At 42.2% G+C, this 288,358-nt stretch overlaps 1 protein-coding gene across 1 annotated transcript; it reads right to left on the bottom strand.

The window, feature by feature from the left end:
* Positions 1-116,525: 116,525 nt before the first annotated feature.
* LOC124555534 (heat shock 70 kDa protein 14-like) lies at positions 116,526-266,544 on the bottom strand. Its single transcript, XM_047129489.1, has 11 exons — positions 266,413-266,544; positions 265,231-265,411; positions 264,989-265,069; positions 264,609-264,843; positions 215,095-215,293; positions 168,017-168,178; positions 150,567-150,825; positions 140,213-140,428; positions 123,066-123,243; positions 116,976-117,034; positions 116,526-116,715 (listed from the first exon to the last, which is right to left on the bottom strand). The coding sequence occupies exons 2-10, from the start codon at positions 265,288-265,290 to the stop codon at positions 117,024-117,026; spliced, it is 1,401 nt and encodes a 466-aa protein (XP_046985445.1). The 5' UTR covers positions 265,291-265,411; positions 266,413-266,544; the 3' UTR covers positions 116,526-116,715; positions 116,976-117,023.
* Positions 266,545-288,358: the final 21,814 nt, after the last annotated feature.

Raw genomic sequence — 288,358 nt, 5'->3', positions numbered from 1 at the left:
TCTACTTCCAGGTAGGCTGCACTGCTCCCCATAACGTAGCGGTAATGGCGGCTGCGATGTGCCAGGTGTTTGACAACCTGTGGTGGCTTGCGTTACTGCGGCGTCTTCTGAACTTAAGTAGGCTGGGTTGCACCGGTCGACGAATACTACTGTGTCTACCAGCCCGCCCGGCTAGCCGCGTGGTGTAACGCGCTGCTTCCCGAGCGGGAAGGCGTGCCGGTCCCCAGCACGAATCCGCCTAGCGGATTAGTGTCAAGGTCCGGTGTGCCAGTCGGCCTGTGGATGGTTTTTAAGGCGGTTTTCCATCTACCTCGGCGAATGTGGGCTGGTACCTCTTATTCTAGATCCCCAGTTTAATACACAATACACTGTGTCTACCCCTTTAATGCGGAGAGTGAGCGTCTTATCATTTCATCCTGCAACTGTGTAAAGGCATTGATAGGACGGCTCCAGTATGCTGCACCGTGGGCCGCGTTGGGTTTTCTGTGCCATGTAGCTCCACTCGGTTGCACGGCCTCCATTTGCCTTCAGATTTTGGAGAGGAAATCTTGAGTAGAGTACAAAGGGGTCGGTTGTTTTTTGAAAAACTCTCCTGGTACAGGCAAAGGTTCTCAATACACCAGTTTACCTGGGAGGGTGGAGGGGGCAGATGTGGCTGATTGTCTTCTTTTAATGCATTGCACAATCCCAACAGCACTACTGGAAGGGTGTCAATCCACGAATCCGTCATATGGTATGTTATAAAGGCTTTCAAGGAACGGTATATGAACTCCACAATGCAGTTTTGCAGCTGTGTGATACAGTGAAGTTCTTGTCCCGTACAGCTGGGTCACTGCACAGGATATTTCTGTATCCCACTGCCAATCCTGGTCGACAGTCTCTTGCTGGGGACAGCAATAATGTGAAATCCGTCTGCAGCCAATAATGTGAAATCCATCTGCAGCTGAACGTGTGTATCGCAGTTGGTACTTCCAGTGGAATACATTCACCCAACTGGTGTATCTTCAATCATCGCGAGGCAGTATCGGCAGTTACGTGCAACTGGGACTGGTCCTACAAAGCCCAAGTATACATGTAAGAATCGTGTCTCTCGGATGTTAGTTCTTTGAGAATGTGACTCGGAGGTTGTAATGTCCATTTGCATTCTGCTGTAGCGCGTCACTGATAGTGCTGAATAAGGTGCCTGTCAAAATCACTGGCAGGGCATTGGCAATTGGATGTGCAAGGAGCGTGACTTGCATGAGGCTTGTTTGGTAAGCTTCAGATGGTGCTTGTATTCATCAGTTCAAGTAACAGGTGAGGTACCATGTACTTTGGAGCCAGTGAGAATGGCATAATGGCATGGAGTGGCGTTTGGGCCTCAGCAGCGTGGGGCAAAAATTGTCAGGGCAAGTTTATCTTGCAGGTACCGACGCACTTTGTAAACAGTTTTGTGACCAGGGAGGATTTAAGTGTGGCTTACGTACCAGTTGCGGAAACTCAGAATCCCAGAAATTTCACTGCATTACCACCGATGGTGCAAGCACCCAGATTGATGTGGATTCTGTAGTCATCAAAACTTGGGAAAAGTGTGAGTAGATGGATTTCATATTTTCCTGACGATGACGATGTCTGTGTATGCAAACCAGAAGCCTAGTCCCCACAAAATCTCATCGATAAAGTGTTAGAAAGTCTGTGCTGTATTGCATAGGCCATATGACATTTATGGGAATGGATGTAGTAACTGAAGTTTTATGGGCAGTCTTCGTTGCCACAGATGGGTTTTAATAAGTTGGTACTCAAAATCTTTGATGTGGTGCACAGGTTAGAGGTCGGCAGTTGTCCAAGCGTTAAGTCCTGTGTAGGCGGCACAGGGGCGTCAGCTGTTCGGTTTCTTTGGTACCAGATGAAAGGGAGAAGCCCATTTCCAGTCTGATGGTCATGCCGTGCCTGCCTGGATCATTGTGTCGAATTCTGCTTTTGTGATGAGGAGTTTGTTGCGAGCCAGTCGTTTGGACCGCGAGAAAACAGGAGGCCCCTCGCGTTGTCCTGATGTGATGCACTGTTGAGGGGTGTGGCGGCGGGCGGCGGGTCTGGGAGGGGGGGGGGGTTGTGTGTTTGGGGGGGGGGAGGGAGGGCAATGACTCGTCTTTGGCGGGTTGCGTAACTGATGCAACTTTCAATTACGTGACCAGATCCAAAACAGACATGTTCCTCACATTATGGTTGAGGTCACAGGAAGACAAGGAAAACACCCTGATGGTGGTGTGGGTCTCATCTACAGCTACAAATTGCCACTCGAAATACTTCTGTAGATCGATATTCAAATTTAAAGTCACGAACCCATATGTAGGTATGAGTGAACCATTTGTGCGTGACCACGTTAGCTACAGCAGGCACCTGAGAAACACACATATATCTGTGACTGTAACCACCAGAAACTGCATCTTAGTGGTTCTATCTGTTATCAATACACGTTGCGATAGTTGCCTGGGCCGATGTTGCTGGCAGAATTGCCCGCCAGGCGAGTGAGGCTACAGTTCGCTTTTCCTAGCCAGGAAAGCGGCGATTGCACCTCTGTGTTCTGTCGCTAAAACGACAGAGGAAAAAGCACTCATTCCAGTCTGGCGAGAGTGAGGTGCGCACGCTGTGTTGTTCATGTGATGGCGTGCTATCTTGTAACTGCCGCCTGCCGAGTCAGCCTGTCTCTGGCGGGCGTTGCAGTAAACACCTGAGGAATAGCGGCCCCGGATACCTTGTCCGTGATCTCTGTCAACTTGCAGAACTTCACCTCTTGAGTTACAGAGAGAGACTTTGATACTTTACTTTCCGTGCCCAGGAGAAGGACATCACACTTTTCCTCTCCAGAATTCCACAACTTTTGTGTGATCTACTGTGGTATTTAAAACATATTTCTGAGTACAGGCTGCGTCTGTGTCTTAGCATACTAGTAGATGCTCCGCAGCTCTATATAACGTCTTCCTCATTCCACATGAGATCAAATATTTTCCTTTCTGTGAGACTCCTGTTCTTAATCTATTATGGGTTCTCCAAGTAATTTAGAGTAGGTGGTGAGCACAACTGATTTATTCACTTTGAGTGTAGCCCTCTTGCTTAGGAGCACTTTACTGTCACATGTATAAAGTCCGGCTTGACGTCTAATGGGACATCTAATGGTTGAATTCGCTGCAAAAGCTTTTTCTTGACTTCAGTGGCCGTAGTGTAGGTGTGTAACTGTACATCAAGTGTTTCGGGTGTTCAGTCTGCTTCTTCTGTTCTATTTCTCCCGCCATTCTGTGTCTTATGGGTGGGGATGCAATACCGACTGAGTGGTTGATCTTTGGGACTAAGACTGGTCTAACACACAAAATAGACTGACTTTTTTGATGCAACGACCACATGCCTGGTATGGATTGATGGTCCACAAAACTGTGCTCTATATTGTCCCACAAAGAAACAGAGACCAGCGCTATTGACTGTAGAATGTGGGGAATTTTTACCTGTGTAAATCTTGTCGACTGTCTCAAGATGTTGTTTCTGCTGCAGATTTTTGCTTTAAAACCTGTACAATACGTTATAAAAAAAAAAGGATGCGATTCAGAGTAAGTCTCAGGCATATTAGGATCTCACAGGGCTGAATAACCCATAGTCTCCACTTAATATTCAGTTTTCTTTCAGCGTCTCTGTTTCTTAAGTGGAAAGCACATCCTTGAGTGTTCTCTAGATTGAGCTTGAGATGATTCTCTCCATTCTCAGCCATTCAAGTGCGTTGCTTATTTTAACTTCAACTTTCCATAGGTCCTCCCTTGGGTCGTCACAGCTGTTATCTTCATAGATAATTGCCTTGGATCTGGAAGGTCTTGTTGATCTACATTTGCATCATACTCCGGAAGCCACCTAATGGAGTGTGGCGGAGGGTACTTCTCGTACCAATAACTGATCCGCCTCCTCTGCTCCACTCGCGAATGGCGTGTGGGAAGAATGATTATCGGTAAGTCTTTGTAGTTGCTCTAATCTCCCGAATTTTCTTGTTGTGATCATTTCGTGAGATGTTTGTGGGACGAAGTAATATGTTTTCTGACTTTTCCCGGAAAGTGTCTCTCCTAATCTCAATGGTAAACTTCTCCGTGATGCACAACGTTTCTCTTTTAGCGTCTGCCACCAGAGTTTTTTGAGCATCTCTGTATTGTTCTTGCACCGACCAAACAATCCCGTGACGAAACGTGCCGCTCTTCGTTGGATCTTCTCTCTCTCTTCTACCAGTCCTAACCCAGCAAAGGATCCCAGACTGATGAACAATACCCAAGAATAGGTCGATAAAGCGCCTTGTAAGCCACTTCCTTTGTCGATGTGTTACATTTCCTTAAGATTTTTCCTGTGAATCTCAGTGTGGCATCTGCTTTTCCTCCGATCTGTTTTTTGTGTTCATTCCACTTAAGGTCGCTCTGGATAGTTACTTCCACATATTTTACAGTAGATATTGTTTCCAGCAATTTGATCATTCGTATAGATGTTGTGGTCTAGGCGTAGCGTCTTTGATTCATAATCAAATACGTCTTCTATCCCGGGTTCGAATCCTGCCGCTACATTAATTCTGATTAACAACCAGCAGTGACAGCTGAAGAATTCCGGCATAAGAAGTCACCCTAATTCTGCCAACGGCCTTACCAAAGAGGGCGGAAGAGCGGACAGAGGTTCAGAGCACTCTCTGTCCTAGGGATGGGAAACTGCTGCTAAGGTCGGAACAATCAGCAATGATCAACGGCATGAGGATGCAGAAGGCATTGGAAAACACTGCATTCAAGACGCCTAACATGTATCCACAGGACATGTGGCCTGTAATTGAAGAAGTGTCATGATGATCTCTCCAGTGGCAAAAGATTCCGGAATAGTTCCCCATTCGGCTCTCCGGGAGGGGACTGCCAAGGAGGAGGTTACCATGACAAAAGGGCTGAATAATCAACGAAAGGATAACGTTCTACGAGTTGGGGCGTCGATTGTCAGAAGCTTGAACGTGGTAGGGAAACTAGAAAATCTGAAAATGGAAATGCAAAGGCTCACTCTAGATATAGTAGGGGTCAGTGAAGTGAAGTGGAAAGAAGACCAGGATTTCTGGTCAGATGAGTATAGGGTAATAACAACAGCACCGGAAAAGGGTATAATGGGAGTAAGATTCCTTATGAATAAGAAGATAGGGCAGAGAGTGTGTTACTGTGAATAGTTCAGTGGCAGGGTTTTTCTTATCAGAATCGACAGCAAACCAACACCGACAATGATAGTTTAGGTTTACATGCCGACGTCGCAAGCAGAAGATGAAGAGATAAAGAGTATGAGGATATTGAAAGGGTAATACAGTATGTAAAGGAGGATGAAAATCTAATAGTCATGGGGGACTGGAATGCAGTTGTAGAGGAAGGAGTAGAAGAAAAGGTTACAGGAGAGTATGGGCTTTGGACAAGGAACGAGAGAGGAGAAAGACTAATTGAGTTCTGTAACAAGTTTCAGCTAGTAAAAGCGAATACTCTGTTCAAGAATCACAAGAGGAAGAGGTATACTTGGAAAAGGCCGGGTAACGTGGGAATATTTCAGTTAGATTACGTCATGGTCAGACAGAGATTCCGAAATCAGATACTGCATTGTAAGCTGTACCCAGGAACAGATATAGACTCAGATCACAACATAGTAGTGATGAAGAGTAGGCTGAAGTTTAAGACATTAGTCAGGAAGAATCTATAGGCAAAGAAGTGGGATACGTAAATACTAAGGAATGACGAGATATGGTTGAAGTTCTCTAAGGCTATAGATACAGCAATAAGGAATAGCTCAGTAGGCAGTGCAGTTGAAGAGGAATGTTGGTTCAAATGGCTCTGAGCACTATGAGACTTAACATCTGAGGTCATCAGTCCCCTAGAACTTAGAACAACTTAAACCTAACTAACCTAAGGACATCCATGCCCGAGGCAGGATTCGAACCTGCGACCGTAGCGGTCGAGCGGTTCCAGACTGAAGCGCCTAGAACCGCTCGGCCACACCGTCTGGCGAGGAGGAATGTGTATCTCTAAAATGGGCCATCACAGAAGTTGGGAAGGAAAACATAGGTACAAAGAAGGTAACTGCGAAGAAACCTTGGGTAATAGAAGAGGTACAAAGAAGGTAACTGCGAAGAAACCGTGGGTAACAGAAGAAATACTTCAATTGATCGATGAAAGGAGGAAGTACAAAAATGTTCCGGGAAACTCGGGAATAGAGAAATACAAGTCGCCGAGGAATGAAATAAATAGGAAGTGCAGGGATGCTAAGACGAAACGGCTGCAGGAAAAATGTGAAGACATCAAAAAAGAAATGATTGTCGGAAGGACAGACACAGCATACAGGAAAGTCAAAACAACCTTCGGTGACATTAAAATCAAGGGTCATAACATTAAGAGTGCAACGGAAATTCCACTGTTAAATGCAGAGGAGAGAGCGGATAGGTGGGAAGAATACATTGAAAGCCTCTATGTAGGGGAAAATTTGTCTGATGTAATAGAAGAAGATACAGGAGTCGATTTACAAGAGATAGGGGATTCAGTATTAGAAACAGAATTTAAAAGAGATTTGGAGGACTTAAGGCGCTCCGGAAAGGCTCAAAATCATGAAAAGTTCAATTTTTACTTTTTTGCGTTTTCTGAATCTGCAGACTATTACCTTTTAATAGATATATAATTTATTCAATTCCGAAGACTACAACTATTTTTAAATTTTTTTTTAAATGTGTTCTACATGGGCGTGACACACTGTGGCGCTGTTAAACTGCTATCAAATGGTGTTATTACGAGGGCCGTTCAGAAAGTAACCTCCGGTTTATTTAAAAAAATACACCAAGTTAAATAAAATATTTTAATATATACATCTTACAACTACATCTTTGCACTATTTTTCTACATAGTCTCCATAGCGAATGAGGCACTTATCGTATCTCTTCACAAGCTTTGAAATTCCTTCTGCATAAAAATCATCCGCTTGTGCCTGGAGCCAGCCTGTGACCGCATCTTTGAGCTCTTCGTCGTCATCAAACCGCTGTGACCCGAGCCATTTCTTCAAATGCATGAAGAGGTGATAATCACTTGGCGCCAGGTCTGGGCTGTAAGGTGGATGGTTGATAACGTCCCACTTGAAGGACTCAAGAAGGGCCGTTGTTCTGCGAGCAGAGTGAGGACGGGCGTTATCGTGCAAAAAAACGATACCGGAAGTCAGCATACCACGGCGTTTGTTCTGTATAGCCCGTCGTAGCTTTTTTATTGTTTCACAGTACAAGTCTTGATTAATGGTCGTACCACGTTCCATGAATTCAATCAACAACACCCCTTTGGCATCCCAAAACACCGTTGCCATTAGTTTTCTGGCAGAAACATCTTGCGAGGCTTTTCTTGGTTTGGTAGGCGAATTTGAATGTGCCCACATCTTTGATTGTTCTTTTGTCTCAGGGTTCACGTACTTAATCCAGGTTTCGTCACCGGTCACGATTCTGTTTAACAATGGTTCTCCTTCGTCCTCATAACGTGACAGAAAGTCTAATGCAGAGGCCATTCTTTGAGTTTTGTGGTGGTCGGTAAGAATTTTGGGCACCCATCGTGCACAGAACTTACGGTAACCCAATCTTGCTGTCACTATCTCGTACAAGAGAGTCTTAGAAATCTGTGGAAAACCAGTAGACAACTCCGACATTGAGAAACGTCGATTTTCACGAACTTTTGCATCAACTGTCTGGACGAGTTCGTCAGTCACCAATGATGGTCTACCACTCCTCTCTTCATCATGAACGTTTTCTCGTCCACTTTTAAATAAACGTACCCATTCACGGACAACTCCTTCACTTATAACTCTTGGTCCGTACACGGCACAAAGCTCACGATGAATAGCTGCTGCAGAATATCCTTTGGCTGTAAAAAACCATATGACAGCACGCACTTCACATTTGGCGGGTTTTTCTATTGCAGCACACATTTCAAACTGCCACAAAAACTAAACTAGCGCAGGTACGACGTTCACTCGACCACGGCTTGATGCCAACTGACCTGTTGAGTGCGTGAACGCACAGATGGCGTCGCTACTCCCCCCACAACCCGCACTGTGACCAATCGGAGGTTACTTTCAGAACCGCCCTCGTATTAACGTCCGTGTTCATCAGGTACATTTTAGTGGTGTGAGATAAAGTATGTGTTGTGGCTAACCTGTGATGGTTCAATATATATCGCTGGTGTGATTGTCGATTGTTTCATGTTTATTTACTCTGTCTTTATCTCGAAAATATTCGTAATTAATTCTGTTTCTTGAGTCTCTGCTTTGTTGAAGTATAATAATGAGTAAAAGTAAAGTTATTAGAAATCCTCTGAAGGCTTTTAAGAAAAGGAGAAATGTTGGAAAGCCAAAGGTATGTGTTATTACATTAAACAATAAAGACGATAACCAAGTGAGTGAACCTAACCTCTCAAGTACACCTGCCCATAGCAGTCAAAGTGGGAAAGAAAATACTTCACAGAAGAAGCTTGGTTCAATGAGTGAAAACTATGAATGTTTTATGGGCGAATCGGATGTGAATGAAATATTTGATATGTCGGTTCTCAAAGGAATTTTTTCAAACTGTGTAAGATATATTCATTGTAGTGAAGTTGGTCTGGAACTCTCCATAATAAAGCACGTAGGACTTGCTAGTGAAATACAACTGAAATGTGATAAGTGTTCATACATGACCACCTTTTGGAACAGTGTTGCAGTAACTGCAACTGAAGAAAATGGTAGCAAAATCTACGAACACAACAACGAGCGATGCTTGGTTTAGACAAGGAATGCCTTCGGGCTGCAGACAGGGCTGCAAAGAGCTTAGAAATACAAGCAAGAGTAAACAGGAGGAGGAACAAGAGGAAGCTGGAGGAGGAGTTTGCAGAGGATGAAGATGGACCTGGAATGCACTAAAAAGTTAATCCAATCTTTGTCGCTTGATTCCCAAAACTTTTATTTTCTCATACTAATTACATGTTTTCTAAGGATCTTTAAAACATATTTGTTTCAAACTTTCAGTAAATGTTACACAGTACCTTCAGCATAATTTAACACAGCCTTTTTCCAAAAAACTGTATATTTTTGAATATATAAATAAAAAATTGCAAAAAAATGTTGTGAATTTTCATTACAATTGAAAAAAATCATCTTTAATAACTGAACTAAAATTTTGTAAAATCCCTGTGTTAAGTTGTAGCCCATATTCCAATAAATAATCTGTAAAAAGTTCAACTTCCTACCTCAAATACTTTGTGAGGAAAGATGTAATTTATAAGCGTTATTTTAACATTGCAAGTATAGAGCGTTCCGGAGCCCCTTAATATAAAATAAGGCACAAGGGATAGATAACATTCCATCAAAATTCTTAAAATCATTGGGGGAAGTGACAACAAAACGACTATTAACATTGGTGTGTAGAATGTATGAGTCTCGCGACATATCATCTGACTTTCGAAAAAGCATCATTCACACAATTACGAAGACGGTAAGAGCTGACAAGAGCGAGAATTATCGCACAATCAGCTTAACAGCTCATGCATCCAAGTTGCTTACAAGAATAATATACATTAGAATGGAAAAGAAAATTGAGGATGCGCTAGATGACGATCAGTTTGGATTTAGGACAGGTAAAAGGCACGAGAGAGGCAATTCTTACGTTGTGGTTAATAATGGAAGCAAGACCAAAGAAAAACCAAGACACGTTCATGGGATTTGTCGACTTGGAAAAAGCGTTCGACAATGTAAAATGGTACAAGATGTTCGAAATTCTCAAAAAAATAGGGGTAAGCTATAGCGAGAGAAGGGTCATATACAATATGTACAACAGCCAAGAGGGAATAATAAGAGTGGACGACAAAGAACGAAGTGCTCGTATTGAAAACGGTGTAAGACAAGAATGTAGCCTAAAGCCTGTACTGTTCAATCTGTACATCGAGGAAGCAATGATGGAAATAAAAGAAAGGTTTAGGAGTGGAATCAAAATTCAAGGTGAAAGGATATCAATGACACTATTCGCTGATGACATTGCTATCTTGAGTGAAAGTGAAGAAGAATTACTTGATCTGCTCAACGGATTGAACAGTCTAATGAGTACAGCGTATGGCTTGAGAGTAAATCGAAGAAAGACGAAGGTAATGAGAAGTAGTAGAAATTAGAACAGCGAGAAACTTAACATTAGGATTGATGGTCACGAAGTAGATGCAGCTAAGGAATTCTGGTACCTAGACAGTAAAATAACCAATGACGGACGGAGCAAGGAGGACATCAAAAGCAGACTAGCAATGGCAAAAAGGGTATTCCTGGCCAAGAGAAGTCTACTAGTATGAAATATCGGCCTTAATTGGATGAAGAAATTTCTGAGAATGTACGTCTGGAGTACAGACTTGTATGTTAGTGAAACATGTACGGTGGGAAAACCGGAACAGAATTGAATCGAAGCATTTGGGATGTGGTGCTACAGACGAATGTTGAAAATTAGGTGGACTGATAAGGTAAGGAATGAGGAGGTTCTGCGCAGAATCGGAGAAGAAAGGAACATGTGGAAAACACGGATAAGGAGAAGGGACAGGATGATAGGACATCCGTTAAGACATGAGGGAATGACTTCCATGGTACTAGAGGGAGCTGTAGAGGTCAAAAACTGTAGAGGAAGACAGAGATTGTAATACATCCAGCAAATAATTGAGGATGCAGGTTGCAAGTGCTACTCTGAGATGAAGAGGTTAGCACAGGAGAGGAATTGGTGGCAGCATCTATGACCACACACTGCCTTAGGTAATCCACTCTTCTGGTTTCTGCAGCAGCTCTTCTTACCTTTTAGCGTTTGTCATGTCATCTCTGTTTCACCAGTCTTAAGTAGTTGATGAGCTATTTTATTCGGCGTTACTCTCGTGAATTCCTCTAGTGACTTTTTAGGATCATTGCTTAGATTTTTAATTAGTTTCCATGCCCTCCTACCGTTTTGATCCATATCTAGATCAGCTAAAGGATCTGACCCTTTTTACCTTCTGTGATATGTCAACTGTTTCACCTGTTGAATGGTGTTTTCAGCTAGTGGATATCTTTCACATTTATCTTGATAGGTCTCAAGTAGGCTAAGTATGTCTGGTTTAAGGCCTGTATGTTATTGAGTTCGGCACCCACGAGATATGTGTTTCTGAGCGATCTTTTTTACTAGGGCTGCGAAGCCCTCATTCGATTTAGCAGTCGCTTTAAGTTTTGGAGCTGCACTATCGAGTCCTTTTCAAAAAGTTTCCCAGCGCGCCTTTTTCAAATTAAACTGTCATTTAAAGGAACTTCTTCTGGGCTGATAACTCCAGCCACTGTACGGCTTATTGGATTTTTTTTTTTGTTTCCATTCCGCGACTGTTGTTACCAAAAGTTGAGCTGCTTGCGCACTGATAAAACATTATCCGGATTATAGCCCTTGCGCCATCTTCCACTTCGAAAAGAAGGTCTCAGTTTTGGGTCATGTATGAGTCTCAGGCTTTCCCTTTCCACCCAGCTCTCCAGCTCATCTCCATTGTTGTCTGTAAGCCCAGCTTGAGCGTCTGCAATTGAAATCTCCCAACACAATCTTGATACTCTTTGAGTTGCATTTAATGGGTTCATCGAAACTGAAGTCTGCATTATGTGTTTTGTAGACAGATGTTATTATGCAGGTTACTAGCTCTGTTGTTAGCAGTTCTATATTGTCCCAGCATGTCAGACTCAGATTTAACGAACCCTGGCATTATCGACTCATCTTCCATGTTGTTCATGGTGACTTTCTAGGACAAATCAAGTTCCTTCAATTTTTGCGGATCTCCACAGAGGCAGGTGGAGGCAGGGTGACGACTGTGGCTCAGGTAGAACTGATGTTGACAGTTGGTGAGCGATCAACAGGCAGGATGCCTGGGCACGCACTTCCCTAGAACAACTCTTGCAGATAAGTTCATAGTCATTCCTAGTGCCGCTGCTGCAGCGTGCCCATCTCTTTCATGTGTTGCACCTACAGTAGCAGCTGCTGTTGCCGTACAGTTGTTCCCGGTGTTGCAACTGTTGCTTTGCTTGTTCCATTGTTTTTGTTGCTGTTCTAACTGTTACACGATACTGTCCTCGAAGTGACCACTTTTTAGGACATAATAAATGGCACTCTTCACCTAAAGATAAGTTTCTTTATAGATCTGCCAAATAACAAGATAGATGACAACTGTTACATAAAATAAAATTCCTGACAAAAATAGTGAAGCACCCAGAAGCCATGGTTAGATCTCAGCAGGGCCGACGCAAGCCCAAGTGCCGCTCCGTGCGAGCTGCTAAATTGCCGCCCCCCTCCCCCCGTTTTTTTTCTTTTTTACAAAACGTGTGTGGAATTTTATTTAAACAAATCTGTAGGAAATGTCAGCAATCAATAGCAATTTTTGTTTGTACTTTTCAGATCTACCTAGGTTTCGGCCACTATGTGGCCAGTCTAAAAATGGTTCAAATGGCTCCGAGCACTATACGACTTAACTTCTGAGGTCATCAGTCGCCTAGAACTTAGAACTAATTAAACCTAACTAACCTAAGGGCATCACACACATCCATGCCCGAGGCAGGATTCGAACCTGGGACCGTAGCGGTCACGCGGTTCCAGACTGAAGCGCCTTTAACCGCACGGCCACACCGGCCGGCAGTGGCCAGTCTCAAACCTTTTAATATGTGCTTACATCCAAACCGTCATGTTGACAGTTACGTTCAGCATGACAGTATAGATGTAAACATAACTCAAAGCATTGAGAATAGCCACACTGTGCCCGAAATCTATGTAGATCTGGAAAATAAAAACAAAAATTGCGACTGATTGGTGACATTCTCTACAGATTTGTAAAAAACAGTCGCTGGGCACCAGTTCAAAAATGGAGTCAAACCTGATTGAAGAAATCTAGGTTATTTTAATAAGCCTTGTGAATTTACAAAAATGTTCAAATGTGTGTGAAATCTTATGGGACTTAACTGCTAGGGTCATCAGTTCCTAAGCTTACACACTAGTTAACCTGAACTTGAAAAAACGAAAGCATATTTTGAAACCTGCAGAACAGAAGAAAAGTTTGTGTCTTTCTTGACGGATTCCAAAGAATTGGCTACAGAGTTAGAGCTAGACGATCTAACATTACCACGGATAAGTGTTTCCCGGCGATGAAGTAAGAAGTCAATACACTTTACCTATGAAGGAAGGCATGAGACAATAGATGACCCAACAAAACGTTACAAGATTGAATTCTACTATTATCTTTTAGATATAGTAACCACATCTTTGGATGAAAGGTTCAATCAACTGAAATCTCATCGTGATTATTTTGATTTTCTCTACGACATCGGCGAGCTGAAGAATGCACCTCCTGACAGCCTGGACACAAAGTGTAGAAACTTCGCAGCGATTTTGCAAGATCATGAGTCAAGCGACATTGATGCACTGGAGTTGAGGGAAGAACTAAAAGTGCTTTCAACATTGTTGAAACCTGGAATAGGTCCAAAAGAGACTCTAAAGTTTATAGGAAGACATAATTTTTGCCCTAATGTTAACATTGCTCTGAGAATTCTCCTAACACTCCCAATGACAGTAGCGAGTGGAGAGAGGAGTTTCTCAAAACTGAAATTGATAGAGAATAACGATGATGGGATGTTGGACTTATAGATTTGAATGATGGACGTGGATCGGTAGTACTTGTATGTAGTTTGGGAACGCACAACAATGCGAGCATATCCGCTGCATGGTCAAAACACAGTCCTGTCACAGTAACTCAGTTCACTCTGTTTCTAGACAGGCTGCAGAAGGAAGTGGATATGGCTTTGTCCGACTTATGCTCAGTTCCGACTTAAAATGGCATGATCACATGCGCAAAGCTGTATAAATGGGAGCAGTTGCAAGATGTGTAGGGACTAACTAAGACCATGTTGGATTTTTACTGCAGCAGATAGGTTCGAGAAAGGTAGCTCATTTCGAGGTATGATTCAATTGTGGCTGTGATCCTTCTCAATGAGTCATCGCGTTTAACTCAGTGGATATATATAACGGAACATCTGACACGGTATCGAGGCAGAATACGTTACACATACTGGATAATTATCTAGCGGCGTGAGGGAGTTGCAAATACTGGTCACATGGTGCGTTCCTTAGCCGAATGACTTTCAAAATTCATCGGGCGGGTGTGTGATATGTCCACATTTTAGGATCAGGTTTATAAAGTATATCTGTTTGCGTAAAGGAAATGTCTATGTGCTGTTGTAGGGAGGGTGTGGATTTGACTTGGGGTACTGTGATAACGATGGGAAGAGTATGTCTAGTGCTAAGGAAGGTACAGGTATTTCCAGAGCCACAGCATTCAACAGAGAGTATTTCCAATACTTCGTTCATTGCTGAATACCGTACATTTGAGACCTAGATCGTAAGATTTAATTGTAAGTATAATGATAGAAGATATATGTGAGGCATTTTTTAGAATCTGTTCGTGTATGCAAAGTCTGTGGTGGTACTGATTCGCGTTCCCACGTTATTGATAGTGGTCTTCCGATGCAGAGGCCTGTTGGAGTGTAGGAATGTATGATAGTTAACTTTACCATGTTTTAGACGACTGAATAGCGAACTAAGTATGTGCTAGGATGCTTTCGTGATCAAGTGTAACTTTGAGAAGATGGCGCGTTTGGGGTGGAGCGTTATTCCCTCTCAAGTAAATTGTTCAGTCGACTGCTTCTGCACATTTGTTGCCTTTATTTAGTTGAGGGAATATGGATTGTGGTGTGTTGGACACACGTTTGCCTGTTCTCTAGACGTGGGAGAGACCGTAATTAGTTTGTAAACAAAATTGATCATGTGGAATCTGTTAAATCACTGACTTCGGTATGCGAGAGTGCGAATATCAGTTTACTCTACTTGTTTCTAGTTAGTCAATGGTTTACAGCACACTGCGCCTCGCTAATGTTTGGTGTTTATGGAGAAATAATTTACAGTCTACATCTGGCGCATTATGTTGCGTTAGCGATCGGGTGGCTAGTGCTGTGTGCTTGATATCGAGAAGAATGGTGGAAATTGTGTAATATTATGGCTAAAATACTAGTGTTATTGTAATCAACTAGTCTGGAGATGACTGTAGAAATGCGAGCAAGAAAGCAGAAAGAGTAGAGCGTTTATGCCAAGGGGAAATGAGCATGTCTTTGAACGTCAGTTCTGAGAGTGCCTTCAGTTCGCTGATGTAAAGAGGTGATTTGATATGGTTGGGGATATGAATTGCTCCAGTATTCTTGCTAGTATAGTACCTATTTGATGACTCGTAGACAAATTTCCCATGTTTAGTTGTCGGTGCAAAATGGTGATCAGTGTAAAATAGTTTATTACCACTGAGTGTAGCATCTGTAGAAAGAATGAACACGTTGGGGGTGTATAGATTGAGGGAACTGTCTGTGAAATTCAGCAATCTTTGCAAAATAATCGCTGGAAGTCCGAGAAAGGAAAGGTGGATGGTGCTTCAATACCTGCGGCATAAGTAATTCTCCTGGTAAATTCGATAAGAGCAAATGAGAATGCTCGATTGATTGTGGTGGGATATAGAATCGGTGAGAACATTTGCGTATGTTGAGAGCAGGAAGGCTATCACGTTATGTCCGGGAGGAAGACTGGATTAGGCGATATTTTGGTAAACAGGTTCTGTTAGGGTGAGAATTTCCGTGCATACAAGCTGAAGCATGATGAAAGTGGGCGTTAACTGTTTCTGGGACACTATACAATTCCTGAGAGGAAGACTTGGCTCTTTTTTTTTTATATATGGAGAGATGAGACATAAGATTGGGAAGGTTGTTACATGAGTTTGTAATTATGCACGTGCACTTGGTGGTGTTTCGTCGGTCATGCTGGGGGGGGGGGGGGGGGGCAGGTACTTGCAGTTGATCGCATCTGTCAACACACTCTACGCTCTTGTGCATTCAATAGTAAAGGCAGGTGGCGCCTGAAGATGCCTCGAATATGAGACTGGTGTAAGCGCTGCTTGGAATGCAACTTTCACCGGTGTTCGGTGGCAGTGGCTGGCAAATGCGACGGAGCGGGTGGGACCCGAGCTGTGGCTGCCTCCCTTCGTGGGGATTTGTGGCGCACAAGATGAAGCGTCAGTCAATCGTCACTTATGGTCCGTTAGAATCGCTAAGGGGGGAAAGCAGGTTCTGTTATTTTGGAATGGAATTCTGAAGTGTCTTCGCTGGACCGTAGTTAGACTGAGGGTAGGAAGGAAGGCCAATTGCATGTGGCTCTGCTTGGAGTGCGCATTGTGTAAATAAACGCCTGGTCATTCGCAGCGCCTGCATACAACTCTGGCCTACGTTCGGCTGCAGCTCGCGGTTGCGCTCCCACCCAATCACATCAGCATGTGTGTGTAGTCGAACACGTATTTGGATAGGAATTTCCCAGGTATTATGTATGAATGGGAGGTGCGGCCTGCCTTGCAGAAGCCAAGCAGGGGCTGTGCGTGGTTTGACATCTGAGGTATATGTCACTTATCACTACCTCCTGTGTACTCAATGGACTGGGGGCTGTGGACTGTCCTTGCGTGTGTTGATTGCATTATTTCAGGAATGGGTCTGTAGGCCTTCATACGCGCTATTTGAATAGTTTACGAGTACTTAGCATGTCTACGCATCATTGTGCTGTATTATTTAAGAGCAGTTTGCAGGTCTGCACTGAAATTATTTCTGAAAATTAAGAGTTGTTTGGCTATTTGGACGTAAATGTTTTGCATTATTTACGAGCAGTTCGCGTGTCTGTAGGCTGTGCGATGCGTTATTTTTAAGTGTTTACAATTAGCAAGCGTGTGTATAGAGCATTATACATGAGTTATGTAGGAGTGGTTTGCAGGTCTGTATGGTGTGGGACATGTCAGTGCATGTGTTCTGTGATACATCTACTCCATCCCTAAATAAAGTACATTTGTTCGACCATCCATGGGCCTAGTGCAGGCTGAGTCCTTTTACCAGAAACCCTTGGGATATGTTGCATCCTGGAGGCTTAGTTTAGTGGCGATGAGCTTTGTTTGCAACAATTTTCTTAGGTTGGTGGCAGAAGAGAAAGTGACCTTTCTTTACTGGCAGAATTCAAACGTGACGCTGGTTCCTAGGCGGAAGTGGCGGTGGGGTGGCTAAGGTTAGTACAAGTGTCCCTTCTTTCCAACAATTTTCTTAGGTTGGCAGAGAAAGTGCAAGTGACCTTTCTTTACTGCCAGAATTAAAACTCAGCGCTGGTTCCTAGGAAGAGGAGGCAGTCTGGACCTTGAAAAGTAGTTGAACGCCTTTTCATACTTATATGAATCTGTAAATTGAATTATTTAATATGATTAAAACTGAAATGCAATTAAGTACTTAGGCAATTGATAGCTTAGATCCACGATGTGGGTGTTAGCATATTTACAGAAGACTATGTCCGGCGCATGTATGGAGGAGGCAACTGATGGTGTGTGACATAAGCGGTCGGACGCCTGTAGGGTGGCGGCGCGGCAGGTGTCTGGTTATAATGCGCACGCGAGAGAGAGGGAGAAGACGATCTCAAGCCAGTTAACTTAGCGAGAGCCTTCTTTGTCGACCACTCCACATGGTGGACCAGTGGTTGTGTGACGTCTGGGCAGATTCCACTCTCCAGCAAACAACTTTGGCGCCAAGTGTGTTCTTTGTCAGCCATGCAACCAAACGGTGAATCGCTATTCGACCACTGTGATGTCGTCATTGGCAGGTTCAAACCTGTCCAGGAAAACAATTTTTGAGCCATAATTGTGGCAGGGCGTTCTTTTGTCCACCAAATGCTGGACCAACAGACTGACCGTTATGTGACATTGGGGGAGATTCCACTCTTGGGTGACCAATTTTGGCGCAAAACATGTGAGAGGGACGAATACACTTGATGAACGGACAACCTACCATTGTGACGTCAGAATCGGCAGGTTCGAACGAGCAGAACATTTTTACGCCGCTGGACCCACGCTGTTCTAGTGGCCACTTGACCAGTGACATGCTCGTGGGCTGCCGCCAACTGGTGGCGCCAGGGGTAGCCTCCTCTGCTGGCGACGATTTGAACCAAGTCAGTTGGAGTTTGGACCTAGTGGCAAGCGCACTGGATGTTGGCATCTCAAAGAAGTGTACTAAGTCTGTTGGAGGACAAGTGATGACAGTACTGCTTGAAATAAAGACATCAGTCCTTTTTCCCTGTAAAATCAGAGGATGTGAATTATGTTAGTACAAGTGCAGATTATTATTTGATGCGATTTTGATAGGTTAGCAGTGAAAAAACATAAGTGACGGTCAAAGTTCGTAGGATGTGGACTATTTCATATGCATGATCGATGATGGTGTTGGAGATTTTTGTTATAGATGTAAGGCAAATGGTTTTCTTCGCGCCGAAATTGGACATCTTAAGTAAATAATAAATGGTAATAATAAATAGAAGTACAGTTTTCCAGACATTATCGTGTTGGAATTTGAATTTGGCCCAATTTTCTAGTGGAGGTAGACCAATACTAATAATAATAATAATAATAATAATAATAATAAATAATAATAAATGATAATAAACAATAATGAATAATAACGAATAATAATAAAGATAAGTATGGTTTTGCAGCCATTATCCAGTTGGAATTTGAATTTGGCGCCAATTTTTTCTGGAGGGTTTGGTTAGTGGACATAGGACAATTGACCTACTTTCCCGCCAAAATTCGAATTACGCGCCAGTTTTGTGGGGGTTAGGTTAGTGGATGTAGCCCAATTTTCCCTGCCAAAATCCGCCATCTTGAATAACATCACGGCAGTGCGCTCTGGTGGCAGGGGTATGAACTAACAAAGTTGGACTCTGGTCCTAGTAGTGAACACACGTGCATGGTGTAAATAATAATAATAAATGATAATAAATGATAATGAATAATAACGAACGATAACAAACGATGATGAATGATAATGGGTAATAGTAAAGACAACTATGGTTTTCCCGCCATTATTGTGTTGGAATTTCGAGCCAATTTTTGCTACCTTAGTGGACATAACCCAACTGACCTATTTTACCACCAAAATTCATATTTATCGCCATTTTTCTGGGGTTTAGGTTAGTGAAAATACCCCAACTGACCTATTTTCCCACCATAATCCACCATGTTGAATGACGTCATGCACTATTACCAAATCTACACGCCACCATATTGGATGACGTCATTGCCGCCATCTTGAATAAATTTGGCAACAATGCAGAGTGGAACAGAATGAAGGTAGTCCCACTACTGGCACAGTCCTTTCAACGTTCGTGGCAGGGGAAGCTGTTGGCTGTAATTCACTTTTCTGGACAGAGGTATGATTACAGCTTTTGAGACATTGTATCCCAGGAATGGTAGCTCTTGCTTGGCAAAAAAACGTTTATCCAGATTTACCATGATTCCAAAATCTTGTAACTTGTCGTAAATAGTGACAATGGTGTTCGAGGCCGCGGGGAAAAATCAGAATATAATCCATGTAACAACATGAAAACGACAAGTCTTGCAGGACTTCATGCATAAAACAGTGCAATGTTTGTGCTGCGTTGTAGAGGCCTTAAGGCAGCATATTATAATGGAAGATCCCTAATGGTGTAGTTATGACAGTTTTAAACTAATCCCTCTTCACCACTGATCTGCAAGAAGGCTTTTGCACAGTCAATAGCACTGAAGATACATGGGCCCACCACATTTGAGTTCAAGTCCATTACATTCAGCACTGGGTACCTATCTGGAACCGTATGGGAACTGAGGCTCTGATAATCACCACCTGCGTGGGATGTTCCGTTTTTCGTCTCGAGCATGTGCAAAGTAGAAGCCTATGAGGATTGAGATCTAGATACTGAACCATCTGATAGCATTTTACTGAACTCAGACTGGGTTGCTTGTAATTTATCAGGAGGTAGGCATCGTGGGTTTGCGGCCACTCGATGCCCAGTAGTCGAGGGATTGAAATGTCGTGTAGAGTGGCAGCGGTTTTTTCAGGCCAGCGCTGGATCAGTAAGCACAGGATACTTGCTTAGCAGCTGTACACCAAGATCGTTGGCCTCCAGCGCGCGGGCAAGCGAGGGAGGGACAGCGGAGCAAGGGTTCCTCATAGCGGTTGCACGCTGAAGGTCACGAATTGAGGCGTGTGTGGTCGATAAGTCTTCAGCCACGGCACGCAATTCGCAGCGTAATTCTGCATTACTGTCGCGCAAGCTAGCCCTGGCACTCATTATGGCATTGCTGTGGGATTATATTTCAGATATTTGAGCTACTCACATATGACAGCCCTTCTGTAGCTTTGTTGTCTCAGTGGAAGAACGAATCAACACCTTCCTGCATGCCACGCGGATGTGTGGTCTGAGTGGATATGGAAACGGTAACTGGCGCGGTTGTTGTGGTCGTCTTCGAGTGATGGGGCTTGGTGGTATCACTCAACAATGCAATCTCATTTGGCAGAGGTAGGAGGAGAGTATGACACTTTGTAGAGACATTGATGCACTACATCTAGAATGACAGAAAAATGACGCTAAAAACCCGGGCCTAAGATTGCGTCTATGACATCAGCGACCACAAAAGTCCAGGTGGATTGTAGCTTACCGCCGAAATTCAAAGTCAACTGCACTTTTTCAAATGTTCCAATGTGTGAGCCATTAGCTGCTGTGAGAATAGGTACTTGTTCACTAGAATGGCACACAGTATGTGACTTGTGCTAAACGCTAATTTCAGAGCCTGAATCCATCAAGAAAGTGTCTCCAGTGCACCTGGCCGTTACGAAAAGTCTTTGTGATCCTGTCACCTAGGATACTTTTCCGTCGTGTTTGACTTGCAGGTGCTTTAACTGACCTCGAGAAGTATGTGCACCTACTGGCATTCGTCTGGGAAGTTTGGGTAATCATATGGTTTGGTACAATGTCGAGTTGCTTTTCTGAACCATTTGTGAAACCAGCACCACCTGAATACACAGCTATTATTAGAAGGTGGGCGAGTGGTATCTTCATGTCGCTGCAACTAGGCGTTAAGACCGGCGAGTTCAGTGATGAGATGGGCCATAGACAGCATCAGAGTGGATAGCAGCGGAGAAACAGTGACCCTTGAAACAAATGAGGCCACAATGCTTGGTTCAGGGCTGCCCACCATAACTTCAGAGTTCATTCACACAAACTGGATCTGCATAAGCAATCGCCACAGAGTCTGCTTTTCACGCTAGTTCACCAATGGGAAGGTCAGGGAAAAGCTGATAATATTATCCGAACATGTGGAGGCAAATACTGGAACCCAAGAGGCTTCAGTGATTGTTCAGATTTCAGGCCTTGTCCTGCCAATGTGTGTAGGGAACAGAGCACTTTGAAGGGGTAAGTACCAGCTACTACCTCACTCTCCGTGTTTTTTTGTAAAACGCAATTCTGCAAATGGCATAACATGTTCCAAATTAGCATCCCGAAAAAAGGCAAAAGATTGTTTGTCAAATACATCTGCCAGTTGTTCACTATATAATCATAAGATCTACTTGCCAAATAACAATAATAAATTTCTGCATGTCAGAATCGACACCGCAGAAGCAAAATATGGCGGTGACGTGCATTAAGCACAACCGTGCGATGGTTAGCCAGGAAAGTGGAATTTTTATATTCCTGATTCTCATGCGAATACTGTTATCAACAACTGTAACTGGTGGCTGAGTTAATCCCTATTGTGAGGTCTGAGGCTCTTCTTTCAAAAATATGGTTCAAATGGCTCTGAGCACTATGGGACTTAACTGCTGTTGTCATCAGTCCCCTAGAACTTAGAACTACTTAAACCTAACTAACCTAAGGACATCACACACATCCATGTCTGAGGCAGGATTCGAACTTGCGACCCTAGCGGTCACGCGGTTCCAGACTGTAGCGCCTAGAACCGCACGGCCACTCCGGCTGGCAGGCTCTTCTTTAATAGAGATGGTGGGCTCCACAGTGGTGCATAGTATGTATCGTAATGCATGTAGAAAGTAAACTGTTGAACTTGGGGTCACCACTTGTGGGAGGAAGGAAAATTGGGTTTAAGGTTCTGTCGTCTTTGTCCTCATTAGAGATGGCGCACAAGCTCAGATTGTATCAAAGATGGCGAAGGAAATCAGCCATGTCCTTTTAAAGGAACCATCCTGGCTTTTGCCTGGAACGATTTAGTGAAATTGTGGGAAACCCAAATCTGGATGGCCCAATGGAGGTTTGAACCGTTATTCAAATGGTTCAAATGGCTCTAAGCATTATGGGAATTAACATCTGAGATCATCAGTCCCCTAGACTTAGAACTACTTAAACCTAACCTAAGAGCAACACACACATCGGTTCCCAAGGCAGGATCCGAACCTACGACCGTAGCTGCCGTGTGGTTACGGACTGAAGTGCCTAGAACCGCTCGGCTGCAACGGCCGGCTGAACCGTTGTTCTCCAGAGTTCAGTGTGCTAGCCACTGTGACACTTCGTTAGGTATGATACCACTTGTGCGTTCCAGTGGTATACTATTCATTCGAATTACACACACAAACAATTTAATTACTCACTATATACACTGATACAGAAAACACCACACATGAGACACCCATGTAATAGTGTGTCCATAATCCAGTCTCAAAGAACACAAAACAGAAAAGATAATACACTTTATGCAATAGTCTAGCTTTTGATGGTCCATCATGTCAAATCAAGCATGCTGCAGTAGCTAATAGCAATCGTCAAGTACTGTTCACAACAAAATGTGCAAATTCTAGAACTTTCACGTACAGAATGTCACTTGAATTCAATTTTTTCTGTCAATAACAAGTTGCTAACTGTAACTCTTCAAGTTAATGAAGTGCCAATAAATTTTTAAACTGAGCGGGGTTGCAATTTCAATTGTTAACCTGTAGGCATACTATAAGTTAGAAATGCCATTATTAGCAGACTTTCAGTGTTTCACTCAGGCTATAGCAGTGAAAGGACTGTTTACAACTGATGTTGTATATAAACAGTACACAAAACAGGCTTCATTCGTAGTTGTACAGTGTGAAGGTTCCTGGAGTATAGAATACATCTTGTATGTTTGTCATACTATATGAAGTTGCAACCCAACGATAAAGTGGTGGTTTACCTGCCTCATTGATTTGAAGGATAGATATACTAGCTTGTCATCATCTGAGCATTCATTTTAAGTGATTCAGGGCGTTTGCAAAGAATTTCAGTCTAAATATGAATGTGAATACAATGACTAAACAGTTTAGTAAAACTGTTCTAGGGAGGTACACATAAACACCTGATGGCTCTGATTGATTCTAGAGACTAAATGTCAGTCTCATACTGAAACAGTATCCAATATATTTCACATATTAACATGTAGTATGCTTCATTCACATTGAGACTCAACTGATAATTTTCGCATCAATCTCTTACCATCTATAGGTCTAACAAATTCGTAACAATATCATTTCTGTGTGTACAAGTATGTTATCTGCAAACAGCCTCATGTTTAACTATTAGGTCAAGAAACATGGCACGAACCTCAGCACTATTAACTTCTATCTTCTGGATTTCAAGAATGAACAGAGGGAGCTGAATTTGAGGAAACAAATAAAATCCCACCAGATGACTGAAAATCTTGAGTCTGAAGATGAATTTGCAATTGACCACCTGTTTGAAGCTCTATTATATAAATTAATAAATAATAGGTATTTCATCTGATATATTTCTCCTTAGAATTAGCATGAATTGGAAAATTTTCCTATGTTTTATTAGAAAAAATTCAATATGTCATCAATCCGAAAACTGATTTGAACAGCACAGTGTTTTGCTGGGTAAATATGGTACTATTAGAACTGCTACCTTCCTCTGACCTTTAAAGTGACTTAGTATGTTATAGGGGGACCTGCAGTACAATACTGACTTCAAAACACCTTGCAACTTGGCAATTTTTGTATGTACATTTCATTGCCAGAGATTAAAGATGAGGCAAGCAACAGAAAAAACCTGAGTACCAGCAGAAGTTTGAACCTTGGAGCTTCACCTCGGACACTTACCCAGTTCCTCATCAAGCCGCACCTTTTACATTTATTTATTATTTATTCATCCAAAATGTCTTTTCAGATTGTTGGATAAACTATTTACATACTTGTTCAGTAACCCCACAAGATGTGTGAATGGAACAGACAGACATACTGATATGTGTAACATTGCCCTTGTCTAGCAGTGGTGCCTGTGATGTGAAAACTGATGATATCACAAGCTAGTTACACGGATTTCCTGACAAGACACATGTAAGGCCTCCTGACCACAGATCTTTTCTCAGTTGCTGTTACCAGACTTTGCTCACACAGGTGAACTATGACCACTACTGATGTTTACTTGGACTGATTTAGATTTATGTTACATAGTGCTTTTCTTATGAACATGTGGTTTTACACCACCACCAGGCTTCATGAAATTTTGTTGAATATCATACTTACAGAATGTATATGCAGTAAAATTAATAGTACTTGGATTAATTTTAATTTCAGTCATGATAAATCACATATTAATATCTATTTGGAACTATGGCTTATAATAATTTCTCTTGTAACACAAGGCGCTTGTGCTCAATAAATGTTGCTGGCTTAGAAGTGAGGATTACAAGAGCTTTCAGTGGCACACCTTTCATAGTCTTGTTTCAAGTTTCCTGTATTTCAAGTATGCCAAAAATTCTGCTGCTGAATGGGAGTGATCTAATAACATTGTTCTTATGGTTTTACAAAGAATTATTATCTCCTGTAGAAAACTATTGTAAACTTGTATCACACTTTTCTAATGGAAGTTTTAAAAGCTGATCTCCTTACGGACTCAACACAAAACCTTTTTTACTGCCTTGTATTGTGTTCTTAGATATTAAAATATTTACTTATTTGTTTCAAATTCCTTCTGATATATTTACAAGTTTCTAGTATATACATAGATAGGAGTGGGAGGATTGACAACTTTTGAAACAGGGGCTTGCAAGGATCTGTTTGGCTAGCATATTACCTTGCTCTTAAAATTCTCTTCCGAATTAAAAAAATGACTGTACTAGAGGGCATATTACCCTACTCCCATCCCCCTTCTCCATACGTAATTACGTGCAGTAGGATGTTGTGGAACTAGAAAAGCAGGCAATTCAGACAGTGTGAACACTTATTTCAACAGAAAGTTGGGGCTGTTCCGGTTGAACCGCCTCATCTATGGCACCACTAGTGCACCGGTCATCTTTCAACTTTACTTGGAACAGCTCTTGCGGGATGTTCCCAGATGTATCAACTACCTCAACAACATCATCGTCACCGGCTGTACTGTGGATGAACATCACAGTCATCTGCGACAATTATTCCTGCGCCTGAGGACTGCAGGCCTAAAATGCAACTTCGTTAAATGCTCCTTTTTTCAACCTGCTATGTCCTACCTGTCTCACATCATTTCCCAGAATGGCATATCTCCCACCTACTGCCACGTCGCCACTATAGAGGCCCTTCCTTGTCCGAGTGATGTCCACCAATTGCGGTCTTTCCTGGGTAAAATTGTGTACTATTGAAAGTTCATTCCCTCCACTGATCACATTGTGGCGACCTTCTATCGCCTATCCTGAAATACGGTGCCTTTTCATGGGTCCTCGGCTTGTGTCGGCTTTCTGAACCTTAAAGCGAGGATTGCACTCGGCAGAGAGTCTCATGCTGAATACCCCCTCTCTTCCTCTTCTCTTGGCTATGGACACCTCAGACTTTGGTATTGGGGCTGTGCTTTCGCACCATCTACCGGATGGATCAGAATGCTCGGTGGCGTACATATCTAAATCCCTTACCGAGGCCCAAAGCAAATATTCCCAAATTGAGGAGGAGGCCCTCGCCATCCTGTTTGCCTGTACCAAATTCCGCCTGTACCTTTATGGTACCTATTTTTGTTTCATCATTGACCATAAGCCCCTTGTGGCCTTATTTTAACCAGCAGCCCAGTTACCCACGAAGAGTTCCCACCGTCTGCAGCGATGGGTCCTATTCCTTTAACGTTTTAGGTACACCATCCACTTCAAGCCCACTGCCCAGCATGCCAACGTCGAAGCCTTGTCTCGGCTCCCCTCCAGCCAGGATTCCCCGTCACAGCTGCACAGATGGCCCCCACGACAGCCACAGATTCGCTCCTGCAACTGGTGCAGAGCTATATTCTCTGCGGCTGGCTGACGCTTCCTCTGCCTCACACCCAGGCTGACCTCCGATTCTTTTTCTCCATCTGCCATCAACCGGTAGCCATGCTCCTCCATGTGGAACATGACACCTATCCACAAGTCATCGTACCAACATACCTGTGGTCCCAGATTCTCAACATCTTACATCAAGGTCAATGGGGTATTGTCCGGATGAAAACCCTCATACCTTGCCATATCTTCTGGGTTGGCATGACAGTAGACGTGGAGAGCATGGTCCGGGGTTGTCAGCAATGTACCAAGGCCCTTCCCGCTCTGTGCTAGTCATTCCAATACTGGCCTGTGGCTTCCCTCCCATGATAACGCATCCAGGTGGATCTTGCGTGACACTTCATTGGCGCTTACTGGTTGCTCATCATGGATGCCTACGCCCAATTCCCTTTCATTGTCCAATGCTCCTCTATCATCACAGAGACTACTATCATGGCCCTGTCCAAAATATTTTCCATTGAAGGCCTACCAGTCACCTTGGTCACTGATAACGGCCCGCAATTTCGCAGTCAAGAGTTCGCCAAATTCTGTCATGATAATGGTATCCACCACGTCTTTAGCCCGCCTTTTCATCGACAATCCAATAGCAGGGTAGAGAGCCTTTTTTGTACCTTTAAAACTCAGATGCAGAAGTACACGGAGGACCATTCTCCGGAAGACGCTCTTACAATATTTCTCAGTTTCTACAGGACCACGCTGGTGAGTGACAAGAGTCCAGCCTACTGCTCCATGGTCACCAGCCATGAACCCTACTCCATCTCCTCCTGCCTTGCGCCCGACCCGACGCTTCCAGATATTCATCCGCCTCCAAGGTGTGGGCACACGGTTTCGGGTCCCAGCCCTGCTGGCTGCCAGTGGTCATTCTCTGGACCTGTAGTCGACAACTGTTCGATGTCTGTCTGGACGACAGGGTGGTTTTGCATCACCGCAACCAATTCTGTCCTCATTTCCTCGACCAGCCGCAGCCCCAATCACCGGATTCTCTCTCTCTCCCATTGCCGTCCTCTTCCATGAGGCCTATGTTGCTGCCCTCTCCTCAGTTAGTGGGAGATCTTTGAGGAAATGGCCAACAGTCGCGGGCTGCTAGCCCCACATTGCCACCGCCTCCTCTGGACCTGGGACAACCCCGAGACCATCCCCGGGATTCACTTCCTGGCCCCTCTTCGGCGTCGCCCTGGTTGGACAACACAGACGTTCCCATGCTGCTTGCCCAGCCCACTGTTGCCTCGCAACTCCCACCTCTTTGACATTCCCTCAGCATCATGTAGAAGGCGGTGTCCTACTCACCAGCACTTGGTTTTCACTGCCTCCGTCAGGACGACTTTACTACCGATCAGCCTATGGCACCAGGCCACATTGGTGCTCTCTCCCGCACAGTCACCCCTGCTGCACCAGATCTTCCAAGGGGGGACAGGTGTTACGCCGTCGTCACGGTAGCCCATGCAGGCCGGCAGCACATCTAACACCACACAGGACTGAGGTTGTCTATGCCCAAGGCATAAGCAATGGCAAACATTGGCTGTGATTGTGTCTTTTAGCTGTTATTCAGTCATTTCCATTTAGACTCACATAAATAAAAGTTGTTTTGTAACAACTTTCGAATTGTCAGTTACAACAGTCTGAAAAGTGGATGAAGATGTAGTATACAGAGAAGTTGGAGCATTAGAAAATTGCAGCAAAATGCAGGAAGATCTACAGCGGATAGGCACTTGGTGCAGGGAGTGGCAACTGACCCTTAACATAGACAAATGTAGTGTATTGCGAATACATAGAAAGAAGGATCCTTTATTGTATGATTATATGATAGCGGAACAAACAATGGTAGCAGTTACTTCTGTAAAATATCTGGGAGTATGCGTACAGAGTGATTTGATGTGGAATAATCATATTAAATTAATTGTTGGTAATGCAGGTGCCAGGTTGAGATTCATTGATAGGGAGAGTCCTTAGAAAATGTAGTCCATCAATAAAGGAGGTGGCATACGAAACACTCGTTTGAACTATACTTGAGTATTGCTCATCAGTATGGGATCCGTACCAGGTCGGGTTGACAGAGGAGATAGAGAAGATCCAAAGAAGAGTGGTGCGTTTTGTCACAGGGTTATTTGGTAAGTGTGATAGCATTACGGAGATGCTTAACAAACTCAAGTGGCAGACTCTGCAAGAGAGGCGCTCTGCATCGAGGTGTAGCTTGCTGTGCAGGTTTCGAGAAGGTGCATTTCTGGATAAGGTATCGAATATATTGCTTCCCCCAACTAATACATCCCGAGGAGATCATGAATGTAAAATTAGAGATATTCGAGCACGCACAGAGGCTTTCTGGCAGTCATTTTTCCTTTGAACCATATGCACCTGGAACAGGAAAGGGAGGTAATGACAGTGGCACGTAAAAAGCCCTCCGCCACACACCGTTGGGTGGCTTGCAGAGTATAAATGTAGATGTAGATGTAGAAAAGTCAGCAAACTGGCAGGGAGAGCAGTATTGCTGATTGCATGCCTGTCTGCACTGCATCCACATGAAACTGCATTACAGAGACAGTTACAGATACTGGTCAATGTCCTTAGGAACCCAGGGCCTGGCTCAGGAGCTGATTTTTTTAATCATGCTCTTGGCATACAACAAAAAAGTAATTGATATTCTTGTAATTTGGAATAAGACAGTCAGAGTAATGACAAGGGCTGATAAAATTATAAAGTGTATGATTTTGTTCGATAATATAAAATCTTATTAGTGATCAATTTATACATTTTGGGAGTTTTAATTACATATGTCTTGAACTACCTAACGTAATTGTAACAATTCAAAGACATGAGTGCAGTAGCAGATCATGTACATCTCTACTCTTACCGCAGAAAATATTAGCAAGACCTAACAACAGCAGAGTTTATACGGCAACTGAAATAGTCCATAAAACACTTTTTCTAAATACAAAGAATGGCAATAAAACTGTTAAAGAAAATGCTGCACTGTCTCTCATTAGAAACCTCATTCTATTCACCAGAATAATTCTAAGAAATGCCCAATACAACATAACCACATCAAACTATGTACATAAAATTTTGCATTAAAAAGATTTAATATTTCAAGCATTTGCATGAAACCATACTTATTCCAAATGACTAACCTGAAATCTGAATAGTTGGAAAAAAGTATCAGTTATCACATTACTGTCCTCTTAAATGTTTTGAGAGTAACAGCAAGGGCATATCGCAGAACATACTGTAAGTTTTCATTCACTAAATTCAGTTGGAAACCCGAAGGAACCACCTCCTCTTCTCATACTGCACCCATATGTTCAGAGAGAAGAATATCGAGGGAATAAAATTTGATTAAGTAGAGTTTGGGCAGAAGTATAGTTCATCCAGATGTTCCTTTTGTAAGACGAGCAGCAAGAGTACTTCAGATAAATCATACTCTGGCATGCACAGTGACAGAGTTACGTGTTACGAGTGTTGTGTCTAGTAATCCTGCATATTCGGTTCACTAGACAAACAGTCAAACAACTTGCATTAATGAGTTTTATTTACAACAAGACAAATACAAATACTTAACTTTGATCTGAGAATTCTTGTAATGACTGCTGATCTCTATCTGTGTGAAACAGAGTTTGCTAATAAAGAGGCTACAATGTGATGGCTGACAAAGTGGCTAATGTTGAAGCTACTATCAAAGTAGTTGCCACCAGTCGGGCACGGCGCTTATGTTGTCTTCACCTAGTAGCCGCTGTTGTCGTATTGTCCTCCTGGAGGGAGGTCAGTCAGCATGAGATTGGCTGACCTCTTCTCAGAGCCTTCCCTTCATTGTCATTTCAGACTGGCACTGAATTTACACCATAACAATGAGCATCTTCACTAAATGCAGAATGACTTCTTTCCATCTCATCCAGTGCACACATAGCAGTGAATCACAGTGCCAAGCAGAAAGTGAATTGTACCAATTCTGCAGTAAGATGTTCAACCGAGGTGGATACGTTACTGATGATAATGCTGTGACTAATTGAGTAGTATGGAACTGTAAACAGTTCCTTTTACTCCACAGATATATACAAAACATTATAGTTCACATACAAACTGTTGCTTCTCTCAGACTGGGAAAGCACATAGTGACACTAATACATTGATCAAATGTAACTATATACGTGCATAATGATCAGGTTTTTAAATTACTAAGAAAGATGCTCAATATCACTCTGTATTATTTTTTTAATCACTTTGCTGATTACTAATGTCTGAAAGACTATAAGCTAAGGTGGACTTTGTGGGGCCCTCAGCTATGCACAGCAAAGGATGATGAGGAAAGTCTCACAGCATCAGAATTTCTACTAATCAAAGCTGCATTCATCACTATCTCTGAAAAATGGTCATTTGAAAACAGCTGACATATTATTCATTGAGTATAACACAATACCAAACTCATATTCAGTAGAGGGATCAAAATCTAAGACCAGTCTTCACAGTTTATGGTAACATGGTTTTCTACTCAGCACTCTGCAAGGTACAGTATCGAATGTGGGATATGGTACACAGTATCATTATAATTCTCTTCTGGCACTCATATGCATAATTATACACAGACACAGAATTAGCAGTTGTTCCTTGTATCTTTACAAGGGTTCACTAATGTTGGTAAATTCTGTGTAGCATTTCTTATACATTACGGATTATGTATGTGTGTGTGTGTGTGTGTGTGTGTGCGTGCGTGCGCGCGTGTGTGTGTGTGTGTGTGTGTGTGTGTGTGTGTGTGTGTGTGTGTGTGTGTGCGTGTGCGTGCGTGAGTGTGTGTGTGTGTGTGTGTGTGTGTGTGTGTGTGTGTGTGTGTGTGTGTGAGTGTCTGTAAAGGGGTGGGGGGCTGTTCATAGTAGAAAAAGTAAGCAATCATAACAGTATCATGAACTCACCTTTCTTTTACCATTTTTTATCATACCTTGTGAAGAAAGTGTATATTATACTCAGTTCCCTTTTAAATTTTATGGGGGAATGACGGGTAACAACAAGTGATGAAGATATGAATAGCTGAAGGAATGTTATTTTGATTGCAATGTAAACTTTAATCAGCTTCCTGACAAAGAAGCCATAGAGAAATTTCATAAGCACAAGATGAACAACTATATATCACTTAATTATATTTAAGAGCTTTACGTGACTGCAATGGGTTCTCATGGTATAGAGAAGCCGTGTGAGGCAGAAAACTGGACAATTTGGAAGTTTGCAGTACAAAATTTATTACATGCATCGGCCAGTGCATATGAAGTATTTATTGGCAATGTAGAAAAACCGGCGCCTTTGCCAGCAGATGCAACATCGGCACAAATACATGTGTTTACCACTTCTTATCGGACACTGCAAAGAAAATGTATATTATACACAGTTCTCTTTTAAATTTTACAATGGAAAAAGGGGTAACAACAAGTGATGAAGATATGAATAGGTGAAGGAATGTTATTGTGATTGCAATGTAAACCTCAATCAGCTTCCTGACAAAGAAGCCGTAGAGAGAATCCATAAGCATAGGATGAACAACTATACATCACATAATTATATTTAAGAGTTTCAATTTGAAATTTTGAATGTTCTGATTATAACAAACCACTGATACTCCACACAGTGATATAATAAGCATTATTCAATGAATTGACATTGTCCTTATGGCAAACTCATGTATTTCATTATTACATTTTCTTTACATAACATTAAACCACCTTTCAACACACATTACATAGAATTGACATCAAGGGAAATCTCTTTGCCATCGAACTGATTGACCTGTACTAATCCACCAGTAAGTAGATAGCTTCCTGTGTACCTGAAACACGAAACAGTATTGGAGCTTTCTCACACACAAAGCACTTGTTCTATATTTCATTTTTAAAAACACAAGAATTGGGAAATAGGCAACAACTGAAGAAACCAGAGCGCCTTACTGAAATGATACTGGCTAAAATAAATGAGTCAAAGTATTATACAGAGGCTATTAATTCTGTAGACCATGAACACTGGAGAGGAGCAACGGAGGAAGAAATGAGTTCATTGCTCTTCTCCAGTGTTATTTCAGCCAGTATCATTTCAGTAAGGCGCTCTGGTTTTTTCAGTTGTTGCCTATTTCTCAATTCTCCTTCACTACAACTTTCTTTTGTTGAAGTTAATTGTTTATACTAATCTCTCGGCTGTGTACTATATATATGTCTTTGATTGGTGTCATAAAATAAAATACATGAGTCTTATTACAGCAACTACGTCATGTGTATGCTTTATGTAGTGTACTTTAGTTCTTGGCTCTGAGCACTATGGGACTTAACATCTATGGTCATCAGTCGTACTTTAGTTCTTTCCTGAAGTTTCTGCAGCAGGTTATGGGCCCAGTACATGATCCAAGAAAGGAATTGGGTATTACAATTTTACATTTCGTGGCGTGAGAAATGTGTTAGCGTGTGTTGTGTGCTATAAATAGTTTGTATTGTATATACAAGAACAACTGCTGCATTTTCCTCTTGTGGAATTTTTGTGCTTGTAAATCTGAACTGTTTTAAGGGACTGCAAAGGATTTTCATGGTATAGAGAAGTTGTGTGGAGCTGAAAATTTTACTATTTTGAGGTTCACAGTTCAAAATTTGTTATGTGCATCAGACAGTGCATACAAAGTGTGTATTGGCTTTGCCAGTGGATTCAACATCAGCTCAGATAGATGTGTTTAATGCTGCACTAAAAACATGGGACAAAGCTGATAGTGCAGCGAATCAGGTTATTGTTAGAACTGTGGAAGAAAAAGTCATGGCATTGTTGGTTGCATGTGAGACTGCACGGGACAAGCTACATCCAATGTTTGAATGGAAAACAAAGCAAGCTGGGTATTCTGTTCATCAGAATTCCTAAATTTTTACGTGAGTTCAGGCGATGACATGGTGACACATCTCACTTGCTATGAAAACTTGGTTCTTCGAATGCAACAACACAATGTGAAACCTGATGAATCATTGTTAATGGTTTGACTACTTGACACACTGCCTGACAGTTATGAAAGTCTGTGACAGTCATGGTGAACAAGATCTGAAGATCAACAAACACTAAAACATTTGATGGACATGTTAACTTCTGATGACAGTCCTCGTGCTTGTTGGAGGGAGAAATGAGACAAGGTAGTTGCACTTTCTGTTACCAAAGCAAACATTAAAAATGCAGTCTGCACCATTATGAGGAATGTTACTTTGTCAAACAAATACGAAAAGTCTACAAACAAAAAGAAGCTCAATGTTTCAGTTGTGGATTGTGCCATATTAAAAAAAATATGTCCAAATGGGAAAAACATGCAAAAAAAAAAAAAAAATCCGCAACCAAAATAAAGGTGATTTGCCTAACCAGGCTTTGATTGGTGAAGTAATAAATGCAGAATAGGGTGAGGGCTCATGGATCGCTGATTGTGGAGTGATGAATCACATGCTAAGAAAATTGAGTGGTATACATCATTTACTAAGTTTGCAACACCACTGCAGATATGCATGGGCAAATATTCAACTATGAACACACTAGGAAAAGGGACTATTTATTTTGAAGCCTTTGTCAATGGAAAATGGAAGTTATGCCATATGGATAATGTTTTGTATACTCCAGAAGGGTGAAGAAATCTCTTTTCTGTATCATCTGCTATGGACAAGGAATTGCACTTTTATTCATCGAAAGACAAGTGTGAGTTCCGAAACAATGGCATTGTAAATGCATGTGGCATACGTAGTGGCAACCTATTGAAGAAGTTGATTCAAGTGACAAAACAAATTCAGCCTTGTGATCCTGAGGTAAGTCTTGCATCAAAGGACTCTCTGCAAATTTGGCATGAACACTTGGGTCATCGAAACAAATGTCATGTCCAACAATTCTTGAAGCAGTGTGGTGTTGAAGCTGAAGATGTTGGTGAAGAATTTTGTGAGGCATGTGTTAAGGGGAAGCAGCATCACAGCAATTCTCAGTTAGGGCAGCAGCGTGCCACACAACCTGGAGAAGTGATTCATGCTGATCTGTGTGGACCTACGGAGTGTAAATCGCTGGGAGGAGCACAATATTTTCTTTGCTTCACTTGTGACTTTTCAAGATTATGCATGATATATTTTCTCAAGCAGAAGTCTGAGACTGCAGAGAAGATTGCAGAAATGGTGAGCATTGTGAAAAATTTTTGTGGTCAACTACCTAAAGCATTTCAATGTGATGGTGGACGAGAATTTGATAATACTGAAATTAAGATTTGATGAAATTAAATGGCATACAAATCATCATCACAAATCCTTATACTCCAGAGCAGAATGGATGTGCTGAGCGCACTAACAGAACAGTTGTCGAACTGGCTCAAACTGTGTTGCAAGCTCAGGGCCTGCCTTAGTTTTTGTGGGCAGAAGCAGTAAAAACAGTTGTTTATGTGTTAAACAAAACTGGCACAAGTCATGTGCATGGCAAAACACCTTATGAGGTATTCACTGGAAAGACAATACAGCTAAATGAACTTCATATTTTAGAATGAAGCGTTTTGTCCATATTCTAATAGAAAAGCTAAAGAAATGGGATCCAAAGGGAAAAACAGGAATCTTTGTTGGTTATTCTGATGGCATTGATGGCTTTTGAGTGTGAATTGAATCAGAAAAACGGATTATTTGGAGTAAGGATGCTGGCCGATGTGGCCGAACGGTTCTAGGCACTTCAATCTGTAACCACGCGACCGCTACAGTCGCAGGTTCGAATCCTGCCTTGGGCATGGATGTGTGTGATGTCCTTAGGTTAGTTAGGTTTAAGAAGATCTAAGTTCTAGGGGACTGATTACCTCAGATGTTGAGTCCCATAGTGCTCATAGCCATTTGAACCATTTTTGGAGTAAGGATGTTATTTCTTAACCTGAGAAAACTGGTAAGACAATGGTGTTACTCCAAAGTGAAGCAAGCAATGAAGGACTGAAGAATCATGAAGACACAAGTGTGTTAAAGGAACCTACAAAAGAAAGTTCTAGGGAAAGAAAATTGAGAAACAAGCAACTACTGTAGAAACCAGAGTGTCTTATTGAAATTATGCTGGCTGAAATAAATGAGCCAAAGAATTATACAAAGACAATTAATTCTGTAGACCATGAACACTGGAGAAAAGCTATGGAGGAAGAAATGCCTTCATTGAAGGAAAATGCTACGTGGACTTTGGAACCTCTGCCACCAGACCATAAGTCTATTACAAACCATTCGGTTTATAGAATTAATCATAAGACGGTTGGTAAAATTGACTTTAATGAAATGTTCATTCCTGTTGCTAGATACAATACAATTAGAGCAATTTTGAGTGTTTCTGGTAGTGAGCAACTTCAGTTGGCACAATTCAATGTAAAATCTGCTTTTTTGAATGACTTCTTAAAAGAAGAAATATATATGGAGCAGCCTGAGGGATTTAGTGATGGACCAAATCAGGTATGCAAATTTCATAAAAGTTTATATGAACTCAAACAATCTCTAAGGTGCTGTAACCAACAGTTCAAGGACTTCCTAATAAATCTTAGGCTTGTGGAAAGTAAGGCAGACCTGTGATTGTTATATTGAGAAAACTGCAATGACAAGTTGATGGTAGTTCTGTATGTTGATGATGGATTAATATCTGCAAGTAAGAAGAAGGATACTGAAGTTTTCCTAACAGATATTCAACATGAGTTTAAAATTACTGTTGAGCCAGTAGGGTATTTAAAAAATATTAATGTTGTATGTCATGATAATGGACCAATAGAGATTAATCAAGAAAGTTATGCTAAATATATTCTTAGACGGTTTAACATGACAGAGGGAAATCCTGTGACAACTCCAATTGAGCAGTATCTGCAGCCAAATGAGTTAACCAGTGATAAACCAACTAACACTCCATATTGAGAAGCAGTTGGCTGTCTATTTTATTTATCTGTTGGTACAAGGCCCGATATAGCATTTGCAGTGAGCTATGTGTCAAAATTTTTAGAGACTCCCTGAGAAAATCACTGGTCTGTGGTAAAAAGAATCCTAAAGTATATAAAATTTCAGTGACACTGGGTATAACATGTGATGCTAGCCATGCAAACAGAAGCTAGGGATATATACTGATGTTGATTATGCCAGTGATCCAACAACCTGACACTCAGTTAGTCGAGTGGTTGCAAGATTTTGCGAAGGAGGAGTTGCCTGGGCTAGTAGGCGGCAACATTGCATATCAATGTCAACAACATAGTCAAAGTATGTGGCTGCCAATGAAGGGGCAAGAGAAGGAATATGGCTATCTAAGCTCTATGAAGAAATTTCACCACTGGAGAGTGTTCCTGTTCTTCTTGTTGATAATGCAAGAACTATTAAACTGGCCAAAAATTCTGAATTTCACAAGAGGTCAAAGCATACTGACGTTCACGTGCACTACATCCTTCAGAAAATTCTAGGACAGCTAGCCATTGGGTATGAACCAGGCAATCAGCAAGGTGCAGATATTTCCACCAAACCATTGCCACATGTTCAGCTTAAATATTTAAGATCATTATTTGGAATGTGTTAAGTACTGCATTTAGCAAGAAAAACATTTAAGGGAAGTGTTGAAGTGAAAGGTTTATATTAATCTCTCTTCTGTGTACTATGTCTTTGGTTGGTGTCATATAATAAAATACATGTGTCTTGTTATAGCTCAAAATGGTTCAAATGGCTCTGAGCACTATGGGACTTAACATCTATGGTCATCAGTCCCCTAGAACGTAGAACTACTTAAACCTAACTAACCTAAGGACAGCACACAACACCCAGCTATCACGAGGCAGAGAAAATCCCTGACCCCGCCAGGAATCGAACCCGGGAACCCGGGCGTGGGAAGCGAGAACGCTACCGCACGACCACGAGATGCGGGCCTCTTGTTATAGCAACTATGTCATGCGTATGCTTTATGTTGTGCTCATTAGTCCTTTCTTGAAGTTTCTACAATACTGTACACAGTACCTGTAATATATACCAGTTTGAAATTTGGAAAATTTCCAACCCACACATTAAATTTAAACTACTGTTGGTATCTAGTATCACTGTACCATGCAGGTTTTAATCTATTCACAATAATGAGTATTGAAAATTTGCTGCTTTATATCTTTAGAAATTTTCCTTGTCTGCAAGCAAGTTGGAGTATACAAACAATGGATTTTCACTTTTGTAGCAAACCTTAGGCAAATGTTCTCCTATAGTCTAGTTGCTGCAGATCCAAGTGAGACAATATCATAAGGTCATAAACACCCACACACCCCCGCCCCCCCCCCCCCCCACCCCCACCCCCACACAAAAAATAGTTCAGTAAAGACATTTATATTTTTACCTATACTAATTTCTAAATTTCTTGAGAAACTTTCAGGGAATAAATTAGAATGACAACCAAGTACCTTGAAAATGACAAATAAGGCTAGGGAATGACAAGCTTCATTTAACACAGACTGCTCTTTTGTTGCTAGCCTATAGAAATGGGATGTGGGTTTGACCAGAAGCAGAGAACATTCCAGTTGGATAAACAGGAGCGTTCACAAAATGACTTTACCTGGTGCCAACATGAAACCTGACATGGTTTGTTAGCACACAAGTAGAGCCAGTGAACTGGAGGAAAGTAAGGAAGGCAAGACAGAAATGGAAAGGTGCTCCTCTGAGTGTGTGTGTGTGAGAGAGAGACAGACAGACAGAGAGAGAGAGAGAGAGAGAGAGAGAGAGAGAGCGAGAGAGAGAACATATTGAAACAAATGAAAGAAGCAGCATTCCAATTATTTACATGCCTGTATAGCTATAGTCTTGAGAGTTTTGTTCAAAGTAAAGGTGCTAAGTGAAATACTGTTAATGGTGGGTACAGGCTATAGTTTCATATTACATAAAATATCACACTGTTAAAGTTGTGAGATTTTGAAATAATATCATCACTGGCATGTAGTGACAGCAATATTGATTTTAATTAAAAAGCTACCACCTGATATACAAAGAATTGTTATTAACATATAACTAGTTTCAATAATTAAAGCACCATACTCTGACATAAAATACTTGACTATCAGTACCCCGTCAATGTGAACTGTAGTATAATACGCATATCATACTATAATTCACATTGCTTTGCTTCTGTCATGTGAAAGACATATATTTTCTCCAGCAAGCTTCCTTTTCAGGTCTACAAGCAAACTTTGGCCTACCTATGTTTTAAATTTTATAGGGTGAGTAAAAAAAAATAATCCAATTAAAAAAAAACCATGACTGTTATGTTATTTGAGATGTATGCAATGACAACTTACTATTTAAAGGAGCAAATTCTTGAGTTTTACACGATTCCTGCTAGGTAGCAACAGGGTGCCCCCCCCCCCCCCCCCCACAGTTCTTGTAAAAATGTTGTCACGACAACAGCAAGTGTTTTCTGTTCTATGATTTGTGCAGTGCCGGTCAATAATAACGGTTCAGCATGACTTTTGTATTATGTATGGTGTGGATCCTCCTACAGTACAGAGCATTAGATGATGGCATGAACAATTCCAAGGAACAAACTGTTTGTGTAAAGGTAAATCACTGGATATCCCCAAGTGTTTGAGACAGATCTCGAACACACCTGTCATAGTTTCCCAAGGAGTTCATAGAAATCAGTTCACCTTGCACCTCAACAGCTCGACATGCCCCCAATGTCCATCTGGCATGTGTTGCGTTGATGTTTACACATGAAACCACACAAAATTCAGCAAAGTACAAGCCCTTCTTGATGGTGACAAGGCATTTACTTAACGATTGAGAAGAGCATTGTTTGCTTATAGTTGTCAGTGCTAGCAGACAAGCAACACTGCGCAAAATAACTGCAGTAATGCTTGTGGGATGTACAACAAACTTATCTGTTAGGACAGTGCAGCAAAATTTGGTGTTAATAGGTTATGGCAACAGACAAGCAACACGAGTGCCTTTGCTAACAGCATGGCATCAACTGGAGTGCCTCTCCTTGGCTTGTGACCACATCAGATTATTGGAAAACTATGATCTGATCAGATGAGTCCCAGTTTCAGTTGGTAAGCGCTGATGGTAGTGTTTGAGTGTGACATAGATCCCACAGAAACCATGGATCCAAGTTCTCAATAAGGCACTGTGCAAGATGGAGGTGACTCGATAATTCTGTGGGCTGTGTTTACATGGAATGGATTGAGTCCTCTGGTACAACTGAACCAATCATTCACTGTAAATGGTTATGTTTGGCTAGTTGGAGGTCATTTGCTGCCATTTGTGGTCGAATTTTTATGGGTAACAATGCACCACGTCATTGGGCCACAATTGTTCACAAGCGGTACGAAGAACATTCTGGACAATTTGAGCAAATGATTTGGCCACCCCAATTCCTCAACATTAATCCCATCAAAGATTTATGGGACATCATTGAGAGGTCAGACCATGCATAAAGTCCTGCACATGCAACATTCTGACAATTATGGCTATCTATAGAGGCAGCATGGCTCAATATTTCTGCAAGGGACTTTCTATGAGTTCTTGAGGTCTATGTCATGTTGAGTTGCTGCACTACTCAGGGCAAAAGGAGGTCCAACATAGTATTAGGAGGTATCCTATGACTTTTGTCACCTTAGAATAATTAGCTTATCACAGTATGGGCCCAGGAATATCTTTTTGAAGCACAATGCAGCTGAAAGCATGAGACTAAATGTGCACAACTGTTTTTAAAATAAAGAGATCTATGTATACATCTATAATCTCACTCCGCAAAATACTGTGAAGTACATACCAGAGGGTTCTCCCATTATGCCCCGTATCTGGTTCTCCCACCATTCCTTTCACTTACGTGTCTGAGTGCTCTGTAATAAGTCTGATTTGGGCTATAGGGCCCCACAGGAACAATGTACAGTCCCTGAACTAGCTCTCTACATTTCTCGCTTAATACTGTTGCCTGAAACATGATAAGTAGGCTTTTATAGGATAGTTGATGTCTATCTTCAGGCATCTGTCAGGTCAGATTTTAGCTCTCTACATTTATCGCTTAATACTGTTGCCTGAAACATGATAAGTAGGCTTTTATAGGATAGTTGATGTCTACCTTCAGGCATCTGTCAGGTCAGATTTTAGCTCTCTACATTTCTCGCTTAATACTGTTGCCTGAAACATGATAAGTAGGCTTTTATAGGATAGTTGATGTCTATCTTCAGGCATCTGTCAGGTCAGATTTTACAGCATTCCCATTATGTAACTATAGAAAACATTTTAATGGAGAACAGAACCGTGATTTTCATGGAGCACGTTAAAACAGTTTTGATCATAACCGAACATTTTCTAACAAACTTCAACCAGTTTCAGTCAAATAGCAATCACCTTCAGATTCAATAAAATAGGTACAAAGTATATTTACTTCTATATCTGAGTTGCACTTATGTATCAGTGTATATGGTCGTCAGACTGTCTTTCTTTCAGTCACTTTAAGACTGAATTCAGAGTCTTTTAATAAATATTCTATACTGATCAAAATAGTTTTAAGTTTAATTTTAAGAACTTTTTGTGATTCACTCTTGTAAGTCAAAAATACCTGGCACAATTAATGCCATCCTTCTCTGTAAACAATCAGTATTCCCATATATATGTGAGTGATTTCAGTTGTGACTCATTGAATTTGTTGTTATAGGATACTATGCATTTGCATTTCTTATCTCTCCTCCTCTTTCCTTCCCCCCTGCTTCCCCCCCCCCCCCCCCTCCCCAACATATCCCGCCAGAAATTTGCTTTTTCAGGCTAAGCTGGCTGCACAGAATAATATGACAATTTAGAGCCACACTGCACATACTGGTTCATTTGAAAAATCAGTCACCTAATTATAATTTTCTTTCCTACTTTACAAATACTGTAATTCACTTGTACCAGGGCTGGGATTAGAACCCAGGTCACCTGCTCACTAGGCAGACATGCTACCACTTCACCACCTCGGCACAGTGAGTTTACACAACTGCGTGGGCAACCCTGCAAGCCTCCATCCTCAATCCTAATTCCCGTTCACTCCTCAACCACCTTGGTGTTCCTAGTTTAGGGGGAATATTACGTGGGCTGAGGCATGATAGGGAACTGGGATTGAGGAGGGAGGCACGCCAGGATTGGGTGAGCAGCTGTGCAAAGGCACTGTACCAGTGTGGCATAGCGGTAAGTACATCTGCATAGTGAAGAGGAGACCCAGGTTCGAATCCCGGCCTCAGTACAAATTTTCAACCTCAAATCATGTCACATTCCACATCTGATGCCATTACTATATCCTATAAACTTTCCTAAGGATGTAAAAGCTGTACAAAAATTTCAACCAGTGCCTCAAAAATGAAAGATCCTGAGAGGATGGTGTTGACTAGTATTTCTTATAAGAAAAAGTTGGAAATCTTTTATGCTTCTAACGGCACAAACCATTCAACTGAGGCTTCAAAATATGAAGCAACATGAAAGAGTAAAGCTATCTGTTGTATTGTGACAGGAACGGTTGCGGGGGTGCAGCTAACAAAAACGCAGCAGGACGGAACGGGAGTGGCCTGCGAACAAAGAAGATGTACGAACGGGAATGGAAGGACAAACATGATGACAGACAACCAAGCAAGACACCAAGATCAAGAACACAGTAGTAAGCAATGGGGTCACAAGAGATAAACTCACAAAATCAAAGCAATGCCCACTCGTAAATGGGAAGTAAGCACACACAACATTAACACGATGTCTGTAAGCGAGATATCAACCGACTCAAGGTGAATACCAGGCTGCCTCACTAAGTGAAAGGAAGCCACCTAAATACACAACAGGTTATGTTGATATTGGCCGCTGGGGCCACGGGCTCTACAGTGGCACCCTCACGCTAGAGTCGGGCCAGAAACACGCACAGCCACGGCTTACGGTGCGACTGCTGCAGAGACCTCTAGTGGGCATCAAGTTAAATGCTATCTGGCGTGGATTTGAAACCCATGGTGCTCGGTACCAGATCAAGAACACTAAGAGGAAATTTATAACAAAGTATAAAATCTCTAGTTCTGACAATTATGTTTCTAGTGAACCGTCACAAGTAGACACCAAAGATGATATCTATCTGGATCTTGATGACGATTCTGTGGATGTTATCTGTGCACTTTGCCATAAGAAGTTTTCTGACAATTTCAGTGGAGAACAATGGCTTATGTGCTATTTGTGTTTCAACTGGAATCACAAATTTTGTGATGCAGTGAATAGTGAATGGAGATGGTACACATGTTATTTCTGTCTGAATGACTAGCTCTTAAATTTGTTTTACATAATTCTGGCATAAATAAGCTCATCTGATTAAGGAACCGTGTATCAATTTTCCAATAAATTCTAAGTTTTTGTCTTATTTTTTATTTAAATCCACTTACAAAAGCTAATTGAAAATGTGCTCTTCCATTTTCAAACAGGTGCTCCTATTGCCTGGAGCAAAAGTAGGAATGTGCATTCATAATATTTAGAACCCAATCTTGAAAAATTATTGGTTATTACGGTTTCCTAGTTTATTCAAACTAGCATAGCTTAAGAAGGAATATGGCTAATGCAATCCAAAGGAGGATAATTTATAGAAATATGCATTAAGTTTTTGACCTCTATTTCACAAAACAAGAGGCTGATAAACAGAGTAATAATTATGGTAGACAATATTTGAGGCTCAATACACTTTTAAATCATCTTTCTTCTTGATTTTACTGTGAATCATAGTGACTATTTCCAGTCAGACAACTATCTGAATGATGTTTAGTTTACTGTCACTTCTTCCCTGACAAACTATGTAGAAATAATTTGCCAGAGAATTGCTACTGAACTGCATTAAAAATATTTTATTGTAAGACCACAGTAACATTGTTTCCAGAAATTAAATTTATAAACTGGGCGGTGACTCGTAACATTGCAGTTCCATGCATGATGATTTATTTTGCAGGTTCTAATAATACAACAAAAAACAGCAACAACTAAGAAAGATCACTAAAGGTTAATGTCTAACAACATAAAAGTCACTGGATATGCACGTTAGGCAGGACAAAAAGAAAGGAGGAATGAGCATTTGCCTCACTGAAAGGAATGTCTTGACAAACCCTGAAAGTAAGTTAGATAAACCTAAACTAGGTTAGAACGGCTGGCATATGAACTGCACCGCTACTAAATATGAATCCAGTGATGTGACCACAGTAACACAGATCTAAATACAGCTTGAAATAAATAAAGTGGCAGTCAACCAAATATCCAGTCTGATAAAACAAAGCTGGCGTGGGTGTCCGAGCGGTTCTAGGCACTACAGTCGCAGGTTCGAATCCTGCCTCGGGCATGGATGTGTGTGATGTCCTTAGGTTAGTTAGGTTTAAGTAGTTCTAAGTTATAGGGGACTGATGACCTCAGCAGTTAAGTCCCATAGTGCTCAGAGCCATTTGAACCATTTTTTGATAAAACAAAAGTGAAGCATCCACAGGATATGGTCAAATATAAATGTAATTTCATACGCACAAACAAACACCATTGGCTGGTATGTAAGTGATTAGAGTTGTAGTTCTCTGTAACAGGCAGAAAGGCTAATAGAGTGCATTAGTTTTGTCACATTCAGTGTTGTTACCTACGCTGCTAGGATATATATGGGGAGTGAACAGCATCAGAGATTTAGTTATTCCTGTGAAGGACATGGAGATGCCACTCACATAAGACAGAATTATTAGCACCTGACAGAGTTAGAATGTGGTCTCATTGTGGGTTCTCATCCAGCCAGCTTAGTAAGCTGAAGATTATCCAGATTTGTGGGGCATTTGGATGTGGCAATGGGCCATTGTTGGACTGCATGGGAGTGAGTGTAAGGGAATGCATACTCATCATCAAGGTTCCTGTCAACCACATGTAACCACCACAAGGGAGTATCACCATATTGTACGTGAAGCACTTCATAACCCTGTCACATATGCACCTGCCATTTGAGAACAAGCAAGAGGCTACCTGCACCATCCTGTGTTATCCTGCACCATTGATCAGAGACTAGTAGCAGCTGGATTAAGCAATTACTGTCCCATTTTTAGGCTGTCAGTAAACATCACAACACAAACAGCTGCATTTGGAATGATGCTGTGCACAGGAAGACTGGAGTACTGATGAACAGCATTGAATTGTGTTCAACAATGAATTGTGGTTCTGCACTAATCTAGATGATCACTGTTACTGAGTATAATGGCAACCTGGAGAGAGGTCACTTTCTTTAAGTGTTTTACTCATATAGAGCCACAGCACTGTTATTCCTGGCATCACGGTCTGGAGAGCCATTAGGTATGACTTTTGGTTACAGCTGGTAGTCAGTGAGGGAATTCTGATTTCACAATATTTCAGCAAGAACTTCCTGCCTCTTCATGTGTTACTTCTCAGGCAACACTACTGTGGTGCCAATTTTCAACAGGATACTCATCACTCACACATGGAACATGTCTCTATGAACTGGCTGCATGATATTGTGGTAGGCTACTCTTTTGGTCAGCAAGATTCCAGATCTCTGCCCGACGAACAAGTGTGGGATCAGGTCGGTCATCAGTTCCATACCAGTTCCAGTATCAACGATACCAAAGGCTAGTTACAACTGTTGTCCAGCCCTTCCCAGGAGAGGATATAACAGGTTGTATGCACTATTCTAAACATAGTCAATGCATACATGCAGGCCAGAAGAGATATAACGTCATACTCATTAGTGAGCTCTATATCAATTTGAACTCCTATTGTAATATCTGAAATAACATCACTTACTGTATTAATCCATGAAGTTTCATTTTGTTTCTTTCTCTCATTCTGGGTGCTTTACACTTTTTGTCAGGTAGTGTATACTGTTTCCAAATTAACAAAGAACATGGGCCACGTGTTTTAATAAGCAATCTTTAATTTTTTGCACTCATGTCAGGGTTATATGTTAAGAATAAAAGTGTTTTTTACTTTAATGCAAATGGTGAATACAATACATCATGATCACAAACTGTCATTTTGTTAGCCAGCTGATGTGGCCGAGCGGTTCTAGGCGCTTCAGTCTGGAACCGCACGACTGCTACGGTCGCAGGTTCGAATCCTGCCTCAGTCACGGATGTGTGTGCTGTCCTTAGGTTAGTTAGGTTTAAGTAGTTCTAAGTTCTACGGGACTGATGACCTAAGATGCTAAGTCCCATAGTGCTCAGAGCCATTTGAACCATTTTTTTGTCAATTTGTTGGTATCTCTTCATAACATATATTCACTAATGACATCTGTCTTAAGTAATCCATCACTGTTTGAAATGGATATTAATACTCAGATCTTCATCACCACAAGAAACAGTACAACTTTATTACTGACAGCTAAAGCTTTCAACAGCTCTGAAACATTTGAAATATGATGCCATAAGACTATTTTACCACTTACACCAGAACAACAGGTATATCATGTGTCAATATAAACTTAAATTGTTTCTTCTCCTTCTATTCTAGAAATGAATATCTATTTACAAACTAGAACCACCTTGGAAGAGAAGAGAAATATGAATTTGTTGTTGCAGTACCATGCTGTTGTTCACTTAAACTAACTTACTAAATGACAAGGCTGAAATGGAGATACAATGAACCAAATATTGCTGAATAAGGCCTTGTTATAAGTTTCAGATTTTTAAACTGGCCTGATAGTATCTTAGGTTTTCTGGAAATTTCTGACATTATCAACTCAGCTGAGTATTAGATCAAATGACTGTACAGCTTACTGAAATGCACACTTGATGCACTTTACACAATCTCCTTCTTCATAGCATTAAAATTAATCATAACATGCACTAGAAGAGAAAGTAGGAGGTACAAGAGTTAAGAACATGTTTCTCATTTCTCAGAGTCTGGTACTCAAGGATATATGAAGTTGGTAAGTCAAAGTCTTGCCTTATACAAGAAACTAAAAACTGAAGGAGCATTTGTGATTGAAATAAATAAAAAAATTAACAGCCTGTCATTGCCTGAGGAGACATCAAACATAGATCTGAAAAGTAACTAGCAATTTAAATTAAATTATACACTTAATGTTGAAAATAACTAATTTCAGAAAAAAGCTTACTACATGAAAGTCACCATCCCTAACACCATCACAGTAGGTATTATGTAAACCAGATTCAGTAACACTGTAAATTGTTCCTTTTCATTCTGGTCATATATATAACAGATAACTACTAAGTACAAGGGTCTTCTGACAAGACAGGTAAATCTCCATGAAAGAATGGAACATTTTTGTTGAGCTTTCATGACTGATAAGCCTGATTATTCCAAGGATTGTATAAAGAAATTAAACAATCTATAGTGTACAGTACATTGTTGACATCTGTCTAAATTGGTCAGTGCGTCGACTATAATTAAAAATGGAGAACACTGAGTTTTGTGCTGCTATTAAACACTTCCATTTGATGAGATGGACTGCCGCACAAATCAAAACGGGATTGGATGAAGTCATGTAGTTTCTGCACCATCATAGGAGACAATTTATTTTGGATTAATTATCTTAAATGCAGTCGAATAAGCACTGAATATGAAGTACGCTCCTGCTGTCTAATGGAGGTCTCAACAAAGGAAGACATTGATAAAAGCCATGATATGGTAAGGCAAGACCAACTACTAAAAATTTGTACGCTTTCTGAGCTTTTAGGCATCTCAACTGAGCAAGTGAATATTGTTCTGTACAGAGAATTACCTATGAAGAAGCTGTGTGTGAAGTGGACTCCGCAATTGTTCACAGTTGAGCAAAATTGCATTTGCCACAACATCTCAACACAATGTCTGGTGATGTCTGCAAGATCTTTTGTGTTGATTTGTGACTGTTTATGTAACCTGGATCCCACATGACACACCATCAAAACAATGAATGAAGGCTGGTGAAAGCGCGTCAGAAAAGGCAAAAACAATTTTGACAGCTTGTATGATGATCGCCTCCATCTTATGGGATTACCAAGGAATAATCCTTATAGATTAATTGTAAAAAGGCATTACCATAACTAGACCCTATTATGATTCATTGTTGGACCATTTGAGTCTTGTAGAGGCTGAAAAAAAAAAACAAGGTCGGCGTGCACATTAGTGGTGTTTCACCAGGATAATGCACCACCAAACACAGCAGTGGTAACAATAGCGCAAGTGCTTGAATTGGGCTTTGACATAATTCCTCATCCACCAGACTTAGCTACAAGTGACTTCTTCCTATTCCCTAACTTGCAACTTTGGTTTGCTAGGGAGAAATTGTCTTCAACTGAAGAAGTGATAGTTGTCGTCAGTGAGTAATTTGCAGATTTTGACAAAACATATTTTTATTATGGAATGAAAAAGTTGGAGGATCACTGGACCAAGTGTATATCCATCAAAGGAGACTAAGTCCAGAAGTAAAGTGAGTTGCTCATGAAACAAACATTTTTTCTCAATTTTTTACCAGACATACCAAAACACCATCTCAGATTCTTTTCATATTTTGTAACATGATGAAGTCATTTAGGGTGTAGTGCTACATCCTTCTTATCAGATTATTTTGGAACAGTTCTATAGTTCAGATGACAGCCCTTTGACATATTCTCAAATGTGGATCCTACACTTGTATAATGGCCCTGTTGGGTTGTTAAAACATAAACAGAAGTAGATGCACCTTAACCATTGCTAACAGGAGTTCCTTGTGAAGTATATCTCACAGTGCCCTTACTCTCAACATTCCTCATGATACACTATCCTGTAAGAATGTGTTAAATATGGTAAACAACATTGTTTTTTCAGCAGGCTGGTTTTAATATTTGGTAGTTATTTTGTTTTCCACAATTACCTTTTCCACTTGTACACAGCAGTTTACCTCATTAACACTTAGCATTTTTATAAGAATAATAGTCTCCAGTTATCATTTGACATGATGATGTGTAAATTATATCTGAGGCTCCCAGTAAACAGGTGCAACTGAAGAACTATTGAACATTGTAGTCTCTGCTGCTCCAGTGCTTTCTCAATCATTCATTGTTTATGACTGCACACCAAGAATAGTCTTATTACATTTTTTAAATTATAAAACTGAAGAAAATGACAAACTACACTGCTGAAGTGCTTCTAAAATATGACTAACTTGACTGCATATCTTGCTGTACCCTATTATTTTAATGTTATCTTTGCCATGGCAAGCATCCAAGGAACATATAGGGCCCACACTCACTATGAGACTGAAATATCTACACTACTGGCCATTAAAATTGCTACACCAAGAAGAAATGCAGATGATAAATGGGTATTCATTGGACAAATATATTTTACTAGAACTGACATGTGATTACAGTTTCACACAGTTTGGGAGCATAGATACGGAGAAATCAGTACCCAGAACAACCACCTCTGGCTGTAATAACGGTCTTGATACGTCTGGGCATTCAGTCAAACAGAACTAGGATGGCGTGTACAGGGACAGCTGCCCATGCTGCTTCAGCACGATACCACAGTTCATCAAGAATAGTGACTGGCGTATTGTGACGAGCCAGTTGCTCGGCCACCATTGACCAGTCATTTTCAATTGGTGAGAGATCTGGAGAATGTGCTCGCCAGGGCAGCAGTCGAACATTTTCTGTATCCAGAAAGGCCCATACAGGACCAGCAACATGCATTCGTGCATTATCCTGCTGAAATGTACAGTTTTGCAGGGATCGAATGAAGGGTAATGCCACAGGTTGTAACACATCTGAAACACTGTTCAAAGTGCCGTCAATGCGAACAAGTGGTGAATGAGACGTGTAACCAATGGCACCCCATACCATCACACCGGGTGATACGCCAGTAGGGCTATGACGAATACATGCTGCCAATGTGTGTTCACCGTGATGTCGCCGAACACGGATGCGACCATCATGATGCTGTAAACAGAACATGGATTCATCTGAAAAAATGACGTTTTGCCATTTTGCACCCAGGTTTGTCGTTGAGTACACCATCGCAGGAACTCCTATCTGTGATGCAGCATCAAGGGTAACCGCAGCCACAGTCTCCGAGCTGATAGTCCATGCTGCTGCAAACATCGTTGAACTCTTCGTGCAGATGGTTGTTGTATGCGAACGTCCCCATCTATTGACTTTGGGATCGAGACGTGGCTGCATGATCCGTTACAGCCTTGCGTATAAGATGCCTGTCATCTCGACTGCTAGTGATACAAGGCCATTGGGATCCAGCACGGCATTTTGTATTACCCTCCTGAACCCACGGATTCCATATTCTGCTCACAGTTGTTGGATCTCGACCAACGCGAGCACCAATGTCACGATACGATAAACCACAATCGCGATAGGCTACAATCCGACCTTTATCAAAGTCGAAAACCAGATGGTATGCATTTCCCCTCCATACATGAGGCATCACAACAACATTTCACCAGTCAACTCCGGTCAACTGCTGTTTGTGTATGAGAAATCGGTTGTAAACTTTCCTGATGTCAGCACATTGTAGGCGTCGCCACCGGCGCCAATTTTGTGTGAATGCTCTGAAAATCTAATCATTTGCATATCACAGCATCTTCTTCCTGTCAAATAAATTTCGTGTCTGTGGCACATCATCTTTGTGGTGTAGCAATTTTAATGGCCAGTAGTGTAGTACATCAAGTCTTTATCAGTACGAGCATGGTGAGGCAACATTCACCATATCCCTCATCAAGGAAACCAACATTATATCCACAGCAACAACCTCACTCCATCACATAATATCTGATCCCAAGCTTATGATCCTACCAGCCAACAAAAGCTCCACCCCTCTGGTTACGAACTGCAGGGATTACCTAGCAGAGGGGTTCCACCAGCTGTCTGATATACCCACCTAAAAACCCTGTCACAAAGAGTCTATTCCAGAAATCCAGCATGATCACTAGTCCCTCCTCATATCATTAAGTCCATCTCAGAGGCTCTCCGTTGAGTCTGTCTCTCTCCTCAACACCACCACTCCCCACAGTGCTACCTTCTACATGCTTTCTGAAGTCCATAAACCCAACGACTCAGGATGCCCTACTACCACACTGAGGGCACCTCTCCTCTTGTGCAGCACTACATGCAGCCTATAACCTGTAACCTACCCTCTAATATAAAAGACACTAACCACATCCACTGCCGACTCTGCACAGTTCCTTTTCCCTTACCACTTAGAGCCCTGCTCATCTCCATCAATGCCACCTCCCTCTACACTAACATCCCAAATGACAATGGCCCTGCTACCATTTAACATTGACTTTACCAATGCCAAACCAACTCCAAACCTGCAATCTCCTTTCCGGTCACCGTGATCAATTTTATTCTCACCCACAATTATTACTCCTTTGAAGGGATCAACTACAAATGAACCTGTTGTACAGCAATGAGCAACCACAAGTAAACATTCTATGCCAACCTATTCACAGGCTATCAAGGGGAGTGCATCCTAACCACTTAGAATCTAAAAACAGTCACCTGGTTCAGATTAACTGATGACATTTTTGTGATCTGGACCAAGGGTGAAAAAAACCCTGTTCACATGCTTCCAGAATCTCAACACCATCTCTACAATCATTTCACCTAGTCCTCCTCAATGCAACATGCCAACTTCCTTGATGTTGATCTTCACCTCAACGATAAATCAGTGCCTCTGTCTCCATCAGATGTGTCAACCACAACCAATACCTCCATTCTGACAGCTGACATCCATTTCATACCAAGAAGTCCCTTCCATACAGCTTCAGTACCACTGGTCCTCACATCCTTAGTGTCATACAGTCACTCTCCAAATATGCCAAGAATCTCACTGAGGCCTTCACAGACCGAAATTAATCTCTCAACCTCACCCAGAAACAGATCTCCCATACGTCATCTCTCAACTTACCCAACATCTCTCACACATCCATTGTGTATGAGGATGGATCCCATAGTGGAAATAACCATCTACAACTTAAGCACATCAAAATAAATTAGCGAACACACAACAGATTCTGTAGGGTTTAAAGTAGTATTAGTTGTTGGGTAACTCATTAAGAGATTTTTTTGTAGTTTTTTTATTAGCAGACTTAGTTGCGGTACTAAAAGAATTAAGTACTAGAAATACATAGTTAATAAATATATTGCTATTGAAGTAAATGTGATTTGTGTGCCCTGTTTTAGTTTTTCAGGTAATATACTCTAATTATGAAGAAAAAAATATCCACTGTCTGGCCATAATGGAGAGCTATCCTCAAGGCTCAATACCACTAAGGGCTGGAGCAAGTCAATCACATTCTCTGCCAGTGTTCTGAATACCTCTAGCCATGACTGGAAAGGAGAAATATCCTACCTACTATACTCACCACCCCTTCCACAGTGGTATCCTGCTGCGTGCCAAACCTACACAATATCTCTGCCCACCTGTACTCCGTCCCTTGTCCCAAACCCTTGCATCAAGGATCATATCCCTGCAATAGACCTAAATGCAAAACCTATCCCATAAATCCTCCCTCTACCACCTACTTCAGTCCTGTCACAGACATCTTCTGCATCCTAAAAGTAAGGACTACTTGTAAAAGGAGCCATTTCATTACAGACTATGATGCAACCACTCTGCGGCTATCTGCATGGGCATGAAACTACCAAGTTGTCTGCATGAATGGCCACCGCCAATCAGTGGCTAATGTGCAGCTGGATCACTTTGTTGCTGAGTATTCTACTCAGTATGACTTGATTTACTTTAATGACTACTTCACAGCTGGCACCCTCTGAATTATTTCCGCCTACTACAGATTTTTGGAACTGTGCAGCATAACCTCCCCCAAAAACATATACCTTTTCCACATAAAGTCCTTGGCCTCAGTCTCCAGTAGTCCCTGTCCTAAACCTAGCAATTAACTTCTCCGCTTCCCCTCCGATACTGCACATGCTTCCTAATCCACCAATGCAGCTTCCAGTCTTCTCCCCTTCCCTATTTGTTTGTGGTGCTGTAGTGCTAACAAGAAGAGACTCTGACATTTTACGTATCACTCCACGTAAAGCACTAATAAATCCTCAGTCTCAGGAACTTAAGAGTAGAGTAGTGATTCGTTCAGGAAAAATAAATAATGTTCACACAACAAGTTGTGGCAATTTATACACTATGCAGCTGAAGTCAACTAAAAATTTTCTTCTCATTACATTTAATAATTTGTTTTGCCTGGGCTCTGTTGCATACTGGTTCATACTTAGACTGTCCATTTATCAGTAAACAGAAGAAACTTTACACAAGATAGAAGAAAACTGCATTTGAAAACATCGCAAACAGTAGTGTCAAAATGCTGTAGAATTTTATCATGAAGATGATACAATACACTTGCCACATGCACTTTATTATTCTGTATCAGAAGAACAAGAAAAAACCAGTTTTCTTCTATTTTAACATATTATTATAATATTATTCTTAAAGTGGCAATTATTACTGACAACAAATTTGGCACAACTACTGCATTATTGTAAATAGTTAACGATCCTGAATTAATAAGCAATGTCTTAAGTATTGTCAGTATTCTATAAATTAAATGAAATCTTAAAATTTAGTTAGTAATTGGATTTCAGATAGTGATAGTAGTAAACTATGTTGTGAGACATAATAAAGTGTTTTCATAACTTCAAACAGCTCATTTAAAATACATTTCAGAGCACTGTAACCTGTCCAGATAAAAGAGCATGTTAAAGCACTCACTTCCAGGACACATAAAGGCACATCAGCTAAATGTCAAATCCACCTCACATATTAATAATGCGGTTTATGGGCAATTCTGGCTATGATTTTTAGCCAGTTTCCATACTTTACCTTGTATATAAAACCATTTAAGAAGATAGGGCAGACTAACAGCAGCCTCTCAGCACATTTACTCTCTCATATGAAGTTTGGTATGAGGAACCAGTAACACTTTTGGGAAAAAAAATTGGCAGCATTTTTAAATATAAGTGTAGGATCAAAAGTACCGGTAGCGCTTATTATAAGCAAATTTGCCTACTCAAGGACAGAAGGAGGGAATGCGCAGCCCTAAAAATATCTGAGAGAGTCCTTTGTGAATTAAATGTGCTGGCAGCTAATGAAAGACTGAAATAGACATTAAACTCATTTTTCACTTGGAATCTTCTCCTATACCACATACTGAGATTGAAGTAAAGATTGACTTATGTAAATGATGAGCATATAGCAATATTTCGACTATACAAACCTATTTCTCTTTCTATATAATTGGAAATGGTCACCAATATACTCCTAGAACATGCAAATAACTACAAAATACTTCTTCAATAACCATCTAAAAGATGCTCTGAGTGAACACTCATGTTATGTCACTGGAGCCATTCCTAATCAGAATATATCTGGTGCCAGGACGTCATATTATGTACAAAAAAATTCCTACACATTTAGAAGAAAATCAATGTAGTGGGAATTCCTCTGCGGTATACAATGGGTTTTTATGGATAAACAACTCTAATATATATCTAAGAACACTTATGCTATCTGTCAGACATTTTATATCTTTGTATAGAATATCAAAGAGTTTTATGGCTGAGAATTGCATTCCTTTCTGTGCCACAGTTAGATTCACCAAGGGGAAGTGCAGATCACTTTTTATTCTGGCATTGCATTAGCGAATATCTCTGTTACTTTCAAACTACAGTGAGTTGAGAATGAATGTTCAAATAGTTCAAATGGCTCTGAGCACTATGGGACTTAACATCTGTGGCCATCAGTCCCGTAGAACTTAGAACTACTTAAACCTAACTAACCTAAGGACATCACACACATCCATGCCCGAGGCAGGATTCGAACCTGCAACCGTAGCAATCACGAGAATGAATGTAATGAGGTAATAAATATGCTGCAACGATGTGTTTAAAATTCCCTATTGCTTAACAGATTCCTCAAAAATTTATATGTGTTGTCATCACATTTAATTCTAATTACTTCCTTTTGTGTAGAGAATACTTTTTGCCTAAGTGGTGAGTTATCCTGGGATAAACTGATTAATCACTAACATTTGACGTGAACAGCAATGGACCCATAATAGAACTCTTTGGATTAATCAGTGTATTTTCTCCCCATGAAGGTGAAATGGTGTCCCTCTTTGCAATTTCAATACAACAAATAACCAAAATTGCAAAATATCTCTATTACTTGATCATGTCTAGTTTTGGGTTTTTATTCATAACCCATCCTCAAATCATCCATCCAATCAGAATAAATGTTACTCGAGACACCAAAAATTCATTACAGTCAGTTTGCACAGAAGTACAAAGAAAGTGATCACAAAACTGGATACACATTTCATGATCATTTGCACTGCACTCCATTTTGCTAATAATTGTCATGATTTTTTGCTGTGTGGAATAATATTCGTTCTGCTTCGATGGATGATCTGAGAATGAGTTATGAATAAAAACCTAAAACTGGTGATCATCAAGTAATAAAAAGAGCATTTTGCAACTTTAGCTGTTTGTCATATTGAAATGGTATCACAAGTTGCTGGCCCTTCAACAACCTAGCATGCTGGAAGCCTGTGTCCCTCTTTGTATTACCCACAAGCCTAGTGTAACATTTTTCATCCTGATTCATAAATAGGAACTAAATCTGGCATGTGCTGAACAAGCTATCGCATAAAAACTTAATTTCTCTTATGGTACATTGTGATTGAACAATAAAAACTCTTTAATAAGTCAGAGACAATTCCAGCTGATGATCCTTTACCATTTAAAAATTTTACTATCTGTTAAGTGAAGGCATTATCAGCTTTATCAATAGAGTGATTCTTTTGAGATCCCAATGGTGATTTTGTAAGTATCTCATTACTAGTCAGAGGGATGACAACAATTATGAAAGTCACATAAGAGGTAAGAGTTGTCAATATTTAGTAACATCTGTGAAGTCAGCTTTCTTATAAAATATGCCCAACAATGGTGTACATTGACATGTATGAGAAAGTTCACTCTGAGCTAATCAAATAACTGCAGCCACAAAACTGAATTATGTACACAATACACAATGGATCAGAAACATATGATTAATACAAAGAGAAAACACTCACCAAATGAAACAACCACACTGATGGTATGGATGGAAACTGTAAATGAGATTTGTTCATGTGTTCAATAACAGATTAACCACATTCTAGGAAAGGGTATGGGTATTTCTGGTATCAGACAGTAAGGGCTACACAACAGAAAACCTATATTTCTAATAGTTTGTGAAATTTTAAGAGAGTCAAGGAGAAAAAGTAAACAAGTAGCTTTCCTTTACGAATTTTGGCAAGAATTAGGATTTGGTAGTGAACATTTGACTAGAGAAAATTCTGTGTTACAGTACTACAGCTATCATTCTTGCACAGTTGGAGTTTCACATCAAGTCATGCAAATGAGTGCTCACACTGATGGGTATACGATGGTGTCCCTTAAATACCAGAATAACAATACTGTGGGCGGATCTTGTGTCATATGTATTTCTGCCACTAGGCACGTATAGTGCAACTTATTGCTAGTACAGTGCACCTGTGTTGTCATTTGGCTTGTACTGTTCATCTGCAGTGATTGTTTTTGCTGGTACTGTTTTATTCTTGTTTCACTTTTATGATGACAAGTTTAAGTGAACAACACCTAGCTGTGAAATTTTATTTTCTACTTGGTAAACATGTTGCTGAAACTGTTTTAATGTTGAAAACAGCTTACCAAGATGAAGCTATGGGAAAAACTCAAGCATACGAGTAGTTTGCTCAATTTAAAACTGGCGACATGTCAATTGATGTTAAACCTTTTTCTGGACATCAGTCAACTGCCCAAATCAATGATAGTTTGTGCCATTGGGTCAGACCATCAATTAAACCTTTACTTGGAAGTTTTAAACACAACAGTGTTTATCAAAAAAGACTTGATTTGTGGAAGACAGGAAATGGTTCTACCAACACGACAATGCACCTGCACACACAGCCATCTCTGTTAGACAGTTTTTGGGTAAAAATGGCATGCACCTTACTCACCTGACTTGGCACTCTTCGACTTTTTCTTATTTCCATGCATGAAAAGGTGCATGAAAGGACACCAATCTGACAACATTAAAGAAGTCAAAAAAGGAGGTAGAAGCTTTCGCCTATTTCTAAAGATGACTACAAAAAATGTTTTGAACATTGGAAGTGCCAGTGGGAGAAAAGTATTAGTTATAATGGAAAGTATTTTCAAGGGGATCAGGTCATTTTGTACATAGTTTGAAAATATATAGCTTCTAAAAAATAATTCCAGTTTTTCTTTTTGGGTATCCCATAATATTAAATGGAATAAGTATTAACTTGCACTTTGATCATATTTGTTGGATCCTAAGATTGATGAGGTTGTTGTCTTTGATACATTTAAGTGAGTTGAAAGAGACATTAACATCCAACATTTAAGTACTTGTGCATTTATCTTCAACAAAATATAGAGCTAATAAGGAAATTAAGTTTCTGAAATAACACAGTTTTATGAATCATGAAATTAAACACAAACACAATTTCCAAATATATTTTGTCTCATTCTTCTCTAACATTTTACTCTAGTCACTAGTGTATAAGTTGTCAGAAATACATTATTTTGTCTTCTGGCATTCAGAACCAAAATAAAACCATATGTTATAGCAAACTCCAGGAAGAGAGAGAGATTTGAGTGCTGATGGTTAAAAAAGGAAGGCAGTTCACCCAGGCCCCAACATCAGATTAATTCACCTGTAGGAGATCCTCATCATGAGGTCATAGTGACCTGCCTTTACTTTCTAACCTTCTACATCTACTTTTATTTCACAATCCACTATGGTGGAAGGTACCTTGTACCACAACTAATAATTCCCTTTCCTATCTCACTCACAAATCGAACAATGGAGAAATAAATGTCTGTTTGCTTAAATATGAACACTAATTTCTTTTTTCTTCTTTTCATGATCTTTACTGTGGCAATAAAGTTGTTCTGTGGTCTTTCACAGCCGCTTATTCTCTAATTTTTTTTCAATAGGTGTTTCATGACAAGAACATAAACTTCCCTCCAGAAAATTGCCAGCATTGAGGATATGAATTCAACAAGTCATTGGAAGTCACATGCAGAAATACTGAGCCATCCTGCCTCTATTCCCATTCTTAATTGTGAAAGAGATGCTGATGCAGGATTTTTGTACATGAACTGACCTCTCAATTATGTCCCATAAATGTTTGACAGGATTCATATCAAGCAGTCTGGGTGGCCAAATCATTTGGTCAAATCATCCAGAATGTTCTTCAAATACAAACAACTGTGGCCCAGTGACATGGTGCATTTTCATCCATAACAAATTTATCATTGTTTGGGAACATGAAGTCCATGAATGGCTGCAAATGCTCTCAAAATAGCCAAACAAAACCATTTACATTCAATAATTCGTTCAGTTGTACCAGAGGACCCAGTCTGTTCCATGTACACCCACCCTTCACAATTATGGAGCCGCCAACAGCTTGCACAGTGCCTTGTTGACAACATGGTCCATGGCTTTGAGGGGTCTGTGACACACTCGATCCCTACCATCAGCTCTTACAAAGTGAAATTAGGACTCATCTGACCAAGCCTTGGTTTTCCAGCCATCTAGTGTCGAAAGGATATGATTATGAGCTCAGAAGAGGCAATGCAGGTGATTTAGTACTGTCAGCAAAGGTATTGACATTGGTCATCTCTGCCACAGCCCAATTATAGCAAATTTCACCACACTGTCCTAACAGATACGTTTGTCATATATTCCACACTGAATTCTGCGTTGTTTTTTTTTTTTTAATGCAGTGTTGCTTGTCTGATTAGCACTGACACTCTACCCAAAAGCCACTGCTCTCCATCATTAAAAGAAGGCCATTGGAAATTGCATTTTCTGAAAGGTGATGCCTGAAATTTGGTATTGCCAGCAAACACTTGACACTGTGGATCTTGGAATATTGAAGTCCATAATGATTTCTGAAAAGGTTTCCGAAGCCCCAGATTTTTAGGCTGTCTCACTCACATATGATAGGTGTGTTATGGGAGTAGTATCGACCTGCTTTTTTGACCTGTTATAGAGGAGCCATACATGCGGATGGGCACACATGGGAGAATGTCGAAATGAATAGAGCAGGAGATGGACAGAGAGAGATGGCAGGAGAGAATAGGTAAGGACGGAGGGAGCAGGAAGGGAGAATGAGGTGGACACAAAGACAGGAGGATGAAGAGTTAGAGGTGGGAAGGGGGATGGAGGAAATATATGCAATATATGTATAAAATGCGTATATGGTCAAGGCCACAGGGGAAAGGCTAGTCATAAAATACTTTCATTACATTGCATTTTTCATCAGGTATTGAGTAGTCCGCCCCTGGTAGCTGAGTGGTCAGCACGACGGAATGTCATACCAAACGGCCCGGGTTCGATTCCCGGCTCGGTAGGAGATTTTCTCCGCTCAGGGACTGGGTGATGTGTTGTCCTTATAATTATCATTTCATCCCCATAGACACGCAATTTGCCGAAGTGGCGTCAACTAGAAAGCCTTGCACCAGGCGAACGGTCTACCTGACAGGAGGCCCTAGCCACACAACATTTCCATTTCCATCAAGTATTGAGTGCAAATGGTGCACCAGAGTAACATTTACATAATTCCTTAACACTGATTAGCCAGAACATTATGACCAATAACTCACTATCGATATAAACCCTTCCAGGTGACAGCAAAGTGATGCGCAAGGAATGACTACTAGTCAGACACACATACAGTGAATTACTTTTGAATGCATTATGGGAACAGCAGTGATCAATGTCTTGTAAATAATTACTATTAAAAACAGTCTTGATCACGATTTATTTTACAAGGTGACCGGTTTTGACCACTACTGTGGTCATCTTCAGACCATTGAGTAGGAACCCCTTTCTGTTGGAGAATCACGTTGTTAAAAGAAATGATAAAAACCTATGTATTTGTGAAAGTTTTGGAGATTCAGCAGCAATTTCTACACTCTCAAATTAGTCATGTTCATATTAAAACATGTAAAGCAGTTTTTATTTACTTTAACATCCTTCATTAGAAAAATTGCTAAGAAAACGATAATGACGCCTCTACCAGATTACTGCACAGTGTACAATGTATCCATATGAGGCTGATAATGGATAGATGAAATGGGAAAATAGGTTGTCTTAGTGGTGATGCTTTTGTTTCCCTGCAAAAAAAAAAATCATGTCTAGTAGTAGATGCATGGAAATGTGACCAATTATCTGTCTATAATAAATTTGTTTCAGTAAATTCTAAAACTAATTTTCACTGAATATGCCAATAACATCCTAAAGTTCCTCACATTACACATTGTTGGGGGATGTGAACATAAAATTATTTCAATTAAACTTTGAAGTGATGGGTATTATCATTCATTTCTTTCACAATCTGCCCTTAGCTGGCTAAAGAAGGACATTTATCATTAGGAAGATATTCAGATGTCATAATTCATACAATGAAGTGTTGGAAGTCTATACCAATAAAAGAACAATGTCACCCCCATATGTAAAAGGCACATAACTGTGTCATAGCAATAGTTTATTTAGGAAGGACTACTTAAGGAACATGTAGCAGCATGAATGTAACATAACTGCAGTCAAATCTCCATTTACAAGGTTTAATTAGTGTGTCTCATCAAAAATAAATGAGTTGAAACTGTTGATAATTAAATAAACAGACAGAGATTCTGAACATTTCCTTGGGCAATGTCATCAACACATTGCATTAATTGCTTTAGCAGCACCTACACTAGGTCAGAAGTGCACTTGTTCAATAGTAGATATGAATGGGGTTTGATTACAGGCTACTTATAGCTGAAATTGGTAAGAATTCTCTCACTCCCACTACTGGTATTGTTGAAAGTAGCCTTTATCATTACCATTGTGCCTATAAAATCGATAATGAAGACACAAATTAGACAGCATCTGATTTTCCATCAGCTTTGAGTGGCATAAAATCACATTTCTAGCATTCATTTCCCCATAACCATTGGTTAAAATATGACAGAACATGTAACTGTGGCGAAACTTAGGGGCAAACATCTATGTCAGTATCTCACACTGAGAAATCCTTCATCTAAGCTATAATTGTTCTCTTTCTCCACGCTTCTACAACTAAGCTATGACTCCTTTTCTAATGAACTCAATGACAGTGGGATGCTAAATTAGCTTCTCAGTGTTAGCTGAAACGCTGTTGAAGATGATTTTAGCAATGTTTTGAAGTAAATGACACATATCAGATTATTAAAATGGAGAGTTACAAGTCTGCAAGGTATGGTGCCGCATATTAGAGATGGTGTCTGCCAGGGAGTTATCATGTAAAAGTGTATTTCTTAAACAGAAATGAATATGTGTGTTTGTTTGTAAGTGTGTGGGACTGGATTGTTCAAAAACAGTGCAAATGGTTCTGAGCACTATGGGACCTAACATATGAGGCCATCAGCCCCCTAAAGTTAGAACTACTTAAACCTAACTAACCTAAGGACATCACACACATCCATGCCTGAGGCAAGATTCGAACCTGTGACCTTAGCAGCAGCGCGGTTCCGGACTGAAGCGCTTATAACAGCTCGGCCGCAAGGGTCAGCTGGGACAGGATGAGTGGTGGTAGTATGTGGTGAGAGAAAACTATATATGCCATTTATCCCCTCACTGAAGATAGATTCTCATTATCTTAAAATACCTCGTATATTGATCAGGATGATCTATATTTGCTCTAACTCCATTGGTACCTCTGTAAAGCTCACACACTGCTTGGATTGTAAATAAGGGACGAAATATCGTAACAGATATTGGATACCAATAATAAATTAAAACTTTTCAAAACAGTTAAAGTAAATCATAACTTTAAACAATAATGGCAGCAGGATCCTGGTGTGTTGGAAGCAGTACTGTTATGACAAGAAGTGGCCATTGACACGATCAAATATTATTAAGTTCCATGTCAAAGACAGTAATGAAAATATTTTTTTTATATTACTGAACAATTAAACAAATAAGTGTAAAAACATATGCATGATGTTCTCTTCTGCTTTTGATGCACTGCATCTAACTGGCTGTGAGCCTGTTGTGGCATAATATTTAATATCTGTAGTTAGATTAAAATTTGCACCTATATATGAGCAGCAGAATTGTATGGTACTAAAATCTATATTCATACTCTGTAAACCACTGCTAACTGCATGGCAGAGGGTATGTCCCATCATACCAACACCAGTTACTAGGGCTTTTGACTGTTCCACTCACATATGTAATGTGGGAAGGATGACTCTTGAAATGCCACTGTGTGTGCCGTACTTAAACGATAAGTTTGTCCTAACGATCACTATAGGTGTGATAAGCAAGGGATTGTAGTATATTCTTCAGGCCATCATTTAAAGCCTCTTCTCAAAACTTTGTAAGCAGACTTCTGTGGGCTACTTGATGTCTATCCTCAAGGATCTGCCAGTTCAGTTCTTTCAACATCTCTGTGACATTCATCCAGAGATAAAGCAAATCTGTAACCATTCCTGCTGCCATCATCTCTATACGTTCATTATCGCCTGTTAGTCCTATTTGGTATACAAGTTCCATACACATGAGTAATATTCTATGATGGGTTACACGAGTGTTTCCTTTGTAGACTTACTGCATTTCCCTAATATTCTACCAATAACCAAAAGTCTGCCACCTGCTTTACCCATGACTGAGCTTACGTGGTCGTTTAATTTCATGTCACTAAAAAGAGTTACACCCAAGTATTTGTATGAATTGACGGATTCCAACTGTGACTGATGGATGTTAGTGTCATAAACTGCTTCCAAGATCATGATGAATACATGATGAAACTACACATAAACATCTGCAGTAAACAGAAATCCCATAAATACATATCCTTGAAGCTTCTGCAACTAGGTGAACTTACCTGGCCCTATTTCAAACAGGAAGAGTACTTGAATGTGAGTGAGAAGTACAGCACAGAATGTTTTACTGATAGGACTGTGTCAATTGTGCGGTTTTTTATAGACTTACATACCTTGCATAACGTAGTAGTAAAAGAAAAACTCATTCCCTTTTTTCTTCTTCATTTGGATGTGTGTCTTCTTGAGGCTTTTGGTCCCTTGGCTGACCCAAGAAATATTGGAGAACGATTTTAAATCTTCTGCACGAAAAGAAAACTCCACAAGCAGTGACAAACAAAGCCATTGCGTACATAGTTATTTCCATAAACATGGTTCTACGTTACGCAAGTAGCACCTGTCCCAGCACGAGTACCAAAGGCCTACCGCTGGAGTGGTGAATGGCGGTGGCAATTTTGAAACAGTTGACAGCAGTCTGTGATAGTAAAGGGTCAGAAAAGTAAAAACATTTTGTGCGATCGTTGGACTCGAAAGAAAATACGGTTTTCACATTCATTTAATGAAAACCAGTCCAGATGCTATTGGAAACTACTGCGAGCACGTTGTCCCTCTGCACAAAATTTTTCCGAAGAACTTAAAAATGGCCTGCTGCAAAATACGAAACCAGTAGTGGACGCAATAAAGTTCTCAATGCCAACTTGAGCGATCTTCAATAAAAAAAGGAAGAGGGTTGCGGATTCAGCACATCTTCCGAACATGGAGTAACTAATTGTTTTATTAGTGCAGACCCATCTCTCTTTTGATGTACCGGTAACATAGTAATTGTAGCCATCTTCCTGAAGCAGCTGTTTTGTCTATACAGCTTGCTTCCCTGGCCATTCAGCTTGAGTTCATGCACAATTGTCCCACATGAATATGAATCAAATATCACATATAGCACTGTAGCCGTAATTCATGAAACAAGACACAATTCACCATCCACTAATGATACGGCGCAAATTTCATCCCGCAACCGAAAATTAGAATTATTGGTACACATTCTGTCATTTAGTGTCACGTTTTTCGTTGCGGATATGTACGACGTTAATATGAATGAGTGGTGTCTGTTCCTTTGGACCAGTGGTGTAGCGTGGTTGTAAAGGTTGGGGAGAGACTATATTTATTATAGGTAGACAAAATAGTACAATAAACTATAATTTAAACAAATGAAACAAAATGCATCAAATAAAACAACAACAACTACTACTACTACTACCACTACCGCTGCCACTAATAACAATAATAATAATAATAATAATAATAATAACTAACTTGTTCAAGAAACGATGACAAATTTGTAGAACTCCAGCAGCAAGAGAAGAAGCACTTACATTTTCTTGTATACAAGCGCAATGCGCCTGTCTTTTCTTCCCACAAATGAGTCTATAACTCGGTCTACAAAGATCTGATCACTGGATAGCTCACCAATTAGTGTCTTTTCTATTGCTAACTTGCTCAAACACGACAGCCGGGTGTTGGACATTGAATTCCTTGAATAATTCTTCACTCGTTTAAGAGTACTCATGCTTCGTTCACTGCTTGCTGTAGTTGCAGGTAGGATCAAAATCAAACGCAGGAACTTCGTTGTTTCTTCATAAACACAGTCTAAATCATTGTTGACAGTGTACTTTAAGAGGATTCTTGGAGATAGTTGTTTTTTCACATCAGCGTATATTTTACAGAGTGCATTTTCAAGTTGTTCTTGTTTGAAAAAAGGGTACTGTTCTAATAACTGAAGCAGTTTCAACTTTGGGAATTCTTTTTGATAGTTCGAGAAACACTTTTCGTTCTAAAGTTCACAAATTGAATTTGGGGAAACTCTTGAAATCTTCTTTCCATGTGAACAATTTGCAAATGCAGTATCTCGTAAGTTAGTGCCCTGAGAGATGTCTTTTGACTGTCACGGAATGATAAGTTGCCATTCAAACACAAACTGCATTTAATGCATTCATCAACGAATGTTTTCGTTCTTAATTGCCGTAAGTTTCTCAGAACAGTTCTTATTTCGTAGTGGCAAGCAGTTATACTGACACATTTTGGCTGAAGAACATTAATGAATTGAACAACATAAACAATGCAGTCTCGGTAGAAACAAAGCAAGTAGACAAACGTAGGATCAGCCATCCGTCGTTTCATTCTCACAGCACAACTCAAAGATTCAGGGTCCCACTGAGAGTCTGTATCATCAATTGTATAATTTAAAACACTATATAGCTCTGAGAAATGACTAGATATTGTTCAAACTGCCCTGGAATGAAAGTTCCAGCGAGTATTGCTTGCATGTGGCAGTTTAAATCCTTTCTCTTAGCAATACAGTTCGTTTTGATGATTTGCTGAAAAAAGCAGTTATATCTCCATAAACATCGTAAAATCCAACGAATCTTTCCTCAATTTTGTCTGCAATACAGTATCTGAATATTATACTCATTTGACTCTTGCATGACATGTCTAATATTTCATCAGCTTCAATCGAAATGAAATTGCAGTTCTGAATTTCAGACCTTATTTTCTCATTAACTGCCAGAGTTATCATTTCTATTACATCATTCTGTATATCTGGAGAAGTTCCTTTAAAGGTTGAAGAGATTACAAATGGTCTTGGATTAACTGCTCTCCTTGAGCTAGTAAATCCAACAATTCCAGATAGTTATCTTTGTAGCTGGAGGATTCATCCTCTCGATGGCCGCGAAAGGTTAGTTCTTGTTTACAAAGAATTACAATTGCCCGAATAATACAAGCCAATACTCTCCTATTGGATACAACTTGTTCGTTGTATTTTATTGCTGTCAGCCGAGCGGCTTCAGAAAGGGCGTGCTCAATTCTACTTTTGCCCAATAACAGAAATGATTCTTTGTTCTGCAGGTGATGTTTTGATATCTGGTGCTTTGGTGCATTCCGGTCAAAGTTTTTTATTGTACAAATGCCCTCATTGGACTATTCCTTTTCACCACCAAACAGAAGACATATATAACAATATAATCTGTTATTAACTGCAATCGCAGTCAGCCAAGTATACTTTTCGTACCAGGCTGTCTGAAAAGTGAGTTTTTGTTTGGCTTCACTTAAAAACTACACTGAGTATAGGAGTAGGTCGTTTGTCCTTCAATTCGAACTTTTATTCGTACGGTATGTTAATGTAGAAAAAGGCGTTTTTAATAAAAATTCTGTAAGGTGTTCAGTTGCACGCTCACTCATGTTGGTGACACAACGAAATTATGCACTAAAATCTCACAAGAATGACTATCAACACAAACCGCGCGACTGTTCACTTCTGTGTTAAAATCCTGCATAGAAGCGGCAGAGACTAGTCTCGATGCCTGCTAGCAAGTGCAGCGCACCGGTCTTCGTGGAAGAGAGGAAGTGGAGGGGGCGCAGGCGCACACAGCCAGGTAATGGAAGGTAAGGGAAGGGAGGCAGAGCAGTCGAGTCTCAAGCAAGCAAATACGCCAATACCCAGGGTGCGGCGCGGGCTACAAGACTGATGTCACATTTAGAGCTCTTAGCAGAAAGTTATTTATATTTTTGTTATGAATTACTATTGAATCTTTTTTAAGCACAAATACAGGGGAGACTATGTCTCAAATTCTCCCCTCACGCTACGACACTGCTTTGGACATGTCTGAAAGAACAGACACCACATAGAATTCGCAGCTGTGAAACACATTATGTAGAAGAGAAAGGAAAGAAACTATTGATGTCAGCTGCATTAGGGGTTTATGCGGAATCAGCAGTGATGAAAGAAAATGTGAGTCAAACCAAGACTCAGCTGCTTACTAGGCACTTGCTTTAGAAATTGCGCCACCCAGACGCATTGTTCATCGCGATTGCGTGGCTGTCTCAGCACGTATACCGGCTGACCCACACTGCCATGGAGTGCCACCTAACTGCAGTCCCCCTCCATGTCATCCTTGCTCGCTACTCTTAGATTTCCGCAGAAGGCTGAACGTAATTGTGCATCCACACTGAAGGTAGAAGACTCATTACCTATCAAGTGAATCAGTTATATGAATGCATAGTCTCCATTCTTTCGGACACATTGAAAACGACAGACACCACGCGGGATCTGCAGCTGTAAAACACATTATGTAAATTGAAGGTAAAGGGACTTTTGATGTCAGCTGCATTGGGAATTTATGTAGAATCAGAGGCGATGAGCGAAAATATGTGCTGAAAAATTCAACATGGAATGTTCTGCTGACTAGGCAGTTGGATTATCAACTGCACCACGCGCACACAGTGTTTATCATGACGACACAGACTATCTTGGCACACCTTCTGGCCAAACCACACTCCCACCCAGTGTCACCTATATGCAGTCCCTGTCCATGTCCTCCATGCTCGCTATTTTGAGATTCCTGCAGAAGGTTGTGCGTAATTGTGTATCTGCACTGAAGGTGATGGATACGAATCAGTTATATGAACGCATGGTGACTGTTCTTTCAGAAATGACCAAAATGACAGACACTAAGTGGAATCCGCAGCTGTAACAAATATTATGTAAACTGAAGGTGGAGGGGGTAGAAGCAAAGAAAAGAAAAGGAGCTATTGATGTCAGATGAATTGGGACTTAATGTTGATTCAGTGGTAATGAGCGAAAGTGTGTGCCAGACTCGGATTCAACAAGGGATCTCCTGCTTATTAGGCAGTTGTGGTAACAACTGGGCCACCTTCTTTATTTGTTTTCTTTTTTGCCCCTGGACAAGAAAGGGAAAACTACAAAAATATCTACTTACCATCGCCACTTGTCCCTAACAAAACAAAAATGCACCTCTTCAGGCGTTGGCGCCTATCTAGGCCTATCCCAAAACAACTAACCTATTACTACAAGGGTGTAGGAAAAGAAAAAAGTAAGGGGGAAGAACATAGAGAGTAGCGATGAAAATGAAAGTAGTTGTGTATGGGCTTGTTTTTGTTTGTTTATTTTATTGCATTTTTATGTTATTTTTTGTTGTCTTTATGCTTAGATACAGGGTGGTCCATTGATAATGACCGGGCCAAATATCTCACGAAATAAGCGTCAAACGAAAAAACTTCAAAGAACGAAACTCGTATAGCTTGAAGGGGAAAACCAGATGGCGCTATGGTTGGCCCGCTGCCCTAGGTCAAACGGACATCAACTGGTTTTTTTAAAAATAGGAACCCCCATTTTAATTACTTATTCGTGTAGTACATAAAGAATTATGAATGTTTTAGTTGGACCATTTTTTTCGCTTTGTGATAGATGGCACTGTAGTAGTCACAAACGCATAAGTACGTGGTATCATATAACATTCCGCCAGTGTGGACAGTATTTGCTTCGTGATACATTACTCGCGTTGAAAAGGACCGTTTACCAATTGCAGAAAAGGTCTATATCGTGTTAATGTATGGCTATTATGATCAAAATGCCAAACGGGCGTGTGCTATGTATACTGCTCGGTATCCTAGACGACTTCATCCAAGTGTCTGGACCGTTCGCCAGATAGTTACGTTATTTAAGGATACAGGAAGTGTTCAGCCACATGTGAAACGTCAATCACGACCTGCAATAAATGATGATGCCCAAGTAGGTGTTTTAGCTGCTGTTGTGGCTAATCCGCGCCGGCCGGAGTGGCCGAGCGGTTCTGGGCGCTACAGTCTGGAGCCGCGCAACCGCTACGGTCGCAGGTTCGAATCCTGCTTCAGGCATGGATGTGTGTGGTGTCCTTAGGTTACTTAGGTTTAAGTAGTTCTACGTTCTAGGGGACTGATGACCTCAGAAGTTAAGTCCCATAGTGCTCAGAGCCATTTTGCTAATCCGCACATCTGCATCAACATCGATTGCACACGTACCATATTTCTATGCGCCAGGAATTGCATGGTGACGACTTTGAACGTCGTGTACAGTTCTACCACTGGGCAGAAGAGAAATTACGGGACAATGACAGATATTTGCACGCGTTCTATTTGGCGACGAAGCGTCATTCACCAACAGCGGTAACGTAAATCGGCATAATATACACTATTGGGCAACGGAAAATCCACAATGGCGGCGACAAGTGGAACATCAGTGACCTTGGGGGGTTAATGTATGGTGCGGCATTATGGGAGGAAGGATAATTGGCCCCTATTTTATCGATGACAATCTAAATGGTGCAATGTATGCTGATTTCCTACATAATGTTCTACCGATGTTACTACAAGATGTTTCACTGCATGACAGAATGACGATGTACTTCCAACATAATGGATGTCCGGCACATAGCTCGCGTGCGGTTGAAGCGGTATTGAATAGCATGTTTCATGACAGGTGGATTGGTCGTCGAAGCATCATACCATGGCCCGCACGTTCATAGGATCTGACGTCCCCGGATTTCTTTCTGTGGGGAAAGCTGTAGGATATTTGCTACCGTGATCCACCGACAACGCCTGACATCATACGTCAGCGCATTGTCAATGCGTGTGTGAAATTACGGAAGACGAACTACTCGCTGTTGAGAGGAATGTCGTTACACGTATTGCCAAATGCATTGAGGTTGATCGACATCATTTTGAGCATTTATTGCATTAATGTGGTATTTACAGGTAATCACGCTGTAACAGCATGCATTCTCAGAAATGATAAGTTCACAAAGGTACATGTATCACATTGGAACAACCGAAATAAAATGTTCAAACGTACCTACGTTCTGTATTTTAATTTAAAAAACCTACCTGTTCTCAACTGTTCGTCTAAAATTGTGAGCCATATGTTTGTGACTATTACAGCACCATCTATCACAAAGCGAAAAAAGTGGTTCAACTAAAACATTCATATTTCTTTACATATTACACGAATATGTAATAAAAAAAAATGGGGGTTCCTATTTAAACAAACGCAGTTGATATCCGTTTGACCTATGGCAGCGCCATCTAGCGGGCCAACCATAGTGCCATCTGGTTTCCCCCTTCAAGCAAGACAAGCTTCGTTCTTTGCAGTTTTTTCGTTTGACGCTTATTTCGTGAGATATTTGGACCGGTCACAATCAATGGAATACCCTGTATATATATTTTTATTTTCTTTTACTTATTTACTTTTTTTAATTTTTAAATGTTTTAAATTAAGTTAGTCTATGTACCAGAATTCCAGGAGTCACTAACGCCTTCTGATTGGCGGAACGTCCAAATGTGTCTTCTCGAAAATTTAATGGAGACTCTGTTTGTAGTGGCTTCAGAACATAATGTCGGGAAAAAGGTATCAGCATCTCATGGCTTGGACGTTTCGGCTGGAAGGCGGGTCATGAAAGGCGCTCCGTAGAAAACTGGAAAAGAACATGTTGTATCTGGGGTTGTGAACAAGTGTACAGTGTCGATCGTTAGGGTACGTCCAGTAACCTAGTTCTGAATTCTCGTCAGGGCCAAAAATGTAGCGGACCGTATGGCAGCGTATCCAATTCACAGCAATAGCTTTTGGTGCAGGATAGTGAATCACATCCAGGAATAAAAGCATCAGGAAAATGATCTGAGCAGGTGTCTGTTGGGTAAGGAAAGCTAAGATATGCTGCACGAGCCTCCAGACGTCAGACAATGGACCACATGAGAACTGAGGAGCGTCTGTGTCCTCCACACCACAGTAAACGCAGGTGGGTGTGCAGTGAGGCGGATGTGGTGCAAATGAAACTGGTTGACCTGTTTGCCATTGATGGTGATATACCAGGTGGACTGGACGCTGATATCAATATAACCAGCGTGTTGCGCTTACCACACACGACGCCATGTGATCTGGGGAAACGTGTTCAATGAAGTTGGGGGATCGACAAATTTGTAATGTGTCGTCTACAGTCTTTGTCCAGAGTATACATAAAGGGGTAAGGAGTGCAGGATGTAACTTAATTCAAGAAAGAAGTGTCGAAAGTGATAAAATGGGGTTGTAATGTCTTATAACATGACTGGGACTGACATGGAGACTGGCGTGCATTCATGCAAAAACAGTCCGATCAGGCTCGTCAGGCAGAGACGCCAGACTTTCAGTCGGGAGTTAACAAAAAGTGTCATAACTCTGTCTGGCACATGGAATAAGCCTACTCCACCATCCTCCTGTGGGAGGGCAAGGATGAATACTGAACTTTAAATAACATCCCGGTACAGACAAAGGATTCCATCGTCATCAACTTATGACGTGTGAGGGTAATCGGGACCAGAAACTTGTGCCACATAGGGGATGTGTGAGGTGTGGTAAGCATTTACTTACTGCCCATGCTGTACAATGTCGAGGGATGTAAACCATTGGTCCACACAGTTAACCCTGATCATTTGGAGAAGACGTCTACTATTGGTTGCCGCTGAACACCTGGACAAAGTGTTTATCACAGTGTTTATTGCAGTTGCATGACTATCTCACAGTATCTCATAGCCAAGCTACTCACCCATCTAGTACCACCTATCCACAGTCCCCATCATATCCTCCATGCACATTATCTTCAGATTGCTGCAGAAGCTTGAACATAATTGTGCATCTGCTCTGAATGTGGTGAATTGGTTGCCCGTCAAGGTGAATAAATTATACAGATGTCAAAAGAACAGACACCATACATTCATTTAACTTATTTACCTCAATAGAGAATGAATCCACATCTTCAGTGTGGATGCACAATTACATTTGTCCTGCAGAAATCCCAAAGTAGAGATGGAGAGAGTGGAGGACACGAACAGTGACTGCTGATAGGCTGGTTCTGGTGGGAGTGTGGGTCAGCCATGGTGGAGGGGGAGGGGGGCAAGATAGTTCGCCCAGTTGCCAGAAACACTGTGTACAGGTGGTGCAGTGGTTAATGCAATTTCCTAGTAAACAGTAGATCCCTGATCGAATCACTGTGTGACACACGTTTTCACTTGTTGCTGCTGATTCTGCATGAACTCCCGATACAGCTGCCATCAATGGTTCCTTCCCTTTTCTTTCCTTTCCTCTCCATCTACCTTCAGTTTACATAATATGTATCATAGCGGCATATTCCGCATGGTCTGTTCTTTTAGACATGGGCGGGGGTTTTGGTCAGATGGGAGGCATGGCGAGACAGTCCATGCAATTGTGGTAAACAGTGTGTCTGGTTGGTGCAGTGGTTAATGCAACTACCTCTCCTCTCGTCATCGATAGTTGCTAGTAAAGCTAAAGCAGCCAGTTTAGGCGTCTTCGTTTCGTAAACACTTGTCTATATGTTATTTAGCTCGCGCGCGTCAACTGCAGTCAACAACTGCCGCTGGAGCGCGCTGCCGTCGCATGTGAGCACGCTGGGTCGCGCGTACCGTATGCACGAGTCGCATCGTTTGTGAGCGTTCAGCAGCACGGTGGACTCGGCACACTCAACGCTCAACGTTGGAATGCACGGCCCGTGTGCCGACGGCTTTAGGCGTGTTATGGGGTCCTTTAGGGACATGGCTGCCAAGAAGGGAAAGAACCAATGTGCACTCCGTGTGCATACCGGGTAGAGTGACTCCAGATGTGGAAAGGATATTTCCGGATGACATGAAGAGCACAGGATGCAGCAAACTACAGGTGGTTGCTCACGTCAATACCAAAGATGCGTGTCATTTTGGATCAGAAGAGATTCTCTCTGGCTTCGAGTGGCTGACAGAAGTGGTAAAGGCTGCCAGTCTTGCTTGAAAGATGAAAGGAGAGCTCACATTTGCAGCATAGACGACAGGACCGATTGCGGACCTCTGGTACAGAGCCGAGTGGAGGGTCTGAATCAGAGACTCAGGCGGTTCTGCGACCATGTAGGCTGCAGATTCCTCGACTTGCGCCAAAGGATGGTTGGGTTTTGTGTTCCACTGAATAGGTCAGGTGTCCACTATACGCAGGAGGCGGCTACAGGGTAGCAGGGGTTGTGTGGCGTGGACTGGGCGGTCTTTTAGGTTAGAGGGTCTCGGGAAGACACAAGAAGGGCTTCAGTCACAGAGGGTGCACGGTGAACACAGGAAGAACGTAGATAAAGGAGCCATAGGTATAACAGTTGTAAATTGTCGTAGCTGTGTTGGGAAAGTACCAGAGCTCCAAGCGCTAATAGAAAGCACTGATGCTCAAATCGTTATAGGCACTGAAAGCGAGAGAAGAAGCTCAGCCGAAATTTTTGCGAAGAACCTAACGGTGTTCCGAAAGGATAGGCTAAACACGATTGGCGGTGGCGTGTTTGTTGCCGTTAGAAGTAGATTATCTTGTCGCGAAATTGAAGTAGATAGTTCCTGTGAGTTGGCAACCGGAGTGAAATGATAATTGGATTCTTTTACCGACCTCCCAATTCAGATGATACAGTTGCTGAAAGATTCAAAGAAAACTTGAGTTGGATTTCAACTCGCACCTGACTCATACGGTTGTAGTTGGTGATGGCTTTAATTTACCTTCGATATGTTGGCGAAAATACGTTTTTAATTCTGGAGGTACACATAAAACATCATCGGAAATTGTGCTAGACGCATTCTCTGAAAATTATTTCGAGCAGTTAGTTCCTGAGCCCACACGAATAGCAAACGGTTGTGAAAACACACTTGACCACTTAGCAACAAACAATCCTAAAAACGAGGATCAAAACCGATACAGGGATTAGCGAACACAGGGTTGTCGTAGCGAGATTGAATATTGTAACCCCCAAATCCTCCAAAAATAAACGAAAAATATACCTATTCAAAAAAGCAGATAAAAATTCACTTCACGCCTTCCTGAGAGACAATGTCCACTCCTTCCAAATTAATAATGTAAGTGTAGACCAGATGTGGCTTGAATTCAAAGAAATAGTATCGGCAGCGATTGAGAGATTTATACCAAATAAATTAACAACCGACGGAGCTGATCCTAATTAGTACACAAAACCGGTCAGAATACTGTTGAAGAAACAACGAAACAAACATGTCAAATTTAAACAGACGCAAAGTCCTCAATATTGGCGATCTTTTACAGAAGCTCGAAATTTAGCGCGGACTTCAATGCGAGATGCTTATAACATTTTCCACAACGAAACTTTGTCTCGAAACCTGGCAGAAAATCCAAAGGGATTCTGCTCGTATGTGAAGTATGTTAGGGGCAAGAAACAATCAAAGCCTTCTCTGCGCAATAGCCATGGAGATACTATCGAAGACAGTGCTGCCAAAGCAGGGTTACTAAACACAGCCTTCCTAAATGCCTTCACAAAACCTTCCAAAATGCCTTCACAAAAGAAGACGAAGTAAATATTCCAGAATTCGAATCAAGAACAGCTGCCAACATGAGTAACGTAGAAGTAAATATCCTCGGAATAGTGAAGCAACTTTAATCACTTAATAAAGGCAAGTCTTCTGGTCCAGACTGTATACCAGTTAGGTTCCTTTCAGAGTATGCATTAGCTCCATACTCAACAAGCATTCACAACCGGTCGCTTGACGAAAGATCAGTACCCAAGACTGGAAAGTTGCACAGGTCACACTAATATGCAAGAAAGGTAATAGGAGTAATTCACATAATTACTGGCCCATATCATCACCGTGGATATGCAGCAGGATTTGGAACATATATTGTGTTCGAACATTATGAATACTTCGAAGAAAACGGTCTATTGACACACAGTCAACATGGGTTTAGAAAACAGCGTTCTTGTGAAGCACAACTAGCTCTTTATTCGTATGAATTGTTGTGTGCTATTGACAAGGGATTTCAAATCGATTCCGTATTTCTGAATTTCCGGAAGGCTTTTGACACTGTACCACACAAGCAGGTTGCAGTGAAATTGCGTTCTTATGGAATATCGTCTCAGTTATGAGATTGGATTTGTGACTTCCTGTCAGAAAGGTCACAGTTCGTAGTAACTGACGGAAAGTCATCGAGTAAAACAGAAGTGATTTCTGGCGTTGAACAAGGTTGTGTTATAGGCCCTTTGCTGTTACTTATTTATATAAACGGTTTGGGAGACAATCTGAGCAGCCGTCTTCGGTTGTTTGCAGATGACGCTGTCGTTTATCGACTAATAAAGTCATCAGAAGATCAAAAAAAATTGCGAAACGATTTAGAAAAGATATCTGAATGGTGCGAAAATTGGCAGTTGACCCTAAATAACGAAAAGTGTGAGGTCATTCACATTAGTGCTAAAAGGAATTCGTTAAACTTCGGTTACACGATAAATCAGTCAAATCTAAAGGCCGTACATTCAACTAAATACCAAGGCATTACAATTACGAACAACTTCAATTGGAAGGAGCACACAGAAAATGTGTGGGGTAGGCTAACCAAAGACTGAGTTTTATTGGCAGGACACTTAGAAAATGTAACAGATCTACTAAGGAGACTACCTACACTACGCTTGTCGCTCCTCTTTTAGAATATTGCTGCACGGTGTGGGATCCTTACCAGATAGGACTGACGGAGTACATCGAAAAAGTTCAAAGCGGGCAGCACGTTTTGTATTATCAAGAAATATGGGAGAGAGCGTGACTGAAATGATACAGGATTTGGGCTGGACAACATTAAAAGAAAGGCGTTTTTCGTTGCGACGGAATCTTCTCACGAAATTCCAATCTCCAACTTTCTCCTCCGAACGCGAAAATATTTTGTTGACACCGACCTACATAGAGAGAAACGATCACCACGATAAAATAAGGGAAATCAGAGCCCGTACGGAAAGATATAGGTGTTCGTTCTTTCCACGCAATATACGACGTTGGAATACTAGAGAATTGTATAGGTGGTTCGATGAACCCCCTGCCAGGCACTTAAATGTGATTTGCAAAGTCTCCATGTAGATGTAGATGTAGATGTAGATGTAGATGACGAGGTGTGCGTCCAGCGACGGAAGGGCGAGGGTGACAATTTGTGTGAGGTCAGATTTAAACTTTTCGAAGGCCGTTTTCATTTCAGGCGTCCACGTCATGCTCGTTTGCCGGGATGCCTGTAAAAATTAATGACTCCGAGGAAACTTTGTAGGTGTTGATGGTCCAAGGGATGAGGGAGGAGGCAAATTTGTTTCTTTTCTCCAGCGTGGGGCATATCCCCAAAGTGTCAACCAAATGTCGAACGAAGTTGACACAGTTACTGCAGTTGTCGTATGTTGTTATTAATTGTGCCACTAACTTGCCCAACATGGTGCGTAAATGAATCTCATGTCCATCAGGAAACTGCGAGAAAATTATCACGTCAACTAGGTAAGCATAACAGATATTAAATAGCAGGCTGTCAGTAAACCTCTGCCAGGTCCGAGCCGCTTTTTTTAACCTGTAAGTCATAAATAAAAAATAAAAACGACCGAATGACGTGATTATTGTAATTTTTGGTATATCCTCATCAGCCATAGGTATCCGAAAATAGATCCTTTTACATTCAGTAACACTGACTATGGTAGTACCAGCAAGTTCGGCCGGCTGGAGTGGCCGTGCGGTTCTAGGCGCTAAAGTCAGGAACCGCGCGACCGCTACGGTCGCAGGTTTGAATCCTGCCTCGGTCATGGATGTGTGTGATGTACTTAGGTTAGTTAGGTTTAATTAGTTCTAAGTTCTAGGCGACGTGTGACCTCAGAGGTTAAGTCGCGTAGTGCTCAGAGCCATTTGAACCATTTTTTTGAACCAGCAAGTTCATGTGCGAAGTCTTGTAAGTTCAGTACAGGGCAGCTGTCTATTACAATCAGGGCGTTGAAGTACAGATAATCGCCAAACAGTCGCCAAGTACGAGGGTCGGCACTTTAATAATGGCAATTATTTATTTACAGCTCGTGCAAAATAGATACGTGTTTCAAAGTTTTGCTGACCTTCAGAGTAGTCACCAGAATTGTGTATAACCCATTGCCAGCGATGTGGAAGTCGTAGGAGACTCTTAGTAGTGCCAGTTGTGTTAACTGCTCGAGCGACACAGTCTATTACCTGACGAATTTGTCGCAGTTCTGAAGTGAATGCTATGAAGTGTTTCCTCCAGTTTAGAAATCGAGTTGAACTTACGAGGGCTTAAGTCAGGGGCATGCAGTAGGTGGCACAGCACTTAGCAGCCCCATCAGTCAAACAAATCAGTAACAGCTTGCACTGTACGTGCTTGAGCATTGTCCTGCAAAATAATGGTCACGTCCAACAGAAAGTGTCATCACTTCTGTCTCTAAGCTGGTCGTAGGTTGTGTTCCAAAAACGAACAGCGAGCTTGATAGGAGAAGCCCAGGCACTGTTGGATGGCTCTGTACAATACCAGCATGCAAGAGTTTGTCCATGGTGGCTTTTGCCGCTTTCAGTTTGTTGAGAGGTAGGAAACGAAGATGATGGCAGACTAGCAGGCTGGGGTCGTTGTTGATGCAGTGAACTAACCTGTCAGAGATGGTACAAATAGTCTGTGGCCAGATGGACCGGCGTGATGTGGGATCTGAGGACATAGTGATAGGTGTTATTGTAACACCATCATCAACAGACAACCTGGTCGCAGAGGCACTGTCAGTAACACTGGGTGTGGTTGGGCGAGAACATTTAGGTAATGGAACTTGAATGAACTGTTTCGAGGCCGACGCAATGTTTTCATCATCAGGCAATGGGTGTAGATGTGGCAGAACAGTGAGTTGTTGTTGTGCTGTATGATGCTCACTAAATGTCTTGACGATGCATAAATGGAGAATGTCATTGGCTGCTCGCATATCTCAGTTGGAACACCACAATTCAGAGTGCATGACATATGTCATGTGGAGCTCACCAGTAAGCATTTGGCATTTCAAGATAACATCGAGGGGCGTCTCTGACTGTGAAGTAGGACATGATGGCATATCATTCGCAGGAAGCGAGTCACTGGACTTGCTGCTGATCAGCTGTTGGCCATCGTGGTGCAGGAGCAGAGCACAGTTCAGGTCTGGGAGTAAACAGTAAGGCCTGAGGAAGTCAACTACTAAGATGGGTTCCACCATTTCAGCCACCAAGAACTTCCAGGGCATAGGTGTGTGGTTTCCAAGATCGAGAGTGATGGAGGTGGTGCCAACCACCAGTATCCCAGTCATCAGCTGTGCAAAGTTGCATGGGTGAAGGTGAAAATGTAGCAGGAGTGAGAGAGTGTGTAATCAGCTGACATCAGCTCTGTTGATTAGAAGGAAAGAATTTAGTTGTGCATCTTAAACAAAGAGGCGAGAGCCATCTGGGTAGATGAGACCAGCAGATGGTGTTAAAAGTGATTATTTGAGGAGACCTGAAGTGGACGAGTGACCTGATGCACTGGTACCAGGCCGTGAGATCAGTTTGGGTATGAACAAGGCTGTATGCAACGTAGTGTGTCAGAGCTAAAGTGAGGGTGGAACCAGCAGAGGCAGAGCATGCTAGCGTGTGTAGTGCCCAGCCGACCCGCACTGTTTTTATTGGCAGGTAAGGATCAGCGACTGGGCGGAGGCGCACCAGTGATAGTCTGCACTGTAGGCATTTTTTTATGTTTGGCACCCAGAAAACCTCATGGAGCAGTAGTGAATGTAAGGTTCAGCGAGTCCAGTAGACGTTGGGTGGCTGGCTTCTGCGTGGTAGGAAGTGCACAGTGGTGACCAAGATCACAGGCAGTGTGTTGGCTAGGCTCAGCTGGGTTCTTTTGTTGCCACAATTTAGGTGGGGATGCTGTCAGCTGTAGCGCATTTACAATGAGAATTAATGAAGAGGCAGCTCTGTGCAAGTGCTAACATTCTGTCAGCCATGCATAGTTTGAAATATGGTGAAGCATCCTTGTACATGAGCATCGCTGATTGAATGCTCTCCAGCAGTTTTAATAGTCACAAATTCCACAGGGCATAATCCAGGGTAGGCTCATATCAGTTTCCAGGTGAAGCTTGTGCCACAGTGTGAAAGGCCTTCTGCGATAGAGTGAGGTTCAGTTATCACTAGATGAAGGTGTTCCTCTGCTGAGTGGGATAGATGTTGAAACAGTAGGGCCTTGACAGGCTTGTATTTGTTTGTTTGTGTGTGGACATCAAGCAGAAAGTCACTAATGGAATCGGCGTTATCACTGAGGTGCTTAAGAAGTACTGCAAATTTGTCAATGTCCTCAGTGATGCCTGTGGACTGCATTATGCACTCACTAAGAGTGAACCACAGCGTAGGCGAGTCCATGTTCAACAGATGGAGTCTTGCTGAGGATATGCAGAATGATAAGGGTCATGGTTATGTGAGGCTGGCAGCAACATGAGGTAAGCACTGGCTGACACGGTAGATGCAGCATGAGCAGAGGTGTCATGGAGTAGCACATCATAAAGTGGCAAAGAGATACACAGCACTGTAGGCACAGTAGGCATGGAAGCATTGGGAAGCAGCGCATCATAACATAGGAAAGAGAAATGTGGCACAATATGTGTGGCAGGTATGGAAGCGTTCAGACGGATTGTGTCATGAGGAGATAAATGAATATGCGTTGCAATAGACATGAGCCAAGTGTGGAGGTGGGCGTGACCGGCAGGTGCACGGGAGCTGCTGGATGCTGTGAGTACATGGTATGCTCATGAGGTAATGAATCTATTAAGGCAGTTTGTTGAATCTGGACGTTACACATGCATAGAGTAGTTGCAGTGTGTGAGCATCATGTGTAGCGCTAGTGGATACATGTGAACGTGGGTGAGGGGTGGAGATGTGATGTTACTCAGGTGACGTGGCAGCAATTGCGATGCAGATGATATGGGCGAATGCTGCATGAAAACATAGTATGTGTCGGGTAGTTTGCTTTGATGTCCAGGAATATCACTTGAACCCATATTATTTTGTCCATGAGGCAGTAAATTGTTGTAAATTGGTTTGGACTTAAAGAGTGTATATGGGGATAAGTGTCATTATTTCCCACATGGGAGCTCAAGTACTATTTGTACTAAGAAATGGTACAGCAGGAAGCCATTCTTCAGCTGGAATCACATTCACTGTCATAGCCGAATTTCTAGGCAAATAGCAACCTGGCATCATTACAATGCTGTCACTGATAAGGCACACTGGGAAATCAAAATATTTCATTGGCCAATTTGGTGTGAAGTGACGTGAGTTTGGCGTGGTAGATGTGGAAACAATGGAAGCATTGTCATCGGTTCACTACACACTGCTGAATTGGATACTTTGCCCAGGTTTTGGCGAAATTGTACCATACTGAAGCACGGAAAGTTCATGGAATTCACAGGCTTGACAATGAGGCGAGATTGATGTCCCTCAGAGTAGGAAATGGTTGAGCTGAAGGGAGCTGCTGCATTGTAGGACAACAGACTGGTGTGGGGAATTTTACATTTTAAATGCAGCGTGGTTGAAATTTCTGGGGCACTACGTAGGAAGTACAGCAATGATGATAGTAGTTACATATAATAACAATTAACAGGTCGTATGATTCCATTTAAATATATTTTATTGTTCTACAAGGTACAAAGCATGTTGTCACAAACACTCATCAGAGTGAACTAATTGAAGGTCCGTTGAGGTTAGATGAGCTAACTCAGGGCAGTGATACTGTTCCGGACAACTCCACGGAGTTTCTACCCCCCACACTTTTATGGCTGCTCTCTTATAGATTAGAAGTTTATGAATTCTGAAAAAGAGATCTACCCTAACAAAGACATGACTGTACCCTCATTTTGCATTTGGTATTTGCCCATATAAATCAATGTCTACTAGTTCCATCTCTTTCTTTGGGATGGTATTCTGTTGAGTCCTCTGCTAGTTTTGTTGTTGACTTTTACATGTTGACATCTGTCACAAGTGGTTAAAATATTTCTGACTCTTCTCGTTAAGTTATGAAAATATATACTTTCCTGGCTCTTCTGGATGCACTTCCAACTTCCACAGTGTCCATGAACTTACACGTACATATTTAAAAGACTGTCAATATACTGTTCAGGTCAGCTCATCTTCCGCCTATTACTGTCTGGACTATTTCTGTTCTGCGTTAATTTCCGCACCGTGTAGCCACGTCATATACTACAACACTGGGTCCATGTGCTTTGCCTTATTTGTCGCACAAAATTTGCATTAAAAGACGAACATTTAGCCTTAGGCTGCGATCACAGTGGCGCCGATATCGGTGGATTCCGCTGACTACCGACATCGGACGAATATGTCTGATCTTTTAAAATCAGCCGGCCGGGGTGGCCGTGCGGTTCTAGGCGCTACAGTCTGGAACCGCGTTACCGCTACGGTCGCAGGTTCGACTCCTGCCTCGGGCATGGATGTGTGTGATGTCCTTAGGTTAGTTAGGTTTACGTAGTTCTAAGTTCTAGGAGACTGATGACCTCAGAAGTTAAGTCCCATAGTGCTCAGAGCCATTTTTAAAATCAATACGCTACTATGTGCACAATCACAATGTAGCTGATCGAACGTACAGACTTAGGACGAAAACCGATGAAATACAAATCAAAAAAATGGTTCAAATGGCTATGAGCACTATGGGACTTAACTTCTGAGGTCATCAGTCCCCTTGAACGTAGAACTACTTAAACCTAACTAACCTAAGGACATCACACACATCCATGCCCGAGGCAGGATGCGAACCTGCGACCGTAGCGTCGCGCGGTTTCAGACTGTAGCGCCTAGAACCGCTCGGCCACTCCGGCCGGCCTAAATTCAAATCAGTTCGTTTTCTTAAGTAATACTGGCTGACGTAACACGAAATATAGACTGTGAAAACTGACAATTTCATTCAAAGAAGGAGATTGTGTTATCCTGAGGATGACATATATAATCTGGATATAATTCAGAATATATGGACTGAAATCGCAGGTTTATTGCGAATCACAAGCAGGCAAAATTTGTGTTGGAAATTTAACCTCAAAAATAATTTGTTCACTTGAAAGGGATGGTGTCTTAAAGTCGCTGCAGTGAAACTGTTGTGGGTTGTAATAGGTGTACATTAATTGCCTAGAAATTATTACTTCAGCTTAGTGGTGTTTTTGTGCCAGTAGGATGGTGATTCTCTTACATGAAGTGGTTTGCAAATGTGGGATATCCTTTTCCACTTTTCAGTGGTTTAGGTGTTCAGAGTATCTTATTCGAAGTTTTATGTTTGTCTTTCACGAGTATTCTGAATGACAGCCGCTGAAGGTTAATTAACGTATGTCTGCACAACTTAAAATAAATTCAGCAAAACAGGGTGTTTTAATTATGCTTTTCAAGGCTACTACGAATTATCTGGAGTAAGTAACAGAAAATTTCTCATTCATGTAATATGTTTGTAAAACGTGTCTGTTAATTCCAGAAACTAAGGGCAGAGGATACAGTACTCGCCACGTTCTTTTCAAGACAGATATATAGCTCATGCACATGCATTCGGCATCTTTTTAATAGCAAAAGCCCCATTGTAGCACTCGTCTCCAAGCACACAGAGATGTTGTGGTATTCATCTCATCCTTGAAGGTTAAAATCAAACCTCTCCTTGGCCCCATCAAACACTGAAGAGGGAGATCGGACGCGCTGTGGCCAGGCTGTCGGCCGATGTTATCGGGCGACCTCTGGCCGTGGCATCTGACGACCGTTGTCGCTGCCACTGTGAACGTAACCTTAGGCTCAGGTACATCGGCGATTGTTAACGCAACTTTCGTGCGATAAATAATGCAAGAAATACGGACCCAGCGCTGTGGTATATGACGTGATTACATGGTACGGATATTAATGCACATTGTAGATTAGATGAGTACTTGTTCCATAGATCATGAATACGACACTTCGTAATGATGTGGAACGTGTCAGGTTAATAAAAGGTATCTATACAAGATATTACATTACACAAAATATTACATGACACTTAATATTTTTATTTTTTTTGGGGGGCTGGTGGGGGGGGGGGGGGGGGGGAATTACCCACTTACTATACCCATAAATTCATCTATTGAGTATAAGGAGTTGCCATTAAGAAATTCTTTTAATTTCCTTTGAATTGCTATATGGCTATCTGTCAGACTTATGATGCAATGGTAAGTGACCAAAGACTTTTGTGGCAGCATACTTTACCTCCTTCTGAGCCAAAGTTAGATTTAACCTTGAGTAGTGAAGATCATCCTTTGTCCTAGTGTTGTAGCCATGTACACTGCTATTACTTTTGAATTCGTTCGGACTGTTAATAACAAATTTCGTAAGTGAATATATATATATATATATATATATATATATATATATATATATATATATATATATATTGTGAGGCTACAGTGAGGATCTCTAGCTCTTTAAATAAGTGTCTGCAGGATGATCTTGGATGCGCTCCAGCAATTATTCTGATTACACGCTTTTGTGCAATGAACACTCTTTTACCCCAGAATATGATGCCATACGAAAGCAGAGAATGAAAATAGGCGTGGTAAGCTAATTTACCCCCCATGAACCATAGACCTTGCCGTTGGTGGAGAGGCTTACGTGCCTCAGCGATACAGATGGCCGTACCGTAGGTGCAACCACAATGGAGGGGTATTTGTTGAGAGGCCAGACAAACGTGTGGTTCCTGAAGAGGGGCAGCAGCCTTTTCAGTAGTTGCAGGAGCAACAGTCTAGATGACTGACTAATCCTGCCTTGTAACACTAACCAAAACGGCCTTGCTGTGATGGTACTGAGAACGGCTGAAAGCAAGGGGAAACTACGGCCTTAATTTTTCCCGAGGGCATGCAGCTTTACTGTACGGTTAAATGATGATGGCGTCCTCTTGGGTAAAACATTCCGGACGTAAAATAGTCCCCCATTCGGATCTCTGGGCGGGGACTACTCAAGAGGACGTCATTATCAGGAAAAAGAAAACTGGCGTTCTACAGATCAGAGCGTGGAATGTCAGATCCCTTAATCGGGCAGGTAGGTCAGAAAATTTAAAAAGGGAAATGGATAGGTTAAAGTTAGATACAGTGGGAATTAGTTAAGTTCGGTGGCAGGAGGGACAAGACTTTTGGTCAGGTGAATACAGGGTGATAAATACAAAATCAAATAGGGGTAAATCAGGAGTAGCTTTAATAAGGAATAAAAAAAATTGGAGTGTGGGTAAGCTACTACTTACAGCATAGTGAACGCATTATTGTGGCCAAGATAGACAAGAAGCCCACGCCTACTACAGTAGTACAAGTTTACATGCCAACTAGCTCTGCAGATCATGAAGAAATTGATGAAATGTATGATGAGATAAAAGAAATTATTCAGGTAGTGAAGGGAGACGAAAATTTAATAGTCATGGGTGACTGGAATTCGAGAGTAGGAAAAGGAAGAGAAGGAAACGTAGTAGGTGAATATGGATTGGGGCTAAGAAATGAAAGAGGAAGCCGCCTCGTAGAGTTTTGCACAGAGCATAAGTTAAACACAGCCAACACTTGGTTCAAGAATCATGAAAGAAGGTTGTATACATGGAAGAATATTGGAGATACTAGAAGGTATCAGATAGATTATATAATGGTAAGACAGAGATTTAGGAGCCAGGTTTTAAATTGTAAGACATCTCAGGGGCAGATGTGAACTCTGACCACAATCTATTGGTTATGAACTGTAGATTAAAACTGAAGAAACTGCAAAAAGGTGGGAATTTAAGGAGATGGGACCTGGATAAACTGAAAGAACCAGAGGTTGTAGAAAGTTTCAGGGAGAGCATAAGGGAACAATTGACAGGAATGGGGGAAAGAAGTACAGTAGAAGAAGAATGGGTAGCTCTGAGGGATGAAGTAGTGAAGGCAGCACAGGATCAAGTAGGTAAAAAGACGAGGGCTAGTAGAAATCCTTGGGTAAGAGAAGAAATATTGAATTTAACTGATGAACGGAGAAAATATAAAAATGCAGTAAATGAAGCAGGCAAAAAGGAATACAAACGCCTCAAAAATGGGATCGACAGGAAGTGCAAAATGGCTAAGCAGGGATGGCTAGAGGACAAATGTAAGGATGTAGAGGCTTATCTCACGAGGGGTAAGATAGATACTGCCTACAGGAAAATTAAAGAGACCTTTGGAGAAAAGAGAACCACTTGTATGAATATCAACAGCTCAGATCGAAACACAGTTATAAGAAAAGAAGGGAAAGAAGAAAGGTGGAAGGAGTATGTAGAGGGTCTATACAAGGGCGATGTACTTGAGGACAATATTATGGAAATGGAAGAGGATGAAAATGAAGATGAAATGGGAGATAAGATACTGCGTGAAGAGTTTCACACAGCACTGAAAGACCTGAGTCGAAACAAGGCCCAGGGAGTAGACAACATTCCATTAGAACTACTGACGGCCTTGGGAGAGCCAGTCCTGACAAAACTCTACCATCTGGTGAGCAAGATGCATGAGACAGGCGAAATACCCTCAGACTTCAAGAAGAATATAATAATTGCCATCCCAAAGAAAGCAGGTGTTGACAGATGTGAAAATTACCGAGCAATCAGTTTAATAAGTCACAGCTGCAAAATACTAACACGAATTCTTTACAGACGAATGGAAAAACTGGTAGAAGCCGACCTCGGGGAAAATCAGCTTGGATTCCGTAGAAATATTGGAACACGTGAGGCAATACTGACCTTACGACTTATGTTAGAAGAAAGAGTAAGGAAAGGCAAACCTACATTTCTAGCATTTGTAGACTTAGAGAAAGCTTTTGACAATGTTGACTGGAATACTCTCTTTCAAATTCTAAAGGAGGGGGGGGGGGGGGGGGGGGGTAAAATACAGGGAGTGAAAGGCTGTTTACAATTTGTACAGAAACCAGATGGCAGTTGTAAGAGTCGAGGGGCATGAAAGGGAAGCAGTGGTTGGGAAGAGAGTGAGGCAGGGTTGTAGCCTCTCCCCAATGTTATTCAATCTGTGTATTGAGCAAGCAGTAAAGGAAACAAAAGAATAATTCGGGGTAGGTATTAAAATCCATGGAGAAGAAATAAAAACTTTGAGGTTTGCCGATGACATTGTAATTCTATCAGAGACAGCAAAGGACTTGCAAGAGCAGTTGAACAGAATGGACAGTCTCTTGAAAGGAGGATATAAGATGAACATCAACAAAAGCAGAACGAGGATAATGGAATGTAGTCAAATTAAATCGGGTGATGCTGAGGGGATTAGATTAGGAAATGAGACACTTAAAGTAATAAAGGAGTTTTGCTATTTGGGGAGCAAAATAACTGATGATGGTAGAAGTAGAGAGGATATAAAATGTAGACTGGCAATGACAAGGAAAGCGTTTTTGAAGAAGAGGAATTTGTTAACATCGAGTATAGATTTAAGTGTCAGGAAGTCGTTTCTGAAAGTACTTGTATGGAGTGTAGCCATGTATGGAAGTGAAACATGGACGATAAATAGTTTGGACAAGGAGAGAATAGAAGCTTTCGAAATGTGGTGCTACAGAAGAATGCTGAAGATTAGATGGGTAGATCACATAACTAATGATGAAGTATTGAATAGAGTTGGGGAGAAGAGGAGTTTGTGGCACAACTTGACAAAAAGAAGGGAACAGTTAGTAGGACATGTTCTGAGGCATCAAGGGATCACACATTTAGCATTGGAGGGCAGCGTGGAGGGTAAAAATCATAGAGGGAGACCAAGAGATGAATACACTAAGCAGATACAGAAGGATGTAGGTTGCAGTAAGTACTGGGAGATGAAGAAGCTTGCACAGGATAGGGTAGCATGGAGAGCTGCATCAAACCAGTGTCAGGACTGAAGACCACAACAACAACAACAACAAGCTAATTTACTGAGATGTATATCGCAAAAATTTGCAATGACCCTAATAGCATAAGCAGCTGAACTCAAACTTTTCAGCAGACCTTTTTCCAGTTCAACCCCTCATCAATGCATAAAGCTAGAAATTTTGAATATTCTACCTTAGCTACCAATTTCTGATCGAAGTCTATATTTATTACTGGTGTCATTCCATTTACTGTATGGAACTGTATATACTGTGTTTTGTCAAAGTTTAATGGAGCCCATTTGCAGAGAACCACTTAATGATTTTCTGAAAAACATCGTTTACAATTTCACCAGTTAATTCTTGTCTGTTGGGTGTGATAGCTATATTGTATCATCGGCAAAAAGTACCAGCTTTGCATCTTCGTGAATATAGAATGGCAAGTCATTAATATATGTTAAGAACAGCAGAGGACCCAAGACCGAACCTTGAGGCACCCCATTCTTGACTGTTCCCCAGTTTGAGAAATCACCTATTTTTTGCATATTATGTGAACTGCTTATTTGAACTTTCTTCACTCTTCCAGTTAGGTATGATTTAAACGATTTGAGCGCTGTCCCATTAATACTTGAGCTTATCTAGAAGTCACCTATTTTTGCATATTATGTGAACTGCTTATTTGAACTTTCTTCACTCTTCCAGTTAGGTATGATTTAAACGATTTGAGCGCTGTCCCATTAATACTTGAGCTTATCTAGAAGTATTCCAAGATTTACACAATCAAAAGTCTTTGAGAGATCACAAAAAATCCCAGTGGGTGATATCCGGTTACTCAGAGCATTTAATATAAGGATAGGCGTGTTCCCAAGGTCGTACCGCAGACGGATGGGTCCGGGCCCATTTTCTTACGTCTGAAGACGCAACTTGTAGCGGCTACATGTGCGTTAAATAACACAGTGTTGTGGCCATCGACTACCAGTGGCCACGGTTGTTGAGGGTTGCTTTACCTTCCCATTAGTACGCGTGGGTAGTCCGATACTCACAATGGAGTTTATTCACAGTCAAGTGCTTATAATGGAGGTTGAAAAGCTGAACTGTTTTATGATGTTCGCCACACTGATTATAAAAATCGTTATAAGAAACAAGATGCATAGACGAGTGTATGTTAAACGCTTGTCGGAGACCGACAGAGAAATGTGGAAGCAGAAGAAAGAAATGAAATAGGTAAGCATTTGTAGTATTATTTATTTATAGTTCTTAAAATAGTATAGCAATAACACTGAACACATCCTCTTTTTCCCTCAGAGATATTAATGATGGACCTAATGAACTCAAGCATTCAGTAAAACTGCTTGGCATTCATCTTGATACCAAACTGTGCTGGAATACGCACACAGAAAAGCTGTGCAGTAAGTTGGCAAGAGTTCTACAGGGTGTTGAAAAAAGGTAGGGCCAAACTTTCAGGAAACATTCCTCACACACAAATAAAGAAAAGACGTTATGTGGACACGTGTCCGGAAACGCTTATTTTCCATGTTAGAGCTCATTTTAGTTTCGTCAGTATGTTCTTCCACCTACGCTCAATGGAGCACATTACTATGATTTCATACGGGATACTCTACCTGTGCTGCTAGAACATGTGCCTTTACAAGTACGACACAACATGTGGTTCATGCACGATGGAGCTCCTGCACATTTCAGTCGAAGTGTTTGTACACTTCTCAACAACAGATTCGGTGACCGATGGATTGGTAGAGGCGGACCAATTCCATGGCCTCCACGCTCTCCTGACCTCAACCCTCTTGACTTTCATTTATGGGGGCATTTGAAAGCTCTTGTCTACGCACACCCGGTACCAAATGTAGAGAGTCTTCGTGCTCGTATTGTGGACGGCTGTGATACAATACGCCATTCTCCAGGGCTGCATCAGTGCATCAGGAATTCCATCCGACGGAGGGTGGATGCATGTATCCTCGCTAACGGAGGACATTTTGAACATTTCCTGTAACAAAGTGTTTGAAGTCACGCTGGTACGTTCTGTTGCTCTGTGTTTCCATTCCGTGATTAATGTGATTTGAAGAGAAGTAATAAAATGAGCTCTAACATGGAAAGTAAGTGTTTCCGTACACATGTGCACATAACATATTTTCTTTCTTTGTGTGTGAGGAATGTTTCCTGAAAGTTTGGCCGTACCTTTTTGTATCACACTGTATATCTCCTTAGAAAACTGAAGGATTGTGTCAGTAAGGAGTGCATACTTATGGCATAACATGCCTTTTTCCATACTCATCTGTATTATGGAATGCCTCTTTGGGGAAACTCTGCTGGGGCAAAAGATGTTTCCCTCTGGAAGAAGAAAGCCATTAGATGTATTTTTGGTGTGAGCAATTTAACTTCTTGCAGACAGTACTTCATGGAGCACAAAATTCTTACAGTTCCCAGTCTATACATACTTAAAGCAATTATGCATGCCAAAGAGAATGCCCACATGTATGAAAGCAGGTCAGATGTGCACTCATATGAAACCAGAAATAGGAACTTATTAGACATTCCTTGGACACGTTTGAGTAAAATCCAGACTAATTTTTTACATGGTGGCAAAACATTTTACAACAATACATCACATGGAACGAGGGAATTGCATGAGAATAGATTTAAAATGGTGGTACAGACATGGTTGAAAGAGAAAACATTCTATAGCATAAGTGAATTCCTACATAATGAAAAAATATGATTCTCTATTATTATAAATGTGAGTGTGATCAAAGAAACTAATTTATGTCATACAACCATACTGACCTTTTATATAATCATATACCATATGTTAACTTTTGTGTAATCATTTGTACCAGAATCTGTATAACTATGTAACTACTGACCTTATGTATAACCATTTGTATAACCATCTAACGATGCCTATACAACACAACAGTTGTCTACAGGCAGCCAAATAAATACGAAAATATCACGAACATCGATTGGTCTCATTGTTATTGTGCGATGTTTGGTTCAATTATACTGTGCAATTATTTGCGGGTGGATATCGATCCATCTGCGTGAAACACGAAGATGAATTGCATCCACATCTGGGTTTTCACTGTAATGTTCAGACGTTCCACGATACTCGCCTTCAGGTGGATGAACATCGAGTAGTGATGTATTCCATACCATTCCATCACAGCCTTGACATATTTATTGAAAAACTCAGCGCCGTGATCTGTTGGAAGGTTGTCTGGGCTTCGATTTGTCCCCGTCAGCAGCACTCCATCAAACACATGCGCGACTTCCTTTCCTGTTTTCGCTGTCACAGGTAATGCCCAGGCATATTTATATTAAGTATCAATGACCATTAAAATATATTTGAATCCGTTATTCACACTTGAATATTCCCTCATGTCGACAAGATCCGCCTGCCACAGGTCGTTTGCTGGTTTGTGCAGTTGTCTAACTACTTATTCGATGATGCCTGTCTCTCTAAGCTCAGAAATTATTGAAAAAACTTCATTCGAATGAGCTATATTACAAGCGGCAGTTGATGCCATGAGCAGTCGTAGGCTGTCTATTAGCTCAATGGCGTCGTCGTAATATACATACACTGCGGGCGTCGATTGCTCACTCTTTTATGCTGCATGTATCATGCGCCACTGCTATTTTTTCACCATCCAAAATAGTTCTTAAAGGGATCTGTATTTCACATTGCTTCGGCTTTTTGCATTCTTATGTAAATCAGTTAAAAGCATTATTTCGCGAAACATTACCAGATCTAAGGCGAATTATTTACAGTTTTTGTGGGTCTTAGGAAAATAAGGTTCAGTAGACTGGGTGTTCTTTTAAATTGTTTATCGTCGATTTGTATCGTTTTTTCATTTAAAGTTATAGGCTTTGTGCCGAACATGTATGGTTTCTCACCACTAATACCGAATGTTTTGTCTATCCTAGCGTCGCTGTGACGGTTAATGAAATCGGCAATAGCGTCATCGTCGTCGTAGCGGAATTTCGCTGAGGGTTCATCGACAGATTCAGTAACTGGGTTAAAGGTTTATCGCAGTGTCAGCTCTTGCTTCAAATGGCCTAACCTCAGCAACCGTAACTTGTCGCGAACGACCTTCCGTGCATCGATGACTTTATGCTTAGTGAACTTCTCGGTGTATACTAATCGGACTTCTGTGCAGCGTGAGGTTGTATATATCCGCTCTTCTTCTTCTTATGCTAGTCACTGTTCTCGGCAACAGCTATTTTCCCTTCAGTTAAGTTGCCTATCTGCTTTTCAATTGCGTTAACCCGTTCGTACACTGTCCCGTTCTCAATGACAGCTATTCCCCCTCCAGTTAAACTGTTTACTTTCTTCTCTCTTCTCGGTTGCATTAACCCGATCATTCAGTGTATTGTTCAGCCTCAGAAGAGTTTGACAATACGTCTCTAGTACCTTGCGTACAGCTCCAACCTTATGTTCGAGAGTTTGAATTTTCGCGTCCACGTGCAAGCGAATGTTTTGTCTATGTACACCCTTCCTACCAAACTGAGCTCCCGGCATGCGTGCGAATTTATCCATGGTGATGCGTGTACTGATGTACTAAAGTCTTTGCATGGCTGTATATATAGCAACTCCTGGAAGTTCCGTCTGTACCTACCATCATTCAGTTTTCTTGTTTTATCAGTAAGGAGAAACCCATACTGTGGTTCCAGCAATCTGCGCATATCTTTACAAAATCATTGAACAACATGTCGGTTCCTACATGAGCCTGGTAAATGTGTTTGAAATTCAGATTGTCCTCTTTGAATGCTATAATTAGGTTTGCATTATCCCTCACCAGCTGTTTTGGGATTCTGGAATATGTCTTACTCAGATAAGATACATCAACAGCCATATGGCGACAGAAACAGAAATATCGCCTACCTTGATCTTGGTTTCCCACAACAACATCGTCAAATATGAACACTGTATTTGGCTTTACTTTTTCTGGTGGAGGGATATCTTTGCTCTCATTGAATGTCGCGTATGTCACACCCTGCAGAATCTCCTGTAATAGATGGTATTTGGGCTGAAACAGTGTTTTTGAAAATACCCATACATGCTCAAAGCGGACTCCATCTGGATGTGTTAGCAGCGACATGAGAACATGTGTCTTGCCACAGTTGGATGGACCTACAATTACAGCAGAGTCCCGCTAATCCGAACCCTGGTAATCCGAACGTTCGTTTAATCCGAACATTAAGAATGTTAGTCTAAGTATAGCAAACTGCTGTACATACACACTATTGTAATTTACACAGTATAGTAAATATGTATTAGAAAAATTGGCAAGAAAACATCAGGTTTAAACAATGCATAACAATGAACGAAAAGCTATCAAACTTACTAAAATACAGCGGACACTTTATCCCTACTTTTTAGATGACAAAAACTCATTGTTTTTTGGCGTAATGAAGACAGTTTGTTATATGACACATAGTTGCGCCATCTTCTGTTAAACATGAAATCAGCAGGTGTATCAGTGGGCTGGTGCTCCAAATAACGTAACGCGAGGTCGAGAACTTCTGCTGCGTCACTGTGTGGCACCGGCTCTCCTTTATCACTTTCAGGCTCGTTGTCACTTCCGTCACAGTAGTCCACTACTTCCTGGTCATGAGTCACAACAGCAGCTAAATCAGCGTCAGTAAGGTTGTGCCCCATCCGCTGCCATCCACTCATCTACGTCTCCTTCACTAGCTTCTTCACATCCAGGCATTGTCTGTATCATTTGTAGTACATCTTCCTCTTCATTTTCAAATAGGTTGTCCTGAAATTCGAGAGATGTCCACAGTTTTCTCCACGATTTTCTCAGAGTATTTTCTGAAATATTCTGCCATGCCTCAGCGGCCCAATAAACAACATCCTTCATATTGGTCTTTTTCATTTTGTCCAGTAAAGGAGTGCTATCATCTTGGATCAGCACTCTTAAAAATTGTTTTCTGTAAATCAGTTTTAATGCTAGCAGTACGCCCTGGTCCATCGGCTGTAGAAGTGGTGTAACATTCGGCGGCAAAAACTTCGCCACAATTTCTCGATCACATAGTTCCTCAGTGCTGGGCTGAGATGGCACTCGATCAATCAAAATAACTGCACAGGGAGGCAAACGATTTTCCTTAGAAAACAGTCGAACAGAGGGAACAAACTGACCGCGAAACCATCCTTTGAACAGCTTACCATCCATCCGTGCTTTTTTCTGGTTGTATACGGCAAGAACTTCATGTGGCAGTTTTTAAAAGCTCGGGGCCTAGCAGATTTGCCGATCAGTATTAAAGGCAGTTTGTGATTACCAGCAGCGTTGCTGCACGCTAATAAAGTCACACGATCTTTGTACATTTTAAAACCAGGAGCATGGTCTTCTGCTTTTGATGCGAGGCTTTTTATTGGCAATGCCCTACAATTAAGGCCAGTCTCGTCAGCGTTATAAATTTGTTGGGGAGAATACTTTCCTTCTCTTATCATTTTTTCAAACTCACCCAAGTATTCTTTCACTGCATCATGGTCAGAAGAAAGCTTCTCTCCACTAATTGTTAGCTGGCGGATTCAATGACGTTTTTTGAATCTGTCCAGCCAACCCGTACTCGCACTAAAAGACTCATCACCTTTCATTAACTTGTTCAGGTAAACAGCCTTCTCCTCTCAACGGAGTTGTCGTTTCTCTTTCCTGCGTAAACCAAAGGAAAAGAGCTTCATCCACTTTATCGTACTGGGACTGTTTCAAAGTCTGCCGAATGTGGAGTGTTTTTCTCGAAGACGTTGCACAGGACTGTTCAAGCTTCACTCGGTTCTTCTTCCAATCACAAATGGTTGCTTTACCAACACCCAGTTCCGTTGCCAAAATGGTTCAAATGGCTCTGAGCACTATGGGACTCAACATCTGAGGTCATACGTCCCGTAGAACTTAGAACTACTTAAACCTAACTAACCTAAGGACAACACACACATCCATGCCCGAGGCAGGATTCGAACCTGCGACCGTAGCGGTCGCGCGGTTCCAGACTGAAGCGCCTAGAACCGCTCGGCCACTCCTCCATTTCCAGTTTAGATACATTATCACCTTTGTCTATCCGTTACAAAGTATTCAGTTTCTCTTTGAGAGCTAACGTTGTATGTTCCCGTTTACTCATGACGAAAATACGTACACCACTACACCTGAATGAATACAATACAACTGTTACGCGTGCCAGCTATCGATAACTAACATAACCAAGCACTTTGCGAGCCAGCTGACAGTGCACTGACCTCAGACACTACAAAGGTCTCAACAATGCACAACAACAAGGGCAGGGAGTGAGAGTGAGCCATTGTTCCCACACTTGTTCCCATTTGTTACCATGGTGTACCTATTATCTGCTTGGTATACTTCATTCTAGAAACTCGTCACCATAATTCCAGCTAATCCGAACAAATCGGTAATCCGAACAAGGTCCAGTCCCAATTAGTTCGGATTAATGGGTCTCTACTGTATTGCACTATGTTGTGGGGAAGGAGTGCGCCATTCTTCTCCATCCGGTCTTCTTGCGCACCGTCACAGCTCCAGTCGCTTACAACTAAGCCTTGATGCTTCACCCACTCTGCCATGATACCTACTACGTCAGGTGCTGCCGTGCAATGCCCTTTCTATGATGCCGACCATTTCAAGTACTGGCGTGCAATGGGGTTTTAATGAGTATTTAGTTAAATGACATAACTTTCTGCTGTTGCATGTTTCCAGTGAAAATAGTTGGGCAATAGCTTTAGTAATTGCAATATAATAAGAGGTAAGAAATGAAAAACACATACATGGTCATATACATTTACTTATTCAGTAATCGTACACAGGATGCACTACATGAACTGGTTCTTTCTTTATCTTAACGCCATTACAGGATATAAAAAATGAAGCCTTCTTGTAAGCATAGAATTCAGCACGGTTTTCTCTCAAACTTATTGCCGGTACATTAGCTTTCGCCGGCACTATACTGACCCACTGTTCGAAGTCGTCTACATGCACACTGTTCATACTTAGATACTCTGCAATATCTCTGTACACAGCTTTAACACGAGGCAGCCATCTGTTCAGTCTTTCCAACGCACTGGATAGTACGATCTGTAGATCGAAAAAGTTTTGATTGGTGGAATGCTGTAGATAAATGGATGTGTTGCCTGATTTCACACGGAGTGCAGACTCATTGTATCTGTTGTGATGGATAGGGTTAGAGCAGTATTGTAAGTGTCCGTAGGAGGACGGCTAGGGTGATAGCCGGCGGTCAACTGCTGCATGATATACGCTTTTGCACGACAGAGTTCATCCCATTCCACCTCCATAAACCGAACTCTTAATACTTTTAGCTGCATTCTCAATCTCTATCAGAATACACCACTCTCTGTCTGTGGTTGCTTCTGTACCAATATGTAAGCGTTTCGAACCGCTAGCGATTAAATTATACACTGAAAAGAAGAGTAGTGGTGCACAGGACTTAATTGGTATCTTCTCATCCACTACATCCTCACTCTGTCCATCCAGTACCACTGGAATATTCTGCGATGGCGCGTATGATAGAGGCCAGTACCGACCTGTCTCATGCTGATTAGGACCCCCGGTGCACTTCAGGGAGTCAGGGGCTGGCTGGGTGTCTTCAACCTACAATAACAGCTGATTGTCCTGCTCCATCAAGCTGACCAGGTGCGTGACAGGATCCCAGTATGCTGCCACTGCTGCGAGTCCCGACGGGCTGGGACATTCTGAGGTCCTGTGGCTGTTTGTTGTTCCCCTCTCAAATTCTGCTACAGAATGCCCAAAAGAAGTAATGCCAGAAAAAAAACAGTATGTTTCCATAGAGTGGGTCTACACTGGTGTCTGTGCTCATTACAAGCAGGGTCGACAGAGTGGCACACAGCAGACAGAACTACAAGGTCAAGAACTGTTGATCAATGGTACCCAATGGGACATAATGGACCAATGTTCTGATTATCCACCATTGTGACAGGAACCATCACCCTGAATACAACCCACACATTGATTTATGTACCTGATCTTGCCTTTGATGTTTTATCCACGGAAATCCAACCTTCCTTAATAACATGTTAGACCTCACCCTGCTTGCCTCCTTAATTGAATGTTAACCAAGTAGCACGGCCGCATGTTGATGGAACATCTTTTAGAGCATATAACAGAAATACAACACCAAAAATCAGCTGAAATTACTGAAACTTCCTGGCAGATTAAAGCTGTGTGCCGAACCGAGACTTGAACTCAGGACCTGCAAGGTTTGCAGGAGAGCTTCTGTAAAGTTTGGAAAAGTAGAAGACGAGGTACTGGCAAAAGTAAAGCTGTGAGGATGGGGCGTGAGTCGTGCTTGGGTGGCTCAGTCGGTAGAGCACTTGCCTGCGAAAGGCAAAGGTCCCGAGTTCGAGTCTCAGTACGGCACACAGTTTTAATCTGCCAGGAAGTTTCATAACGGCGCACACTCCGCTGCAGAGTGAAAGTCTCATTCTGGGAGCTGTAATTACTGGTTATGGGATCGTCAGCCCCAGAAGTCTGATTTTCACAGAAACAGGAATCATATACCACAAATTCAAACAAAAAGCAAATCCTATCTCTGTCAATCTTCAACTTATGGGTTCAAACCAGTCACAACCAGAAGCAACTTGACGTGGGACAAAGTTAACCATAAATGAAGACCTCAATGTAGAGCCAAATGCTAGTGAAGTCAGACAGATAATGTAAATAGTGCAAAGGACAAAGGGATACTGTGAGTGGAGGTGGAATTGTGAATAGTTGTAAATAAACCAGTACCTGTGTTTCTGCAAAATCTGAGGACAAATTTTCTCTGTAGGTGGGAGAAAATGTAATGGGTACAACTATAAACGAGACTTTGAAGTGCAGAATGAAAATATGGACACCTCCAAGGTCAGTCAGTGATTGCCAGTGGACAGCGTGGTTGGCAACTTTGCAACCCATCCATGATGATAGGTCACGTGTGCTGACAGTGCACCGGCCTACAGGGAGTATTGCTGCCTGACAGCAACAACTGGGCCATTGCCTGTTCTAGACTATTCTTTATAACACACTAATTCCACTACTAGTGTGAAATCAGCATGGGGCTGTGGTATTTAAGGGTGCACGAACCAGCTTGTCATCACTGAACAGCTAGGCAGTATGTGATGCCACCACTCCACTGCTCCATGCTGTGCTGATGACGCAGACACTTTTGCCTCCACTGCCACACGAACCACTGCATCCCACCTAAGTGCCGGGCACCAAGAACAGGCTCGCACTTTGCTGTTATCCTGAAGTACAATGTGAGGGTCCAGGCTGCTACGCCCTCGCCAGGGTGCCCACGCCCACGTGTACGTGCACAGAGATATATATATATATATATATATATATATATATATATATATATATATATATATGATGTATATATGTATATATGTATATATGATGTAACAACAAATCATCCAACAGGCACATCCACATGCAGTCCAGATTTCTGTCATCAGGGAATGACTATCCATAGACAGACCTCCTTATGCATGAAGAATGGTAATGATGGTCGAATAAAATTATACATGTATTGATAAATAGACATTAGTGATAACCTATGTAATTTAAAACTACATGGGGTGGAATCCAAAATTTTTGGGACTGGTGCTACCATCTGGAAAGTAAGAGTAGTAGATCTTTGCACTGCTAAGTGGCAACAGCTCGATATCTCATGAGTGTGTGCGGAGTGGCATTAAGCTGGGAGGATGTGTTGTGTGCCCACAGTGATTTCCATAATACTATGCATTTGGTGTGTGGTGATTTTATGATGGATCTGTGAACAGAACATCACATGTGTATCAAATTCTGTGTGAATCTCAGGAAAAGTGTTACGGAGACCCTTGCAATGATTCAACAAGTGTTTGGGGGAAGAGCCCAGGCTCTCCAAGACACAAAAAAGCGAGACAGGTGAGGAGCGTGATCATTGTTTACTTTGATACCGAGGGAATTGTGCACAAAGTATTCGTCACATCCAACGAATCAGTGAATTCCGTGTACTACTGGTACGTTTTGCGATGGCTCCGTGGAAACGTACGGTGACGATGGCCCAAAATCTGATGTCGAGGGAACAGGCTGTTGCATCACGACAACGCACCCTGTCACACGTCCTTGCTCACCAGGAACTTTTTTGGCAAAAAACAACACGGTGTTTTTACGCCACCCACCGTACTCGCCAGATTTTGCACCTTGCGACTTTGCGCTATTGCCAAAACTGAAACTCAAGTTGAAAGACCGTCGGTTCGACACTCTAGAGAGGATTCGAGAAGCATCGCTGGCAGTGATAAACACTCTCAAAGAACAGGACTTCCAGGAAGCATTTGACCAGTGGCAGAAGCGCTGGGACTGGTGTGTACGTGCGGACGGGAACTACTTCGAGGGTGATGGTGACCATTAGTCCAAAGGTAAGGTTTTCAACAGATGGCAGCACTAATCCCAGATATTTTGGGTAGCACCTCGTGCTTTTACAACACACAGCTGTTTCTTTTCATCAACCATAATCCATTAACAGTTGCCTTCAGCTCCAAAACTTGATTACAAGAAATGCCTTCACAATGTTTACAGCAATGGTTCTTTTTTTTTTATTTTTAGTAGACACAACAATCAAATGCAAATACTCCTGTACTGCTACCCGTGTTAGTTATACATCTATGTAGCACAAGTCACAGGGCTTTGTGTACCACTGTCACTTCCCCCTTTTCCTGTCTCCAGTTAGGAATGGTTCACAGGAACAATGACTGCCAGTAAGCCTCCACATGGCCCGAATCCATCTAATTTTTTCTTCACAGTATTTTCACGAGATATGTATGAGGAAGCAATCTATTTCTCGACTCTTCTAGGAATGTACACTCTCAGAACTTCAACAGTAGACCACACCTCTCCAGCAGCATCTGCCACTGGAGCCAGTTGACCATCTCCAGGATGCTTTCATGCTCAGTAAATGAACCTGTAACAAAGCGTGCTGTCCTCCAATGGATCTTCTGTATTTCCTTTATCAATCCTATCTGGTACAGATCCCACACTGATGAGTAATATTCAAGTATTCTTCGAACAAATGATTTGAAATACTACTTCATTTGTTGACGGACAAAATTTCCCAAGATTCTTCCAATGAACCTGTCTCACATCTGCATTTCCTGTGATTACTTTTATGTGGTTGTTTCACTTTAAATTGCTCCATTCACATACTCCCAAATATTTTATGAAATGATTGCTTCCAATGTCTGTTCTGCATTTGCGTACTCATACATTAACCATTTAACTGCTCTGGATGTGTTAATGCACGTGCCTTTGTACCTGTCCGTGTGTGTTAGGAATGTCTTTATGTGTGCCACCACTCGTCCTACCTGGTACTCTGAATGTGTCTACGCGTACTATTTAAATCAAAGCTGCAAAATTGAAGAAAATGTGGCTTCTTATTGGAAAATGAACAGGCAAAATTTTCTCACTCTTCAGAAGATCGCCAGCACAATATTGTGCGTACCAGCATCTACCTCTGACTCTGAAAGAAATTTTACTGCTGCTGGTTTCATTTTCAACACCACAGTCGCTTTTACAACCGCACAGTGCTTATGCTCTTCTTTTTATTCATAATAATTCTGTCAGAGACAAATGAGTGAAATATATGCTGGAACTTTTTTCAGACATTAATCTTCAGTTTCTGCTGTATGTAGTGGTGAAAGGTTTTTGTTTACTGCACATTTTGCTGCATATATCTGAGTTACATATGCAGTTTTTCGTATTACTTTTGTTATTTGGTATGAAATAAAACTTAGCTTGTTTCCAAAATATTGTTGAGCAACAGGGCCAATGTTGGGAGCTTTACATCAGCCTTAGCTTATCATGTTTTGGTTGATTGTTTGGTTTGTTTGTTTGGGATATAAAAACACCCAACCCCACACCTAAAAAGAAAATGAATGGAACGAACAAAAAACAGGGAAAACATACACCACAAGGAAAAGAAGAAGAAAGTCTTAAAACCTTAGAGCATATAGTCTGGGCTGGCTGATCACAATAATGAAAGAGGAGGCGCCAGCCACTCTGCAACGCATTAAAATGTCCATCCCAAAAAGACAAGGCGAGATAAACATATATAGGGAAAACATGACCACCAAGACAAACAAATGAAAAGAAAGTGCAACAGAGTTAAAATGGAGGGAGGGTGGCGACCTTAGAGAGAAGGCTAAATGCCCACCCTTAGATGGTACGATAAAAAAAACCCTCACGAATGAAATGCAAAACTAAATCTGCTGCTGAGACATTGTCACCCAACACCGAAGGTAGGGCACTGGGAAGGTTACAAGTCCGCCACAGAGTGGATAAAAGTGGGCAATCCAGTAAAATGTGGACGACAGTCATATGTGAGCCACTGTGACACCAAAGTGAGGTCCACACGACGGAGGAGGTAGCCATGTGTTACCCACGTATGGCCAATGCGGAGTCAGCAGAGAACCACAGAGTCCCTTCAAGAGGCCCGCATGGAGGTCTTCCACATATTCGTAGTCTCCTTAATCGCATGCAGTTTGTTGTGCGTACCTAGACAATGCCATTCCCCCTCCCAGAGGTGAAACACCTTGCGGTGTAATAATGACCATAGGTCAGTTACAGGGATGCCGATTTCCAGAAGCTGTTTCCATGTAGCATGTTGGCAAGTTCATTTCCTGGGATTCCGACGTGGCTTGGGGTCCACAACACCACAGGACGACTGGACCATTCCAGGTCATAGATGGACTCCTGGATGGTCACTACCAAAAGATCGCGAGCGTCGATAGCTTGTAGGCTTTTCAAAGAGTCAGTACAGAGAAGAAACAACTCGTCAGGGCACAAGCAGATGCACTCAAGAGCAAGAAAAATGGCCACCAGCTCCGCAGTGAAACCACTGCAGCCATCTTGCAAGGAGTGCTGTTCAGTATGTCCTCCATGGACAAATGCGAAGCCAACGTGACCATCAGGCATTGAGCTGTCAGTATAAACCACTTCATGGTCCCGGTACATGTCAAGAATTGAGAGGAAGTGACAGCAGAGAGCTCTGGGGTTAACTGAGTCCTTAGGACCATGTGAAAGAGCCAGGCATAGCTTTGGCCTGGGTGTACACCATGGAGGTGTACGTGAATTGACCCTGAGAACAGGTGGTAAAGGGAAGGACTCCACTTCAGACAGAAGAGATTGGACGCAAACCGAAATCTTAAGCCCAGATCTGGGCCTCCGATGCAGGAGATGAACTGCCGTGGATGGGAAAATGAGATGGTAATTCGGATGCTCAGGAAAACTATGAATGTGCGGAACGTAGCTGGCGAGCAGTTGTGCACCCCTAACCTTTAATGGAGGGACTTGGGCCTCCACCAGGACGCTGGTCACCGGACTTGTCCTAAATGGTCCTGTTGCCAGTCAATTGCCACAGTGGTGTACTGGGTCGAGTAAATGCAATGCTGAGGGCACCACTGAACCACAAACCAGACTCCCATAGCCAAGGTGGGATTGAACAAGGGCTCTGTAGAACTGCAGCAGCATAGAGTAATATGCACCCCAGTTGGTGTTGTTCAGGCAGCAGAGGGCATTGAGGTGCTGCCAGCACTTCCGCTTGAGCTGACGAAGGTGAGGAAGCCATGTCAATCGGGCGTCGAAAACCAGTCGTAAGAATCAATATGTCTCACTACAGTAAGTGGATCATCATTAAGATAAAGTTTTTGTTCTGGATGAACAGTAAGATGCCGGACAGAAGTGCATGACACATGACTTCACAGCTGAAAACTGGAAGCCGTGGGCTAGGGCCCATGATTGCGCCTTGTGGATGGCTCTCTGTAGACGCCGCTTACCAACAACAGTACTGGAGGAGCAGTACGAAATACAGAAGTCGTCTGCATACAGAGAAGGTGAGACTGATGGCTCGACAGCTGCTGCTAGACCGTTAATGGCCACTAAAAATAGAGAGACACTCAATATAGAACTCTGCGAGACCCCATTCTCCTGGATATGGGGAGAACTGTGGGAGGCGCCAACTTTGACACAGAAAGTATGGAGTGATAGGAAATTTGGAATAAAAATCAGGCCGAGGCACCTGGAGATACCATTCATATAATGTGGCAAGGATATGCTGTTGCCAGGTTGTGTCTTAAGCTTTTCGTAAATAAAAAGAGACGGCTACCAGCTGTTGGCACTGGAAAAGGCTGTTCAGATGACAGACTAGAGGGAAACTAGATTATTAATGGTAAAGCGATACTGGCGGAAACCGCTCTGGCATGGAGCCAGGAGGCCCCTTGACTCCAGGACCCTAGACAACCACCGACTTATCATACATTCTAGCAGCTTACAAAGAACGTTGGTGAGACTGATGGGCCAATAGCTATCCACACCAAGTAGGTTTTTACCAGGTTTGAACACAGGAATGATGGTTATCTCCCGCCACTGCGATGGAAAGACGCCATCGCACCAGGTCCGGTTGAAGATGACGAGGTGATGTCACTTGTAGTCCAATGAGAGATGTTTGATCATCTGACTGTGGATCTGATCTGGCCCAGGAGCTGTGTCGGGGCAATGTGCGAGTACATTGAGGAGCTCCCACTCTGTAAATGGAGCATTATAGAGGTCACTGTGACGTTCAGTGAACGAGATGGCTTTCTTTTTCATCCGCCATTTGAGGGTGTAAAACGCTGGGGGATAATTCTCTGATGAAGAGGCTGGAGCATAGTGCTCAACAAAGCATTCGGAAACAGCAGTTGCATCGGCAGATAAGACGCCATTGATGTTAATGCCACTAACTCCTGTCGGGGTCTAGTACCCTGATCTTCGTACAGACTTGGGAAGGTGACATATGGCACCCAATGGTCGAGACATACCTCTCCCAACATGCCCGTTTCCATCTTTTTATAAGCTGGCAAATGCAGGCACGGAGCCGTTTAAAAGTTATTAGGTGCCTTAGGTACTGACTTTCACTGGGGAGGGGGGGGGGGCACCCTAAGGAACACGGGATCGTGTTTTCTGCCGCAGGCACAATTGTTCTAGTGACCTGCTCAACTATCACATCGATGGTACCATGTGGAGGAGATTCAACAGTGACAGCAGAGGTAAAAGCTTCCCAGTCTGCCTTGTTTAAAGCCCATCTTGGTAGATGTCCGGGGCAATGACACTGGGGGAGTGACGGGAAGATGTGAAAGTGGTCACTACCACATGTCATCGTGGGCTCTCCGGTGGACAGATGGGAGATGTCCTGTGTTGCAGAGGGGTAAATCAATGGCCGAGTTAAGGGCACACTGAAATGTGTAGGGACCCCAGTATATAAGAGGCAGATGTCAAGTTGAGATAGGAAAGTTCTGACATCTCTACGTCGGTCAGCAAGCACAGTGCCACCCCACAAGGGATTATGGGCATTCAAATCTCCAAAAAGCAGGAAAGGTTTAGGGAGTTGATGAATCAGTGCAGCCAACACATTCAGGGGTACTGCACCATCTGGAGGAAGATATACGTTGCAGACAGTTATTTCCTACATCATCCTTATCCTGACAGCCACAGCTTCAAGAGGGGTTTGAAGGGGCACAGGTTCACTGCATACTGAGTTTAGGACATAGACATAAACTCCACCTGACACACTATTAAAGTCGCTGCAGTTATTGTAATATCCCCTATAGCTGCAAAGGGCAGGGGTCTACATTGCCAGGAACCAGGTTTCCTTGAGGGCAATGCAGAAAGCAGGTGTGAAGCTTAACAGTTGCCGTAGCTCAGCCAGGTGGTGAAGAAAACCGCAGCAATTCCACTGAAGGGTGACATTATCGTGAGGCTCGGAAGGCATGAAGCATGCAATGAGGCAGGTTGCGCCTCAGGTTCACCTGCTGCCACCGATTAAGTATTTGTATCCATTCCTATTGTGGATGAGCCATCAGTGAGATCCAGGTCCACAGGGGATAGTGAGATCTCCACCTCATCTGCAGGTGCAGAATTGGTAGGAAGTTGTGGTGTTGGGGCCACCAGAGGGTCCTTTTTCTTAGCAGACTTCTTTGTTTGCTCAGTCTCTCACTTCTCTTTAGGGGCTTGCTGGGAGGACTTCTCTGAAGTAGCTTCAGGCATGGAGGAAGACCAAGAAGCTCTTCGTCCAGCAGCTTTTGGCTCCTTTAGTCACTAGTGAGTGTCCACTGTGGCATTAGTGGACAACTTGGGAGAGAGGATACCAAGGGACCCCTTCCACATGACAGGAGCCGGAGAAGGCTGTTGCTCCTCCAGCTGGGTGGAGGGGACCAATGTCCCCTGCATTTGGAAGGGCCTTGCTCCCAAAAAAATGGTTCAAATGGCTCTGAGCACTATGGGACTTAACTGCTACGGTCATCAGTCCCCTAGAACTTAGAACTACTTAAACCTAACTAACCTAAGGACAGCACACAACACCCAGCCATCACGAGGCAGAGAAAATCCCTGACCCCGCCGGGAATCGAACCCGGGAACCCGGGCGTGGGAAGCGAGAACGCTACCGCACGACCACGAGATGCGGGCTCCTTGCTCCCAAAGAAGGTACTTTGGGAGAAACGGAAGGAGATTTTTCCCCCTACCATCAAGGGGGCAGATGTAGTCTGGAGGCCCAGAGGGCCAACTGTTCATGGCACAGAGTGTGGCACGACTTATTTGTGATGGTGATGTTTACATAGCTGCAGCGTACGTGGATGTCAACCAAACTGGGTGTAATCGTTCAAATTTCTGTTCAGCCTCTTGGTAAGTCAACCAGTCCAAAGTATTGTACTTCACGACTTTCTGCTCCTTTCGGAGTACTGTGCAGTCTGGCGGGCAGGGGGAGTGCTGCTCTCCGGAGCTGATACAAGTGGGAGGAGGTGCACAGGGAATATCTGGATGCAGTGGACGTCCACAGTCTCAACATGTGGCGTTGGAAGTGCCGCGGGAAGACATGTACCCAAATTTCCAGCACTTAAAGCACCGCATAGGGGGAGGGACATATGGTTAAACGTCACAGCGGTAAACCATCACCTTGACCTTTTCTGGCAATGAATCGCCCTCGAGGGCCAAGATGAAGGAATCGGTAGCAACCCTGTTGTCTTTGGGTTCCCTGTAAACGCGCCAGATGAAATGAACACCCTGATGTTCTAAATTGGCACGGAGCTTGTTGTCAGACTGCAAGAGGTAATCACGATGGAAAATAATCCCCTGGACCATGTTGAGGCTTTTATGGGGAGTGACAGAAACAGGAATATCACCCAGCCGGTCACAAATCCGAATCAAGACTGCACCACTTCTGATCTTGGACAGTGCTGTCACTTTCCCAAACTTATCCTCAAGATGTTCAACAAAAAATTGAGGCTTCAGTGGTAGAAAGGAGTCCCCGACCATTCTGCTACAGACTAAATACTGAGGTGAATATGGCTCTCTTCTTACTGTAGCCCTACGTTCCTCCCACGGCATAGCGAGGGACGGGAATGATTTAGGGTCATATCTGTCAGCATTGTACTCAATCTTGTCCTTCTTGGAGACTGCCAGCACAATACAGTCACCAGGAAGAGATGACTTAGTCCGGTTCATTGCGGGTCATCCACCCTGATGCCACCCACTCCGACCAAGGGCTTTCCCCACGGGCGCCATCCAGCCACAGCAAAGGCCACCTAGCATGATGGCCATTGCTGGGAGTCCTTATGCACGAGGAAGACAGGCATCTACTCCTTGGCATACGTGGGGCGTTTCCAGCTCAGGCATCAGTAGTGCAATCCCTGTGTTGTCAGGGGACCACCACCAAATGGATACATGACGACCCCACCACAACGGACTGGTTACCGTGCTGGATATTGGGTACAGAGAAATCCAATACTGTCATGGGGGTGAAAGAGGACAGGAAACAATGGAAGAAGATGACATATCCCAGAAAGTGTCCTCACCTAAATAGTTGAATGGCAGGTGAAGATGCAGAGCCATGACAAGAGGTTCAGGAGATTGAATCTAAGGGCACTTATGCGCCACTTTAGGTGTCCTTCCCCATATGGCCCACACTTCTGTAGAATTTGGAAAGTGGCAGATCAACCCGTAACATGGGACCTGGACTTATAGGGCTGAACAGTGAGACACTCCTTTTAGTCGTATCTTACGACGGGCAGGGATACCTCGGGCCTATTCTAACCCCCGGACCTGCAGGGGGAGTTGTGATCTGAAGTTAGTATTTTGAACAATATATGTCTTTAATCACAAGTGTCTTGATTGTAATTTTTGTAAGGGTGTCTCACCCGAGAGTCAGCAGGCACATTCTCTCTATTGTTTCCGCATATATTTTGGTACCCGTCACGTCTTTCAAGCAATTTCCAGCTTTGATGGAAAGCGTCGCTTTGTTTCCCATTACAAGCAAAATGAATTTTACATGCCCATTTGACAGACTGATGACAAATTAGTATAGTGGGATATTCGTTTTACCAATATGTGTTAACAAGGACAGCAAAACAAGATAGCCAGTACTCCAGCAGTGATAGCACCGCCCTGATTCCCACTTACTGCTAACACCATGCAGCAGAAATAATACATATCTATACAGTGAATATTGCATTAGGCTAATTTGGGACCACTCTGTTGAATGGGCATGTAAAATTCTGATTTAGAAATAATTTTCTTTGTAACAGAAAAGAAGCCGACACTTTCTGACAGGACCTCGTCGCATGAGAGACTTAATGAGAAGTATTTGTTCAGGTCGACCCCATCTACACATTGCAGGAACGAAACTGCAAGTACCTGCTGAAAATAAAAGAAAAAATGTGCCTGATGACCCACTGCAATGAGTAATAATAAGAACAAAAAATCAAGAATGTTGTAACAAAAGTAACACATGAAGCCATCATGAAACACTCACTGTAGTCATTTAAAATATATCTCATAAATATGAGCATAGTGCCTGTGAACAAAAAAGTAAGGGTAGCTGATGGCAGGACACACGTGCTGCTTACGCACGTCACTCAGCGCTCGTGCCCCTCCGTAGCACTGAATGGCCGTGTCGTATGTGGTGGACTGGGTCGCAAAAGCACGCCACTGTGCACCACTCTGGATCTGGAGAACATTTCTTTGATCCCTACAGTTCCGATTTCTTTCTGAAGATAAGATCGGGATGTTCACCTGCTTTTTGGTAAATTCTAGAATGCAGCAGCCTAGGATTCTGGAGTGACTCTCAGAAAAGGACCATGGCAAAGCTTTGAATCCATGATGGTGCAATGTGTCTTGTCACATGTGATAATATACACAGTTGTTAAGCTATATAGGACCAATTTAAACAGTCACTTGTGCAACAGAACAAGAAGAAAAGCACGGGAGCTACTCCAAAATATGCATATTTTGGACAGAAATGCCACTGAGCATCAATAGGAAAATTAATGTTAACACACAGAACCATAGAGAGAACAATTCACGCAATGAGGCAGAACTGTTTGAAGCTGAACAAAGGGCATAACATACATTTTTGAATGGTCTACACAGTAAAGCTGGTCGCGCGGTTAGACTGGAACACTGCAAGACATTTGAAGAAACAATGCAAATAGCAGCTCAATTCATAGAAGAGCTATGGAGGCCTCAACTTAATGAGAAACTGGATCATCCTGTTTTCAAACCATAACCAGAAACAAACTATTGTAGGAGTAGCCAACAAAGTACAACTTCATGTAAGACAAAATTCAATGTTTTGCCTGTAGAGTGGAGGACACATTTCACAAAACTACAAGAAGGGGGACACAGAAGACACGGCCACGAATGGGGGGGGGGGGGGGGGGCTTTGGTAGAAGTATGTTAAATGATAGAGGGAAAGGAAGGACCAACATTACTTCAGCCTACCAAAAAGCAAAAGTTACTGTGAGCTCAACTAATGACTGCACAAAGGTCTGCTGATTAATGCAATTTATCATGGTGAAAACACAGGGGATCAGATTTCTGTGATGCGTTCTGTGTAATCAAGGAAGAAAGTTGGTGGCAGCCAAGTTGTACAGCTAAAGGGTTAAATGGCATCTGGGTGCACAACTGAAGGGAAGTTGTGATTTGACTTCCTGACAGACCAAGATGAATATGCTTCAGAAAAGTGATAAACAGAGAAATACATGAGAAAAGTACATGTTGGTGTTAGATTTCCCAGTAGCTAACCATGCTCAGATACCAAAACTGTGAAATAACACAGTTATGCTATACCGAATTGACACACATTTGACTGAATGTGAGCGCATTTGCTTCTCACCTTCTGAACAGAGCGGAATGACAATGGAAAAAGGAACTATGTGAGCTTCTCTATGCAATAAATTACAATTGACATTTTCTAGTGAGGAAAAAAAAAATGATGATGGCATCCTCTTGGGTAAAATATTCCGGAGGTAAAATAGTCCCCCATTCGGATCTCCAGGTGGGGACTACTCAAGAGGACGCCGTCATCAGGAGAAAGAAAACTGGCGTTCTACGGATCAGAGATCCCTTAATCGAGCAGGTAGGTTAGAAAATTTAAAAAGGGAAATGGATAGGTTAAAGTTAGATATAGTGGGAATTAGTGAAGTTCGGTGGCAGGACAAACAAGACTTTTGGTCAGGTGAATACAGGGTTATAAATACAAAATCAAATAGGGGTAAATCAGGAGTAGCTTTAATAATGAATAAAAAAATAGGAATGCGGCTAAGCTACTACAAACAGCATATTGAACACATTATTGTGGTCAAGATAGACACGAAGCCCACGCCTACTACAGTAGTACAAGTTTATATGCCGACTAGCTTTGCAGATGAAGAAATTGATGAAATGTATGATGAGATAAAAGAAATTACTCAGGTAGTGAACGGAAACGAAAATTTAATAGTCATGGGTGACTGGAATTCGACAGTAGGAAAAGGAGGAGAAGGAAACGTAGTAGGTGAATATGGATTGGGGGTAAGAAACGCAAGAGGAAGTCACCTGGTAAAATTTTGCACCGAGCGTAATTTAATCGTAGCGAACACTTGGTTCAAGAATCATGAAAGAAGGTTGTATACATGGAAGAACCCTGGAGATGCTAGAAGGTTTCAGATAGATTATATAATGGTAAGACAGAGATTTAGGAACCAGATTTTAAATTGTAAGACATTTCCAGGGGCAGATGTGGAATCTGACCACAATCTATTGGTTATGAACCGTAGATTAAAACTGAAGAAACTGCAAAAAGGTGGGAATTTAAGTAGATGGGACCTGGATAAACTGAAAGAACCAGAAGTTGTACAGAGTTTCAGGGAGAGCATAAGGGAACAATTGACAGGAATGGGGGAAAGAAGTACAGTATAAGAAGAATGGGTAGCTCTGAGGGATGAAGTAGTGAAGGCAGCAAAGGATCAAGTAGGTAAAAAGACGAGGGCTAGTAGAAATCCTTGGGTAACAGAAGAAATATTGAATTTAATTGATGAAAGGCGAAAATACGAAACTGCAGTAAGTGAAGCAGGCAAAAAGGAATACAAACGTCTCAAAAATGAGATCGACAGGAAGTGTAAAATGGCTAAGCAGGGATGGCTAGAGGACAAATGTAAGGATGTAGAGGCTTATCTCACGAGGGGTAAGATAGATACTGCCTACAGGAAAATTAAAGAGACCTTTGGAGAAAAGAGAACCACTTGCATGAATATCAAGAGCTCAGATGGAAACCCAGTTCTAAGCAAAGAAGGGAAAGCAGAAAGGTGGAAGGAGTATATAAAGGGGCTATACAGGGGCGATGTTCTTGAGGACAATATTATGGAAATGGAAGAGGAGGTAGATGAAGATGAAATGGGAAATGTGATACTGCGTGAAGAGTTTGACAGAGCACTGAAAGACCTAAGTAGAAACAAGGCCCCGGGAGCAGATAACATTCCATTAGAACTACTGACAGCCTTGGGAGAGCCAGTCCTGACAAAACTCTACCATCTGGTGAGCAAGATGTATGAGACAGGCGAAATTCCCTCAGACTTCAAGAAGAATATGATAATTCCAATCCCAAAGAAAGCAGGTGTTCACAGATGTGAAAATTCCCAAACTATCAGTTTAATAAGTCACAGCTGCAAAATACTAACGCAAATTCTTTACAGACGAATGGAAAAACTGGTAGAAGCCGACCTCGGGGAAGATCAGTTTGGATTCCGCAGAAATGTTGGAACACATGAGGCAATACTGACCCTACGACTTATCTTAGAAGAAAGATTAAGGAAAGGCAAGCCTACATTTCTAGCATTTGTAGACTTAGAGAAAGCTTTTGACAATGTTGACTGGAATACTCTCTTTCAAATTCTGAAGGTGGCAGGGGTAAAATACAGGGTGCGAAAGGCTATTTACAATTTGTACAGAAACCAGATGGCAGTTGTAAGAGTCGAGGGGCATGAAAGGGAAGCAGCGGTTGGGAAGGGAGTGAGACAGGGTTGTAGCCTCTCCCCGATGCTATTCAAATCAGTATATTGAGCAAGCAGTAAAGGAAACAAATGAAAAATTTTGAGTAGGTGTTAAAATCCATGGAGAAGAATTAAAAAGTTTGAGGTTCGCCGATGACATTGTAATTCTGTCACAGACAGCAAAGGACTTGGAAGAGCAGTTGAACAGAATGGACAGTGTCTTGAAAGGAGGATATAAGATGAACATCAACAAAAGCAAAATGAGGATAATGGAATGTGGTCGAATTAAATCGGGTGATGCTGAGGGAATTAGGTTAGGAAATGAGACACTTAAAGTAGTAAAGGAGTTTTGCTATTTGGGGAGCAAAATAACTGATGATGGTCGAAGTGGAGAGGATGTAAAACGTAGACTGGCAATGGCAAGGAAAGCGTTTCTGAAGAAGAGAAATTTGTTAACATCTAGTATAGATTTAAGTGTCAGGAAGACGTTTCTGATAGTATTTGTATGAAGTGTAGCTATGTGTGGAAGTGAAACATGGATGATAAATAGTTTGGACAAGAAGAGAATAGAAGCTTTCGAAATGTGGTGCTACAGAAGAATGCTGAAGATTAGATGGGTAGATCACATAACTAATGAGGTGGTACTGAATAGAATTGGGGAGAAGAGGAGTTTGTGGCACAACTTGACCAGAAGAAGGGATCGGTTGGTAGGACATGTTCTGAGGCATCAAGGGATCACCAATTTTGTACTGGAGAGCAGCGTGGAGGGTAAAAATCATAGAGGGAGACCAAGAGATGAATGTACTAAGCAGATTCAGAAGGATGTAGGCTGCAGTAGGTACTAGGAGATGAAGCTTGCACAGGCTAGAGTAGCATGGAGATCTGCATCAAACCAGTCTCAGGACTGAAGACCACCACCACCACCACCACCACCACCACCACCACCACCACCACCACCACCTATTTCATCGACATTGAAAACTACACAGTAATGTGAACTAATTAAGTAAGAACGTCAGAGTACGCTCCCCAAAAGGCAGAGAACAACAATTGATGAACATGTGATAGGTCAATATGTACTGTCAACCCTGGAAACAAGATCCTAAATTTGAAGTAGTTGGTGTAACACCTTACAAGAGCAGTGATAAATGTAACCTTATTGTTGTACCTGAAAGCCTATGAGAACAAGTGTTAACAGAAAGTCATGGCAGTCCATTCCCAAGACAGATGCGAAAGAGCAAGTAACCTATGAGTAGTGCAACTCTACTGGCAGTCAAACTGGAAAGCAGATGCTTACAGTTATGTTCCATGTTATGATTATGGAATAAGCAGAATGATATGGGCAAAACAAAATGATCTCTACAAGAACTCCCAGAAACTTTTTGAATGTGTGGATTTGGATATTACTTGTTCTTTAGCAAAATCAAAAAAATGAAAATCATTATATTTTGAGCATTCTAGATCACTTTTCAAGATAATGGTACCAATTCTGGACCAAAGTGGTGTGTATTATTAGTTACACTGGATCTTCAAATAGAGCTCACTGTCTTCTACAAGTAGCAACCAAGTTTCCAATTTTACTTCCAACTTGTTACAGCAAGTACGCAGATTGCTGATAATTAATGAGCTAATGGTGACGCAAATTCCCTGAGGGGAATGTACAGCTCGAAACAGTTCATCGAACCACCGCGAAAATTGGAAGTTGTTATGTTGTCAGTGGGCATGATGTGTGGGACACACAATACATCCTGTGTTTACAACATGAAGGTTCATACTGCCACTCAGCTCTTGTGAAACTATCTACAGTGTGTGAATGACCTCGCAGTTTGACTTTGCAACATCAGCAAGAGGCAGCAGCAATGAACATGTCAGAGACATAGCAAGCAAATGACTAGAAGTGTGGAAGCATGTATAGGCTTGTAATTATCAGTCATTCTTCCAGCACTCTGCTCAATGTGATCACACATACATGTAATAGCGGTAAGGAGTAAAGACTTTTACAACAAACTGAATTACGTATATTGGCATTAATGTTCCCACACCCCGTAACTACTCATCCTGACGCATCCTGAAATAAATCCATGATATGTGTAACACTTACTAGTGTTCAAGAAACATGATCAATGGTACATTACATTTCTACCAAAACCCTATGAATCAACAAACACACACCTATGCTTTCTTGATACATAATTTGCAATTTAAAGTATTATTTCTAGAGACCGGATTATATGCATAATAAAAACCTTAAAATATGCATGAAACGTGCTTAAAAATGTATGAAAATTGATGAAATATGCAAGAACAAATAATAAAAAAAAACATGGTTACTGTGTGCATTATATCTCAAAGTCGAACCTGTGCCTATCAATTATGAGGAAGTGCACTGGCCACACGAAAAATCTGTACATTTAGAAAGCTGACATCATTTTCCGAATACTTTCTGGTAGAGGTTAGGAAGGAGACCTTTCTGGAATTATTTTATAAAAATTTGCAAAATGGGGATGCATACCATGTTTCAAGAACTGTTCCTTCTTTGCTATTGTTATCGGTAACAAGCAGATGTGGTGCAAGTGAGTCGCAGCGAAAAAATCGATATGTACAGGACCAACTTCGAGATATATCGCGTGCAGAGGGGCATGCTCAAAAACTCCGAAATATTTTATTTAAAAAACAACATACAATCACAAATTTTTTTGAACAGCATTAACTTTTAGTTAATACTAATGGACCAAATCATTCACAATTTATTTTACATTTTTCTACTACTGTAAACATAAACAACCACGTACTGTTCCAAATGTTCGGTAGTAAGATTGTGTCTTTGATCACTCGGAGCATTTTTATAAGCAGAAAAGGACCTTTCTACATCATCAACTGAGATAACCGAGCAGTATTTGAATTTGGGTGGTTGTTGTTTTTTTTTTTTTTTACATGTTCCATTGATCAATCGCACGGTACAGTAGCCGTTATCATGTGGAACGTGTCAAGTCCACAAGCAATGCACATATGAAATAAGATTTTTTAATACAATACTAAGTTAAAGAGTAATATTTCTATTATTTACCCCATTCCTTTAAATTGCACAAAATGGATATACTATACTTATATATTTATTTACTCCTCTTCAAGAATTCATCTATGGTATAGGAGGAGTTGTCAAGGAGATATGATTTCAATTTATTTTTGAAGCTATTACTGCAGTCTGTCAGACACTTTATTTCATCTGGTAATTGGTCGAAAATTTTTATAGCAGCATATTTTACCCCTTTCTGTGGCAAAGATAGGTTGAGTAAAGGATAGTGTAAGTCTTTCTTTTTTATGGTATTATAATCATGAATGTCACTGTAGTTTTTAAAGTGGTGCATGTTGTTGAGAACAAATTTCATTAGTAAGTAAATGTACTGCAAGGCTGTTGTAAGAATTCCCAATCTTTTAAAAAGATGCCTACATTATGTGCGACTATGAACCCCATAAATTATTCTAACCACTTTCTTTTGAGCAGTGAATACTTTTTGACTAAATGTTTAGTTACCCCAAAATATTATTCCGTATGACATCAGAAAGTGAAAGTATGCAAAGCACGTTAGCTTACTAATTTCTATATCCTCAAAATAGGCAATTATTCTGATTGCAAAAGTTGCTGAGCCTGGTCGCTTTAGAAGATCCAAAATATGAATTTTCCAATTAAGATTCTCGTCTATATGTACACCCAAAAACTTAGTATGCTCTACCCTGTCTACTGACTTCTGTTGATGTGGTATATTTATTGAAGAAACTGTACTTTTTGCAGCAGAAAATTGGATTTACTGTGTTTTTTCAAAGTTTAGAGCAAGCCCATTCGCAGAAAACCAATTAATGACTTTTCCAAAGACCTTATTTGTATAATTTTCAATTGGAGTTTCTTTAACTGGATTAATAATGATGCCTGTATCATCAGCAAACAGTGTAAGTTCAGCTTCCTGTTTCAGATAGGAAGGGAGGTCGTTCACATATATCAAGAACAGAAGGAGACCCATGATTGAACCATGTGGAACACCTAATGTAATTTCATCCCAGTTAGATGAAGTGGCAAACTTATTTATATCACTGGACCTATGTAAGGAAACTTTTTGCTTCCTGTTCCGTAGGTATGACTCGTATGCTATTCCATTTATACCGTATAGTTGTAATTTCTGTAACATAATGTCATGGTTCATACAATCAAATGCTTTGGAAAAGTCACAGAAAATTCCTATTGGTGACATTTTACTATTTAAAGACTATATTATGTGGACAATGAAATTGTATATTGCTGTCTCAGTGGAACAGCATTTTTGAAATCCAAACTGTGATTTACTATGTATCCCATTACTGCTGAGATGGCTAACCACTCGAGTACATTACTTTCTCGAAGATTTTTGAAAATGCTCTAAGCAAGGATACTGGCCGATAATTATTGTCATCTGTGGTGTCCCCCTTTTGTAGAGAGGCCTGACAATGGCATATTTTAACCTGTCTGGGAAAATACCTCGAGTTAGTGATGCATTACATGTGTGAATCAGAACATCAGCTGTAATTGCTCCAATTGTTTTAATATCTTATTAGAGATTCATCTACTCCAACAGAACATTTATTTTTCAAAGATTTAATAATTTTACTTATTTCACAAGAGGCTGTTAGGTGAAAGTTAATCTGACTACATTTTTTCAAAACAGACTCTTCCATGTACTGTCTGGCTTTTTCTTTTGAACTGCTCTCACCAATTTTTTTCTCCTACACTTAAGAAATGGTTGTTAAATACATTAGCTACTTGTGTACTGTTGGTTAGGATGCTCTCATTCTCTTTAATAGTAATACTACCTACCCCAGCAGTTACTTTTCGTGTCTCCCTCCTAACAACATTCCATATTGATTTTATTTTATTACAAAGTTGTTAATTTCTTCTCCAACATATATATTTCTTGATTCCCTTACAACTTTTCTTAGTATGTTACAATAATTTTTATAGTCTAAAACTACTGCTGGATCTTTGCTAGTTCTTGCTGTCTCACACAGTTTTCTTTCCCTTTATGAAGACACTTTAATACCTGTAGTAATCCAAGGTTTCTTTGAAAAGCGTGTGGTGTTACATTCAGTAATTTTCTTTGGGAATCAATGTTCAAAAAGGGATATAAATTTATCAAGAAATGTGTTGCATTTATCATTAGCATTTGGCTCATTATATACATCTCCCCAATTAACATTTCTTAAGCTTTCTCTGAAGTGCTCTATAGATACCGGGTTGAGCGAGCTCACACTTTTACTTAATGGTTTCTGGACTCTACACCCTGTTAGGTTCTGTAAGTTAATCAGTTGTGCATCATGGTCTAACAATCCATATACCACAGAGAAAGCGTGTGTTATACATCCTCTTTCTGTACAAATACATTATCTATTAGCGAGCTACTGTCCTGCGCTATCCATGTAGGGAAACTGATCACTGATTCTAAGTTATTTGTTGTTAATAACACTTATAGTTCACTTTCCCTATCAGAATTACTTGGAAAGTTTACATTGAAATCACCACAGATTAATAACTACTACTTTTTGTCCGACAGACTTTTTCACGAATAGCTCACAGTCTCCTAATGGGGACCTGTAGACTGTTGCTAATATCAATACTACATTATCTAGCTGAAGTTCAGATGCACAAAACTCAAAGTGCAGATCAACACAAAATTTGCTTACTTCTACAGTTTTGCATTTAACCCTTGTTTTATGAAAATTGAAACTCCTTCATCCATCCTATATCTACAAGTGTAAGATGCTAAATTATACCCACTTATACTGACACTATACATGCCCACAGTTACAATATGTTGGCACTTATTGTTTCTGGTAAAAGTTCACCTGTTGCATTAATAAAACTATCAAATTGGCACAAGGGTTCAAAGCCTGGATTATTGTTTAAAATGTTTTCGAACTTCTCTTGGGAATACCTCCGGCAATGAGGAGTTGACTAGAATAATTTTATTCATTAACTGAATAGATTCATTCAATGCCAAACCTTGAGTTTCAAGCTTTTTAATACTTGTAGGTATATGGGAAAAATGAGAACTAATCACAGCAATGTCTTTTTTAATACAGGAATCATTAAAAGCTTCCTTGCACTGGCAAACTGCCAACGTCTCTGCACTATCGAAATTGTTTACTATCCCTCTAATGGCCTCAAAATGTTCATTTAAAAAAACACAGCTTCAACCCACATACCCCAACGAGTTACCACTGGTTCGGGAGGTCAAGGCACGTTTGGTGTTTTTTTTCTTTGTATGTCTTGATGCAAGCAGGAGCCTTTGAGGATGAAATCAGTTTATTGACATTCACAAATGTGGAACGTACTTCTTCAGCAAGGTGATGTACTCAATGAGCAAAGCACGTCCCATGAATCAAATTGGGATAAAACACTCTGAGGGCTTTTCCTGCTTTGATCATATAGGGAGCAGCATCTGAAATAAACACAAACACCCTTTCATCTGCAGAAGATTCTGGAAATATTTTTCTAATACCCTCATTCACAAATCTGGCAATCATAGGATGATCTACTTTTTCAAGTTCTTTGCAGGCCGCTAAATAGGTAGAAGAAGGCTCTTCTTTTAAAGCACCAACAATTAAGTTTGCAATGTAAAGGCCACAAGTGTCTGTAGTTTCATCAACTGAAATCCAGATAATGCTGTCCTCGAGTTCATAGTGTATTTCTTCCAGAACATTTACGTAAATTGTCGGTATGTAATTTTTATGCAGTGTTGATTCATCTGGTATATATTATGATTTAAGCATTATTTGTGCAGGAAGCCTTTGAGGATAGGGTTTGTATGTTTGTGAAGAGGAATGTTGCTTGCAGTGAATGCTTCACACACATCCATGTTCAACCAACTTTTTGTTTTCCTTTGGACAAATCCCTGGTACTGCAACTTGCTGGTCCTTTCTTCTGCATTCCTGTGATATGACGACTTGTCTTGACATGCTGGTCTATTTGAAACTTTTTTTTTTTTGCACGGAACGTTTCTCTCACAAACTCGACAGTATAAAGCAATTTCGTCATATGTAAATGTTTCAGGATGGTCAGCTATCCACGAAATGACGTTTCTTTTTTCAGGCAACATGGCACACAACATGTTGTAAACACGTTCCACTGTGTGTAAATGGAAAGCTAAAGTGAAACCACGGACATGCGACTGAAAGCTTGATTAGTTTAATTCAACTGTTACCAACGCGTGCGGTATGACAGTGGAGGGGATTAACCTGGATTAGCCAGTGCAGGAGCATTGAGTGTGTGCCTGTTCCTGTTCCTCTTATGTAAAGATTTCACTATGCAGTGGCCTCTCGGTTAGTGATTGCATGCAGTTCTAGGTTGCGGTCAATCTGTAAGATATCAAAACTAGATCGAGCTAGAGACTGCCTATCTAAATTTTTAAAATATTGTAAACATAGGTGAAAATACGCATCGTCACTAGTTTTTAGTCAAAATACGCAGTAACCAGTGAGAAGGAGCCAAATATGCCAATGCATAAGCAACATCCAAATGCATATAAACCAGTCTCTAATTACTACTGTTAACAGTAAGGAGAGAAAGGGGAAAGGATGGCTGAAGGCAAAATAAGTATATGAAAACATTTTATTTTAATATCACAGGCAATATCAACATTGTTAAATTTTGTTTTCCTAAATTATGGTTTTTAACCAGTTTCCTTGAGAATTCTTGTCCATCTGATGCCGGAGGACCTCGTCGAAAGGAAGATTTCTTCTATGTTGCAGTATCAGTTATGCTTACATGCTAACTTCCAATACTAAAAGGGAGAAAAGTGAATGAATATCAAAGGCAACAGAGTAGCAAAGCAAAGTTGCAACACATACCATAAAATTAAAATTTTAAACTTTGAACATCAGCAAATAATAAAAATTTAAAAAAATAAATAAAAAAGAAAAAATGCGGGTCAGTCAACTGGTCAAATATGTGGTAGGCATACATTTTTTTGCTGACTATTCATACATTAAAATAACAACAACCACCTCCCTCTTCACAATCAAAAATATGAAATTTACATACCTGTTTACATTTATTTCAGCAGTTAAACTGCTGGAAGCGGACACATCATCAAGCGTCAGCTGAAACAATTTATTGCATTTACTGTATAGGACATTTAAAGCTACTGCTTGCTTCATTAAAAACATATTCTCCGACTTCAACATAATGTTTACACACACACACACACACACACACACACACACACACACACACACACACAGTGTCGGACCACTGCAGGACATGCAGGGAAAGTGTCAATAAGGTTCTGGAAGGTGCCAACAGGGATGTGGAGCCATGCCAGCTCCAGTGCTGTGGCCAGCTAGGCTAGGTTTCACGGTCGAGGATCCATGGCACAAACAGCCTGATCGAGGTTGTCCCAGAGATTCTTGATCGGGTTTAAATCTGGGGAGTTTGGTGGCCAGGAGAGCACAGTCAACTCATCCTGGCCCTCTTCAAACTACACATGTGTAAAGTGAGCTGTGCGACATGCTCCTTGTCCTGCTGGTACATGTGAACGTGCCTAGGAAAAACAAATTGCAAGTAAAGGCGAACATGATCCCCAAGAATAGATGCATACTTTCATTGCTGCACTCTCTCTTCCACAATGATAAGATCATCAAGAGAATGCCATGAAAACATTCCCCAGACCATAATGTTCCCTCCTCCCACGGACAACAGAATAAGGAGGTAAACCATTCCGGCTCCTGGTGAGCAAGAAGTTCTTCGATGCCTCTGTATGCCTTGATGTCGCTTTGAGAATTGTTGTGGCTGTGCGTGTAAAGAAAATAACTAGTTTTGTGTCAATTGTGAGCAAGGGTCACTGAAATTGGGCTGTGGCACAATGCATTAATATTGCTCAAAAGATAACAAACATTATTTATCACGCATTTCCCAAAGATGAGCAACAGTTCGACACAAACATGCAGCCAAAGTGAATGTGGTAACTGTACATGCACGTTCAATTCATTTTTGGCCTGAAGATTATGAATGAGATTCAAGAAACAAACTTCTAGGGTTACTTTCCAGAAGGAAGCTGCAATCCCCAGCATAAACTGACATGGAGAATAAACTACACAAAGCCAGGATGTAAGCAAAGAGGTAAGAAGCAAGAGCATAAATAACACTCCAATTAATTATAGCTAAAAAATTATCTTAAAATAAATTTTTAAACATAAAAAAGTGACCTAATGATAACGCACCACATTACTGAAGCACACTTAAATCTAAGAGGACGTGCAAAGCAGAATGAATTCGTTATTGGTGTCTTTGATTTCTCGAGCTCTAAGAGTTCCAAAAGATGAATGTTCACCTCTGCAACGGGGATGTGGAATGAATGTCACAATTCAGGAGAATACTCTAAAGAGATTCCTAGACATTTGTTCCCGAGTGCAAGGTGGTGATAGAGACAGTTTGTTGCCTTTCGAAAAAGGTTTCATTACGTCAATAACATCTCTCTTTGGACTTTTTGAAAGTCTAAAAAGTATGAAGGTCAGCTACATATTAACTTCCAGACTAAATGAAGATTGCTTGGAAAAATTTTCTCCTACGGTATGAGGATTACAAATATTTTGTATTTGAAGAGAGAAATGAGGCGTGTCTCCTCAAATTTCCAGGTAATGCAAGTGATACTTCCTTCTCTGGAAACACACCAATTACTGAAGAATTAAATGCAAAAAACTGAAACTGACCTTTAGAAAGTCTAGCTGATGTTCCACATGGTCTTCTTTATAGTACATGAAGACTGATCTCCATGGTGTGTGTGTGTGTGTGTGTGTGTGTGTGTGTGTGTGTGTGTGTGTGTGGGGGGGGGGGGGGGGGGGGGGGGGAGGAGGGGGACCGCATTTTCTACTTGTACATCAAGTTACATTGATACTTGTGATTTTTTCACGTAAAATGGTCCTGCTTGTGTTTATTTGTTTCATAAAATTGCCTGTATTCAAACCACTCACAATATTTTGTCAACACCTTTCAGTCGGCAATGTGACTCACTCCATACAAAGCAGTTTTTCTTATGGGAGAGATAGCCATTGAATTTTTTTATATATTTATAAAGTGCTGAAAACGTAACCTTAACATCAGTTTATTCTAAATATGCTGAAAAATTTTAGAGCTTTTTTTTTTAAAATAACTCAATAACTAATTGTTTGTATTGAACATTTTCATTTGATGGAGTCAGTCAGCTTGGCTTCTGAATGCCCCATACATGCATACATATATACGCACACCCACTTTTATAATTTGTATGGATGAGGTAAAACTGTGTGGTTGTGCAGCAATTCTGGATGTTCTTCCAGATGCAGTGAAATACATTGCAAGTTATACTGCATTTAAGTACCAAAACAATGATAAATTGTTAGGTATTCTAGTAGCAAAAAGTGAATTAGAAGACTGTTGCAGACTGGCTATCAATTACATCTCACGATGATCATTACTCTCCAATACGAGCACGGAAAAACAACATGTTGCAGTTTGAAGGAGAATTTGTTGATTTTAATGGAAACGGGGTGCGCAAACAAAAAAATGTTGTAAAGTCTCTGTGCTCTATTTTGAAACAGTTTCCACACAGTTATTGCTCTTTATGTAGGAACAAGAACATTCATTTAAGGATTAGGTCTCTGAATCAATAAGCAAAATTGGAAACTATAAAGAGATATGCACAAGGAGGAAGCTGCTATGGATTTCACCTTCATCTGATAAACGGCAACAGAAATGTGGAACAGTCTACACTACCATCTGTTTCTACACCAAACGAGTGAGTTATGTTTCATCTTAATTATCATTTCCTAATGTGTAATACATCTGTCATGCCACTTTATTTAATTTGTTCAACTATGTATTGAACCAAATTGAAAGTAAAATGAATGAATAACACCCCAAAGCAAGTGTGGTGCAGTACATCTACTGAATAATCAGACTGCTGTGCTATGCTATGCTGTGCTGCCTCACCGTGATGTCAGCGGGCTCCAGCCAATAGATCGCATTTCTGCTGGAATGTCCCACACCCCCATTCCCACCTCCAGCCTGATACCCCTTGCTTTCAGATGTTTCATGCCATACACACCAACGGTCACCTGACCAATTAATCTGGAAAGGCCATTTATCGTCACTCAGTGAATGTCCAATTGTGGTATTGGCATGCAAATTCCAGCCTTCACCACTGCTGTAGCAGCGGCTTAAGACTATGTCATACACACCGGATGCAGGCATTCAAATTTTCTCTTAGCTTCAGTGTAGGTCAGTCTGTCCAGCGTCTTGTACTCCACGATTTTCCTTTCTTTCTGGAGAATCCTGCAGTCAGGCGAGCAAGGCGAATGGTGCTCTCCACAGCTGACACAGATGGGAGGCAGGGCACATGGAGTATTGGGAAGTGATGGGCGTCCGCAATCTCGGCATGTGACGCTAGAAGTACAGCGGGAAAACATATGGCCGAACTTCCAGCACTTAAAGCACCGCATCAGGGGAGGGATATAGGGCTTTACATCACACCGGTCGACCATCACCTTGACCTTCTCGGGCAATGTATCACCCTCAAAGGCCAAGATGAAGGCACCGGTGGCAACCTGATTATCCTTCGGACTCCGGTCGACACGCCACACGAAATGTGCACCTCACCGCTCTAAATTGGTGCGCAGCTCATCATCGGACTGCAAAAGAAGGTCTCTGTGAAATATGATACCCTGGACCATGTAAGTGATGGTTACAGAAATATCCCTCAGCTTGTCACAAGCAAGTAACTCCCGTGACTGGGCAGAAGATGCTGTTTTGATCAAGACTGACCCAAGATCTCATTTTGGACAAGCCCTCCACCTTCCCAAACTTGTCCTCTAAATGCTCAACAAAAAACTGAGGCTTCATTGTCATGAAAGATTCCCCATCAGCTCTCGAACATCTAAGGTACTGGCGCGAATAAGATCCGCTGCCATCCTTAGCACGACATTCTTCCCATGGTGTGGCCAGGGAGGGGAATAATTTGGGGTCATACTACTGTGCGTTGAATTGAGCTCATGATCGCTTAGAGACTGCTGGTGTTTCACCACCAGTAACAGATGATGGACTACGCTTCATCATGTGCCATCCGCCCTGATGCCACCCACTCTGACCAAGGGCGCTTCCCACAGGCGCAACCCAGCCGTAGCAAAGGCCACCTGGCAGGATGGCCATTGCCGGGAGTCCCGATACCCCAGAGGATGGGCATCTACCCCTTGGCATACATAGGGAGATAATGGCGCAGGCATCAGCAGAGCGATCCCTGTGTGGTCGGGGGGCTACAACCAACAGGGTATGTGGCAGCCCCACCACAACGGACTGGCTACCGAGCTGGATATCAGGTGCAAAGAAGTCCATGGTCATCATTGACGTAGAAATTGACACTGCGTAGTGCATGGTCGAAAATGAACCCAGGAAGGTGTGCTCGCCCAAGAGATGGAGAATGGACAGGACTGCAATGCAGCAACAAGAAAGAAGGCTAAAGATCTCAATGCACGATGGACACGATCCACCTTATAAGGCACCCTTCCCCAATTGGCTCGCTCTTCGGGAAAATCCGAAGAATGGAGATCAAACCCTACAGAGGACCATCACATAAAGGCCGAAACGTGTGAAACTCCTTTCAGTCACTTCGTACGACAGGCAGGAATACCTCGGGCCTATTCTAAACCCCGGACCCACAGGGGGATTTCACAACCTTTAACTGAGGAGGAAGCACGTACTGAATTATCTGCTCAAAAACTTGAGAAGCCCTCCCATGCTCAATATTTATTTTGCAATAATACTGACCCTCTATGAGCAGTATTGACAGTCTGTACAATATATTGAAGGAGACTAGAGAGCTTTAAACAATTCTGACACACATTCACTATATGGCAATGTAAATTGTACCATGTAAGGGCAGTGATGTGCAATAAACAGCAGTTCCTACTGAGATCAAGAGAAATTCAATTCACACTGAATGAATTTCTGAAGAGAAATGAAAAAAATAGATGACAACAGATCAGGGCGTGTGCTGGAGTATGTATATTAAAGCATCATGCAGTACTTTGTAAACAGTCACAAACTTCATTTCTCAGATGCCATATTCCTCATTGTCCAAAATGGCAGAGGGAACTGAAGCCCATGTGTCATGATAGTCAGCAGAAAAGTTTATTTTACTTATAGCAGTTTTCAGAATTGGCAAATAGGATCAGGGCAGCTGTCCTGTCAGCATAAATGTTTTTCTTCCTTGCACTCCACAGACATCAGATCACGTAAGCTTTCAATTAGTAATCAGTAAATAATTTTTTTTTTTGCAACAGTTGTTACAGTAGAGGACACACAGAAAACACAGCATGTGTACACAATAATTTACAATTTCCTTGTTTAATTTTTAATTAGTTTTTGTTGTTTATGAAGCTGCGACACAGTGAATGAGCCAGTGGCTCATTGAAACATGTACTGGAAGATTTTCAGGCTAATTTCATCTATTCTGCATAATTTCTGCTTGTGTTTTGCAAGGCAAGCAACAATACATATGAGTTCCACATTTTTGCGCACCAACATGTTCACTACAAAGGCATGAATATTGCGCAATTGTATTGTGCTGTCCTTGGCCTTGCACTTTCCTGCAATATATTGGCACAATATTACTGTGCATACATATTAAGTGTGTGAGGGCCCCGTCACAAAAGGTGTTCAATGATGTTGAAATATGGTGCCTGTTGAACTTAGCAGAGTAACAAATTATTCACATATTGATTAAACCATTCTTTAAGAATGCCACTCTTTGAATTGCAACACAATCATCTTGGAATCAAGTGTCCTCCTCATAGAACTAAGGTAGTTGAAATTCATGGGCGATCTCTGCTAGTACCCACAGTTTCATATTTTAAAACAGAGGGTTTTTTCATTACTTCGACTATGCGTGTGTGTGTGTGTGTGTGTGTGTGTGTGTGTGTGTGTGTGTGTGTGTGTGTGTTGAATGGAGGGGGGGGGGGGGTTCGGCACTGCCTATAGGTGCACTAAGGAATATTCTCATGCAAGTTATCACTTTTATAAATTAAAATTAAATTGTCTGCTAAATTTTTACAAAAAATCTACTAAAATTATTGGACGGAATGTGTACAAACTTTTACTTACATTTCCCAAAACTACAGCTCCCTGTATCATCATCATCATCATCATCATCATCATCATCTCTAGCTTCAACATCCTGAACTTCTATACTCTCTCCTGAGAGTGTCAATGGAAGTCCCTTTGTGACTTTGACCGGAACAGGTGTCTGTGCTGGTATAACCAACACTTTATCATCGTTTGCCTGAAATGCACAGACCACATGAAACAGCCAAATGACATATTAAAGTATTCAACATTTTTAATATTTATTTCAGTAAAGAAATAAGAACCACAGCAAAGTGAATTAGTAGATAAAAATGAAACACACAAAAGAAGTTAGGAAGAAAACTGACAGAAAAATATGACAAAAGTTTTAAATGAAACATGAAAGTGGATGAAGGTTATGTCACAATGAATTGAACTTTAAAATAGCAATACAGGAAATGTGGTGCATTCAAGGTATTCTCACACTTTTTGTTCAATTGATTTAAATATTATTATTTTGGTCTACTTAAAAATCAGTTATTAATTAGGATTCTCTCTCTCTATTACTTTTTGAAGCATTTTCTGGCAAAATTGTCTGTTCTTGTAATAGGGCACTTAACTGTCACTCCAACAACCAATAGAAGATCTCACAACATCCTTATCACATTATACCTAATTATTCCATTTGTTTTGATTACAATCATGCTGTCTCTCCAACACAGCCACTATCAGTAAATCTATTAAGCACAAATGTATTAACAAAAGGCATCATACACCTCTCTGTCATATACATGAGAAGAAATTAGGACATTATCATTTTATCCATTATTCCTTGGTCATAAACCTATATAACTGCTCATAGTTTAGAAATTTTATAGATTAATACCTGATGTTTGTACTACTGCACACTGTTCTTTATCTCAGGGAAAAAAAACTGATAAGACATCAGCCCTAGGTGACCACACAATGCCAACCCTTCACTGTTTCACCTACTGCCTAAAGAATCATTGAATGAAAATACTGGAAGAATATGCAAACTCAGTCATTAGTGTCAGCATTCAAAACAGGAACCAACAATTTTCCTGCAACATGACCGGCAGCTGTTTCCAGAAAAACCAGTTTTTCTGTCAATGACACCCAGTCATAGAACATTAAAAAATACATCCACAACTTTCCCCCGTCTGCATGGATGCTGCATTTCATTTTAAACAATGCTATGGTGCCAACTGTACATCTCATAAGCAAGTAAATGTACTGTGATAACAGAATGCGACTCCTACCTCATTAAATATAAGACAGCATACCATCACCATTAGTTTGGAATTTTAGTGGATCACTGCTGCTGTCTGTGAGAAATATTGTCACATCAAAACAAAAACACGACACTTAGAACTCAAAGCATGTTTATTATTGACACCAAAGTACCCAGACCAGAACTGACCTCCTGCATAGGGACTACAGCTATTTATACAGACATTTAATACTCCAGATTATTAAAACATTACAAACATAAGATATTTCTAGAACCTCCCAGAACTGATAAACACTAAATTACAAATAACTGCTGGTGGTCGGATCTGAACTCTTGACCAACAGCACACCCGCTGACGATGCTAACCACTACACCACACCACTACACTTCACGTGCCACAGCTCGCTTCATCATTAGTTCTCGCTGGAGCAGACTACAGCACCCTAGATCTAGATCTCGTCAACGGTCCTCCGTATGGCAGTGCTGGTGGATTCTCACGTTGTGGTCACGTCATTATATCCTCTTCACTAGTACGAGCATCGAAAGTAGCGCCTCCCTTCAAAGCTCCAGGATCCTCGAGTCGGTCTTTAGTTTTCTCGAACCTCCCACCATCAATGTGTGTCTCTGGACTGTACCAGGGCTTCACACAGAGGACTCGTGCTTTCATCTTCATGACAAAGGGTTACAGTCCTCAATGTCGTACGTTATTATGCGATACACGATTAAGGATACGACGAGACCCAAACTAGGACTACAGTAACATTTTCAATAGTCTCACTATCCGCACAGGTATAAAACTCCGTACCGACTCCCCTCGGCTGTACTTCACCGGTCAGTGCTCGGCGTTAAGAGTGCATTCGGTATTTAATCTGGGCATACAGGGTTCATATTCGAGCCAGCTGCTTTGCTCCTTCGATCTTTGTAATGCGTTTCATTTAGTCATCCCGAGTATCGTCCAGCCGAAACAGGAATAGGGTATCCACAGTCTTTTTGGCCTCGCAACCACAGAACAAAAAGAAAAGTGAGAAGCTTTCAGTTTCTTGCTTCGCTCAGTCGTGTGCGAATGTCACTACAGGCAGTACCGATCCCACTCTCTCTGTTCCGTGTCGACGTACACCGAGACCGTACCTGCCAACCTGTTACTAAAGTGTACTGCAAGGCCATTCGCGTGTGGAAGGCGTGCAGGATTTTCCCGGTCAGCCTCGATTTTCTAATGTTCTGTCAGCATGTCCGTAACTGAGAAATACTTTGCTCCGTCGAAGAAGTCCAGGGTGTCATCGACACACCGCAACGGACAGACATCTTCCTTTGTGATATTGTTCAGTACCCGAGATCTGACACAGAAATGCCATGTGCCATCTTTGCTCTTCACAAGGACCGTCGGAGAACACCATCGAAGAGGACCGAGGACACACTAAACATTCAATGATGTTACCTCGCAGCATCATCTCCACTTCCTCCGGGACCATCCGTCATTCTACCAGAGAAACTTTATACGAGTGCTGGCCAATCAGTGAATTATCCTTAGTGTCGATACGGTGTTTTACCGTAGGCTGCTTCCCTGGCTGCTCTTCACTCAGGATTTGTAAGCGTCCGAAAACTGATGCAGAAGGACCACAACTGACACTGTCCCTCGGTGACGTCAGGTCCTATCGGCAGTTCGATACTAGCTTCCTTCCCTGTGTCGTCTGTAGTGGTAGTAGAGCACGTTTCTTCACCGGTGTCACTAAGCTGACCCTCCTGGACTGGTTCGGCTATCTCTGAGCACGTACCTTTAGGGACGAGTTGTGGCTGCTCGTGACACTCCTCGCCCATCTAGAATGCTTATTGTCACTACCGGTTTGTAGATTTCTTTTGGGAGATGTCTCGAGACGTCGAGGAAGGGGTAACGACGACTTTGGTGGCGAACAAATGCCCGGAAGCAATCTTTGTTATCTGTGGTTGTTGAAGTAGCTTTATCAGTCTGGAGCTCTGATCTTCCACACTGTGATGCCTGCAGCAAGTTTCCCCTGAAAATAATATCGTGACTTTGTTCTGTTTAAATGACAAATTTTAAAGGCTGTGTTCTGTTATCGATAGTTATTCCTGCAATACGTGTTCCTGTCAGCTACACATATTTCCTTTTTGTGACTTCCAGACAATTATTTTCATATCACAGAATGCAGTACTCTTTAGCTAGCAATAAGCATCTGACATAACAGAAAAAGAAGCCCCAGAGTTCACTAGCACCTGACACAGTCGGCCGTGAATGATGTCAGTGAGTTTTCCTGACATCTCAATAACTGTTGTCCGCAGACGATTTTCATCTGTGGCAGCCTTTCCGTGGTTAGCCGAGTGGCCGATACCTCCGTACAGTGACAGGAAATGCCTATGGCGTGTTGGGAAGTGACCCATTGTGGATACAGTGATTAGCTTCGGTCCACAGATCGACTGTAATCGTTTGCAGTTGACTGGTACGAATAGCACTGTTGTGATTGCTGATGTCTTGTGGCATAATAGTCATCTAATAGTCTTCTTCCGCTGCAGTAGCGTACGAAGTATCCACGCCACCAACAGTGAAAACAAACTGTTTGTTGTCCTCCACCCTCAAATGTCTGTTCTTCTGCAGGGCATTTTACATGGTGGATTAGTTGGTTGTACCTGTGTTAGTTGGATGCTGGATTATCATCTGACAACAGCAACATAAGTCCAAGTCCATTTTTCATGGCACATCCCACAGGTGGTGGAGATTAGTGTCAAAGAACAATACACTTCTCCTTCAACATTTTCTATTACCTCCTGATGTATGGGGTCTACATTACTGGTCACCAATTCTTGAGTGTACTTGGTCTGACAGTTCTCGCTGCCACAAAATGCTGTCTCTCTTCTCTTACAATCTGGTATATGAGAGTAGTGAGATCATGGTGGTCTTCTCTAACTTCCACAGGGACTACTTTCAGGAATCAACCCTCTTCCTTTCTATTGCTTTTCCTTGATGTGCTTGTACCACTTGATGAATTCTTCTGTTGTTGTAACATTCTGTTGATTGTCACCAAAAGTTTCTTTCGGTTCAGCCTGAAATTCATCCCTGGTATTGAGCTCATATTCTTTGTTTTATTTATTTATTTATTTATTTATAATGTATTTTACATGTACTGCATAGGACCATTTTAAGTAGCAAATCTCCATGGTCATGAAATGAAGTCGGTATATGAAATTGACTTCAGAAAAGTAATAACACAAAAAATAAAATACACACAAATCCCATGCAGATGACAAGCTGCGAGTATATACTAGCATAATCAACAATATAATACAGAATTAACTTAATTGTTTTCCAGGAACTCCCTGAAAAATTGAAAAGAGTGAGCCACGAGGAAAGTCTTCAGTTTAGACTTGAAAGTGCAAAGATTACTGCTACGATTTTTCAATTCTTGTGGCAGCTTACTGAAAATGAATGCAGCAGAATACTGCATGCCTTTCTGTACAAGAGTCAAGGCGCAATACAAATGCAGAATCGATTTCTGCCTACTAGTTGCTAATTCTCGGAATACGCTCATATTGTTAACAACAAACGACACTAAAGAAAATTACACCCATTAAAAAAAGTTAAGCACATAATTGGTTCTCGCATCTCAAAATAAGATAGATATCTTATACTGTATTTTTTGATGTCACGGAGTATTATGCAAATGAAAGCTATACATTGTCTTGGAACCAATTATGAAATGAAAAAGGAACATTTGGGAAAAAAAGTTGCAATGACCTCCAACATCAAAAAACATTAAATGATTTGTATAGCACACTGTTCAGTAATGCGTAGGTCCTCAACGAACCCTCAGGCACTCTTGAATGGGACAGGGCGCGCTCAGTACCAAATCATTGCAGGCCTCTTGGGACGTTTGTCCCACTCCTCAATGGCAGCATTCCTGAGAGCTTCAGTCATTAATGGAGGATACTGACGACTAGAAATCGCTCTTTTGAGCACGCTCCATGTATGCTCTATGCAGTTATATCAGGGGAGCATGCTAACCAATCCATTCCTAAGATCTCACATCCTGTCAGATACCAACACACACCGTGAAGTCTCTGCAAAACAACTGACTATGGGTTGTAGAATGTTGTTTTCATACACTGCAGTAGTCATGTTGCCTTCAATTGGAATGAGTGGTGTGCGGTGGCCCTACACGATACCTGGCCATAATAAAATTGAGCCACCGGATTGTTGGTGACATTCCACAGCCATTTAGAGATGTCTATATTCCCCTTTTTGCCTCCATATGCGAATAGAGTTGTTGTCAGGATGCAAGCCTATTTGCAATTCACCTGTTAACAGCATTTTGGTCCATTGGAGTCGTGTCCAAGGTTCACGTGCTCTAGCCCCTCTTACGCAAGCACCCCTGTGATGTGGACGGGGTGCTAGAGTCTCGAGAGGTCTTCAGCTGTATGAACCCCTATCATAAAGTCTGTTGTGCACAGATTGGGTCCTTGCGGTAACCCCCGTGGCTTCTTGAAGCTCATGGCACAGAGTAGTCACTCTCCTTATAGGGTGTCTCTGTGCAGATATCATAACATACCGGTCCTGGGCTGCTGCAGTTTTGCGTGGACGGTCTTCGCGATGTCGATCCACTATTGAATCCATTTCCTGGAACTTTTCCACAGTCTGGAGACAACACTTTGATTAACATGAACAATATTCACAATGTCAACTTGTCTTGTGTTTAATCCCATCTATGTGACAATTTTGATACAGTCTGCCATGGAGAGCCTGTGCTGAGGCATTCTGCTGCATTTAGAGGCTCACGGACAACTGTGCATTCATAGCTCTGGTGTACTGTATTTGTTTACAAGCCGTGATTGCACTGCTCCTGATGAGGCAAAGTGGCAACGACAAATGAGTTCACATTATGTACACAACCACCTTCCTACATACACATAAAAGGAACGCCCATGAGGGAAAGTGGCAACGACAAATGAGTTCACAACATTTACACAACCACCTTTCTACATAAACACAAAAGTAATGCTCATAGTGATTATTGGTAGGTAATTTGCAAATATGCTTAACTTTTTATGATGAGTGTATATATTGAGATGCCAATGTCAAAGTTTCAAGGCTCCTGAACAGGGTCAACAAGAGATTCTCAAACTTACACAACATATTGATTGAACTCTCTTTTCTAAGCCAAAAATACTCTACAATACAAGTGAATGGAAATAAGCAACGTAGACTAATTTTCATGTTGGGCTATCACTTACTTCAAATACTGTTCTAATGGAGAATAGAGCAGCATTAAAAGTAAATACATAAAACTGCAACCAGTCACTTTTTTGAAATATTTATTTATTCATTCCATGAACTGGTTTCCAAAACTTTTGAGGCTCATCTTCAGATGGTTTTCCAGAAGTCGCATAACCATTTCAAGCATAATGCTGGGCACTAGTTTGCAACAGTATGGGCAGCTTTTGTTGTTAGTATCTATTTGACTGCTTCCATTGTGATGGCCAGTTCATCCCACATCACTCAGTTTTACACAATATTGCGCATATACACTGTGATAATGAAACCTTGCCAGCATCTAGCATGTGCATACATATTGTGGGAAAGTGAGTGTTGTGGTACCAACTGGTCATCACAATGGAAGCAAACAGATGGATACTAACAACAAAAGCGGCCCATACTGTTGCAGACCAGCACCCAGCATTATGCTTGAAATAGCTATGCAACTTCTGAAAACCATCTGAAGATGAGCCTGAAAAGGCTTGAAAACTGGTGCATGGAATGAATAAATAACTATTGCAAAACAGTTATTGGCTCCAGTTCTGTGTGTTTACATTGAATAAACAGTCACAGGTTCTAAAACATCTTTAATGGTTGAACTTAAACAGCAGTAGCATTCAATTTTTGAACAAAATCCTACCCATGGGCTTTCCATGACAACTTACCATCTATCTGAATACCTACAGATTTAAATTGTCCAGACTCACTAATCATATGCCCATTCTGTGTAATCCAAATGTCAGTTTTTGTTGAATTGTGTGTGGTGAGTCTGATGCGGACATATAAGTACCAATTTGTTGGCAAGGTATTAGTGTGGCATTCGTGTCTTTCTGACATTCGTGCAGTAAATGCAGAAAGGTAAACAATGGCGACATTATTACCCAATGCGTCCAAACAGGATCAACGTGGTGGTTTTCTTTTCTTAGCAACGGAAAAACACTTACCACTTAACACATACCGGTAGACATCACATCGGAGAATGAAGAATATTTATGAAGCAGCATGTCCGTCAAAAACCACTGTTGTCTAATGGTGTGTGACAAAGTGTGCTGTTACTTCATGGTAACGCATGTCCCAATATTGCATAGGGGTCATTCCCCATCAAATCGTCCAGAAATTTTAGGAAATGACACCCATTGTCAAGCAAATCCTTGAAATTTTGGGTAGCAGAAGTTTACCTAGATATATTCACATTTTCAAAATGTAAATGTTGTAGGTAAATTACTTTTTCACTTATCACAAAAAGAAGTTGTATAGATTCAGGAATTCAGGCTTTCATAAACGAGCTCCTTTATAATTTAAAAATGCAATAGTTTGTACAGTTTTTGCAGAGGAAACTTGATATTTTTTTTTAGTTAAGCCTTTAACTGCTCTGGACGCGTTTATGCGCGCCACCAGTCCTCCTACCTGGTACTCTGAACACGTCTGCGCGTAGACACGTTCACAGTACCAGATAGAAGGACTGGTGGCGCGTGTATACACGTTCAGAGCACACACGGACAGGTACAAAGGCACACGCATTAACATGTCCAGAGCAGTTAAAGGGTTAAGGAGGAATGTTTATATTTTTATAGTCATGTTTCCTGCAGTACATATCCATCATCTACATCTCAGAAAAAATTGTAAATAATTTCTTTTAAACAAAATCCATGCATGGACATTATAGTTTTTTTTTTTAAGGTATTGCCTCCTCACAGATACTTTTGAAAAATTTACAAACACCATGAACACACTACATATTCCATTATGTCATGCAAAACGAATCAGTTTGTAGAAATAATGCGAAGTGTAAAAAACAACATTACTGTAAAAGAAATACTTAAGTTGCTAATTGATGACTACAATGTCACCACTAAATTGCTGGAGTTGGCTACACTGGATTTCCCTGGGAACAAATCATATCTGAGAACACCGTTTTACTGCCACTATAAGTATTGCATCATCCAGTTCCTTTGATTTTGCGTCACGTGTCCACTGAGCATGCAGTTCTGAGCTCTTGTACCGAGCTGTACACAGAGACAATTATTGGTTAAAAATTTGATTGTTGCAGTTTTTAACTATTCATTCCAAAACAAAAGTAAGTCCCCTAATGTTACAATAATAATGTGAAATACTTTTGTAATGAAACAATGGGATACAATGATTTTTCATTAATTAATTACTTTTTAGGTTACACCAATCACCTTTTGAATTATTTACGACAAATATTGGTATTATGACTGAAGCATTATGGAAAGTACAAGTAGGCAGTCTTTTCTTGGACAGTATCTGCAAGATATATGTGATAATGCCCTGACTTGTGTGAATGAACTGACTAGTGAAGAATAAGAGCTTTTATTATGGCGAAGCAATGGTCATTCATACTGTGATTTAAGTGTTTCGTGTGTGTGTGTGTGTGTGTGTGTGTGTGTGTGTGTGTGTGTGTGTGTTTTAAACACAAAGACAAGTACCTGCACAGATTCTCTCTACATAAGAAAATTTGCTGCATTCTCTCTATTTAAAAAAAACTATCCTGAAAGCAAAGTATGATTCTCAAAATTTGCTTCTCTTCGACCAAAACAATGTATGCTTGCAGGATCATCAGGAACACATACCGTATGTGTGTGCATTTACCACCAAAATGTTAAATTGCTTCTAAATTCCATTTCTATTAGGAAACATACCAAGATCTAATTAAAATAATAACATGTGATATAAATAACAGAGTCTTTATGCTTCATCTGTGTGAAAAATGCCCCACCAGTTCATTGCTTCAAACTCACCTAGAAAATGAAATAGAAGACTATGCTCCTGATGAGATGGTTCAGTACAGTCAATGGGTATCAACTCATAGAATGACTAACTGTTCACATCACTTCTCTATCAGAATCCTGCGACAAACTAAGAAAATTGAAAAATTACTCCACACTCTTATTTCTCAATCACAGTCTGATTATATGAAAATGAAGAAGGATCAGTGTTAACTTTAATGGATTTCAGTGAAACTCTCAATTTTGTTGTTAAAGATGAAGTTCAGGGGTACCATTGGATCAATGGCAGCTGCACTCTTCACACTGTCCACGTATATTACAAAAAGGACAAACAGTTGCATGCAAGAAGTATTTGTATTGTTTCTGATGACCTAGAACATGATGTTGCCTTGGTTTACCAGCCTCAGAAACTGTATAGAATTTTTTTAAGTGTGAATTTCCTGAAATTCATCTTGTGTATGTTGAATATTTCACTGATGGCTGTACTACACAATATAAAAATTGTAAGAATTTCAGAAATATCTGCTACCACGAACACAACTTCAACGTAAAGTGCAGCGGGTCATTTTTTGCTACCCGCCATGGCAAATCTCCCTGTGATTGTACTGGTGGCAGTGTTGAAAGACTTGTCACAAAAACAAGTTTGCAAAGAGTTTATGAAGATCAAATACTTACAGCTTCACAGGTATTTGAATTCTGTCACGAGAGCCTGCAAGGCATTTCAGTTCTCTTTGTTTCAAAAAATGAAATGGTACAAGCAAGACGACATCTTTCTCAGCACTTCCCAAGTGCAAAAACAATTGCTGGAACACGATCTATGCATCACATTGTACCAATATCACCAACCAAGATTGGAGCAAAAAGGCTGAGCTGTGATACAGATTTTAGTATTGTGGATGATTTCTCAGATGCACTTCTGCCACTAAGGCCAGAATGCACTGTGCAGCCCAACTGCTATACTGCATGTGCATGATACTCTTCTTGGTATTTGGGAATTGTTGAGAAGGTTATTTGTGAAGGATAAGTTACAGTAAGGTTCATGCATCACCGTCCTCCTATTGGCCTGATAATGATATTTGTGATGTTTCTTTCTCTCATGTTCTGTGTGAAGTTGATATCCCCACAGCAATATGCCGTACTTATTCTCTGAGCAAAGAGTCCTCAAAGTTGGTGGAAGAAAAGGGGTCCTAATACAAAAAAATATTATCTAAGCATTGAAAGGTCTCATCACGTGTAGTTCTGAATCAACTTGAATGCAGATTGCAGCACCAGCATTTTGTGCATTATTGACAATATTGGTTTTTGACAAAATGTTTAAATATTATAAACAAAATGCTATGTCTTTCTACATTGAGTTAATTTGGTTGTGACAGAGGTAAGAAAGTGTTCATATGTCATGTACTGTACAAGTTGCCCCATATTTTATAAAATGTAATTTTCTTTCATATATTGCAATTTTCCTTCAATTTGGATATTGTTATGTGTACTTATGTGTGTATGTGTGTACCTTGAAGGGTGCGGTGTGTAGCCCACACCCACGATGAAGAGCCAGAAGAACACAGAGGGTACAGAGAGCATTCCCAAAACACCAGTTTGCTCAGGTTGTGTAAGTAACGGGCTTTGGCGCAAAGGTAATACGGAGGACAGGTGCCGCTTCAGATGTTGCAAGGTGCTACAACAATTGCAAACAGTGGTGGCAATAGCCATGCTCTGCCATGGAACTGGCCAATGGTGACTGGTGCCCATCAAGTGGGAACAGCAATGCCCGCAGCACAGACTTTCTCATCTGACACATCACGGACGACAACCTGACAAAGAAGGTGGAAACACGACACGGGAGGTATACAGAGGACAATGACAGAAATCTCAGCAGGGAAACCTGGTCATCAGGAGGTGGGGAGGGAATGAGAGAACCAACGGGAAATGGTCACTACACAGAGGTCATCATGTGGCGACCAGGAACGAAGGAGGAGAGGGGAAGAGAGGAAATCAGTGGCAGAGGTGCCACATGCAGCACTAAAAAGAGTAGGGGAACCATCATGAAGATGACACAGGTCATGGTCTGCAAGAAACTGGTCGAGGAGGAACCCCTGACTAGATGAAGAAGCACTGCCCCACAAAGGGTGATAGGCACTAAAATCCCAAGGAGGAGGAAGGGAGGGGTGAGTTGCCGGAGAGCATTTAGGGCAGCAGATATAGGTGGCCTGGCAGGGAGTGAGATAGAGATTGCAAACTGTGATGGCAGAGTCCAAGTGGACCCAAACGGCAACCGCTTCCAATGTGGTATGAATGAGACCCATGTACTAACAATATCCATACAGACCAACATGCAGACACCCTCAGAAGCCGTCAATGGGTCAACCTGGTTCTGACAGAAAGCACAGAACTCAGTAAGGGACAGTGAGTGAGCATTAGTAAAATGAGATTCCTCAAGAACAACACAAGCTGACGAGTGAGAGGCAATACGGGATTGCAACTCTGGGAGGCGAAGGTAGTATTCGTTACAGTTCCTCACTGAGCGGGTATCGAAATGGGAGTTGAATGGGCTGGAGCCAGTCATGTCACATAAATTAGATGTCAGACTCAGGTTGTGAGCGGGGGAGATGACACCTACAGGAGACCTTGTAGGAGGGGGCCTTGTCCTTGTATTTGTGTTTTCTCTTCTTCTCTTTCATAGGTTAAGGAGGGCAGAGCACAGAGGGAGAGCATGATTTGAAAGATCCAGAACAGAGAAAGAGGAGGCAACCTTGGGGCACACAGACTGTATGTCCTGTAGCCGAGTTGTGGTAGCTGATGCTGATAGGAGGGGTCACGGGAGGGACACCCGTCACTCTTGGGTGCTGAAGAAGGGAGGCACTTCTATGACCGAGGAGGTGGAGTGGCACCCAGAAGGCAGAGCGTGAGAACCACAGGGGAGGGGCCAAGCAGAGGGGGCAGGACTCTGATAAGAGAGACATAAGAGGGCGAAAGGATATAACAGAGGCAAAAGTTGAAGACATCAACACATCGTCGATCCAGGACCTTATAGTCTTGTATCTTCCTTTCTTTCTTGTAAGCTGGGCAATCTAGTGAGCATGAAGTGTGATGGTCATGACAATTTACGGACACGGGTAGCAGAACACAGGGGCTCCCCCCATGAAGTGGGTGGCCACAGCCACCACATAGAGGGTCTGCTGTACATTGGGAAGGCATGTGCCTGAAACCCAAGAACCAAAAGCAACTCATGGGTGGCAGGTCATACAGGCTCACGTCACACCAATCTCACATAACCTTGACCTCTTGAGAGGGTATCTCCCCAAAAAGCCAGAATAAAGGCGGCGATATTGGTGTGGGCATTTTTACGAGCATTCTGCACATGTTAAACAAAATGAACACACCATTGTTCCAGATTAGCCTGCAGTTCCTCATCAGTTTGAAGGATGAGGCCCCTATGGAAAATGACTCCCTGGACCATATTCAGAGACTGGTGATGTGTAACAGACAGCGGGACATTGCCAAAATGATTACAAGCAAGAATAACTGCAGATTGGGTGGAAGAAGAACCTCTGATCGACAGGGAACCCAACTGCATTTTCCACAAAAAATAGCGGATTTGTGGGGGTGAATGTGTCCCTGTCCATCCTAGTGCAGACCCAGTAGCAGGGAAGGTGTTTCAGTCCAAGCCGGCGAGCCTGGACCTCCTCCCAGGGTGTGGCCAGGGAAGGGAAGGTGGCAGAATTATAAGAAGCAGCATTCAATGATACATTACCACTTTAAGAGACGGCCATAGGAGAACAGCCAGGTTTTTGGAGCTCGATATGCCTCTTGTGCAAAGTATTCACCTCGATACCACTCACTTCGATCAGGGGCTCTCCCCATGGACGCCACCCAGCCATAACAAGAAGCATCTGGTATGGTGGCCATAGCAGTGAGTTCTGATTCTCCAGAATAACAAGCAACCACTCCTAGGCACATATGAGGAGGCAACAGCTCAGACATCAGAAGTGTGTCCTGTGTTGTCAAGGGGGTCAGTCAGATGGGTACATAACAGTCCCACCACACGCGCTGGCTAGACGTGCTGGTGATCGAAGTGGAGGGGGGCTACGGCAGGGAGGGAAGAGAGGAGGGAAGCGGGCAGAGGAATCCATGCCATAGACACTAAGGAGGGAGTTCTTTCCCAAATGGCTCACACTACAAACAGAAAATTTAGATGTAAATGGAAGGAGGATAACTGGAGTCAGCTGCAGTGGGACATTAAGTGGAATCATCTTAATGTCCCTGTGTAGCTGACAGCAGTGACCACCCTTCCATTTACAAATAGTGTTCACAGTTGCAGTAGCTACGTGGTGTGTGTGCTTTTGAAGGAACAAACACAACACATTCACGTAAGTCTGGATGGGCAATGGATCCACTTTCTTCAGTGTGAATGCACGAAATACATCTGACCTCCTGTGGGAAACTGAGTAGCGACGGGAGTATAATTGACAGGGACTGCAGATAGGTACCACTTGGCGGGAGTGTGGATTGGCCGTGAGACGTACCAAAGTAGTTCACGCAGTTGCGATAATGCTGTGTCCTGGATGCCGCAATGGTTATCGCACCTCCCTAGTAAGCAGGAGATCCCGGGCTCAAATACCGATCCAGTACACATTTTTGCTCGATGCCGCCGATTCCACTTAATGTCCCCTTCCAATTACATATAGTGTTCACAGCTGTGAGATCTGTGTGGTGTCTGTTGCTTCAAAAGAACAGACACTACACATTCATATAAGAAAATTTAGAAGTGGGGTCAAACCACAAAGAGGGACCAATAACGCCAAAAAGGATGAAAGAGAAAAAGCGAGGGAAACAAAACTGCAAGGAATACAGGAAACCAGATGGATAGCCAGGTCGACGTAAATAAGATAATCGAGGAAGGGGGAGGAGGTGGCAGCGGGGAAGGAGAGAAGGCAGTGAAAGGACACGGGGAAGGAAATGCAGCCCAGGAAGGAAGAATGGTCTGCAATAACTTTGGGCCCTGTGAGCACCATGCACGAACTCATGGAAGAATTCTGAGCCCCCTGGGGCATGTTAGTTGAAATGTGCAGGGGCAGTGGGTTACCAAATAATGAGGCCAGGATGATTATGGGACTGGATGATGTGTTTTCAAGATGACTCATCTGCAACTATTGCTTGGTAGTCATACTGACATAAAGGATTGTCCTGCGTTTGCAGCAGAGTAATGGCTGCTTTCACAGGTTGCCTGGCTTCTGATGGGGTAGGAAATGCCTGTGACAGGACTGGAGGAGGTGGTGGTGCAGGGTGGATGGATTGGGCAGGTTTTGCAGCTTTGTCTGCTACACGGATATAATCCCTGTGTCAAGTGGTTGGGAGTGGCATAGGGATGGACTAGCATGTTGTGTAGGGTGGATAGGTGACAGAACACTACTTTAGGAGGGGTAGGAAAGATCTTGGATAGAATGTCCCTCATTTCAGCGTAGGATGAGAGATAATCAAAGCTCCGGGGAAAGGTATATTTCAGTTGTTCCAGTCCAAGGTGATACTGGGTGACACAGGGGGCGGTTCTTTGTAACTGATTTTTGGGGTGGTGGAAGGATTGAGGGTGTGTGAGGATATGGCACAGGAAATCTGTTCATTGACTAGGTTCAGAGGGGTGGGGGTGGGGTTGAAACTTATCTACATTCCTTCACAACCTTAACGCCTTTTCCTCCCCTACGTTTCACCTGGTCCTTCTCTACCAAATGTGTACCCTTCCTGCATGCTGACATCCACCTCTCTGATGGCTCCATCCACACTTCTGTCCACATTAAACTGACTAACCACCAACGATACTTGTATTTCAACAGCTGTTATCCCTTCCACAAGAAAAAATCCCTCGCATGCTGCGTAGCCACCCAAGTATGACATATCTGCAGTGGTGAGAACCCCCTTGCTCAACATGCTGAAGCCTTCACAAAGGTTTTCACAGACACATGATACAACCCCCATCCCCAAACCTAGTCCACAAACATATTTACTGTGCCATTGCCTCACACATCCCCAATCCTACCACAATCCCTACAAGTCAGTTACAAAGCAGCACTTCCCTTGTGAACCTGCATCACCCTGGCTGGAACAATGGAACCATATCCATCGCCAGGGCTATGATTATATCTCATCCTGCTCTGAAATGAGGGACATCCTACCAGAGATCCTTCCCATCCCTCCTAAAGTGGTGTTCTGTCGCTCACCCAAACTACAGAACAGCCTAGCCCATCCCTATGCCAACCCTAACTCCCAACCTCATGATACAGGGATTATATCCCTGTGGCAGACCAAGGCCCAATCCAAGCACCCAGCACGTTCTACCCCCATCACAACCACTGCACCTGCCGCAAAACAGCATTGGCACCATTAGTCTATTTTTTGTGTGTGTGTGTGTGTGTGTGTGTGTGTGTGTGTGTGTGTGTGTGTACGTACGTGCGGTGTGTGCCTGTCCTTTTTTCCCCCCTAAGGTAAGTCTTTCCGCTCCTGGGATTGGGATTGGAATGACTCCTTACCCTCTCCCTTAAAACCCACATCCTTTCGCCTTTCCCTCTCCTTCCCTCTTTCCTGACGAAGCAACCGCTGGTTGCGAAAGCTAGAATTTTGTGTGCATGTTTGTGTTTGTTTGTGTGTCTATCGACGTGCCAGCGCTTTCGTTTGGTAAGTCACATCATCTTTGTTTTTAAATATATTTTTCCCCACGTGGAATGTTTCCCTCTATTATATTCAAGGAATTAGTTATATAGTAATATCTACATCTACATCCATACTCTGCAAGACACCTGATTGTGTGTGGCGGGGGGGTACCTTGAGTACCTCTATTGGGTTCTCCCTTCCATTCCAGTCTCTTCTTGTTCGTGGAAAGAAAGATTGTCAGTATGCCTCTGCGTGGGCTCTAATCTCTCTGATTTTATCCTCATGGTCTCTTCGCGAGATATACGTAGGAGGGAGCAATATACTTTTTGACTCCTTGGTGAAGGTTTGTTCTCGAAACTTCAACAAAAGCCTGTACTGAGCTACTGAGCATCTCTCTCGCAGAGTCTTCCACTGGAGTTTATCTATCATCTCCGTAACGCTTTCAAAATTATTTGACTTAAAGAAAAAAATTCAGTATGTTCTTTACATGATGAACCAGAGCAATAGTTTTAAAATTCAGTTTATGTTAAATGGATCACAGTTTTCATTTAAATTATACAACTTATCCTGAATCTGAAACTGGTTTTGGTGAAGCATGCTAATATCTGAAAAACAGCTGTTATCAGGAAACAGAAAGTATAACAAGGAAGAAGCCTGCAAACATTATATCAACCACTCTATGTTGCTGCTAACTGGAGTTTAATTTTAATTTCCACAACAAAATTGGAAGAAACTGAATGAAGAAATTTTGAGAAAAGAAGAAAATGAAGCCCACTGCCAACAAAGCTTAACATGATCTGAACTGACACCAACACAGGAAATAATAATAATAATAATAATAATAATAATAATCAGGTTACCTTACATTCGGAAAGCGGTTGCACTCAGGGACTGTTATATTAACTTGTAAATTATAGACTGCACCAATTGGTCATCCTTTTTAAATTTTATTATGCAGATCTACATTTCGGCTAGAAGCTAGCCATTCTCAATGCACTGTTATTTTCACTCAAAGGATGTAAGTCCCTGTTGATCGGGCTTCACCCACGAAATCTTGATCTGTATAATAAAATTTAAAAAGGATGACTGATTGCTGCAATCTATAATTTACAAATAATAATAATAATAATAATAATAATAATAATAATAATAATAATAATAATAAAAGTATTTACGCACACCAACCATTCAAAACCACTCAAGAAGTTCCTAACTGCTGATCTTCTCAAGGAGATCATGTGATGATATAGGACTAAATCAGAACTACACTAACTGAGTTCCTTACCTTCATAAAAATTGATTTTGTTACAACTGGGATATCATATGATAGATGATCACAACCTGGGTCAAATGGTTCTTTCAGATAACTACCATGCTTCGCAGCACCCAGGGCAATCAGTTCATCGGGATTTACACTACATAATAACTCTGAATTGGGAAACATTTCTGACACAGATTGCTGAATTACTGGGATTTTCGCAGATCCACCGCACAGGAGCACCTAAAAGAAATATTTCAGAATTCTGTAGTACACTCATAACATTAGTAGAAATAAGAAAAGGTCTGAAAAGTTAAATAGACATACAAGAGGGAGCTTATGTAACTAGTAATATAAATCTTACTCTGGTCAATATAGTAATTCTTAAACAATTCAGTAATTTGTAATCAAACAATGGAAACTCCAGAAAAGAATATCAGCAATGTAGGAAAAGACAGATTGCTACTTACTGTGAAGACGAAACAACAAGTTGCAGACAACACAATTAAAAGACACTCACTTATAGCTTTTGGCCACAGCTTCATAAGTAAAAGGCAAACACACACACACACACACACACACACACACACACACACAGCCACCATTTCCAGCATCTCGGGCCACAATGCTTATGGTAAGTAGCAATCTGTCAGTAATTTGTAAGCTATTTAGCTTAACTATAACAGAGTCATGTTGTTTCACTTTATGGATCATTCTGTCCCAAAACTGACGCAGAACAATATATTTCAATAACCAGGTGCTACAATGATGCATCCATCAGGAAACGAATTCTTGTATACAAATGCTGGAAAACAATAGCGTGCCGTCCACTAAGACAAATCTCATACAAACATTATACAAAATATCAGGCAGAATCATGGACGTGTATTAAAGGTGGATGATGTACAAAAAGTGCAAATGGATGATGAGAGATCGTTCATTTACTTGCTGTACAAAAATAAGAGAACGGTTTGCTTCAATTTGTATTTCGTCTTCATTACAAGAAAACGGAGACACTAGTATCTGAAGAGATCATAACAGAGGTGAAATGATATGTAAGGAGCACACTTTGTTTGACAGAAACAGCTTTGTGTTTCACAAGTAAGTCAATGGAGGAGCAGCAGCAATGCTAGACAATTTGCAGTATGGTATCACTCATAAATCCTCATGCTCTCTAGAGACAGCATCACAATAAGCATGTGCAGTGCAACAAAGACCAACAATTGTATGATGCCTCTTCCCCATATTTTGACTCACTGAACAGTCAATCACAAATTTATTTCAAATTAACTATACCTGTTACCAATAAGGATGAGAACAGCTTCATGTTTAAGACATCTCAAAATATAAACACAAAAAGTATAGATCTGACAGAAAAAACTACTTTACAAGACAAATAAATGTTAGTTTGAGTTGATATCTTCCTTCTAAACGAAGCCCAGCAATCTACGTACATCACAAAAGACACAATATACAGAATATACTGTATGAGCTACAAAAGGTACATGGCCTAGCCAAAAGAGCAGCCAATTTTCCTTTATATCAGTGTCAATGTGTGCTGGATGTACATCAGTGCACATGACCATTTTGATATATGTCATGGCATTCACACAGCAAACTCTCCACAGGGTATCTACTGTAGACAGTGGAATAAGTCTTATAACATTGGAATAGAACAATTATGGAACACACAGATCTCTTACAGGGTGTATATGGGGACAAGGAGAAAAAATTCCTGGATCTCCCGGTGAAAAATACATTTTCTCCCCTGTGAAAATACACTTTTTCCCTGTTAAGTGACATTATACTTTCCGTCAGAACTGTAAAACTTATCAATACTTTGAACGGATATGGTTTTATACAGCAGCATAGAATTTCTCAGTACTTTAGAAAATGAAACTCAGGGGGGAAAAAAACACGTTCTGGGAAGATCTTTGATGGGCAGCAACATGTATGCTGCATATTTTTGTATTAAGAAAGTATAAATTCGAATTCCACCAAAGGAAAAGTTGATGGCTTAAGTTAATATCCATAGTGTTGCTACACGAAAAGCAAAGCTTTCACATAGAATATTTGTCTCTAATATTAATAAGCTACAGGAGAAGCTAAGCTTTCACATATAATGTTGATCTGTTTAGTGCATGTTCCACTTTAAGATACATCACACAAATACGCCAGTAAAATTTTTAATACCGACATAAATCTCTGATCTTCTGGGCTCAAAATTCTTCTAAATGGCTCGTCATCAAAGAGTTGATTTTTAAATTAGAGCAAACACTCCGCGATTTAAGAAATTCATTGTACATTCTTGCACATAGTTCCTTTTGTGTAAAAGGAAATTTACTTTGAAAATATCGCTTTTCGAACCGCAATTCTCAATATTTTCCTGCGACCTGTTAGAAATAGATTCATTTCAGCAGTTGCCAGAGAGCACCAGATAAGAGGCATCACCACGCTTGCACAGCTACGGTGACGTAGGAAGCCCGTATGTTCGTACATGTAAAACATTAAAAGATCTTTCTTACATTATGTCATAAGAGAAACAAGACATCAGAGGACACACCAAGAGCATCGGAAGTTCGTGAACCATACTAAAAAGCATAGTTTGACTTAAAGCGCACATTCGCATGTCCAGATTCCCAATGATGTGGGCCTCAACCTCATATTAAGCTTTTCAGTGTGGTTTTCAGGATGTAAATTTTCTTGGAGTACCAGTACTGTATTATCTCATGTTTGGATCTTTATTATGGCATAATTCCGTACGTGCTAGAAGATGGAATCGCGCACTTGAAATGCAGTGAACAGTTGAAACTAGCCAATGGAGTGGAATTAAACACTGTGTGTCAAATAAATTTACTGCCTCAGCAGGAAAGCTTAATAAAAGCCAAATTTCTTTAGAAAACCGACAAAAATAACTACACTGTTCTGCAAGGTGATTAATGCTTGACTGTCAGAAAGGTGGAAATAAAATAAATTCTGAAACTAGTAACACATTTTAGCCTACCATAATTATGTGAATGTATTTTAATTCACTTGATAGCTCCCAACCACAGAAATCCGTCTTGTTTTCATTTGACGTGAGAGCAGTAAACGAAGACGAAACACAAAAATCACTAAACGTAAACACGTGTCACGTGGAGACCCTCCACTATAGCTCAGACTGCTCTGCACACATATATATAAAAAAAAAATAAAAATAAAAATAAAAAAAAAAAAATTCCAGAAAGTTCATTTTGTAGCGCACATATTTCTGAAGAGTCTGATACCTAAAACATATATCTGAGAGGAAATGTAAGAGATGTTATTTGGTCTTAAGTGTGGCGAAGTGCAGTGCCACGCCTCTTCAAACAACATTCTTATACCACACATCACTGTATTTCGCTCTGTGTAATTCAAAGGTGTATATTTTGTAACGGATCCCATCGAACTATTTCAGGACTGTGGAAATTAAAATTCCTGTAGTGTCTCTCCTTCTCCCAGTCAGCCGGTTTGACATTCTGCCCCTCTTATTTTTAAAAAACACGCAATTAATACTGGATGGGATTATTTGTAACCAGGAGAACAAGAACTCTTCACAAAATCAGGACTCTTTATTATCTATTAGCTAATAACTTGCTCTTCTGTGTGACATAAAATTAAATATAGGATACCTAAAACCAGTAAAGACAAGAGACATGCAAGACAGTACACATTTCTTCAATCCTTAGGTCCTAGTGGTTTTTCTCTCTGATCTTGCTACAGCTTTACATGGTGTGCTTTCCTTTCTGCAAAAGAGCTATTACCTCATCAAAGTTTGTCAAACATTTTGCTGCATGATAAATCGAAATGTCGTCTAATACTGAAAAAGCTGTTAATACAAATAGTACCCAAGAATGGTGTGGTTTCTCAATCTAACTACATCTATTTTGTCACTGTTTCGTGGATAAAACGAAATAGGCCATTCCAATACTGCAGCAATTTTAACACACACCAAATAAGTAAGACTGTTTTGGCAATAACGATCATTTTTATATTACAGCAATATAATTCACGAAGTAGCAACACAAAATATCTATTTTCCTACTACAATCAAAAAGCTTTATGTTAGGAACTAGTTTCAAATTTCATTCATATGCTCCAGTTTCATGCACGAGAATAAAATTTTTGTATGAATTTGGAATCGTCATATTCTTCCATAATTTGTGTGATGTCCCCATTTCTTCTCCTTCCTCGTACTAACAAACAATCTTGTCATCACTAACTCTAACTATTCCTACTACTGTCAAAACTCATTCTCCGTTTAACTTTACTAACCCTGCCACAATCACTGGTTTAGTTATCCAGCGATTATTCTCCGGTTAGGTGTTAGTATTTGTTCGTACAATGCATTTTCCGCACTACTCCCAGAATGGAACTTAAGCAGCTGCTAGCTCGTGACTACAACTGGCCCTGTCTAATGTAGCGATGTGGCCAAAAATTTTCCGTCAAAATTCACTTTCTTGGATACACCGAGAAGATAATACATAATCTTTCTTACCTGTTATTCCTGTTAGTCATTTATTTCAACTCTGGTAATCTGAATCTATGGATTTCGCTAGTAATCATAACAACGCTGAACATTTGCAAACCAAATCAACCACATAAACAAGCAGCAGTTGGCATTCACCGGTTCGGCTTTATTCCGCTCAGCTCGTATAGCCCCGTCCCGTTTTGTCTGGAGGAAAGTTCATGTCTAGATGTGATGAGGATTCCCCTGGCAGAGATATCACGTACACTATGCACGCATTCAAAAATCAACTTAGAATGTGTTCAAAAATGTCCAAAAACCAGCAGAGGTGCATTTCAAAATCATATGAACAATCGACAGACCGACGTGCGCTGGATGCTAGGTGCTTTGTAAAAGAAGGTTTTTTCCCCTCAAGAATATGAATCTGCCCTCTCCCCCCGCAATTGTTGCCCGGTTCAGATACTACTGTTCGCCGCCCCCCCCCCCCCCCTCCACTAGATCCAGGACTACTGCGCACGCGTGAATGTGGCAGCTTGGGCGCGCCAGTAAAATTTTTCCAGGTACCCCATGTGGCTGGTTGCTGCTACTGCTGCTTGCACAGCCAACAGCCACATTTCTGTAGCCAGATGCAGGAGAAGGTATTACTCATACGCGTGTGCATGAGCCCGCTCGTAACTGCTTAAATGAATCTAATTTAAACAGTTGTGACGTCACACTCATCGGAGGCAATTCGTTGTTATGAAGCATTGCATAGTCTTCCTACAGCCTGTAACTCATTTTGCTGTTGACAGACGCTTGTACATACACTGTGTTATTTTATATGGCACATTTCCTTTGCAATTTAAGTTTTATTTTCATTTTTTCCTCTCGTTCATGTTTTAATGCTGCAGTATTATTCTGGAGTAGCGGGATACAGTAATATCCTTTGTTAGAGTATCGGTTCTTACCAGTCAAAGTTACACAAATTTAACTGGAAACTAAAACAACGAAAAATTTCCAGAATTCTAAAAAATTCCCTGGTTTTTCCTGGTTTTCTCCCGGATGAACAAATTCCCGGGTTTTTCCCGGATCTCCCGGGTCGTATACACCATGTCTTACAGATTGTGGAAAACAGCAACAGTATAGAAGATGCCAACATAAAATATGTTTAAGATCAGGTCAACTGCTTTTGGAATGGCAAGGGAGTGACAGATTGTCTGTCAATGCCAGTGTCACCTTCTGACATGAAGAACCACTTTCAGGATTAAAAATTTGTGAAAAGTAGACTCTATAAATGACAACCGATGAATTGTGCATTACCAAATGTGCTCCACATCATTGCCCTGGAAGAAGATGGCAAGCAGATATTTTGCCTGCTTAAAGGCAAAATTCATGGAAATCTCTGGAAATTTAATTACTGTGTAATTCTTCCTTTGAATCAAACTGATACGAAATGAAACCTTGTGCTTGCAGTTTAGTATGGAATCGAAGTGACAACTGATGCAATAGCACTCAATGTCCTCCTCAAAAACCACAAAGAAAGGAAAAGGAAGATAATAGATTGCAATGTACCGTTCATTGTAATTAGAGAGACAGAACACAAGCACAGATATGATCAAAATGAGGAAGGAAATAGGACAAGCTTTTCTGTAACGAACAATCCCAGCAAATGCTATATCTATTTCAGAGGGGGAGAGGGAGGGACTATGACAACCCTAAATGTGGATGGCTCGATGTCGATTTGAATTCTGGTCCTTCTGAATATGAATCCAGTGTGCTAACTACAGTGTTCCCTGGTGCAGGGTGGAGTGGCTACGAGCCAGCACGGTGCAAACAGGCGACGGAGGCGAGGTGGGAGCCCGAGAGGTTCCACGGAAAGGCAGCTGCAAATCTAACAAGTTCTTACATTGAGGCATCTCAGCTGCTCGATAGACTATCAGTGGCCAGCTGGCCACTGAATTCCACTGTGCTGGCTGCTCACATTCCACACAATACTGATGCGGCTTTTGCCCCGAGCGTTTGCAGCATGTTCTTGACGATGCTGTGTGGCCCCGGCTGACACCCAGCTGAGTCACAGTAGGGGATGCCTACCATGTGAAGATGCCTAGTGTGGATACCTGCTGCACTCTGAGCAGTGGTCAGCCATGCTACTGGAGATGACCTGGTGTAGTCCACTGCAAATTGGGACTAATTGTGGGGAGGGACTTAGTGTATAGAGCTGTTGTTCATCTGTGGCCTCAAACCAGTGACTTTTTATTGGCAGGTCCACGTGGTATCCTCATTTGGCAAAACCCTGTCGCCCCAATTCGGCTGCAAGACTAAGAATAAATCCATTACAAAAATTACTTGTACTTATTGTCAATAGCAGTGCACCATTCATTCATGCATATGCAGCACTATCAGTCACGTATCCAAAAAATCCACTGCCACTGTCAGTTTGGACAACTGCCTTGCCCTTTGCTGCATTAGTATATGCAGTCCTGCTGAGTTCACTGTTTCAACAAGCTGACCTACATCAAAACACTGCACTGGCCTTGTTGAATTATTACAGTGACAAAATCCCGTGCTCGCCTGCTTTCATAGCTGTGGCAATGCACTGCTCAGATTTACTCTAATATGGCCATACATGAGAGTTGAGATAAACATGGGTATTTTTTAAAAAAAAAAAAAAAATCCAACCCAGTGGGTCAAATTTAGTTTTTGTGGGTTTTATTGTTTTGTCTATTTTTCACATTGACGATAGTTCAATTAAAATTCCTATTATTAACTTATTCAAAATGTAACCCATTCTTACAATTACTTTATTAGGCCCCTTTTCTTGCCCTGCTAGCACTGCATCCATTGAGAGGATCTTCTCCACCTACTGGCTTGTTTGGTCAAAATTAAGAAACAATTTAGGAGAGAAAGGACCTGAGAAATTAGTGAAGATCTAAAAAATTTCTGCATGCTTCAAAAAGAATGTACTTTACATTCATTATTAAAGTTTTTTTCTGGTAGTGTAAATGTTACTTATCTGTGTGTCTTATATTGCAAGAAAAGTTAAATACAATATTAATTAAAAAATTCTTCCGATATTAAATAGTTGCCTTTACTACATACGAAGGCTTTTTTGAATTTGAGTAAGGCTAACTATATTGTGTTCTACTACTTTACAAGCGCCCGCCCCCCCTCACACACACACACACACACACACACACACACACACACACACACACGAACAAGACACACCATTTTCATATCACACTACTTGTTTGTACAAATTACAAATAAATTTTATACCCAAAACAACTAGCAAGTTGCTGACGTGTTAGATACTGCATCAAATCTTTCTTACTAAGCTGCTTGTTGCTATTTGCTTAGAAGTCTTCTTTTTGCACTTGTTTTCACTTCTGGCAATTAAAACCTTCATGGCTTGTCCCAATGCTTCCTTTTCTCTTAATCCTAAATTTACACCTACTCTGCATTCACACTACAAAGTTATACTCTCACTCTCTCTTATGCTCTATGGATCTAGTCTACTAAAACCTGGAGTATTGGTGGTTTATGCTCATGACTGGCTCTCCACCTCAAAAGAATAAAAGCTACACGCACCAGAGTCAGAGCCACTGTGGCACTTGGTACTGCAGCACTCACAATCATTGTCATATGTCGTCATCCTTCTCTGAAATGCTCTACGTGTTGCATTAAGTGCTTGGCTGAAATGACCCCTTCCTGCACAGCAATAAATCATTCCAGGGAATGGATTAGGTCAGGTTCTAGAGTTTGATTAACAAATTTTACATTCTGCATTGGTAACAACTCTAAAGGCACATGCGGCAGTTACAACTTTGTCCGTGAGATGTTCAATTGCACAATTCTTGTAATTGTGGCTAGTAGATGGAAGGTTCACCCTCTTATGTCGCATGTAGTAACATCTACTAATAACCTACTTACCTTTTTAAAGTTCAATCCATCTGGCCTCCATGAGCTTCCCCTGACTTCTATGTATTCCAAAGGCTCGATACGTGCTCACAAATTGTTATTCAGTGTGTTTTTCTGTCAATGGGTGACCGACGATATGGTGTGCCTGTGTCTTCCGCACTGAGGAAACTTTATAATCTTCTCACACCATGATGAGCTGCTATGCAATTACAAGAGGTGGTTTGCTAGTCTCAGAGCATACAGTGGAGCTGATCATAAAAGGTTTGGTGGCTAACACTATTTCCGCATGATTGACTGCTTCACAGGTTTTCATCTAGAATGACTGAGCATACTGACACATCACACAACCATAATCAACTTGAGACCAGGCAAAACGCACTATAAAAAAAAAAAAAAGAGCTCTTAAGTTCTGCCTACTTCCCATATTCTGTGACCAACATATCTAAAAATACTGAGTGCTTCCAGAGTTCACTCATTTTGCTTTCTTACATACAGCAGCACAGCTTGCGACAGACTAATCGGAGCTGAAAATCTTGACAATTGAACTGAAGCAGCTAAGACATATGAACTAATATTCTCATTTATTTGCCTTGCACTTGCTGCTGGTATACACTAGACAGCAATACTCATGGTAAATAAAAGAATAAGTGAAGATTAGGGTCTTATAGCCCACCAATGACAAGGAAGTGAGAGTACGAGCTCAGTGTATGCAGGTATCGGGAACGAAATTGCCCACATTCTTTTCAAGGGAACCGTTCTGGCATTTGCCTACATTTATTTGGAGAAATCACATAAGTTTAAATTTCACACTGTGTCCCGGATGGTTCAGTGGTTACTGCACCTGTCTAGTATGCAGGAGAGCCCAGATTTGAGTCTCGGTCCAGTACACATTTTCGCTCATCGCCACTGATTCCACTTAACGTCCTGCAGCAGCTGACAGCAGTTATCCCCCTTCAATTTATATATAATTTTTCATAGCTGCAGATTCTGCACCGTGGTGTCTGTTCTTTTAGGCAAACATTATGCATTCACATATTTTGAGAATTTACACACACACACACACACACACACACACACACACACACACAGTGTTTCCTAACAGGAAACATAGGTAAGTGAAAAGAACTGGAGAATAATGTAAAATCATCATCATCACCACCACCACCTTGCATCTGTGACATACAATGAAGAGCCAAAGAAACTAGTACACTTGCCTAATATCGTGTGGAATGTGTGGTTCATCCATAAAGGAGACCAAGTATAGAATACTAGTACAACCCATTCTTGAGTACTGCTCGAGTGTTTGGGATCCCCACCAGGTCGCATAAAAGGAAGCATTGAAGCAATTCACAGGCAGGCTGCTTGGTTTGTTACCAGTAGGTTCGATCAACAAATGATTATTACTGAGGTGCTTCGTGAACTGAAATGGAAATCCTTGGAGGGAAGACCATATTCTTTTTGTGAAATACTATTGAGAAAAGTCAATGAATCAGCATTTGCTGCTGACTGAAGAATGATTCTACTGCCATCAATGTAGTGCATTTTGCTTAAGGACCATGACAATAAGATAAGAGATATTACAGTTCATATGGAGGCACGTAGACAGTTGCTTTTTCCCTTGCTCTATTTGCAAGTGGACAGGAAAGGAAATGATTAGTGTTGGTACAAGGTACCTTCTGTCATGCACCGTAAGATGGCTTGCCGAGTACGTATGTAGACATAGAGCTTGAAAATTCACCTGAAAGTATGATGCTATGGTCATAGCCTTGAATCACTGACACAGAAGAGCAATACAGTATAATAAAATTAAAAAAAAAATAAGAAATAGAACATGAGCATTATCACAAGAAGAAACACCTGACTCAGAATTGTTACACAGTGCAAAAGGGAATGGTAAAAGGGAGGGTTGAGGGCATGGAAGGGTATGAGGGATTGGGGAAGGGATGGAGAAAGGGTAATGTTGTAAAATGGTAGTAACTCTACCAGATGACTCACCTTGTTTATGTCTCTGCAATCGATACCTGCTTGGCTCAGTGCTGCATCTATGGGGGCAGTGCACATTTTCACAGCTGCACTAATTAACTCTTCAAATCGTGCTCTTGTAACATTGTAGCTAAAGTCTGTTCCTTCACACAAAGACTCAATAAAACAATCAGCTGTACTCATTGTGGACAAAATGTGTTTGCTCTGCTCTGCAGCGTTGTACAATTTAGCCATAGCACATCGACTATCATTTGGATCCAGCTTCCATTTTCTGCAATAAGAAGAAAGTATTATGTTTAAATGGCCCACACATATTGAATAATGGTATCACTAGTCAGTCTTCCTTCTTTTATTAAAAAATTGGAAAGCGAACAGTTAAGGTTGTTATAGTAGTTTTTCACCACAACTGCTCAGTTTTTGATGTGTTCCAATAAGAAACTCTATAGTAGAATTAAAGGAACTGATAATTACATATCAAAAAGATAGATTACTACTCACCACTTATGGGAGGTGCTTGGTGGCAAACAGGCACACTGAAAGAAGACTGTTTGACATTGTAAGCTAAAATACTAAGTCCTTTGTCAGATGTAGACAATCTGTCTCTCTCTCTCTCTCTCTCTCTCTCTCCCCTCCCCGCCCCCCCTCCATCTACACACTATGGCCCAATGTCTCCACTGTTTAAAAATACACACATTTAGACTGTATCTCTTAATACATGGTGTCTTGCATTTATTGTAGCACCACAAAAGGCAGAGATGACAAAAAGGGGAAAAAAAAAAAAAATGAAATGGAAAAACTTAATTGTGTGCTGATTCACAGCCACCATAAGAGGCTCATACCAATTGATAAGACCCAATGATTTAACAGGATATTTAAGGTACCTAGATTAAAAGACAGCCAAGTCCATTTCTTTTGAACATGGACTTCCAAGCAGCATTAAAGCTTCCATAAAATGTGTACACGTTAAGTAAAACGCAATAATATCCTTCAAAATCAATGACGAGTCTATTCAAAAATAACGCCAAAATTGCATTTCAATGCAAAACACCCAGCTTCAGAGACGATCGCTTCAAAAACTAGCCAACTGACTATAAAGTTCTTACAAGTCCGTTATATAGGAAACCATGTTCATATAAGCAGACACCTGACTGCACATGAGCATGGAAGACAGTGTTGTTCGGAAGTGGATTTTCTTTAGTTTTGAGTCTAAATATCCTGATATCTGTGACCTGATTTTATATAGGTTACAAACAAATATTCTGTTATGGAATATCATTCATATAAGTGATAAAAACATTCTCTTCCCTGGAAAAGGGAGGTGGGGGGGGGGGGGCAGGCGATAGTGTATAGAACACTTGTGAGACCCATTATTGAGTACTGCTAGAGTGTTTGGGATCCACATCAGGATGGATTAAAGGAAGACATCAAAGCAATTCAAAAGCGTGTCAGTAGATTTGTTACTAGTAGGTTCAATCAACAAGAAAGTATTGCAGAGATACTTCGTGAACCCACATGGTAATCCCCGGAGGAAAGCTGGCATTCTTTTCCCGAAACACTACTGAGAGAACTTAGAGAATCAGCATCTGCAGCCAACTGCAGAACAATTCTACTGCCACCAACATAGCATCACATATGGACTGCACAGACAATGTAAAAGAAATTAGGACTCGTATGGTAGCATATGAACAGTCATTTTCCCCTCACTCTGTTCGCAAGTGGAACAGGAAAGAAAATGACTAACATTCGTACAAGTTACCCTCTGTCAGGCACCATTAGGTGGCCTGCAGAGTATGTATGTAGATGCAGAACAGAGGAGGTTGCAAGGTATTATGTTATTTCTTTCTCAGTACAGGAAATTTTAATGACCAACATAATTTTTTTAATTTTCGTTTCTTCTAAAAATACCACGCAATGCCTGCTCCTAGCAGCTGACTATCTGAGCAATTTAGACAGAAGTCTGGCACTGAACATAATGTCCTGGCTTTGAAGGTGTCTTTCCTGTGGTGCTACCACACCATTGGCATTTGTAGCACCACATTAGATTGGGTACCTAAAGTTTTACTTTTAGTATAATAAATAAAACCTTGATGAGTTCTAGGATAGCCAACTGAATGTTACGGTGAAGGCAACAGTTCTCTACAGTTCACCATTCACTTACATCATCAAATTCCTCTCTTCTGTTATGCTTCCGATTCCCCACTACTTTTTCAGTTCAGCAGTGTCAATGTCCATGACGTCCCTACAACTTACAAGGCCTTATGGTAGCTGAGGGTATCGTGTTTTTCTACTCCACAACAAAGACATTCTGACAAGATTGTGCCTTTCAACAATGATCAAAGTTCAATTTCCTGGTGCAGTTCCAGAGGGTTTTGGTGACTGCTAATGACCCACCCATAACGTGGAGATATTTCTTTCGTCTTAGTTGGGATCCACATGCATTCCCACAAACAGCTTGGGTTCTGTACAGTCCACCCAGATAGAGAGCACTGACTGCCTATGTAGGTGTTATAAAACTATGGTGTGGCAGGTTCACCTAAGGTTACCACTAACGACCATTTCGCCTCAATGGTCATCCATCCCATCAGCACACATCTATGAGGTCTTTTCTTCTTCTTCTTCTTCTTTTTTTTTTTTTAAGAGAGAGGGAGGACATCATGTTTCAATTGTCATAGCCATGTAGTGTACCAATTAAGTAAACCTGGCACAAATAATGCTGGGCAAGCCAGTAATCAACAGACTGCACAAAGAGTGGCCTAGTTGGTTGGTTTAAAAGAGTGAGGAAGGGACCAAACTATGAGGTCATCGGTCCACTGTTCCAAAGGAAACAATGCCACAATGCTGAGAGTAAGACAATGAGACAAGACCAAACAGAATGAAAGGAAAAATGACAACGACTGAAGGTCAACACACTTAAGTGGACAAAAGGGGACAAGAAAACCACAAAGACGCAAAAAACAGGTAGAAGATCTTAAATCAAAAAAGCACGTTACCATGGCTGGCTGACAATGAGGATAAAAAGGAAAAGCCAGCCACTCTGCAACACATTAAAACCCCCACCCTGAAAGCACGAGGGTGGAGGACACACAGGGATGAAGGACATGTGCTAAAACTTGGAGAAAATGATAAAACACACCCTCAAGAATAAAATGTAAAACTAAAGCTGCTGTTGAGGCATTATTGCCCAACACTGAAGGTAGGGTGCTGGGAAGGTTAAAAGTCCGCTGCAGAGCGGCGGAAAGTGAGCAGTCCGGCAAGAGATGGACGACTGTCATTCGTGAGCCACAGTGACACTGAGGTGGGTCATCACGAAGGAGGAGGTAACCATGAGACAGCCACGTATGGCCAATGCGGAGCCGACGGAGAAACACAGAGTCCCTGTGAGAGGCACGCACAGAGGTCTTCCACAAATTCGTAGTTTCCTTAAGGGCACGCACAGAAGTCTTCCACACATTCGTAGTTTCCTCAAGGGCACGCAGCTTGCTGTGCGTACTGAGGTTATGCCATTCTGTCTCCCAAAGCCACAAAACCTTGCGGCGTAATACTGAGCTCAGGTCAGTTTCAGAGAAGCCGATCTCCATAAGCGGTTTCTGCATAGCCCGTTTAGCCAACCTGTTGGCAAATTCATTGCCTGGGATTCCTACTTTACCTGGGGTCCAGACAAACACCACTGAATGACTGGACCATTCCAGGGCATAGACGGACTCCTGGATGGTCGCTACCAAAGGATGATGAGGATAGCACTGGTCAGTAGCTTGTAGGCTGCTCAAGGAATCAGTACACAGGATAAATGACTCACTTGGGCACGAGTGGATGTGCTCAAGAGCACGAGATATGGCTGCCAGCTCTGCAGTGAAAACACTGCAGCCATCACGCAAGGAATGCTGCTCTATATGTCCTCCGTGACCATAGGCAAAGCCAACATGACCATTAGCCATCGAGCCATCGGTGTAAACCACTTCGTGGCCCCGGTACGTGATGAGAATCGAAGCTGCAGCCTAGATGTACACGACTGAGGTGTTCGTGAATGAACATCAAGTGTAGGTGGTGAAGGCAACAACTGAAGTTCAGACAGAAGGGTTTGAACACGAACTGCAAGTGTAAGCCCTGACCTGGGCCGCCGATGCAGGAGATGAACCGCCACGGGCAGGAAAAGGAGACCGAAATTCAGATGCGCAAGAGAACTACAAACGTATGCAATGTAACTGGAGAGCAACTGTGCACGCCTAACCTGCAATGGAGGGACTCCGGCCTCCACCAGGACACTATTCACCAGACTCGTCCTACAAGCGTCTGTCACTAGGCAAACGCCACAGTGGTGCACTGGGTCGAGCAAACGCAATGCTGAGGGTGCAGCCGAACCATAAACCAGACTCCCATACTCAAGGCGGGATTGAACAAGGGCTCTGTAGAGCTGCAGCAGCGTACAGCGATCTGCACCCCAATTGGTGTTGCTCAGGCAGCGAAGGGCATTGAGGTGCTGCCAGCATTTCTGCTTAAGGTGACTGAGGTGAGAAAGCCAAGTCAATCGGGTGTCAAAACACAGTTCTAAGAATCGATATGTCTCCACTACAGTGAGTGGATCGACATTAAGGTAAAGTTCTGGTTCCACATGAACAATACGACACCAACAGAAGTGCATTATACACGACTTTGCGGCCAAAAACTGGAAACCATGGGCTAGAGCCCATGACTGCACCTTGTGGATGGCACCCTGTAGGCACCACTCAGCAACACCAATACTGGTGGAACAGTGTGAAATTCAGAAGTCGTCTGCATACAGAGACAGTGGGACGGATGGCCCTACAGCTGCTGCTACACCATTAATGGCAACTAAAAATAGAGATACACTCAATACGGAGCCCTGCGGGACCCCTCTCTCCTGGAAATGGGGCGAACTATGGGAGGCATCAACCTGGACACGGAAAGTATGAAGTGACAGGAAATTTTGGATAAAAAAAACAGGAGTGGGCCTCTGAGACCACACTTGTATAATGTGGCAAGGATATGATGTTGCCAGGTGGTGTCATATGCTTTTTGTAAATCAAACAAGACGGCACCTAGGTGTTGGCATCTGGAAAAGGCTGTTCGGATGGCAGACTCTTGGGACACAAGATTATCAGTGTTAGAGCAACCCTGGCGGAAGCCGCCCTGGCATGGAGTCAGTAGACCACGTGACTCCAGGAGCCAACACAGCCACAGACACACCATACACTCCAGGAGCTTACAAAGAACATTGGTGAGGCTGATGGTCCGATAGCTATCCACTTCAAGCGGGTTTTTACCGAGTTTAAGCATCGGAATGATGGTGCTCTCCCACCACTGGGATGGAAAGACGAGACGCACCAGATCCGATTGAAGATGACAAGCAGATGTCACTTGTAGTCACATGAGAGATGTTCAATCATCTGACCATGGATCTGATCTGGCTCAGGAGCTGTGTCAGGGCAATGTGCAAGGGCACTGAGGAGCTCCCACTATGTAAATGGGGCATTATAGGATTCACTGTGGGGTGTAGCGAACGAGAGGGCTTTCCTTTCCATCCACCGTTTAAGGGTGCAAAAGGGGGGGGGGGGGGGGGGGGTTCGATTGCCGAAGCAGAGCCTCAAGCATAGTGCTCAGCAATCGCGTTAGCGCCGGTTGACAACACACCATTGATGTTAATGCCAGGGACACCTGTTGGGATCTGGTACAAAAAAGACGTCTGATCTTCGTCCAGACTTGGGAAAGTGACGTACAGCATCCAATGGATGAGACTTATCTCTCCCAACACTCCTCCATCCGTAATTTGATAATCTGGCGAACGCCGACAAGGAGCCGCTTAAAGGCTATGAGGTGATCCAGGGAAGGGTGCCACTTATGCTGCTGTAGAGCTCGCTGATGCTCCTTAATTGCCTCAGTGACTTCTGTCAACCACCAAGGGGGCATCTAAAAGAGCGAGGGATTGCATTTTCCTCTCCATTAACGACTGTTGTAGTCACCTGCTCAACCATCACACCCATGTTACCCTGAGGGGGAGAGTCAATGGTGCCCACAGAGGTTAAAGTTTCCCAGTCCACCTTGTTTAAAAACCCATCCGGATAAGTGACCGTTGGCCTGATGCCAGGGCAGTGACAGGAAGATGGGGAAGTGGTCACAACTGCACAGGTCGTCATGTGCTCTCCAGTGGATAGATGGGAGACGTCCTGGGCTGCAAATGGATAAATCAATGGCTGAGTATCTACCATGAGCCACAATAAAATGTGTGGTGGCCCCAGTATTTACGAGGAAGAGGTCGAACTCAGACAGTAAAGCTTCGACATCACTGCCTTGGCCACTAAGCACGGTGCCACCCCACAAGGGGTTATGGGTGTTAAAATATCCAAAAAGTAGGAAAGGTTTAGGGAGTTGATTAATCAGTGCAGCTAATACATTCAGGGGTATTGCACCATCTGGAGGAAGATATACATTGCAGACAGTTATTTCCTGTGTCGCCCTTATGCTGACGGCCACTGCTTAAAGAGGGGTTTGAAGGGGCACTGTTGCACTACAGACTGAGTTCAGGACATAAATGCGAACTCCAGCTGACACACTATTATAGTTGCTACGGTTCCTGTAATATCCCTTATAGCCATGGAGGGATGGGGTCCGCACTGCCGGGAACCAGGTTTCCTGGAGTGCAATGCAGATAGCAGGTGTCAAGCTTAACAGTTGCTGTAGCTCAGCCAGGTGGTGGAAAAAGTCACCGTGATTCCACTGAAGGATGACATCATGAGACTGGGAAATCAGTACCCAGAACAATCACCTCTGGCCGTTGTAACGGCCTTGATATGCCTGGGCATTAAGTCAAACAGAGCTTGGATGGTATGTACAGGTACAGCTGCCAATGCAGCTTCAACACAATACCACAGTTCATCAAGAGTAGTGACTGGTGTATTGTGACGAGCCAGTTGCTTGGCCACCATTGACCAGACGTTTTCAATTGATGAGAGATCTGGAGAATGTGCTGGCCAGGGCAGCAGTCAAACATTTTCTGTATCCAGAAAGGCCTGTACAGAACCTGCAACATGCGGTTGTGCATTATCCTGCTGAAATGTGGGGTTTTGCAGGGATCGAATGAAGGGTAGAGCCACGGGTCGTAACACATCTGATATGTAACGTCCACTGTTCAAAGTGCCGTCAATGCGAACAAGGTGCGACCGAGACGTGTAACCAATGGCAGCCCATACCATCACCCCGGATGATACGCCAGTATGGCGATGACGAATACACGCTTCCAATGTGCTTTCAGCGTGATGTCGCCAAACACGGATGCGACCATCATGATGCTGTAAACAGAACCTGAATTCATCGGATAAAATGATGTTTTGCGATTCGTGCACCAAGGTTTGTCGTTGAGTACACATTCGCAGGCGCTCCAGTCTGTGATGCAGCGTCAAGGGTAACCGCAGTCATGGTCTCCGAGCTGATAGTCCATGCTGCTGCAAACGTCATCGAACTGTTCATGCAGATGGTTGTTGTCTTGCAAACGTCCCCATCCGTTGACTCAGGGATCGAGACATGGCTGCATGATCCGTTACTGCCATGCAGATAAGATGCCTGTCTTCTCGATTGCTAGTGATACGAGGCCACTGGGATCCAGAACGGCGTTCCGTATTACACTCCTGAACCCACCGATTCCATATTCTGCTAACAGTCATTGGATCTCGACCAACGCGAGCAGCAATGTAGTAATACGATAAACTGCAAGCGCGATAGGCTACAATCCGACCTTTATCAAAGTCGGAAAAGTGATGGTACGCATTTCTCCTCCTTACACGAGGCATCACAACAACGTTTCACCAGGCAACGCCGGTCTACTGCTGTTTGTGTATGAGAAATTGGCTGGAAACTTTCCTCATGTCAGCATGATGTAGGTGTCACCACCGGCGCCAACCTTGTGTGAATGCTCTGAAAAGCTTATCATTTGCATATCACAGCACCTTCTTCTTCCTGTCAGTTGAATTTCGGGTCTGTAGCACGTCATCTTCGTGGTGTAGCAATTTTTATGGCCAGTAGTGTAGGTCCTCAGCAGATGCGAGCATCTCCACCTCATCCTCAGATGCAGACCTTGTAGGTAGCGGTGGTGTGGGTGCGACCACAATTTCCTTGGTCATAGAGGTCTTCTTTTTGGACTTTTCTCTCTGCTCCTTGGGTGTCTCTGGCTGAGAGGGTTTCACTAATTCAGTCTCCGGGACTCAGGATGATTGTGAAACCCTACAACCAGCTACTTTTGGGCACTTCGGCCACTGGCGGCATCATCTTTCCCACTAGCAGAAAGCTGGGAAGGGAGTGACCCAAGGGATCCCTTCCTGGCGAGAGGAGCCGAAGAAGACTTACACTTCTCCAGCTGAGAAGTGGGGCTGGTGCCCCCGATGGTTGGTGGGGCAGTGCTCCCGAGGTAGGCGATGCGGGAGCAACAGGAGGGAATTGCCCCCCCCACCCCCACCCCCACCATCAAGGGGGCAGGTGTACCCTTCTGGCTCCAAGAGTCGAGTGGAATTCTTGGAACTGATGGAGCTACAACTGTTCTCATAGCGGCAGCATGTGAGGTGGTCATAGCCACAGGATATAGGCGCTCATATTTTCTCTTAGCCTCAGTCCAGGTCAGTTCAGTCCAGGGTCTTGTATTCCATAATTTTCCTCTCTTTCTGTAAAATCCTGCAGTCTGGCGAGCAAGGTGAATGATGCTCACCCCAATTGACACAGATGGGAGGCTGGGCACATGGAGTATTGGGATGTGATGGACATCCATAATCTCAACATGTGACGTTGGAAGTAGAGCGGGAAGACATATGGCCAAACTTCCAGCACTTAAAGCACCGCATCGGGACAGGGATATAGGGCTTTACATCACAGCGGTAGACCACCACCTTGACCTTCTCAGGCAATGTATCACCCTCGAAGGCCAAGATGAAGGCACCGGTGGCAACCTGATTATCCCTCAGACCCCGGAGGACATACCGGATGAAATGTACACCTCGCTGCTCTAAATTGGCGCACAGCTCATCTTCAGACAGTAAAAGAAGGCCTCTGTGGAATATAGTACCCTGCACCATATTTAAGCTCTTATGTGGTGTGATGGTAACAGAAACATCCCCCAACTTTTTACAAGTGAGTAAAGCCCATGACTGGGCAGAGGATGCTATTTTTATCAAGACTGACCCAGAACGCATTTTGTACAAGCGCTTCACCTCCCTAAACTTGTCCTGTAAATGCTCTACAAAAAACCGTGACTTCATCGAAACAAAGGAGTCCCCATCAGCTCTCATATGTACGAGGTACCGGGGTGAATAAGGTTCGCTGCCATCCTTAGCCTGGCATTCCCCATGGTGTGGCCTGGGAGGGGAATGATTTAGGGACAGAATTTCTTGCATTGTACTGAGACGTGGAACTCTTAGAGACTGCTGGTGGCTGATCACTGCCAAGTGATGATGTGGTACGCTTCATTGCGCATCATCTGCCCCGATGCCACCCACTCTGACCAGGGGTCCTCCCCACGGGCGCCACCCAGCCACAGCAAAGGCCACCTGGCACGATGGCCATTGCCGGGAGTCCTGATGCCCCAGGGTGACAGGCATATCCTTGGCATATGTTGGGAGTTAACAGCGCAGGCATCAGCAGAGCCATCCCCGTTTTGTCAGGGGGCTACAACCAACAGGGTACATGGTGGCCCCACCACAACGGACTGGCTGCCATGCTGGATATGAGGTGCAAAGAAGTCCATGGTCATCGTTGGTGCAGAAAGCGACACTGCACAGTGCATGGTGGAAAACACATCCAGGAAGGTTCCTTGCCCAAGAGATGGAGGATGAGCTGGACTGCAATGCAACGGCGAGGAAGTGGGCTAAAGATCTCTATAGACAATGGACAGGATAAACCGTGTAAGGCGCCCTTCCCCAATTGGCTCACTCTCTGGGAAAACTTTGAAAAATGGAGGTCAAACCCTACAGGAGACCACCCCATAGAGGCCGAAACGTATGAGACTCATTTTTGTCACCTCTTAGGACAGACAGGAATACCTCGGGCCTATTGTAATCCCTGGGCCCACAGGGGGGAGTGTGTGTAGTGATCGGCCACATATGGTAGGTCGATTAGAGTGCTAACTATCACTAGTAGCTGTTGTAACGTTCATACTCTAAGCAAAGACACATTTTTATCATAGCAGTTCATCAACACATTTCTTTATTCGTTTGAATTTTGTAAATGATAGAATGACAACGGAATAAGAGAGATAAAAATTGTTAGTGTAAAACTATGTGAAATGGTGTGATTTACATTTAATATTTTAAAAATTACGTTCAAATCCTCTGCTTGTAACTTCTTGTTATGCATATTAGAGTGCACAGGTAAAGGTGGCTGTCAGCAACAAATAAGACAAAGTAGATGAGTGTAGGCTTTCACAGAACACGAACGGGGGAAACTGGAGGACATTCAGATTTGCATGTTCAAGATGATACATGTAAATAAAGTACAGCTATTAAGAAATGGAAAATGAGACTAAAATCATAAAATATGGATTTATGTGAGGATTAATGGTGTGAGTGGTCATGAAAACAAATCTGTTATACAATAGAGAGACTTTCATTGACAAAGAAACCATGTGATCACAAGGTGTGTTAAGATACTACTAAAGTGCACTGCTATAAATTAACATTATATGCAGCAAGACTATTTTCTAATACTCTTAATATGCTCCTTGTTATTATTATGTATAAAACATTAACTCCAGAAGCTTACTCATGCAGAAATAATATATGAAAAGGAAGATTTGTTACATATATTAAGACAGAACACAAGTTCAAAAACATTAAGGCAAGTAGTTTTTGTAGTGATCAGCATACAGAGAAGTGTATCTGTGAATTATATAGATACCCACAAGGAAATTTTAAACTATTTATAAGGAATCTGGATTCCTTACTGTGCTATCTGTCAGGCAGCAGCAAGCAGTTAATGGTCTGTGGTGACTTCAATGCACATTTTCTAAAGGATCCTGATAGGAAAAATAGGGAACTTTATTTGGATCACACAATTTGATTCCAGTAATTAACTTTCCAACACAGATGGATAAAGACTGTAGGACCCTAATTAGTTTTAAAGCTCAAAGCCAGAAAAATACCGTTTACCCAGTAACAAATGCTCTCTCTGAACATGATGCACTGTTTGTTAGGATAAATTACCTAGTGCCTTACAGTATGGATACACTTAAGTGGAAATCAGAATAATTAATGCCTCCACAACAGATGTTTTTAAGAACAGCTTTCAAGAGATAACCCGAGATGAAATTTATGCTGAACCAAATGCTAAATTAAATTTTATCTATTCCATGATAAATTCATTTAATTATTTGAAAATACCTTTCCATATATGCTAATTAGAAAGAATATTAAATGGCCATATGAAAACCATGGATCACTACAGCGATTAAAATATCATCTTCAAGGAAAAGGAAAATGTACCTATTAGCAAGAGCAAGTATTGATCCAGCTGTAGTTGCACACAACAAAACTACTCAAAATTACTAAGAAAAATTATTAAAAATTCAAGAAACCTTCACATCACGTCAGAAATCAGTAATTCTGACAACAGACTTGGGGCTTTATGGAATGCAGTGAAACGAGAGACAGGACAACGAGGCACAGGATATCACCACTACTGAACTGAATGGCAGTGATGTAATGATGAGCCACAGGTAGTAAGTACATTTAATAATTGGTAGAAAGTATAGGGACAAACAGTTAAAGGGGAAAATCACAGCAGTGTGTTGAAACTCTCATAAAATTCAATTATATGAATGTATTACCAACTTCTCCTTCTGAAATTCAGAAAATTATCCATACTCTTGAAAATAAAAGCTCATCTGGTTTAGATAGTGTTTCCAATACAATATTATAAAGTTTTGTTCCAATATAAAAAGCATGGTCTTATCTGAAATATGTGATGTATCAGTAACATAACTCATTTTTCCAAAGAGACTGAAATATTCTGTTGTCAAACCTCTCTTTAAGAAAGGTGATAAAAAGAGATGTCAGTTCAATAACTACCGACCAGCTTCACTGCTGACACCATTTTCCAAAATGTTTGAGAAAGTGATGTATTCTAGAATATTATCTCACCTTAGCAGCACTGATATTGTCAACGAACCACAGTTTGGGTTTCAGAAGAGTTGCTCTACTGAGAATGCCATTTACATATTCCCTTGCCAAATTTTACGAGCACTAAATAATAAAATAGCGCCGTCTGGTATTTTCTGCAACTTATCTAAGGCATCTGATTACGTGAATCGCAGCATTCTCTTAGATAAATTGAAGTTTGGTGGGATTGATGGTATAACCAACCAATCAATGCCATAGCTACACAAAAGACTGCAGAATGTTGTACTTAGTAAGTCTAGCAATATATTCCAGGGATTTAATTTTGCAACTCTTAAAACAGCTTAGTTCAGCTGCATTTGCACTTAGAATCATTGTAAACCTTGGGGAGACAAATCAGTAAGGTGACATATTTTGCATACTTTAATGCAATAATGTCATATGGAATAATGTCCTAGGGTAACTCATCTTTCTTTTGTAAGTCTTCGTTGCTCAAAAATGTGGGGCCAGAATATTATGTAATCTTCACTCATGATCATCTTGAAGACATTTGTTTAACTCTAGCAATACCAACACATTTTTCCCGACAGTTGCCCTAAAAACAAATTTTTAAACTGAAATATTCATTATTTGTTCTTTACTTGCATCAACAACATACTTTTTAAATACATACTAATATGTAAGTAGGGTCCAGAACCTGAAAATATCTTTTACCAAACTCTTAGTAATATCAACGCACTTTCAGTAATGTGGGCTATCAATGAGTGCTACTTTAAGCCCGGCATAAAAATAATTTAAGAAATGGAAATTTCATCAAGATTTTTATTTACAACATACTACTTAAATAGTTACTGATGTGCAAGTATGGACCTAAACCTGAAAATATTTAGTATGACATTCACTGGGAAAGTGACATCTAATCCTAAGATTTAAATTTTTGGGGTAAGTTTAACTGAAAATACAGAATCTGGTAGAAGAATTCATTAAAAATCTATAAATATTTCTTTTTTAATCTTAAAATATAAAGTAACTGACTAAATTACGATATTTTTATAAGGCGGACATTCCACCAGGACATGAGCAAATGTTTGCAAGGGAATGATACTGCCTACGGGTAAATTAAGAGGGATTTGGAAAAAAAGAGAAGCAGCTGTATGAATATCATGAGCTTAGATGGAGAACCAGTACCAAGCAAATGGGGGAAAGCAGAAATGTGGAAGAAATATATAGATGAGCTATACAAGGGAAATTAAGTTGAAGGCAGTATTATAGAAAGGGGAAAAGGAAGTAGATGAAGATGAGATGGGAGCTATGATACTGCAAGAGTAATTTGACCTAGGACCAAAAGATCTATGCCAAAACAAGGCCCCTGAGGTACATTTTTATCAGTAACATCTGCTGATGTCCTTTTGAGAACCAGTCATGACAAAACTACGCACCCTGGTGTGCAAAATATATGAGACAACAGGCAAAATACCTTCAGACTTCAAGAAGAATAACTAATTCCAATTCCAAAGGAAGCAGTTGCTGACAGGTGTGACTATTACCAAAATATCAGTATAGTAATTCACGGTTGCGAAATACTGAAATTATTTACAAAAGGGAAAAACTGGTAGAAGCCAACACCAGGAAAGATTAATAGCAATTATAAGGGTTGAAGGGCATGAAAGGGAAGAAGTGATTGAGAAGGGAAAGAGACAGGGCTCTAGCCTATCCTTGGTGTTATTCAACTGGTACAATGAGCAAGCAGTGAAGGAAACCAAAGAAAAACTTAGAAATAGTGTTTACGGGTAATCATGCACAGGGCTCAAGTTTATGTCACACACTGTCCGTTTTGCTATCAAGATATAATTCCACTGTTTATGCCCTGGTTCCTTCTATCTTTAAATTTATATTTATCAACATTTACTTAGCAAATATTTGGTTACATATCCAGTTATTTTCTGAGATAATATTTCCCATCATTTCAAAATGGTAAGGATCTGTAACAAGAGTTATGCTATCTTGGTTGATTAAATTGCCTTCCCAGTCTCTCATACATGCTTCTCTTTTCTGGGCACAAGCAACCCATTCTAATGAATTTGTTGTACCAGTGCTAAATGGCCTTCCTTGTTGGTGGCTTCTTACCATACTTGGTTCTAAGCATCCATTGAACAGCTGTAGCACACTCGTTTTTGTCAAACTCCAACACACAGAAAACCTGCCACATTTGCGACTAGCCCTGACTATCGGCAAATTACCAAACTACATGGTATACATGGAAAAAAACCTACAGGGTTTCTCTTCAAGACGACATGTATGATATCTGTACAATGTTTGGTTCTTACGCAATAAATAATTGAAAGTATTCCCGGACTTTATGTACACCCTGTATTAAAGCTACACAGTTTTTCTCCATTACATTATAATACATTTCACCATATAAATGCAACCTTGCATGGGTTTGCAATACTAGCATTGGCAACTGCTATAGCCAATTTTCTGATCACATCCTAGTAATTAACAGTAAACCTCAGTGAAGATTCTTTAAAGAATCTAACACTCATGTATGAAACAGTTTCAGACTGTATGATTGCTCTACAAACGAGTTAATGTGTTAAATATATTTGACATTAAACATGTAAGTGAGAAAAGTTTAGAAAAGATTTGAAATTACGTGTAAAGTTAGTTGGAAGTTGCTAAGTGCTCTCATTCTCAAATTCTGGGTGAATATAGCCTGGACAACTTGCACGCCCTGAGTTACGCTGCCTCAAGATACGTACATCATTTCTAACTATAAGACTTATTACTGTGCCCGACTTTTAACATAAGATTTATACCTCTTAACGAGTAAATTATGACAATTTTAATGTTTTAAATTTGGCCAATAATTAAATGAAATACTGAAATTCAAATTTTTGTTGCCCTTGGAAGCCATCAGATAGGCAATCTGTAACTGGAATCATGAACCATATGCCAAACAGTGGGTTAGATGTTTAGTAACACAGTTTACACAACAAACGTAAGTTACTGTTCTTAATATTACTTTGTGGAGTGTAGCCATGTATGGAAGTGAAACGTGGACGATAAATAGTTCAGACAAGAAGAGAATAGAAGCTTTCGAAATGTGGTGCTACAGAAGAATGCTGAAGATTAGATGGGTAGATCACATATCTAAAGAGGAGGTATTGAATAGAATTGGGGAGAAGAGGAGCTTGTGGCACAACTTGACTAAAAGAAGGGATCAATTGGTAGGACATGTTCTGAGAAATCGAGGGATCACCAATTTAGTATTGGAGGGCAGTGTGGAGGGTAAAAATCGTAGAGGGAGACCAAGAGATGAATACACTTAACAGATTCAGAAGGATGTAGGCTGCAGTAGGTACTGGGAGATTAAGAAGCTTGCACAGGATAGAGTAGCATGGAGAGCTGCATCAAACCAGTCTCAGGACTGAAGACCACAACAACAACAACAACAACAACATTACTGTATTTCATACACCACTGGCAGTCTTCTGCAGTGTTTGGAAAAGAATTAACAGTAAAATGTTATATTTTCAAAGGAGACAGGTGCATTTTGCACATATTGTCAAAACGACCAACTACTAGGAGCGGGACAACAATCATCACTACACATAATACAAAGTGTGATAAAAAAAGTAATGGGAATTTTTTTATTTCGTGGGCTTCATACATCTGATCTTCAATTTCTTTCCTTTTTTTCTCTTGTTGATACACATGTTCCTGATCGCATGTTTGGGATTTTCAGCTGTTTTAAATATTTATTTTATTGTTCACAGTCAAAAAGGTTATACGTGTTTTCAGAGTCCCTGGAAAATGTTTTACTTTCGAAAAAGGTGGATCAAAGAATTTACACTAAATTTTAAACAATGGAAACTCCAGGCAGGAATATCCAACATAGGAAAAGATAGACTGCTACTTACTGTTAGTTGCAGACAGGCACAATTAAAAGATGCTTACAAATACGCTTTCAGCAACAGCCTTCATTGCAAAAAGAGACACACACTCCATTCATTCACACAAGCAAGCACACCTCATGAACTACTGACCGCCAACTCTGGCAGCTGGGGTCAGACCTAAGATGCTGGAGTTGGTGGTCATGTGTGCGTGAGGTGTGCTTGCTTGCGTGAATGAATGGTGTGTGTTTCCATTTTTCCAATGAAGGCCATTGCTAAAAAATTGAAAAATTGAAAATTTGAAATACTGACTGTGGCTTTTGGCAACTCTACTATGAGTAAGACAAGAATTTATGAGGGGTATGAACATTCCAAAGAGGGTTGAGAAGACAAAGACAGTAACCGTTCTGGATGCCCTAGCACATCATTACTTATAAAGTGGAAGTAGTAAAGAAAATGGCTCTGGAAAACCACCAAATTACCATCAGAGATGTTGCTGATAATGTCAGCATATCCTTTGGCTCACGCCAAGCTATTTTTATTTTTTTTTTTTTTTTGGGTGTTTTGGGAATTAAACGTGAACCAGCAGCAAAGTTTGCTCCAAAATCGTGGAATTTTGACCAAAAACGTCGCCACCTAGACTTCACTCAGGAATTGCTGAACAAAGTTGACAACAATCCAGAACTTCTAAATAAGATTAAAACAGGTGACAAAACATGGGTATACGGGTATGACACCAACACCAAGGCCCAATCGTCCCAATGGAAACTGCCTGAAGAGCCAGGACTGAAAAAAATTCAACAAATTCGATCACATGCCAAGGTTCTTCTCACTGTTTTCTTCAATGACAATTGGATAGTGCATCAAGAGTTCTTGTCTTATGGTTGTACAGCCAATAAGGAACACTACCTGTAAGTTAAGTGCTGTTTGCGTGAAGCAGTCCTAAAAAAAAAAAAAAAACCTGCCAGAACTGTGGCAAAACTACTCGTGGAAATTGCACCACGATAATGCTCCCGTTCACATCTCAATGCTTGATCATGATTTTTTGGCAAAAGCCAAAAACGTTATGTCGCCTCAGCCACCATACTCACCAAACATGGCCAAATGCAACTTCTTCCTATACCTGAGGTCGATGAGAACAATGAGAGAACGTTGTTTTGCCACCACTGATGAGATAAAAACAGAATCACTGAAGGAGCTGAACATCATAACGAAAAGTGAATTTCAGAAGCACTTCCAAGATTGGAAAAAGTGCTGGCGTAAGTGTATCATATCTGAGGGGGATTACTTTGAAGCGGAAAAGGCTGATGATTATGAATAAACAAAGATTCTTTTAGGAAAATAAAAATTTCGATTACTTTTGGATCACAAATCATACATAGGGTAATTATCAACAATATTACAATAACACAGTGTCAAGAAGAGAGACATCTTGTAATAACAGACCAATTGAACTCACTCGTGAAATATTTCGGCGAAAAAGTTGGCCAGTATCTCTGTGAACTTGTCCCCTCCGAAGTTTGCTTTATACACATGGCCTTTCACTGTGTACATTCCTGCACAGCACAATACAACTGTAACATCCATTGTAGCTCCCCCCAGGCGATAAACGAGGCACATCCTGCAGGAGGTATGTAATCATTACTCACAAATTATTTATAAATACAAATTATATAATTACAAACAATGTTATACTAAACAATGATTACTCAATTTCTGGATTAAAAAAAAACACAAAAAAATTAAACCCAGTAATTATTTACAAGAACTGACTAATTTATATATGGGAGTATACAGGTTTGATTCCACATCCTACCATGCAAATTAAGGATTACACAAAATAACAAGAAGAATACATAAATTTTCTCACATGACATCTGTCCTCTAGGTTCTTGAAAGATGCTGTCACCATTAAAACAACATATTTCATTATAACACAGTTCAAGCAGAAACAATAACACATGCACATATTTCTGTATGTGGTTTCTTTATTTTATCAGATAAAAAGGAAGAAATATAAAAGTTTAACATTTTGTCAACCCAGAACATTAGTAAGAGAACATTAGCTCATCAGGAGATGTGAAGGACATGGCACTGGAATCAAATTATTATTGCATTTCTTTGAAGAGAGAAGAGGAAATCACAGAAAACTTAAATTAAAATGGCCAGGTGGAGATTTGAACCTCACTCATCTTGAAAGTGAGTTCCGATTTTGGTTTGTTATATCAACTCAATTTGAAAAAATTTAAGAGAGTCATTTGATGATTACATTTCAATTATGTACCTTTTTGCAGCTCTCTCTCTCTCTCTCTCTCTCTCTCTCTCTCTCTCTCTCTCTCTCTCTCTCTCTCTCTCTCTCTCTCTCTCAAAGTCTGAAGTATCCATATACCTCACCACCATAAACACACTGAACAATGGATGCCCATACAGGACATGGGGATTTGCACCTAAATTATATTAGTATTTTTTCACACTGCTATGTAGGTTTAAGATCATTATCAAGATCTATAACATCTACCACAGTCTCTGCAAACACACTTTGGTTTACATAGATAACATAACCAAATATCTGCATTTTACAGTTCTGAAAAATTACACCCTGTTACTGAATTTTCCTTAGCATAAAATGCAAAAGAGACAGAGCCTCAGAATGTAGAACAGCTGTACAGCCGGTACTAGACTGTCTGTGATTCTAAACTGTTACTTCCGGAGCCAACTAAACCAAATAACCAGAAATGAAAGAAGTCATCACCAGCCAATGGCACTGCCCGATAACTATGACCTGCTGCCTTTTCAGGGATTGGGATTCTGTTGTATAGGGGTAATTATAAGGAATGTTACTTACAACCAGTGAGGTGCCAGTATTGTAATTTGGCTGGGAATGACTTCCTATGCATGTGAGTGGTGCCAGCTGTGTGCAGCACAAGACGAAGCAATGGCCACAAAGTGCATCAGTGTTCTGAATAACACTGGGCTATTATCCTTCATAAGGAATAGTGTAGTTTGTTCTTGTAACCGTGTCTGTGTGTATTGTGGTTGATGCTTTCATTAGAGTGGTGTGTTAAGAGTTCGCACAAATGCCAAAAACAGAAACAATGACAATCCAGGAAATGGATGAACTCTTGGCAAGGCAGTTTGCCGAGCTAAAGGAGATAAATGAAGCTTTGCAAAGAGAGGGAGACTTTTAATAGCGAGAATGAGCATAAACAAGTGGATGTAGTGGAAGCAAAAGCTTTGGTTAGTTCACCTATCCCTTCTGTGGATCCTGTCACAGCTAATCTAGCAACTCCTTTTTCGGGTAGGGCAACCGAGGATGTCTCAGTGTTCAGTGATGACCTGGAAGCTGCCACTAGGTTGGGCAGTTGGTCAGACAAGACATCCTTGGATGTGTCTAAATTACAGTTGGTTGTGATGCAAGCAGCATACATCAGTACCATCAAGTGCTGGATAAAGCACAGACATTTAAGCAGCTTAAGAAGGCCCACTAACCACGTTATCGCCGAAGCAGAATATCGCAAAGTTTTTTTAGAGAACAGCTTAATGGGTTGTCTCAAAAGTGAAGCGAGTTGGTAGAGGCATTCATAGGCAGAAGTAGGAAAATCAATGCTAACTTGTACGAGCTTACACAGAAAGTAGAAGCAGACAGAATTACTCCACAAGAAGAGGAGAACAGGAATCAGATGTGTTTTTAAGAGGACTTCCAGCAGACATGTCAAGGAGGGCGACAATGGAAAACCCGAAGGATTTTGGTGCCACCATTATGGCTGCTAAGCAAGTGGAAGAGATCAATATTGTGGCCTGAGGACAAGATAAGGGTTGTGTGTTTCTTTTTCTACACAAAGGTGAAATGCTACAGCTGTGGACATATGGACCATGTTAAAAAGCAATGCAGAAAACTTCAGTGTTACAAATGTGGGTGGGTACTGACCTTCAGATGATGCGTGTTGCAGAGGTACTGGAATGCAATAACAAGATGGACATGTTGCACTATATTGTGCACTGAAGCCTGGTACATGTGAAGGAAATAGATGGGGATTGTATGGTTTTGGAAAGTGTGGATGATTTTAGCTCTGATAAGTTGACCTTATAGATTGCAAACTTGGAGATCATGGACGAGTATAATCTGGGTAGGTCGTGTGAGGACCTTTGCCACAACCAGACCATCAACACAATTGCATTATGCGAGAAGGTAAAACAATTTGGAGGGAAGAGATAAGTCAACAATGAAAGTCTTGTTAATATGATTTGTCAACCTATTCAATCCTGGTCAATCATTACCTGCAATACTGGTAACTCGCCATACCATACCAACGGTTAACAATGCTCTAGTGTATAAGAAGCCGTACAGGATACCTAGGCACCTATAACCTATACTGGAAGAATTTATTGATCAACTGCTGGCTGAGGGCAATACTGAATCAAGTTACAGTCCATGGGCAGCTACCATTGTAACAGTCCTGAAAAAAATCATAGAATGGAACAAGAAAGCATAGATTTTGCTGCATGAGCGGTGATGGACAGACATCCTGTACTAAATATAATGGAGATTAGAGAGAACTTAAGTCAATGTAAATACTTCACAATGTGTATGAGGAGTGGTTATCACTGTTGGAAGTGGTTCTGGAAGAGCGGCCAAAGACCACATTTACTGTCCCTTGGAGTCACTATCAATATTTTAGGGTGCCATTTGGTCTGAAGAATGTGCCAGCTATCTCGGAGGCTATTAGTATCCGACGGAGTGCTCAGAGGATTAAAATCAAGACTGTTTTTTATCTCAACAACATAATTGCATTTTCTAAGGATATGGAAGAGCACATGCAATGGTCAGAGGAATTCTTTAAGAGGCTAAATCCAGCACAGTTAACACTCTGTAATGAGAGGAAGATGTGAAAATTGACGCACGCCTAACTTCTGCAGAATGTGCTTTCTTACCACCACAAACTACATAGCAATTTCAATCATTTTTATGGTTCTGTAATTACTAATGGGAATTCATTGAAGAGTTTGCCGAAATTGCTAAGCTATTGAATCATTTGTTGAAAAAAGGTGTGGAATTTCCATAGTCAACTTTTAGACAGCATTTGAAAAATTGAAGGGAGCATTGACAACAAACCTGGTACTGATATTCCCAAACTATGAGGGACAATTTATTCTGTCATGTTTCACTAGGCATTGCCTCCACCTCAGAAGGTATGGGAAGGGGAAGCTGGCAAAGCTTGTAGACGACAGTGTAGTGGGTGTTGGTAGGATCACTCATGGAAAAATTCCATGTAGTAGTTGATGTTGAAGCTGCACCTATTTTAGAGTGAAGACAGCTGATATGTATACCTGCTAAAAGGAAGTCCCTCTAACTAAAGGCTTGTATTCAGAGGAAGTCATGTTTCCAAGAAGAGAAGGAATTAGCATATTTCATCAAAATATAAAAGGTATTAGAGATAAAGTTAGTCAACTGCTTACAGATGTGATTCTGGAATTATTGGTATATTGGAGTACCACATAATAATTTGACAATTCAGGGGCTTCCTTTACCAGGATACAGATTAGCTGGCTGTTTTTCAAGGAGTTCTTTGTGGGGTGGGGAAGTTGCTTCTTGTTGTTGTGGTCTTCAGTCCTGACACTGGTTTGATGCAGCTCTCCATGCCACTCTATCCTGTGCAAGCTTCTTCATCTCCCAGTACCTACTGCAACCTACATCCTTGTCAATCTGCTTAGTGTATTCATCTCTTGGTCTCCCTCTACGATTTTTACCCTCCACGCTGCCCTCCAATACTAAATTGGTGATCCCTTGATGCCTAAGAACATGTCCTACCAACCGATCCCTTCTTCTAGTCAAGTTGTGCCACAAACTGTTCTTCTCCCCAATCCTATTGAACACCTCCTCATTAGTTATGTGATCTACCCATCTAATCATAAGCATTCTTCTGTAGCACCACATTTCGAACGCTTCTATTCTCTTCTTGTCTAAACTATTTATTGTCTATGTTTCACTTCCATACATGGCTACACTCCACACAAATACTTTCAGAAACGACTTCCTGACACTTAAATCTATACTCGATGTTAACAAATTTCTCTTCTTCAGAAATGCATTCCTTGCCACTGCTAGTCTACATTTTATATCCTCTCTACTTCGACCATCATCAGTTATTTTGCTCCCCAAATAGCAAAACTCCTTTACTACTTTAAGCGTCTCATTTCCTAATGTAATACCCTCAGCATCACCCAACTTAATTCGACAACATTCCATTATCCTCATTTTGCTTTTGTTGATATTCATCTTATATCCTCCTTTCAAGACACTATCCATTCCGTTCAACTGCTCTTCCAAGTCCTTTGCTGTCTGTGACAGAATTACAATGTAATCGGCAAACCTCAAAGTTTTTATTACTTCTCCATGTATTTTAACACCTACTCCAAATTTTTCTTTTGTTTCCTTCATTGCTTCCTCAACATACAGATTGAATAACATCGGGGAGAGGCTACAACCCTGTCTCACTCCTTTCCCAACCACTGCTTCCCTTTCATGCCCCTCATCTCTTATAACTGCCATCTGGTTTCTGTACAAATTGAGAATAGCCATTCGCTCCCTAAATCTTACCCCCGCCACCTTTAGAATTTGAAAGAGAGTATTCCAGTCAACATTGTCAAAAGCTTTCTCTAAGTCTACAAATGCTAGAAATGTAGGTTTGCCTTTCCTTAATCTTTCTTCTAAGATAAGTCGTAGGGTCAGTATTGCCTCACGTGTTCCAATATTTCTACGGAATCCAAACTGATCTTCCCCTAGGTCGGCTTCTACTAGATTTTTCATTCGTCTGTAAAGAATTCGCATTAGTATTTTGCAACCGTGACTTATTAAACTGATAGTTCGGTAATTTTCACATCTGTCAACACCTGCTTTCTTTGGGATTGGAATTATTATATTCTTCTTGAAGTCTGAGGATATTTCGCCTGTCTCATACATCTTGCTCACCAGATGGTAGAGTTTTGTCAGGACTGACTCTCCCAAGGCCGTCAGTAGTTCTAATGGAATGTTATCCACTCCTGGGGCCTTGTTTCGACTCAGGACTTTCAGTGCTCTGTCCAACTCTTTATGCAGTATCAGATCTCCCATTTGATCTTTATCTACATCCTCTTCCATTTCCATAATATTATCCTCAAGTACATCGTCCTTGTATAGACCTTCTATATACTCCTTCCACCTTTCTGCTTTCCCTTCTTTGCTTAGAACTGGGTTTCCATCTGAGCTCTTAATATTCATACAAGTGGTTCTCTTTTCTCCGAAGGTCTCTTTAATTTTCCTGTAGGCAGTATCTATCTTACCCCTAGTGAGATAAGCCTCTACATCCTTACATTTATCCTCTAGCCACCCCTGCTTAGCCATTTTGCACTTCCTGTCGATCTCATTTTTGAGACGTTTGTATTCCTTTTTGCCTGCTTCATTTACTGCATGTTTGTATTTTCTCCTCTCATCAATTAAATTCAATATTTCTTCTGTTACCCAAGGACTTCTACTAGCCCTCGTCTTTTTACCTACTTGATCCTTTGCTGCCTTCACTACTTCAACCCTCAAAGCTACCCATTCTTCTTCTACTGTATTTCTTTCCCCCATTCCTACCATTTGTTCTCTTACGCTCTCCCTGAAACTCTGTGCAACCTCTGGTTTAGTCAGTTTATCCAGGTCCCATCTCCTTAAATTCTCACCTTTTTGCAGTTTCTTCAGTTTTAATCTACAGTTCATAACCAATAGATTGTGGTCAGAGCCCACATCTGCCCCTGGAAATGTCTTACAATTTAAAACCTGGTTCCTAAATCTCTGTCTTACCATTATATAATCTATCTGAAATCTGTCAGTTTCTCCAGGCTTCTTCCATGTATACGACCTTCTTTTATGATTCTTGAACCAAGTGTTAGCTATGATTAAGTTGTGCTCTGTGCAAAATTCTACCAGGCGGCTTCCTCTTTCATTTCTTAGCACCAATCCATGTTTACCTACTACGTTTCCTTCTCTCCCTTTTCCTACTACCGAATTCCAGTCACCCATGACTATTAAATTTTCGTCTCCCTTCACTATCTGAATAATTTCTTTTATTTCGTCATACATTTCTTAAATTTCTTCGTCATCTGCAGAGCTAGCTGGCATATAAACTTGTACTACTGTAGTAGGCATGTATTTTAAATTAACTAAGGCATTTGATTGTGTAGATCACAAAATACTGCTCCAGAAGTTGGACCATTACGGAATACGGGGAGTAGCTCACAACTGGTTCACCTCTTATTTTAGCAATAGACAGCAAGAGGTTATTATTCACAATGTTGAGAATGGCTGTGATGTGGGGGTCTCAGTGGGGTACAGTCAAGTGGGGGCAGACCCAGGGATCAGTGTTGGTGCCACTCCTGTTCCTTATTTATATAAATGACATGCCCTCTAGTATTACGGGTAACTAAAATATTTCTGTTTGCTGATGACACTAGCTTGATAGTAAAGGATGTTGTGTCCAACATTGGCTTGGTTTCAGTGCAGTTCATGACCTAAGTTCATGGCTTGTAGAAAATAAATTAACTCCAAATCACAGTAAGACTCAGTTTTTACAGTTTCTAACACACAATTCAACAAAACCTGACATTTTAATTTCACAGAGTGGGCATATTTAGTGAAACTGAACAGTTAAAATTTCTAGGTACTCAGATAGATAGTAAACTGTCGTGGGAAGCCCACATTTAAGATCTTGTTCAAAGACTTAATGCTGCCATTTTTACTATTGGAACAATATCTGAAGTGAGCGATCATTCGACACAGAAATTAGTCTACTTTGCTTATTTTTATTTGCTTGTATCATATGGTGGTATATTTTGGGGTAAGTTCTTGTTGTATTGTAGATTGCATTTACTTAAATTTATGGATTGACTTTTTTTGGGTTCATATACATTTTATTTTCATCTATTATTACTTTTATGTTGTAATTTCATGTACTGACATGTTCCATGACCTGGGAGATTCTCTCCTCAATTTGGTCCTATGGAACTTGACATGTAAATAAAATAAAATTAATTTGAATGTTGATCTTTGTGCATCATTATCTGACAGGCCATTACTAAATTTGATCACAATGTGCTTCTCAATTTGAAGACAAGCTATTGAAAACAATACGTATGATCCTGCGACTATTTCCCCACGCTCTAGTTGGAAAGTGTGACATCTTTATCAGATTGGAAGTTTATTAATGTTATTTTTGCTGTAAATTAGTCAAAAATATAATATTGAAATCTTGACCAAATTAATTTGATGTGTATCTTATAAACTGAGATTGACAAAGTCCCAAGTCTGGAAAGTAAAGTCATCTCACCGAACTGAGAGGTGAAGTGAAAACTATACTGAAAAATAACCCATCTTTAATCCAGTTTCTAAAAATATGGATTGTACCTAGTAAGATGTCCTAGGTCTTTGAGGCATGTGGTTTACAATATATCATGTGAGTTTGGTGTGAATTATTACAACAGTGTAATCACATTATTAATGAACAGTGCAAGAAACACTCCAAAATGTATAACTAAGACGTTGTGAGAAACCATTCATTGCAAAGCAAGGTGTTACCAACACACACAAATTATTATTTGACAACGCTGAAATCCTGGCACACACCTTGTGTTACTGGGATTCATTTATCAAGAAAGCAGTGGAGATCCACAAGTGTCCTAAATTTTTTAATGGAGTTGATGGCGTCACCTGAATCCCAACATGGAGGAAAGATCTAGAAAACAATATAAACCCCATACTAATGCGAGTGGCTGATCTGTTTCCTTATCATTGTTGTGGTATTATTGGTAAAGCGAGCATGAGCATGAGCAGTGCTAAAGAAAGCATGAGAGCTTTAAATCTGACAGATATGTGTTGACTAGAGTTTGTTTACATCTTACAGCTTGTCATACCGAGGTATTAAGGAGACATTTTGGGAACTTGCTTACCTGTGTTACCTGTTTTGGTGAATTTCAGTAGTTGTTTCTGTTCGAGTGAGTGTATGTTCAGTGAATTCTGGAAGTAGTCAAAGTTACAGGTTTTTAGTTATCCCAAGATAGATACCAGAGACTTTATGCTCATTTCATTAATAATGTATCAAGTTACCTCTTCATTTTAATATTTGGTGGCTAAAATCTGCTTCATTTTAAATGATCAAGACTTTTTATTAAAAAAAAAATTACACGGACTTGATCAAATCTGGTAGAAGTAATATTACTGAATATATTGCTGTGTTAGTCTAGAACAAAATTAGGGAAGTAGAACCCAACAACATACAGATACTAACTTTATATAAATTAATCCATCGAGTAGGAGGAGTTGTCAAACAGAAATTATTTCAGTTGCTTTTAAAACTTTTATTATGTGCCTGCACCCTTAATTTGTAGGTGATGTTTTCAAATATTTTTACAGCTGAGTAAGTTAAGTTGTGAATAGTGGAGGCAATTTTTGTTCCAAGTGTTAGACTTACAAACAATACTACTATTTTTAAATTGTGCCTGATGCCTCACAACAAACTTCATAAGAGAGGTTGTTAGGATGCCAAAATTTTTAAACAATTGCCTTCATGAAGTTTGAGGATGACCACCAGATATCCTTACAGAATATTTCTGTATGATGAATATCTTGGTTGTAAAGGATGTTGTGTGCAACATTGGCTCGGATTCAAATAGTGCAGTTCATGACCTAAGTTTGTGGCTTGTAGAAAATAAACTAATGCTAAATCACAGTAAGACTAAGTTTTTAGTTTCTAGCACACAATTCAACAAAACCTGACATTTTAATTGCAAAGAATGGGCATATGATTAGTGAAACTGTAAAGTTCAAATTTCTAGGTGTTCAGATAGATGGTAAACGGTTGTGGAAAAGCCAAGTTCAGGATCTTGTTCAAAGACTTTGTGCTGCCACTTTTACTATTCGAATGATATCTGAAGTGAGTGATCATTCGACATGAAAATTAGCCTACTTTGCTTATTTTCATTCGCTTATATCATATGGTATTATATTTTGGGGTAACTCATCCCACTCTAAAACGATATTTTTGGCTCAGAAAGAGGCAGTTCAGGCAATAAGTGGTGTAGGTTCATGAACCTCTTGTCGAACCCTGTTCACGAGTCTGGGTATTTTGACATTGGCCTCTCAATATATATATTCCTTAAAGTCATTTCTTGTTAACAATATTAGCTCATTCCCAAGAATAAGTAGCTTTCACTCAGTTAATACTTGCCAGAAATCAAACCTGCATTTGGATCAGACTTCCTTAACTGTTGTGCAGAAGGGTGTGCAGTATACTGCTGCATCCATTTTCAATAAGCTACCACAAAAATTCAAAACTCTTTCAAATCGAAACCGAAGAGTTTCCTCATAACTCACTCCTTCTATTCAACCACAGAGATGGAAATGTTGGCTGTTATTTATGCTATTACGTATTTCCACTGTTATTCGTACACGAAAAAGTTTAAAGTTGTGAAGGACCATGCTGTGTTGAAGTGATTGCTGGGACCACAAGAGGCTCCAAGTATGTTAACGTATTGTGCTCTGAAATCAAGTGAATTTAACTATGAAGGCACATACCAATCAGGAAAGAAAAAGAGAATTCTGAGAGCCCAAGAAGGAAGATTTGATTTCTAGTATTTAGGGCACAGCTGCAGTCCACAAAGCACTATGGCCTGTTGTGTAGGAAGATGAAATACAGCCCCAGTGTTGTGCCAACTGCACTTTACATGATTAACGACTATCATATGACCTTATACATGGTATTTCATTACGAATGGTCTATATTCAGGGATATTAAAGGAACGATCATTCGAAGCAAAAAAATCTGGTAAAGATGGACTCCAAAATGCATGTCGTAAGTGCTATGAATACCTCATATTCGATACTGTGAACCAAATCTCTTCTACCATGAGCTCTTTGCTTTCCATATTTTGGTAGGGGGTAGTATGGACCAAACCAAGAAAAAATGGTGTAGTAAACATAGGCTCTAAAATGCATACCTTAAGAGCTATGAACCCTTGTTCAGTAGAAAAGATGTCTTTCACAGTAGCAAAGCTATTAAAGATATGCATTTTTGAGTCCACGTTTACCTGACAATTTTTTCTTGTTGTGGTCCATTCTACCTCATCCCAAAATATGGAAAGCATGTTTCATAGTATCAAATATGAGGAAAGCTCAGAACTGTTACAGTATGCATTTTAAAGCAAGTACAGTGGCAAAGACAATGGTGAAAAGCTGGTTGCTGAAGTTTAGTGTTCCTGATACAATAATTACAGATCAGGGCACTAATTTTATATCCAGTATGATTAAGCACCTACACTCCTGGAAATTGAAATAAGAACACCATGAATTTGTTGTCCCAGGAAGGGGAAACTTTATTGACACATTCCTGGGGTCAGATACATCACATGATCACACTGACAGAACCACAGGCACATAGACACAGGCATCAGAGCATGCACAATGTCGGCACTAGTACAGTGTATATCCACCTTTCGCAGCAATGCAGGCTGCTACTCTCCCATGGAGACGATCGTAGAGATGCTGGATGTAGTCCTGTTGAACGGCTTGCCATGCCATTTCCACCTGGCGCCTCAGTTGGACCAGCGTTCGTGCTGGACGTGCAGACCGCATGAGACGACGCTTCATCCAGTCCCAAACATGCTCAATGGGGGGACAGATCCGGAGATATTGCTGGCCAGGGTAGTTGACTTACACCTTCAACAGCACGTTGGGTGGCACGGGATACATGCGGACGTGCATTGTCCTGTTGGAACAGCAAGTTCCCTTGCCGGTCTAGGAATGGTAGAACGATGGGTTCGATGACGGTTTGGATGTACCGTGCACTATTCAGTGTCCCCTCGACGATCACTAGTGGTGTACGGCCAGTGTAGGAGATCGCTCCCCACACCATGATGCCGGGTGTTGGCCCTGTGTGCCTCGGTCGTATGCAGTCCTGATTGTGGCGCTCACCTGCACGGCGCCAAACACGCATACGACCATCATTGGCACCAAGGCAGAAGCGACTCTCATCGCTGAAGACGACACGTCTCCATTCGTCCCTCCATTCACGCCTGTCGCGACACCACTGGAGGTGGGCTGCACGATGTTGGGGCGTGAGCGGAAGACGGCCTAACGGTGTGCGGGACCGTAGCCCAGCTTCATGGAGACTGTTGCGAATGGTCCTCGCCGATACCCCAGGAGCAACAGTGTCCCTAATTTGCTGGGAAGTGGCGGTGCGGTCCCCTACGGCACTGTGTAGGATCCTATGGTCTTGGCGTGCATCCGTGCGTCGCTGCGGTCCAGTCCCAGGTCGACGGGCACGTGCACCTTCCACCGACCACTGGCGACAACATCGATGTACTGTGGAGACCTCACGCCCCACGTGCTGAGCAATTCGGCGGTACGTCTACCCGGCCTCCCGCATGCCCACTATACGCCCTCGCTCAAAGTCCGTCAACTGCACATACGGTTCACGTCCACGCTGTCGCGGCATGCTACCAGTGTTAAAGATTGCGATGGAGCTCCGTATGCCACGGCAAACTGGCTGACACTGACGGCGGCGGTGCACAAATGCTGCGCAGCTAGCGCCATTCGACGGCCAACACCGCGGTTCCTGGTGTGTCCGCTGTGCCGTGCGTGTGATCATTGCTTGTACAGCCCTCTCGCAGTGTCTGGAGCAAGTATGGTGGGTCTGACACACCGGTGTCAATGTGTTCTTTTTTCCACTTCCAGGAGTGTGTCATTTACTAAGCACTCACAAACTCAGGACTAGCCCTTGGCTCCCTCAGTCTATCAGGAAAACAGAATACATTCACTGTACAGTTGGTAAGATGTTGAGTTGTTGTTGTGAACTTCCATCACAATGATTGGTACATTTACCTTTTGTATGTCATGTCAGCTTACAATTCTGATGTCTAGTGTAGTGTTGGTCCATCACCATATGAGGTAATATATGGTACAAATCTGCCTTCTGTTTTTGTGGTGATTAAGCCTAAAATTGGAAAAACTGGGAATCAGTTACAAAGTTTGCAATGACATTACACGATGTTTGTAAGAAGGTAAAGAAAGCAAACACAGATGCACTAGAGAGTCAATAGCAAATAGGATCACACATAGACCAATTACCACAGTTCAGAATTGGTCAATGGGTCTTAGTGATGAATCCCTGCTCACCTACGAACAAAACAATGAAATTTCTGATGACGCCACAGACCATAGCAGGTCATAAAAATGAAGTCACTCATTAATGTAAAGTTATAATTACGAACAAAGACTCCCATTGTTCATGATGGACATGTTAAGCCATCTAAGGGAACTGTGATGCTCTGCTGCAAGTGCTGACATCACTGCCAGTAGAGAGCACTAAATCTAAGAAAGCAAGGGAAGAAGGATGAGCAAAGTGTGCATTATGTGTCTTACGCAATTAGATCACAATGAGGAGTAACAATGATTGTTTTGTTTTGTTTTAAGACATTAAAACAAGTAAGGTCATATGCGTCCATGTCAGAACAGTAGAACACAAAGATGAGAAAGGAGTTAAAAGCAACTACAAGTTAAGCCCAATCAACGGACAGCCTCTCTTGGAGAAACAGCCATAAAGACAATGGAGGTCCTGAACTAAAGATTAAATGTCTTTCGCCATACTGCTACAACGGATAAAAAGCAAAACACGGTCAACAGCTCTCTCACTGTTCACTAAAATGGCCGATAAATTGGACGGCAAACATACAGTACAACTTAAGTGGTTAAAAAAGGGCATCCCATAAGGAAATGCCGAACAGTTAAACGTTGATGACAATGAGCATTAAGAAAGTGGTGGGAAACACCACTTAACAAATGATGGCTAAAAAGACAGTGCCCAACACTCAACCTAGCTAAAATGATCTCCTCATGCCAAGGGGGCCAAGAGAAGGTTGTCCAAGCTACTGGGAGAGGTTTAATTCCCCGCAGCTTATTACTGTGAAGGGAAGACTAGTGGTAATGCCAAAGTGACACCACTTGCTGACAGATGGCGATAAGCAGATCATCTGAAGGAATGGAAGAACTAGCTGGCTGAGGTAGGAGGACTGCAACCTTGGCAGCAGCATCAGCAGCCTCGTTTCGCATCAGACCAATGTGACCAGGAACCCACATAAACATCACTGTGGCCCCATCAAGAGTGAGGAAGTGAAAGCTTTCCTGGACCCACTGCACTAAGGGATGGATGATGTGCGTCACACATAGGCTCTGAGGGTCTAGAGTCACAGCAAATGACACAATCGAACAGCCTGTGTCGCTGGATGTATAATGTGGCCTCATACAGGGTCCCGCTCTGCTGTAAATACTGAGCAGTCTTCCAAAAGCTGACACCAAAAATGCTCTGTGGAAATAACGAAAGCACACCCAATACTATGGCCAGTCGGAGAGCCATTAGCATTCAAAAAGGTACTACCGCAAAGTTCCGTACAAAGATCGAAAAATCTTATGGGGATAGAGTGAGTCTGGAGTAGTCTCCTTATGAATCAAATGAAGTACAAGGTGAACGTGAGCCGCTGCATGAAGCCAAGGTGGTGAAGGGTTCGCACCCAAAGGAAAAGTGGCAGGTAGTTTTAAGTTAAGCTGCTGGTGCAATAACCGAAAGGAAACTCCAGGAGATAACAGAAGAGGGACATGCACCATACTGACGGTTAAAGGAGGAGGCATAGGATGAGTGGCCAGGCACGGCAGACAAACGGCATGCATACCTGCTGAGGAGAGCATGTATGTACAGTATGTAGTGAGTTGTTTGGGTGCACGACAGCAAGGTCTTCAGCGCCCTCTCCCAGTAACAGATTAAGATGGGTGCCAAGAAAATACTCAGAATAGTAAGATAAAACAGAACGTAAAATAGAGGTAACAAGCTTGGAAAAATATGTGCCTACCCACACCGAAGTGTGGGACGAAGCATGCCGTCAGCAGTAAAACTTGGACAACACAGGAAGAAAGTGGTAGAGGGACCTAAAACATTATAGCAGATGGGAGTGGCTAGCTGACCACAAGGAAAAAAGGGAGGAGCCAGCCACTTTGCAAGACACAAAAACCTCCAGCCTAGAAGTTTAGACCAGAGTCCAGACACCTCACAAAACTTGAAAATCCTAGACACACACATCTCATCATTAGCTAAAACACAGGGCAGATCCCCATCAACTTGTGCTTCTGCCCTTGCATCACGGTATGAAATGCAGTCTGTTAAAACGTGCCAGACAGAGATGTGCGCACCACAAGCATCACAAAACGGGGGATCCCCTCCCCCCCCCCCCCCCCCCCCCCCCCCCCAGTGGCCAACCGAAGCCCTTCATGGTGCACAACGTTCAACATCTTTAAGTAAGAAGGCCTCTAAGACCCATACACCAGGCACCCATAATCGAGCTGAGATAGCACAAACGCCCTGTAAAACTGGAGCAGACAAGTCCTGTCAGCTACCCATGTACTGTGGCTAAGATATTTTAAAATACTTAAAGCCTAAGTGACAGTCGTTTTAGGTCTTTAAGATGAGGTAACCATGTAAACTTTGAGCAAAAAACGGGCCTCACAAATCTCACCGTGTCTTTAAAAGCAAGGACAGTGTCCCTCATCCTCAACTCAGTAAAAGGTTGAAAACGAACGAGAACGGTGAAAAAGAATACATGTGGACTTCTCAGTGGAAAACTTAAAACCACTCTTCTGCGCCCAATCATCCAAATGTCTAAGAGTAAGTTGCAACTGATGCGTTGTTGTTGCAAGGCTTGAAGAAGAGCAAAACAAAGAGAAATCATCCACAAACAAGGAACACTGGACAGGACTTTTCACTATGGAGGTAATGCTATTAGTAGTGATGGCAAAGACAGTCACACTTAAAACACTACCCTGAGGGACACCGTTCTCCTGCTCAAAGCAGTCAAACAGGACGTCACCAATTTGGTATCTAAAATATCGTGGCGAGAGGAAAGACTGAATAAAAAGAGGAAGACAACCACGAAAATCCCATTCATGAAGCTGCTCCAGGATGAGATGCCTCCAAGTGGTATCGTACGCCTTCTCGATGTCAAAAAATGCACCTAGAAGGTGATGATGGTGGTGGAAAACTTGCTGTATAGCCGGCTCCAGGAGGGCAAGGTTATCGAAGGTGGAACAAACCCTCCTGAACCCACACTGAAAGCGACTAAGGACTTGCCGGGATTCTAACATCCAGACAAGGCGCCGGTTGACCATCCGCTCCCAGGTCTTTCTTGTGCAACTAGTGAGGGCAACACTATGGTAGCTACTTGGGCTCATGCGGTCTTTCCAGGTTTTAAAAAGGGAATTAAAACTGCCTCATGCCACGAGTCAGGAAAGTGACATGACGCCCAAATGGCATTAAAAAAAATGGTTCAAATGGCTCTGAGCACTATGGGACTCAACTGCTGTGGTCATAAGTCCCCTAGAACTAAGAACTACTTAAACCGAACTAACCTAAGGACAGCACACAACACCCAGCCATCACGAGGCAGAGAAAATCCCTGACCCCGCCGGGAATCGAACCCGGGAACCCGGGCGTGGGAAGCGAGAACGCTACCGCACGACCACGAGATGCGGGCAGGCATTAAAAAGTGTGAGGAGGATTTCTTTGTTGCGCCTTGTGAGGTGCCGTAGCATACAGTAATGGATCCTGTCGTGACCAGGTGATGTGTCACGATAATGCAGAATCCAACTCCCACATGGAAAATGGGCAATTGTAAATTTCATTAGAGGTGGACTGGAAGTCCAGAGTATACCTCTCAGCAAACGCTCTATGGCACTGGAAACCTGGATCCTGACTGGCTGTTGCAGTAACCGTGGCAAAATACGCTGCCATAGCGTGGGCAATGTCTCGTGGATCCGTGTGGAGAGTGCCATTATTCATTACAGCAGCCATGGTTCACCTCCCTCCTCTCCCAGAAATTCTCCTGATGGTCTCCCACACAATGGAACTTTTGGTGGAACGATTAATCGCGTTCAGGCACTGTTGCCACGACCTCTTCTTGCTCTCTCTAATAATGCAGCGACATTTTGCCCTCGTCACCTGAAAGGTTGTAAGATTCTCAGCAGTCGGTCGACACGAACTGGCGCAGAGCCGCACGCCTGGTCCTGATTGCAGAGCAGCATTCGGCACTCCACCAAGGGCCAGGTTGCCTCTTCCGGTGGCCTGTGGACTGTGGAATGGATGTTGCAGTGGCATGGTGGACCATTTTTGTAATATGATCCACCCACGCCTCAACATTCGCACAGTGTTCGAACTGGGCCAACTGGCTATAAAGTGTCCAGTCGGCCCCACTGAGCACCCATCGTGGTGGTCTCCATTCGGGGCCCACGCCATGTCGCAGGTGAATCCAGAGTGGGACGTGATCACTGCCGTGCAAGTCAGTGACCACTTCCCATTGAGCACTGGCGGCAAGAGCTGGAGAGCGAAGCGAGAGGTCAATGGCAGAGAATGACCCAGTCACTGTGCAGAAGTGAGTGCTCTGTCCTCCATTGAGCAAGTAGGCACAGGATGACAGGAGAAGCCTCTCAACTGCTCTACCCCTGGGACAGGTAATGGCAGAGCCCCAAAGTGCATTGTGGGCATTAAAATCACCACAAATAATGAACGGCTGGGGGAGCTGTGTAAGGAGGTCAGTGAGGGCTGCTTCATCAAGTGCATCATGTGGAGGCAAGTAAAGAGAACATACGGTCAATGGATGACGCACGTGCACAGACACAGCGACGGCCTGTAAAGTCGTCGTATGAGGGAGAGGCGAGGAGTGGTAGTCCATCCTGACGAAAATACCTACGCCTCCTCCAGCTCTCTCTCCACGAAGGCTGTCCTTTTCGTAGAGTGTATAGCCTCATAGCTCAAGGGAGTATGATGGATGGAAATAAGTCTCCTGGGGACACACACACACATAGTGGTCTACCCTGAGAGAGTAGACAACGTTCCTCCACATGCGTCCTGAACCCCTGCAAGTTCCACTGAAGTATGGGAGCTACCTATGACGGTGGTAGCACCTTCATCCTGTCTCTCCGATGGGGTGGGGACACTACAGCAGGTGGAGCAGCAGGAGTGAGGCGAGAGGATTGCCCCACACATACGTTTTCCTCCATCAGCTCTGGGGAAGAGAGAGAAGAAGCATCACATAAAACGACATCTGCATGGTCGGACGGTTTACCACATGATCTGACCCACTGTTGCTGCTGTATAGGAACTTTCTGCGGTTTGGTGGGCTTTGGGGGAGCCGACGTGGGAATGGTAATGGACGTACTGGGCTTTGGAACAGCCTCAGCTGTCGGAGGCGCCAAGGGCTGGCCCAAGTTCGCCACTGTACCTGTGTCTGCCGTTCAAGTAGGGGCTACAGGCTCAAACACTGGCTGCGTTGCACGTGCACTGACATCTGCAGGTGTTAGTGCTAACACTCACCACCTCTGTCTGCGTAGAGGCATCGGCCATTGGAGTAGACTGCTGAACCATGGATGCAAAAGATGTAGCAAATGTGGCAGGTTGCATTGACTTTTACATCTTCTCGGCCTCACCATAGCAGATACGCTCAGTTGTTTTAATTTCCTGGACTTTGCATTCCTCTAAAAATGTTCGGCAGTCCCTACTCCAAACAGGGTGGTTCCAGAGCAATTTATACATTTGGTTGGAGACAAGCACCCAACTCCTTCATGAGCAGCCTTACCGCAGTTGCCTATGTCGCTTCGCTTTTACACCATAAGGTGGTATGCCCAAAACGCTGGCATTTAAAACAGTGCATTGGGGTCGGGAAATAAGGCCTCACACTAAGGCGAAGAAAGCCAGCTTCAACATGGTCAGGAAGTTTCGTGCTACTGAAGGTCAGAATAAAGGAGTTGGATTTGCTAAGATTGCCATCAATTCTCTTCATGATATGTTGTACATCAACGATACCTTCCGAAGGCCACTCACGTTGCAGTTCTTCCCTGGGAATGTCGACTAGATCCCGGCATGTCACAACATCTTTGCTATAATTCAAGGCGCTGTGCATTTCAGTGTCTACGGCATTCTCCCCAAGGCATTTAGCAGATTAGAGGTTAGTTGCTTGTTGGGAAGTGGAAGTTTCCACTAGCAAGGTCCCATTACGGAAACGCTTCAACGATTTTAAGGAGCCACAGATTACCTTCAATCTCTTTTGTATATAGAAGGGCGAAACCTTCTCGAAACTACCCTCCTCCTGTTTCACAATGAGAAACACATTCTGATTACCAGAATGCATTCTGTTACCAAAGACTTTACATGTCAAAGAAGTGCCAGAGTCAGGGGGACTGCGTGCACGAGCCATCTTAAGAGAGTGGGTGTTAGAACCTTCCAGCAGCCCACCCTTTCTGCTGGGAGGAGGAAAAGAGGATTTCAAAGGATCCATTTCGGTCCCATGAGCAGCTAGGGAACTAGAAGTCCACCTAGACAGAGCCCCGCGTGCCTAGGTAAGCCTTATAGAACTGAGGTGCAGCAGGTTCCCCAGAGGTTGTCCACTAACGAGTGTTCCACCTCAACAGCCATGCATCTTATAAGCGCGCAGCACACCTTGAGACTGAGGGGTTGTTTATAAGAGGTTCATTCCATCCTCACGATCCGGGCGGTCAAGCCAAGATCCCCATTCCCCGAGACACACAACATTCCACTGCCGCACAGCATGGTGGTCGCTGAAATATGCCCACAGCTTACAGTGACGGAACTGGCGGCACTTACCAGTTCGCAGCTCATGAACCCCAGGGTCGCCAAGCCCGTACCAGGCACATGAATGCTGGGCCCCTGGGGGCACTGAGGAGAGCGTCATGTATTGTGAGACAGTCACAGTTTGGCAGCTTCTGCATAGAGACTCTCAACCAGGGTAGTGAGAAAGGCGCCAGTGGCCAAACGGATGCCACCATGATGGATTGTGCTTAGACGGCGTAAGATGAATGGATGTACAGATGCATAAATGAAACATTCATAGTCTACTTTCAAAAGGACAAGGGACCGGTGCAAATGGAGGAGGGTGATCCAATCTGTTCCCCAGGAAGTACCACAGAGAACACACAGGATACTGAGGGACAGAGTACAGTGGGCAGCCCGGTAAGTCACGTGGGGGGGGGGGGGGGGGGGGACCAAGAAAGTTTCCAATTGAGCATGAGCCCCAGAATTTCGTAGTTTCAACAAATGGAAGAGCAACAGCCCCAAGATATAAAGATGGTGGAAGATACCCATTGTGCCACCAGAAATTCATACAAACAGTTTTGTCAGTGGAAAACTGAAAGCCATTGTCGATACTCCATGATTAAAGAAGATCGAGACAGTGCTGGAGACACTGCACAAGCAGACAAGTCCATGGAGAATAACAATAGATGGCAAAATTGTCAACGAAAAGGGAGCAGGAAATGCCTGTTGGGAGACAGCCCATAACAGGGTTAATGGCGACACCAATGAGAACGACAGGATGGAATCGTGAGGCACACCGTTTTCCTCGATAAAGTTCTCCGACAAGGCAGAACCCACACATACCTTGAAAACCCTGCCTTTTGAAAATTCCTGAAGGAAATGGGGCAAGTGGCCTTGAAAGCCCAACATGTATTGAGCAGAGACAATAACAGTCCTCCAGCAGGTGTCCCAGGCTTCGTCCAAATCAAAAAAACACGGCCACAGTCTGACATTTCCACAGAAAACCATTATCGTATGAGTTCACATAGTGATAAGATGGTCAATTGCAGAACGGCGTGCTCAAAATCCACATTGTACAGTGGTTAGTAAATTGCGAGACTCAAGCCACGATACCAGCCTGTCATGACTCGTACATTCCATCACATTGCAAACAAAGCTGGTGAGAGAAATAGGGCAATAGAGAGAAGGAAGGCGTCTGTCCTAACTGGGCTTGGGTACGTGTATGACAGTGGCTTCACGTAAGCATCTGGGAAACATGCCCACTGTCCAGATACGATTGTACATATGAAGGAGAAAGTGGTTGCCCGAAATAGAAAGGTGAACATCGTCCAGCCCTGGGGTGGAGGAGTGGGATGAAATGTGAACATGATTTAGCTCCCTCATAGTAAAAGCAGTGTTGTAACACTCAATTCTGGGAAGAGAAGGGTATCACCTGAGCCTCATCCCCTCGTTTCCGATGGATGAAGGCAGGGTGACAGTGGGTGGAGCTCAACACCTCCGCAAAATAGTGGTGTTGGAAGATAGCAATAGGATCCACTACATCATCATCTGCTATGGTCAGGACGGAAACTGTGGAATGGACCTTGGTCCCAGAGAGCCGCCTGAGTTTGGCCCACACGATGGAAGAGGGAGTGGAACTGTTAAAAGAACTAGTATTCAGCTGTCTTTTTTGCCATCCCAAAGAACACGACAACACTGCACATGCAAGTGTTTATAACAATTACAGTTCTGCATCATAGGATGATGGTCAAAAACGAGGAGCCCATGTCTCCGTGTGCAAATTGGATCACAGTATACCTCAGTCAACCATGGGACAGGGACATCGTGTAGTGAAGACGAAGTGCGAGGAATGGAATATTTTGTGGTGGTTAGGATAACTTTGGCAAGGGATTCTACCTGGTCATCACAATTGTGGAAAAGTTGTTTGCCAAAGGTCGCTAGGGGGGAGTAAAGCCGCCAGTCGGCTTTAAAAAGCAGCCATTTTGGTTTGCACATTGGGGGGGGGGGGGGGGGGAGGGGGCGAAGGGGGGGGGGGCAGGCGGGGGGGAGTGTGTAGGAGTCAGCAAATGGATAGCGCACAGTAGTAAATGGTCACTCAAGTATTTATCACAGAGAATAGACCACTCGAGGCTACGGGCAAACTGGGCAGTGCGGAATACGAGGTCCAAATGGGAATCAGTGGGTGTCGAGTCTGACAGGAACATGGGTGTTCCAGCATTAAGGCAGATGAGGTTGAGTTAATTGAGGTCAGCCAAGATGGCATGTCAAGGACAGGTTTGCAAAGAGCCCCAAAGGGGATGATGTGCATTAAAGTCATCGAGCAGCAAAAAGGGGTGAGGGAGTTGCCCAATCAGCTGGAGGTAGTCTGCCCTGGTGACACCGAAAGATGGAGGAATGTAAACAGTACGAAGAGAAAAGGTGAAGCAAGGAAGGAAAATGCGGACTGCAACAGCTTGCAGCTAGGTGTTCAGGGAGCCGATGTGACTATGAAGGTCATCCCAGATGAGCAGCATGACTCTCCTACGAGATGGAATGCCATCCTCATGGGGGAGGTCAAAGCGGACAAGAAAGAAATGCAAAAGGTCAAAGTGATTGTGAGGACACAATTTTGTTTCCTGGAAGCACAGAATAAGAAGACACTGCTATTCCAAGAGCATCCATAATTCCTACTTGTTGGATCTAAGGCCATGAATGTTCCACTGGATGAGAGGTCTTAATGAGGAAAGGGGAGGGGAGAAAAAGTGAAGGGGTGTCACCTACGCAGCTGCCAAGTGCCAGCCTTTGAAGATACTCTGCTACAGGGAGTGGCACAGAGGCTGGAGGATCTTGCTCCACGAGATCTACAGAGGCATCGACATTCTCCCACAGTCACTCTGTGGAGTCCAGGGCAGAAAAACATTTGGTGTTGCGCACTGGTGACACGGAGGTCAGCCAGGTGAGGGTACCACATGGTGAAACCATTGATGAGGATCTCCATGCAGGCGAAGGAGAAGACCGTTTGCCTCTGTTTTACTTCTTGGAGTCTTTGTGGTTGGCAGATGATGATTCAGGTGTTTGTTGGCTGGAGGGACGTGAAAAGTCTTTGTAGGAGTATTCCTTCTGTTCTTTCCAGCCTGCTGGTTGTGGAACAGGTGATTTCGCCGAGTGAGGTGAAAATTTGGTGGCCGGTTGCACAGTTGGAGCAGAAAGAGATTGGGATGCTACCATGACAGGGCGATTTTACAACATCTTTTGTGGAACGAGATGCAGCAGGAATGGTATCGTTAACTGCCGGATGGTAAAACGCAGGGTTTCTGACTAGCCAACAACTTACGACTGACTGGGTAAGGTACTTTTTCCTTCACCCAGATCTCCTGGATAGCCCACTCATCAAGATACGTGGGACAATCAAGGAAGGAGGCTGCGTGGTAGCCATTGGAATGATACAGCGAGGAGGAGGAGGAGGAGGAGGAGGAGGAGGCAGACACTTGTTCTTGTGAGCATCCATACCACAGGTTAAACATTTGGCCAGGTGTCGACAGGACAGTCGAGTGTGGTTGTAACGATGACACAGGCAGCAGCGCATTGGGTTTGGAATGTACAGTCAGACTGTGATAACTTCATAGCCTGCTTTGATCTTTGATAGAACCACAACCCTATCAAATGCGAGGAAAAGAGAGCGGGCGGGCACTAAAGATGCGTCTCCCTTTTTCATCACCCAATGGACTTCAATGAAGCCTTAATCAAAGAGGTAAGTTTGGATTTCTGCCTCAGGCAGACCATCGATCAGCCTACTGTAAATAACACCAACGAAGAATTCAGTGTTCCACGGGCCTCGTCACAGTTGTGCTTAACAATCACAAGTAGTCTCCAAAAGTACAGTGCCTCTATGTAAACAAGAGCAGGATTTTACAGGGCCAGTGGTTGCATCAATACCTTTCTGAATAATGACTGAATTAATCGTAGCAAAAGACTGACGCCTTCAGTACACGAAACCACAAGGAACTGCAGTGCAGCTGGGAGGGTCTTTGAATCGTTAGATTCTTTCAGTTTATGTTTTGTGTACTGAGATGATGACGTTGGCTCACTGAAGGAAATACCCCACGATTGCCAGCGTCTCTGATGGCACGCTCCTTCCAATTGTGGTGGCCCTCCTCAGAGGGGGGGCACGTCCACCTTAGGTGATTGTTCACACCTCCCAAATGCCTGACAGAGGGGCCAATTGGCAATTTGGGATGGTGACAGCTCAGGCTATCAACCCTCCCTGTGCCCGGCCTGTACCAAGGGATAAGTGCGAACCCTACCTGTCGACCCGGGGATGGGAATTACACATTAGCCAGTCATCTGTTATGCATCAGATGCATGGGCCAGCCTTCAGGAGAGTGCAGAGAGGAAGAAGAAAAAGAGGATTCTCAAACACTGAAGTGGAGGAAAGATAGGAGAATGGGAAAAAAAACAGTGGAATGACTGTTCTGATATCAGGCTACTGAAAATGCAGGATACATTCCCAAAAATATCCCGTACATGCTGCGCAAGGGAGGGGAAAAAGAGTAGCAAGAGGATAGACGTGCAGCACGAAAGGGAAAAGATGCTGCAAAGGCTGGGGCTTCGTGGTAGCCAAGCATGAACTCGCCAAAGAATGACGACACTCCTGGGGGGTGGGTGGGGGCGTGTTGTGTTTTGGGGCTTCCTTCACAAACATTCAAACGGGTGCAATAACCCCTTGTGATTCCACATCCCTTCACGGGAGGTGTAGTGGACGCATTACAAAACTGACAATTCAAAACGAGGGTTTTAACCTCTTGCCACTGAAGTTGAGACGTGATGCACAAGAGATAAGGAACAAAATACAAAGACTGCAGGAAACATTTGTGGAATTGCATTGGGAAGCAGAAAAAGGAGTATTAACAAAAATACAGGGAGAATACCAGCGGTTATGACTTTTGTATGAGAGACAGAGAGAACAGTTATATTAGGTAACGGACTTAGCACCACGAGCATTGGTGAGATTAACAAGAATGGGGTAACAGTTCAAATATCAGTGTAGTTCCCACTGTTGAGGGGGGATACACGGTTCATCTGCGCTCAGTGAAATGGAGAGTCATAGGACAATTTGTATTGGTAAAGCAGAGGAAGTGTCACTAGTCTTAGACCGGAAGGAAACCTACGTACTGATGTTGGCATACGATCATGCTGAAGAAGGAACGGTACAGTATGTCTGAAGAGGTGGGTTCAGGCTAGTGTGCTGGCATGTGAAATACAACTACTTTCAGAGGAGCCAGAAGCAGCCAGATGTCAGAAGGGAGCACTAACATTGCACCCATATTTTCCAAAATTAGGTTCACTCTGTATTTTCCCCCACAGGTGGCAATAGTGAACTGCTAAGAGCAAGAAAGGCCAAAGGGAATCACAAGGTTAGAGTTACAGGACGACGGAATGCTAGTCAATGGTATGTAGCAGGGACAATGTTTCGGCTTCCAGCTACTATCACTGGAATAACGATGAGAAATCTGACCCAGCATTTATTGTATTGGCTGGAGATACAGCCAGACATGTTGACTACTAAGAACCTAACCTTTCTGAATGAAACACCCAGGATCTCCTCAATTCATTAGATGAGTTGACAGCATCACAAGGGGGGCAGACAGCCACTGAACACATGGCACAGTATGTATGGGAGCATCGCAATAACCAACACCACAGTGTTTTAACTACATCAGTTTCTAGTGTTGTATTGATTCTGACAGCATTTTCTGTTCTCTATATCTACCTTAAATAGAAACCCAAACACCACCCTTGAACTGAGAAGTACATCAAACACCAATCAACTGGATAACTGGTAGCAATTAAGGATTACCCAAGTAAGATAGAAGTACAACCTACTTTTTAAATGACAAGGAATAAGTGTGATTGATGATTGTAAAATGTTTGAGAGAATGTGTTAAGATGTGAGAAAGGGATCAAATGATTGTACTAGTTTGTAAATAACTCAGTGGGAAGACATTTTTGTGGGGGCACAAGATTGTCCAGAGGACTGACCTTAGTTAAGATGTTTCACCATTACGAATATGGTCAATGAACTTGCGATTTAGACCAGACTAGAATAAGGAAGAAACAAAGTGTCCCATATACTAAGGTCATTTTGTGAATATATATCAAGAGTTATAGAAGCACTTTAAACAAAATCTGGGGCATACTTTTTAAAGGAGAGGGGTGTGTGGCACCACAAAATATTGTACTTGGTGTAGCCAGGTAAAAATTAAGACACCTTCCCTGGTATTGCAAGAAGCCATAGAAAGCATGAGTGTTAAGCAATGCCCTAGTCTGACCCCAATTCTGTAAAACGACAACATATGGAGAGACGTGGCAGCACTCTGATCACAAACTATGAAGAAAAAAAAACTTGTTCAGAGTGTAAGAACATTCATTCAAGGATCTGACAAAGCAGAAGATGTTAGCCAGTGCCTCCAAAGAGTGAAGTTGGTTAATATTACCTCTCTGGTTATGTTCCTCCAGGAGATGACAAAACAAGAACGGCAGAACGAATTTATTTATCACCAGTCGAAAGTGGTGTCAGGCTACTACGGTTTGTTGCCTTTTCCAGGCTTGGGGTGCCGCTGTCTGAAGTGACCAGCAGACTCTCGTAGTCCCTTCACCGCCCCTGTATCGGATCCCTATTCTCAGATGTTCCCAGACATGCTAAGTCTGCCGACACCCAGCTACGAAGAGCAACCTATGTTGATCTGCTGTCTACTCATCTAACAGTCTGCAAGCTTCTACAGAATCACAAATCCCATCCTGGGAACTCTACCGCTGCTAGTCACAGTGCCACTATTCGTGCCGTGTCTGATGTAACAATATTAGTGCCTCTCTTCCGGCGGGTTTCCTGGTGGCCTACAGTATGAGCGTGGAGACTTGCAGCCAGACTTCCACCATTGCAAGGGTAAGTGGGCTTCCTGTTACCCACTTCTGCCTCTGTTGGCAGACTCCAATGCTGGGGATTGCATCTCCTGTTTTGGGAGCCGCAACGTGGTCTGGTACGCCTCTGCGAACCCTGTGCCGAGATGTTCTGCTACAACTAGGCAGTGCAGCAGACAAGCGGGACAATGACCTGCTGCTTCTGACATCAATCACCACGACAACACTGGCCATGAGCTGACAATAGCATTCCTCGACTGGGCGCGCACTGCTCGACCTACAAGCACTAGTGGCCTGGAGCAAAGTCCCGACTACTGTTGTTCTCTGAATAACAAATGTTAACGTTGTCAACACTGTTTTTGTAACATCCCAAAAGGAATCTGCCAGGTATCCACTCACCTCACAGCTGCCCACCCTGACCTGGGTGACTAATAATGACCTTCTGACCTTGATCTACCCATCACTGCCAGGGACCTCAACAGTCGACCAATGCGGTCATTACAATATGCACTGGTACTGCCCACTTAAAACTCTACAGATATTTCCCTTGGATGCTGTTGAGCCATTACAATCATCGTTACCATTATTTCAACTCTCAATTTTTTTTGGGGGGGGGGGGGGGGGTGCTAATGCCAGAAAATGCTGGAATTGTATTGGAATCCCAGTAGTGCAGTGACATTTGAATCCTAGTAGTGCAGTGAAGTTCACTGTGATTAATGTATATTCTACTTGTGTGTGTTCCTTGTGTTAGTTATATTAGTTATTAATTTCTATACTCTATATAGTGTTAAGAATGTAGGTTGCAGTAGGTACAGGGAGATTATGCTTGCGCAGGATAGAATAGCATGGAGAGCTGCATCAAACCAGTCTCTGGACTGAAGACCACAACAACAACAAAAAAACATATAGTGTTAATATAAAATGAACACTCCTTGGGTCCATCTGCATCACCACTAATTCAAAGGGACAATCTGGCAGGAGCAGTATGATTTTGCAAAACAGACTTATGATTTAGCTGTGTACACAGAGTGGGGACTCACTTTGTTACTGTTCTGTTCAGTTTACAAACCCATTATAGCATCAACATTATGCTGAATTTAATTTCACCTTTGCCTGTTATGTGCCACAATCTGCACAAAATCCCAGCTCCTAAAAACATTTCTGCCCTATTACAATTTGGTGACTGTTGCACATCACTCTTTTGAAGAGCTTCCATTCAAAAAATTTGAAGTTCAAGAGCAGTGCAGGAAATATTCACTGAATTTAAGAGATTTAAGAGACTGTGTCAAGAAGTAAAGTCACACAAAAGACCATGCATTGTTTAATACTTGGCTCATCCAGTTTTGCATTGATCCTCCCATATAATATTCTCCACAACTGTGGGCTGAGAAAATTGTGAGCAAATTTAAAGTAACTAACTGTGGGAATATACAACATGACTGTTTGTGCAGTTATCACTTTTAAAGCCACACAGTAAATACAGGCAATATTGCAAATTTCAACAATACAGCAAAGCCTACCAATTATTTCTGGTAATACCTAGCGTAAACAGCAACAATCGAATATGCATTCCCTGGTTATAAGCCCAGGTAAACAAAACCAAATGATTCATTATGAACTGGCTGAGAATGCAGATAATTTTTAGTTCCTTTCTATAGTTCCACTGGACTGACCATTCACAGTAAGATACCTGCTTTCTGGTGTGTTCCAATTTTTTTCCCCCTAAACAGTATTGGATGAGAAAGCAGTACATTTCACGACAATTTCAACAAAGCAATAGAAAAACATCTCCAAATTTTAGCACTGTATTACAGTATAAGCAAACTGCACAACCACTTCAAATACTGTAACATGGCAGTAATTACTAAATTTGTCAAACATTTATCAGAGCTGGTTAGAATGAGACATGGGCAGCACTGGGATTTCAAATCCAGCCTCACCATTGGCGAATAAACACTTTCAATATTCTCTCAATGAATAGCAATCTGTAATTTGTTTTATACACTAGTAGTTTCATATGCCCTCTTACCTGAAACTGCTTCTTAGATCAGTATTTGGAAACTGAACTCAGGAATTTATCAACAATATGTTTCAAGGCAGTCCATTCATCCTCATTTACAGACTATCGTAAGACATTGTGTATAATAATAATCTTCTATAGATACACAATTTCACTTCCATTTTCTAAGGAAAGTATTTATTGATAAACTACAAAGCAAGGGACTGTCTAAGTGCTGCTTAAATTGTTTATTGAGATTCTCATGTGCAGTATAAACAGAAACAGTTTATCACACATACCAAACACACGGAAAGAAATAAATGATGTTCCAATAAACTCATCAAATGTACAATATGCTGAAATGTCCGTAAGGGAGGAAAAGTGAAAAGACAATTGTTGGAAACACATTCCATGATCTCATCTATTCATTACATGCAAAATTGTTAATATATTGTAGTTTCCAAAAATCAAGAAATATGCCTTCTATTCAAGTGCCACAACCACTGCACAATTTTTGAGATGAAAAGAGCAAGTAACATTTTTTAATCTCTGTGAAGATACTTAAAAGGACCAAAAATTATGATTTAATGTCCTCTTAAGGGCAAAGTCATCAGAGTAGGAACAAAAGCTTGGATTGGTTGGGGGGGGGGGGCGGGGGGGGAGGAGGAAATCACCAATCAGCAGTGTCCTTTTCAAAGGAACCATCCTGAGATTTGTCTTAAGAGATTTAGGGAAGCCACAGAAAATAAAACTCTGGATGGCCACACGGGGATTTGAAAAACTGACCTCTTGAATGTCAGACCACCATATTAGCCACTTGTTTCCCCCTGCTAGCTCAGATATTTAAAGAAAATTTGTTTAACTTCTTTTTTCTATAAAATACTTATAAAGGTTGGCCCACAGGAAATAGTATATCTTCAATCGGCCACCCTGCAAAGGTGTAGATTATTCACACCATCTACTGCATCTAATCAGGTCCACATCATATGCCATTCAGTTCAGTATGGAACGCTGGCCAGTGCATGTGCATACTGAGGCAATAGGGGAGTTATGTCACGTGCAGAGCATTGCAGCAGTCTATGCTCCATGGTAGACTCTGCCTTTTCCATGTTCCAGACAGATGAAACAATGGTGTAAGACAGACTGTGGAGCCAGTGTGAAACATAAGGGACCTGAAATGACAATCTGAATGCCAGTAAATATCCAATGATTTCATGCAGCTCTGCAACAAAGCCCACAGTGATCAGTCTGTCACCATTCCAGACCATCACAGATCCTTCACACGTCTTTGCTGGGGATTGTGAAATAGGATTTGAAGTTTCCTCCTTATAAGATGCAAGTGGCTCAACAGTTACAGTGGGGAGACAAAAGTGAGTTGGTACAATTTCCACGCAATGTTACTGGATAGAATTGACCAGTAAGAGGTATTTCTGATGAATCTCGTGATGTTTGATGAAGCAAACTTTCATATGAATAGGTTTATCAATAAATCAATCTTTCAATATTACTCTAGACACAAATCTGTAGCTCATTCATGAAAAGTTGCAGAATAGCCCACATGTCATCATCTGGTGTGCTTTTTGACAGTTCACTGGAATCATTGGGCCATATTTTTTTGACAACAATGGGAAGTCAGTACGTGTCAGTTCTGAGCAGTATGCAGCCTTTATCAATAATTTCTTCAGTCCACACATTGCAGGGAAGTTTTCATCTAAACACAATATGGTTTGCAATTACTAAACTGAGGTGCCACTTTCCACATCGATTACTATTATGATTCAGTGTTATCCCATGGCTAGTGAGAGCACCTGATCTTTCGGCAGCAAATTTTTTTCTGTGGGATCATCTTAAGAAAAAAGCTTTTTATATGGCTCCACAATACTGATCAATTGAAAGCCATGATACATAAAGACACAGAGAAAATTCTTCAAGAAATAGTTGAGAATTCAACAAGGACCTTTCACAAACCTCTTTAGCAATGTATCACCAATGATGTACATTTTATGAAATAAACTTTTGTTTGGCTTTTCAATAATGGAAACGTGTGTAGAACAGTTACCTGTAAGTTATACTGGTCTAAATATAAGCTAAACTTCATAATAACCAAATGAAAAAGTACTACTTCCTGAGGGCAACCCTGTATTGGAACAATTTATTAAGCACTTCTGTGATTTTCTTGGTATGGTTAAACAAATGTATGATGAATTGTAAACCTCTTATTTGAATCTCATCCATTAACCCAACTTGGTAAGGACACCAAACTGCCAAAGAATTGGTCAAATGAAGGTTTCATAGGTGAGCTCCTTTGTGAATAAATTGCACTTCCTACGAATCCTTTCAATAAATAAAAGCCTGGCTGGCATCTGATTTCCCCAAAGTCAGATTTTTGTGTCTATTCCACCTTATATCACTAAGCACATGAACTCTACATCCTGATTTCTACGACTGATCACTGATTGGGTACTCAAACATTATTATACTTTTCATTTATCTAGAAGCACAATATTAGATTTATTTATACTGACAGTCAGTAATCAGTCTTTGCACCAAATACTGATAAATTACAAGTCTTTCTGGAATTTGTAACAATTTTCTAATGTCAGTATTATCTGGCACAACATAACACAATAAAGTGAACAGTAATCCTACTGAAACTTCTTGGTGGATTAAAACTGTGTGCCAAATTAAGATCTGAACTGGTAGGAACCTTTGCCTTTTATGGGTAAATGCTCTACCAAGGGAGTTATCCAGAAACGACTTGCAACCCCCCCCCCCCCCCCAGTTCTAATGATATTAATACTGCACTTCTGTTCAGTACACAGGATGCTACTTTATTTCTATCTGTGGATCCCTTTACTAACAACATAGTGGACTCTTATTTGCAAGCAAGTCTTCAATCCTGCTTCATACCTGTTCCGATATTTTAAAAGCATATAGCTTATTTACTATGCAACAGTGTAGAACTGCACAGCACATGTGATCACAAGGTTTTCCTGAAATGAAAATTATTTAATTGTGACAAATCAAAAGTTGAAACTCATGCTTTCAATTTTCTCGTCCTTATAGACAGGAAATCGAATTCGAGCTACTAGGTGCCACCTCCAGACACTCCTACATTGCTGTAGGATAGGCACGGGTAACCTGCAGGCCTAATTCACATAATTACTTAAGCTCACACACCACTTTTCAAGTGATGCAATAGTAGTGCCTCAGGTGCAGGAAGTGAAAACTGTAGCACCTGTGACAATGTTTATGGGAGTGACACACCACTATAAATGGCACCCTGCTGCCATTTAAATCAGCACATTTCCTGAGTAGTCAGTAGTTTTCATGTCATTGTCACCTGTTACCAATGTTTACAATCCATCAATGTGTAACACAGATGTAGGCAGTACGCAATAAGTAACATGTGGGGGGAGTCAGCGGTGGTATAATTGCATTATGCATGTGCAGAGTAAGCAAAACTGACAGTGGTCTGTGTCACGAGTTGCAAACCCGAGGCAAGGTGAGCATCAGCAGAAATATCCAAAAATAGGTCTTGGATGGAGTACAATGTGAGCGCTTCACACTCTCCCCAAAAATTTCTTCTGCAGGTCAAACTGAAACCAATGATGGGCCGAATCCGGCCTGCAGGCAACTGGTTGCCCACCTATCCTATACATCATCACTACTATTGTCAGTTCTCGAACAGCCAATCACATAAAATTCAAGAAAGGAAAAGCATTGCAGCATATGCAATAACAAGTATCACAAGCATAAATTTCAGATCACTCCAACTTCTTCAATAGATACCAGGATTTTAACTCTCAAGAGTAAGAATTTCTCATAAAGATGATAGTATTTCAAGCAAAATATTAAAAGCATGTACTTCAGTTACAGCTGATGTTTACATCCATATTTTTAATGCATCACTTTCACAAGGTATCTTTCGAGACCAGCCAGAGCCCAACAATATTAGAACACTTTTTAAGAAAGGTAATAGGACAGACGTTAATAACTAATGACTAATTTCACTATGAACTTCATTTTCTAAAGTTGCTGCAAAAGGTAATGTATTGAAGAATGGTCATGCCTATCTACAAATAAACTGTCAGTCAAAATTTGAATGCCAGATGAGTCTCTCCACTAAATATGGCATCTACCATTTCACTGACCACATACTGAAATATCTGACTAGCGAGTCAATACCTACCAGGACGTTCTTGTGATGTATGTATGACATTTGATTTTGTAAATCACAACATTGTTTTGGATAAACTTAAAAAGTTCAGTTTTCAAGGTACAATGCTTAAAGTGGTTGAATTTATACTGCACTGACAGGAAGAAAATGGCCATGTTAGATAGCTCATGAAGTTTTAATGATGAATCTCCCCCCGAGTGTGGACAAATTATTACAGGCATTCCATAGAGTTCAATTCTGGGAAAACTCCTGTTCATGATATGTATAAATGATCTTCCACCTTACAGTAATAAAGCAGAAATGGTGTTGAGAATGAGATTTTTCACTCTGCAGCGGAGTTTCAGAAATGGTGTTCTTTGATGATAATGCAACAATCACATTCAAGTCCTTCAGAGGTGTGACAACAGACTGATCAATAAAAGAAATGCTAAAAAATATTGATTCTTGGAATATTACTTAGAAAACATACACTTCACTGAAATCTGTACAAGGCAAGATGTATCACCAGCACCAATAATAGAGCACTGGGAGATAGGAAGCATGTAAAATCAATTGTTCAAAATTCCTAGGTGCACATATAGACCAAAACTTGAATAGAAAATCACATATTACAGATTTCTTAAAATGCTTGAATTCAGCAACATTTTCTCTACATGTAATTGCTGATTTTTTTACTGAAAGCATTAAAAACCAGCTTACTTTGCACATTGTCATTCATTGATGTGACTGGAAATAGTTTTTTGAGGCAATTCTACACACAGACACTAAGTATTCATCATACAGAAATATTCTGTAAGGATATCTGATGGTCATCTTCAAACTTCATGAAGGCAATTGTTTAAAAATTTTGGCATCCTAACAACCTCTCTTATGAAGTTTGTTGTGAGGCATCAGGCACAATTTAAAAATAGTAGTATTGTTTGTAAGTCTAACACTTGGAACAAAAATTGCCTCCACTATTCACAACTTAACTCACTCAGCTGTAAAAATATTTGAAAACATCACCTACAAATTAAGGGTGCAGGCACATAATAAAAGTTTTAAAAACAACTGAAATAATTTCTGTTTGACAACTCCTCCTACTCGATGGATTCATTTATATAAAGTTAGTATCTGTATGTTGTTGGGATCTACTTCCCTAATTTTGTTCTAGACTAACACAGCAATATATTCAGTAATATTACTTCTACCAGATTTGATCAAGTCCGTGTAATTTTTTTTTTAATAAAAAGTCTTGATCATTTAAAATGAAGCAGATTTTAGCCACCAAATATTAAAATGAAGAGGTAACTTGATACATTATTAATGAAATGAGCATAAAGTCTCTGGTATCTATCTTGGGATAACTAAAAACCTGTAACTTTGACTACTTCCAGAATTCACTGAACATACACTCACTCGAACAGAAACAACTACTGAAATTCACCAAAACAGGTAACACAGGTAAGCAAGTTCCCAAAATGTCTCCTTAATACCTCGGTATGACAAGCTGTAAGATGTAAACAAACTCTAGTCAACACATATCTGTCAGATTTAAAGCTCTCATGCTTTCTTTAGCACTGCTCATGCTCATGCTCGCTTTACCAATAATACCACAACAATGATAAGGAAACAGATCAGCCACTCGCATTAGTATGGGGTTTATATTGTTTTCTAGATCTTTCCTCCATGTTGGGATTCAGGTGACGCCATCAACTCCATTAAAAAATTTAGGACACTTGTGGATCTCCACTGCTTTCTTGATAAATGAATCCCAGTAACACAAGGTGTGTGCCAGGATTTCAGCGTTGTCAAATAATAATTTGTGTGTGTTGGTAACACCTTGCTTTGCAATGAATGGTTTCTCACAACGTCTTAGTTATACATTTTGGAGTGTTTCTTGCACTGTTCATTAATAATGTGATTACACTGTTGTAATAATTCACACCAAACTCACATGATATATTGTAAACCACATGCCTCAAAGACCTAGGACATCTTACTAGGTACAATCCATATTTTTAGAAACTGGATTAAAGATGGGTTATTTTTCAGTATAGTTTTCACTTCACCTCTCAGTTCGGTGAGATGACTTTACTTTCCAGACTTAGGACTTTGTCAATCTCAGTTTATAAGATACACATCAAATTAATTTGGTCAAGATTTCAATATTATATTTTTGACTAATTTACAGCAAAAATAACATTAATAAACTTCCAATCTGATAAAGATGTCACACTTTCCAACTAGAGCGTGGGGAAATAGTCGCAGGATCATACGTATTGTTTTCAATAGCTTGTCTTCAAATTGAGAAGCACATTGTGATCAAATTTAGTAATGGCCTGTCAGATAATGATGCACAAAAATCAACATTCAAATTAATTTTATTTATTTTATTTACATGTCAAGTTCCATAGGACCAAATTGAGGAGAGAATCTCCCAGGTCATGGAACATGTCAGTACATGAAATTACAACATAAAAGTAATAATAGATAAAAATAAAATGTATATGAACCCAAAAAAAGTCAATCCATAAATTTAAGTAAATGCAATCTACAATACAACAAGAACTTACCCCAAAATATACCACCATATGATACAAGCAAATTAAAATAAGCAAAGTAGACTAATTTTTGTGTCGAATGATCACTCACTTCAGATATTGTTCCAATAAAAAAAAATGGCATCATTAAGTCTTTGAACAAGATCCTAAATGTGGACTTCCCACGACAGTTTACTATCTATCTGAGCACCTAGAAATTTTAACTGTTCAGTTTCACTAAATTTGTCCACTCTGTGAAATTAAAATGGTCAGGTTTTGTTGAATTGTGTGTTAGAAACTGTAAAAACTGAGTCTTACTGTGATTTGGAGTTAATTTATTTTCTACAAGCCATGAACTTAGGTCATGAACTGCACTATTTGAAACCAAGCCAATGTTGGACACAACATCCTTTACTACCAAGCTAGTGTCATCAGCAAACAGAAATATTTTAGAGTTACCCATAATACTAGACGGCATATCATTTATATAAATAAGGAACAGGAGTGGCCCCAACACTGAAACAGACTCACATTCCACAACAGCAAATCACAGATTTAGAGATATGGGTCCTATTGCAACATAGGCATTTAAATCTAATACTGCAGAGCGTATCTGGCAAGAGCTCTACAAAAATACAGGATAAAACAATTCATTGCATCAACACAGTAAGTAGACCTCTGAACAAAATTAAAACTATAATGCAAGTTGTGAAAGAAGTTTGACAGTAGTAGGTGGCTGCTCATCATATTACATCTCATCACGGTTCGTGTTTTGAGACAGCCTTCTTTTCTGCAGCTACCCAACAAAAGCATGAACATTTAATCAGTTATTAAAATAGTGGAAGGACTCATCTGTAAATAAAAAGTATCAATTAGGCTGGAAATGACCTGTACAAATTATGTTAGAGGTACTCTGTCTCAAAGACATGCTGAACAGGGGACTCACTCACTTTCCAGATAGGTTAAAACATGAATTAGGTAAAAATCACTTTATAACTTATGGAGACAACGTAGACAATATCAAGCCAATTTTCTTTCTATCAGTAATTTTTTTTTTGGTTCTCCGGAGAAGAAAATATTTATGAAAAAAGGAACATATGGCCAAGGACGGCAATCCATCTCGTGGTGGAGTCGAGCTGCTTATTCGTGATGACATTCGTAGTCAAACCCTCTCACTCAACATCCGGCTGCAAGCTGTTGCAGTGCGCATTCTCCTTCCTCGCTTCACCTTTTCTCTTTGTACCGCCTAAATCCCTGTCATTCGGTTTCAGCAGGGCAGACTTCCTCTAGCTCGTTGGCAAATTCCCAAATCTTTTTGCTGCTCAGTGACTTTGATGCGCATCACCCCCTTTGCAGCTCTTTGTGAACCTGTCCGTAAAGTGCCCTCTCGGCTGACCTTCTCGATCAACTCAACCTCTTCTGCCTTAACACTGGAGCACCAACGTTCCTTTCAGACTCGACACACTCTTATTCCCATTTGGACCTCTCATTCTGCACTGCCCAGCTTGCCCGTCGTCTCGAGTGGTGTGTTCTCTTTTAGACATACTTGAGCAACCATTTCCCCACATCCTATCTGTTTGCCAACTCCTCCCTCATCTACTTACTAAATTAATTGGCAGCTTTCAAAGGCAGACTGGAGGCTTTACTCCTCCCTGGTGACCTTTGACAAACGACATTTCCCCAGTTGTGATGACCTTACAAACGCTACCCTTACTGCTGCAGAATGTTCCATTCCTCACATTTCCACTTTACCACATCATGTCACAGTCCTTGGTGGACTGACGCGTACCGTAACAATTCATGTGCAGAGACACACTCTCAGCGTTTTTAACACTGGAGAACTGCATTTGATGTAAACAGTCGCGTGCGCAGTGTCATCACCCTCTTTGGGATGCCAAAGGAGCTAGCTGGATTTCATTTACTAATTCTTTTAACAGTTCCGCTCTGTCTTCCATTGTGTGGGCTAAATTCCAACGACTCTCTGGGCCCAAGGTCAATTCACCAATTTCTAGCCTGAACGGAGCAGATGATGTCATTGTGGAACCCATTGCTATATCCACCACCTAGGGCCACTATTTTGCAAATATTTCAAGCTCCACCCATTACCGCCCTACCTTCCTCCATTGGAAACAAATGGAGGAGGCTTGGGTAATACCCTTCTCCTCTTAGAATTTTAAATGCTACAATGCAGCCTTTCCTATGTGGGAGCTGATCACTCTCACTGTATCCCTATCTTTCACCCCACAGCTGGATGATGTTCGCATTCAGATGTTGCAGCACCTTTCTCTTGCGGGCAAACATTTTCTGCTTAACACATACAACCACATCTGGGCAGATGGCATGCTCCCCAGACGCTGGTATGAAGCCTTCATCATACCCATTCCTCAGCCCAATAAGGACAAAGACCTACCTTCTAGCTACCACCCCATTTTCCTCACTAGCTATGTTTGCAAGGTTTAGAACATATGATTAATGCCCGGGTGGTATGGTGACTCAAGTCTCGCAAATTACTAACGACTGCATAGTGTGGATTTCAGGCGTGCCATTCTGAAGTTGACCATCTCACCACTTTGGCAACCCATGTCATGAACTGTTTTCTGCAACAATAACTGACTGTGGATGTGCTTTTTGATCTGGAGAAATCCTTCGACACCAGCTGGAGGACCGGTGCCCTCTGTACTCTTTACATGTGGGGCTTTCCAGTCTGCCTGCCACGTTTCCTTCAGGAATTTTTAAAAGACAGACTTCTCAAAGTACGTGTGGAATGTGACTTGTAGGACACTTTTATCCATGAAAATTGGATGCCTCAGGGGTCCATCCTGACATTCGTTGTCCTTGCTATTGCCATTGACCCTATTATGGCCTGTCTCCCGCTGGGTATTTCCGGGTCCCTTTTTGTTGACGATTTTGCCACCTATTGCAGTTCCCCATGGACTTGTCTCCTTGAGGGAAGTCTTCAGCATTGTCTCATTGTCTTTACTCATGCAGCATCAACAATGGCTTTCGCTTTTCCACTGACATAACCATTTGTATGAACTTCTGGCTGCACAATGGGTTTCTTCCACCTTCTTTATACCGGGTGATCAAAAAGTCAGTATACATTTGAAAACTTAATAAACCATGAAATAATGTAGATAGAGGGGTAAAAATTGACACATGCTTGGAATGACATGGGGTTTTACTAAAAGCGAAGAAAAAAAAAAAAACCTTTTGCTAGACGCGTGAAAGATCTCTTGTGCGTGTCGTTTGGTGATGATCGTTTGCTCAGCTGCCACTTTCGTCATGCTTGGCCTCCCAGGTCCCCAGACCTCAGTCCATGCGATTATTGGCTTTGGGGTTACCTGAAGTCGCAAGTGTATCGTGATCGACCGACATCTCTAGGGATGCTGAAAGACCACATCCGACGCCAATGCCCCACCATAACTCTGGACATGCTTTGTAGTGCTGTTCACATTATTCCTCGACTACAGCTATTGTTGAGGAATGATGGTGGACATATTGAGCATTTCCTGTAAAGAACATCATCTATGATTTGTCTTATTTTGTTATGCTAATTATTGCTATTCTGATCAGATGAAGCACAATCTGTCTGACATTTTTTGAACTTTTGTATTTTTTGGTTCTAATAAAACCCCATGTCATTCCAAGTATGTGTGTCAACTTGTACCTCTCTATCTACATTATTCCGTGATTTATTCAGTTCTCAAATTTATACTGACTTTTTGATCACCCGGTCTTGGGCCTGTTGCTCTACCGTTTGTTGAAACTATGAAATTCCTGCGGCTCATGATTGATAGAAACTTTCTTGGTCCTCCCACATGTCTTACCTGGCTGCCCGCTGTACCCTGTCCGTCAGTGTTCTACGGGTCCTCAGTGGTACTTCCTGGGGAGTGGTCTGGACCACCCTCCTCCGTTTGTACAGATCCCTTGGCCTTTTGAAAGTAGACTATGGATGCTCCGTTTATGCATCTGCACATCCATCCATCTTACACTGTCTAAATACAATCTACCACCATCGAATCCATGTGGCCACTGGCACCTTTTACACCAGCCCAGTTGAAAGTCTCTATGCAGAAGCTGCCTAACTACTGTGGTCATAACGATATGATGTTCTCCTTAGCAGATACACATGCCATTTGTCTGCCATACCTGGCCACTCATCTTATGTCGCCTCCGTCAACGACTCATTTGACTGCCAGTAGGTGTGTCCCTCTTCTCCGTTACCTCCTGGAGTTCGCTTTTGATTACTGCTCCAGCAACCTCACTTCACGCTATCTGCCACTTTCCCGATGGATGTGTACCCTTCGCCACCCTGACTTTCTGTGGTGGCCCATGTTCACCTTGAACTTGATTCGCTTCCTTAGGAAACTTCTCCAGATTCGATCTATCGGTGTAAGTTTCTCAACCTTTGCACGGAACTTGGTGATAGTACCTTTGTGTACACTGTTGGCTCTCTGAATGACCATGGTGTCTGGTATGCCTGATCATTGCCACCGACCATTTTCGATATCTGCTTCCAGAACACTGCTCAGTATTAACAGCAGAGCTCTTTGCTATGTATCAGGCCACACGGTACATCCAGCGACACAGGCTTTTCAATTTCGTCATCTGCTTGGATTCTCTCAGTGATTTTCTGAGCCTCTGTATGCTGTACACTGTCTATCCCTTAGTGCAACAGGTCAAAGAAAGCTTCCACTTGCTCTGTCTTGATGGATGGTCTGACAGGAAACAAAGCTGCTGACACTGTTGCCAAAGCTGCTGACACTGTTGCCAAGTCTGCAGTCCTTCTACATCATCCAGCTAGTTCTTCCATTCCTTCCAATGATCTCCATGTTGTCTTTTATCAGAAGGTGGTGTCACTTTGACATGACAATTGGTCTTCCATTCATGGGAACAAACTCCAGGGAATGAAACATCTCCCAGAAGCTTGGCCGATCTCCTCTCTCAGCCCTTTCGCCGCAAGGAGATGATTTTAGCTAGGTTACGTACTGGGTACTGTCTTTTTAGCCATCGTCATTTGTCAAGTGGTGACCCACCATCACTTTGTGCTCACTGTCATCAACCTTTGACCATTAGCTGTTTCCTGACCAAATGTCTCTCTTTTAACCACTTACGTTCTACTGTATGTTTGCTGTCTGAGTTATCGGTCGTTTTAGCAAATGGCACATTGGATGTTGATTGTGTTTTACTTTTTATCCATCATAGCAATATAGCGAACGACATTTAATATTTAATTCATGGTCTTCATAGTCTCTATGACATATTTCGTGTACCTTTCTCCAAGAGTAAGTCCTTGTTTCACCTGCCTTTCCTTCCGTTGATTGGGCTTAACGAGCAGTCACATTTAACTCCTTTTTCATCTTGGTGTTCAAAGGTTCTGACATGGGCGTGTATGACTTTAGTGTGTTGTTGAAGTTACAGTTTGTATGCGGGACAGGAGTGCCAACAGAAATTATTTCTTTTTTCTCTTTTTGCAAGTAGTTTGTAACAACTGTTCACAGCTTGTGACTGGTGGATTACTATTGTAAATAATCTGTTCTTAATTATGACTACAATAAAAACACCACCATTCTTATTTAATTAGTGATGACATTATAACATCTAACAATGGAAAATCCAGGATGGAATAATGTCAATATTATGAAAAAGATAGATTGCCAATCACCATATAGCAGAGATTTTGAGTCGCAATCTCTCTCTCTCTCTCTCTCTCTCTCTGTGTCTGTCTGTCTGTCTGTGTGTAAACTTACTTGTTTGACAGTATTTTAATTATGCCTATCTGCAATTCAACATTTCTGCTACATGCAGAGTAGCACTATCCCTTTCATAATACTAACATGGTTTTATGTATTTTAGGTATGCTAGATTCACAATTTCTGACTCATGATGATGACCTATTCAATCGGCAGTTTATATTTCAGAATATAACATTCTTAAGAGTTGTTGGTTGGTTGACTGGATGATTAAAGGGACCAAACTACTACGTCATCAGTCCCTTTTTCCTCAGACAGACAGGTCTACATGCCTGTAGATCAGATAGCCTACCACACGAAACCCACGGGAGGAAAACCCCAAGGTCTATGAAGGTGAGATAATGGACAAGAAGAAGAAAGAAAGAAAGAAACAAAGACAGAGAGAGCACAAGAAAGGTGTTCCCTCTAGGGAGCAGCCAGAAGCCTCCGAAAGCACAGTGCAATGCAATGAGGGAACATACATCCCAGTCTCCCCCCCCCCCCCCCCCCCCCTTACCAGATGTAGCCCACTCAGAAATCACCTAGGAAAGAGACTAGCAACATGGACACGACGAGAGAAGTACAGAGAGACAAAAGACGAACAAGTCTAACAGACCATGGAAGGGGGGGGGGGGGGGGGGGGAGTAAAAGAGCAGGTAAGGTGAGGACCAGGCTGCACCACAATGCCCAGATAGTCACAGCACGGACTTGGCAGAGGAGGCAAAGAGTGTTCTGCCAACCCATCAATGGGCCAATATGGGTAAGTGGACCTACCTTGAAGAGAGCAGTGAAAGCTCCCTTCAAGAATAAAACGTAAAACTAAGTCAGCCACTGAGGCATTGTCTCCTAACACCAGAGACAGCGAGTGAGGGAGATTAAGAGCCCATTGCATGGTGGCTAAGTTCGGACAGTCCAGCAAAATGTGGACTACCAGCAAATGGGAACCACAATGACAGAGAGGTGGGTCTTTGCGACAGAAGAGATGACCAAGAGTTAGCCAAGTATGGCCAATACACAGCCAGCAAAAGGACGATCAAGTCTTTGAGAGAGGCCCACATGAAGGACCTCCACAGATTTGTAGTCTCCTTAATCACCCTACTTTGTTTGGCAAAGTCAGAGTGAGCCATTCCAGATTCCCTAACCTTCATGGCATAATACTGATCAGAGGTTCATTACTGGAATACCAACATCACAAATCAGTTTACAGGTAGCCAGTTTGGCCAGGCTACCAGCAAGTTCATTTCCCAGGATCCTGATGTGGCCTGGGGTCCAGACATACAGGGAACCCTGGATAGCAATTACCAAGGGACAGTGAAGGTAACATTGGTCAAGGGATGCAAACTGCACAAGGAGTTGCTGAAGATGAGAGAGGATCCACCGGTGCAGAAACTAATATGTTCAAGAGCACGAGAGATGGCTACCAACTCCGCAGTGAAAACATTACAACCATTTGGCAGGGAGCACAGTTCAGTGTCCCATGCGAGTATAAGCAAAGCCCACGTGACCAGCACCCATTAAGTCATCAGTACAGACTACTTCTGAACCCCAAGATATGACAAGAATGGCTAAAAATTGGTGGCAGACGGCCTCAGAAGGAACCGAGTCTTTCAGATCTGGTGATAGGTCAAGACAACGCTGTGGCCGAGGGATGCACCATGAATGTGTAGTGAATGGGCCTGGAGGAGAGGTGATAGAGGAAACAACTGGAGTTCAGAGAGGAGAGACAGGATGTGGATTGCGATTGTAATCCTCGATCTGGACTGCTGTTGCGGGGGATGGATTGCGGTGTTTCAACGGGATTCTTTCAGGGCTTTGTAAAGCTGTGGAAAGGTAGTACGATCTGCATCCCAGCTGGTGTTACTCAGGCAGTGGAGACTATTAAGGTGCAGCTAACACTTTCGATCAATCTAGCTTAGATGGGGAATCCACGTCAACTTAGGATCTAAGACCAGTCCAAAAAACCAAAACGTTCCCACCACATTGAGTAGTTGGCTGTTGAGGTAAAGTTCTGGTTGTGGGTGAACACTACAATGTTGACAGAAGTGCATAACATGAGTTTCGACACTGTAAAGTGAAAGCCATGGGTGAGGTCCCATGACTGCGCCTTTCCTATGGCACCTTGCAGTCGATGTTCAGCGACATCCATACTAACAGAGCCCTGTGGTACCCCATTCTCTCGTCGGATTGTGGGAGGAGGGGGGGGGGGGGGGTGGTATTGTGGGAAGCAGCAAGTTGAACCTGCAAAGTATGGTGGGATAAGAAGATGTGTACAGTAGCTAGGATGTGGTGTCTTAAGCCTTTTTCAGGTCGAAGAAGATGGCTATAAGGTGTTGATATTGGACAAAAGCTGTTTGGATGGCAGACTCCAGGCAATCCAGATTTTCAGTACAGAGTCACCTCGGCAAAAACCGCCCTGGGATGGAGGCAGAAGACCCCGAGACTCAAGGAGCCAACACAGCCGCCAGCTCACCATGCATTCAAACAACTTGTAGAGAACACTGGTGAGATTAACTGGGTAATAACTATTCATCTCTAGAGGGTGCTTGCCCTGTTTCAGTACTGGGATGACGATGATTTGTTGCTGTTGCAATGGGAAGTCGCCCTCACTCCAGGATGCAGTTAAAGATGGCAAGGATATGACACTGACAATCCACAGATAGGTGCTTGATCATCTGGTTGAGGATGTGGTCCGATCCTGGGGCAGTGGGCTAGGACACTGACAAATCCCCACTCACTGAATGGAGCATTATACGGATCCAGGTGGTGTGCAGTAAAAGATAACTGCTTTTGCTCTACCCACTTTTTTAGGACACAAAAAAGGGTTGACAGTTCTCAGACTCAGAGGCCGTAGCATAATACAGAGAAAAATGTGGCATCTGTGTTAGTGTAGATGGCACCATTCAACGTACCACCACCAGGTACACCTGCAGGTGTCTGGTATCTGTAGATACATCTGACCTTGGCTCAAACCTATGAAGGGAAGGTTCATGGTCTGATGGTTGAAGCGTACTGTTCCTAGCATTCTTGTTTCCATCGTTTTATTGGATGACAGACCCAGGCATGGAGCCACTGAAAGGCAATAACGTGCTCCATCGATGGGTGCCACTTACGGTGCTGGAGAGCTCGCCTACGATCTCTAATGGCCTCTGCAATTTCTGATGACCATTCAGGTATTGTCTTCTGTCGGGGTGCACAGAAGGAACAGGGAATCGCCAAAATCAGCTGCTCAAATAATGGTTGTAGTTGTATTCTGGACTGCCTCATCAATATCTCCATGCAGTGGGGAGCCAAGGGCAACAAAAGAGGCAAAAGCATCCCAGTCAACACAGCTGAGAGTCCATCTGGGCAGGTGTCCATGGGAGTGACGCTTTCTTTCACATCACTTTGGTATAATGTCACCCTGACCTTTTCAGGTAATGAATCACCATCAAAGGCCAACATGAAGGCACTGGTAGCGACACTGTTGACCTTTGGTCCCCAATGTACATGACTAACAAAGTGTGCACCCTGGCACTCCAAGTTGGTGCGTAGCTCAGCATCAGATTGTAAGAGCAGGTCTCTGTGAAAATAATTCCCTGACCCATATTTAGACTATTATGGGGAGTGACAGTCACCGGTATGTCACCCACCTTGTTAAGAGCTAGTAGCACCCGTGATTGGGCAGAGGATACTGTTTTGATCAAAATTGACCCACTTTTCATTTTAGAAATGGCTGCCACTTCCCCAAGCTTGACTTCTATGTTCTCCACAAAGAAGAAGGGTTCTGTGGCCAAGAAGGAATCCCCAGCAATCCTTGAGCAAACTAATTATTGGGGGGACAGGGGGGGGGGGGGATATTTCTCTGCTTGCCGCTTAGCCCTATGGAAGGAAACATTTTATGGACATATCTCTCTGCACTTAAATCGTACTTTCCTCCCATAGAGACTGCTGGGATCATACAGCTGCCGGCGGAAGATAACTTCATCCGATTCATTTGCGGCTCATCCGCCATGGTGCCACCCACTTCGAATGGGGGCTCTTGCCATGTGCGCCACCCAGCCTCAGAAAATGGCTACGTGGCCAGTAATCCGTTGCTCGGAGTCCCCGTGTCCCAGTCACAATGGGCACATGCACATAAACCTTGGCATACATGGGAAGTTTTCAGCTCACACACCAACAATACGATACCCACGTGGCCAGGGGGCTACCACTGTGCAGCTATTTGATGACCACCATGACAGGATGGCCACCATGCTGGAGTTTACACTGCATTGGGTGACCTTCCCTGCATGGTAAACATTTCTGGAGAATCTGAAAACTGATGGCAGGTCAAACCTAACAACGGGGACTATGTCTTTACTTAATGAAAAGTTGTAGAAAACAAAAAAAAAAAAAGCAGAAACTCTAATCCCAGTCACAAACGAGATCTGAGCTGGGTCTGCATCAAGAAAACCATACAATGGAGAGACAGAGGGAGAAAGTGACAGTGGAAGTATAAGCTTGCAGGACAGAAACGAAGTAATGCTGCAAAGCATGGGGCCCCATGGTAGCCAAGCAGGTAGGTACTGACACGAGAGTTGTGAGCCCTCAGGGGCTAAATGAGTAATATTGTCATTGAACCTTGGTGGGTCCTTCCCCACATCTCACTACATCCCATCACACAAACTCAACCAGCATGTTTCTGACAAGGCTTGTGAATTTCTCCCATTAATCAATATTCTCCTTCCCAGATGTAAATAGTTGCTCAGATAGTTTGTTGTCATTTTATTGACACATCATGCACAACTTTTCATTCAACACCACTGATCAATGATGCTGCTGTAGCTCTGTGTTTGTTGATTCATCCATTTATTTTCACTGAATTGAAAAGTTCACATTTTTTTATTGACAGCATAAATTGTATACTTACATTGTATGTATTCTACTTAGTTGGCTGTCCAAGATAATTTTCAGATAAGATATTTAGTACAATTTCACTAGAACCGCCATCCTGCCATCTGTGTCATGCATGGCTGGCTAACAGGAACCTCTCCTATGGCTAAAACACGATCAGGTAATTTATCAGAAATATTTTTCCACAAATCTTCCGTAGCATTCCATGCCATCTCAACTGATGTAGTGTGTCACCAATAGATAGTTTTAGTAAGAAATTTTGGCCCACCTTTAAGGCTTAACTTTACCCAAATTATCTATTGTTGACTGCATTTATCTCATTACACAAAAATAGACTTGTCACATATATATTCCAGTCAGAATTTAAGATTTTGTTTCTAGTTTTACCCAATTTTCTGTTCCACTTGCTACACAAGCAATGCTGTTTAAGCAAGTCACAGTAATTCAGTGATCTTGCCTTTAATACTTGTCCACTTACCTAATATTCAGTTTTCATTTTCACAGTTGACTTACATGGCTATTTGATCTCCTCAATATGACATACATGTGAAGTGATCATGGCTCTTTGGTGTTCAACATCTAAAGGTAAACAGGCTTACAAAGTAATTTATCTAAAAAAAAAAAAAAAAAAAAAGGATGCAAACTATACTGCAAACTATACATATTGCGCTATTGAAGGAAATCCTTTCTGCGGGTACTGCATGCCTAACCAATTCAGGGAGGCACTTTAAAATTCTACATCCAATACAGATTAAGTCAAGAAATCTGCACCCAAGATCACCAAAAAAATCAATGGAGCCTCTAGTTTAAATCTACCTGGCTCCAAACCAAGGATTCCAATCAATACTGGGCATGAAATAACAAATTGTGAACTGTGATTCCATTAGACGAGTGACAGTAACCCTGTTCACCACCAAAAGGAACTAAGATGTTGACAAGCATTACTTACAACCAGCTGTAACCATTGCACTAAACAGATGGCTGCAGAGCTGCTTCTGTATCTCAGACGAGACCTTCCCACAGTAAACATATGGGATATCCAAAGGACTTCCTTTATGATCTGATTGTTATTTTCCAGAGGAGATCCATCATCTGCGTTAAATTGGAACACCTAATAATGAGCAATCTGACCGTAGTCTAGATCATGCAGGATCATTGACCTCAGGGTCAAAAGATAAAGCAACTGATGTGGGCTCATGTAACAACAGTCAACATGTCTTTCTCATATACACTTCACTATAAAATAATATTTTACTGCTATTTATGCAGATTTCCTCAACAAACTGAACCACTGACATCTTAACATCAAAGTTTCATCTGTTAATAAGAAATTAATAATTTATTTGGAGAAATGTAACCCACAAAACACAGCACTGAAACGTATCACTGTGGAATGTTTATCAGCTCTATTGATGAAAACATCAGCCTATGTGCACATGCTATGCAGTGTTTTGGGGCCAAAGCCCTCAGAGTAAAGTCTCAGGAGAAAACATGCATTCCTCCAATCTTATGTAGGCTAGTCAATAGTGGAAACAACAATTTCAATAATGAGCAGCATATTCGCCCTAAAATATATGTTAACAATGTTGAACACCTCATTTAGTAGCTAAAGATCATTCAGATTGTTTCATAACTTATCACCAATACCAAGAATAACATACTGCATTACAGCACTCACCCTCTCTCATCTGGGGACTCAACACCACAGCCTTGAGCAAGCAAGGCTGCTATAGGTTCACTAATTACTTGCAGAACATCGAATCCTGCATCTTCTGCTGCACGTGCCAGTGCCTGACGACTACACTTCGAAAAATTTAAGGGGACACACAGGACTGTGCGCAGATCTGTATCTGGAGGTACACATGTGGAAGCAAAGCCTGAAACAAATAACAAAAAATAAAGAAATGCTTTACATTACTACCAAACCACAAGCTTCATATTTGTTTACAAACACTATATTTATTGTTGATTGACAGCTAGCTGGCTGGTCGTCAGTAGAGTCAATGCCTACAGCTTATTCTTTTCCATCAAATAATTTGAAACACTTAAAAAACTCACAGTGAATGGGCCAAAGAGTTTTGTTACTGCAAAGTATTGATTCCACTGTGAGAGTACTTATTAGTTACACGTTCAAAAGGAAAACTCTAATAGTTTAATCATTTTGTGTAATAGGACAGTGTGAAATAATGAGTGAAAAGTCACTGAGACCAAATCATTCTCTCTATTTCAGCAATCATATTCCCACTTGACAGCTTCTACAAGCAAAACATGTCAAAGCACTACACCAAAGGAAGTCAGCATTTAGAAGATAGAAGTATATCTGTGATAATACAGGATGGATGTATTTAACCATAGCACTACCTGATAAAATCTGTAGCCACTCTTTGGTGGCTATGTCTTTTTATCCTGCACAAAAAATGTGTATAAAATTTTAAACCCCAAAACTTCTTCAAATTGGCTGCCTTGTCAGGATCCAATTCTGTACAGATTGCTCGCAAAGATAGCAGCCAAAGTAAGATTGTAATTTTGACATGTTACATATACACTGTCCAGTCACATTAATGTGACCATCAGTCGAAAGCCTGAATAACCACCTTTTGCTGCATAGACCACTGCGAGACATGCAGGAATAGTGATAGTGAAGTTCTGGAGGGTAACGACACGGATATGGAGCCATGCAGACACCAGTGCCATGGCCAGAAAGTGACAGGTTTCTCTTGAGAATCCACCGCGAGAACAGCTCAATCGAGGTGGTCCCACAGATTATCAACTGGGTTTAAATCCAGAGGGTCTGGTGGCCAGGGGGGTACAGTAAATTCATCCTGGTGCTCTTCATACCACACACATACACTGTGAGCTCTGTGACACATTACATTGTCCTGCTGGTAAATGCCACTGTGTGAAGGAAAACACGAACTGCATGTATGAGTGAACATGGTAACCAAGGCTAGATGCATACTTATATCAATCATCTGTGCCTTTCAGAATGACAAAATAACTCGGGTAATGCCTTGAATATATTCCCCAGACCATAAAGCTCCCTCCTCCAGCCTGGACCCCTGTGCTTTCAGATGATTCACACCGTGCACACCAATGGCCAGCTGTCCAACAAAGAATCATAATAATATGAGTAAATATACTGCTACAGATTTCTGAAAACAACTATCAGACAACATATATAAGTGCCTGAAGGTCAGTGCTCTTAGTATCTTTTCTTAATAATGTCTGTAGCTTCTGTCTGTAGTTTTTATGCTTATACTAGCAATTAGTGAATAATGGAAATCCAGTCAACCATGTTTTAAGACAAAGATAAAGAAAAGTAGGAAAAATAATGTCTAAGGTAGGGTGGACAGTGATCAGTGATGTCTGAGTAAGCTGTATTGCCTACTCAAGTTGTGTACACACACACACACACACACACACACACACACACACACACACAAGTTACATCTCTTACAACATTAGACAGTATAAATTGTAATTATAATTTTTCTACTTTGGAGCAAAGCAGTTTGATACATTTCTTAGAGTAGCTTAATACATTTAATCAAGAAACAAATTTGCTAACTGAAAACCAAGTTTGCACTACTTTCTAACAAACGAACAATCTCTGTGAATTTAGTTTAGTAACGGCATTGGTGAGCTCTACTGTAAAGAATGGAAAGTTTAAAAAGTCATCACCCCTCTGTGTCATAAAAGTTGAAGTATTAGTTTATTTGGCCAAAGATGCTGTCAACAACCATTCCATGGTACACTTGGATGTATACAACTAAAATGAATTTGGGGGACCACAGGAAACCTAAATCAGGCTGGCTGGACTGGGATCCAAACAACTTTCCTCCAAAATACAAGAACAGCATTCTTGATCACTAACCACCACATTCCATCAGTGAAGCCTAAAGAAGTCTACACACACTTTTGGTAAAACTCCATCTTATTCTTTACACTCCCTATACAGTTTTTGATGTACAAATCTAAAACCACTCCTGATCATAACTGTTTGTTGAACAGATAAATTATGCTTGAATTCAGTAAGTTCCCAAGGTAATTATTTGATTCATTACTGTACTCATACTTAAAAAGACAGATTCATCTCAGATATTTAACCAGAGTTATGTCAGTAACAAGCATTTCACGGCAAGTCACATGGGGGATAACAACTGCAAAGCAAAGCAATAATCTGAAGGTCCCATCATGATCATAGTCCATGGTGGGCTTCAGTTTATTAGTAAAATATTGAAAAACTGTGGTATCCTTACAAATTTACTATGGAATATTCCTCAACCATCTGGGGTGAGTGACTGAAGCTCTGATAAAGTCAGAGGCTACACATGTGATCTGGAAGACATTGTGAGAAATATGTCAACAAACTGATCAAAATGAATATTGGAAACTTTAAGTGGTTCATCCCGCAGTTCTCCACATTTCTTCCCATAAATGTGTATTACGTAAATTTAAATAAATTCAACAGAAACAGCACGAGGTACAGAAATTAAACTATTACAGCATGTGAATGAGCAGATAGGTATTTGCAGACAAACTGTGAGAGACACACTGCACCTGTGGTCATACAGCTCAGGGAGTAGAAGTATTGACTACGAAAGGCATAGGTTCAAGTCTCAGATTCAGTCAAGTGAAAAGTTTTATTCTGAAGGAAAATTTCATTACATGTACACTCCAATGTAAAGTGAAAGATTCATTTTTATTAAACACATGTAATCATATCAGCCATTTCAAATGGAAAAAAAGTAGCAAAAGGCAATTATTACTTCTTGTTCATTCTTACGACACAAACCCAGGCCCGAGGACTGCATGGGTAGCAGAGGCCAGCAGACTGCACAGTTACAACAAGAGTGATGGAAGGTCAGGACAGAGGGACTGGTCCCCCACCTCCACAGGCACACACACTGTTATCCTCTCAACCATCCTCCAGTGATAAGGGACACGAGGCACAGGTGGCGGTCATCTTAGTTCCAGCCTGAGCATCGGAAGTGAAGACAGGGTGCCAAATGTGATTGTGGTCACAGCCAGAGCTGTTTCGTGTTGGTGGGTCAGACAGTCATGTCTGGCCTTAACATCAAGCCACTGATGCTCTCTGTCACCAATGATGACCCCTTGGGTCCATCCCAGACACCAACTGCATATGCATGCCCAGACAGACATTCCACCCACAGGCAGGCCTATATGCAGGTTTGGCACACAGCACAGGATGCAGGAGGTCTAATGGTGTACAATACCAACTCAAATGCAGTATTTCAGCCAGATGATGTCTGCAAGGTCTTCAGCAGCTGTGTTTTAAATGTATGGACCATCTGCTCAATCTCCCCATTAGGAGCAAGGTGAAACAGGGTGGTGATCGCATTACAGCCACAGAAAGCCTAAAGCTGCATCTACGTAAATGGGGGCTAATTATCCAACACCAGGGAATAAGTGGCACTCCCTCAAGGTAGAATACCATCATGAGGTCACAAGTGGTAGAAATGGTGGTAATGAACAGCATCCACGCCACGTAAGGGAAGTTTTGAGAGGGTGGCCACCACCAAAAGCCACATAACAACCTGAAATGTCACGGTAAAATCAACGAGGACCTTCTCCGACAAGTTATCAGGATGGGGCCACGACGAGGAACCTTGACCGTGGGACAAGTGATTGAGAGATCAGGCATGACACGAGCCGTATGCGCATTCAATGTCTGCATTGATGTTGGGCCAGTACACGTGCTGTGGGGCTAGTGCCTCCATACATGTCCTCCACCAATGACAAGCACAAAGGAGCTGGAGGATGCGGGGACAGAGCGAGGATAGAATGATGGTCAGGTTTTCGAGAGTCCTCTGCAGCCATCATTAAAACATCATTTGTAGCATTGAATCAGTAGCATAACATGAAATAATTGTGAAAGGCTAGATCAGTAAGGCTCAAAACATTCTCTGGACACCTCTCCAGTACCTCAGACAAAACTTTCAACAGGACAGGATCGTGAAACAACACAGTGGATACCTCACGTGCAGTCAGAAGGAATTGAACCAGGATTTATTGTGGATGTTGGTCCAGGGGAAACAAACTGTTTCCTTGTGGTTGAACTGCACATTGGCACCAAGAGGAAGTGGGGGTAGGGTGTTCACGTTGGTGAGTTGGGTGAAAGTGGATTTCAATTGATACCCAATCAAAAACAATGCCCAATTCTGCAGACAATGCATCATATTTTCCAGGAGTTTAGAACAATGCACAAACAACAAAATCAAGGCTTTGAGCTTTGCAGTCGCTCAACAGGTGTAATTTGCTGCCATACAGTCTACATTCCAGAGGTGAAAGCAACTGGCCATTCACTACTACCCGACACCTTATGAGACAAAACAACCGCTATACCATATCGGGAAGTGTCTGTCTCGAGTGTCAAGGGCAGGTCCAATGCATATAGTGTCAGTCACAATACCACCTTGAAACTGTACTTAATGTTCTGATATGTCAATTGGCAGGTGGTCAACCACACAAATTTGACACCCTTCTTGCATAGTCGATCTAGGGGATCTGTGATTTGTGCCACCTAGGAAATAAACTTGGCACAGAACATGATTCTACCCAGAAACAACTAGCTGCTTAAGGTCAGTAGTGGCCAACATATTAGTGATTACGTGAATGTGGTCACACGTGTGCACGATACTATAGCGACCTGGGGTCACTGGGGCCTCTAAGGTACAGAGGCTGTGAAGTGGTGGGTTGTGGAAGCAGTGGTGCTGGCCACGGATGGGCAGGTATAGTGTATTTTATTTTTCTTGAATTACAGCACTGGAGTGTCTGGATAAAGGAGACCATAATTAGGGTGTTTTGGGGTGCAGCAAATGCAGAGCGCATAAGATATCAGCTGTTGTTGGTGCAAAACTTGCAGAAATGGAATCCCCTGCCTCTGTGAGAAGACTAATCACAGGGCTAGTCCGGAAGGCACCAGTCGCAAGTCGGACCCCACAATGGTGGATGGGATCTAGTATCTGCAATGTCGAAGGTGACACAAAACCATAGACAAGACTCCCGTAGTCTAAACGAGACTGGGCCAGTGCTTTGTACAATCGCAGGAGAATAGAGTGGTCTGCACCTCAGGTGGTATCGCACAGACATCTGAGAACATTGAGACGTAACCAGCACATCATCTTCAGCTGGCGAAGACGAGGAAGCCCTGTCAACCGGACATCGAAGACCAGACCCAAGAAGAGATGGGTGTCCACCACCTCGAGGGATTGGCCATTGAGGAACAGGTCCGGATGTGGATGGACTATATGGCGACGGCAGAAATACGTGACATACAATATGGTCACCAAAAACTGAAAGCCACGGGAGAGAGCCCAAAATTGCACCTGGTAGATTGCCCCCCTGTAGACGGCTTTCTGCAGCGCCCACGACAGAGGAAGCGACATACGTACAAAAATCGTCAACATACAAAGACGCGAACACTGTCGGCCCAGCAGCCACTACCAGTCCATTAATGGCGATTAAAAAAAGAGGGACGCTCAATACAGAACTCTGTGGAACCCCATTTTCTTACCGACGGGAAGTGCTGTAGGAGGAACCAACTTGGACCCGGAAAGAGCGACATGAAAGAAAGTTATGGATAAAAATGGGCAGAGCACCACAAAGGCCCCAGTCGTGAAGGGTGGTGAGGATGTGGTGGCACCAGCTGGTGTCGTAGGCTTTATGCAGGTCAAAGAAGACTGCAATGAGGTGTTGCCAATGGGCAAAAGCCGACCGGACAGCAGACTCCAGGTGGACTAAGTTATCCAATGTAGAGCGGCCACGGCAGAAACCACCTTGAGTCGCTGACAAAAGGTCACAGAATTCGAGGATCCAAAACAGCCGCCAACTCACCAGGCATTCAACGAGCTTGCAGAGGGTGTTGGTAAGGCTAATTGGACAGTAGCTATCCAACTGAAGAGGTGGCTGCCCAGGCTTCAACACCGGAATAACAATGCTTTCCTGCCACTGGGTAGGAAATACCCCCTCACTCCACAGATGATTGAAAAGGGTCTGTACACGACGGTGGCCAGCCACCGGTAAGTGATGGAGCATTTGGTTACGTATCCAATCCGGTCCAGGAGACGTGTCAGGACGAAGGGTGAGGGTTCTGGCGAATTCCCGCTCGCTAAATGGGGCATTATAAGGCTCCAAGTAGAGAGAAATGAGAGCCAAAGGCAGTCGTTACGAGCGCTGTTTGAGGAGGAGGAGGAGGAACAAGGGCGGATATTGAGTCGACGCAGAGGCTTGGGCAAAGTGTTGAGCGAAACACTCTGCGACAAAGTACAGATGGGAAGGACAACACCATGCACAGAAATTCCTGCAACGGGACAATAGCCAAAAATTCGCCCGAGTCTTGCCCAGTCTTGTGAAGAGCAGGTGTGCGGTCCTATGGCAGATACATACCATTACCAGCAAATCCGTTTCTGAAATTTGATTGCAGCAATTTCCAGAGTCCACTATGGGACCATCATACTATCATTTGACAGGGGAGGGGGTAACCCCGAGGAAGAAGGGATGGCTGAAACAGCTGTGGCAAGAATGGTGGCAGTTAAAGTCTGTATAGACTCATCAATACTACGGTGTGGTAGTATGGGGGGGATGGTAGCAGAGGAGAAGGCACCCCAATCAGCTTTAGAGAAGGCCCACCTGGGAGGGTGACGGAGCAAGACATACTGAAGGAAGGTCAAAACAATCGGGTAATGATCGCTGTCACATAAGTCATCGTGGACACCCCACTGAATGGAGGGAAGAAGGCTGTGACTGCAGATGATGAGGCCAATGGAAGAGAAAGTGCAGTGTGCCACACTAAAGTCTGTGGGAGTACCGGTGTTACAGAGGTCAAGCGCTGCCACAACAGATTCAACTGTCCTGCCCAGGGCAATAGTCGGGTGACTACCCCAAAGAGGGTTGTGGGCACTGAAGTCCCCTACAAGCAGGGAGGGAGAAGGGAGTTGTTGAAGGGTGGTTAGGGCAAGGGATGTGGGTGGCCTGTCAGGCAGGAGGTAGCCTGTCAGGCAGGAGGTAGAGATTACAGATTGTGATTGTAGTGGTCAGGTTGACCCTGACAGCAATTGCTTCCCGAGTGGTATGGAGGGGAACCCATTTACTAAAAATGTCTTTGCGCACCAAGGTGCAAACACCACCAGAAGCCTGCACAGGGCCAATCTGGTTTCAACAGAAAGCATGGAACCCATGAAGGGTGGGTGAGTAAGAATTGACAAAATGGGTCTCTTGGAGAACAATACAAGCAGCAGAGTAGGAGGAAAGAAGGGGCTGCAACTCCGGGAGGTGACGCAAATAGCCATTACAATTCCACTGGAGGATTCTCAAGCTGGAGTCCAAATGGCAAGCGAACGGACCGGAGCCGGTCACGCCACCGAGTCGCCATCCGTCACCGATAAGGATGGAGTAATGTCCATATAGGTGGGGTCAGACTGTTGGTTCATTGGCTGGAGGAGGGGAAGGTGGCACATCAGGGGGGTACCTGAGGGGCCTTGCGCTTGTTCCCTTGTTCTTGTGTTTCTGCTGCTTCTCTTGTGATGGAACAGAAGGGCAGACTGCAGTGTGGTACGACACAGTATTACACCTGGCAATAGCGGCCCCCACCGGCCGCAGATCGTGCGGCCTATGTGGAGCTGCAGATCGCCTTTCAGGGGGTGCCGGGAAGAGGAGTCCCGGGAGGGAGCTCCAGTACCATCGGCTGCTGAAGAAGGGGAGCGCTTCTCTGGCGGGGGAGGGGGATTAGCACCCAAAGGAGTGAGGGTGAGGGTGAATTTGGGCGTGGCTTGGAAGAGGAGGGGGTACGAAGGGGAGTGGACGTAACTGAAGCAAAAGCAGAAGTTAGAGGCACAGGATGGAGCCGGTCATACTTTCGACAAGCCTCGGTGTAGGTAAGTCGATCTAAAGTCTTGTACTCTTGAATCCGTCCTCCTTTCACATACACCAGGCATGCTGGCGAGTGCGGAGGATGCTGCGCATCACAACTGATGCACACAGGCGGGGGACCACAGGCACTCCCCTCATGGAGGGGGCCCCCCACAGTCACCACAGAGGTGATAACTGGTGGAGCGGGAAGACCTGTGTCCAAACCGTAAGCATTTAAAGCATCTCATCGGTGGTGGAATGTAAGGTTTTACATCACACCGATACACCACCACCTTTACCTTCTCTGGGAGGATATCCCCCTCGAAGGCCAGAAAAAAGGAGTCTATCAGTGTAATTGTTTTTAAGGCCTCGCTGAACAATGTGGATAAATCAGACTCCTTGCCGCTCGAGGTTTGCATGGAGCTCCTTGTCAGTTTGGAGAAGAAGATCCCAGTAGAAAATGATACCCTGTACCGAGTTCAAAGATTAGTGGGGTGCGACGCAGACTGTGCTGTGGTCATAAGTCCCCTAGAACTTAGAACTACTTAAACCTAACTAACCTAAGGACATCACACACATCCATGCCCGAGGCAGGATTCGAACCTGCGACCGTAGCGGTTGTGCGGTTCCAGACTGTAGCGCCTTTAACCGCTCGGCCACTCCGGCCAGCCTCTGCAGACTGGGCAGGAGAATATGTCTTTATGAGCAAAGAACCGGACTGCATTTTACTCGTGGATTCCACTCCATGATACTTATCTTCAATCGCCTCAACAAAAAAACAAAGGCTTGGTCGTGGCAAAACTCTCACCACCTGTCCTGATACAAACCAGGTACCGAGGGAAAGGTTTCAACCCAAGTCGGCAAGCTTGACCTCCTTCCCATGGGGTGGCGAGGGAGGGGAAGGCCAAAGGATCAGAAGGACTATCATGTCTACTATCACTCTTAGAAATGGCCAAAGAATGGCCAGGATATTGAAGCCTTTCCCGCTTCATATGCAAGGCGTCTGCCCTAGTACCACCCACCCTGACCAGGGGCTCGCCCAGTGGGCACCACCCCGCCATAGCGAGGGCCATCTGGCACGGCAGCCATTGCTGGGAGTTCTGATGCCCCAAAGTGATGAGCATCAACTCCTTGGCATACACGAGCCGTTAACAGCTCAGGTACTAGCAGTGTGATCCCTGTGTTGTCAGGGGGCTCAGCCAGTTGGGTACTTAACAGCCCCACCACACAGACTTGCTACCATGCTGGTGACCTAGCATGAAGGGGGGCCAGGGTGCAAGGGGAAAATGGAGGGGTGGGGAGGGGAGGGTGAGATGAGCCTCCAACATGGAAAATAGGCAGGGAGTTCATCCCCAAATGGCTCACACTGACGGAAAATGTTGGAAATGGTCAAACTCCAAGGGGACCAAAACGCTGAAAAGGAGATGGATACAGCAAACTAAACAATACCACATACCAAAACAAAGCCGGGAGGAAAGCCAAGTCGACATGAATTCCACCAAGAGGGAAAGGAGGGGGCAGGGGGAAAGGAGCAAGGACAGGAAAGGAAAGGAGAGGAACAGGGACGGTAATGCAGGTCTGGGAAAAGGAAGGAGACTGCAAATAGCTCGGAGCCCCGTGCACGCCACACACGTACCCACGAAGGGACTGTCGGCCCCCTGGATGGACATACGACGGAACTTCCAACATTGAAAGCACCACATTGGGGGAGGGATATAGGGCTTCACATCACAGCAGTAGACCATCACCTTGATCTTCTCAGGTAATGTATCTCCCTCGAAGACCAAGATGAAGGCACCGGTGGCAACCTGCTTATCCCTCGGACCCTGATGGACACGTCGAACGAAATGTACACTTCGCCGTTCTAAACTGGTGCACAGCTCATCGTCGGACTGCAAAAGAAGGTCCCTGTGAATTATGATACCCTGGACCATATTTAAGTGCTTATGGGGCACGATGATTACAGAAACATCCCCCAGCTTGTCACAAGTGAGTAACACCCGTGACTGGGCAGAGGATGCTGTTTTGATCAAGACTGACCCAGATCTCATCTTGGACAATCCCTGCCACAGCAGACCTTGGCACAAGCAGCCTCGCCGTGCATAGTTGGTGCATATGCCACTGCACAGATCAGGGCGTCAGCATTCCTCTGGTCACTTGCATCACAGCTGGCCTCAGCTCTCCTATACACACTGTCCTCACCACATGCCACAAGGGGGCGTAGTCGGTACGATGCAGCACTACGAGTGTTGTAGCTCGAGCCTGAATAAAATATTTGACTAATGAGATGCTTTTTTCACATGTTAATGATGGCCAACATCTCGACAACCACCCACCGCTGTTATCATCCAACCCTACCACCATAGAAGCCATCCACGTAGTGTTGGAAAAGTTGACCACCGCTGATGTTTGCAGCTTCATGCATCATCACATCACAGCCGCAACTCTCAGTATCAACATACAGTGGAGTGAGTGAAGAATTTTTGTTTTCCCTACTTTCGCGTGCACGGGAGGTGGGTTCAAGGAAGGACGTCAGCTGGTTTTATGGGTAGCACTTGTGAAGCTGTTAGAACCAGCTGATTCATCAGACTTTTGTGGCAATGGCAATGTATGGTCATCTGCTAGCCAGTGTGCCAAGTCATAGAAGTTAATGAGTAGGCATCAAAGTGTGAATAATACAGTATGGTTACGAATGTGAAAAACATTGTTTTACAGTGATGTTGTTTTGTATAATTGGTTATGTACTGCAGGTAAGGTTTCCGCAATGGTCAAATTTGGAACATAGGTGTTCCAGAGCAGGAGGCGATTCAGTTGTTGGTTAATCAAGTAGTGCAATGACGACAGATAATGAAGAGTTGCCTAGGCAACTTGTCACTAGGAAGGAAAAGGAGGTACTGTCCAAGCCAGCTAGTTCTCCAACAGATTCAGCTGCCATTAATTTGATTACTCCCTTCTCAGCTGAGGATGTGATGTCTTTCTTAGATGACCTGGGAGCCACAGCAAAGGTCTGGGGTAGGGTGGATAGTCACCTATTGCAAATGGCATGCAGGATGTTGATACAAGCAAGAACTAGTGTGACATGTATGAAACGCTTAAAAATTGCACCGATATTTGAGGAGTGGAGGCAGGGCTTCCAATAATGCTATAAAAAATTACAATGGTGTTAGATTTTAACATGAGCAGTGAAGTGGAATAGCGAAGGAATACAATGAGACAGTGGGAAGTTATGCTGAGAGAATCTGGAAAGTTAGTGAACACACAGATGAGCTGGCGAGGGGGGAGGGTCGAGGGAGTGGGGTGAGGGCGGGGGGGGGGGGGGGGTGAGGAGACACACAGGATTATACTCCAAGAAGCTGGACATAATAGGGCACTAGATGCCTTCCACAGGAGCATGCCACCCAACATATCTACGAGGGTTCAGACAGATAGTCTGACAGACCTGGAAGCTGCCATTAGGTTGGTACGCAGTTAGAGGAGATTGATATAGCAATAGGGGCGTGCAACAAACAAAGTGCGTTTTCTGCTGACATAAGGTGTCACAGGTGTGGAAGATCAGGGCATGTCCAGAGTCAATGTCATCAGCCTCAGTATGAAAAGCGCATTGGGGTTGGACACCAGTTACAAGATTGTAGAAGCAATGCACATAGTAACAAAGGGGAAAATACACAAGTGTTAAACGTGTCAAGGATGTATTATTTATAAATTCAACAAATTGTGTCAGGAGACATCAGATCTTTCAAAGGGGAGAGAGGGAGAGTAATTAGTTTCCTTTTCCCAGATTGCTGGGCACCAGAGATGGGGATCAGGGGAATCCTATCATGGCAGTGCTGTATCTCTTCAGCAAGAGTGGAACGGCGGTGCCAGAGGATCATCAGTTGGAAAGTTAAGTTGTATTTACCAGCCAAGAGGATGTTATCATCAGTCACTGACTGATGGTGACACTGTCATTTAATGCATGGGAGATGAAGAATAAGGTGAGGAGGTTGGAGGATATGTTATCAATGTTACATCAAAAAGCAAAGAAAAAGATGTGTTTGGAGAAGTATAGGGGAATACAGCACATTGCATACGTTCTACAAATGATTAAGGGGCAAACACAGCAAGGGAACCAGAGTGTGCTGAAAAATAATGCCTCTGAATTTTTTTATGTAAAAACTCTTAACACTTTTTAAATAAAACGAAAATTATGAATATTCTACATCTTTACAATTCATGTCTACATGTTTGCAGCCATCTGCCACTAGAGGTCTCTGAGTTGAGCATAAAACAAGTCTGTGCACGAGAAACAGCGTGCTGTAATCGGGTTCTGAAATTGAAGAGCCTGTCCACACATGAATCACCCACTCCTTCAGCATGACAATGCCAAACCCCACATGGGCACTGCGACATCTGCAACAATTTAATGCCTTGAGTTCATTGTTATTGATCATCCTCCACACAGTCCAACTTGGTCCCATCCAATTTTCATCTGTTTCCATAACTTACAGAACATATTCGAGGCCTTCACTTTGATAGTGATGAAGTGTTGCAAGCAGAGGTGAGGTTGTAGCTCCATCAACAAAGTCAAACATTCTACAGTGGCGGTATCAACAAACTTGTCTCTGGAAAAAAGGACATTTTGTCTATGGAATGCGTGACTGATTATTTTGTAAAATTTTTTTTGTTTATTTGTAGACGCAATCACATATTTATGACACAGTCATTACCAGTTTCATCCATACAATAACAATTTTCAGATTCTAAAGGCGGCATACACTGAACACAGGTTCATGCGTTGTCGAACCCATGAACCTGTGTTCAGTGTATGCCGCCTTTAGAATCTAAAGATGGTCATTGCATGGCTGAAACCGGTTATGACTGTGTCATAAACATGTGATTGTGTCTATAAATAAAAAAAAAATTTTTTTTAAATTACAAACTTGTCTCATTTGTGGAAATGTGTCCATCACCTGTGTGTATGGTGAGAAACAAATATTTAGACATGAAGACATGGTAATAACATCTGTTTTATATAGCAAGCTTTAAGAGTTTTCACATAAAAAATTCGGGGGCCATTACTTTTTGGCATGTCCTCGTAGTACTAAATACCTTGCAACAGCACAAATGTGGTTGGTTGGATGCTGGGGGATGGGGATTTTAAAAAAAGAGTGATGGGGCTGTAGATGATGGGCATATCCAAGAGCTGACTTGGCGAGACTCAGTATCAGGAGTGGGCATAAAGTGGTGATTGGATCCTTCTATCGATTGCCACATTCCCCTCCTGATTTAACTGAAAATTTTAAACCAAACCTCAGTTAACTTATGCTTAAGTTCCCCAATCACACAGTAATCATCCAACAATAAATTGGGAGACTTGCAGTTTTCTTAGTAGTGAACATGACCAGACATCATGTACTAAATACCTTTGCTGACAATTACCTAGAACAAATAGTTCAGAACCCCACTCATGATGGAAATATATTGGATCAATAAAGCAACTAAGGGACTTGATCTCTTTGAGAATGTCTACATCAAAACTGGTATTAGTGATCATGACACGAATGTTGCAACAATGATTACCAAAGTACAAAGGTAAACTAACACAAAGGTATATATGTTCAGTAAACTAGGCAAAAAATCAGTAGTGCCATATCTCAATGATGAACTTTAAACTATCAGCACACGGCAGGAGCATGTTGAGAAACTCTGGCTCAAGTTTAAAAGAATAGTTGGCCAGGCACTGGAAAGATATGTACCCAGTAGAACAGTTCATAATGGGAGGAAACCTCCACGATTTACAGTCACTGTAAAGAAACTTCTAAAGAAACTGAGACTACTACATAACAGGTGTAAAAGAAAGCATAGGGCTATGGATAGGAGATGCCGAGTGAAACATACTTGGCTGTCAAGAAAGGAATGCATGAAGCCTTCAATGACTACTGCAGCAGATTACTGTCAAATGATCTTACATAAAGCTCAAAGAAATTCTGGTTGTATGTAAAGGCTGTTAGTGGCACCAAAGTTAATGTATAGTCACTTGCATATGAGATACAAACTGAAATTAACGGTAGCAAAGGAAAAGCACAAACGATTAACTGTTTTTCAAATGTTCCTTTTCACAGGAAAACCCTGGAGAATTGCCCCAGTTTAATCTTTCTACCACTGAAAAGATGAGCGCAGTAAGTGTTAGTGGAGCTGAGAAACAGCTGAAAGCATGAAAACTGAACAAAGCTGATGGCCTGATGGAATCCCTATCAGAGTCCATCCCAAATTTGGGGCCGAGTTACCCTCCCTTCTAACTATAACCTATCTAATATCACAAAGAAAAAACTGTGTCCAGTAGTTGGAAGAAAGTACATATCACATATGTTTACAATGAGGATAGTAGAAATGATCCACAAAACTACCGTCCATTATCCTTGAGATTCATTTCCTGTAGAATCTTAGAACATGTTCTGAGCTCAAACATAATGTGGTATTACAAACAGAATGAAAACTTCGAACATATGAAACCTAACTCACACTTCTCTCACGTGACTTACTGAAAGCTATGGATCAGGGCAGTCAGGTAGATGCAGTATTTCTTGAATTCTGAAAGGCATCCAACTCACAACCACATCTATGAATATTGTCAAATGTATGTTCATATGGGGTGTCAAGTGAAATTTGTGACTGAATTGAAGATTTTTTGGTAGGGAGGACACAGCATGTTATCATGGATGGAGATCACCATCAGATGTAGTACATGCAACTTCAGGTGTGCCCCAGGAAAGTGTGTTGGGGTCCTTGCTATTCATGTTTTATATTAATGACCTTGAAGACAGTATTAATAGTAACCTCAGACTTTTTGCAGATGATTCAGTTACCTACAATGAAGTACTGTCTGAAAGAAGCTGTATAAATATTCAGTCAGATCTCGGTAAGATTTCAATGTGATGCAAAGATTGGCAACTTGATTTAAATGTTCACAAATGTAAAATTGTGTACTTCACAAAATGATAAAAAAAGGGCGTTATCCTATGACTGGTATATCAACAAGTCACAGATGGAATTGGCCAACTAATACAAAAAGCCGAGTTTTAACACTTTGTATGGTTATGAACTGGTATGATCACATAGTCTCAGTCACAGGTAAAGCAGGTGGTAGACTTTGGTTTATTGGTAGAATACTGGAGAAATGCAACCAGTTTATGAAGGAGATTGCTTACAAATCACTATTACAACCTATTCTAGAATACCACTCATATGTCTGTGACCCATACCAAATACGACTAACATGGGATATTGTACGAGGGTAATCCCAAAAGTAAGGTCTCCTATTTTTTTTATAAGTACATAGACCTGTTTATTTCTACAATAGTTTACATCAGTTTACAGCTTGAACATTTAGCTATTTTTCGACATAATCACCAATTCTGTCGATGCATTTTTGTAGACACTGTGGCAGTTTTAGTATGCCCATGTCATACCAGCTCGCCGCCATGCTGTTCAGAAAGTTGTGAACCTCTTCTTTCACCACATTGTTGGAGCTGAATCGCTTTCCAGCCAAATGTCCTTTCAACCCAGCGAACAGGCACTGGGTGCCAAGTCAGGGCTACAGGGTGGGTGGGCGATTGTGTTCCACTGAAACTGTTGCAGGAGGGCAACGGTTTGCCGAGCGATGTGTGGGCGAGCATTGTCACGGAGAATGTGTACGCCCTTGCTCAACATTCCTCTTCTCTGGTTCTGAATTGCTTGTTTGAGTTTTTTCAGTCACACAGTACCTGTCAGCATTAATTGTGGTCCCAGCGATTTTAGGGGGGAGCTGACCTTTCTGAGCGAATTTGCCTAAAATTTTCTGGCTGAATATGGCTCTTAAAATTCTTTTCATATGGCCACATTTCATTTCTTCCAACAAAATGCTGTCCAAGATATAACAGCTCAAAGTTGCCAGAAATTCACACTCACTCCGACTATATCCCAGCCAGTATTGCTTCGAGGACCGTTAAACTTAACCAGTGTTCATCAGGGACATGAACAAATGTTTACATAAGGTGATGCCCGAGCAGGAAAACATTCTGAAATTTGGCAGTCTGACATGGAATGACCCAGGAACAATGTGACTGGGATTACATGGCTGTGGATTGCTAATTAGCGAGACAATTTACAAAATAACGGGGCCTACATTTCACCTTACAGCTACTGTTATGGGGACCACCAGTATGAACATAACATAAACACAGTTGTACTAGCCGGACAAACCACTAGTGGTGCTCCCGGCATTAAATCTGACCTAACTCAATGGTACATTAGAATCTGACCTCATCCTCTGCCTGAACCAACTCGTAGCAACCCAGGACGGAGTATATATCTGTGGAATAAATCCTTCAGCATGTGCAGCAGTAGCAGGAAAAAGTGTCTTACAGTTATGACCATTATGATCATTAGTCTCACAGTACCCAGCACCACAACACTTCTGACTCTGTTCTGTGCAGCCTTCATCTGCCTTAAATGGAGGGCTGCCCATCCATGTGAACCCCCACTACACCAGCTACCAGCAGACTGGATTATCAATCATGTATAATCCACAAAAAAGTGGGAAATTAAGGGTTAAAAATTGCTGTTATATGTGAGCATTTAATGTACAAAAGCTATGGAATCTGTTTCCTAGCATTTAAAATGGTCGGCAGATTTTTTACTTATGTGACAGAATGCTGATGCACCTAACAGCATGGTACACTTAAGTGGCTTTTATTTCTTTTTTTATGGCAAACGACATTTTGCATAAGTGCCAACAATGCTAACAGTTGAATTCTGTTGTGCAATTTTACAAGGAGTCCATGAGATGAATTTACTGTCAAGTAACTGTAAGCAAGAGTGGGCATTTGAGCACACTATCCTGTCAGTTGTAGTGGAGATTTCAGGCACGTTACTACGTTACTAGATACACGTAAACTGAAAACCAGTTAGCTAGAATTGTAGATTGAGTTGAGAGCTGCTGAACACTGCGGTTCAAGCTGACGAGCACATAAGGAGCAAATGAATATATTGTACACTGTTTTTCATGTACATTGAGTCTTTGCAGATCAACCAGAGGCAGAGACCCGGTATACTGAAGAAGGGAGGTATGTAGAGCAGCCACTATTTTTGGGGCACTACTATGAAAATAGTAGCTCTGCCTCAGTAGGTACAAAATGCCTTCTAAGCTGGCGGGAGCCAAAACACTGTCATGGCAGTTGTGGCAACTGGCATGTTCATACACTCTGGGCCGATCCAGCCTCAGCATTGCAATACTGATGACACAGCAAGAGGACAGGATTTCTGCAGGACTGGCTGGGCAGTTTCCACAACTTTGAGTGATGGACTTTTTACACCATACGTGGTTAGAAGCAGTGCATTGGCTCAACAAATGAGCACCTAACGAGTACAAACACCCAGTATTTCTAGCCAAAGGGTTCTAATCTGGCAGCACCAACCATGAAGAGAGGTGATATGGTTCTACAAGCAACCACCATGAGTCTGAGCCTTCACCACAATCAGTCTGACTACAGGCCCCGAGTCTACCTTCTTAGACTTTACACCTTCCCACCAGTGATCTGGCTTCCAGGGCATTCCGGCCACAGCACAGCAGAGCCCAGGAGGGTACCAATTCAAGACCAGGGCAGTGCAGGTTGCTTAACCTTCACAATTCAGTATTGTATGGCCATTTATTGCAACACATAGGGTTAGGTACATAATGCCTAAGTCGGAGGAACCTTGCCATAATGCAGCATCGGAGAAATGAAGGTTGCAGTTGAGGTGGCAGTCTTCTCAATTGCCCCATTGTTCCTTGATGTCCTTGTTCCACATCCATTATCTCCTGTGATGCCATTCTCATTTTAGTTCTGAGATATCTATGACAATAATATCATTGCATGTGACCACACCCTTGCTCGAGTTACGTCATAGTCACCCAATTTTTGTGAGTTCTTAAGAAGTTCTGCTCGACCAATAAGGAACCATTTCGTAACCGCTTAGTAGATTTTAAGGCAAGCCCTTCCAAGCCTTCACAAATGCTCAGGCACGCATTGGCAATTCCACAGTTTTCTCCACAAATGAATTTTCTTTTGATACATTTTTTCAGGTAGCAATTTTTCCATGGAATACTTGTGATTACAGAAATGTAAAACAGTTTTGGGAAAAACCACCTACTGGAAATTGTTGAAATCAGTAACAGTTCATCTTCCAGTAACGTTTATCCTCAAAAACTGAAACCCATTTTCTTTATCACAGATTTCCAGTTTCTGTGCTTATGCACATTTTCTCTGAGCTACTCAAAGTAAAACATCACATGCTTTTGGTGGAAGAATCTGCAGGGCCAACAGGGTTTTACACTTCTGGAATTACCTGTCACAAAGACAGCTCAAGCTAGAAAGTGTTCTTGATTCACTTTGTAGGAAGTACCAGAAATTTGTTGTATGTGGTGACTCAATAAAAATTTTGTATATGATGGTGAGGAGAAAAAAAAAAAAGAGGCTGTTTGTAGAGCTCCGAAATTAATAGGATCTGATGCAGATTGTGTCTTTTCCAACTAGGGTGCAGAGGAACAGTAGCACAGCCATAGACAATACTTTTATTCTTTCTTCGTTACTAGGATGAGCATTCTGTTAGGAAAAGGGTGAACAGCCTCTCAGACCACGATGCACAAATCCTAACACTCAAAGGCTTTAGTACTCAAACAAATGTTACATTTAATTACAAACTATGTAGGAAAGTTAATCCAACAGCATTAGAGAGTTTTTTAAACCTTGTCAAGGAACAAGTGTGGCAGGATGTTTATAGTGCCAATAACAGATGATAAATGTAATGCTTTCCGTAACACATTTCTCATGCTCTCTGAGAGTGGCTTCCCATTAGAACGTTCTGAACGGGGTACTACCAGTAATAGGCAGCCTGGGTGCTGACTAGTGGGATATCATGTAGAACAAAGCAGGAATTATATGAAAATGTTAGAAGTAGTCACAACCAAGTGACAGTAGTGAGGTGCTTACAAATGTTATTAGGAAGGCTAAGAGTATGTGGTATGCAAACAGAAAAGCTAATTCACAAGATAAAATTAAAACCATATGGTCAGTTGTGAAGGAAGCGTCCGGTCAGCAGCACAAGCTCGACAATATTAAGTCAGTTCGCAGTAAAAATATTTCTGTTACTGATAAATCAGATATATGTACGGTATTTAACAATCATTTTCTGCACATTGCTGGTGAATTAAATAAAAATTTAGTTCCTATAGGGAATCATATAACTTTCTTGGCAAATGCCTTTCTGAGATTGATGTCTGAAATACTCCTCTGTGAAACAGACAAGAGGGAGATTGAGTCAGTAATTAAATCACTGAAGACTAAGGACTCTCATGGTTATGATGGAGTGCCTAGCAGAATATTAAATACTGTGCTGCACATGTTAGCCTTGTATTTAGCCATATTCGTAATTTTTCCTTTAGGAATGGTCAGTTTCCTGAACGATTAAAGTACTCAGTAGTAAAGCCACTTTATAAGAAGGAAGAAAGGGATAATGTAGATAATTTTAGAGCTATTTCTATGCCATCAGTGTTTGCTACAGTTATTGAAAAGGCTGTGTATGTAAGGATAATTGATCATTTTATATCACACGATTTGCTATCAAATGTAGAGTTCGGCTTTAGAAGTTGTTTAACAACTGAAAATGCTATATTCTCTTTCCTCTATGAGGTACTGGATGGGTTAAACAGAAGGTCTCGAATGCCAGGCATATTTTTTTATTTAACTCCGGCATTTGACTGTGTTGATCACAAAATATTGTTCCAGAAGTTGGCCCATTATGGAATACGGTGATTAACTCACAATTGGTTCACCTCTTACTTTAGCAACAGTGAGTAAAAGGTCATTATTCATAATGTTGAGAATGGCTGTGATGTGGGGTCTCAGTGGGGATGCCCCAGGGATCAGTGTTGGGGCCACTCTAGTTCCTTATTCATATAAATGATATGTCCTCTAATATTGCGAGTAACTCTAAAATAATTCTGTTTCCTGATGACACTAGCTTGGTAGTAAAAGATGTTGTGTGCAACATTGGCTTGGTCTCAAACAGAGCAGTTCATGACGTAAGTTCATGGCTTGTAGAAAATAAACCATGTCCAAATCACAGTAAGACTCACACAATACAACTAAACCTGATGTTTTAATTTCACAGAATGGGCATATGATTAGTGAAACTGAAAAGTTCAAATCTCTAGGTGTTCAGATAGATAGTAAGCTGTTGTGGAAAGCCCACACTCAGGATCTTGCTAAAAGACTTAATGCTGCCATTTTTACTATTCGAATTGTATCTGAAGTGAGTGATCATTCGACACGAAAATTGGTCTACTTTGCTTATTTTCATTCACTTATGCCGTATGATGTTATATTTTGGGGTAACTCTTCACATTCTAAAAGGATATTTTTGGCTCAGAAATGGGCAGTTCAGGCAATAAGTGGTGCAAGTTCACGAACCTCTTGTCAACCCCTGTTCATGAGCCTGGGTATTTTGACATTGGCCTCTCAATATATATATTCCTTACTGTCATTTCTTGTTAACAATATTAGCTTATTCCCAAGAGTAAGTAGCTTTCACTCAGTTAATACTTGGCAGAAATCAAACCTGCATTTGGATCAGACTTCCTTAACTGTTGTGCAGAAGGGTGTGCAGTATACTGCTGCATCCATTTTCAATAAGCTACCACTCGAATTCAAGAATCTTAGCAGTGATCCACGAGCTTTCAAGTCAAAACTGAAGAGTTTCCTTGTGGGTCACTACTCCTATTCTGTCGAGGAGTACCTTGAAAACTTAAGCTGCTTCTTGTTGTATTGTTGATTGCGTTTACTCAAATTTACGGACTAACTTTTTTCGGGTTCATAAGCATTTATTTTTATCTGTTATTACTTTTATGTTTTAATTTCATGTACTGACATGTTCCATGACCTTGGAGATTTCCTCCTCAATTTGGTCATACGGAGCTTGAGGTGAAAATAAAAAATAAATAAATAAATTTATACACTTCCTATGTGATTCCCCCTTTGGGACTGATTCAAGCTGACTCAAAATTAAGAAACAGTATAGAATACGTGAACAAGTTTGGAAAGTTAGCTTTCTCTTAAGAAAGTGCAGCAAACTGTAATCAACCGAGAATTTGGGACATTAAGAAAGTTCAACTTCCACTTGGTCTTTCCCAGTAATAAATACTGGACCTGCATTCAGGAGGATGGTGGTTCAAATCACTTGGTCTATCACAGCAAAAGAACACTTGCAAACAGTCTACACACATATGATTGAATCACCAACAACAGATAATTAAAACTGTACCACTAACAGCTGTATGAATCAGATGAAGTAGTGTCACATAAGTATGCCACTGAAAGGCATGGTCTCCTTATGGCGATATTTGAATAGCAATCACTGTAAAAATGAAGTTGCGGCAACAGTGTGCATACATAGTCAGAGGATGCGCAAACGACTAATTGGCAATTCATGTAGAAGAGGACATTAGCACAGGGAGAACTGACCTTCCCCTCCTCACCACCAACTTAGCTATGCTACTATAGAAGACTTTTCTGGCAGACACTGGAGTGGTAGTGATACATTATCCAGAACACCACATGGTTTTGAATCAGTTGATTAACCATCAAATGTGGGGAAGCTTCAGTTAGTAGTTTTGAGAGATTTGATTATGATCAAACTTTCTTCGCCAAATCTCCCTTAACTGGCATCACTAGTATAACAAAATTTGCAGTGTCAGGCATTACCCATACCCACCCACCCACCCTCCCTCCCTCCCTTTCCTGTGCATTAGAATTAAACTGGATCAAAAATTTTCAGGAAACATAACTTACCCCTTCTCTTGCAATTTTTTTTAAATTTCATTTACAATCTACGGGGTGAGCCAAACAGAAGTAGCACTGGGAACATAGTTCCAGTGTACAATGAAACACAGCAGAGAAAAGGAAATACAGTACTAACAGAAAACAGCAGATCTTGAAAGTAATCACCATTTATCTCTTGGCACTTTTGGGCCCTTATCAGCAAGTTGCTGAAGATGGATCGAAGCTGATCTGCTGGAATTACTGCAATATCATCTGATATGTTCTGCTGCAGTTCTTGAAGACAACGAGGGTTGTGGCAATACACCTTAGACTTGAGGGCTCCCCACACAAATTAATCACACAATGATAGATCAAGTGACCTGCTTGGCCAGCCAGGGCCGCAACAAGACTGACCTCTCCTAACAACTCAGTAAGGCATGTAGACTGTGTAAATGTGCTCTAAAGGTTCAGCCGGCTGTATGGGGAGTTGCTCCATCGTGCTGGAAGTAACTGTATGTCTTTTCCCTCTGTCAATGCTGCCACAAATGGTCGTATAATCATATATTCTTGCCTGAGCTACTTTTATTTGCCCCACACTGTACGTAGCAGAATACTAGGAGAAGATATGTCTATTACTCAATAAAGGTATTTAGACTTCAGCCGCCAGTTCTAGTTTGCATGACAAGAAAGGTCAAATATGCCAAAGTGCATTAGATATGGTGGAAATGTACACATCAGGCTACACCATATATCAATCTGTTATCAAAATCTTTATGTTTGATACACATTCGTTGACTTTGCCTGCTCACGATCAAATTGCAGCCTTCCAAATTAATGTAAACCTGTCATGAAAATCACTGTTTCGGGATAGGTGGCACTACCATACTCCAGCCAGCAGCTGGTGATCTAATATTAATTAGTGTGAAGCAGCCATACCTAGAAGAAAATTTAGCTCAAGCTGATAATTATATTTCTTATAAATCTTAATGTCAAGATGAGAAAACTAATACATCTCTGTGATCCAAGAGCAGTACGGGTCATTCCTTTAAAATTATATTTTGGTAGCTCCTAAGGCGACCATGACAGGATTTAGTCATATTCAGTACATGGGTACCTACATATCTTAATAGAAAACTGCCAAATAGCACTGTTATAACTAACCATTTTTGATAAATTCAGGTTTGAAGACACAATGGTGTGTACTGGTCATTAGTAAAGAACCAAATTCTGTATTTCACACACTTGCTACTCACTGATGAGGTGACCTACAGACCTCAAGTTTTTTAGGCATCTACTACGCCAGTCAGTAAGTTGATATATTGCATAAAAAGTAGGATACATCTTCAGTTTTTTATTAAAAATGTTGAGAAACACAGTTTTCCATGATGTACTTTACATTTGTGATTTCTTAAAATCATAACATTCCAGAGGGGAACAGTACAGACTTCATCTTATGCACTGTAACTCTTTAGTGCTAGTATCAAGTATAAATGGCAATTGAAACTGGTAGTTCTTACCTTCACTTAAAGATGACTCCATCACAAAAAAAGTCAAATTTGACGAATTTCAAAGTCCTGTGGGGTAAATGGACAACTGTATCACAACTTTATTTTTTGCTGAAATTTTTACATATCGGGTAACAACGTTAGGTGCAAAGAAGAAAATGAAAATGCCACTTACACATGCCATCCACATTCAACACTACAGGGCACCGATAAATAAAAACGTGTATTCTTTGATTTTTTTTCCTAAATATATGTGTGGTTCACCTGTGGATAAGAACTGTAAACACTTCAGAGCTGAAAACAGTTATCAGTCATTTTCTCAGTACATATGTTGCACAACATGGCACTGATCGAAGTAGTAGGTAGTGATTCAGCTACCGTAAAAAACAGGTTGATCCAAAATGTGTGTAAAATGTAACAGAAATGTAAGAAATGGTATCTTGGGTGATTTGTGGGATCATTGGAATCACTTCACTTGTGCAAACATTACCACAAATGACCAACCTGAAGAAAGCACAGACTGGATTTGTCCTAGGTAACATTGTAAAACTTATCTGATGAAGATAAAAATTCTTTGTTATGAATTATTGCTGAGCTACAAGAGTACTTAAAAATACTGAGTGATGAAAACCAAAGACTCCAGCATACCTTGGAAGAGAGTAATCATCAGGTATGTCTCAATATATCTAAAACAGAAGGATTGCCAGAAAGCAAGGTTAGGACTTTAATAACTCACAATAACAGGTCCAGCAGAGCATGGGAAACTATGAAATCAAAGAGGAGTCCTTACAAACCCATCAACATGAGAAGGATTTTGTTCTATCAATTAACAACAAACACAATTCATTGCAAAACATGGATGATATTGAAATTGCATCAGCACGCTCATCTGATAAGGCAATGCAAGACACTCAAAACTTAGTAAATAGCAAACTAGTATATAAGAAGAAATGTAAAATCAAGATTAACACAGACAGTCATGCACAAGGATTATCAGTTATGTTCATGGAAAGTGGACCTTCTGTGCCGGAAGAGTTTAAAATAGAAGGAATTGTTAAATTAGGGGCTGGTTTGCAAGATGTTTCAACATCTATTAAGAAAGACAGCACAGCCCCCAAGGACAAAGACTTTGTAGTTGTAATGGCTGGAGCGAACATCATCAGTGGAAATGAGAGGAAGACAGCTACATTGACAATGAAGAAGACACTAAGTGTTAACCCACACCAATATGATTATCATCGATGTGCTTCATCAACATGATTTGCCTCAGTAGTCATGTGTGACTAAGGAAGTGGAGCAAACCAAGAAGAAGTACAAAGCTATCTGTAAACACTTTAGGAATGTTTCCTTACCTAACACTAGTAGTTACCGCAGAGTTTGGCATACCAAGCATGGCCAACATCTCAACAAACTAGGTAAATGTGTTTTAAGTGATGCAAGTCTAAGAATATTATTGGATAAACTTAGGTAGGAAGACAGATCAATACTCTGGGTTATGTTTCAACTGAGATAAGAAACTTACAGGATTAGACCAGGTTGGATGTTCCAGTGTCACATGAACACAACCTGATCAACTTTTACATAGTAACATTGGCCTACGTCAATTAAGTATATACGAAAAAAGTAATGCCAAAAGTAGAGTTTAGGACAGGCTACCTCAATGTTCAAGGTATGGCAGATACAAATCTAATAGTTAATGATTTTTCAAATGAAAACATGTTGGACATTTTATATTTAAGTGAACATTGGTGTAATAAGGAAGGGCTCAGGTACAAAGTACTGAATGATTACACATTACCTAGTTGGTATAATAGAGGACTCGTCTTCATCACTTGCATGGGGGAGGTGGGGGGGGGGGGGGAGGAGGAGGTAGCAATACACATAAAAACATCTCTTGGGCCAAACTGTGGTAGGTCATATCTCAACACCCTTTGTGTTGAAATGCATTAATGCAATTGGAAATATCACATCTAGTAACAGAGTCTTGATCTAGATGTAGGAGTAGTGTACAGGCCACTGATGACCTCTTAATGTACATCTGTACTATACCAAAATGGGAAACAGACAAATTCTCATCAGTGGGGATGTCAGTTCAAGTTTTGACATACTGCAGCACAAAAAAACTGTGACTGAGCTCAAACATGTGCTTCAACAATTTAACCTTTTGTATGTTAACTGTAAACCTACAAGAGGCCCTACCTGTCTTGGTAATATATTTACAAATATTAAGAGAACTTTTATGTCCTCTAATGTAATTAGTGTCTCTTTCTCAATCATGATGCAGTATTTATTAGACGTAGTATTGTAACTTCCAACACCTCCAAACCAAAATCTAAAACTGTGACTACTAGAGCAATTAGTAAAGAGAAGATTGATAGGTTTAGACATGCCCTCACTTTTTAAAACTGGGACTCCCTTTTCAGTAGGCTTCAACGTTGTTCCTCTGATATTGTTTTCACTGAGTTTTTCTCTGCATTTTTAAATATGTTTGAAAGCAACATTCCTCTGGAAAAATTACAGGAATATTAGTAGCAGCTTAAAAAAAAGGAATGGTGTACTCCAGAGTTAGGGCAATTGAAAGATACTGTCATAATGTATTCTGGTGCAAATATAAAAATTATCCTGAACTGCATAAAGTATTGTATGCTAAAGGTATATATAGGTATAAAGGTATATACAAGTATAAATAAAATAGAAAGAAACATTCCACATGGGAAAAATATATTAAAAACAAAGATTCCATGACTTACCAAGCGGGAAAACGCTGGTAGATAGGCACAATAAAAAAACACACACAAACACACACACAAAATTTCAAGCTTTCGCAACCCACGGTTGCTTCGTCAGGAAAGAGGGAAGGAGAGGGAAAGATGAAAGGATGTGGGTTTTAAGGGAGAGAGTAAGGAGTCATTCCAATCCCGGGAGCGGAAAGACTTACCTTAAGGGGAAAAAAGGACAGGTACACACACACACACACACACACACACACACACACACACACACACACACACACACACACACATATATATCCATCCGCACATGTACAGACACAAGCAGACATATTTAAAGGCTGACTGACATCTCTGCCCATACTCTTTGCCTTTAAATATGTCTGATTGTGTCTGTATATGTGTGGATGGATATGTGTGTGTGTGTGTGTGTGTGTGTGTGTGTGTGTGTGTGTGTGTGTGTGTGTGTGTGTGTGTGTGTGTGTGTGTGCGCGCGCGCGAGTGTATACCTGTCCTTTTTTCCCCCTAAGGTAAGTCTTTCCGCTCGTGGGATTGGAATGACTCCTTACCCTCTCCCTTAAAACCCATATCCTTTCATCTTTCCCTCTCCTTCACTCTTTCCTGACGAAGCAACCGTGGATTGCGAAAGCTCGAAATTTTGTGTGTGTGTGTGTGTGTTTGTGTGTGTTTTTTTATTGTGCCTATATACAAGTATAGATAGGTAATCGATGAAGCAAATGAACTACATAATATAGCAAACTGAAAAGTCCCATAACAAACATAAAAAGCCATCAACTCTATTGTACACACCAAACAAAATGATATTGCCATAACCCAAGAAGAATTTAATAAATTTTGCATCCAATCTATTGAAAATATTAGTAGTACCACAAACAAACCTCCATGAAAATGCACTTAGTATAATGGATAACTGGTTCGAAAAGCATCCCCTGGGCATGTTTACTTACACGGAAGAATGTCCAAAAACCATTCCGAAAATAGTGAAAAATTTCAAAAGCTAAGCTAGTGTTGATACCTATAAACTGTCTTGCAATTTGTTGAAAGACGTTATTGACTGTATAATTTATCCCCTAACTTACTGTGAAAATATATGTCTAGGTGATAGTAAGTTTCTTGATCTACTAGAAATTTCTGGAGTTGTGCCTATATATAAAAAAGGCAAAAAGAACAGTCCCGCTAGTCGTAGGCCTATATCCATAATCCCTGTACTCTATAAAATTTTTTATGATCAAGTTAGTGTTTATCATCAAACAATGGAAACTGCAGGTAGGAATATATATAACCACACACACACACACACACACACACACACACACACACACACACACACACACACACAGTCACCAACTCCAGCATTCTGGCTCGAGAGGTTGGAGTTGGCGGTCACGTGTGCTTCCTTGTGTGTGTGTGAACGATGTTTGTGTGTCTCTCTTACTGATGAAGGCTGTCTTTTAACTGTGCCTGTCTGCAACTTAATGTATCTTCCTTATGGTAAGCAGCAATCTGTCCTTTCTTCCAAGTTAGTGTTTACTTGGATAAATTGGATACAATTAGTGACAGATAATTTGGATTTAGAAAAAGTAAATCCACAACTGATGGAATGGATTCTCTAGTAAAATTTGTTCGAGGCTAAGGGGTATTCCCAAGCTACATTCTGTACCTGAGCAGAGCTTTGACTGTACAGAGCATGATACTTTGTTGAATAAGCTATTCTACTATGGTTTTGATGGCAACAGCTTAAATATGTTTCAATCTTTGCTAGAGAACTGCACACCAAGTTTTTTTTTTTTTGGTGGTTTTAGGGCGCACAACGTCAATAGTCATTAGCGCCCAGACTACGTTAGGAATGCACCACGAGGCACAAGTTTAAAACAGCAACTAAAAGGGAAAACACGATAAAACACAGATTGACAGGCATAGGATTAAAAAAACAGCATAATCAAATGCCCTTAGACAAGTTGATAAAACGAAGACCGCGAGCAGCTGCTCCTGGGTCATTCGCTAAAATGGCATCTAGATTACATGGCAGGCCAAGATCAAGACGCAGTATATTAAAATCCGGACAGGACGTTAAAATGTGGCGGACCGTCAGCAATTGCCCACATGGGCAGAACGGCGCCGGCGCAGCCGTCAGCAGATGGCGATGGCTGAACCGGCAGTGTCCAATTCGTAACAGGGCCATAACGACCTCCTCCTGCCGAGAAGGGTGTGAGGAGGACGTCCAAGCCGCAGGAAGAGGTTTTAAGGGCCGAAGCCTTTTTTTTTTTTTAGGGCGCAAAACTGCTATGGTCATTAGCGCCCGGTCCGTGACTTAGGAAACAGTAAAAACCGAAAATGGAAACCAGCAGCAGTGGGAACGAAACTCAAAAAATTGGAGAAATTAAAAGCAGAAGAAAGGCTTAAAAATCCACTACAGAAAGGGGTTGGTTGTCCAAAAAAAAGCGTCAAATGACTGACGTCATTTCATTGGCACTAATAAACTTGAGAACGCGAACGGCCGAGCGCGTGTCATCTGCTAAAATTGACGATATATCAGGCGACAACTGTAGACAGGCGCGTAACGGAGTAAAATGGGGGCACTCAATTAAAAGGTGTCTTACCGTCCAAAGCTGAGAGCAGTGGGGACAGAGTGCGTAGGGATCGCCGCTTAAAAGATGTCTATGGCTAAAAAGACAGTGCTCTATCCGGAGTCTAGTTAAAATTACCTCCTCCCGACGATGCGTTCGGGAGGAAGAGGTCCAAGCACAAGGAAGAGCTTTCACGTCCCGCAATTTATTATGGAGAAGTGTCGACCAATCTGCGTGCCATAAAAGAACAACACGATGACATAAAACGCTCCGTAGATCGGCGACGGGAATCGATTGAATAGCTGGCCGAAGAAGAGAGACTGCAGCCTCGCCCGCAATATCAGCCGCCTCATTTCCACAGATACCAACGTGTCCCGGGAGCCAGACGAACGCCACCGAGACGACCCCAGGTGGAGCAAGCGCAGACAGTCCTGAATCCAGTGGACCAGAGGATGCACAGGGTAAAGAGCTAGGAGACTGAGGAGAGAGCTGAGAGAATCTGAGCAGATAACATACTGTATCCGCTGATGGCGGTGGATGTAGTGGACAGCCTGGAGAACAGCGTAAAGCTCCGCAGTATAAACCGAACACTGGTCAGGAAGCCGAAATTGATTTAGGGTGTCGCCAACAATATAGGCACTCCCTACACCTAACGATGTTTTCGAGCCATCAGTGTAAATAAATGTGGCTTCCTTCATTTGTGCACATAGAGCAGCAAATGCCCGACGATAAACAAGAGAAGGGGTACCATCCTAGGGAAATTGACAAAGGTCACGGAGCAGGCAGATCCGGGGACGGAGCCAAGGCGGTGCTGTACCCCAAGTTGTCAGGAAGGTTTTAGGAAAGCGGAAGGAAAGAGAATGGAGCAGTTGACGAAAGCGGACTCCCAGTGGTAGTAGGGAGGAGGGGCGGCCTGCATACCCTACATCAAAGGAGGTGTTGAAAAAAATGTCATGGGCTGGATTAGCAGGCATGGAAGACAGATGGCTAGCATAACGACTCAGAAGGACTGCTCGCCAATTGGACAGCGGAGGTTCAGCAGTCTCAGCATAAAGGCTTTCCACAGGGCTGGTGTAAAAAGCTCCGGACACTAAACGTAATCCTCGGTGGTGGACAGAGTCGAGACGACAAAGAATAGACGGCCGAGCAGAGGAGTAAACTATGCTTCCATAGTCCGATTTCGAGCGCACTAAGGCGCAATAGAGGCGGAGAAGGATCACTCGGTCTGCTCCCCAGGACGTACCATTCAGGACACGGAGGGTGTTGAGCGATCGCAGACAGCGAGCCGAAAGATAGGAAACGTGGGAGGACCAGCACAGTTTTCTGTCAAACATAAGACCCAAGAATTTAGCGACGTCCGAAAATGGAAGGTAGACAGGTCTTAGATGTAAGGAGGGTGGAAGAAACTCCTTATGTCGCCAAAAATTAACACAAACGGTCTTACTGGGAGAAAAACGGAAGCCGGTTTCGGTGCTCCAAGAGTAGAGGCGATCGAGACATCCTTGAAGACGTCGTTCAAGAAGGCTGGTCTGTTGAGAGCTGCAGTAGATCGCAAAATCGTCCACTAAGAGGGAGCCCGAGACATCAGGAAAGAGACAATCCATAATTGGATTTATGGCAATAGCAAACAGTACAACACTTAGCACGGAGCCCTGGGGTACCCCGTTTTCTTGGGAGAAAGTACGGGAGAGAGTAGTGTTCACCCGCACCCTAAATGTGCGCTCTGCCATAAATTCGCGAAGAAAAAGGGGCAGCCGGCCTCGAAAGCCCCAAGAGAACAGTGTGCGGAGGATGCCTGTCCTCCAACAGGTATCGTATGCTCTCTCCGGATCAAAAAATATTGCTACCGTTTGGCGTTTCCGGAGAAAATTGTTCATGATATAAGTGGAGAGAGAAACAAGATGGTCAACTGCAGAACGATGCTTTCGGAAACCGCATTGGGCAGGTGTTAAAAGACTGCGGGATTCCAGCCACCAAGCTAAAGGGCAATTCACCATACGCTCCAAAACCTTACATACACTACTCGTGAGAGAAATGGGGCGATAGCTAGAGGGGAGATGTTTGTCCTTTCCAGGTTTCGGAACAGGAATGACGATAGCTTCCCGCCATCGTCTGGGAAAAGTACTGTCGGTCCAAATTCGATTATAAAGGCCAAGGAGGTAACGCAGACTATGGGTTGATAAATGCAGCAATATTTTGATGTGGATACCATCCGGTCCTGGGGCGGAGGAGCGAGAAGAATAGAGTGCATGTTGGAGTTCCCGCATGGACAAAACAGTATTATAGCTTTCGTGATTTTGAGAGAAGAAAGCAAGAGGTTGCACTTCCGCTGCATGTTTCCTCGGGAAAAACGCTGGCGGGTAATTTGAAGGGCTTGAAATCTCAGCAAAGTGTTTACCCAAGGAGCTAGAAATTGCGACGGGGTCCACTAACGTATCACACGCGACAGTGAGCCCAGAGACCGGGGAGAAACTAGGCGCGCCTGATAACCGTCGAATCCGACTCCAAACTTCCGAGGAGGGAGTGAAGGTGTTAAATGAGCTAATAAAGAATTTCCAGCTTGCCTTCTTGCTATTGCGGATGACGCAACGACATCGCGCACGGAACTGCTTATAGCGGATAGAGTTGGCCAAAGTAGGATGGTGGCGGACAACGCGAAGAGCACGTCGCCGCTCACGTATTGCGTCACGGCATGCCTCGTTCTACCAAGGAACTAGGGGGCGCTGTGGCAATTCGGAGGTGCGTGGTATTGAACGTTCCGCAGCTGTAAGAATAACGTCGATAGTATGTGTGACCTCATCGTCGACGCTAGGAAAGTGACGGTCATCGAATGTCGCTAGAGACGAAAAAAGTGTCCAATCGGCTTGGGCAAACTTCCAGCGTCGCGGGCGCATATAGGGCAGTTGAGGCTGCAGTCTAAGGACACATGGAAAGTGATCACTCGAGTGTGTATCATCAAGGACGAACCATTCGAAGCGCCGAGCTAGCGGAACAGTACCGACCGAAAGGTCCAAATGAGAGAAATTTGTCATGGAGGCAGACAAAAATGTAGGGACCCCAGTGTTGAGGCAAACTAGATCCACTTGGTGGAAGACATCTAGCAATAGTGAGCCACGTGGACAAGGATGTGGAGATCCCCAAAGCGGGTGGTGGGCATCGAAGTCCCCAACCAGCAAATAGGGAGGTGGAAGCTGACCAAGAAGATGAAGGAGATCAGCTCGTGCCATTGGTGTGGATGATGGAATGTATACAGTACAAAGAGAAAAGGTATATCCAGGAAGGAAAAGACGGACAGCGACAGCTTGGAAGGAAGTGTTTAAGTGGATTGGGTGATTAATGGAGAGTATCATGGAGAAGAATCAGGAGTCCTCCATGGGCTGGAGTGCCTTCAACAGAGGGGAGATCAAATCGGACGGACTGAAAATGGGGGAGAACAAAGCGGTCATGGGGACGCAGCTTTGTTTCCTGAAGACAGAAGATGACCGGCGAGTAGGATCGTAAGAGGATCGACAATTCATCCCGATTGGCTCGAATGCTGCGGATATTCCAGTGGATAATGGACATAGGGTGAACAGAAAATGGAGGAATGTGACCAAGGTTGCCGTCAACTCAATGACTGCTCAGAGCTTGCGACCGACAGCATGGAATGGCATTCAGCCGAAGGCAGAAGATCCTGATCCATAGGTTGTTCAGTAGCAGCTCCTGCCACCAGCGATCGGCCGGTTGATTGGTTGCCAGCAGTGCGTCTCGGCGACACAGAAGACGGCCGAGAGCGATTTCCGCCAGGTGGTGCTGTAGATGAGACACGCCTTGGCGGAGAAAGAGATGAACTGGGTTTCTTATTAGCCTTCTTGGAAATATGATGTTTAGATGAAGGAGGAACCGATGGTTGTGAAGTTGGGGTACGTAAAAAATCTTCATGAGTACGCTCTTTTTTCGAAGTCTTGGTGTCTGACTTTTGGGCTCGAGATTTAGCAGAACCCGATGAAGAGTGAGCCATAGAGTGGGCAGGCGAAAGTGGTGAGGCTGAACGGGCGATCTTTGCGCTGGCCGATCTGACGACCGTGGCACTAAAGGTGAGGTCGCAAGTCTGCGTGGCCGCCTCCTTTGTTGGCCGAGGATAAGCAAGGACAGTGCTGTATTTTCCTGTCTGAGGCATGGTGGGCTGTCGACTGGCGAATAATTTTCGAGCAGCAAAGGTTGACAGCTTTTCCTTCACTCTTATTTCCTGGATGAGCTTTTCGTCTTTAAAAATGGGGCAATCTCGAGAGGAAGCAGCGTGGTCACCCATACAGTTGATGCAGCGAGGGGATGGACGTGGACAAGCACCCTCATGGGCATCCTTGCAACACGTAACACATTTGGCCAGATTGGAACAGGACTGGCTGGTGTGATTGAACCGCTGACATCGATAGCAACGCGTAGGGTTTGGGACGTAAGGGCGAACGGAAATTATCTCATAGCCTGCTTTGATTTTGGATGGGAGTTGAACTTTGTCAAATGTCAAGAAGACAGTGCGGGTTGGAATGATGTTCATGTCAACCCTTTTCATAACTCTATGAACAGCCGTTACACCCTGGTCAGACAGGTAGTGCTGAATTTCATCGTCAGACAATCCATCGAGGGAGCGTGTATAAACGACTCCACGCGTGGAATTTAAAGTACGGTGCGGTTCCATGTGGACAGGGAAGGTGTGGAGAAGTGAAGTACGCAGCAATTTTTGTGCCTGGAGGGCACTGACTGTTTCTAACAACAAGGTGCCATTCCGTAATCTGGAACAAGACTTTACAGGACCCGCAATTGCGTCGACACCTTTCTGAATAATGAAAGGGTTGACCATGGAGAAGTCATGACCTTCATCAGACCGAGAAACAACAAGGAACTGTGGCAACGATGGAAGAACTGTCTGTGGCTGAGACTCAGTGAACTTACGCTTGTGAGCAGACATAGTGGAAGGTGAGGAAACCATTGCAGAAGAATTCCCCACGATTACCGGCGTCTCCGATGGCGCGCTCCTCCCTTGTGGGGGCCCTCTCTGAGGGCACTCCCGCCTTAGGTGATTGTTCACACCTCCCGACAAACGGATGGAGAGACCAATCGGCACTTTCGGAAGGTATCAGCTCGGGTAATCACCCCTCCCTGGACCTGGCTGTTACCAGGGGGTACGTACGTGTCCTTCCTGTCTAACCGGGGCGGGGAATTACGCATTACCCCGGCACCGGCTACGCACGAAAATGCGTGGGTCGGCCTTCAGACACACACAGGGAGGAAGAAAGAGAAAGGGAAAAACAAAGAAAGGGAAAGGAAAGAAGAGACGTTTCAAATGCCGCAGCGGAGAAAAGGGTAAAGAGAAGAGCTAAGGAAAAGAGAAGGACAAAGGAAGGATGAAGACATACAAGCAGAGAAGGCGAAGAATGCATTACATTTACGAGTGTCCATCTCCGGACGTAGGCACAAACCATACTCCCAGAGGGGGAGAAAGGAAAGGAAAGAGCCAGAGGTGAGGGGAGGGGGGGGGGGGGGCGAAGACGGGGGATAGGGAAGGATGCGGAAAAGGAAGGTATGCAGCCCGGAAAGGAAGGAGGGCCATATTAGCTCGGGGTCCCGTGCTCGCTACGCACGTATCCACAAAAGAGTTCTTAAGTGCAGCCCAATCGGCATGCCACAGCGATAAAATGCGCAGACAAATGACCCTGCTACAATCTGATGAAAGGACACAACAAGAAGCTGTCCGAGGCTGGAGGACCGCAGCCTTGGCTGCGGCATCTGCAGCTTCATTCCCAGGGATACTGACCTGGCCAGGAACCCACATAAAGCTAACCGGAGAACCGTCGTCCACCAGCTGCTGAAGAGAGCGTTGGATCCGGTGCACGAAAGGATGAACCGGATATGGATCACTGAGGCTCTGGATGGCGCTCAGGGAATCGGAGCAGATGACATAAGCAGAATGTCGGTGGCGGCAGATGTAAAGAACAGCCTGGTAGACAGCAAAGAGCTCAGCTGTGAAGACCGAACAATGGCCATGGAGCCGGTATTTGAAACTTTGTGCCCCGACAATAAAAGAACACCCGACCCCATCATTGGTCTTAGAGTCACCTGTATAAATGAAGGTCATATTAATGAAATTCGAATGAAGTTCGACAAAACGGGAGTGGTATACCGAACCGGGGGTAACCTCCTTTGGGAGCGAGCTGAAGTCAAGGTGAACGCGAACCTGAGCCTGGAGCCAAGGTGGCGTGTGGCTATCGCCCACTCTAAAGGTTGCAGGGAGTGAAAAATCAAGGTGTTGAAGGAGGCGACGAAAGCGAACTCCAGGGGGTAGCAGGGCAGAGACATACAACCAGTATTGACGGTCGAGAGAGTCGTCAAAAAAGGAACGATAAGACAGGTGGTCGGGCATTGACAGTAGCCGACAGGCAAACCGACAAAGTAGTATATCGCGCCGGTAGGTGAGTGGCAATTCACCGGCTTCGGCATGAAGACTCTCGACAAGACTAGTATAAAACGCTCCGATCGCAAGACGTAAACCCCAATGTTGTATGGAGTTGAGGCGGCATAAGATGGACGGCCGTGCAGAGGAGTATACGAAGCTCCCATAATCCAGCTTGGAGCGGACGATCGACCGATATAGGCGAAGTAGGACGGTTTGATCCGCTCCCCATGACATACCACTGAGAACACGGAGGACATGTAGAGAACAGGTACAACGGGCAGCCAAATATGACACATGTGGAGACCAGCTAAGTTTCCTGTCAAATGTAAGACCTAAAAATTTTGTTGTCTCCACGAATGGGAGAGCAACAGGACCGAGTCGTAAGGACGGTGGGAGAAATTCTTTGTAGCGCCAGAAATTAATACAGACCGTCTTCTCGGCAGAAAAACAGAAGCCATTGGCGACACTCCAGGAGTAAAGACGGTCAAGAGAACGCTGAAGACAGCGCTCCAGGAAACATGTACACGGCGCGCTGCAATAGATGGTAAAATCGTCCACGAAAAGGGAGTCTGATACATCAGCTGGGAGGCAATCCATTATTGGATTGATCGCTATGGCGAAGAGAGCGACGCTCAAAACTGAGCCCTGTGGCACCCCAGTCTCCTGGCGAAAGGTGTCTGACAGGACAGAACCCACACATACCCTGAACTGTCGATCCATTAAAAAGGAACAAATAAAAAGTGGGAGGCGACCGCGAAGGCCCCATGTATGAATGGTGCGAAGAATGCCCGCCCTCCAACAGGTGTCGTAAGCCTTCTCCAAATCAAAGAACACAGCCGTGGTCGGGCGCTTCCACAAGAAGTTATTCATAATGAAGGTCGACAAGGTAACCAGATGGTCAACAGCAGAGCGGCGCCTATGAAATCCAAATTGTACATTGGTAAGTAGGCGTCGAGATTCGAGCATCCAAACCAAACGAGAGTTAACCATTCGCTCCATCACCTTACAGACACAGCTGGTAAGCGAGATGGGTCGATAACTGGAAGGCAAGTGCTTGTCCTTCCCCGGCTTAGGAATCGGTACAACAATAGACTCGCGCCAGCATGCGGGAACATCTCCCTCAATCCAGACGCGAGTGTAAGTATGAAGAAGTAAACCTTTACCCGCAGGAGAAAGGTTCTTCAGCATCTGAATGTGAATAGAATCAGGCCCTGGAGTGGAGGACCGTGACCGGGCACGTGCATTTACGAGTTCCCGCATGGTGAATGGGGCATTATAACTTACACGATTCGAGGAGCGGAAGTTAGGTGGCCTAGCCTCCTCTGCCTGTTTTCGGGGGAGGAAGACAGGGTGGTAATGAGCGGAGCTCGAAACCTCTGCGAAAAAGCGGCCGAAGGCATTGGAGACATCCTCAGGGGCCACAAGGACGTCATTTGCGACCGTCAAGCCAGAAACTGGTGAGTGGACCTTGGTGCCAAATAGCCGGCGCAGGCTACCCCAGACAACAGAAGAAGGAGTAAAACTGTTGAAGGTGCTTGTGAAAGCAGCCCAGCTGGCTTTCTTGCTTTCTTTAATAATACGATGACACTGCGCACGTAATCATTTATAATTGATACAATTCGCCACTGTAGGGTGGCGTTTAAAGGTGCATAAAGCACGTCGACAAGCATGTAAAGCGTCTCTACATGCTGCGGTCCACCAGGGGACCGGTACGCGATGTGGAGAAGAAGTAGTGTGAGGGATGGAATATTCAGCAGCAGTGAGAATGACTTCCATGTGGCGTGCGACCTGACTATCGCAGCTTGTGAAGGTTTGATCCTGAAAGGTCGCCCTGGAAGAGAAGAGCCCCCAGTCTGCTTTGGAGATGTTCCAACTAGTTGAGCACGGAGAGGGGGTAAGATGCAGGAGATGGATAACACACGGGAAGTAGTCGCTCGAATATGTATCAGAAAGTGCATACCACTCAAACCGGCATGCAAGTTGGGGAGTACATATAGAGAGGTCTAAATGGGAATAGGTGTGAGATGTGTCCGAAAGAAAAGTAGGGGCGCCAGTATTGAGGCAGACAAGATTGAGCTGGTTGAAAAGGTCTGCTAACAGGGAGCCCCTCGGGCAGGATGCTGGAGAGCCCCAAAGGGGATGGTGGGCATTGAAGTCTGCAATTAACAAAAATGGTGCAGGTAGCTGAGCAGTAATTTGCATCATGTCTGCCCTGGTAACGGTAGACGACGATGGAGTGTAAACGGTACAAATGGAAAATGTAAAAGTGGGGAGAGTAATTCGGATGGCAACTGCCTGCAGGCCGGTGTGCAATGTGATGGGATCGTAGTAAATATCATCCCGGACCAGCAACATAACCCCTCCATGAGCCGGAATACCTACCACAGGGTGTAGGTCAAAACGCACAGAGGTGTAGTGTGCCAAGGCAATTTGATCGCATGGATGTAGCTTCGTTTCCTGGAGGGCTATGACGAGCGGACAGTGCAAGCGGAGCAGCAACTTTAAGTCCTCTTGGTTCGAGCGAATGCTGCGAATATTCCAGTGAATAAGTGCCATCGTGAGAAGAAAAGGAAGATGAAAGAAGGGGTCACCTTGAAGGCCGCTGAGGGCCTGGCTTCGAGCGAGCTCTGCCGCCGCTATCAGTAGGCCGACAGTCGTCGTCCATTGGTTCTATAGGTTCATCGGCCATCTTAACAAGATGGCCAAGAGGGGGAGCTTCCTCTGCAGGTGAACAGCCAGATGTTCGGCTACCAGCGGTGCGGCCAGGCGAAAGGGATGACGGCCTGGGGCGGCAACTGCTGGGTGGCGCAGGAGAAGAAATGTGCCGTGGCGGAGAAGGAGAACTGTGCTTCCTATGAGCCTTCTTGGAAGGTCGTTTAGTTGAAGTACTGGTCGATGGCTGGGAGTTCGAGGTACGTAGGAAGTCTGCACGGGACGGTTCCTTCTTGAAGGCCTGTGCATCTGACTTCTGGGTCTTCGTCTTGGCAGAAGCTGATGAAGGTGCTTGTGTCTGAGGGGTGACGGGAGGAAGAGGAGACATCGACCGCGCGATCTTAGCACTGGCCGAACGGACGACCGTGGTGCTGAAGGTCACATCGCATGTCTGTGTCGCCACCTCCCTGGTAGTCTGAGGAGAGGCAAGGACAGTACTGTATCTCCCCGCTGGGAGCAGCGTGGGTTTCCTACTAGCAAATAGCTTGCGAGCAGCCGAGGTGGACACTTTCTCTTTGACCCGAATTTCTTGGATACAGCGTTCTTCCTTGTAGATGGGACAGTTGCAGGAGGACACTGCATGGTCACCATGACAGTTCACACAACGAGGAGACGGAGGTGGGCAGTCACCCTCATGGACATCCCTGCCACAAGTGACACATTTAGCCGCACTGGAACAAGACTGGCGAGTGTGATTAAAATGCTGACACTGGTAGCAGCGCGTAGGTGTCAGGACATAGGGGCGAACAGAAATAACCTCGTAGCCCGCTTTGATGCGCGACGGCAGCTGAACACTATCAAAGGTCAAGAAAAGTGTCCGGGTCGGTACAAGGTCATTGTTGACATTTTTCATGACCCTACGGACAGCCGTCACGCCCTGCTCAGCGAGGAAAGACTGAATCTCCTCGTCAGTCAATCCGTCGAGTGATCTAGTATAAACAACACTATGAGACGAATTCAAAGTGCGGTGAGCCTCCACCCGGACAGGGAATGTGTACAGGAGTGTGGCCCGAAGCAGTTTTTGTGCCTGAAAGGCGCTCTCAGTTTCTAGTAACAAGGTACCATTACGCAACCTGGTACAACACTTGACCGATCCGGCTATGGCATCTACGCCCTTCTAGATAACGAAAGGGTTGACAGAGGAAAAATCCTTTCCGTCCTCAGATCGAGAAACTACCACAAACTGTGGGGCAGGCGGTAGTACTTTTGTCACTGGTGGCTGGTCAAGTTTCCGTTTGTGGGCAGAAGTTGAGAGAGAAGAAGAGAAATCCATTGCGGAGGAATCCCCCATGATTGCCAGCGTCTCCGATGGCACGCTCCTTCCTAGTGGGGACCCTCTCAGAGGGCACTCCCGCCTTAGGTGAATATTTACACCTCAGGTCACACCTCCCGAGAAACAGACAGAGGGACCAATCGGCATGGTCAGAAGGTATCAGCTCAGGCAATCACCCCTCCCTGGGCCTGGCCTGTACCAGGGGGTACGTGCGTGCCTTACTTGTCTACCCAGGGCGGGGAGTTACGCGTTACCCCGTCACCGGCTATGCGTGCGAACGCGTGGGTCGGCCTTCAGGCGCGCACTGGGAGGAAGGAAGAAGAGGAAAAAGAAGGGAGAGAGGGAGAGAGAGGACAGACTGTCTCAAACGTCGAGACGGAGACTGAAGAAGGCAAGGAGAAAGAGGCAAGGAAGACAGTGAGACGGAGAAGAACAAAGAAAGGAACCAACAATGGAAGGAAGAAATGAGAAGAAGTGAAAAACCAAAATGACCACAAATATAGGTCGTGGAACCGTCCGTCTCAGGACGCAGGCGCTAACTACCCCCTTGAGGGGGAGGGACTCCTTTTAGTCGCCTCTTACGACAGGCAGGAATACCTCGGGCCTATTCTAACCCCCGGACCCGCAGGGAGGCACACACCAAGTTGTGTGCATTGATAGCGAGAAGTCAAATTTGGTTTATGTTACGCCTGGAGTGCTACAAGGATCCGTGTTCAGACCTTTATTGTTTTTATTACTAATCTGTGTTTATTTATAAATTCTCACATGACATCATCAGCAACATTGACTGGATATGCCAGTTGCTATTATAGCCGACCAACAGGCTACAACAGGGAAGCTGACAAGCTCGCACACTATCGCACAAAGAAACCGCCAACACCGCCCTACACTGTTAATCCAATATACAACCTATCAAGACACTAAATGATGATGAACCTAACTGTTACTGGTATGCTGACACTGACCGAGAAGCTGCAGCCACCGAGAAACGCCACTGCACAACATCAAAGGCATCTGCCTGCAAGATACCCACTAGAATCAAAATCTAGCCTTGCGTGACCTGTTGCAGACAGCAAGAAAACTGCTACTGCTCGTAAAATCTGACCCAACTATCACACAGGTTTCTTTCCCTTGGCTCTTGCCTTGGCACTTTTTTCCCTTTTGCCCTTCAAATCACTACCCTTCGATCAACTTTCGACTCAATCTATCTCCAGATGAGCGGATATGATTGGTTAATCATAACCAGACATATGCAAACATCGCAGTACCTACAAGGCCAACACAAAACATCTTTGCATATTGGTTAGTTTTCACTGAGCGAGGCCTCGCAGGATGTGGGTACTGCGATGTTTTCTTACTAAATGAAAGTAAAACACAGGTACTTAATTTTAGCCTCTAAGAGATTCCTAACCATCATGAATTAAAAACTACAAAACTTTTAGGTGTTCTTACTGACAATAAATTGGCCTGGAAACCACACATTAAAAATATATTTTCTAGACTTTTCAAGAGTTATTTATTTAACTACAAATTTATATCTAAAAACACAGATGATGTGACTTACTGAACGAAAGTGCTGGCAGGTCGATAGACACACAAACATACACATGAAATTCAAGCTTTCGCAACAAACTGTTGCCTCACCAGGAAAGAGGGAAGGAGAGGGAAAGACGAAAGGATGTGGGTTTTAAGGAAGAGGGTAAGGAGTCATTCCAATCCCGGGAGCGGAAAGACTTACCTTAGGGGGAAAAAAGGGGTATACACTCGCACACACTCACATATCCATCCCCACATACACAGGCGTGTCTGTGTGTGTGTGTGTGTGTGTGTGTGTGTGTGTGTGTGTGTGTGTGTGTGTGTGTGTGTGTGTGTGTGCGCGCGCGCGCGCAGAGAGAGAGAGAGAGAGAGAGAGAGAGAGAGAGAGCGCGCGAGTGTATACCTGTCCTTTTTTCCCCCTAAGGTAAGTCTTTCCGCTCCCAGGATTGGAATGACTCCTTACCCTCTCCCTTAAAACCCACATCCTTTCGTCTTTCCCTCTCCTTCCCTCTTTCCTGATGAGGCAACATTTTGTTGTGAAAGCCTGAATTTCATGTGTATGTTTGTGTTTGTTTGTGTGCGTGTCTATCGACCTGCCAGCACTTCCGTTCGGAAAGTCACATCATCTGTGTTTTTAGATATATTTTTCCCACGTGGAATGTTTCCCTCTATTATATTCATAACTACAAATTTAAAAAGATATGTTCCAAATAACTATGCAAGATCACGAAATTTTGCTTTCTTCCAATATATCATATCATACGGAATTTTTTAATGGGGTAGCAGTTGTTAAGCAAATGACATTTTATTGTTGCAGAAGAAAGTAATAAGAATAATAACAGATTCTGATAAAACAGAACATTGTAAACTTCTGTTCATTAAACTGGAATGTCTGACAACAGTAAACTTATTCATCTATAATGTTTTATTGTATGTTAGAAACAACGTTTCTAATTTCACACTGAGAACTGATGTACATAGTTTTGACACTAGAAACAGCACACATGTAGACATACCATACCACACATCATCTAAATCACGTAACTCCTACCTAGCCTTTGGATTAAGGATGTTTAATAGGCCAAGGGTAGATTTTACAGAATTGCCTATTAATATTTTTAAAGCTAAATTGTATAAGCGGGTCGACGGAAGCGTTCAATCCCACCTGTCGGCTTTGACTCGTGACATAAGGCTGTTGTTGTGTGTGATGTCACCACGGCGCGGAGTTTAGTTTGTGAGAGTGGCGTGTTTGTAGGTGTTGTTTTGATGTGATCGGTGGTGGTCTCCAGTGGTGTATTTGCATGTTAGGTGATGTTTTTGGTTTAGTGTGCGTGTGTGGCGTGTTTATAGGTGGCGTATTGTTGCAGTCGGTGGTTCTCTCTGGTGGTGTGTTTATGGGTAGCGTGTTATGTGGCATATGGGGTTCACTTGTGTGGTAGCATTGCATGTGTATAGTATCAGTGGTGACTGTGCCTTCAGTGGAATATATTTCAATGAATTAATGATTTTGGTTTTGTTATGTTGACGTTACTGTAGTTTCTTTTCTGTTCATGTGTAAATTTTGGTAAATTTCTTTGCTTATGTCTTTGGTAGGTATGGATATGACTGACAAGGTCAACAGTTTTTGGTTGTCTGCGATGATGGGGGACAGTGCATTGTCCCTAATAGAATTTCTTCAGCAATGCGGGCTGTTGGCTGAAGTCGTGAAGTGTTCAGTGTGTTGTGAAGCAATGAGACTTACTAAAGTTTTGGCGTCTCTGACCAGGGATGGCTATATGTGGATATGTCGTAAGGATAACAGGTCAAGGGAAGTGTTTGATTGCAATATTGATTTCCTAGAGTGTGTATGTGTTTTTCGATGTATTTTCATGTTTGTTATGTGTACGTAATGAAGTCATAGGCGCCATATTGGAGTCATAGTGGACGGTCGTTTCCGCCATATTTGTGACTTCATGGGTCAAAGCAGACGGGTGGAATCACACGCTTCTGTATACGCTACTAGTAAACAACCTCTTTACCCAGTTGACAAATGTTTTGGAAATGAAAATGCTGCTCTCTAACATATAATTTCTAGTTTTACCTATTTCATGTAAACTAAATTACATTGATATAGTAGTTCATATAGAAATGTACGCTTATGACTGTCTATTGCTGTAAGAGCTGAATGATAATAATTTATTATTATTATTGTTATTATTTCTTTCTTTCTTTTCTCAGACGCTATGTATGGTCAAAAATGGAAAGTGACGCGGACCTTCATCAAGCGTGACTTCCTTTTAACTGTGCGGTGTATGTTATATCGCATTTAGGAACTTTCGGGTAATTGAACATGTATCAATAATTACGGATTTCTGTAGTTGCATATACAAGTCTGGATGTAGCTGTATTGCATTGATTTACTGGTGGATATTGTGTGGTATGACTCCTGTAGTTGATAGTATACTTGGTATAATGTCAACTTTATCCTGATGCCACATGTCCTTGACTTCCTCAGCCAGTTGGATGTATTTTTCAATTTTTGCTCCTGTTTTCTTTCGTATATTTGTTGTATTGGGTATGGATATTTCAATTAGTTGTGTTAATTTCTTCTTTTAGTGGTGAGTATGATGTCAGGTTTGTTATGTGTTGTTGTTTTGTCTGTTATTATGGTTCCGTTCCAGTATAATTTGTATTCATCATTCTCCAGTACATTTTGTGGTGCATACTTGTATGTGGGAACATGTTTTATAAGTTTATGTTGTAAGCCAAGCTGTTGATGTATTATTTTTGCTACATTGTCATGTCTTCTGGGGTATTCTGTATTTGCTAGTATTTTACATCCACTTGTGATGTGATCTACTGTTTCTATTTGTTGTTTGCAAAGTCTGCATTTATTTGTTGTGGTATTGGGATCTTTAATAATATGCTTGCTGTAATATCTGTTGTTTATTGTTTGATCCTGTATTGCAATCATGAATCCTTCCGTCTCACTGTATATATTGCCTTTTCTTCGGATGTTGGATGTGTCTTGATCGATGTGTGGCTGTGTTAGATGATACGGGTGCTTGCCATGTAGTGTTTTCTTTTTCCAATTTACTTTCTTCGTACCTGTTGATGTTATGTGATCTAAAGGGTTGTAGAAGTGGTTATGAAATTGCAGTGGTGTAACCGATGTATTTATATGAGTGATTGCCTTGTGTATTTTGCTAGTATCTGCTCATTCTAGAAAGAATTTTCTTAAATTGTCTACCTGTCCATAATGTAGGTTTTTTTATATCGATAAATCCCCTTCCTCCTTCCTTTCTGCTTAATGCGAATCTTTCAGTTGCTGAATGTATGTGATGTATTCTATACTTGTGGCATTGTGATCGTGTAAGTGTATTGAGTGCTTCTAGGTCTGCGTTACTCCATTTCACTACTCCAAATGAGTAGGTCAATATTGGTATAGCATAAGTATTTGTAGCTTTTGTCTTGTTTCTTGCTGTCAATTCTGTTTTCAGTATTTTTGTTAGTCTTTGTCTATATTTTTCTTTTAGTTCTTCTTTAATATTTGTATTATCTATTCCTATTTTTTGTCTGTATCCTAGATATTTGTAGGCATCTGTTTTTTCCATCGCTTCTATGCAGTCGCTGTGGTTATCCAATACGTAATCTTCTTGTTTAGTGTGTTTTCCCTTGACAATGCTATTTTTCTTACATTTGTCTGTTCCAAAAGCCATATTTATATCATTGCTGAATACTTCTGCTATCTTTAGTAATTGGTTGAGTTGTTGATTTGTTGCTGCCAGTAGTTTTAGATCATCCATGTATAGCAAACGTATGATTTTGTGTGGGTATGTTCCAGTAATATTGTATCCATAATTTGTATTATTTAGCATGTTGGATAGTGGGTTCAGAGCAAGGCAGAACCAGAAAGGACTTAATGAGTCTCCTTGGTATATTCCACGCTTAATCTGTATTGGCTGTGATGTGATATTATTTGAATTTGTTTGGATATTAAGTGTGGTTTTCCAATTTTTCATTACTATGTTTAGGAACTGTATCAATTTAGGATCTACTTTGTATATTTCCAATATTTGTAGTAACCATGAGTGGGGTACACTATCAAAAGCTTTTTGGTAATCAATGTATGTGGAGTGTAGCGACCTTTGTTTAGTTTTAGCTTGATATGTCACCTCTGCTGCGGGGGTTGCTCTTTACATCCTCGTGCTCCTGTGCAACACCCTTTTTGTTCTTCATTTCTAATTTTGTTCTGTGTTGTATGTGTCATAAATTTCTGTGTAATGACTGAAATTAATATTTTGTATATTGTTGGTAGGCATGTTATGGGGCGATATTTACCTGGGTTTGCTGTGTCTGCTTTATCTTTAGGTTTCAGATAAGTTATTCCATGTGCAAGTGTATCAGGGAATGTGTATGGGTCTGCAATGTAACTGTTAAATAATTTAGTTAGATGTGAATGTGTTGAGGTGAACTTCTTTAGCCATAAATTTGCTATTTTATCTTTTCCAGGGGCTTTCCAATTGTGAGCAGAATTAATTGCTTGGGTGACTTCATGTTGCAAAATTATCACTTCAGGCATTTGTTGCATCATCTTGTATGTGTCTGTTTCTGCTTGTATCCACCGTGCATGCCTGTTATGTTGTACGGGGTTTGACCATATGTTGCTCCAGAAGTGTTCCATGTCTGTTATGTTTGGTGGATTGTCTGTTTTAAAGTGTGTGTTATCTATTGTCTGGTAAAATTTCTTTTGGTTTGTGTTGAATGTTTGGTTTTGTTTCCTTCTATTTTCACTTTTTTTGTATCTTCTAAGTCGTTTGGCCAATGCTTGTAATTTCTGCTTCTTTTCATCTAATTGCTCTATCGCATCTTGTTGTGAGATTTTACCTAACCTTTTTCGTTTTTTTCTGACATTTCATTTCTTATAAATTGTATTAGCTGTCCGATGTCTTTTCTCAGTTTTTCTATTCTGATCTGTAGCCTGTGTTGCCATGCTGGTTTTGTGGGTTTCTTCTGTGTGTTGGTTGGTTCTGATCTCTGCCTAGTGTGTATATGTAGTGTAGTGAGTGCTGCTATATAAACCAGTAGTTGTAACTCTTCCATAGTTGTATTTTCATTTATTTTGTTGTGTATGATTGTGTTGATAGTTTTTATTGTTGTTTCGACTTGTGGGTTATTTGGTGGTCTACGCAAGAATGGTCTAATGTCTGTATTTGTGTCTTTGTATTCTATATATGTCAGCCGAATTTTTTCTTCTGTATCTAACATGTGTGTCACTTCGTGTTCTATTTGTGCTTGTTCAGTTGGCTGTCTTAAGATTTAGTTTTCCTCTGATTGTTTAATTGATGCGTGTTGTCCTTTGTTTGTTTGCTCTGGGATGTTTGAGTCCATTACTGTATTTTCTTCTTCTTCTGATTGCACATCATTTTGTTCCAGTATTTGTTGTACTTGTTGTTTGATGTTTTCTAATTCTGACTGGGGTATCCTGTTATTTTTTATTATTACACGGATCTGATCAGCTAGTCGTCGTTCTGTTAAAAATTTTAATTCTGGGTATCTGATGATAAATGTTGTGTATACTTGTGATATGTATCCAGTTGTGTTGGTTCCTAGGTTTGTTGCTTGGTAACAACAGAACATGAGGTGTCGATTAACTTCATCTGACCATCTCATCCTCTGTTTTTGTTTTCCTTCTAGGGTGGTTGCAGGAAGCATATCCTGCAAAACACCTCTATTTGGATTTGAATCATTTTCCAGTTGGCTAGCAGTGTCGTTAGCATTGTGGGCGGGCATAGGGTTCAAGCGTCATCCCCGACCATGACGGCGCTTGTCCGAGGCTTCTTTAGTTCTATCCTGAACCAACTAATCACACTAAAAGGGGGGTTAGCCCTATTAGTGGTTTTTTCTTTTTCGTCGCCTCTTACGACTGGCACAACATACCGGAGGCCTATTCTTTTCCCGGGCCTCCACGGGATTTTTTTATTATTATTTCATTGTTAGTTGTCTTTTCAGTGTAAAGAATTACAATAGATAACTTTGGTGCACAAATGAGGTGATATATTCTTATTCTGTTACTGTAAATTAAAAACAAACTTCAGTGAAAAGTAAGAAAAGCAGCAAGCAATAACGAGAGACGTTAAGAACTTTGAATATATACCAGTATATGCTGATATAAAACCTCCACAAAGAAAAATTTCATAAAAAAATAAAAAAATCAAATACAAAGATGGAAACTGCATTTTTAAAACACACACACCTTGCATATAACTGTTTTCCTTGATACCTTGATGCAAAAATGAAATGAGTTCACTTAAAGGTGAGAGATATGATTTTTCTCCAAAGCACTTATTGTCATGTTTATAAAACTGTGCACCATGTCTTTGTAATGATAGGGCATCTGCTTTAGACGTCACAATGGCAAAGGGTAGCCAAACAGCATCATTCCAACTGGACCATGAAAGGAATTGTGAATCTGTAGGGGGCATATAGTTAATCTCAACATCTTTAAATTCACGTGATTGGTGGAAAATGTGTCTTGTGTACCAGATTTTGTAGAATTTGAAAGCCACATTCTGCTCAACCTGCAATTGTTCCCAAAAAGCATTTTCACGAGTTTCCATAGCAACAGTGCTCCCATTTGCATTCATTGGAAGTCTCTTCATTAGAAAGGTGATAGTAGCAATGACTAGAAATGCTTGTTTCAATTGGGTTTCTGTAACTGTCATTGTGCTGTACCTGTATTTCAAGAAACCTTCATGCAATTTTATGTGAATCTTCTTGTTATGAACCATAGTGGAAGGAGTCTTTAATTCCTTGCACAAAGTCTTGAAATATTATCATTTTCGTGAGATATCACTACTTCTTCTGTGACAATTCCAGGTAACATCTTTTGACCACTCCTGCATTCTGGAGCAGCAATTACACCATGACTCTCTTTAATTGTTCTTTCTCCAAGTCCGATGTGCTCTAGGACACCAACAGTAGAAGTTACTCTGACAATACTCAATAAAGGTGGAGCAGATAATAAAAACTTGAAACTGTCCACTACGAGCTGAATTCTACATTTCTGAGTGAGGAGCTCCTTATATCGGAAAATTGGTTGCATTGTTCACAGGGCACTCCAGACAATACCGAGTGCTAATATGCTCTGCTTCTTCACAGATCAAATAACATTAAGGTTTCTCAGAACACAGGTACAGTATAGCAATGACATTTCCAGTAATATGATTGCACCACACATTACTACTCACTATAATTAACACCTTTATAATAAAGAGACTTCCAACATATAAAAAAGGAGCAGTGTCACAATGGGAGCTCATGAAATGGTTTGCAGAAAAGGCTGCAAGTCAGGCAGAACGTGGCTTTCAAATACAACAAAATCTGGCACACAGGACCCATTTCCCAGGCATCACATGAGTTTAAAGATGTTGAGATTAACTGCATGCCTACTGCTGATTTACAATTCCCTTCATGGCTAGCTTGGAAAGATGCTGTTTGGGTCCCCTTCTCCAATGCCACATGTCAGGCAGATTCCCATCATTACAAAGACACAGTGAGGAGTTGTATAAACATGACAATAAGTACTTCGGAAAAAAATAATATCTCTCACATTTAAGTGAACTCATTTTGCTTCTGCATCAAGATGTCGAGGAAAACAGATATATGCAAAGTGGAAGGGTTTCAAAGTTAGTTTCCTTCTTTATATTTGAATTTGTTTATCAAAATGTTCTTTGTAAAATTTTTATATCTGTACATATAAGTACACATTTAAAGTTATTACTGTGTCTCATTACTGCTTACACCATTTCTTATGTTTCATTTAACTTGTCTTTTTAAGTTGCAGTGACAGAATATGGATGTATCACCTCATTTGTGCACCCACATTGTCCCTCAATTCTTTACACAGGAAAGACACTTAACAGAGAAATACAACATACAAACTGAGAAAAATGATTCATAACTGTTTTCAGCTCTAAATTGTTTACAGTTCTGACCTACAGGTCAATTTTTCAAGGAATACACGTTTTTATTATTAATGCCCTGTATTCTTTGCAGATAAGATTGCTGACAGATATACAAACATTTCAGCAAAAAATCATATTGCGATTCTATTATCTATGTACCCCACAGGACTTTGAAATTCGTCAAATTTGCCTTTTTTTTGTGATGGAGTCATCTTTAAGTGAAGGTAAGAACTACTAATTTAAATGCCAAAAGCTTGTCATTGTTATTTATACTTAATGCTAGCACTAAAGAGTTATAGTGCGTAAGATGAAGTCTGCATTTTTTCCCTCTGTGAAGTTATAATTTTTAAAAAATCACACATGTAAAGCACATCACGGAGAAAGAGCAATTCTCAACGTTTTTCATAAAAAACAGAGATGTATCCTACTTTTTATGCAATATATCAACTTAATGACTCACACAGTACATGACTAAAATACTTGATGTCTGTAGGTCACCTCATTACTGAATAGCAAGTGTCTGAGAATACGGAAACCGGTTCCTCACTAATGACTGGGTACCCACCCATGAATCTTCAAACCTGAATTTATCAAAAATGGTAAGAGTTAGAAAAGTGCTATTTGGCAGTTTTACTACTGAGACATGTGGGCATCCATGTTCCAAATATGATTAAATTCTGAAATAGCCACATTTTCACCCCCTGTGAGATTACATGGATTGAACCATACTAGCTACTCGTAGGAATATGAGATTGGGGCATTACGCATAAAAACATTTCTACATACCAAACAGCTTTTTGTATATGCAGGTCATGGCTCCTTCTGGGGTATACGCAGCAATCTTGTATTCATCTCGGATTTCATATTTCAGGCCTCCTTCGGTCACTATTTTACATTTCACTGACTTTATATGATGCTCAAGTTCGTCGTCAGGAATACTGTCATTTAAGAGTTTCTTATTCCGAACAATAGCACATGTGGCATTTCTAACAAGAGCTGCCTTCGCTGGGAGTCCAACAGCCTGAAACACATTCGATCTCTTAAATTTTGACCACGAAGCGGAATTACGGAACAGTGGTAAACCAACTAAATTAAGAAGTAACAGGCAATTTCAGCTTAGAGGGCACTATTCAAATAAACTGCTGCTTAGTACAAAATTTCCTTACCTCTTCACCGTCTACAAACGCGACTATTGCAGGCATTATTCTGTTGCCACTGTCGTCTGCTATAATATCAACTTTCCCATCCTGAGAAACAAAACGTAAAATAATGTAAAAGTTACATTGATATGATCTTATTAGAACGTTTCTCACGAATACATTCGAGCTAGAAAAATAATCGTTCATGACTTCACTTCTGGCACATTAGAAGTTCTCAGTGAACAACAAATATGAAAAACATTACCAACCTTACAATACGCCAAGCAGGCAGAAGAATTACCCACATGAATGCCAAAAACACCAGCCATTTTGCTAGTCTTCGACGACAATAAACCTTACACGATGCGCGAACAACACACTACTGCCGCCAAAACTTAAATATTCACGCGTCTTTGTTTTCCTCTGCATAGCGTTCAAAGAAGTATTCTGCTGTCAAAGACGTAATCAAGGATGTTAGAAGGGGAGATATGTGAGTCATAAAAATAAGAAATACGAAAATATTCAGTAATTAGTACGAATTTCATTTTTCCAGATGCCACTAGTGAAATAGCGCATTATTAAAGAAATAAAAATATCAATACTGAATTGTTAATTGAAAACATTTTCATAAAAAACAAAAATGAAATTGTGATCCACATTATCTTTCGCGTTTCATGGTGTTTTTTCTGTCTAGCTTAAAAATCTGATATTTGTTAATTGCAATGAGCGCAATTTTCCATCAACTCGTTTAGTATAATTAATTCTGTAAAGGAATGTCTGTCGGTAATAACGCGGATAAGTCAAGGCTGTGCATAAATAAGCCAAAATCGTTTTGCCTATTTATTTGTTATCATCTCACCAAAATTAAAGAGCAAAAGAGTGGGATCATGTAGAAATGTGTAATGACCATATATGACAGACTTAATTAGTATTTGCATTTGTAATGGGTGAATTTTTCCCTGTGAACTGTTGTGATACCTGCGTATTACGAACGCGAGATCATTTTACTTTGCGTTCGTCTTTAGTATCCGAAAGATTTGCAGCTCCTGCTGGGTGATAAATTAGTGTTGTAGAAGCTGTTTAAAGTCGTAGCAAACACCGCAGTACCTTGATCTCTGTTGTTAAACACTATTTGTATGTAATTTCGTCAGTGTCATTCCAACCCATCTTATCGTGCTTTATTAATTGAGACATGGATGTAAGAACATACTAGCAGTGCGGGACTGCATGAAACAAATACTGCACTATATGACCATAACGAATGTTCCTGATGCGTTGCTACATTCTCTTTCCACCTTTAAAACCCTGCAGCAAAAGTTAAAAGTGTGTGAATCACATATACAGAAAGCTTATGTGGCACTGGCAACAATAAAATAGTTTGGCTTCTACAGAACTTCAGCCTAAATTTGTATTGTCTCATGCATACGTATCTTTCACCTAGACAATGGTACCATATTCTTTAAGGTCTTCCTTTTTTTTCTAGTTGTGTTACAAAAAATGCCGCAACACTCCGGTCACAATTTTCAGTTTTTACGTTTTCTCGCAAGGAGTCAATTTCTTCCTAGGCTATTCGCCTAAATAATTCACTGAAAATACTTCACAACCCACGTTATCGCACTAACTACAGGAACTCAAAACCACTTTAGCACGATGACAACCCAAACTCAAATGAACACAATGTTACCCGTTAAACTCAGCACGTCTACATTTACCAGCAGAGGGCACCAGCAAATATAACAACATGGCACCTAGAAACACAACCAACTCAAAAACTCCGCATCGTAGTGACGTCACACACCACAATACCATTAAGTCACGGGTCAAAGCAGACGGGTGGAATCGGACGCTTCCGTTGATCCAGCCAGAAGGCATAAACAATACAACAAAAAAAAAAACTTCTTTAGGTTGGCCATTGCCACTGCTTGTTCTGTCATTGCGCATTCAAGAACGCAATTATGAAATTAATTTCACTGACGAAAGTGCCAATGATAATGTGTGAGGCGGTGATGGTTGGTACAATTTTAATTAAAATCTATAATACAAGCGTAAATTTCCTATCCAATCCTCATAAAAGTATATTTATATATTCTGTATGTGGTATATTTTGAGTTATTTAGTTTCAATGTCAAGTAGTAAGGGGTACCCTTTACTACTTGAAATTAGTACAGTTACTAAGCACACCTCCTTCCGCATGGAAAGAAACCTGATAGTTTCATTATATTGCACTGATAAATGAAAATGGAAGTGGCACATATACACACTTTCATGTTATTCTATGGAAGTCTCTAGGAGACAACACATTTAAGTTAAGAAAGGTTCCCCTACACCCGGGGTCACCTTGACTGCTGGCTAGTGACAGTCTGGGATAGGAAGGGAAAAGATTAATTGGAGGATGTGAAGTCATACTGCATATTAATGCAAGGGCCTACTAAATTAATTTTCTGGTGGTAAGTCCATTGCTCTATATAGATTAGAATCACAATTCTAGCAAATTTTAGTTTCACTTTGCAGGCCTGTAATTTCCACAGGGTTCTCATATACATCTACATCCATACTCCGCAAGCCATCTGACAGTGTATGGCAGAGATTGGTAGCTGTTCATCTCTTACCAAGGTGATTGAACATAGAAAATGTGGCAGAAATCAGAGATGTTTAACTTGAAAGGATTGCTTTGTGTTGTTTACGTAGAATGATCCACTAATGTCCTTTTTCGTTACATTCCTCACAGAATCAAGCAAATACTTCCCGCCTTCCTCCCCGCATCTGATCTAATCCTCTGGAAACTGATTTAGTTGAATGTCAAACATTGCTCACATTGAAGCTACCACTTTGGAAACAGCTGCTGACATTTCAGGTAATGTAATGTAATGTATTAAGTGCTCTAGATTGCTGTATGTGTACCCATCCATGCAAAAGTAAATACATCCAAAAATAATTTAGTCTTCCTCTGATAACTAAATTATAACTGGGAATTCACACACAATGTTCTACAGAGAACTTTAAAGTGTGGCTAACAAGCTATATCTTTGGCCCGGTTTTTTTTATATATATATATATATATATATATATATATATATATATATATATATATATATATATATATATATATATATATATGTGTGTGTGTGTGTGTGTATGTGCTGGCAGTTTATTGTGACAACAGAAATACCACCCTGTAATTTGTATATGGTTAGGAAATCGGTGTATTTACACATTGTAATGTGCTGTGATTGTATATCTCACATTGTACCTGAATTTTATTGTAAATGACTAATACATTTTTTAAATGCATGACATGGAGCTATCTATCTTTCATTGCGCTACAAGTTCCAGCATTATTTATTCACCAGTTAAATGTCATAGGAATAAGAACAATCTACATGAAGATTACCTACCAGCTGTCCACCTGGATGAATGGCCACTACCAAACTATAGCCAAGAGGAAAGTAGACCACCTTGTGGCACAACATGCAGCTGAACATAACATGCCTGATTGCAATGGCTGCTTCACCAACCAAGCCATCCACCACCAGCTTTTCTAAACTGCACAGATGGCAGTTACCCTTACAACACATTCTGTGATCCTGTAATTATCCCGGACTCAACCTATGGTAACATACTGTCCCCACACCCTCCACCCAACATTTCCCACCCTCTCTGTCCTATTACCTCCTCCCCATTCTTATCGCCTACACTCTTTCTTTGTCATCCTCTGCTAATGCACCTGTCCATCTTTCTCTGCTCCTCTCCTTTTTCATTCCATTTTCCCCACCTCCCTGCTCCACAACCTCATGATGCTGTGCCTGTTAGCGTTCTAGTACCTGCACACCTCTCAAGATGACACTTCTCTCTTCCCTAACCTATACACTGCTAGTACTTCCCCTTCCCTCACCCCATTCAAATTACTGCTTCTATCTCACAGTATAGTTGCACTCCAGCCTGTGCTGCCAGAGTTGGCAGTCAGGAAACGATGGAGAGGCTTCGTCCTGCCATAGCCCTGACAGTTCACAACCCCACAACAGACCACAGCAGTCCACCCACCCCACTGCCGCCCCACACCTAACCCAGGTTTATTGTGCAGTTCAGCCCCCATTTGACCCCCCCCCCCCCCCCCCCTCAGGGAACATCTCATACCAGACAAGTGTAACCCCCAAATGTTTGCGTGATAGAGTAATTATGGTTTACGTGTACATGGAGACAGAATTTGACATAGTGTAACTGAGGTGGAATAAGGAGAACCAGCCCTCAATCGCTGAGGCTTCCCACTCGGGAAACAGCGCATTAGACTGCATGGATATCTGGGTGGGCTATGCGTGAGGTGTGCTTGCTTGTAGTAATGAATGGTGTGTGTTTCTCTTTTTCCAATTGACTGTGGCCGAAAGCTTATGTGTAAGTGTCTTTTAATTGGGCCTATCTGCAACTTAGCAGGTTATCTGTATGGCAAGTAGTAATCTATCTTTTCCTGCTCTGTTAAAAGTACCAGATACATAATGTAAAAGAAAAAGATGGAAAAAGTTTCACACAAAGATGAAAGTTCCAGGTATTGAAAATGAGATCTTTTTATCAAAACAAAGTTATTTATCAAAATGCAAGTATAGCTTCAGGTCTCTGATTGTTAACAAAAATTCAGTCTTTGAAGCAATCAAACTATGTGTGTATCTGAAGTACAAAACATAAAAGATGCTACTGAAGTAATTTCATTCTTCTATAATATTGTTAAAAAAAAATACAGATTATTGGCACTACTGATATATGTAATAGATTAATGTGCACATCACAACAAGCAAAGTTTGATTACTGCACTATGCTTTAAAGAGAACAAAATGTGTGTGCATTATTTATCAAAATATTTAAAGATCTGTTGTATATATTACGAAACACATGTAACATTACTGTTGACCTAACTTTCAGCTTATAAGTGCACTTGCCAATGACTGAAAAATGCTGTCACTCAGTTCAAACTACATGACACCTCAATGAAACAACATTGATACACCTTCATACAGGTTGGAAATGAGGGTTGATATGCTTTGAACTATCCATTTTCAGCTATTTTAGAAAGTCACCCAGGCATTATAGTGCATCCATGCTAAGTTATTAACTTTATCTTGTATTACAAAATGTTCTTGATCTTCTGCTGACATTGCTAACTTATGCTATTACATAGTGGAGACTACAAGAATCTTTGATGAAATAACATGCTGAACAGTAGACTGTGACTGCCACAACCTTAATTATGGTGACTGCCATGGTTGATACTACTGAGCATAATGATGGTCATTTGACATGGTGACTACCATTACCCTGAATGTATGATGGGTACTGTTGGGGTATGAGGCTACTTGACACTTTGCCCCTATACAGGGTGTTACAAAAAGGTATGGTCAAACTTTCAGGAAACATTTCTCACACACAAATAAAGAAAAGATTTTATGTGGACATGTGTCCAGAAACGCTTAATTTCCATGTTATAGCTCATTTTAGTTTCTTCCACCTACGCTCAATGGAGCACGTTATCATGATTTCATACGGGATACTCTACCTGTGCTGCTAGAACATGCGCCTTTACAAGTACGACACAACATGTGGTTCATGCACGATGGAGCTCCTGCACATTTCAGACGAAGTATAAGTACGCTTCTCAGCAACAGATTCGGTGACCGATGGATTGCTAGAGGCAGACCAATTCCATGGCCTCCATTCTCTCCTGACTTCAACCCTCTTGACATTCATTTATGGGGGCATTTGAAAGCTCTTGTCTACATAACCCCGGTACGAAATGTAGAGACTCTTCGTACTCGTATTGTGGACGGCTGTGATACAATACGCCATTCTCCAGGGCTGCATCGGTGCATCAGGGATTCCATGCGACGGAGGGTGGATGCATGTATCCATGCTAACGGAGGACATTTTGAACATTTCCTGTAACAAAGTGTTTGAAGTCACACTGGTACATTCTGTTGCTGTGTGTTTCCATTCCATGATTAATGTGATTTCGAGAGAAGTAATAAAATGAGCTCTAACATGGAAAGTAAGTGTTTCCGGACACATGTCCACATAACATATTTTCTTTCTTTGTGTGTGAGAAATGTTTCTTGAAAGTTTGGCCGTATCTTTTTGTAATACCCTGTATGTCACCATGATACAGCAAAATTGTAACCAGTTATCCCATTTTACATACAGTTATAGATAAAAAACCAGCTCCTGGCCAGGCCGTGAATGCCAAAGGGGTATCCACTGGCCACCGTGTCATCCTCCGCATTGCAGTGTCAAGCAGATGTGTTATTGAGGGACATGTGTGATCAGCACACTGCTGTCTTGGCCTTTTGGCAGATTTTCTGGACAGTGGAGCCACTACTAGTCAGTCAAGTAGCTCCTCAGTTGCAACACAAGGCTGAGTACTTCCCATACCAGTCCTCCACCAAGGAAAAATCCTTGGCAGTATGGAGGACTTGAACCCAGGTCCTCCGTGTGCCAACCATTTATGCTGACCAGTAACTTATGTAGGCAGACAGTTATAGATTAGGCAAAAATGTAATTGTACAAATTGCCACATACATTGTCATTGGTACACGAAATTATAACAAATTGCCCCAATACACCTCGTGTTTCACAGAACTAACAAATTGTATCGTACGTCATCATTGTGACATGAAATTGTAACAAATTGCACCATATGTTGCTAAATAAGAATATGTATAAATGACATCAGCATAAATGACAATGTATGAAACAATTTCTTAGCAGTTTGTGTAACAATGACAACGAAAAGGGCTGTCTACTACCGTTTTGTGCAAGAATGTTGATGTATGTGGCTATTTTTGATAATTTTGTGTAAGAGTTGTGATATCTTGCACTTTCGTGCAACAACGTAGATGTATGGGGCAATTTGTTACAATTTTGTAAAGTAGTGCTGATGAATGGACCCATTTCTTTGAATTTTGTTTGGTGTTTGGGATACTATATAAGATCCAGAGCCAATAGCTGATACTCACTGTTGGGTTATAGCCACATGTGTCAACTTCTGCTGTTAGAATACTATTTGAGACCCAGTAGCTGACACTCACTGCCAGGTTATCCCACATACACTACAAGCTTTTGGTATTAGAATACAGTTTTGAGATCCAGTAGCTGAGACCAACTGACAGGGCATTATTTTTTTAATTGTTGAGTAAAATCATACATTACAAGTAATGGTAGTTGTACTGATCAGGATGATAGCAATCATCATGTAAACTTACTATCATGACACCAGTAGTATCCAACATGCGTTTCAGCTCATGGTAGACACCTTAATTGGGATAATGGCAGCCGCCAGTGTTAAGAATACTATTTGGGATTCAGTAGCTGACACCCACGCGCTGGTTATATCACATACACACACTGTCACCATTGATTTGGGGTATGGTGGAATTTGTTACAATTTTATGTAACATGGTGATGTATTGTGGCAGTCAGCTACAAATGTGCTGTAACATAATGATGCATAGGGCAATTTGTTGCCATTTTGCTGTAACAGGCCTGTGTATGGGGTAGATTTGGAAATTTGTGTCAAGTTCTATGGGACTAAACTGCAGAGGTCATCGGTCCCTAGCCTTGTTGTTGTTGTGATCTTCAGTCCTGAGACCGGTTTGATGCAGCTCTCCATGCTACTCTATCCTGTGCAAGCTTCTTCACCTCCCAATACGTACTGCAGCCTACACCCTTCTGAATCTGCTTAGTGTATTCATCGCTTGGTCTCCCTCTGCGATTTTTACCCTCCACACTGCTCTCCAATACTAAATTGGTGATCCCTTGATGTCTCAGAACATGTCCTGCCAACGGATCCCTTCTTCTTGTCAAGTTGTGCCACAAACTGCTCTTCTCCCCAATCCTATTCAATACTTCCTCATTAGTTACGTGATCTACCCATCTAATCTTCAGCATTCTTCTGTAGCACCACATTTCGAAAGCTTCTATTCTCTTCTTGTCCAAACTATTTATCGTCCATGTTTCACTTCCATACATGGCTACACTCCATACAAATACTTTCAGAGACAACTTCCTGACACTTAAATCTATACTCGATGTTAACAAATTTCTCTTCTTCAGAAACGCTTTCCTTGCCATTGCCAGTCTACATATTATATCCTCTCTACTTCGACCATCATCAGTTACTTTCCTCCCCAAATAGCAAAATTCGTTTACTACTTTAAGTGTCTCATTTCCTAATCTAATTCCCTCAGCAGCGCCTGACTTAATTCGACTACATTCCATTATCCTCGTTTTGCTTTTGTTGATGTTCATTTATATCCTCCTTTCAAGACACTGTCCATTCCGTTCAACTGCTCTTCCAAGTCCTTTGCTGTCTCTGACAGAATTACAACGTCATTTCTTCTCCATCGATTTTAATACCTTCTCCGAATTTTTCTTTTGTTTCCTTTACTGCTTGCTCAATATGCAGATTGAATAACATTGGGGAGAGGCTACAACCCTGTCTCACTCCCTTCCCAACCACTGCTTCCCTTTCATGGCCCTCGACTCATAACTGCCATCTGGTTTCTGTACAAATTGTACATAGCCTTTCGCTCCCTGTATTTTACCCCTGCCACCTTCAGAATTTGAAAGAGATTATTCCAGTCAACATTGTCAAAAGCTTTCTCCAAGTCTACAAATGCTACAAACGTAGGTTTGCCTTTCCTTAATCTTTCTTCTAAGATAAGTCGTAGGGTCAGTATTGCCTCACGTGTTCCCATATTTCTACGAAATCCAAACTGATCTTCCCCGACGTCAGCTTCTACCAGTTTTTCCATTCGTCTGTACAGAATTCGCGTTAATACTTTGCATCCGTGACTTATTAAACTGACAGTTCGGTAATTTTGACATCTGTCAACGCGTGCTTTCTTTGGGATTGGAATTATTATATTCTTCTTGAAGTCTGAGGGTATTTCGCCTGTCTGATACATTTTGCTCAGCAGATGGTAGAGTTTTGTCAGGACTGGCTCTCCCAAGGCTGTCAGTAGTTGTAATGGAATGTTGTCTACTTCCCAGGGCCTTGTTTCGACTTAGGTCTTTCAGAGCTCTATCAAATTTTTCACGCAGTATCATATCTCCCATTTCATCTTCATCTACATCCTCTTCCATTTCCATAATTTTTTTTTTTTTTTTTTTTTTTTTTTTTTTTTTTTTTTTTTTTTTTTTTTTTTTTTTGCGTTTAAGGTCGCAGTGTTAGAGCACATAGAATCTAGTAAAACTCAAGGGGGGGGGGCCCAGAAAGTTCTTACAAAGATGCAGATAAAATAAGTGAAGGAGTTAGATGTCTTTGGACAAGCCAGTCAAAGCAATGAAACGAAGAACACGAGCAGCTGCTCGAGCGTCATCAGCTAAAATATCCTGTAAAGTAGATGGCAGAGACAGGACAACACGAGATTGACTAAAATGGGGACATGACAATAAAACATGGCGCACTGTTAATGCATGACCACAAGGGCACTGCGGGGCTGGGTCACCGGAGAGCAGGTAGGCTAAACCGGCAATGCCCAATCCGCAACCTGGTCAGAAGGATCCTTCTTGCCGAGATGGTCGGGAGGAGGTTGTCCAAGCAGTTGGGAACGGTTCTACTGCCCGGAGCTTGTTTCCTTGAAGTGATGACCAAGTATCCCACCACAAAGACACAAGCCTCTTTCAAACAACTCCACTAATGTCAGATGACCGGACACAATGGGAGGCTGGCCGATGCAGGAGGACTGCAGCCTTGGCTGCAGCATCAGCAGCCTCATTCCCAGGCGCTCCTACATGGCCGGGAACCCACAGAAAGCTGACAGGAGAGCCATCAGCAGCAGAAGAATGGAGGGACTGCTGGATCCGTTGCACCAAGGGATGGACCGGATATGGAGCTCCAAGGCTCTGAAGAGCACTGAGTGAATCAGAGCAGAGTACATACGATGAATGGCGGTGCGGTGGGCATACTGAACGGCCTGATGGAGAGCAAAAAGCTCGGCCGTAAAGCTGGAACACTGGTCGAGGAGCCAGTATTTAAAGGTGCCGGCCCCGACGACAAAGGCACAGCTGACACCATCGTCAGTTTTGGAGCCATCAGTGTAAATAAAGGTGTGACTGGCAAGTCGCGCACGAAGTTCGACAAACCGTGAGCAATACACTGCAGCCAGAGTGCCCTCCTCCGGGAGCGAGCTGAGGTCGAGATAAATATGAACCGGAGCCTGGAGCCACGGTGGTGTCGGGCTCTCACCCTCTCTGAAGGTGGTAGGGAGGGCAAAATCCAATTGTCGAAACAGGCGACGAAAGCGGACTCCAGGGGGCAGCAGGGCAGACACATACAACCTATACTGACGGTCGAGAGAATCGGCGAAGAAGGACTGATAAGAGGGGTGGTCGGGCATTGACAACAGCCGGCAGGCATACCGACAAAGCAGTATGTCGCGCCGGTAGGTCAATGGTAATTCGGCAGCTTCAGCATAAAGACTCTCGATGGGACTAGTGTAGAATGCTCCGGTCGCAAGACGTAACCCCCAATGGTGGATGGAGTTGAGACGGCGTAAGAGGGATGGCCGAGCAGACGAGTAGACGAGGCTCCTATAATCCAGCTTTGATCGGACTATGGACCGATACAAGCGAAGCAGGACAGTGCGATCCGCTCCCCAAGATGAACCAATAAGTACTCTAAGGACATTAAGGGAACGTGTACAAAGGGCAGCCAAATAAGAGATGTGCAGAGACCAACAAAGTTTCCTGTCCAGTGTGAGCCCTAGAAACTTAGTTGTGTCCACGAATGGGAGAACAACGGGACCGAGATGTAAGGATGGCGGAAGGAACGCTTTATATCGCCAAAAGTTGATGCTAACCGTCTTCTCTTCAGAGAACCAGAAGCCATTTGCCACACTCCATGAGTATAGGCTGTCTAGACAACGCTGAAGGCAGCGCTCCAGGAGGCATGTTCTCTGGGCACTGCAGTAAATCGCAAAGTCATCGACAAAAAGAGAGCCTGAGACATTAGGTGAAATGCAATCCATAATCGGATTGATCGCTATGGCAAAAAGGGCTACGCTCAAGACGGAGCCCTGAGGCACTCCGTTCTCCTGGAGGACGACGTCGGACAATACGGAACCCACACGTACGCTAAACTTTCGATCTGTTAAAAAGGAATCAATAAAAAGAGGCAGGCGACCGCGTAGACCCCACCTGTGCGTAGTGCGGAGGATCGCTCCCCTCCAACAGGTATCATAAGCCTTCTCCAAATCGAAGAACACGGCTGCCGTTTGGCGCTTTCGCAAAAAGTTGTTCATGATGAATGTCGACAAGGTCACAAGGTGGTCAACAGCGGAGCGGCGGCGACGAAAGCCGCATTGAACATTGGTAAGTAGCCATCACGATTCAAGAATCCAAACTAACCAAGCGTTAACCATGCGCTCCATCACCTTACACACACAGCTTGTAAGAGAAATGGGGCGGTAACTAGAAGGAAGGTGTCTATCCTTCCCGGGTTTGGGTATAGGAACAACGACAGCGTCACGCCAACGCATGGGTACTTGACCTTCGGTCCAGACGCGATTGTAGGTACGAAGAAGGAAGCTTTTGCCTGCCGGAGAAACGTGGGCCAGCATCTGAGCGTGAATGGCATCTGGCCCCGGAGCAGAGGACCGGGACAGTGCAAGTGCACGTTCGAGTTCCCGCATAGTAAATGGGGCATTATAATTTTCCAGATTCAGCGAGTGGAAGGAAGGTCGCCGAGCCTCTTCTGCCTCTTTCCTGGGAAGGAAGGCAGGGTGGTAATGGGCGGAGCTTGAAACCTCCGCGAAAAAGCGGCCAAAGGCGTTGGAGACATCCACAGGATCAACAAGGACCTCATTACCTGAAGTCAGGCCAGGTACCGAGGAGTGGGCCTTAATGCCCGACAGCCGGCGCAAGCCACCCCAGACGACAGAAGAGGGAGTAAAACTGTTAAAGGCGCTGGTGAAAGAGGCCCAACAAGCTTTTTTGCTGTCTTTGATGACTCTACGGCATTGCGCTCGGAGTCGTTTGTATCCAATACAATTCGCCAACGTAGGATGGCGGCGAAAGATGCGTAAAGCACGTCGTTGAGCATGGATAGCGTCTCCACAAGCCTCATTCCACCAGGGGACGGGAACGCGACGTGAAGAAGAGGTAGTATGAGGTATGGAACGTTCGGCAGCATGGATGATAACAGCCGTGAGGTATTCGACCTGAATGTCACAACTGAGAAGGTCGTGGTCTGGAAAGGTCGCCAGGGAGGAGTAAAGTCCCCAGTCAGCTTTCGGTATGTTCCAGCTCGAAGGACGTGGGGATGGGGTGTGGTGCAGGAGATGAACGACACAGGGGAAGTGGCCGCTCGAATAGGTGTCAGAAAGGACATACCACTCGAACCGATGGGCAAGAGTGGTAGAACAAATCGAGAGGTCCAAGTGGGAGTAGGTATGAGTAGAGTCCGAGAGGAAAGTCGGGGCGCCAGTATTGAAGCAGACAAGATTGAGATGGTTGAAGACATCCGCCAAGAGGGAGCCTCTCTGACAGGATGGAGGAGAGCCCCAAAGGGGATGATGGGCATTGAAGTCGCCAAACAATAAAAACGACGGAGGAAGCTGAACAATCAGGTGCATCATGTCAGTCCGACTAACTGCGGATGACGATGGAGTGTAGACGGTACAAACGGAAAAAGTAAAGGCAGAAAGAGTAATACGGACAGCTATTGCTTGGTGTGGGGTGGTCAATGGGATAAGATGGTAATAGACATCGTCCCGAACGAGCAACATGACCCCACAATGAGCTGGAATACCGTCCACAGGGGTGAGGTCAGACCGTTCCGAGGTATAGTGGGGAAAAGCAATACGGTCAGTTGGGCGCAACTTGGTTTCCTGGAGACCAAGGACCAGCGGGCAGTGCACGCGGAGGAGCAGTTGTAATTCCTCCCGATTAGATCGAATACCTGTTATGTTCCAATGTAACAAAGCCATCGCTAGTCAGAAAAAAGGGGGGAACGAAACGGGTGAAGAGCTGGTCACCTCGACGGCCACGGAGGACCAGGTTTCGAGGGAACAACGCTACAATCGGCGGGAGGCGGATCCTGTTCGGCCGCTTTGCCGGGTTGCGTAGGAGGGGCAGCATCATTCGCCGACGAGAGGCCAGCTAAGCGCCTGGCAGCAGAGCGTCCCGGCAAAACTGAGGACGGCCGGGAGCAGCGACTCACGGATGGAGCGTCAGACGAAACGCGCCGGGGTGGAGAGGTGCATAAAGACTTCTTCTTGGAGGCCTTCTGGGAAGTCCGATGAGGCACGGGGATGGTGGGCTGGACCCGAAGAAGGTCCTCACGCGCGGGGTCCGTTTTGGAACGCCGGACCTCGGAATCCGGGGTCCAGAACGTTTCCCCGATGGACACCTGAGAAGAAGATCGCTCCTCAGGCGGTGGAGGGGGAGGAGGAGGAAGGGTGGCCCCTGGGGCAGAGGGGGCAGGGGCCGCGAGGGAGGAGGATTTGGAAGGGAGGGATTTGGGAGGCGGAGGCATAGACCTCGGTTGGGGTGAGGAGGTGGAGGGGGGACAGGATAGGGGTGAGGATACTGTGGAAGGAGTGGACACGACTGAGGCAAACGAAGTTGTCAACGTCATGGGATGGAGGCAGTCATACTTCTTCCTAGCCTCAGAATAAGGGAGGAGATCCAAAGTTTTTAATTCTTGAATCTTCTTCTCCATCTGATACGCGGGGCAGTCTAAAGATCTAGGTGAGTGGATGCCAGGACAATTGACGCACCGAGGTGTTGGGGTGCATGTATGTTCCTCACGAAGAGGACATCCACAATCGCCACAAAGGGGCTCAGCCTCACACCGTGACGACATGTGCCCAAAGCGCAAACACCGAAAGTAGCGCGTAGGAGGCGGGACGTAAGGTCGCACGTCGCACCGGTAGCACATCACCCTTACCTTCTCCGGGAGAACGTCCCCCTCGAAGGCGAGGATAAAGGCCCCGTTGTCGATGCGACGGTCTTTGGGGCCGCGCTGGACTCGCTGGAAGAAATGCACGCCTCGGCGCTCCAGGTTGGCCCTGAGTTCCTCATCAGATTGCAGCAGGAGGTCCCGATGAAAAATAACCCCCTGCGTCCTATTCAGTGCCAGATGCGGGACAATGGACACTGGGATGTCCCCTAGTCGGTCGCACGCCTGGAGCGCCGCCGACTGAGTGGCGGAGGTGGTCTTTATAAGAACGGACCCCGAACGCATTTTACTGAGAGCCTCGATTTCCCCGAAGATGTCCTCGATGTGCTGGACAAAGAACATGGGCTTGGAGGTGGCGAACGTCCCCCCATCGGTCCGAGAACAGACTAAATAGCGGGGGAAGTACTTCGCCCCAACCCGGCGGGCCTGTCCTTCCTCCCAGGGAGTGGCCAAGGGGGAAAGGGCAGGAGAACCAGAACCAGAGACAGTACCTTTCTTTTTAAAAGTCTCGGCCGCAGAGCGACCTGATACATGTCGACGTTTCATCTGCGAAACGTCCGACCCGATACCACCCACTCCGACCCGGGGCTCTCCCCATGGGCGCCACCCAGCCTCTGCAAGGGCCACCTGGTAAGATGACCGTTGCCGGGAATCCTGATGCCCCAAGGGGACGGGCATCTACTCCTTGGCCGACGTGGGGAGGGTGCAGCTCAGGTATCAGCAGTACGATCCCTGTGTTGTCGGGGGGCTACAACCTAGAGGGTACATGACGACCCCACCACAACGGGCTGGCTACCATGCTGGATTTCTGGTGCCATGGAAAGTCCATCATGATCGTAGGTGCAGATGGGGACGCACTATGGGCATAACTTGTGCAACCCATCAGGCGTTTAGGCCAATTTTGAGGAATAGTGGATGTGGTTACAACGCCGTTACAATGCTGAGTGCCAAGGTCTTAGTGCACTGAGGACCAGTGAGACACCACGTAAGGCGTCCTTCCCCAAAAGGCTCGTACTTCCGTAGAATTTTGAAAAATGGAGGTCAAACCCCAAGGGGGACCATCGCATGAAAGGCCGAAATGGTTGAAACTCCTTTTAGTCGCCTCTTACGACAGGCAGGAATACCTCGGGCCTATTCTTACCCTGGACCCGCAGGGGGATTTCCATAATATTGTCATCAAGAACATCGCCCTTGTATAGTCCCTCTATATACTCCCTCCACCTTTCTGCTTTCCCTTCTTTGCTTAGAACTGGGTTTCCATCTGAGCCCTTGATATTCATACAAGTGGTTCTCTTTTCTCCAAAGGTCTCTTTAATTTTCCTGTAGGCAGTATCTATCTTACCCCTAGTGAGGTAAGCCTCTACATCCTTACATTTGTCCTCTAGCCATCCCTGCTTAGCCATTTTGCACTTCCTGTCGATCTCATTTTTGATACGTTTGTATTCCTTTTTTCCTGCTTCATTTACTGCATTTTTATGTTTTCTCCTTTCATCAATTAAATTCAGTATTTCTTCTGTCACCCAAGGATTTCTACTAGCCCTCGTCTTTTTACCGACTTGATCCTCTGCTGCCTTCACCACTTCATCCCTCAAAGCTATCCATTCTTCGTCTACTGTATTTCTTTCCCCCATTCTTGTCAATTGTTCCTTTATGCTCTTCGTGAAACTCTCTACAACCTCTGGTTCTTTCAGTTTATCCAGATCCCATCTCCTCAAATTCCCACCTTTTTGCAGTTTCTTCAGTTTTAATCTACAGTTCATAACCAATAGATTGTGGTCAGAGTCCACATCTGCCCCTGGAAATGTCTTACAATTTAAAACCTGTTTCCTAAATCTCTGTCTTACCATTATATAATCTATCTGATATCTTCTAGTATCTCCAGGGTTCTTCCATGTATACAACCTTCTTTCATGATTCTTGAACCAAGTGTTAGCTATGATTAAGTTATGCTCTGCGCAAAATTCTACCAGGCGGCTTCCTCTTTCATTTCTTAGCCCCAATCCATATTCACCTACTATGTTTCCTTCTCTCCCTTTTCCTACTCTCGAATTCCAATCATCCATGACTATTAAATTTTCATCTTCCTTCACTACCTGAATAATTTCCTTTATCTCATCATACATTTCATCAATTTCTTCGTCATCTGCAGAGCTAGTTGGCATATAGACTTGTACTACTGTTGTGGGTGTGGGCTTCGTGTCTATCTTGACCACAATAATGTGTTCACTATGCTGTTTGTAGTAGCTTACCCGAACTCCTATTTTTTTATTCATTATTAAACCTACTCCTGCATTACCCCTATTTGATTTTGTATTTATAACCCTGTATTCACCTGACCAAAAATCTTGTTCCTCCTGCCACCGAACTTCGCTAATTCCCACTATATCTAACTTTAACCTATCCATTTCCCTTTTTAAATTTTCTAATCTACCTGCCCGATTAAGGGATCTGACATTCCACGCTCCGATCCGTAGAACGTCAGTTTTCTTTCTCCTGATAATGACGTCCTCCTGAGTAGTCCCTGCCCGGAGATCCGAATGGGGGACTATTTTACCGCCGGAATATTTTACCCAAGAGGACGCCATCATCATTTATCCATACAGTAGAGCCGCATGCCCTTGGGAAAAATTATGGCCGTAGTTTCCCCTTGCTTTCAGCCGTTCGCAGTACCAGCACAGCAAGGCCGTTTTGGTTAATGTTACAAGGCCAGATCAGTCAATCATCCAGACTGTTGCCCCTGCAACTACTGAAAAGGCTGCTGCCACTCTTTAGGAACCATACGTTTGTCTGGCCTCTCAACAGGTACCCTTCCGTTGTGGTTGCACCTACGGTACGGCTATCTGTGTCACTGAGGCACACAAGCTTCCCCACCAACGGCAAGGTCTATGGTTCGTGGGGGGAGTCCCTAGCCTTACACACTACTTACTCTAACTTATGCTAAGGACAACACATGCACCCATGCCCGAGGGAGGACTCGAACCTGCAACGGAGGGAGCAGTGCGAACCATGGCAAGACGCCCTTGACTGCGCAGCAGTGTAGGGGGTCAATTTGTTACTATTTTACTGTAAAATGGCGATGTATGGGGCAAATTGTCATGTACTCTCCATTGTGCAGTAACATAAGTTAGCATTATCAGCAGAAGATGCCAAACATTTTGTACTGCAAAATGAAGTTGATACACTAACTTGGAGTCACTACAATATTTGGATGACTCAAAAGTTGTTGAAAGTGGGTAGTCAACAGCGTAACAACCATCATTTTTTTACCTATATGAATGTCTTATTATTACTGTTCAGTGTGCTAGTTCATCAAAGTGTCATGTATTTTCCACTGTGAGACAGCAGTTTTCAACAAGTACACACTTTAAGCTATAAGTTAGATCAGCAACAGTGACAGTGTGTTTTGTAATATTATGGAACAAACCCTAATATTTTTTGATAAATAATATAGACAATTTTTAGTGTTTTTAAAGTGTGGTACAAAAATCGATTTAGACTCATTGCCAAGCGCAGTTTTGCCTATAACTTATGTCAGTAGCCCAAATAAGTGAACCATGTGATTTTTTAAAATGTTATAGAACAATTAAAGTATGACAGTACTGACATGTATGTTTGGTAAGCGAAACCTTTACATATTTTGATAAATAAAACAGACGATTTTATTTTGGTCCAAAGACTGAATTTTCGACCATGCTCAGTGACCTGCACTTATACTTGCATATTATGATATACAGTCCATGTGTGTTTTGTATAAAAAAATCTTTACATATTTTCATAAGTCATTTTATTTTGGTGCAATAATCGAATTTTTGAGGCACGAAATTTCCGCTCTATATGGAACCTTGTCCAGTTTTCATAGTTATACTTGTGTGTTGCAGTTTAAGCTATACAACGCATTAAAAAGCTCATTAAACTGTGCCATTTTTGGTACAGTATGGTATGTTCAAGGGTCAGAAAACGTAATGGTGGCTAAACATGCTACCAAAGATAGATCCCAGATCAAAAGTAATTGAAAAGCTAAAGTAATTGAAAAAGCTATAGTAGCCAGGTAATAACATTAATTATATTTTTCTTGGTGCATTATTTTCTTTTCTCCTGAACTGATGCTTGCTCAGTTTATACTTGCAACACAGCCTCAATTAGGTGTAGGATGAAGCGTGAACGGCTACTGCAGCATTTTATTTTCAGCCACATGTGTTTTGTACTATTATCGAAAAATTTAGACATAGAAATAGCATTGCAAACTTAATTTTAGAGCCAACAGTCGTGTTTTATGCGTCAGGTGCAAGTTACACAGTAACTGCGCTCTTCCAGTAGCTGACACATTATAATAGCTAGCACGTGTTTTGTAGACTAATAATATAGACAATTTAGACTTGGAAATAGCACTGTGACACTTAATTTGAGAGACCGTAATCATTTTTTAAGTGTCAAGTGTAAGTTATACAATAACTGCACTCTTTCAGTAACTGACACATCATTTTAACTAACATGTGTTTATAGATCAATAATACAGATGATATAAACGTGGAAACAATGTTGACATTATCATTGTTTGTGCTTAGACATTATTGATAAATACTACAAGACATGGAAGTACTGCAAGTTACACACTTTATGTATTTTTGACAGACATTTTGGATATGGAAATAACATTATCATAAACATTATGTTGCTAATGAAGCTTATGTATTTTTGAGATATATTTTAGACTTGAAATTAACATTATGACCTTTGATAGGCATATTATTTTAGCTAACATGTGCTTTGTACAGCTACAGAATAATAATACTGACAATTTAGATTGGTTGTTTGATTCGGTGAGAAGGGACTAAAGAACGAGGTCATCAGTCCCACCAAATTAGGGAGGAATGGGGAAGGAAGTTGGCTGTGCCCTTTCAAAGGAACAATTCTGGCATTTTCCTGAAGCGATTTAGGGAAATCATGAAGAATCTATATCAGTATGGCCTTAAACAGGTTTGAACCATCATCCTCCCGAATGTGAATCCAGTGTGCTAATCACTGCGCTACCTCATTTGGTGACAATTTAGATGTGTAAATATTTAATTTGGGGGTCCATTGTGCCTTACACCAAGTGAGGTGCAGTGATCGAAATATGGTCTTTGAGAAGTGTAGCTTAATCTGCAAGTTTGATCAGTGGTAGTGTCAGAAGCATTTTGATATATTATAAAGATATTTTAGATGTGAGAATATTTAACTTTAGCATTCAGTATACCCTGCACCAAGAGTAGTATAAAGATCGAACTATGCTCACTGACCACTGTGAGGTACAGGGAATGAAGATAAGGACTAGCTATTTCGTTACAATGGTTGGTAAAATACTAGGATATCATTGGCTGTTCCATTTTAATAGCCAGTATAATACTGGGCAGTGGTTGGAGGAGAAGGATAGGGATTGGAGGGGGGAGGGAGCTGGACATGGCTTAGGAAGAGGACGTGGCTTACCATTTTCTTGGACCGTGATGTAACATACAAAGAAAAATTTTGTCCCACAAATTGCTTTGCTCTACAATTTAAGACCACCAATAGCATTTAGGTAGAATACCATTACCGAGACTCTAATCTATCATTTGAGAAACAATCCTGATAGGTTAGAGATAAGGAGACATTCGTAACGATTCGTTAAATACCAGAAACATGGGTAATAGAGGAAAAATTAAAATTTTTAAAAATACTATCACCTAATACTGAACAAGGGCCTCCCAGGCATTGGCATAAGTTTTGGTGAGATTGGTCATCTTCCATTGTAACTAAGTACGCATGAACTAGTTTCGAGTTTTCCTGCCCATGCCAAAATTTTATCCACAGTTGCTAATTTGGTCTATAGGATTATTTTGAACTTCCTATCAAGAGGGTGTGAGATGCTTCTTTACATACTTCAGTTGCCTTGTTCGGAATCCCTGTCCCTGTCAAAATTTGCGTTCCCACTATGGGGAGCAGGAATGTGGATGCAGTGACGTACTTCCACTTTTGATGTCCCTAGCACTATTAGCTCAATACAGTGTCTTGTATTAGAGAATTGCACCTGTCAATTTTGTAGGAAGGTAGTGAGACCTGCACAACTTAGTCTGGAAACGAATGTTTTGTTGATAAACTACAAAAATATGTACGGAGTCAGTCACATTGATGAAAGACCGATATTTCGAATAGAAATCATTTACTCATAAATGCTATGATCTTTATCATATGTTAGTAATGTCAGAATTCTTACTTGTAGTGATACTTCGTGATGAGTGTGTCTCACACATCTCTGGTTTGAGAATATTTTTTCACACAAGTGACTCATGATTTGGTGCCCCACCTCACTTCCCCTTTTCTCTCATACTCATCTGACCATGTTAGTTTTCGTTATTAACCCGTTCTCTGCTGAGGACGTGTATACACATCCTGCTATGCCGATCTCGAGGTGCTGTGGACGTGTATAAGCTCGCCGTTTGGACTTTCCTATTGCGCTGTGGACTTCTGCGTCCTGACCTGTTGAGTTCCCGCTGCTGTGGACGAGTTATTTACACGTCTTGCTGAATAAAAATGTTTGGTGTATTTATTATACAACGTATGTGCCTTAGTGCGTGTTATCATTCGCAAAAAACGTCGTTTCGATATCTTGTATCGTTTATGAGGTATGACTATTGTTATGACCACGTGATTCCCGATGTGCAAGGATCTGAATGAGTTCATTGCGCCCGACCGTCCGTCGGATATAAAACCCAATAATTAGTGAACGAAATGAGATATTGTTCTCCTCTCAATTTTAAATAAAATTTCGATATTCTACCCACATTTCATTCTCAGCAATTTTAGGGCTAAAATTAACCACATACAACGTTGACGCAATGCACTTTTACCTCTGCAGACTCTTAAAAACTTTGTGCAATGTTTTACTTAATTTGACGTCGCGCAGTAAATATGATGGATAGCGAAAAGAAATTCAGATCCTTATTGAGTGAAGATATCCGACTATAAGATGCGCAAACATCAATTTTTTTCATCTGATTGTTTTCGAAATATCGAATGGTAACTTTTGTGTTAGCAGAAGAGCCAACACCGTGTTACGAGTGGAGGCCGAAATTCACGCGTTTTAGCTCACGCAGGCTGGCGTGAGGAGGTAAGAACTATACTGACGTGAGGTCTGGAAATGACAAGGAATGAGAATTCAGAAAGCGGACGTAATTAGTTTGATACTTAACTTTAATCCATTAATGATGAACGTCGCTCTTGACTTACATGATTCACAATATTATCCGTTCAGAATACATACTTGAAGACAGTAATTATAGTGACTGAATATGGCGCCTTGCTAGGTCGTAGCAAATGACGTAACTGAAAGCTGTGCTAAACTGTCGTCTCTGCAAATGAGAGCGTATGTAGTCAGTGAACCGTCGCTAGCAAAGTCGGCTGTACAACTGGGGCGAGTGCTAAGGAGTCTCTCTAGACTAGACCTGCCGTGTGGCGGCGCTCGGTCTTCAATCACTGACAGTGGCGACACGCGAGTCCGACGTATACTAACGGACCGCGGCCGATTTAAAGGCTACCACCTGGCAACTGTGGCGTCTGGCGGTTACACCAGAGTAACTATTTTGTATCGGCCAGAACGCTACCTCTCAGCACGGGCATTCCAACATTTAGTGAGTAGTAGAGCCATAAAAAAAGCCACCCTCGCCATATAATGGAGAGAGAGCATGTCTGCAACAGCAAAAGGACTAATTGTGATATTTCGTGTATAGAAATATTTGGTTGTGACGCCTCTGATGCCCCTTCCACATTGGCACCTCTCTCATGATGGTGCCCCAAGTGGTGATTTGTGTTGTTTGGACTTTAAACAATGGCGGCTCCAGGGTGGGCCCAGGCTCACTTATAATTTTCTTGGCCCACCTTCTGATGTACACAAAAAAGATGGTCAAATTTCAGAATAAAAGACAAAAGCTAAAATTAAAATAAACTGTATATATTTATAGGCATCAGGTAAAGCACTCCATCAATTTGTCAAACAGATTTGTATTGTCCTGTATTATAGCTGTAAACCGAAACAAATATAGTTGAAGTGAATTTTATGAAAAAAGCTAACGTCAACCTATATATTGATGCCTACATGCTGAGCTACAAGTGAACAAACCAGTCGATCGATCTATCGAACCAACAGTTCTTCCCCAGTTTTTGTTTTCTATTGGCACGTAAGTTTTATAGTTTGCATTAATGGTGAACAATATAATCATATTTAGTATCATCATGGCGTGTGATTTGTTTATTGTAGTGAATTGTATGTGATCATAGTAACATGACAGAACAGCTTAGCATATCAGTTTTCTTGAGTCGCCAACGAAAAGTTACTAAACCAAATTAGGACATTACAATCTCTTTGTCTGTAACTGAAGAGTTTAAATTTCACGATCCAGGAAATGAAGTATATAAAAACATTTTTATGATCATGAAACAGTAGCAGAAGAATTAAAACAGTTGTAAAATGAAAATAAAATTAACGATTTATTTTCTATTCCTAGCAATAGCCCCAGCATCTGCTTGAGTTTGTGATACATCCACAAAACCTACTGATGAATCAAAACAACGTCTATTATGGCATTTTCCTTTTCACTTGTACTGAGACAAATGAAAATTCCCGCCAGGTTGGTACGAAATTCGTCCATGGCTGGAATATAGTATCATACGTGATGCTGCATTTTGTTGTATGTATCGATTTTTGCATGCCCAAACTGAAGACAGAAAAACAGAATTGGTTAGTTTTATGAGTGAGTGTTTCAGTAATTGCAAAAGAGCAACTGGGTTTAATTCTCCCTATATGCAGCATGAGAACGCCTGCGCAGCCACTGACCGAGCGCGGCGTCGCATTCCTCGGACTGCGCGCATCAGCATGTCTCCACTACGACACGAGCGGTGGGGTTGAGCTATCGGAAAATGTATTGGGAGAACCAACAATAAAGAGGAAGATAGCTAATAACAGCCACATTCTTCTACCCAGCCACGCCTTACAACCCCAACCACGACACTCGCTCTGGTCATCCTATTACAAAATGAAATTCTTAGCACCATAATCATGATCGTGCTAGAACATATCCCAGATGAAGCAAAACAAGCCCAGTATTCTGCCCTAATTGTTGATGAGTCAAAAGACTGTTCAAAAACTGAGTAACTATCAACTGTAATTGAATAATGTTTGCCAGCTGCGGTGGCTGAGCGGTTCTAGGTGCTTCAGTGCAGAACCGCGTTGGACAAACTACAGTTCTGAGTGGTTCTTGTGTAGTTGTTCAAGCTCTTTTAAGCAGGGAAGTCACACAAGCCATTTATACATGCTGTATGAACCATAAGTTGAATTTCATCATAATAGCAACATGTGGAGGGATCAAGACACAGCAGATTTTTTTTTTTGTATGACACTGCAGGAACTTTTATGAGTAGGGGAGCAGTGCAGAAAATGTTTA

Source organism: Schistocerca americana, chromosome X, assembly GCF_021461395.2.
Source record: "Schistocerca americana isolate TAMUIC-IGC-003095 chromosome X, iqSchAmer2.1, whole genome shotgun sequence".
Lineage (NCBI taxonomy): Eukaryota > Metazoa > Arthropoda > Insecta > Orthoptera > Acrididae > Schistocerca > Schistocerca americana.
The sequence above is the reverse complement of the archived record's forward strand: the minus strand, read 5'-3'. Positions and strand labels throughout refer to the sequence as shown.

Coding starts and splice junctions, on each gene's coding strand:
- LOC124555534 (XM_047129489.1), bottom strand. CDS start 265,290: ATGGCTGGTGTTTTTGGCATTCATGTGGGTAATTCTTCTGCCTGCTTG. Junction 150,826..168,016: donor TTCGCCGAAATATTTCACGA/GTGAGTTCAATT, acceptor TTCTTATTGCAG/AAAATGGAAGCTGGATCCAA. Junction 123,244..140,212: donor CAAAATCAATTTTTATGAAG/GTAAGGAACTCA, acceptor TGTGCATTTCAG/GCAAACGATGATAAAGTGTT.